General features: G+C 45.9%; 9 protein-coding genes and 3 non-coding genes across 15 annotated transcripts; 5 read left to right on the top strand and 7 right to left on the bottom strand.

The window, feature by feature from the left end:
• Positions 1-380: 380 nt before the first annotated feature.
• On the bottom strand, positions 381-22,227 carry LOC119842995 (E3 ubiquitin/ISG15 ligase TRIM25-like). Its single transcript, XM_038371880.2, has 6 exons — positions 21,598-22,227; positions 12,504-12,599; positions 11,550-11,783; positions 8,336-8,498; positions 5,498-5,560; positions 381-976 (listed from the first exon to the last, which is right to left on the bottom strand). Exons 1-6 carry the CDS (start codon positions 22,186-22,188, stop codon positions 435-437), a joined length of 1,689 nt encoding a protein of 562 aa, XP_038227808.1. The 5' UTR covers positions 22,189-22,227; the 3' UTR covers positions 381-434.
• A 7,063-nt stretch (positions 22,228-29,290) lies between these two features.
• Positions 29,291-42,069, bottom strand: KCTD2 (potassium channel tetramerization domain containing 2). Of its 2 annotated transcripts, none has more exons than XM_038371125.2 (6): positions 41,435-42,069; positions 38,388-38,496; positions 37,537-37,628; positions 36,334-36,429; positions 34,126-34,251; positions 29,291-33,005 (listed from the first exon to the last, which is right to left on the bottom strand). In XM_038371125.2, the coding sequence occupies exons 1-6, from the start codon at positions 41,744-41,746 to the stop codon at positions 32,976-32,978; spliced, it is 765 nt and encodes a 254-aa protein (XP_038227053.1). In that variant the 5' UTR covers positions 41,747-42,069; the 3' UTR covers positions 29,291-32,975. The 2 variants fall into 2 exon arrangements, 1 of the variants encoding a protein (XP_038227053.1); XR_006275758.1 differs by having other exon boundaries at positions 32,982-33,005; positions 34,126-34,270; positions 41,435-42,048.
• Positions 42,070-42,173: 104 nt separating this feature from the next.
• On the top strand, positions 42,174-48,997 carry ATP5PD (ATP synthase peripheral stalk subunit d). 3 transcript variants are annotated; one of them, XM_038371128.2, is made up of 7 exons: positions 42,535-42,579; positions 43,208-43,338; positions 44,670-44,766; positions 46,056-46,127; positions 47,409-47,471; positions 47,622-47,775; positions 48,308-48,997. In XM_038371128.2, the coding sequence occupies exons 1-6, from the start codon at positions 42,550-42,552 to the stop codon at positions 47,751-47,753; spliced, it is 525 nt and encodes a 174-aa protein (XP_038227056.1). In that variant the 5' UTR covers positions 42,535-42,549; the 3' UTR covers positions 47,754-47,775; positions 48,308-48,997. The 3 variants fall into 3 exon arrangements, with proteins under 3 accessions (XP_038227057.1, XP_038227055.1, XP_038227056.1); XM_038371129.2 differs by lacking the exons at positions 42,535-42,579; positions 48,308-48,997 and adding an exon at positions 42,174-42,328 and having other exon boundaries at positions 47,622-47,829; XM_038371127.2 differs by lacking the exon at positions 48,308-48,997 and having other exon boundaries at positions 42,313-42,579; positions 47,622-47,829.
• On the bottom strand, positions 48,611-57,937 carry LOC119842706 (5-hydroxytryptamine receptor 3A-like). The gene is made up of 8 exons (XM_038371124.2): positions 57,656-57,937; positions 56,443-56,487; positions 56,243-56,352; positions 55,004-55,173; positions 53,314-53,474; positions 49,798-50,008; positions 49,346-49,513; positions 48,611-48,855 (listed from the first exon to the last, which is right to left on the bottom strand). The coding sequence occupies exons 4-8, from the start codon at positions 55,065-55,067 to the stop codon at positions 48,611-48,613; spliced, it is 849 nt and encodes a 282-aa protein (XP_038227052.2). The 5' UTR covers positions 55,068-55,173; positions 56,243-56,352; positions 56,443-56,487; positions 57,656-57,937.
• A 6,311-nt stretch (positions 57,938-64,248) lies between these two features.
• Positions 64,249-70,535, top strand: LOC119842994 (ATP synthase subunit d, mitochondrial-like). The gene is made up of 7 exons (XM_038371879.2): positions 64,249-64,273; positions 64,331-64,416; positions 66,498-66,594; positions 66,872-66,943; positions 68,763-68,834; positions 70,115-70,177; positions 70,328-70,535. Exons 4-7 carry the CDS (start codon positions 66,911-66,913, stop codon positions 70,457-70,459), a joined length of 300 nt encoding a protein of 99 aa, XP_038227807.2. The 5' UTR covers positions 64,249-64,273; positions 64,331-64,416; positions 66,498-66,594; positions 66,872-66,910; the 3' UTR covers positions 70,460-70,535.
• Positions 70,536-74,119: 3,584 nt separating this feature from the next.
• Positions 74,120-74,192, top strand: TRNAR-UCG. The gene has a single exon. It is a non-coding gene; the product is annotated as a tRNA-Arg (tRNA).
• A 13,261-nt stretch (positions 74,193-87,453) lies between these two features.
• Positions 87,454-87,526, bottom strand: TRNAR-UCG. Its single transcript has one exon. It is a non-coding gene; the product is annotated as a tRNA-Arg (tRNA).
• Positions 87,527-89,163: 1,637 nt separating this feature from the next.
• TRNAR-CCU lies at positions 89,164-89,236 on the top strand. Its single transcript has one exon. It is a non-coding gene; the product is annotated as a tRNA-Arg (tRNA).
• A 6,468-nt stretch (positions 89,237-95,704) lies between these two features.
• On the bottom strand, positions 95,705-102,172 carry MRPL58 (mitochondrial ribosomal protein L58). The gene is made up of 6 exons (XM_038372267.2): positions 101,703-102,172; positions 100,258-100,291; positions 98,892-98,951; positions 98,008-98,090; positions 96,859-97,028; positions 95,705-95,926 (listed from the first exon to the last, which is right to left on the bottom strand). The coding sequence occupies exons 1-6, from the start codon at positions 101,886-101,888 to the stop codon at positions 95,842-95,844; spliced, it is 618 nt and encodes a 205-aa protein (XP_038228195.1). The 5' UTR covers positions 101,889-102,172; the 3' UTR covers positions 95,705-95,841.
• A 3,937-nt stretch (positions 102,173-106,109) lies between these two features.
• On the bottom strand, positions 106,110-133,003 carry CDR2L (cerebellar degeneration related protein 2 like). Its single transcript, XM_043497547.1, has 5 exons — positions 132,574-133,003; positions 114,840-114,947; positions 113,743-113,893; positions 112,671-112,835; positions 106,110-109,362 (listed from the first exon to the last, which is right to left on the bottom strand). The coding sequence occupies exons 1-5, from the start codon at positions 132,650-132,652 to the stop codon at positions 108,483-108,485; spliced, it is 1,383 nt and encodes a 460-aa protein (XP_043353482.1). The 5' UTR covers positions 132,653-133,003; the 3' UTR covers positions 106,110-108,482.
• Positions 133,004-141,449: 8,446 nt separating this feature from the next.
• Positions 141,450-188,348, top strand: HID1 (HID1 domain containing; the record flags this gene model as incomplete). The annotated part of the gene is given in 26 exon segments (XM_038371878.2): positions 141,450-141,614; positions 155,585-155,734; positions 158,899-158,956; positions 158,959-159,068; positions 162,548-162,661; positions 168,248-168,317; positions 168,320-168,353; positions 169,364-169,480; positions 171,236-171,458; positions 172,187-172,243; positions 172,346-172,486; positions 173,476-173,566; positions 174,134-174,285; positions 175,655-175,733; positions 176,485-176,653; positions 178,456-178,498; positions 178,500-178,683; positions 179,911-180,077; positions 183,304-183,336; positions 183,338-183,384; positions 184,801-184,893; positions 185,343-185,358; positions 185,361-185,456; positions 185,459-185,474; positions 185,477-185,504; positions 186,008-188,348. Coding segments are annotated over 26 exon segments (2,517 nt in total), but the record flags the coding sequence as incomplete, so codon positions are not given.
• A 4,920-nt stretch (positions 188,349-193,268) lies between these two features.
• OTOP3 (otopetrin 3) lies at positions 193,269-203,762 on the bottom strand. The gene is given in 20 exon segments (XM_043497465.1): positions 193,269-193,409; positions 193,411-193,440; positions 195,572-195,626; positions 195,628-195,733; positions 195,820-195,934; positions 195,936-196,017; positions 196,019-196,128; positions 196,130-196,201; positions 196,203-196,244; positions 196,246-196,493; positions 197,604-197,673; positions 197,675-197,684; positions 198,660-198,718; positions 200,683-200,720; positions 200,723-200,818; positions 202,923-202,989; positions 202,991-203,034; positions 203,037-203,200; positions 203,323-203,350; positions 203,753-203,762. Coding segments are annotated over 20 exon segments (1,587 nt in total).
• Between the last annotated feature and the right edge of the window lie 1,517 nt (positions 203,763-205,279).

The following is a 205,279-nucleotide window of genomic DNA, read 5'->3' as shown; positions in this document are numbered from 1 at the left end:
TCCTTGCAAAACACACATGTATCACTGTTTTTACAAATGGGAGGGCAGGGGAGAAATGAGGCACAGAAAGGTTACATGACTTGCTCAATGTCACACAGTGAGTCAGTGGTAGAACAAGCAATAAAATCGAGGAGTCTTGGTTCCCAGCCTCTTCAGAATTACAAAGGTAATGGAACACCAGGGAGAAATGGTGCATAAAGGAAAGGCTGGTATAAACAGGTGGATGATAGTCCCCTGCCACCTCCAGATGACCCTGAGTAGTGAACAAACTTCTCCCAAGGGAATATCAAATGTAAACACCATTTTGCATCACCTGCTTTTTACCTGTAGCCAAGCAATTAAAAAACCTACCTCTGCAGCCATAAGGTAGAAGTGAATTTTATTAGCAAAAAGATCCCTTGTGGGCTACAGGGAGCAAATCTGCCCTTACTGCTTCAAGGTAATGGATGCTGCTTCAAGGTAATTGAGCTGCCGCTGCTCACCATGACTGCAGGATACAGTGGCTGTGTGAACGTGGTCAGGAAGCGGTAGATGAAGTTCATGGTGTTGGTGATACCATAGAATGTCAGGGAGCCAGCAGCATAGTCCAGGAAGATGCCGATGGTCTTGTAATAGCTGCCCTTCACTACGGTTTGGATGTTGTTGTGCCAGACAGAGAACTTCAAGGAGTCCCACTCCAAGCACCAGGAGGTATTGTTCCGGCCAATCAGGTAGAAGATATAGCTCTTCCCAGTCTTGTGCATATAACTGTAGGCTGCTCCCAAGCAGACCCATAAGTCTGAGACCTCGACTTCCCAGTAATGGCAGCCCTCACACAAGCTGCGGGTACACAAGACCTGTGGCCAGTGGTTGAATCCCTGGCAGGACCCGAAGAAAGACTCCATCAGGATGCCCATGTTTAGCACGGAGTGGGTCTCCTTGAACAGCAAGAGCTCCTCACTGGCGGTGTTGGGATCGAAGTTCAGATTGCAGTAGTCTGTTTCACAGGAGGCAAAAGGAGATACAGCCAAAGTGAATCCACTCCTGACAGGTGTGGGGAGGGAGGCGTGAAACTGTGTCCTGCTCAGTCTAGTTCCATTTCCAGACCAGAAGGGTGGGGAACACCATGATGTAGGGACTGATATTAGCTATTCCTACCATGAAGGTGGCAAGGAGCTGTTTCCTCTCTCCACAGAGAGAATTTGCCGCTAGTAGTAAGAGAAGTGGTGGTCATGTAATGCGCTAAAAAAAAAAAAAAATTCAATACATGCCCAAGATACTCTGGGAAGGACTATGTGGCAGATTTCGTCTCGCCTACACTGGCATTACCCCAGGGTTACTCTGACTTCAGTGCTGTTAACGCCTGACTTTTCCCTGGTGTGAATGAGAGAGCCACAAGGGCTGCTGCTTGTGTCCTAGAGAGCACTGAGCATCCTGTCAGTATTTAAAAACATACTACTGCTTGAGACAAAAGTAGCCTGAAAGAGCAAGCACCATATGGAGCTCCAGAGCAGAGCCTTAGCTGCAAATTCAAGTGGTCCATGTAGGTCATAGTGTACTGTCTCTTTTCCTTGTGCTCCCCTGTCTGTATCCACCTCTTCTCTTACCTTATGCTTAGATTGTAAGCTCCAAAGAGGTAGGATTGTTCTTTTTGTTCGGTTCATACAGTGGGAAACACAATGGGGACCTGGCCCATGACTAGGGCTCCTAGGTGCTTTAATCATACAAATAATACTATTCTGTGTTGTGCTCTTAAAATGTAATATGCTGTTTAGGTAAAAGTATGCTTTTTGTGCAAGAAAATGTCATGAGTATCTAAAGTTAAAGGAAAAAACCCACATGGTGTAATATTGTATCTGAGAAATAACATATGATCACATACGTGTAGTACACTGCAAGGGAGAGGAGTCAAAGTTGTGTCTAAAACCTTAACTCTGGCCTGTCCTATCTTCCAAATATTTAACTTTGTAGTCTTAATTGTCTCCTCCTTGGCTTTTATTAAAATAAAAAAAACAGTGAGGGGGAGAAGAGAGAGAAGAGAAACCCCCCAGTAAAACAAAGACACTTTCCTCTCCAGAACGTTTGAAACTCTGTTGGCCTACAAATTGGTTGTAATAAGTGTAAATTCCATAATATGAAATTATTTGGATAGACACCTCTAGGAACACCCTATCCCAGGTAATTTAGGGGGAAGCCTCTCTACTGTGCAATTTAATTGGTGTATGGAAGACAACAACACTTCTCCTTCCAGTTCCTAGAATGAATTACAGCTCTCTGAGCTCGCCACACCTTCAACATGCTGTTCACTCTTCTGCTAGCTTAGCCCCACATGATGTACATGGGGCTTGCAGCCTTCCAGAACATCACTCAGGGCCTGATCCTGCTCCCATTTAAGTCAATGGGGATATGGTCATTAGCCTAGCTAACCCCCCTCTGTAAGATGTCCTGGCTCACATGCACAGTACATTTTTTATTTTGTATTTTTTTTTTTTATTTTTCAGTCAAAATAAGCCCAGTTTTCACTGAAGCACTTGGACTCTTCTCATTGAGGACTGTTGACATAGCAAAGCTCAATTTCTATCCTGAGCTATTTTGGCTGTAGAGTAGCTTCAGAAACCTGCAAGATTATTTTTAATAAGTATATTTTCCCCACTCTCCTGGTACGCCAACAAGCCAATCTGATTTTTTTGAACAAAATGGATCTTGAAGCCAAAACAATCTTTTTTTAAATTAATTAAGCTTGAAAGGAGAGCGTTTCAAGAAGTTCTGAATAACTATATAAGTAGGGGTGTAGAATGGATACAGCTGCTTTAACTATAGCTGTTGTCTCTCCATAACAAAATAATTTAAAAGTCCTATAAGATAAGACCCCACCTACCTTGTCTCTCTAATCAAGAAGTTATGCATATAGGGCCCAGTCCTTCTCTGAAGCCAGATGCAAAATTGGGCTCAGGTTTTTTTTTTTCTTTTCCCTCCAAAGACAACTCCCACCCAGAACTTTTCATTATTTATGCTGTGAGCTAACTTTTTGCATCTAATTCAGCCAATGAAAATAATTCTAGTCAGTTTCAGTCTCCAGGATAGTGCTGCAGGGTTTGGGTTGTTGGACAAAATTTTAATTCAAACAAAACCCTTTTGATAATTAAGAAATTTAAAAAATTTCCCTTCACTTTAGGGTTTGTATAGGAAAAATAATTGGTCTCAAAACTAACTTTAGTCTTAAATTCTCTTTTGTGCAATAGCTAACTTTAAATTTGTAACCAATACTAAGATTACTTCATATCACTTTTCCTCTTAACTCCTTTCTATTAAGACATGGTAGATCCAATTCGGGACAGATACAGAACATAAAATCCTAGTACTAAGTAGAAAAGAGTTGTGTTTTTTTTTTTTTTTTAAAGTACTTTCTCAGGTAGTCTTAACTAGGCAGAGCTACCTGGCTTTGCTCTATTCTGAATATAAAGGAATACTTTTTTTTTTTTTATGAGCCTGAACCCAGCCTGTAATTCTGCAAGCACAGTTTAGAACTACAATTAATTGCAGTTGCAAATGATAGACTAGATCCAGTTACTTCATTGTGCCCACAAATCAAGTACTTAGGCTACTAAATCGTATCACTTATGCCTACAATTAGTTGCAGTTGGGAAAAAAACAGACAATTGTGTCTGCAAAATTAGAGATAATATTTCAAAAGCAGACCCATATTATTAACAACATGATCTCTCATCAAAAATACACTAATGATTAAAGGAAAATTGTTAGATTTTTAAAATTATTTCAATTGTAATAATCTAAAGTTTGTGTAATATAAAGCAGGGGTATTTTTTAAAAAACTAACCCACCTGTTACTATATTAATTTTATTTTTTGCATTTCTCTCAGCTTAGATAGTTGTCAATTTCACTTTTGTTCAGTCAGCTTCTAGTCTATTTCAAGCTCAGTTTTATCCCAGAATGCCTTGGCACTTACCTTTCAAGAACCAGGGAACCTGTTTCCATTAGAATTTCAAAACAAATCCATAGAAACATGGCTTTTGCTCTTGAGTTTCTGTAAAACTCATTTTTCTTTTTTTTTTAACTAAACCTAAATTTTAGGTTAAACCTGACTGATGGCATCCTCTGGGTCTATACTGATATCTCCTGATACTGATATCTCCTGATATCAACAGTAAAACTACAGGTCAGGCAACCTTTGCTTTAGTCTGAAATTGTTTAAACAAGATGCAACTAGTAAACTGATTGGAAAGATGCCTATACATTTCCTGCTTTGATGGACATAGGGTAGAATTGATTCCAGTAATGGTGAGGGCTTCTTTGGCCCCTGTCATAGTATGAGCCAAGGCAGCTCTAAACTCTAGCTGCAACAACCTCTATGGACTATTGCACCCCTGTAGTATAGCTGGGCTTCGAAACACCCCAGCACCACCTGGTGTCTTGAAGGTTCTGCAGGTGGGGGGTGGCTGCATAGAGGAAGATATTCTGGCCATGTGCCGGCTAGTAAGCTCCCTACATAGAGGGGTACTTTATTGCTGGTTTGCCAATGAATTTCCCCTGTGTGGAAGCAGGCACCAGGCATCGTACTGTGTTCAAGTAAGTGGTTAGAGATATTCTGTTCTCATTAGACTGAATGGCACACCATGACTTTCGCCCATATTAAAAGTGACACTTTGGATAGATAGTAGGGGGATGGGCTATATGTGTGTATGAACTTCATAGACATAAGGCTTTCTTTCAAATCAAAAGCCTTATGTCATGAAGTTCATATACACACACATAGCCTATCCCCCTACTATCTATCCAAAGTGTCACTTTAATATTACTTGGCACTTCTATAAGCCTTTCATCTGAAGAGCCCCAAGCACTTCATGAAATCTTTACTAAAGAAGCCTGAAAACCTCCCTGTGAAGTAGGTAATGGCCATGGTCCAAATGGGTGAAGCTGACACTGGGGTCTACCCAGGGTCACCCCAAAGAGTCGGTATCAGAGCTGGGAACAAACCCCCGATCTCCTGACTCCCATTCTCTTCCCACAAAACAATGCTTCCTTTTCAATGGGAAGCATTCTCTCCATTAAGGGCCAATCCTGCCCTTGTTTAAATAACAGCAAAACTCCCATTTCCAGCAGTGCCGGGTTCAGGCCCTTCAATTACAAGCTCTTTGGGGCAGGGACTTTTCAGTCCCGTTTGTACAGCACCAGCATGGCATTTGCCCGTTATAAATAACTACATATGGAGATCACATGACACATGGCCACTAGTCTGTTGCCCTGCAGATGACTGTTGTGTCTAGAGTTCTGTTGCATTTGCCAAAGTGGCCCATGTCTGCTCCGCACAACTCACGTTGTTCTCGCAATAAACATTTTGCTGCATCTTTGGCTGGTCTGCCCAGTCTTGTGTCAAACTTCAGCTTGTTGAGTTCCCTCAGTTGAGGACACTCTCAACTCGAGCAGTTACCCTGCACCTTCCCCAGAAGCCAGAAAAAGAAGACTGGAGAAAAGGTCAAATGTGGTACCAACACCTACATTTCAGGAGGCTCTTCCTGTCCATATCTGCTGGTATCACCTCATAGGGCTGCATTGTTATTCCTGTAAGATGAAAGAGATACAGCAGGGGTTTATGCTGCTTGGGAAGTGCAGGTGGATGTGTGAGCTTTGGATCAGATGGGTGGGGTGGGGGCAAAAAGCCACCACCTTTCATTTCGGACCTTTATCCCTCTCCCAAAGTGAAGTGTTCTACAGGTTGGAAAATGTTCAGTTAAGGTATCTGGCCCATTTTCACACATCTCTGCATGTGTGTGCTCCTGGCCAGAGCTGGACCCAGAAACCCTGAAATACCACAAGAGAAGCTGTTCTTACAGTATTTCCCAGCCTGGTCGGAAACCTTTTAAGTCTGTTCTCCTGAGATTTCTAGCGGTAGAAGCTTGGACAAAGTACCTGACTTTGGAGGTGTATTTAAACTGAAGCCTTGTGAAATTAATCCATTCCTATTGTGCGTGATCCTGACTGGGTGCGCCTCTGTATTCATATCCTACACAATACTGTAATAATATTTGCACAAAATATGCCTTGAGGTATCATTTGAAAACTAATAACTCAATGCTCAATAACCTCATGGTGAAATGTATATAGCAACATTGCGTGTAAAAGTATGAAATCTCCCCTGTATAATGTTAAAGCACATGTTAAAACTCAAAGAGCCCTGATTACATAAATGGTCAAGCAGGTCTTAATCACAGGGGTGTATATTTACCTCAATTTGCATGTATGCTGTATACAGTCCTCAGATAGTGAGAGAAAAAAGGAAGACCACAAAGAAAATCTCAGCAAACAGAGGGGACAGAAGGAACCACATGAACCTCTTCCCCCCCCCCCACCCCCAGACTCCATGTCTCCTTGCTCAGCTGGAAAGAACTTTATCTAGGGGTCACACTCAGGGAAATGCATTTCAAAGGGTGACTGTACTCTAAAAATGAGGGGCAAAAATACCCCAAGTTCTCTCCCTATCCATCTCTTTTCAACCTAAGAATACAAAAGAAACAGCCTATGGACTTTGGGGGCAGATCCTGACCTGAAATTTGGTCAGCAGTGATACTGGGAACCTGTGGTAAGAACTTCACCTTGAACCACATCTAGTCTGTTTAGTACTAGGAAGTGTTTTATCTGTTTCTTGTAACCATTTTTGCCTTTAATGCCTTATTACTTGTACTCAAAGTCTACCTCTTTGTAGTTAAAGAAACATTTTTGTTCTTTAATCAAAATTAATCCAGTGTGGGTAATTCCATTAAAAGGAGCAAGTTGTTGTATATTAGTCCCTTACAGGGACAACCAACCTTTGTTATCTGAACTGTCTAGGAGAGGACTGGACAGTGCAGAACAAAATACACATTTTTGGGGAAGGGCTGAGATTGGGAGTGTGGTGGAGTCCCCCTAAAAGTGGTAACTAAGCCTGGTGGAAGACAGCATGTGACTAAAGAGAGGTTGCTGCCACACACAGATGCTCAGGGTTTTACCTGCATGCTGGCAGGCTGTTGGTGAGCTGCCCAAGTGGGAGCTACAGAAGTAAAGCATTAAGAGGCCTCTAAAGTTGCAGGGCAGGGGTGACACAGCCCCTCACCAGCCTGATTGCATCCCAAAATGCCATATTGGCATAGTCAGCAGGATTTATACACAGCTGGCTATCTGAAATGAGATTCAGACTTTAGGTACCTGGGTCACAGTTTTAAGTGGCTGGTAACAGTCAAAGGTTAGTTTTGTTGTTTTCTGTTTGCATATTTCAGGTAAGGGAACTAGAAACAGTAAAGCATAAACAGGAGTGAATACCAGCAAAGCATCGATAAAGCTAGGGCTGGCCAGGCTGGAGAAAACACCAGCTACCCCCAGGTTAGCTGATAGCCACTGGAGGATGGTATGTAGAGGTAGTGATGGAATTGTCATATACCCACTGAAGTGAATGGAGCTCTTCTGACTTATGCCAATCAAGAATCTGGGCCTTGGTGACTGAACTGGAGGGACAGTCCATTCTGACTGAAGCTAGAGGAGGGAGTCCCCACCGTGGACTCCAGCCACCTTTTCTAGTGCCCCAATTGAGGAGTTAATGGGAAGACGCTGGTGGCTGATAGCACATTCTACAGGCAAAAGCATGAGCTCTAAATGGGAAAGTGAGCTGGAGGAGACATCGGACTCAGTGTAGGAACAAGAGTCCAGAGATGAGACTTCACAGGCTCGGAGTTTCCTCAATAAAACCCTGTGACGGAAGTGGGAGGTTAGTACCTCTGAAACTGGATACATGAAATTATGGGGAACAAAGTTGTTCAAAGCCAGTGGGTGACTAGGTAGCTAAGCAATTCAAGAAACTATTCATCAGATGTATCTTCCAGTCTCTTGCTTCATAAAGGGTCTCTACTTGGGCTCCAAATAGAAGGCTGGTGGCGCTAGATCCATAGATGCAATCTCTGAATGCTCTGCAAAGCAGCATCGAGGGAGCCAACTGACCTATTGTCTAGACCAGCCAGATATAAGTTCACAGCCATTCTTGAGAGGAGGAGGAGGAGTTCAAGGGAGGAAATGGTGACCACCCTAGACCGGAGAGGCAGGGGATATTTTGGACTCCCGACCATGTCCATCCTGGTCTATAGTCCATGGCAAAACAGAATTCCCCATTGAAAACCTGGTGAGGGTGGGGTATTCATTTTTAGTGGCTCAAAAAGGGTATATGCCATGGCCAGGACTCTGTGCTGGGAAATCAGTAAGTAGGATGCTTTCCTAGCCATCCAAAGGAACTGGAACCTGGGAATGCATTGCACAGAAAATGCCCCCTTTGGGGGAAAAACATTCAGATCTTAATGGAAGAAGCTCACTCACCTTTCATGAGGATTTTATTGATGAAGCAGAGGCCAACCATTGCTAGCTGAGCCTTCAGGTCACCTAGAGTCTGTCTAAGGCTGACAAAGCTTGAGCTCTCCTCGCACTTCAGACTGACGACGGGTTCAGTGCAGGCTCCCAACTTCCTGAGCTTTGGGAATTCCTAGCAAGACAGAAACCTTTTTTTAAAAAAAGAAACCTCCTCAGCGTTCATGGAAACCAGGCCACAGGGTGAGAGCTGATCCCCTTCCTTCCATGGACTCCACAGAGTGAAAGGGACTTCTTGGAAAGTAAGGAGACCCTAACCTGGGGTAAGCGTACTGGAATCTGGCCCATAATGAATTTTTCGAACTCAGCCCTCTCGCCAATCAGCTCTGAGGAAGGATCCAGACTGTACGTATGAAGGGGTACATGTCAAGAGGACCCCCTGGCTTGAAGTGGTTTCCATCATATACAGGGTTTACAGTTTGGTTCAGTGGCTCTCGGCAACCCGCTATATACATTGTTCCAGCGCCCTGGGCTGGGTGACATTTGCCTCAGTGCAGAGACCTACTCTGCAGCCTATGCACCACTTACGTTCCCCTTATACCCTCAAAATAGGGTTTAAGTCGTGCACAGGCTGTGGCCCCAGGGTGGAATTGCCCCTTTCTGAAGGACTTGTTTGGATGAAATAACAGAATTTATAGCCACTCGAACAGCCAGACAAGATCCTTTCCTCCATTTTGCTGGAGTCTTTGTTATCCAAGTAAATCCTCTTGGATTTCATGGAAACATTGACTTCTTTTTTTGGTGTTCAGAAAAATTCCTCACTGCCTCAGAACAGAAGCATGCAGTCCAGAAAATACAAACAGTTGCGCTTAAAGCAAGGATTAGTAGCATATGCAAGAAAGAACATTTAACAGCTCCGTGTGGCTACTGTGATGGTCCAATTTGTTACCATCTCACTGGACGATTTATTTCCAAAGCTAAAGAGGTTTTTTAAAAACAATGCGAGTTTTAAGCCTCTTTCAATTTGGGAAATTTGGCCTCACTGTTAGCTTCTAAGGGAGGTGGGGGGGGCAGGCTATGTTGATTTACACTAGCCACAGGACTGGCTCTTTGGCTCATTCAGTCTCAAGGTGGTTACGGTCATGTTGCTTTGATTGTAGGAGGGTTCCAAAACTTCAAATGGAGTTGTGGGGAAAAATTCCCCCTACTTTGAACCCTATTAAATTCAGAACCAGGAAGATGTTTGTTTACCCAGCATGACACAGCTTAGCTTTCGAGTGTATAATATTCCTCATAAATGTTTGAATTAGAAGATTCCCATCTGTTGATTTCCATATAAAGCCTGCAGTAAAATATATTTAGTGTGTTTCTCTTGTCCCTACCTTCATCCGTCAGACACCACCAGGTTTTTGCAGAGCAACTGAGATGATTTCTATTGGTTTCCTATCTTTCTCTTGGCCAGACCAGAACCTGATGATCTTAAACACGTTTAGCAATGAATTAAATATTTTGCATCCTTGGACTGCAGAGTTTTGGGTTCAATCTCTGCTGTACCACAGCCTCTGTGTGAACTTGGTCAAGTCATTTACACTCTCCATGCCTTGGTTTCCCATCTGTAAAATGGGGATAACTCCTAGACTATTTGGACTTTAAGTTTTCTGTGGCAGGGGCTGTCACTTTCTGTGTGTCTGGGGTGCTAGGTCCTGTACGATGACTCCCATCTTGGCTAGGGCTTCTAGGTACTCCTCTAATAATAGATTCACAGATTAAGGTCAGAAGTGGGGGAGGGATAGTTTAGTGGTCTGAGCATTGGCCTGCTAAACCCAGGGTTGTGAGTTCAATCCTTGAGGGGGCCATTTAGGGATCTGGGGCAAAAATTGGGGATTGGCCCTGCTTTGAGCAGGGGGTTGGACTAGATGACCTCCTGAGGTCCCTTCCAACCCTGCTATTCTATGATTAGGGGCATCTCTGGTACCTAGTCTGACCTCTTGCATAACACAGGCCATAGAACCTCGCCCAGTAATTTCTGCCTCATGCCCCCACCTTCTGTGTGAGCAACAGCATCTCTTCTATAAAGCTATCCCAGTCTTGATTTAAAGACTCTCAGTATAATAATCTGTCAGACTTTAGCTAAAATAAAGCACATGCAAATAGACGATCTTCTGCATTTGAAGTTTATTTTACCCCTTCACATCAATCGGAGGGCAAAGATTCATAGATACTAAGGTCAGAAGGGACCATTATGATCATCTAGTCTGACCTCCTGCACAACGCAGGCCACAGAATCTCACCCACCCACTCCTGCGAAAAGCCTCACCTATGTCTGAGCTATTGAAGTCCTCAAATCGTGGTTTAAAGACTTCAAGGAGCAGAGAATCCTCCAGCAAGTGACCTGTGCCCCATGCTACAGAAGAAAGTGAAAAACCTCCAGGGCCTCTTCCAATCTGCCCTGGAGGCAAATTCCTTCCCGACCCCAAATATGGCGATCAGCTAAACCCTGAGCATATGGGCAAGATTCACCAACCAGATACTACAGAAAATTCTTTCCTCTAACTGTTAGTTTGTGATTACAATGAATAATGGTTGCATGCCATAATGTTTCCCCTTATGTTCCTCGTCCCCATGGTTCCGTTTCCTTGGCTGATAAAGTGAAAATGATCAATAAAAATCGGTGCAGTAGTGATGGCTACAGGGTGTTCACAGCTACTCTAATCTGAGGTTATGTCTGCACCTGGAGGTGGGGGTGTGATTCTCAGCTCAGAGGTGTACTTGCGCTAGCTCTCCTTGATCTAGCACGCTACAACTACAGCGTAGTTGGGGCAGCATGAGTAGCAGGGATGGGCTTTCTGTGTACGTGCCCATCTGCGACCCTAGGTGTGTACTCAGGGTGGCGGGACTTTATTAGCATGCCAGCGCTCTTCAAGCTGCCCTGTGTATCCTCAAGCTGGGAATCCCACCCCAGCCTCTTCCTGCAGAAGGTGCTGTAAGGAATGACCTGGAAAAGCAGCCTGTGAAACCCTTCTCAGCTACTCCAGCCATAGCCTCGGCTCACCAAAAGTTGGTATAGGAAATTCACCACTACTGTACGTCTCGCCTGTAGCTGAAGTAACTGCAGGGAGCAGTGGTTGATGATGTGGATGCTAAGCATCGGGCCAGACCTCTTACACAAGGGCCGTACTGATGGGTGGAGTTTACTGTAGTCACAGGGTGGAGGGGTGAACTCTACCTGCAGGAACTGTTGGTCACTTGCATTGTCAAGGAGGTCTGTCAGCCAGAGGTTCTGCTTGTTGAGGTCAGCAAGCTTCCCTTGCTTTTGCTGAATGGAATTCCCCAGATGGACCAGGGCTGCTCTCTCCTCCTTGTCCAAAAACTCCAGCACCTTCACCTGCATTCGTTTGATCTCGTTTATAATCTCCGCAAAGCTTTGGTTCACCTCATCTCTTGAATTCTTGACCACTTTCTGGGTAGGAAGGACAGACACACACACACTCCAGTCACTGCTCTTTGTAACTCACATGGATTCAAGCCCTGATGTGCTGATGCTCTCCCAGAAAGGGCCTCCCTCACTCTCTCCGAGCAGGTTCTGGGCTATTGGCTCAGTAAATAGAATAACAAGAGGAAAAGGCCTCTGCCCTACAAGGATAGTTAAAGTACCTTGGGGCAGATTCTGCTGCCCTTAGCTCATGCTGAGCAGTAGCTCACTCTGCAAGGGGATTGCTCCCACTGCCTCCTCAGCATGTTAGGAGATCGGAATCTGACCCCCTTGAGGATCCTGCCTTGTAAGTTCCTTAGGACGGGGACTGTCTTTTGGATGTGTTTGTACAGCCCCTAGTACAGTGGATCGTGGGCCACCGTTGGGGCTATGGGGTGATACAAATGAACAATAATAAAAAGGAGTAACTTTGTTCCTTCCTTGGAAAATCTTCCAATATTTTCTGTAATGTACACAAATGCCATTGAATTGAGGGTCTCTTTGCTTGCTCAGTTACAGGGAGAGACCCTAATACTAGGTACATCTGAGGGTAAAGACCCACCTCCTCCCCATCTCTGGGTCTCATGTGATACAGTGGCTCTTGTTTTAAGATCCACCATATTAAAGACCCTTTGACAGTTTGCTGTTTGGGAAATAATTTGGTTCATGCTGAGTCTAATGTATTCAGAGTGGAAGCAGCAGTTTTACCGTGAGATAGATCACCCTCCCTTTGTGTTTGTGACTGTCTGATGCCATCATCAGGATCTGGTTTTCCACATTGGCTTGTACTCTCTTGGCCTCCACCTGAGAAAGGAAGAATGAACATAGGGTATGTCTACACTATGAAATTAGGTCAAATTTATAGAAGTCGGTTTTGTAGAAAGCGTTTTTATACAGTCGAGTGTGTGTGTCCCCCCACACAAATGCTCTAAGTGCATGTAGTCGGCGGACTGTGTCCACAGTACCGAGGCAACATTCGACTTCTGGAGCTTTGCACTGTGGGTAGCTATCCCACAGTTCCCGCAGTTTCCACTGCCCATTTGAATTCTGGGTAGAAATCCCAGTGCCTGATGGGGCAAAAACATTGTCGCGGGTGGTTCTGGGTACATATCGTCAGGCCCCCGTTCCCTCCCTCCCGCCGTAAAAGCAAGGCCAGACAATCGTTCTGCACCTTTTTTTTTTCTTGAGTTACCTGTGCTGATGCCATACCACGGCAAGCATGGAGCCCGCTCAGCTAACCGTCACCGCATGTCTCCTGGTTGCTGGTGGACATGGTATTGCATTGCTACACAGCAGCAGTTTATTACCTTTTGGCAGCAGACAGTGCAGTATGACTGGTAGCCATCGTCGACGTAGTCCTGGATGCTCTTTTAACCGGGCGCCTGGGCAAACGTGGGAGTGACTCAGCCAGGTCATTTCCCTTGTTTCGTCTCATGGCGATTGAGTCCTACCAGCAGTGCACTGTCTTTTAATTTGCAGCCAGCAGAAGACGATGGCCAGTAGTCATACTGCACCGTCTTCTGCCGAGCACCCAGGAGGTGACGATGGCTAGCGGTCGTACTGCACAGTCTGCTGCCAGCATGATGTATAAAGATAGATGAAGTGGCTCAAAACAAGAAATAGACCAGATTTGTTTTGTATTCATTTTCTCCTCCCTCCCTCTGTGAAATCGACGGCCTGCTAAACCCAATTTTGAGTTCTATCCTTGAGGTTTTGAGTTCTATCCTTGAGGCGGCCATTCAGTTTCTCTCAAAGCCATCCCCTTTGTTGATTTTAATTCCCTGTAAGCCAACCCTGTAAGCCATGTTGTCAGTCGCCCCTCCCTCCATCAGGGCAACAGCAGACAATCGTTCCGCGCCTTTTTTCTGTGCAGATGCCATACCACGGCAAGCATGGAGCCCGCTCAGATCACTTTGGCAATTAGGATCACATTAAACATCACGCGCATTATCTAGCAGTATATGCAGCACCAGAACCTGGCAAAGCGAAACTGGGCGAGTAGGCGACATCAGTGCGGTGACAAGAATGATGAGGACATAGACTTCTCTCAAAGCACGGGCCCCACCAATGTGGGCATCATGGTGCTAATGGGGCAGGTTCATGCGGTGGAACACCGATTCTGGGCTCGGGGAAACAAGCACAGACTGGTGGGACCGCATAGTGTTGCAGGTCTGGGACGATTCCCAATGGCTGCGAAACTTTCGCATGCGTAAGGGCACTTTCATGGAACTTTGACTTGCTTTCCCCTGCCCTGCCCTGCCCTGCGGCGCAAGAATACCAAGATGAGAGCAGCCCTCACAGTTGAGAAGCGAGTGGCAATACCCTGTGGAAGCTTGCAACGCCAAACAGCTACCGGTCAGTTGGGAATCAATTTGGAGTGGGCAAATCTACTGTGGGGGCTGCTGTGATGCAAGTAGCCAACGCAATCAAAGATCTGCTGATATCAAGGGTAGTGACCCTGGGAAATGTGCAGGTCATAGTAGATGGCTTTGCTGCAATGGGATTCCCTAACTGTGGTGGGGCCATAGATGGAACCCATATCCCTATCTTGGCACCGGAGCACCAAGCCAGTGAGTACGTAAACTGTAAGGGGTACTTTTCAATAGTGCTGCAAGCACTGGTGGATCACAAAGGACGTTTCACCAACATCAACGTGGGATGGCTGGGAAAGGTACATGACGCTCGCATCTCCAGGAACTCTGGTCTGTTTCAAAAGCTGCAGGAAGGGACTTTCTTCCCAGACCAGAAAATTACTGTTGGGGATGTTGAAATGCCTATAGTTATTCTTGGGGACCCAGCCTATCCCTTAATGCCATGGCTCATGAAGCTATACATAGGCAGCCTGGAGAGTAGTCAGGAGCTGTTCAGCTATGGGCTGAGCAAGTGCAGAATGGTGGTAGAATGTGCATTTGGACATTTAAAAGCGTGCTGGCACAGTTTACTGACTCGGTTATACCTCAGCAAAATCAATATTCCCACTGTTATTACTGCTTGCTGTGCGCTCCACAATATCTGTGAGAGTAAGGAGGAGACGTTTATGGCGGGGTGGGAGGTTGATGCAAATTTCCTCGCTGCTGGTTCTGCACAGCCAGACACCAGGGCAGTTAGAAGAACACAGGAGGGTGCGGTACGCATCAGAGAAGCTTTGAAAACCAGTTTCATGACTGGCCAGGCTACGGTGTGAAAGTTCTGTTTTTCTCCTTGATGAAATCCCCCACCCCTTGGTTCACTCTACTTCCCTGTAAGCTAACCACCCTCCCCACCTCCCTTCGATCACCGCTTGCAGAGGCAATAAAGTCATTGTTGCTTCACATTCATGCATTCTTTATTAATTCATCACAGAAATAGGGGGATAATTACCAGGGTAGCCCAGGAGGGAAGGACAAGGCCACACAGCACTTTAAAAGTTTAAAACTTATTGAATGCCAGCCTTCTGTTACTTGGGCAATCCTCTGTGTGGAGTGGCTGGAGGCCCCCCCAATGCGTTCTTGGGCGTCTGGGTGAGGAGGCTATGGAACTTGGGGAGGAGGGTGGTTGGTTACACATGGGCTGTAGCGGCGGTCTGTGCTCCTGCTGCCTTTCCTGCAGCTCAACCATATGCTGGAGCATGTTAGTTTGATCCTTCTGCAGCCTCAGCATTGAATCCTGCCTCCTCTCATCACACTGTCGCCACCTTTCAGCTTCAGCCCGCCACCTCTCCTCCTGGTCATTTTGTGCTTTCCTGCACTCTGATGTTGTCTGCCTCCATGCATTCGTCTGTGCTCTGTCAGTGTGGCAGGACAGCATGAGCTCAGAACATTTCATCGAAAGTGCGTTTTTTTCGCCTTCTCATCTTCGCTAGCCTCTGGGAAGGAGAAGATCCTGTGATCCTTGAAACACATGCAGCTGGTGGAGGGAAAAAAAAAAAAAAGGGACAGTGGTATTTGAAAAGACACATTTTATAGAACAATGGGTACACTCTTTCACGGTAAACCTTGCTGTTAACATTACATACATAGCACATGTGCTTTCGTTACAAGGTCGCATTTTGCCCCCCCCCCCCATGTGGCTAACAGCAGGGAACATTTCTGTTCAGCCATAGGCAAACAGCCCAGCAGGAACGGGCACCTCTGAATGTCCCCTTAAGAAAAGCACCCTATTTCAACCAGGTGACCATGAATGATATCACTCTCCTGAGGACAACACAGAGAGATAAAGAACGGATGTTGTTTGAACGCCAGCAAACATACACTGCAATGCTTTGTTCTACAATGATTCCCGAGTATGTGCTACTGGCCTGGAGTGGTAAAGTGTTCTACCATGGTGGATGGAATAAGGCTGCCCTCCCCAGAAACCTTTTGCAAAGGCTTTGGGAGTATATCCAGGAGAGCCATGAATGCCAGGGCAAATTAATCATTAAACATGCTGGCTTTTAAACCTTGTATAGTATTTTAAAAGATACACTCACCAGAGGTTCCTTCTCCGCCTGGTGGGTCCGGGAGGCAGCCTTGGATGGGTTCGGGGGGTACTAGCTCCAGGTCCCGGGTGAGAAACAGTTCCTGGCTGTTGGGGAAAACTGGTTTCTCCACTTGTTTGCTGTGAGCTATCTACAGCCTCCTCCTCATCATCTTCCTTGTCCCCAACACCTGTTTCCGTGTTGTCTCCATCTCCATTGAAGGAGTCAAACAACACGGCTGGGGTAGTGGTGGCTGAACCCCCTAAAATGGCATGCAGCTCATCATAGAAGCGGCATGTTTGGGGCTCTGACCCGGAGTGGCCGTTCACCTCTCTGGTTTTCTGGTAGGCTTGCCTCAGCTCCTTAAGTTTCATGCGGCACTGCTTCGGGTCCTTGGTATGGCCTCTGTCCTTCATGCCCTGGGAGATTTTCACAAATGTTTTGGCATTTCGAAAACTGGAACGTAGTTCTGATAGCACGGATTCCTTTCCCCATACAGCGATCAGATCCTGTACTTTCCGTTCGGTCCATGCTGGAGCTCTTTTGCGATTCTGGGACTCCATCATGGTCACCTCTGCTGATGAGCTCTGCATGGTCACCTGCAGCTTGCCACACTGGCCAAACAGGAAATTGAAATTCAAAAGTTCGCAGGCCTTTTCCTGTCTACCTGGTCAGTGCATCTGAGTTGATAGTGCTATCCAGAGCGGTCACAATGGAGCACTCTGGGATAGCTCCCAGAGGCCAATACCATCTAATTGCATCCACAGTACCCCAAATTCGACCCAGCAAAACAGATTTCAGCGCTAATCCCCTTGTCGGGGGGTGGAGTAAGGAAATTGATTTTAAGAGCCCTTTAAGTTGGGAAAAAAAGGGCTTCATCATGTGGACGGGTGCAGGGTTACATCGATTTAATGCTGCTAAATTCGACCTCAACACTTAGTGTAGACCAGGGCATATTTACATTCACTGTAAATATATTCTCACCCTACATGTAGCATTCCATGACTATACAAATGCAAAATTCTCTGCAGAAGCCACTGGTCACTGAAGAATTGTGCTCCCGAATCTCAGCTTTCATAAAAAAAAAAAAAAAAAAAAAATCAAGTTCTGATGGTTGGGAAGATGTGGTAATCTGATGCAGTGTTATCCTGAACCTGAGACAGCCTGTAACAATAGTTGAGTTGTCAGCTACCCCCATTCATCAAGGGAGTGTTCAATCTGAAACCTAAAGAGGATAATTTACATATCCATATTGTAAGTGAGCAGTGAGTTATCTGCTAATCGCTAATAAAAATATCCAGCTAATTGGCCATACCTCAACAAATGTAAAGCAGCATAAGTCTATTAATACATATTTTCCATTTACATAGTGCTTCCATTTCAAAGCATTGTAGAAGCAGGAATCAGTAGGGCTGGTCAAAAATCTTCCATTAATTTTTTTTTTTATAGAGCGAAATGGGGTTTTTGACTTAAAAAAAGAAGCCAGCTTTCCATGGAAAAAATTGATTTTTCAATTTAAAAAAAATCAGTGCTTGAAAACTGAAATATTTTGATTCAGATATGCTCCAGCCGTGCCTCAAGGAAGAGGTGGTTTAGGTGCCTCATGCTGCCATTATGCACCAGGTCCCAGGACTCCCATGATGCACTGCCTTCTCCTCAACATTGGGAAGACTGTGATGCATTAAGGGAAATGTATTCTGGTTGGGAGCCTGGCCCATAGAAGAGAATTCAGACATGAAGTAACCAGACTACAACTCCCATGAAGCATTGCCGTATTTTCAAATTGAAATATTTTGGATTTTGACTTTTTTCACTGAAAAGTTGAAATTTCCTGCGGAAGCCCATTTTCTGCCAAGCTTGAAGGATCATTTAAGTGCCTTGTGTAGTGGAATGGGGCAGCTGTTTCACAGTGCACAATTAACACTACACAACGGGTCAGGTAGGAAAGTGAAAATTACCAGATCCACTTGAAACTGGAGAAGGTATTTAGATTGGGTGAATGTAAGTGGTCAAAGAAAAAACCTGTCCAGGACACAGGAGCTAATATCCCTAACTCTTATCAAAAGAGACCTTTCATGACCACAAGTGATCCTTGAATTTATATCTCATCAGAGAGGTGGCACTTTCAACAGCACAGTCCTACACACAAACACCTTCCTGGGGTGTTGGTTCAGTAATAACCGTGAAGGAATGCCAGCTTCACAACTTCTGGTAGCAGCCTATGTTTCCTGGGTGGTCTCCCATCCAAATGTGATTAACAGTAATAGTATAATAATGTACCATAAATTCACACTGTGCTTTACAGAACATGGTCTCGTCCTGCAAAAAGCTCCTTGTACGCAGACCTCTTCACTCCCCCATGGGGCCTTGAATTCAAAAGGTGCTCTACAGTAAGAGATGTTCCCTGCCTTCAAGAACATATTGTCCAGGCCTCACCCTTCTTAGTCTGAGCTCTAACAAGCTCACAGCCCTGAGGAGCATGATGGCAGAAAAGCATCTGGCAATTTCTCAGCTCAGCTCCCTGCTGATTACAAACCTGATGAAACGCAGGCTATCAAAAACCCAATGTTCCAACTGGTGCATTAGCCAAGCCTCTCCTAGGATGCTATTACAAATGACAGATCCACTGCAAATTAACTTTATTCCAAAGGAGCAGATCAACAAATGGGCCTGCTTTGGCTTCAGCAGTTTCGTTCCGTCTGTTTCCGCACTGATTGACTTCTAAACAACCAGTAATAGAACGGACAGAGGAATACCTGCATTTTGGGGGATACTGGGCTATTTATTGCTAAGCGCTCAGGACCAGCTCCTTGTCTGCTGCAAGTCAGCAGAGCTTCTCTGATGTCAGTGGAGCTGGGCTAATTTACACTAGCTGAGGCTCTTGGCCCATGATACAGATATAAAAGAGCAAAGGCAGGATATCCGGAGTTACAATCGGTGTCTGCCACGTATTTATGGCTGAGCAAAAGCTCTTACCTATTCTATGGGCTCTTCCTGGTGCCCATAACAGCACTACGTGAGCATCAGTTCTATTACCCCTTCCCTCCAGCACTATCCGATTTCCGCAGAGAAGGCAACGGCTGTCAGGAATCCACTGTGCGCGGTTGCCTTTGTTCCATGACAAGATAAGTGTGCTCAAATCTCGTGCTTCAGTATGGCAGCTGAACTCCTTGCTGAGGCCAGGAAGGCCGTTCAACAGCCTCCATCCCTGTGTCTCTTTGCCTGGTTGGCCAGGTCCACTAAAGAGAGGTTTTTGCCTTCCTCTGAAGCATCAGGTATGGCCCCTGCCGGAGACAGGACCTTATGGGGAGTTGTTCAAGGGCATGTAGATGCCTGATTTACATCGACTTTCAGTGCCTTTGAAAATCTCTGTTCCTAAATGTGAATCAAGTCTCGGGACATTTTAGTTAGATGTGTTTTTTTTTTTTTTTAATTAAAACTTGGCATTGAAGACATGGATACAGCAGGCAGGAAGCAATAGATGGGTAAAAGAAATGGGCACATGACAACTGGCATATGGGAGAGCTTTAAGCACACAGTGTTGCAAAGAAAGGACGCTTCTGTGAGCTCTTTTCCAAAGCTCTCAGCAATGGCCTAACTCTGCTCTGACTGAACTCAATGGAAATTTTACCATGGATTTCAATGGGAGCAAAGAGAGAGGCCATCAGGGGGTGCTTCTGAAAATCCTATTCAACATACTTATACCAGGCTACTGAATCTTAACCAGGTGCCATTTTATGATTATTTTCCCTTTTTATAGTATTCTGAAGTACGGAAAAGATTTATTCCTTCCAATCCCTGCCCCCTCCCTTTTCCCTGTTCTCTACTCCAAACTAATCAGGAAGTGACACGGCTGTTGGAGAACCCAATGGGATTACCTTCCACTATAACCCACACATTTCCCGGGTGTGGTGCTCTGTCCCATTAAGTGGTACTGAGACCACTTAGAGAGAGATTAATGAGTTTGCTCTACAGCCTTAGCTAATGGCCATGTGGCTTTTAGCTCATGCCGTAGAGGCTCACGCATTTAGCTCCAGAGGTCCCAGGTTTGATCCCGCCCGCCGATGACTGTGGTCTGTCAGTGTTGCATCACCACCAAGAATGCAAAATTCCACTCAACGGTTTCCTCCTCGACACTTCTTATGTTCACTTGCAGATGGGCCTGTCTTTAGGGCTTCCACCCACAAAGAGTTTAGCTTCCACCCTCATCAAGTTCAATTGTCTCAGAGGTCTTCATTTGTTCAGAGGATAAAGATGTGGGAGGCCAAGTGGAGGTGGAGTGGCTTTGATCCAATTTAGTAAGATGCATTACGTCCCCTTCAATAAGGCTGGGGAAAAAAGCATTTTCCTCACATCTGGTCCGTGGTGTAGCTGGGCATACACGCTCCCGAGTAGACAGAGGCATTGATTGATTAGATCAGTTTTTCCTAGGGAATATTTCAGGTTTCCTATTTTGCATCCCAGATTTTTTTTTTTTTTTTTTTTTAAATCTTGGGACAGATCCACCCAGTTAGCAACCTGTTGCAGGCATTTTAGACAAGCTGCTCTGGAGTCAGGTACAAATTTACTTGTTCTCTCAAGAAAGCCACCTACTTTAATATCCCTGGAATTGCCTGCTCTGGATGGAAACTGGGAATTGACTATACAGAAAGTGTGTCTCCACTGAAGGCCTGATCTAATTCTCCTTGAAATCAATGGACCAGACCCTCACATGTGGAAAATCAGCATAGCATCGTTGATAGCTGATGATTACACCCATAGTCATCCCATGGATTCCAGTGGGTGTTGTATCACTCTGTGAGTGAGGAAACTATTGCAAAGTCATTAACTGCTGGGTTGGTTGTCCTTGCGATGGTCACACATCTGCATGGTGATGTGTTTGATTATTTTGGTACATTGCATGCACAGGTCACCTTACAACAGTGGTTGTACCAGTGCATTCTGGGAGATTCCTGAAACACCTATCCCATAATGCACAGCACGGTGGCTGAAAACAAGGGCTTCTGGGTAATTTTCAAAAGTGAAGTACTCCACTCTAGGCCGGTATTAGAACTCTCTGAACCAGGACAGCTTCCCATTTGTACTGGTCAACCAGACTTCTGCTAAAGATCTGACATAGGTATTGTAACTAATTATTATGACCAGAGGTCTGGGATGGCTGGTTTGTGTGGGTGCAAGTCTTTGCACAGGTGTTGCAAGCACAAGAAGTTCCAAAGAATGGTTCCTTACCATGCTTTTTATGCAGTGTAGGCGGGGCTTTATTTCAGATCTAGATATCTGCTTTTCTAGAGAACCCCACTCCTCTTCCTTATTAAACCCCCATCCCCCTTAGTCTGGGCTCAGAGGAAGAGAGACATCCATACTTACCACTTTCCTGGCTCTCTCCTCCTGTAGTGGGATTACATCGTGGTTCTTGTGTTCCTCTCGGATGCAGGTGTAGCAAACTAGCTCACCCTCCGTCCCACAGTACAGCTCCTGCAACTTGTGGTGCTTCTGGCATAGTCTGGCTTTCAGGTCACCCATGGGTTCCAGCAGCTGGTGGTTCCTAAAAGTTTTGTCTTCATAGTGCAGCTGGGTATGGTTTTCACACAAGGAAGCCATGCACTGCAGGCAGGACTTGATGGACTTCACTTTCCTAGAGGAGCAGAGATCACAAGGGACGTCATTTGGACCTGCTATGGGAAGCTTGGCTGTCGCCTGAGCCTCCTCCCGGGTGAACTTTTCTGCTATTTCTCCCAGGCTTATATTTTTGCGGAGTCGAGGCCGTGAGCTGAAGGGTTCTCGGCACTGTGGACAGTAGGGACACTCCCCGATCATAGCTTGGTGGTCCCAGTAATCCTGCAAGCAGTCCATGCAGAAGTTGTGCCCACAGGCAGTGGTGACTGGGTCTGTGAACACCTCCAAGCAGATCGGGCACACGATGTTGTCCTCAACGAAAAAAAAGTTTGTGTTGCTCATGTTGTCAGAAGCCTCAGCTGGGATGCTCCCTCCCAGATCTGGGTATGTAGAGTTCTGAGAAACATGAAACAGACACAGGTTTACTCATTGTATTCACCCTTCAAGACACTCTGTGGAAAGTGATTAATAGATTTGTAACATTTTTATGAAGCTAGATATTCATAGATTCATAGATACTAAGATCAGAAGGGACTATTCTGATCATCTAGTCCGACCTCCTGCACAACGCAGGCCACAGAATCTCACCCACCCACTCCTACGAAAAACCTCACCTATGTCTGAGCTATTGAACTCCTCAAATCATGGTTTAAAGACGTCAAGGGGCAGAGAATCCTCCCTGAAGTGACCCATGCCCCATGCTACAGAGGAAGGCGAAAAACCTCCAGGGCCTCTCCAATCTGCCCTGGAGGCAAATTCCTTCCCGACCCCAAATATGGCGATCAGCTAAACCCTGAGCATATGGGCAAGATTCACCAGCCAGATTTAATAATTTTATTAAGATAATGTTGAAGTAAAAAGAAAACGGTACAGAGTTTAGGCATAGAAGTTTCTGGTTATCAGGGAATAAGGTACAGATTATCAAGGGGTGCGAAATTCAGTATAGGAGCGGGTGGCGTAAGGCATGCATAATCTGCAATCTCCCTGATTGGGGGTAAAAGTTTAACGGGTCAAAGTACAGACATTGAGATATGGGGGTATGTTGTCCATATAATGGCTATGTTCAGGTGTGGAGTATAATGAGCGGATACGGTGATGAGGATGGATCTACCCTCATTTGGTGGGATTTAATGTTCAGTGAGTTTATGGTTCCAGTTCATATGGTCCAATGGGGAAAAAAAAGTCTCTCAGTCCCTTTCCCATGGTTGATGCACGATGTTGTACCGGCTCACACCTCCTGGTACTGTCGGTGGCCGGTGATGTGTTCGCTGTAGATGTCCCTGGACCATCGGATTGTGTCCGAGACCATGAGGCGACGCATAAGCCACTACAGAAAATTCTTTCCTGGGTAACTCAGATCCCACCCATCTAATATCCCATCTCAGGGGATTAGGCCAAAATCATATTATCCCATCATACCATCTCCTCCATAAACTTATTGAGTAGAATCTTAAAGCCAGATAGATCTTTTGCCCCACTGCTTCCCTTGGAAGGCTATTCCAAAACTTCACTCCTCTGATGATTAGAAACCTTCGTCTAAACTTCCTGGTGGCCAGTTTATACCCATTTGTTCTTGTGTCCACATTGGTGCTGAGCTTAAATAATTCCTCTCCCTCTCCGGTATTTATCCCTCTGATATATTTAAAGAGAGCAGTTCTAGATATTCTGATGCGAGAGATCATTAATAGATTTTTAAGGCAAGAAGGGACCATTCTGATTCTCTAGTATGGCCTGGATAATTCAGGAGGTCAGTACTTCTGGTGGAACTCGGGCATATCAATTGATGGAGAATCCATAACATCCATAGGTAACGGGCGCTGGAACTAGGAGTGCTGGGGGTTCTGCCACACCCCCTGGCTTGAAGTAGTTTCCATCATATACAGGGTGTTAAGATATAAATATTCAGGCCGGTCTGTAAAGGCCTATATGCTAAGAATTTAGGTGTATTCTTATCACTTGGCTAGTTATAGAGGTATAAGAAAGAGAATCAAAATCACTGTCTGCCGGTGTAAGGGCCTTCTCCTACTGTGACAGTCTGAGGCCCAGTGCTTAGGCTAAGGCCTTTGGCTAAGCAACAGAGGCAGCCATAAACTGGGAAGTGACTGGTCACATCCTCACATTCCAAACTGGTCACATTGAAATAAGGTGCTATTGGGCTGTTAGGATACAATCCTGTCCTGATAGTGCCTATCACCTCCAGAGAAAGGGAAGTGCCGAGAAGATGTAAAAGGAAACTTAGTTTGATAGCATCCTGTCTGGCAAGAACTCACTTATCAATAGCTGGGATGTGAAATCCTCATTTCTGTGTTTGTTCTATCACTGTAGTCCCCATTTCCCCATTATTTGTCTGTATAATCTCTGTCTGGTTCTGTGATTGTTTCTGTCTGCTGTATAATTAAGTTTGCTGGCTGTAAACTAATTAAGGTGGTGGGATATAATTGGTTAAATAATCATGTTACAATATGTTAGGATTGGTTAGTTAAATTTCAGTAAAATGATTAAGATATAGCTAAGCAGAACTCAAGTTTTACTATATAGTCTGCAGTCAATCAGGGTGTGTGTAGGGGAAATGGGAACAGGGAATGGGGGTGAGGAAATTGGAATCATGTTTGGCTAAGGGCAGGAATGGGAACAGGGACACAGGTGTAAGGCTCTGTGGTGTCAGAGCTGGGAAGGGGGACACTGAGGAAGGAAACTGGAATCATGCTTGCTGGAAGTTCATCCCAATAAACATCGAATTGTTTGCACCTTTGGACTTTGGGTATTGTTGCTCTCTGTTCATGCGAGAAGGACCAGGGAAGTAAATGGGTGAAGGAATAAGCCCCCTGGTTCAATGGCTCTCAGCACTCCCACTATACAAATTGTTCCAGTGCCCCGTAGGTAAGTTGTTCCAATAGTTCATTACCGTTATTGTTAAAAATGTGCACCTTATTTCCAGTGGTAATGTGTGTAGCTGCAGCTTCCAGCTGCTGGATCACATAACTCCTTTATCTGCTAGGTTAAAGAGCCCTTTCATTTCAGTTATCTTGCACTCCCACACATGGGAGTGTTCTTTTTTTTTTTTTTTTAAAACAACAAACCAGCCAACCATGTGGCCCTTCTCTAGTCCCTTTCATTTAAATATCTCCATGCACTTCCCAGACACTAATTAAGCTTCACAGTCACTAAATAAAATGTCATTGTCCCCAGCTTACAGAAGTGGACACTGAGGCACAGAACAGTCGAGTGACTTTCTCAGTCACTGAGAGTACGTCACCACAGCAGCTGGCCCACACTGCAGGACTCAGGGTGTGGGGCTATAAAATAGCAGTGTAGATGTTTGGGCTGGAGTCTGGGCTCTGAGACCATGTGAGGGGGGAGGGTCTCAGAGCCTGGGCTCCAACCCAAATGTGAATATCAACATTGCTACTTTATAACCTGAGCCACTTGAGCCTGCGTCAGCTGACCTGGGCTCTGAAATCAATGCTGCAGGGTTTTTTTTTATCGCAGTGTAGACATATGAGCTGGGAATGATAGTCAGGAGTCCTAGGTCCCATGTTCTACTGTATCCATAGATGTACTTCTCTGTATCTAGGCAAATACTCTTCTGCTTGAGCAGTTCCTTTCTGTGGATCAATCTGCCTGCATGGCTCTTTCCTTGCTTCCTAGCTTGGAGGGCCTGTGGGGACAGCATACTCTATTGCTGAGTGATAATAGTGAGGGAATAGTACAAGAACTCCTAATGTTGAGTCTTTGTTAGCTAGGAGAAAGATGGTCACAATAACAAGACCAGAGACACTAAGATCAGCATGAACAGTCATAGCTGGGGTTTTTCCCAGTAGCGTCACATAGAGGTTGGCTACTACAAGTCTATCTTTTTGAGGTATTGGCAGCCCACCAAAAAGACACAAGGGATCAGACCTAGGGGAACATGAGGAAATGCAGGACCCCAACCCAGGTGTGGACTGTTCTCTAGCACAGTTGAGCAGGTGCAGAGACCATATGTCCCTTTGGAAAGCCTGAAGGACCACAAACAGGCTACTTTGGAGAGGGCAAGGGACAACCCTCCTCATTCAGCTGAGATACTCAAATTCATTGGTCTGAAAGACTTTCAGGGAAGAACTATTTTTCAGGACAAATTCAGTTTTGGACTAAATGAGCTCATCTCCCATTGCAATCAACAGTGACTGGCTTATGGCATGGCTGAATTTGGGCCATTCTCTTGACATGGCAAAAACTGCTTGTAGAAGATGATAGTTCATCATGTCATTACTATATTTTTAAAGACATGAAATCTTGTTAATTTCTTATAGAATATTCCAGTGGGTGGTAGGTGGTGACCAATCCAAAGACTTACAAAGTGAATGGATTTTATGGGCCTATCAATTCTGGGTCAGTGATCATTCTATCGCAAAGCCAGACTGTGTCAAATGCTCCATACTTACCTGATCTATTTGGATATGAGGTCACTCATGCTTCCCCATGCTAATGAGGAAGCAGTTACATGGCAATACCGAAGGACAGTCCCTGACAGTTGCCACGCAGACAGCCTGGCGCCCCTTCCAATGCCAAGTCACTGATTGGTTTTTGTTCTCCCTGGCCCTTTAGCAGCTCCCCCTGAGGACTCCCTTCCAGTAGGCAGCTCTTCATAGGACAGCTAAGTCTTCTGGATGACCTCATAATCCAAACTCAAGCTTCAATGAATATTCCAATTATGATGCCATCAGACAGCGTGTTCCACTGGAGAGGCTGAATTTACTCTGCCATTTCCTTGGAAGAAAGGTGCTGGAATGAACCTCAGAGGAGCTGCACAGGGCGTGGAGATACTAGACTAGCAGCAGGCACAGAAATATGGCAGCGTTCTTTTCTGATGAGTTCTGCTTCTTTAAAAGCTCTTGGGCAAAGCTCTAGACTGTAACTGGAGGCCAGCTATGTTGCAACATGCAGCCCAACTATACTCCCTCCTTCAGGGTTCAAAAAAGAACTAGATACATTCATGGAGGATAGGTCCATCAATGGGTATTAGCCAGGATGGGCAGGGATGTGTCCCTAACCACTGTTTGCCAGAATCAGGGAATGGGCGACAGGATGGATCACTTGATGATTACCTGTTCTGTTCATTCCCTCTGAAGCACTTGGCATTGGCCATTGTCGGAAGACAGGATACGGGGCTAGATGAATCTTTGGTCTGACTCAGTATGGCTGCTCTTATGTTCTCCCTCCCCTACTGCACTGGATCCGAACACTCCTGAATGTTAGAAAACTTCAGAGCCTATGCCAATGCAGAAATAGTAAGAGCTGTATAGATGTAGTAGTAAGAGTGGGCTTTTTCACATAGGTTCACTTTCATCTCGTGGTTAAAAAGTAGCTCACAATAGATCTTGTAACATGACTTCTGTGGGGAGCAAAGAAATGGCTTGAAAACAGAGAGAGAAATAGTTGGAATAGCTCAAGTTTGAGAATAGTTAATATCACAAGGGACAGATTTCTTCCCCAGATTCCACCAAGTTGTGGTCTCCACAGCAACCCACCTAGTGACAATGTATTTTCAGTCTGATGCAGCAGTATTAAACAGTTAGTTGTGGAAAACCATCTACCTGGCTGACAAAGATTCTGAACTATTTTTTTGATACTGTACTCACACAAGTAAGAATCTGTAAATGCTTTGACAGTTTTATAGGTGCAGGTTAAGAGGGTGAAAGCTGAGCAATTGAGGTGGTTATAAATGGATTTCCTATTTTGAAATACTTGCTTAGTTGTTAATGCGAATGAATGTACGGAGACAGGGTGGGTGAGGTAATATCTTTTATTGGGCCAACTTCTGTTGGTGAGACGCAAGCTTTAGAGCATACACAGAGCTCTTCTGCAGGTAGCTCGAAAGCTTGTCTCTCTCACCAATAGAAGTTGGTCCAATAAAAGATATTACCTCACACATCCTGGGAGCAACACAGCAACACTGCATACAATGAACGTACATGCAAACACAATCCAACTTCCTATTCTGCCAAAGCAGTTGGCATTTTGAACCTGAAACTATTGCTAGCTGTGCTCTGTCATCTTCTGAGACAGGTCAGGGGCTTGCGAAAAACTTTTGAGTTCAGTTCGCCAACAGCTCCTGGACCATAATCGAAATAATTTAAAGACATCTAGTTTTTAAAGAGATCTTCATAACCAGAACCCCAACATAGATGACCTGATAGATGCTGCTAATGTTACGGTGATTAGACACTGTTAGCTAAGTGTTCAAAACTCCAGCAGTCCTCCTCCTACTAAGGCTCCAAACATGCACCAGTGGAGGCAAACTCTGGGGGAGTCCCTACTGTGGTCAAGGCTTTGCCAGCTGCAGGAACAGAGTTGGTGGCAGATTTCACACATGCTCAGAAATAGACCTTAAGAAGGAATATAATTTTGTGGTTAGAGCAAGAGCCTAACAGTTCCTTGTTCCTAGTTTCTTTTCCCAGCATTGCTGATTCCTTGTGTGATCTTGAGCAAATCACTTCTCTGTTCTGGTACTGATGGGAGGCTTATTTTACATTTAGTACTTTGAGATCCCAGCACAAGGATGACCATAGACGGAAGTTTTAGGATGGCCCCGAACTCCCACATGCTGATCTCCTGAAGCAGAAGCCATGAAAGGAAAAAAGGGGATAGTGACCTTGCTCTTGGAGGTAGGCTGTCACCAGAGCAGAGGTATTAGTGCTAAGCAGAGAGCCAGAGCAGCATCTGGTATAGATGTAGGAGGCCACAACAGCTTGGCTCCAAAAATTCAGACATTTCTTTCCTGAGGGGCAGTTTCTGCTTGGAAACCTCACACACACACACACACACACACACACACACACTCTCTCTCTCTCTCTCTCTCTCTCTCTCTCTGGCTTTCAGGCTCACTATAGGCAGACTGAATTTTTAAAACTTATTTAGTTCCTTCCCTGCTCTCTCCCCCACTCAGATTGTCCATCTGTTGGTGCTTCTGTGTTTCAAGCCTTTCTGAAAATCAATCCAGGAAACAAATTGAATCTCTGCTAATCCATGAATCCTGCTTAAGAGACAAATCAGGAAAATGCTGGGTGCATTATGACTGGGGTAATGTAATAACTATTTAAAATACCTTCGAGAAGTAATGAAGACCATTTTTACTGTTAAACACTGATGTGCAATCTCTTTCCAAATGGACACTTGCAGATCACCACTTTTATGGGGGGGAAGAAAGTGTTTTCTGTCTTTTGTGCTTCATGATGTACAGAGGTCTAAGAGGTGGTGGTGGTTGAGGGTTTTTTGGTCATTCTTCCCCTTTGCTTTTTACCGTATAACCTCTACAGCTGTGTATTGTGAGTTTACACCAAAGCATCCTTCCTTCCAAGTGTGTGTGAGGCTGTGGAGTAAAACAGGTGTTCAGAAAGTTCTGTGAAAAGACAACAGCCCAGTTGAAAAGTCCAATACAAACAAAACAGCAGGACACAAGACGTTAGTTTAAACTTCCAACCCATTTCAGAATCTTTATTGGAAAAAAAAATAATCACAGCATCTGAATCATTATTCAAACACATTTAATAAACAAAGAGAAACAGTAGCAAAGGGCACTGACATGTGACAAACTGTACAAAACCTCTGGGTTTGCAGGCAAAACCTGAGGGTGAGGAGCCCATGGCCAAGCTGCAGAGGTCTGAGGAGCTGTGCCCCCACCCCTGTGGCTAACTCCCCCACTTCCCCTCGGACCACTCAGTCACCCCTGAGAAGATTTGATTTAAAAATGTGCAGAAACAAAGACACTTTCAGAGAAGGTTAATTCCAGTCTCCCCATAATGGAACAATTTAGGCCACTGGGAAATTAGATAAAACTCACTATCAGTTCCCAGTGCTAATGCTTTAAGTGAACCTTCCCAAGAGATACAAAACCCCACAGCTATCTATCAGACTTCCTACCACTGCTTCCCCACTCACCAAAATATACTGCCCTCTAGGGTCAACAGGAGTGATTCAATGCGATTCTTCCCCCACCCCCCAGGCCAGTTTTAGTTTGAGGAGATAGTTGCAACTGAGCTAAAGGAATTGGAATGAAAAATCCTATCTCCAGCAGTGCAGTGATGCAACTAGTTTGGAATGTGGAGACCAAGTGAGACCAGTTCTTCAGACTGTCATAGGGCTAAAGGTGACCTATCACAGACACTAAAGAGGAGAAACTCCCAGCTAGGTGATCTGGGAAAGCATCCTGCTCTAGCTGGACTGCAAGTCCTTGTACCTACAGGAGTCCACAACCTCCCAGAAGACTAGAACAGTCCCTTTGTATCACCAAAGAACTTGAGATCCAGTAAGGATGCAAATGACAGGAATCATTTTCTACAAGATAACTCATTCCATTGGATTTTAAGAAGAAAAGGCAATTGGGTTCCAGTGGGGCATTAAATCCACTGACAAGTTCTAACAATTCTCATTGGAGAGGGAAGTTGGGGAGAGAACAGGATTTAACGTTTATAGTCTGTTCCCCAGGTATCTGGCAGAAATGTTCAGTCCATTGCAACTTATACAGGACACACTGAACTGGTCTTGGCCTGTTGTAACTACCAGGTTCTTCTTCCCACTTGTTTTACTGGAGCCGTTCTGGTGTGGAGAAGGTAGGGCGGTAATATTTTTCAAACCGCTATTCTGACAGCAGGCACTCCTCAAATGGGCTTCACGAGGCATGGTGTTTTTGATGACACCCCCCCCCCCAAAAAAAAGCAATGAGGTATCATTCTGTCAACTCCCACTGTACTGGATAAAACGTCACCCTCCAAGCAAACCTAGCACTGCTTCGTGCCCACCAGCTTGAACAGCAAGTCAATTGGGCTTGTATTGACTGTCTGACAGGGCAGCTAATTTACTCCTGCTATCGTTAGATCTTTCTTGACTAATTCCCAACTTCCCCTTTTCCCTGGGGGGAAAGATAGATGGTGGTGTGAAGGCTAGTGTGATATGTGGCTTTTATGCTGCTAAACTGCATAATGCATTTTTTTATTTCTTAGCTGTGACCACAAACTGACAATGGCTGGGGCTACAAGATACCCATAGATAAGAGCTATATGTACACATCACAGTGTTATTTGGGCCCAGCCAAGGCATCCAGTCCAACACTGACACCATTTCATCATGTGACAGACCGGGAAAATGGGGGGAGTAGGAAAGATGGATTATTGAATATGGTGCCACACCAACTGCATTTCAACAGTCCAAAACTGATACAATGTGAGTTCAAAGACATTTGGCACAGTCTGTTACCAAGACTAGGTACTACAGATAATCAACCCTCCTTCCTGAGAAAGAGGTGAAGACCCCACCAGAGGAGGGACACTGACAGCAGTGTGGGGAAAAGCTGGACTGGAGAGCATGGAGGGGTATCCCTCTGAATTTCTTTACTGCACCTTGTTCATTGAAAAGGTCATCCATACCCTCAAAAGCCACGGCTTGCTGCCCTCTGCCCCAAATCAACAAGACGACAAGATGGGAAACTTCCCTATGCACAAAACACTGACAAGACCACAGTGAGCCCAATTCCTTCAGGGAGAATCCCACACGCAACAATCCAAACAAGGAATTCTGTGCTCATGGGCCTAATCCAGGAACTTCCACTATGGCCTTGCCAATGCCAGTGAATTCCAGTGTACCTGGAACTTTGGTTCAACAGCAATTTGGGACTCTACTCAACAGCCCAGGTGCCAGATCACTGGGCTACAAAGGACAAAGCGAGGTCGAAGGGAAAAACATGCAGCAAACTCCTACAAAATTCCATTTACCAGATAGGAGGGACATGTCACTGCTTAGGGATGGCACCGATTCATTGAGGGGACCAGTGAGTCCAGTTTGGCTAAGATTAGAATTAAAGAGAGGCACAAACAAACATTTGCACATCCATTCAAGGCATTCCAAAAAAATTCACAAAAGTCGACACGTCACTTTGGACAAGAAACATTACAACACTTTGGCAACTTTCACCAAGCCCCCCCAAAGTCTCTGCAATGCCCCTTGGTACTTTGGGCTGACCTACTGAAGGTGGAAAAATGAGCGGGCTGCAGATGTGGAATCGCCATATGTAAATAGGGGCTCTCCTCCCCAAACTATCTGGATTTAAAACAAACCTACCTGCTTGCTACAGTACAAAATAAAGCCTCCCCTAACTCCTCCTGCTGGGAAAAGACAGCAGGAGATCAAGGGAGTCCATGCTGCTGGAGACAAACAAGGCAAAGCTGAACGTGACAGCAACAAGTCCCTAACCTGGGTAAATCAAGTAATATCATGCCAGGCTAAGATAGAGCTGTGGCAAGGGACTGGAGGGGAAGTGGGACAGGATCCCTGTCACCACTCTCATCCAACCTGGAGAGAATAAAGGACAGAACCATTTACTGTGTCACTAGCAAGGGCCAATGTAGATTTTTAAATATGCACGAAGAGCACTGGGCTTTGGGATATGCCAAGAGCCCATATATAATAGTGCTAGCAGTAGACCCCTCCCAAGGCCCACATTAGACAGAAACACAATTCCTCCCCACTAGGCTTATTTTGTATCTAACTCAGCTCTCAGGAACCTGACAAGTAACAAATACAAAGCAAGAATGAAAAAAGTTTCAGTATAAAAAAAAAAAGACAAAAGTTCTTGTTTTTGTCCCTCACTTCTAAACCCTTTTCACCTGATTTGTGTGGGGCCAACTGGTGGGGAGGAATGCTGCAGGATATCTCCAAGTTTTCTACTTGATAAACCTGGGTGCACAAAATGGCACAGCTCGAATATAAATCCTCTTTCACCCACTTCACCCCAGGGGAGGTTGGGCGGATTACACGGGCTCATGGACCTGAGCAACCCTCCCAAAGGCTCTGACTGGGAATCTGGCCCAGCCATTGTGGGAAAAATTCCATACAGCGCCGGCCAAGAAAACAAAAACAAACATTTGAAAAAGGGACTATCCAACTGGAAGAGTCTCTTCTTTCCTTTGTTTCCTGGGATTAGGGGGAAGCCTTTGGTTTTGACCAGAATTATTCTCTGTTGGCAGGACAGGCTCAGCTTTGCTTTGCGTTAGCTTGGTTACTGTACAAGAGCAAGGCTGAACTGTGAAGAAACGCTCTGCCCAGCTAGATTGCCCTTTTGACATCTTGGAGTATAACTGAATCAGCCACGTGGATCACATCCGGGATCCTCGCTCCTGAAGAATCTGAAAAGAGAAGGACTGGTGTAATAAAGGTTGAACTTGGAAAAATTTGGATATTAGTTCTCATGTTTTGAAAAATGGTATTTGTATCAATAGGGGAAGGAAAAATTGATGGAGAAGGGGAATGTACAAAGAATCATCCAGAGTGGCTGCTGGTTTTTACATAACTTTTATGAATGACTGATTTCCTTGGAAAAATCAGGCCTGTGATAAAAACACTTGGCTTTTGGTCACAGCAAGGCATAAAATTCTGCTGCACCTTGACAAAATCTTGTATTGTTTGAGGCGGTGTGATCTGTGCATGTTTAAAATGTATAGTCTTGGTCCACAATGCAATTCTTTCAATTTTTCTACCCAGATACCTCACCCACTCAAATTCAACAGCATGAACTGTAGAAAGATTTTAAAAAAGTATATATTGTACTTCACAAATGTTAAGACTCTAATCCTAGTCACCTCTGTGAGGTAAGCATTATAACCATTTTACAGCTGGGAAAACAGAGGCACAGATTTTAAATGACCTGCCACACAGTGTGTATGGCAGAGCTCAGAGTGGAGTCACTAGTTCCAAGGTCTGTACTCAAGACCACTATAACCTATAAGCCTCCCTCAGAACCTTTAGAGAAAATGGAGATAAGAGATGATAAAGCCTCTTCTAGAGACGGGTCAGTTACATGCAGGAAGTTCAGAAGGATAGTTGCATATTTTTCAGATCCTGATCAAAGGTTGATCAAAGTAAAACAACCAACCTCCACTCCCTGCAATGGCTGTCAGCTAGGAAATGTGATCTGCTTCAATCTTCCTAGTTCTGCTAACCCTTTCTTCCCTCCTTTTTACACATTAAAAAAAAAACCCCAAAGTTCATCCATTTTTCCCATATATCTATGGCTCAAGGTGAAATGTACAAAGAGCTTTGGATCTGGATAGATTTGCTGTAATGTCATCTAGTAAAACAGCAAATCTCATTGGAGAATGTGGGGGCGGAGGGAAAAGTGGAAGAGAATAAGCGTGTGCAATGAATTACTATCATCAACCTCATGGCATCATTAGAGCACAGAGGAATTATTTTTTTTCCTGTGTACGGGGGGCATTTAAAGACAACTCTCTTAACTAGGCTCCTCACCTTTGCCTTCTCACTAGGTTCGATGACAATGCCATTGGTAGAATTATTGAGCTCCCTTGAGACGACACAGAGGAATTCTGCCTGGTCCTCATTTCCATAGTTATAGGAAGATCCAATGCTGATTAACTGAAGAACAGGAAAATAACCAAGAGAGGATGTAAGGATTAATGCAGCAATAGCCAATGGATTTTGCTTTGTCCTTGTTATCACCTTGTGAGCGGCTGGTTAAACCCAGTCAGAACTAAAGTTTCAACAGGACAAATCTCTGGGGTATTAACTTGTGTGATAAGCTTTCCCATCAAATAGTATGCATATTCTTGGTCCATGACTGGAAGTGCTACAGAGCCCCCTGGTGGTGGCTGAACTTGGAGAAAATTGACTGAAGAGGTAACATGGAAAGCTGTGATCAATTTTCCAATTCATGAAAAAATTGAAAATATTGATCACATTTTGCAATACAAAATGTTAACCCTTAGCCAAATACTTCAGAGAATGGATATGCCAGGCAACGTAGGCTCTCCAGAAGGAGTCACTCCGTCCAGACAATACACCTATTTAACGAAATTCTAGGAATACAGCTTCTGACTTTTAATGCAGAAACAAAGGACAGGCAATTTATTTGTCACAAAGGTAGAACAGCATATTCCAACAACTAAAGGACACCTGGCAAACGTGCGCAATTCCTTTATAATTATTACATTAAAGTGACAACCTGGAGTAAACCGCATAGCAGTAATTTGTATTTCTCAGCCCTGCTCTTCAGACCAGCCTTGGATTTCACATCCTGAAGAAAAACAGTATGAATCTTATGTGTATTTTAATGGATACACTAGTTCTGCACAAAGGATTTTAGAAAAGAGAACCTCAGCCTTATAACAAGGGATAGATGCGGATCACTGTTACCTTAATATAATAATCATATTCATCATTCTGCGGGTCTGAAGGAGGATTAGCCAAGCTATAATAATGGAAATGGCTTGTACAATGAATGGTTGCATTGATTCACTACTGAGGACAAAAGACTTGGTTTTAGGATGTCAATGGATTGTGTTTTCCCTTTGTATTTTACCACTTGATTGTCTAAATTGTAATGAACTTAAACAGCTGCACTTCAGACCACAAATCACTGTGGATACATAGAATCCATGTTAACTAGGAAAGATATATAGCTGCTATCTGTCCCCTCAACTACACTGCTATTTATATTCGCCCTAGCTCTCATTAAGCTAGTGGAGTATGCGTATCTGAGCAGAGGAATCACAGCCCTAGGTCATAGTGTAGATATAGACCTAGACAGAACCTGTCAAGGGATGACAGGGGAATTGAATTCCTCACCTTCTCAATCCTTGGTGTTTGTGTTGAGACTGCTAACAGAGAAAATAGTGCCAAATGTGATATGGATGCTTGTCCACTGGAAAATGGACACTGGACCATCACATTTCACATTGTCTGCTAGCTGTGCAATGTGCAGTCACAGCTTTTGGTCACTATTAAAGTGGGCTGGATTTGAACAGATCTAGACGTGAAGGCTGTATCCTATTAGTCCTATGAGCCATTTGGTGTCGTCATATTTCATTGCAAGCCAATGTTGCAGATCTATCTTGGCTACAGTTCAGGAACTGTCATGATATACAGACCAGCTTGGTGGCTTAAGTTCTTTGTACATCCACACAAGAGAACTGTTTGTGATTTCTGATACCAAAGTTGGGGCAGATTTATGCCCTCAGCAACTCCCTTGAAACATGGCCAGCAAACTTGTTGTGTTGTAAATGCAGCACGTTTTGCATCTGCAGGGAAAGGTATTTCTCATGTCACTCAACACGTCTCTGTGAAGGGGTTGTGCTGGTGGGCTCTGAAGAAAGTAGTTTTCACTTCTCCTGGATCCCATTCATTCTCCTTGGATAAAAGCTCCACAGTGGGGCCAGGAAAAGTGGGAGGAGAGAAGAATTTCTCAAGAGGCTGACAAGGATACAATAGATCTCAAGGAAACATTATTTATTTCTTGTTCTGGGTTCAGTAAGCTACTGTTGTTCCCCTACCAGTTATTCCATATAAGGTGGACTGATTCTGGATATAGACTCCCTGCCCCCAACAGGGAGGAGTCGTGAGAGAGGTAGTTAAACAGAAATCTAAACTCATTCCATATGCTGTTCCCACATGGGGATCCCTTTCTTTGGATATAGGAATGGCAATCATTAGCAACAGTACCTGTTCAAATTTCCATCCATCAGACATAGTGGACACCATCTGTGTAAGCTCTTCCTCTTGGCACTGCAGAACTCTGTACACATGTTTCACAGGTCCCTAAAGCACCAAGGGGGGAGGGGGAAAAACAAAAAGCAGGAATTTTAAAATCAGGAGAGGGAGTTGGCTTAGCTGTGTTTGCTTTCAGACAAATACAGCTGAGGCTTTAGCGTCGTCTTGTAGGGAAACCTGATCTCTTTTGTGCCTTGAGGATTATAATAGAAGAGGAAGAGTGAGTTGCATAGACTTTCCCAAGCTAGTCTACATTATATAGTTTAATTTTTTTTCCTGCTGAGGATAGTGAGGATTTTTAGGTGACATTGTCAAAAGCATGTAAATGATAGGAGCCCAAGTTCTCCAGGTGTTGAAAATGTTACTCTTCTAGTATTGAGTCTACAAAATAAAAATAACAGTTCAGCAGCAAAAAGAATTGCAATAAAGAAATGCTGAGAGAAGATGCTGTTCTGAAAAGGCTTATATTTGATGGAAATATTAAAATTGTCTGGGAAGGACAAGAAAAAGCATACCCATAGAGCTCATTTTGTAAATATAATGGGAGAGAAAATCACCCAAGTTTCCTTTCTTAGGGTTGGCTTTAGGGAAAGAGCCACCCACAATACAGTAACGTCCCATATCAAGGAAAGGGAAATAGACTACACTAAGCACTCACACAAACTGTTTATGCAACTTAACATTTTCAGCTAAAATAGTATCACTGCACTTTTATTAATTGCCAATTTAATTAAACATATTAAAGCAACTCCCCTTCTCTAAATGGCCCACATACTCATAAGATCTTCTAGTAGGTCAGGTAGCTATTCTGCTTTTTGGATTCCAAAGTCCCATCTATTGCCTTTGAGTCCTCATTTTCATGCCTTGTTTCAACTGACCCTATTTCCAGCCCCCTTCTATTCAATTGCTCCTGACTTCTACCTGCAAATACTGCAGAGTAGATTTGAGAGCCTGTGCCATAGCCATGAAGGATGCGCGCTCTCGATGATATGTTGGATCCATCAGAAAGCAGGCACACACAACTACTTGAGAGACTAAACACCAAGTCTGCTGCCATATGTCTCGCCCTGCAGTTCATTGTCCCTCTGTCACACCCTTATAAGTGACTGAATCCTGATGACTGAGTTTTTCTACTTAAGTTTTAACATGCATTACTTGAGAGGTTCTGTTCTCATTGTCCCGTATCCGCTCCTTCACCAGACGCACCAGGGATGCAATATTGTAAAACTCTGCTTCTTCCAGTACCCCTACAAAAATCCAAAGTGGAGGAAGGAATTCTGTTAATCAACAGAATAAGGACAATTTTATCAAAAGGATGCAGTGCATGGTATCAATTTGTAGTTAACTTTACATTTGCAATCTAGCCTGCATGTGTACAATAAATGGATGCAGAATAGATAGTGGTATTGATCTAAGTCTGGAAGAAAATGCTGTACTCAGATGATTATAGCCTCCTTATGTGAAAGCATATGCTATCTAACAGAAGCATACTCCCCCTTCTCTAGGATTATAGAAAGCCACCAGCCTGTAATAGGGAAATACTGCTCTTTTATTGGAGGCTTTTGGCAAAATAGGTTTAGCCATCTCAGATCAATCTGTTTCATTATCTCAGCATATTACAAAAAGCCATTAATGTCTCTGGACACACACAACTGCAGTTTTTGAAAAGAGAGAACAGGAGAGATCATTCTTGGAGAATGTCTCCTCTTTCTCAAAAAGTACAATTTGCTGTTCAAAGCCAATGAGTTAAGCATAGCAAGGATAGCCTGCATTACGATCTAGAGGTCTCTGCTTCCAGTATATATCGGCTTCATCTTATTCATGAGTGTCTTAGTGGAAATCTAAAAGAAAACTCAGTATTATTGCAAAATGGAGCTTACGCACAAGGCACCATGTTAATGCATTAGGAAGCCTCCACACCCAGACTAGCTCTAGGCAATGACTTGCAAGTCAAACAATGCCAATGGGGCATTTACAGTTGTTCGCTCTACAATAAATTTTCTTACCTTCTTCTGCCAACTCCTTGTTTATTATGAGTTTTCCATGTCGGAGGTAGTTCAGGATCGGACCAAAATAAGTGGGATCCCTGTCGATGAGATATGCCCCTGTCTCATCCTGTGAAACACACATGGGAGTCAAGTTAGATGCCCCCCCTACACTGGGACTCCTAAAATTACTAACCTCCTGAAGCTGTATTGATGTTAACAAAGATGAGAAAACTTTGCAAAATGTCTGTAGTGTAGACAGGCCCATGTTTGCAATGTTGAGTAGTGTTCAGGGTGGGGAAGGTCTGAATGTACAGTATGGCAAGTGAGCCTGTCTACATTTAATTTTCTTTCTGCAACTTCTGATCCAGCATGAGTACCTGTTAAAGTGAACCAGAGAAGGTGGTGTGTGGGAGCAATAGCATGAAATAGATCATCCTGATCACAGGAATTGGGTTTTCTTTCATGTAAAAAGAAGAGGCAACTCCTTTTTTTTTTTTTTTTTAAAATAACCTTCTGTTTATATGTAAATACCAATCTCAAAACCTTATACTAACTCCTAAACTCCTTTTTATTTATCTGAAAATTACACCAAGGCCAAAGGACGCTTTGGGAATCAGGCAATCTCCACAATGCAAATTAGTGTCGGCTCTAAAATTCAACTACTCTGAAATGGCTCTTGTTCCATAAAACATATCTTTTGAACAAAACTTCCTTGAACGTAGTCCAAATCTCAGCTTATCACTCAAGATACAGATTTAACATTACTCATTTCTCTCTCTAAATCATATTTCCATAGACAGTCCTTTAATCTTTATTTCAAATCTCTATCTTTACGTACCATGCTGGATTCAGCATGTCTGTACGTACCAATTAATCTCTTAGATGTGACTACTGGCACAAATATCTTCTCCTAAAGCACCAAATGCTACTGATGAGGTTTAGAAATAAATAATATTTCTACTGTACTTTACGGACAAATAAGATAGTCCGTGAATATATTACAACTTTAGAACATAATCTTGCAAACTCTATCTCAAGGAAGGCAATTGGGACTACGTGTATGAATATTTGCTGGAGTGGGCCCAATAATTAGGCATAATGTGATAACAGACAGCATTAAACAATTAGTAGGATTCGGGGGAGGATTACAATAAGGTAACATGTTTGTCTTGGTGGTTCCAATATTTATTGATATTGAAATTTTAAAAATATTTTTGACTTTTTATGAACTAAGCCCCAAATCCTATAACTGGATCCATGCAGCAGGCATGAAACCTAGGCACCTTAAGGGACAAATGCTTTTTCCTGCAAGTCAAAAATAAATAAAAATATAGGTCACATTAGCACTTACGCAGCACTGTGACAACAGGGACAAACGTTATTGCCCCTACAAAAACTGCAGTGTTTTTATGTCTTTCTGTGACTTGTTCAATCAGAAAACAAAACAATGCTTCTGAGGAAAATAAATAAAAAATAGAAGACACATACAACCCAGGCTTCACTGAAAATTATTAATGGTTTGCATCTCCTCTGGATATGTTGATTTCTAAACTACGTATCAGACACTTCGTATCAGACACTTCGAGCATCTCCTTATTTTTTCACTTCTTAAAATCAACATTGCAATAATAAGTTAGATCTATGTTGGGCCTTTCCAGTGCACAACATTATAAAATTATCAACAATTAACAGGTGAAAGAAAACACATTTCTTGAACCAAGCTTAACGTATTGACACACAATAACAGCACAGACCTTTTTGAAATACACTTTGATGCAGCAAGCATTCATGATCATTACAAGTAGGGCACAGTCCTGTTTTTAAACACCACAGACTGGTTCAGCTTATTTTGGTCATTGAGCAAATTAGGTGCTACTGAGATTGGGGCAGACTGCTTTCCAGCAGAATGAATGTGTGTCCCCCCTGCCCTCAAAGCCCCTTCTTACTCTGTACTGAGATACTAAGGTAATGGGAGCTATTATAAATACCTTAATAAACAGATTGACAGGCAGGAATTTTAACTCCTGATTAATCTTGTAATTGGGAGGAAGGAGCATTTTTTAATTCTGAATCTAATCTCTCTCTAAAGTGTTTTGTGAGAATTATATAAAGAATATGATAGAAAATAAAGACTGTGGTTCCCAACATAATGAAATCTGTGAATTATTTGTGAAATTCCCAGTAGGGGTGGGAGGTTGAAATCTAAGTTTTCAAAGCCGCAAACCAAAGTAAACAGCATATAATACACGTAGTAAGTAATAAAGCAAACCACAGATGAATATAAAGAAAAGGAGAAATGACAAATATATTCCTAGGCTGAGAAAAGTTACTAAATACTTGATCTAGAGAACAGACAAGTGTTTTATAATTGATGAGGATTTACCTAAACTCATTAGTCCTCATAAATAAGTCATCGTTTAGGTGCAGCCTAAAGGATTTGGGGGCATGTGATACACTTATCTGTGCTGAGTGTACGAGGATGTGGGAAACAAAGCTGGTAGTTAGCTTTGTGATGTGGGTATAGCTGCAGTAGAATAGTATAGGGGACGGTAATAGGTTGTGTCTATGTCTGTCTCCTTTTATGACAACAGATGTAGCAGAGGAAAGATTTATACTCATAGCAGATAATCTGGATGAGAGGGGTACGGTTGGTGTTCATGCTGGGTGAATAAATGCCCACAGCTTCAACCCCCTCAAATTGTCTGATTAGAGCTAGATCCCCTCCCACCAGCAGAAGTAGCACAAAGCCTAGACTGGTGTGTGTGCGTGAGAGGAGGCTGCTGTGCATGGAAGGGGCATTAGAGGTGCAGAGAGACGCTACCCCCCACTGTCTGGGCGTGCTGGTGGTTATGGCTCACACGAGTTAAGTGTGGTTTTGTCCTGCTATTTCCTGGCGGAAGGGGAGGCACTGACCGCTCTGGAGCTGTAGCGGGGGGCAGATGAGTCGGTTCGGGGGAGGGATGAAGCTTCCGTGAGGGTGCGATGGGGAGTGCGGTCTCCACAGGAATTTGCACGGCGCCGGGGGTTTCTACGGCGCCCGTTGCCCGCCCCGCGCAGCCCCTCACCTTGTCCGAGCCCAGCTCGGGCCCGTCCTGGCAGCAGAGGCGGCACAGGAAGGACTTGGGCTCCCGACACAGGGTCTGCCGGGTGCTCACGAAGTATGTGCCGCCCACGTTGAGCCGGACCCACTTAGAGCCGGAGCCAGGCTTGTCCGGGGCGGGCGGCTCGGAGCTACGCGGGGACAGCCCCCCGGCGGAACAGGCAGGCCCGGTCAGGCGGGGGCTCGGCGGCCCGGGAGGAACCGGGATGCCCCCCAGCACCGGGCTGGGCGTACGGCCCCGGGCAGGCCCATCCCCCGCCGCCATCAGCTCTGCCATCCTGGACCGTGACTTCCTGGGGAGTCCCAGGTGAGGGCGGCCACCCTCGCTCAGCGCTGCGGGGAGAGTTGGGTCCGGCACCCGGCCGCCATCGCTTCCCTCACAACTGTCCCCGCCCCCGCCCAGGAAGAGCCGGACTTGACTTCCGGGTCACCAGCGGCCTCCCAGTCGCACCAAATTCCTCACGCGTCGCACGCAAACCAACAGCTGTTCTGTGCTGAGGGGGGATTCCCCAGGCGCAAGGCGGTAAAGAAAAACACAGGAATACAAGCTACTAGGCAGCCTATGACGAACCGTGGAATATTACTTCCGGAGCAACCGGAAATGAGTGGGTGGGACATGTCCCTGGAAAACTCGGAATTTTGGAGGCTGGCGGTTGAAATGAAGAGTAAATGGGAGGGGAAGAATTTTTTAAACGGCACTGGGGTTGAAAGGGCCGTTGAAAATCACTTCCGGGTTGTCTAAGGAGGGGTGGGAGGAGAGTGTGGGTGAGTCCTTCCGGGGCCACTGGGCTATGATTGGCTGGCGTCGGACTGGGTTTCCGGAGGTCGCTGAGCAGGAGGGTGGTGGCAGTCGCTGAAGGTGAGACCAGCCCGGGTGGTTCGGGTTGGGACGGAGACCTCGGCGCCGGCGGGCGGGCTCCGCACAGCAAGGCGGTGTCTCCGGCTGGCCTCCCCTTGGGAGGGGAGTGGTGAGGCGGGCGGGGCTCCCTATGGTCCGCTAGCGGTGGGGGCGACCCCCCCCCCCTCCTCCTCGCAGCGGGCGCTCGGATCCCGTCACCTCCCCCCCTGCTATGCCGGGTTATGGGGGACTCGTGCCCGGGGGGGGGAGAGGTGAGTCTAGGAGCAGTTTCTCCCTTGAGTCAAACCTCCGATGATGTCCTAGCTTGGCGTTAGAGGTGACTTTGTGGGGCTGGACTTGGTGGTCTGTCGTGGCCCCTTCTAGCCCTTGATCGGTGTGATAATTCTGTTAAATCAATGTAGGGATCAGGAACAATCCAAGTCCCCATAGCAAGAGCAGGGTGATGTCTGGAGCCTGACTCTGTGGCTGAGTAACTACGCATTGGTGGTTATAATTCCAGTAACTGGGTAGAGTAGCCTTTACTTTGTCTTAAACAGTTAGATAACGTTGCTATGGGCTGCCATGTTCCACTCCAGGGATGAATGCATTTAAGTCCTGTTGAAATGAACTCTATATATCTTATCTAGCTCAGCGAAGTACTGTGGTGCTCAGTTATTGCTTGTAAAGTGCTTCCCACAGCAACATAAGAAATGTGAAGTGTAATTATTAGCATTACTCTTGGTGGGCGTTAATAGAATGAGTGCAATTGCAGCAAAGAGATAGCTGAAGTGAAGTTTCAGTTGATGAAATTCCCAGACTTTTACATTGATGAAAATAAACTTGCCTGTTCTTCTATGTTCCTCTTAAAATTTAAGTTTCTCTGCTGTCTTATTTTTCTAGAACATAAAAATGGCAGGTCGCAGGGCTACTCTGAAAGCGATTGACTGGATGGCATTTGTAGAGAGAGTGCCTCCCAATCAGAGAGCTATGTTTAATGCCCTGAAAACACGCAGTGATACACTTTCAGCCAAGTGAGTATATTTCAGTGTGAAAAAGTTGCTCTGATGAGAAGACAGTGGCATTAGCAATTCAGCACTGGCAGTTGGTGTGTAGAGTGGCATTCTCATAACTGTGTGCCTGCAATAAGGATGTTAAAATGAGTCTTAATTCCTCACGATTCCTTAATTCCTCCTGCTTTTTTTTTTTTTTTTTTTTTAAACAGCCAAATTCTGCTCTCTCTTGATCTTCTCTGTAGTGCTACAGTAGCTATAATGTTAGTGGGAGTTCTGAGAGAGGTTACATTTGGTCTAATCTAAATAGTCTTTTTAAAAGTGTTCGATTAGCAAGATTTGGCAGTAATAAACAATAGCAAATCTAATGTCCAGTAGTATTCACTATTGCTTGATGCACATGTTGTTTGCCATGGCAAACAAGACTTGTCCTACACTTAAAATTTATACCTGCATTGCTGTGTCATTCAGGCATGTGAAAAATACACCCCCACCCCCGACATAGCTAGGCTGACAAAACCCTCAATGTAGATACAGCTATGTTGACTGAAGAGGCCTTTTGTCAGCATTGCTAGCATCGCTGTGGGAGGTGGTGTTCCTGCGCTGGCAAAAAAACCTTCTTTTGTTTGTGTACATTGTGTTTACACTGGGCTATGCCAGAAGAGTTGTGCCAGCACAGGTTCTGTAGTCATAGGTGGCAAGTTCTATGGGCCCCCTCCTTCTGTACCCCTTCCTGTCCCCAAACTCCATCTCAGAGCCTGCAGTCCTCACCCCCTCCAGCACACCCACCCCCTATTCCAGCCCGGAGCCTGCACTCAGCACCCAAACTCCATCCTAGAACTTGCACCCCCACCCCATTCCCACACACCCTCTCCTGCCCCCAAACTCCCTCCCAGAGCCTTAGGCAGATGGGTGGCAGAGTTTGGGGGGGGCAGGCTCTGGGCGTTCTGGGCACCACCAACATTTCTACAAACCTGCTGCCCCTCTCTAGTGTAGATACAGCTAAGATACCATTGCTTATTATCTTTTTTTTTAAAAAACCCTTTGTCAGCCTTGCAAAACTATAAAGAAAACCATCCCACTCACAAACTCTCCTTGCTTGCTTGTTCATGATGAAAAAACTGAGAGCATTGTACTTGCCAGTCCACCAAAGCAGGGGAAGCAAATGTAGGCATGTACAATTTTGTGTGGCTGCTTTATTGCTTTTCCATGTTAAGGATAAGTCTGAAAATACTGGCAACTAAAATTTAGCATAGTTGCTATCCTGGGGCCTGATGATGGGCGGGTCAATGGATACTGTAGAGTTGCTCGGTGTGGAACTCTCTATCAGCTGTTCTGCTCCACCTGTACAGGTTGACCTCCTTGCCAGAGAAGCCCCCCACTATTGACTGGGTTTATTACAAGACTGCAGTTGCTAAGGCTGGCATGGTGGATGAGTTTGAAAAGAAGGTGAGATTCTCGTCCTCAATTAGATGATGCTGCTGTTTTGAAATCCAAGTGGAGGCTGCTCATATCTGGTGTACAAGACACAGAACTGTGGACTTTTCCTCTAGCAGGCTGCTAGATGAGGTTATTAGGTGGTATTGGCCCAGATCCTGTGCTGTGGTATGCGGCTGCTTTGCATCACACTGCTAGCACAAAGCAGCCCAAAAGCTAGCATAACTAAAAATAGGAAGGGTCATTTTACAACGGGGGATCCTCCAGTGGCATAAAGCTAATGCTTTTTCTCTTACAGCCTGCATAGGTTTTCCTGGCTGTAGGTGTAGAAGTGGCCTGAGGAAAGAGTATATGGTCAGAGCTTTCCCTATTATCTGCTGATTCCCAACTGCTGTATTAGCCTCTTGAGACTTTTAGTAGTCTGCATAATTTAGAGTAGTGTGATGTATGCTCTGATACTTGCCTGCATGCAGCTGGTCCAGTATTAGGAGTGAAAAGGGCCACCTTTGTACATCTCCATTACATTCTGAGCTGTGCTGTGTTCTCCTTGGCTGTAGCCAAGGACCTGGTCCAGAAGCTTACTGGAGTAAAATTTTGCAAATACTATTGAATCATGTGTGATGGCTTGAGAAATAACTCTGTGCTCTCTGGGGAGAGACTGTTCAAACATCCTTTCAACCTTTGCCACTGAAGAGCAGGAAGTAAAAAGCACTGTTAATACCACGAAGTGGTGTGGTAATAACAATAATCCCTTGAAGTGGATGTGAACTTTTTTTTTTTTTTTTTTTTTAATAAATGGGCATTGGGCAAATAATCAATAATTACATAGGGGTTGGTGTCCGAGCTGGAATTAGAATGTAGCAGTTCTTCACTCCTGGTCCTGTGCTCAGTCCACAAGGACCCACTGACCTTTAGAGGAATTCAGGAGCTTCTTTTTTATCTGTATAACTTGACTTGGTTTGTAGGATAAGATAGTAACCTTTTGGCATTAGATTGTTAGTGCTGTATGGAAGCATTAACATGTTTTGGCTCTCTACAAGACTACGAGCATCCTAGTGACAGTGCAGTGCTGAGTATGTTCTGTACATATGAGAGCCAACCAACACTATTTGTGAAGCTGGCATCAAGTTGAGTTGATCTACTACAGGAAGCCAGTTCACTTGGAAGGGTCTGAGAGTGTTTTTGGGGAGACCAAAAGAGCACTAGTCTGGCTACTGGGGAAAAATTAACTCTGGGAGCATGCAGAGCTTTTAATAGAAGTGAGAGGCAATGCATTTAGAATTTATTTTTTGAATTTACAGTACAATGCACTAAAGGTTCCTGAGCCTGTGGACACACAAACAGACAAGATAAATGCCCAGGAAAAGGAAGCTGTAAGTATTTAAAAACTCTTCCCTGCCACATGGTTTCTCTTTGATCTGTGTAGTGGTATAGAATAATTCTGACTTGGAGTCTGCTGGTGGATAGTTGTGCTGAGGTACAGGAGCTGCAAGTCTAGGTTTGTGCATATAGGCATCTTTTGAGCATGAATAGGTTCTCTCTACCTATACATAACCACACTTGGGGATTTAGAGTCTGGAACTGGATTGCAGTTCAGCTTGCTCTTCTGGTGTAATAAACTTGAAATTAGTGTAAGACAAAGGTAGCCAAACTCTGATCAACTGAGGAGCATATTGGCATCTTGTCAGCAGCCCAAAGGATGCACCTAAGTTGCATAAAATAGGCCTGACTCCTTTTTAATGTGCAGTTGGATTTCTTGGAGACTGCAGGGGTCAAGATGGAGTATTGCATAGTGTAACTTCTATTCTGGGGTTCCTTCTCTGTCTGAAAGAGGAGGATGGGTGTAACAAACTTCAGGGTTTGTACTCAGGTCATTGATGTCTTTAGCCAGAGAATTTGTCAGCCTCAAGAGCTCCTTGTGGCTTCCTCTGTTACAGAATGTGTCTGCTTAAAAACTTCTAGATCACTAGAGTCTTGTAAACCCGCTGTTCAAAACAAGTTTGAACAAAGTGGCTTATATTAAGTTTTTGTAACACTTAGCAGCAGAGGCTGAAGCCTATGGCTTTGGGAGTTTATCTGACTTCAGATTCTCACTGCAATCCGTTTAAAAAGGGAGGAGTGGAATCTACGTCCTAACTGATCAGTGCAACAAGGAAGGGTAACTTCAAACCTCTCTCCATCTTTGCAGGCTTTGGGGGGCAAAATCACTTGTCTAGAAAATTACTTAGTAATTGTTACAAGGAACACCTAAGATAACTAACTTCTTTCTGTTGTAGTAAAAAACAATCTGTTTCTTTTGTGCTTTTGAAAGCTCTTTGGCGAAATGATTAAACTGACTATGCACTTAGTCAATTTCCCTCTTGTATCTCACATAGCAACAGGGGACAGAGAACTTGTATTAGAAAACAAACAGTTATTGTAAACCCACAAAAATGACAAGGAGAATCAGGGGCAGATATAGGGCTTGAAATTACTTTTACCTGTTTTATTTAAAGCAGATGCTATTTTAAGGTCAGTGCCTCTTTAAGGAAGAGGTAAGACGAGAATGGTGACTCCCTTTCCCTGGCTAAAGTGAAATGGGATGAGAGTCACAGCTTCACTGCAGGAAACAATCTAGGATTAATGCGCTCACCGAATCCTTTGTTCTCTTGCAGGCTAAGAGTGCTGCTGAATATGTGCAGGCCTCTAAATCCCGTATTGTCCAGTATGAGAAACAGGTAGGTTTGATGGGTTCTACCCTGTGAATTTCATGTTTAAGGCAGCTTGGTATGAAACCTTGTTTTAATTTCTATTTGTACATCTAGTTTAATCTGAATGCTTGCTTACATCTGACTTTAACATTTTCTTGTCTCTCCTCCCACTTCAAGCTTGAGAAGTTCAGAACCATGATTCCATTTGATCAGATGACATTTGAGGACTTGAATGAGGTCTTCCCTGAAACCAAACTGGACAAGGAGAAGTATCCATACTGGCCACACAAACCTATTGAAGACCTGTAAATCTGTCCGAAAGCAGTTTCTGGTGACTGTCAAATTCTCTAGAATCTTTTAAATAAAGTAATTGTACAGGGCTTCAGAAAAGTCTTCGTCTTGATCTCAAAACTAAACATTAAATCCACTAGGAGTTTGGGGGGAGGGGGGGTTTGGTTTTTTTTTAAGTGGATGATGGATGCTGTGAAATAAGCAGGCAATTGGTTTTGGAGGCTCTGCACTCTTTACAGAGTGGGGATAGTTCCTGAAGGAGGACAGGATTGAGTCTTCCAAAGAGGATGCCAAGGTTTAGTATTTGTAGAATACGCTCCCTGTTCTTGCCTTTTAGGTTAAACTCAAGGTTGTTTGGGTGCCTGAGATAACAGTTCAGCAAACCAAGTGACCAGCCCAGTTTAAATTTCATCATTTTTCTGTATTACAAGCACAAGCATCTCTCTGTAACCTGTCCATGATGCCCTCATTGGACCTGGTTAGTGGTAGCCTGGAGGAACCTGTCTCATCCCATCAAGACTAGCACTAATCTAGTCCATTGTGTTATTTCATGTTTGCTTTGTTCCCCCCAGATCTCCATGTGTACTTCAGCACTTCTGAGCGGTACAGCTAAGATGACTTATACCTCCTTCAGTAATTCCCTGTCAACTGGAACATTAGTTCCATGAGTATATTTTATTCAGGTAACTTATTTGCTGATGGGATGCCCTAGGTGTACACATTGCTTTATAAAGCACATGCAAGAACAAGGCTCCTGCCCTGCAGAGCTTGCACTGTTATTCAGACATGCAGTATACAGCTTAATTCAAGCAGGAAAACCTTCTTAGGGAGGAGGTTGAGGCAAGCAAGTATTAGAAAAAGCAATCAGCCCACATTTAACCGCTCCATTGTACAATAATGATGATAAACAGTAGTGATAAAAGCAAATGACTGCAGAAAAGCACCTTCTCCAGAGCTAGCAGAGCTGACTCGTACTCCTGTAGCTCTGCCTGGGTCTCAATTTGCTGCCCTTCCTCATTGATTCTTCCCGTAAGCATGGGTAGTTCTGTATTTCCCTTTCCAAGTGGGTTTGAATCCCTCCTCTTCTCTTGTCCTATGGCCATCTCAGTCAACGAATCTCCTACAATGGGAAGAACAGCAGCCAAATATAAATATCCATTAGGAGAAATTGTGGACAACAGCAGAGGCCTGCATGATGCTAAACTTGACCTTATTTGCTCAATAGTTTTAATAAAAACTTCATACATTTTTCTATCAGAAAACTTCAGAGACTGTTCTCATTGAATGGGCTTGTGGGGTTGGCCAGAGTTGTTGGACTCTGAGTGGGCTGGGTTTATAAATAATAAAGGTGCAGCTCTTTTTTGTGTGTGTGTGTGTGTGTGTGTGTGTAAATATAATATATTTCATTAGTATAATATATGCACCTTGATGACATTGAGTGGTAGGTGTCTTAACTGTTTGTGAATTTATGATCAAATGTGGCTGGAAACACAATGGACTTGGGTTCTAAGCCTGTTAGCATGATTGATTTCCAGAGATAAGAGGCTCCCTACTGACAGAACCCTGACACTGGATACGGAGTATTCAAATGGAGGTAACGAAACACCAACCCTGCTTGCTTAGGAGGTTTCTGGATGATGTTCTAGCTTGCTCGCAGTATCTCAGCAGTTTCATAGCCTTGAGGAAAGGGTGGAGGGGTTTCTTCTTCAGCTGCATTAATAGGCAGGTCTCCAATACACCCATAATCATTAGGACAAAGATACCTATGCAAAACATCACTGCAAAACAAGACAAAGACAATGTGCTTGATCAACTCTTTACCTTACTTCCTCTAGATCCATAATTCTATCTACTGTGTTCTTCTGCTTCACAGAAGAACTATAGTGCCCTAAGTCCAGAAACTGCTCTGAAGAGGGACTTATAGTATTACAGCTCTACTGTAGTGGCTACGTGTTCCTCTTCTTACTATCTCTGAATAGGTGGCATGTTTGTATTCTGTTCTCTTCCTTACATCCAGTGCATGTCCAATATATAGTGACTTTTACTGAATAAAGACAAGTACCTATTATGGGTGGGTCATCGGAAGAAGTGGGAAGAATGTCCTTAAGAATCAGAGCTAACACAGACTCTCTAATGATGAGTGACAGCTGGAAGCTGATCTTGTCCCCAGAAGAGCTGGCACTGAACAAAATAGCCATATCCAATAAGTAGAGAGCACATGTTGGGAAGATAAGGTTCAAAACGTATAAAATGGGTCGCCTTTTCATGGAGATCTGGAGGGAACAAGGCAAACATGAAATAACAGAATGGCCTGGATTAGTGCTGGTCTTGATGGGATAAGACAGATGCCTCTAACGGTGAAGATAAGAATGGCCGTAGTGGGCCAGACCAAAGGACCATCTAGCCCCCTGTCCTGTCTTCTGACAGTGGTCAATGCCAGGTGCCCAAGAGCAAATGAACAGAACAGGTCATCATCAAGTGATCCATCCCCTGTTGCCCATTCCCAGCTTCTGGCAAACAGAGGCTAGGGACACCATTGTTGGACCTATCCTCCATCAACTTATCTAGTTTTTTTAACTGTATTATAGTCTTGGCCTTCACAACATCCTCTGGCAAGGAGTTTTTCACAGGTTGACTGTGCGCTGTTTGGAAAAAATACTACCTCTTGCTTGTTTTAAACCTGCTGTTTCATTGGGTGACCCCTAGTCCTTGTTATGAGAAGGAGTAAAGAACACTTCCTAATGTACTTTCTCCACACCAGTCATGGTTTTATAGACCTTTATCATATTCCCTCCCTTAGTTGTCTTTTTTCCAAGTTGAAAAGACACAGCCTTATAATCTCCCCATATGGAAGCCATTCCATGCCCTTAATCATCTTGTTTCTGAACCTTCTCCAATTCCAATATATCTTTTTTGAGATGGAGCGACCACATCTTCATGCAGTATTTAAGACGGAGGTGAGCAAACTACGGCAAGTGGGACAGTCCTGCCCGGCCCTTGAGCTCCCAGCCAGGGAGGCTAGTTCCTGGCCCCTCTCCCCCACAGTCTCAGCTCGCCATGCTGCCAGCACGGGAGGGGGCTGCACTGCAGGGGAGAGCAGGAAGGGAGACTCACCTGCAGCCCCAGGGGAGCAGGCGGGTGGTGAGGGCGGAGTACTGGGTGGCTGTGCAGCCAGCCAGAGAGAAGCGGCACTTTGAAGGGGAAACTGCCGCTTCTCTCCGGCTGTGTGGCTGCTCCTGCTCCTCCTGAGTCCTCTGCCCATGTTTGCAGAGCTGCATTCTGAAAGGGGCTTTAGAGAAGGTCCTGTCAGGGGGTGGGGGTGTAGATAGAGGTCGGGGAAGTCAGGGGACAGAGCGGGGGGGGGTTGGATGGGGGGGTCCCAGGAGGGGGTGGTCAGGGGACAAGGAGTGGGGGGGGGTTGGATGGGTCAGGGGTTCTGAGGGGGGCAGTCAGGGGGTGAGAAGTGGGATAGGGTTAGGGTTTGGGGAGGCACAGCCTTCCCTACCCAGCCCTCTATACCGTTTTGGAATCCCAATGAGGCCCTCAGGCCCAAAAGTTTGCCCACCCCTGATTTAAGATGTGAGCGAACCATGGATTTATATAGAGGCATTTATAAAGATATTTGGATGGATTTATATAAATATTTTCTGTCTTATCTATCCCTTACTTAATGATTCCCAACATTCTGTTCGCTTTTTGAACTGCTGATGCCCATTGAATGGATGTTTTCAGAGAACTATCCACAATGACTCCAGGATCTTTCTTGAGTGGTAACAGCTAATTTAGACCCCATCATTTTATATGTATAATTGGGATTGTTTTCCAATGTGCATTACTTTGCATTTGTCAACATTGAATTTCATCTGCCATTTTGTTGCCCAGTTTTGTGAGATCCTTTTCTAGTTCTTTGCACTCTGCTTGGAACTTAACTATCTTGAGTAGTTAGTATCATCTGAAAATTTTGCCACCTCACTGTTTACCCCTTTTTCCAGATCATATATGAATATGTTGAATGGGACTGTTCCCAGTACAGATTCCTGGGGGACACCTCAGTTTACCTCTCTCCATTTTGAAAACTGACCCTTTATTCCTAACCTTTGTGTCCTATCTTTTAACTAATTACCAATCCACAACGGGACCTTCCCTCTTATCCCATGACAGCTTAACTCTCCAACTGTGGTTGGAATCCAGGATACCACTATCAACTCAAAGGAGGGAACAGGCCCTAGTGGGCTTCCCACCCTCTAGTGCAGCCCAAGTTTCAAATGCCAGCCTTAAACACTTTATCCTGTCCCCGGCTTTCTTTCCTTGCTTGCTTACCTTCATTTCCTCCTTGCTAACCCCAATTTCCCCTCCTCTCATAGTCTGACCCGTCTTCCACCTGTCCTGTTAGCTCTTCCTTACCTGCCCAACTCTTTCTACCACCTACTTCCAGCCACTTCACCTACGCCCCTTTACCCTCATTTTGGATCGAGCTCTATGTTCTTCTACCCACTCTTGCTATTTTCCTGCTGGTATTCTCTGTATGAATATTCATACGCATGTGCCCATTGAATACCTATGCCCTCACCTGTCTGGTTTTTTTTTCTTCTACTCCCCTAAACACACACACTAAAATTGGAATGGACAAAAAGGTCCATCTAGTGCAGTGAGCTGTCTCAGAGTGGCCTATAGTAGATCTCAAAGGAAGAGGAAACTGCCTTAGACCAAATCCTCAGCTGGTATAAATCAGGATAGCTGCATTGATGTCAGTGGAGCTATAGCAGTTTGTACCTACTGAGGATCTGGCCCCAGCACTGTGGTGTTCTATATCATGAAAATATGTTTTTGTTACCAGTTATGAAGGAATCCAGCGACTTGCCAGCATTAGTGTCTGACCCCATATGCTCCTATGAGAACTGTACTGTAAAGCATGATCTGGCTTTGGTTCCACCCTCTTTTTGACCTTGTCTCCTGCACTGTTAGGTGAGAGATGCTAGGAATGTGGCAGTGGAACTGGTACCATTGTCTTGGGCACATGTGCTTCTGGATTTGTGAGACTGCTGTAGTTCTCCCATTTAGACATGGGAGTTGTGTATTTCCCCCATGAACTCCTTGTAGAACGCAGCATTTGGCATGAGCAGTAGATCGTGCTCTTTCTTGACTTAGCTCAACAGATCTACATTGTAGGGTTCAGGCAGGCCTGGCACAATATTCTGACGCTGCAGAGCTGCCACATTCTGAGACCTCCATTTAGAGGTACAATATGTAACTTTCATTTTTATCAGATCATTGTGTTTTGAGATTTTAAACTCTCACAAAGTTGCTCAGGTAGCAATACTAACCTTGGACATAAGTGAATAATCTATATCTTGCTGGACCTTTTGTTAAAATACCTATAATTTATAAAGCTCTTTGCCTGGTGGGGGAAATATGTATTTGTAATTGTGGGGGTTAGTCCTTTAAAGATGACTAGATTTTGCTTGGGTTGTGTTTTTTGTTTTTGTAGGTGAGCCCTGATGTTCTGAAGGGTGTGTTTTTGATAAGTCAATGAATGAATGAAATATATAGTGTGTGAAATACACTGATGATGCAATACCTCATAGGTGATCACAGCAAACTCTTCCTCCTCCAATGACTCTGTGTATTGTATGATGTTTATGTTCATGAACTTCCATTCTCCATTGGTCAGGTGATAAAGTTGGCTTTGTTTATTCGCCTCTTCTGTTGTCTGACTGGACAGGAGTATAATGTCTGTTTCTGTTTTGAGGAAAGAAAGTGAAGACAGAGTGGTTTAAAGGTGGTTCCTTTCTCAGCGCAGGGAGTTCAAATCTGCTGTCATAGTCCATGTGTGAATTCAGAAGAAGGGAAGAGAAGGTTAAGATCCCCCTCAGTGGGAAAATTATATCTTTTGCCCAAAACAGAGCTAGTCATGTACTTGGAGCTTGATTCTTACTCCAGGATAAACTGGCAATAACTTCATTGAAATCAATGGACCTATATCGGTCTGAGATCAGAGTCCGGCTCAGTGGTCACTGCTTAAATGGGAACAAATGTCTGCTGACAGTAGGAGTTTCATAACTCCATTGGTCTTGGATACTTGGTTGAATTCTGTCTCCCATCTTATGGCCTTGATCCAAATCCAATTGAAGTCAGTGAGAGTCTTCACTGACTCCAGTAAGCTTTAGATCAAGCATTTAGAGGAGCAGTTGACAGTGGCTGTCTCTTCCCTTTGCTTCCATAAATTCTTAGGAGTAGCTACTGTCTGGCCCTCTTCTGCACAGACTCACTACTGTAAGCACATTCCTTTAGCTACAGAAGGATGATCCTTAAGGTGGAAATTGTGCAAATGGAGCATTTTCTTGGGAAAAATATTGAGGTCTCGATACCGACATGACTAGCCCCCTTCCCTGGAATGTTTTACTCCCAGATGTGAACTGGGCTTGTTTACTACTTGCATTCCTAGGAAAGAGTTTCCTCTTCCAATTGCAACTGGCTGACTTTCTGGAAGAGCTGCTTTAGCCAAACACAAGTTATTGGGCTCAATTCAGGGGTAACTGGGTAACATTTAATGGCTTGTGATACACAGAAGGTCAGATTAGATGATCTAATGATCCCTTCTGGCTTTAAAGTCTAGGAATGTCATGAAACATTTGATACCTTACTTTAACTAAACCAATTACTTTTCAAGTGAAACTGAGTTATTAGAATATTTGTAGCTAAATGGAAACCTGTGCTATGCAAACAATAAAAGATCATGCCTAAAAATAAGTCTTGCCTCTCCATTTCTGCGACTACCATGGGGATAAAATAAGAAAGAATGCAGCAGTCCAGACCCTAGATCTCTAGTCAGGAACTCAAAGCTCTAAGTCTGGGTCCCATCCTGCAGCCCTTTCTCAGTCATGTGATTAGTCCTCTCAACTTCAGCCATTGGAGTTCTATTTTTAATCTAGACCCTCATGCACATTTTAAGGACTAGACCTTGCAAACTCTTATACAAGTAATCCCTACTGCAGTCAGTGGGACTAGTCATTTGACTAAGCTGACCACTCCTGGGAATAAAGGCTTTGCAGAGGCAGGTCCTGGATTCTTCCAGACATATACATATAGGAGACTCCATAGTGGGAGATCATGCTATGGCCCTGTTTTCACCTTGCGCCATAGTTTTTTTTAACACAATGGACACTATTGAGATCTGTGATCCATCTAGTCCATTGACTAGTTGGGGCCAGGGGCCAGCACCAGCCAATCCAGTCTAGTTGTAGAAAAATGAATAAGAATGGACATACCTGAATACATAAATGAGGATATGCTCATGTTGCACGTCTGGGTGTCAAATGGAAACTGGTGCATCTCCAAGCTGCAAGTTATGGTGACCTGGTGCTGTTGGGTTGTGCTAACTATGCCGTTGTGAGTGATGGACAGAAAGGGCCTGCTGAGCGATTTCTCTTCATCCACTCTGAAGAAACCAATGATTCAACAACAATGAAGAGTAAAATAACAAAACACTTGTTGCAGATCAAAGACAATATTTTATTTGCAAACTCGCTATTAGTCTGACTTTGAATGGTCAGTGAACCTTACTACACCCACAACAGGAAACAGAAGAGAGAGGGTGAGTGACAGTGAGTAACAAGGGATGAGAGATTTAAAATAAATAGGAGAGAGCAAAAAGGCTATGGGAGGAGATAGGAGAGACGGGAAGAGAGAAAACAAACAGAGAAAGTCTGGGGCGCAGAGAAGGGCTGATAACCCCAATCTACATCAAGATTTGTAGTGCACCCCATTAGCGTGCTAGATGAAACAGAAAATACATTCAAGCATGTATGAACCTCTTGCCCCATTGGATCAGGGACTGTTGGCCTAATTCTGATCTCACACAGCTTCCACCCCCTAACTATTGACTTCAGCTGAATTATTCCTGATTTCCACCATGTAAGTAAGAGCAGAATCAGGCCCTATGTCTTTATTTGTATCTTGTGCAGTGCTGAGCACACAGCTGCTTCTTAACAAATAATCATGAATAATTAACCATTTAGGGACAATACCAAATATCACAGTACAGTGGGCATCTCCTGGACCCCCAGAATAAACAGTGACAGGAGCCTCTAAGACATACTGTTGGAGTCTGTCTCCTTTTGATTGGCTTCCCTGTCTGTCAGATAGTTTTCCCATAGACTGCACATTCTCTACTAGTGCCTCCTCACTTAGGGACTAAAAATCCTCGTTTTATTTAATGAATGTTTTCTTACTGTAGCATGAGATCAGTTAACTGATTCTTAGCTATGTCACACATCCCCACACACATACAATTCACCCCGCAAAACCTTTCCTTATGTGAATAATCCTCACTCAGATGAGTTATCAGAGTAGCAGCCGTGTTAGTCTGTATTCGCAAAAAGAAAAGGAGTACCCGCCTTTTCTTTTTTCAAATGAGTTAGTCGCATTGATTTCAGTGGCTCCCATCATGTCCCTCATAATTACCCCTCTTACAGAAGCAAGTTGAAATTGGCCAAGGAGAGTCTTACTGTTCATAAATGATGATATATGGGGACCAAAATGTATCCACTGGCAGAACAAGGTTGGAAATGTTACAGAAATCCTGAGGATTCCAAGTCACAAAGATATTTTTCCACTTCTAGAGGAAAGAAAAATCACGGAATGGAAACAATTTCTGGACTCACAGCACACAGGAAATAGCTTTGATTTTACAGAAAAAAGCTCTTACTATGGTCACTAAGAAATAGACAGTGACAGTTTGTAGCTTTTCAGTCTAGAGAAACAAAATGGGAAAGTGATTATCATGATTTCATTAACTAAGGTAGGTACGGAGGTTGGGGGCTGTTCAGATGGGTGTCAGAGATATGAGAAAATCAGGTCAGGCCAATAACTTACTGTTCTTGGTCTTACAAACTGGAGAGTAGAATGGGACGGTAAGATTCAATGTTTGGAAAAAATAGTTGCCTGATCAAATACACCTGCCTATATAAATCTGTGCTAGGAGAGGATCCAGAGCAGTAGAATGGGAGAAAAATTACAACATGGCTCAGGAAAATAGTCTACAGACTCTGATCATAAGAACATAAGAATGGCCCTACTGGGTCAGACCAAAGGTCCATCTAGCCCAGTATCCTGTCTTCCAACAGTGGCCAGTGCCAGGTGCCCCAGAGGGAATGAACAGAGCAGGTAATCATCAAGTGATCCATCCCCTGTCGCTCATTCCCAGCTTCCAGCAAACAGGACCCTGGTATATAAGGAGGGAAAAACCAAACAAGAACTGCACAAGTCCTTGCTCACTCTCCTCACTCCCCCCAGCTCCACTTTGCTATAACATCGGATAAAAATGTGGGTTTCCTTCACCCAGGCTAAGCAGAGGGCGGTGTTTCCCTTGTAAGAGGCGCATTTTTGTGCATGTGCAGGAAACAGAAAAAGAAAGATGTTCTGATGAAATCCAAATCAAGGACCAAGTTTCTGATTATTCTTGGACAACTTTGCATTACTTTGGCAACACAGTGTAGCTTAACAGGTCAATTAAAAAGTGGATAAGAGGCTGCTATAGAAATGAATCTTGCCCTGGACTTTGATCTTTTAGAGTTCATTTTAATGTGACACCTGTTCAACATATGATCACTAAAACAGTTTTAAACAACCCTCTCATTTGTGCGGATGTGACAAACTATTTTACACCTGGCACCTCCAAACATACATTGGTCTGGATTCTACTTTCAAACCACAGCCATGAAGTCTGGAAAAGGTCAGAAGAAGACCTAAGGTTCGGGTTCTACTCTTTCAGATCAGTGACAGTAACTGGGGTTACTCCTGATTTGCAGTGGTATGAATGAGAGAAGTCATTCACTCACTTTAGGATCATCAGCTGCCTCAACTTGTCAATTTACACAATATTTCCTACTATACCATAATAAAGAGGTTTGTTTTCTTACCACTGAGAGGATGGAAATCAGTATAAATTGTATCTCCACTTTCAATGGCTCTTTCCAATTTTCCTTGGGTATTGTATGTAGTGGGGGTGCCTTTTCAGAGGAGATATTCAGGTACTGAAGAACGTTGTCATATTTACAGAGCTGTTCTGGGGCAGCACCTGTGGAAATAAAATGAAAGTCTGGTTACATCCAAATTCATTTTATCAGAGCAATACTAGGCAGGATCTTAGCATACACCACACAGCCAGCCTATAGCATGGGAATACATCAGAGAATGAAAGGCATTGGGCTGTAGCTGCTAGAAAACCACTTTCAGATCTTTGTCCCCTTTCACACTGGCAGGACTATGGTGCTTACCTTAATCTTCCTCATTCATGTATGAGAATATAAATTACTCACGAGTAATCCGGCTGGTTTTCCCGTGGTCCTATTATAATTTAACTTACCTGTTGCCAAAGGCAAAGTGAGAATAGCTAAGAATGCTTCCCACATTGTTCCCCTTTTCCTAATGAGGCAAATGGTGAAGCTTATGCTACAGCTAGTTGCCAGTGGCTATCAGCTGATATGCAGCTGGTGATTTGATATTAATCAATGTAGGGAGGAAGCTTATGTAATTGAAGCCTTGGTTTTTTTATGAAAAATTCAGTGATAATGGCACAATGTACTCAACTGGCTCTTGGGATCAGCTCGTCAAATTATTGTTAATGAATTGATGTTATGGGGCCAATGCTGTGGTAGAAATAATTTGCTTTAACCCCATCATCATCACATCATGTTCCCATTATGTCTCTGGCATTTAGGGCAGCAACAAGCTCTTCCACTCCTGTCTGTTTCTGGCAAGTCTTTCAATGGTTCCCCAGTTGTGCCTCAGGTTTTTCAGTCCAACTGCCACAGCTCTCTGCCATGTTGTTTTCGGGAGGCTTTGTTTTTGCTTTCCTTCAGTGTCCATCTTAATGCTATTCTGGTGATGCAATCAGTTTCCATCCGAAGCACATGACCGATCCATTTCCAATGCCTCCTGGCAACGATGGTGCTCAGATCCTCTTGGCTGCAGTGTGTGAATAGGTCTTGGTTTGAGATAGTTCTGGGCCAAAAGATATGATGGATTTTTCTGAGGCGGGTTGTATGGAATGAAGACAGTTTGGACATGTCATGCTTTCTCATTCCCTAGCATTCTGCACTATAAAGTAGTGTTGAAAGTACACAGCTCTGATAAATCTTGAGTTTGGTTTTGGTGTTGTATTTTCATGATTTCCAGAATGTATTTAAACTCCTGAAGGTGTTCCTGACTTTATTGATTTTGTTTCGGATGTCCTCGCTTGTTCCACCATCCTGTCTGATGGTGCTATCCAAGTATGTGAATGTTTCTACACTGGTAAGAACATGATCCTCTATCTGTACTGGTGACAGTGAGGTAACATTAAAGGTCATGATATCTGTCTTATTGCGGTTGATTTTCAATCCAATTTGCTGGCTGAATATGTTGAGTCGAGTTGTTTTTTCTTGTATAGGGTGTTGGGTATGTGTTAGGAGAGCAAGATCATCTGCGAAGTCCAGGTCTTCAAGGGATGAGAAGGGTGTCCATTTAATACCTCTTGGCATATTATTGTTGTACGCCACATTACCCAGTCAATGGCAATGTTGGAGAGGCTAGTAGACATGATATACCCTTGACGTACTCCTGTTTTGACTTCAAAACTGATCAACACTGCATGTAAAGTTGGAATAGAAGCTTCTGATTATGTTGAGTTTACAGAGAGGGCTCCCATATGCCCGCAGAATGCACCATAGGCTAGTCCTGTGAATACTGTCAAAAGCCTACTCAAAGACTATGAAGTTTATATAGAGTTGCCGTTGCCATTCTAAGCATTGTTCTATTATGTTTCACAGAGTGAAGATCTGGTCTGTGCATCCACGCCCTTTCCGAAATCCGGCTTGCTCTTTTCTGAGAATGCTATCAATTGCCTCTGATATACACTGGACTATGATCTTACACAATATCTTGCTTGGCACAGATAAGAGTGTGATACCAAGCCAGTTATTACAATCACTGAGAGTTCCTTTCTTTGGTATCTTCACTTTAACCCCACTGGTCTACTCATCTGCCACTTTTTCCCCTTTCTGATGTAAATAGAGGAGCCAGGATAGATGCTGCTAACTCAGTGCATGGCTACATCAGAAACTTCAAAGTGCTGTTGCGGGAAGTGCGAGTGTGGTCGCACACAAGCACTAGGAGAGAGCTCTCCCAGCGCTCCTGGTAATCCACCTCCATGAGGGGATTAGCTCCGAGCGCTTGGAGCCTGTTTACACTAGCGCTTTCAAGTACTCTGACTTGGTGTGCTCAGGGGGGTGATTTTTCACACCCCAAGCCAGCAAATTAGAGCGCTATAAAATATAAGTGTAGCCAAGCCCTCAGGATTTACCTTGAACACTTCTGCATTCAAGTTATCCTTGCCAGGAGCTTTCCCATTTTTTAAGGATTTGATGTCTTGAATGATCTCTTCCTTACTTAGGGTGTTGTGTTGATATCTTCTGCCTCCCGGATGTTTGTTTTCTCTTTCGGTGGCTCCCTGTTCAGCAATTCTCTGAAATGTTCTGTCCAGCGCATTTCTTGTTCTTTTTCTGTTGTCAGTAGGTGGCCTTGTTTGTCCCTGATGAGAGTGTTTGTTGGTCTCTGTCATTTACCACTGATAAGCCGCATCATTCTGTAGACAGTTCCTTGTTCACCATGAGAACTGCATCCTCTGCTTGTGTTGCCAGATTATCAATATAATGTCATTTATCTGCTCCCACAAGGCCTTTGACCTCCCAGTGTGCCTGGCTATTCTGCTCGTGGTATTTGTCCTTTAGCGTCTGGGATTTTGTGTCTAAAACTTTTTTCTTCAGAGCTCATCTGGTTTCTATGGCATTCCAAGTGCTGGGTGTAATCCACTCCTTGCTTCTCTTCTGCCTGTTGCCTAGACAGGCTTCACTGCTCTGTTTATAGATTGTTGTTACTTTGTTCCAGTTCTTGTTGATCTCCTTGTGATGTTACACCCCATATTCTTCGTAGAAATATTGTTGTGATATGAACATGGCATAACTAAGATATGTTTTATGCATGATGGGTCATGTAAGGTATCTTTGGAAAGGTTATGAATTGGTGAATGTGATTATCCAATTTGTATACATGTATCATTTCTGTATCTGAATATTGACTATGTAACAATTACAACTGTGTGTATATTTGGGGGAACGCCCACCAGACAACAGCCTCAATGGACCATTAGGAAGAACAATAAGACTTGGAAGTTCCCCGGGGTTGCTGCTTTGACCGTACAGGGTCAGGTGATTGTGTCACCTGGTACTAGCTCCCCATCTTGGGCTTTCAGTGTTTTTCCATTAAGATGGGATGGGGGATCAGACTGGGAAACAAAAGATTCCCACCTTATGTAAATTCCATTTAAGGCTGGGGAGTAAGTCAATCAGGACTCTTCTCCATTGCTTCCCTGTCCAAGAAGGAAGATTGCTAAAAACACCTGAAGGGAAAGGCAGGATTAAGTCCAGGCTGATATAGGGGTCCAGTCTGTAAAGACAAAAAGCTGGAACTCTAAGCTACAGAAACTCTGCAACCTGCCTAAAACAACATTTAGGGTGAGAAATTACATTTTGTAACCTGTTTCTTGATTGTATTAAGCTTAGTTTCTGTGTTTTGTTTTATTTGCTCAGTAATCTGCTTTGTTCTGTTTGCTATCTCTTATAATCACTTAAAATTTACCGTTTGTAGCTAATAAACTTATTTCTTGTTTAGTTCAAACCCCTTTTTGTGCAATTCATATCGTGGGGAGGCAAAAAGCTGTGCATATCTCTCTCGACATTGAGGGAGAGGGCAAACTTGTATGAGCTTGCACTGTGCAGATCTTTCTATACAGAGCAAGACATTATTATTTTGGGTTTTATACCCCAAAGGAGGTGTGCACGTGAGTGCTGGCCATTCCCCTAGCTAAGCCCTCCCACACACAGCTGATTTCAGTTTGTGTTGGCAGCTGGGTGTGGCCTTATCCGTGTGTGTGCTGGAGAAGGCTTGAGAGCCTAGCACAGCAAGAACAGGGTGAGGAAACCCAGGCTGGTGGAAAGGGCAGGCTCAGTGAGACCCCAGCACATCAGATGGCACCCCGAAAGGGGGGGTCTAACCTGTCACCCTCCTAATCCGCATTCCCCTCCTCTTCATCAAGGTCTGCAAATGCCTGAGATCTGTTCTTTAACTACAGAACGAAGGCTTTCTGCATTTTGGGGGACTTGAGCTTGTCAAAGTCATAACATCTATGTCCTTTTTCTGGTGGACCCCCACATCTCAGTTTTAGCTTGATGGGTCTGTCACAGGGTGGTGGTCACTGCCAACATCTGCTCCCCTTTTCACTTTCACATCTGTCAGTGAGCGTCGCCATTTGCCATTGCTCATCATATGGTCAATCTGGTTCTTATCTCTGCCATTTGGGGAACACCATGTCAACCTGTGAATTTCACGATGTTGAATTAGGGTTCTGCCAATGACTAGGTTGTTCATATTGCAGAAATCAACAAGTTTCTCTCTGTTTTCATTCATGGTGCCACACCCATGTCTTCCCATTGCTCTGTTGTTTGTGTTGTCCTTATCGAGCTTGGCTCTCAGGTCCGCCATGATGCTAGTTAGGTTGTGGCATGGTACTCTCTCTAACTCTGCCTGTAATGTAAGGTAGAATTTGTCTTTTGCTTCTTCATCACTGTCATTTGTCAGAGCATAGCACTGAATCAGGGCAATATTATTATGTTTCCCTTTCAGTTTGGCTCTCATAAGTCTGCTGCTGATGGACTTCCACTCAAGCAGGGACCGCTTTCTTCTTCAAAAGGATGGCAACACCCTCATGGTGTTGTCTATCATCCTGTCCAGAATACAGCAAAGTTTCTCCGGAGGCTGTTGTTAATCTTCCTGATCACGTCTATCTGCTCTTGCTGACACTGTAGATGTGTCAGCTGTAGAGTCTCAACTTGCTGTTACCTGAGCTAGCTTCCCTGTTTCATACAATGTCTGTAAGTTCCAAAACCCAAGTTTGGTTTTTGTCTTGGTGTTGAGCACTTCAGTCTTCATGCCAGTGGCTTCCTTTTGGCTTTCATCACTAATCCCATAGCCCCCAGGCAAAAAACAAAAAAACCCTTATGCAGAGAAAAAAGGAAGGATTCAGCCTCACAAAGTGTAATGCTAAAAGCTTTAGTCCTTTAAGGGCCAAATCTTGTGCATTTTTATGAGTCGGGTTTAAATCTGAACCCCCTCCACTGACTTGCATGGATTTTCTCTGGAAATGGAGTCCCTCTGGGTTTTCACTGGTCTGACAGAGCATCATTTGGGGCTACACAGCCCAGTTAAGATTCTCTTTTATCTCTCTGCATTCCTGTCCCCATATATAGGCTGCTCGGGTGGGGGTGGGGGGGAATGAGTGACCCTGTGGTAGAAATTTTCCATTTTCTAAACCATCAGTCCTTTCACACCAATGGGGGGGGCAAAGGGGGCTATTGGCCAGGGGCCCAGGTGATTTAAAAGGGCTCAGAGGTCCCTGGCTGCTGCCATGGTAGCCACAGGCCCTTTTAAGTCACCTAGGTGGGCCGCAGGGCACCTAGGCACGCGAGACCACTCTGGGCCCCGTGCTTTGGGGGGCCCACGGACCTGCGTGGTGGTCCCGGCAGTGACCTGGGCCTGAGTGACCCTGTGGTAGAAATTTTCCATTTTCTAAACCATCAGTCCTTTCACACCAATGGGGGGGGGGCAAAGGGGGCTATTGGCCAGGGGCCCAGGTGATTTAAAAGGGCTCAGAGGTCCCTGGCTGCTGCCATGGTAGCCCCAGGCCCTTTTAAGTCACTTAGGTGGGCCGCAGGGCACCTAGGCACGCGAGACCATTCTGGGCCCCGTGCTTTGGGGGGCCCACGGACCTGCGTGGTGGTCCCGGCAGTGACCTGGGCCCCGCTCCACCTAGGTACAGCCTGGCCCTGGGGCCTGGAATTTCTGTTGGCAGGCCTGGATGAGTGTGTATTGGGTATATAAGTAAAGCAAGGCTGTAATATGCAAGGCCTACAGGCTAAGGTTTGTAAGAGTTTAACTTAACCATGCTAGGCCTCAGACTTAAGGAGGCATGATATAAGTAGGTGACCTAGGACTAACCCTTTGCCAGTCAAGTTACAAGATTATGTAAAGAATGTGCCAATAGGTGACGGTCAGGGAAATATGCTGCCTGTACCTGTCTAGACCACAAGACACCTGACTGTAGCATTATGGAAAGGTCTTCTCTTACTGCAGGTTACCATGGAAACACATTTACCTAGATACTAATGAGATGCTAATGAGACAAAGGGTGAAAAGTGAAGCACCCCAAAATGTATGGGGTGTGAAAGTACAGAGGATGTAATGTTGTGAAGCTCTTTTCAAACCAGGAGCAGGGGAAAGAGAGCTGGCTGGCTGGCTGGGCTGTCAATCGCACAAAGAGACACTGGAGGGACTTTCCCTGCAAAGCATCCTGGGTAGGGAAGCCCTTTATAAATCGGCTTCCAGTTGAGAGTGAGAGAACTGCAGGAGGGAAGATCTGGTGGTGCACTCTAGGCCTGTTGGAGGTATGTCATAGAAGCTACTCCTTGCTGGTGGGATTTATTTATTTAAAATAAATCCAGGCTTTTTTGTTTTTAAATTTGTCCAGAGTGGTCTTGCTGCTGCACTCTGCCACAGGGGAATTGATCCCTGCTCTTCCATATCTCAGGTAAGTGCCCTAAAAACTAAGGATGGCTGTCTTTTGGCAGTCTTGTGAATGTAGCTCTTTGACAGCACTTGGGAACAAAATGTTCTGGGTTAAACATCTTCTTTTGTTTGAGCTGAAATAAAATTTTTTGATTCATTGACATTTTTCATGACTTTTAGATTTTGTTGTGAAAAGGATAAAGTGCTGAAAAGATAATGTGTTTTCCACACACCCCCCCCCCCCATCACTTGCTGTAACAACATCACTAGCTCTAAAGTAGTATGAAATTAACAGACTACCTTCCTGGTAAGAAAGTTACGTGGTCTCTCAGTGCTGGCAGTATATCCACTTAGCTATAGCTTAGCTGCCTCTGCTTAAAGTGCCAGCTGTGTCCTGACGTCCATTCTTCACCACTGGTCCGCTCCCTGCACTGTTTAGATTCCAGAGGCTTTGTGCCTTCACAACTGCCTGGCCCTGCTTCACTTGGTGCTGCTGTAACACACCCTTCCTGACGTATGATTCCCTGCATCCCCAATGCTTGTGCTTTGCGGGCTAAGGAAAGCTTAGGAACCCCAGAGGCTCATGACCCTAGATCCCTCTTATAAAACATACCCCGTCCAATATTAAAAAGGCCTGTGGAGGGGAGCTCTTCCTTAGGGGCTGTGGAGGGAGAGGCTAGACTGGTCCTTAGTGAGACTTTGCAAAGCTCTCACGTGCCTGTCACGGTCTCCCTGACTATCTCTGCATTCTCTGGTTTGTTGTTTGATGTGGACGACCCTTCCATGCTGGACACGGCTGTTCCTTCACTAGTTTATTGTCTGGCAAACACAGCTGGCTCATATGCCTGTATGTCTGAGGTTCAATTGGGTATGTGTGTCTATATGTATGTAAATAGGCTCATACCCCACACATTGGTGTATATAGAGAGAGTAAGGGCCACCACAGTGGAGCCAGGCTCTATGGCAGCATCTGTAGCGTTGCCCACCCCCCAATCTTTTGCATCTGTAGCCTATGGAGCCAAATCCTGCTCCTGTTAGGTCCTGGCAGAGCTCTCCAAGGGGGGGACTCCACCCGCAGAATGACCACGTCTCTAACCCAGCTAGATCTTAGATGCTGAACTCCCTCGCTCAGCCCAGACTGGGGAGGGGGGGGGAGGGTACATGTCACCCAATGGGGTTCCACGTCTCAGCCCCTCACCGTGCTGCATGGCCAGCCAGTGTGGGGATGAGCCTTAGTGCCCAGCCAGGGGTGTCTTTCCTCCATGGAGGCTGATCTAAAGGAATGGGAGCTGGGACTAGCCTTTTCTGCTCTCCCCTGTGACCTGCGTGCCTTGGAAAAATGAAACCAGTCAAACAGCTCATGCATGGCTGAGCTTAAACTGAGAGCAGTTGGAAAGGAGGATGAGTCCCAGGAGCACCATAAACTGGTACATCATGGGCCAAATTCCACCCCTAGTGCTTTCCCCTCCCCCCCTTCAGGGAGTCAGTGTGGTAACAACCAAGGCATGAATTCGCTGGGTTAGGATGGTGCAACCTCACCCAGCAGAATCAAACCTCCCAGGGTGCATGTGTTGAATACCAACTCCCAGCTCCCCACAGCTGTAGGGTGAACAAACCCTGAGCCATGTGGCTAAAAGGGCAGATTGGTTTTCAGAGCTTCTGGATGCCTGGTGCACAGGTGCTGGAACTAGGGGTTCTCCTACACCCCCTGGCTTGAAGTGGTTTCCATGTTTATTATCATTTTTTTTTTTTAAATCCTTTGTCAGCCTGGCAAAACTGTAATGAAAACTAACCACCGCATTCACAAACTATCGTTGTCTGCGCCTACCAGTGTTCATGATGAAAAAACTGAGTATTGCACTTGCCCATCCAAAAATAGAGAGAGGCAAATGTAGGCATATAGAATTTTGTGTGGCTGCTTTATTGCCATTTCCATGTTAATGAGGAGACTGAAAATATTGGCAACTAAAATTAGCATAGTTGCTACCCTGTGGCCTGATGATGGCGGGGCAGTGGATACTGCAGAGTTGCCCGGTGTAGAACTGGGAGTTCTCTGAAATTACTGGGGGTTGTCCTATCAGCTGTTCTGTTCCACTTGTACAGGTTGACCTCCTTGCCAGAGAAGCCCCCCGCTATTGATTGGGTTTATTACAAGACTGCAGTTGCTAAGGTTGGCACAGTGGATGAGTTTGAAAAGAAGGTGAGATTATTGTCGTCAATTAGATGTTGCTGCAGTTTTGAAATCCAAGTGGAGGCTGCTCATGTCTGATGTACAAGACACAGAACTGTGAACTTTTCCTCTAGCAGGCTGCTAGGTGAGGAAAGAGTGTAAGGTCAGAGCTTTCCTATTCTCTCCTGATTCCCAATATCCAAAGAGCACTAGTCTGGCTACTGGGGAAATATTAGCTCTGGGAGCATGCAGGGCTTCAACAGAATTGAGAGGCAACACATTTAGAATTTATTTTTTTAATTTACAGTACAATGCACTAAAGGTTCCGGATCCTGTGGACACACAAATGGACAAGATAAATGCCCAGGAAAAGGAAGCTGTACGTATTTAAAAACTCTTCCCTGCCACATGGTTTCTCTTTGATCTGTGTAGTGGAATAGAATAATTCTGACTTGGAGTCTGCTGGTGGGTAATTAATTGTGCTGAGGTACAGGAGCTGCAAAGTCTGGGTTTGTGCATACAAGCAGCTTTTGAGCATGAATAGGTTCTCTCTACCTATACATGACCACACTTAGAGATTTAGGGTCTGGGACTGGATTGCAGTTCTGCTTGCTCTTCTGGTGTAATAAACTTGAAATTAGTGTAAGACAAAGGCTGCCAAACTCTGATCAACTGAGGATCTTATTGGCATCTTGTCAGCAGCCCAAAGGCTGCACCTCAGTTGCATAAAATAGGCCTGACTCCTTTTTAATGTGCAGTTGGATTTCTTGGAGACTGCAGGGGTCAAGATGGAACATTGCATAGTGTGACTTCTATTCTATGGGCTCCTCCTCTGTGCAAAAGAGGAGGGTAGGTGTAACAAACTCCAGGTGTTGTACTCGGGTTATTGAGGCTGGCAAATTCTCTGACTAAAAATGTCAAGAGCTTGTACCTGTTTTATCTAAAGCAGATGCTATTTTAAGGTCAGTGCCTCTTTAAGATTTCAAAGTAGCAGCCGTGTTAGTCTGTATTCGCAAAAAGAAAAGGAGTACTTGTGGCACCTTAGAGACTAACAAATTTATTTGAGCATAAGCTTCTTTAAGGATGAGGTAAGACGAGAATGGTGACTCCCTTTCCCTGGCTAAAGTGAAATGGGATGAGAGTCACAGCTTCACTGCAGGAAACAATCTAGGATTAATGCGCTCACCAAATCCTTTGTTCTCTTGTTTTCCTGGCTGTAGGTGTAGAAGTGGCCTGAGGAAAGAGTATATGGTCAGAGCTTTCCCTATTATCTGCTGATTCCCAACTGCTGTATTAGCCTCTTGAGACTTTTAGTAGTCTGCATAATTTAGAGTAGTGTGATGTATGCTCTGATACTTGCCTGCATGCAGCTGGTCCAGTATTAGGAGTGAAAAGGGCCACCTTTGTACATCTCCATTACATTCTGAGCTGTGCTGTGTTCTCCTTGGCTGTAGCCAAGGACCTGGTCCAGAAGCTTACTGGAGTAAAATTTTGCAAATACTATTGAATCATGTGTGATGGCTTGAGAAATAACTCTGTGCTCTCTGGGGAGAGACTGTTCAAACATCCTTTCAACCTTTGCCACTGAAGAGCAGGAAGTAAAAAGCACTGTTAATACCACGAAGTGGTGTGGTAATAACAATAATCCCTTGAAGTGGATGTGAACTTTTTTTTTTTTTTTTTTTTTTAATAAATGGGCATTGGGCAAATAATCAATAATTACATAGGGGTTGGTGTCCGAGCTGGAATTAGAATGTAGCAGTTCTTCACTCCTGGTCCTGTGCTCAGTCCACAAGGACCCACTGACCTTTAGAGGAATTCAGGAGCTTCTTTTTATCTGTATAACTTGACTTGGTTTGTAGGATAAGATAGTAACCTTTTGGCATTAGATTGTTAGTGCTGTATGGAAGCATTAACATGTTTTGGCTCTCTACAAGACTACGAGCATCCTAGTGACAGTGCAGTGCTGAGTATGTTCTGTACATATGAGAGCCAACCAACACTATTTGTGAAGCTGGCATCAAGTTGAGTTGATCTACTACAGGAAGCCAGTTCACTTGGAAGGGTCTGAGAGTGTTTTTGGGGAGACCAAAAGAGCACTAGTCTGGCTACTGGGGAAAAATTAACTCTGGGAGCATGCAGAGCTTTTAATAGAAGTGAGAGGCAATGCATTTAGAATTTATTTTTTGAATTTACAGTACAATGCACTAAAGGTTCCTGAGCCTGTGGACACACAAACAGACAAGATAAATGCCCAGGAAAAGGAAGCTGTAAGTATTTAAAAACTCTTCCCTGCCACATGGTTTCTCTTTGATCTGTGTAGTGGTATAGAATAATTCTGACTTGGAGTCTGCTGGTGGATAGTTGTGCTGAGGTACAGGAGCTGCAAGTCTAGGTTTGTGCATATAGGCATCTTTTGAGCATGAATAGGTTCTCTCTACCTATACATAACCACACTTGGGGATTTAGAGTCTGGAACTGGATTGCAGTTCAGCTTGCTCTTCTGGTGTAATAAACTTGAAATTAGTGTAAGACAAAGGTAGCCAAACTCTGATCAACTGAGGAGCATATTGGCATCTTGTCAGCAGCCCAAAGGATGCACCTAAGTTGCATAAAATAGGCCTGACTCCTTTTAATGTGCAGTTGGATTTCTTGGAGACTGCAGGGGTCAAGATGGAGTATTGCATAGTGTAACTTCTATTCTGGGGTTCCTTCTCTGTCTGAAAGAGGAGGATGGGTGTAACAAACTTCAGGGTTTGTACTCAGGTCATTGATGTCTTTAGCCAGAGAATTTGTCAGCCTCAAGAGCTCCTTGTGGCTTCCTCTGTTACAGAATGTGTCTGCTTAAAAACTTCTAGATCACTAGAGTCTTGTAAACCCGCTGTTCAAAACAAGTTTGAACAAAGTGGCTTATATTAAGTTTTTGTAACACTTAGCAGCAGAGGCTGAAGCCTATGGCTTTGGGAGTTTATCTGACTTCAGATTCTCACTGCAATCCGTTTAAAAAGGGAGGAGTGGAATCTACGTCCTAACTGATCAGTGCAACAAGGAAGGGTAACTTCAAACCTCTCTCCATCTTTGCAGGCTTTGGGGGGCAAAATCACTTGTCTAGAAAATTACTTAGTAATTGTTACAAGGAACACCTAAGATAACTAACTTCTTTCTGTTGTAGTAAAAAACAATCTGTTTCTTTTGTGCTTTTGAAAGCTCTTTGGCGAAATGATTAAACTGACTATGCACTTAGTCAATTTCCCTCTTGTATCTCACATAGCAACAGGGGACAGAGAACTTGTATTAGAAAACAAACAGTTATTGTAAACCCACAAAAATGACAAGGAGAATCAGGGGCAGATATAGGGCTTGAAATTACTTTTACCTGTTTTATTTAAAGCAGATGCTATTTTAAGGTCAGTGCCTCTTTAAGGAAGAGGTAAGACGAGAATGGTGACTCCCTTTCCCTGGCTAAAGTGAAATGGGATGAGAGTCACAGCTTCACTGCAGGAAACAATCTAGGATTAATGCGCTCACCGAATCCTTTGTTCTCTTGCAGGCTAAGAGTGCTGCTGAATATGTGCAGGCCTCTAAATCCCGTATTGTCCAGTATGAGAAACAGGTAGGTTTGATGGGTTCTACCCTGTGAATTTCATGTTTAAGGCAGCTTGGTATGAAACCTTGTTTTAATTTCTATTTGTACATCTAGTTTAATCTGAATGCTTGCTTACATCTGACTTTAACATTTTCTTGTCTCTCCTCCCACTTCAAGCTTGAGAAGTTCAGAACCATGATTCCATTTGATCAGATGACATTTGAGGACTTGAATGAGGTCTTCCCTGAAACCAAACTGGACAAGGAGAAGTATCCATACTGGCCACACAAACCTATTGAAGACCTGTAAATCTGTCCGAAAGCAGTTTCTGGTGACTGTCAAATTCTCTAGAATCTTTTAAATAAAGTAATTGTACAGGGCTTCAGCCATGTGTCTCATCTTGATCTCAAAACTGAAAGATTAAATCCACTAGGAGTTTTTGGGTTTTTTAAGTGGGAAATGAATGCCGTGAAATAAGCAGGCAATTGGTTTTGGAGGCTCTGCACTCTTTACAGAGTGGGGATAGTTCCTGAAGGAGGACAGGATTGAGTCTTCCAAGCAGGATGCCAAGGTTAGTGTTTGTAGAATAGTCTCCCTGTTCTTGCCATTCAGGTTAAACCCAAGGTTGTTTGGGTCACTGAGATAATAGTTCAGTGAACCAAATGACCAGCCCAGTTTAACTTTCAGCCCTTTTCTGTATTACAGGTGCAAGCATCTCTCTCTCTAATCTGTCCATGAGACACTCATTGGACCTGGTTACAAACCTGGCAAAACCTTACAAACCTACAGCTGCTTTTTTTCCCCACAGCCTCAGTGTGCCAGATGGGCTTGTGCCCCAGCATCTATTATGCAGCTGTGCAATTAGCCCATGCTGCCTCAGCAGGGGGTAGGAGAGGGCCATCCTGACTGTAGAGGCAGGGATGTGGGAGGACTTTTCCATCGCACGGCCAGATGAATATTACGGACTGGTTGCATGAACCCATCAAAGAACAGGCAGACTTGCTGCTCTTGATCTAAAGGTTGTGTGTAGCGTTTGGGAATGCAGGTAAATGAATAGGAGAGCAGCTTCACAACACGCGCCTTCTGAGAGGAGTGTAAGATTCTACTAGGTAGGTTTCACCTTCAGCCAAAACCGTGACCATTTTGGCGTTTGTTATTTCTGGGTGATCCAGGTCTCCCATTAGTAATGTGGAGTACTCATAAGGCAAACACTTCCAGTGGTCTGCAAAAATCAGATACATGGTATGTTTATGTAAGACAGCATGTCTTGTGACCAGCACTAACTGGTTGGAATTTTTGCTATGGTAAATATACCTTTTCCTCTGGAGCTCATTATTTTCCTTTAAACTTGAATCCTGGGCTGTAGTTAAGGGTAGGAAGCCCACCTTGGCCTGTTCCCGCCTTTGAGTTGATAGTGGGAGCCTGGACTCCAATGACAGTTGGAGGAGCCTGTCTCATCCCATCAAGACCAGCACTAATCTAGTCCATTGTGTTATTTCATGTTTGCTTTGTTCCCCCCAGATCTCCACGTGTAGTTCAGCACTTCTGATAGGTACAGCTAAGATGACTTACACCTCCTCCAGTAATTCCCTGTCAGCTGGAACACTAGCTCCATGAGTGTATTTTATTCAGGTAACTTATTTGCTGATGGGATGCCCTAGGTGTACACATTGCTTTACAAAGCACTTGAAGAACAAGGCTCCTGCCCTGAAGAGCTTGCACTGTTATTCAGACATGCAGTAATTCATGGATTAAAACCACTTAATTCAAGGATAAGAAGCAGGAAAACCTTTTTAGGGAGGAGGTTGAGGCAAGCAAGTATTAGAAAAGGCACACATTTAACTGCTCCATTGTACAATAATGATGATGATAAACAGTAGTGATAAAAGCAGGTGCAGCTCTTTTGTAGACATATGCCCGGCTTCTGGCAAACAGACGCTAGGGACACCATCCCTGCCCATCCTGGCTAATAGCCATTGATGGACCTATCCTCCATCAACTTATCTAGTTTTTTTTTTAACTGTGTTATAGTCTTGGCCTTCACAACATCCTCTGGCAAGGAGTTTTTCACAGGTTGACTGTGCGCTGTGTGGAAAAATACTTCCTCTTGCTTGTTTTAAACCTGCTGTTTCATTGGGTGACCCCTACTTCTTGTTATGAGAAGAAGTAAAGAACACTTCCTAATGTACTTTCTCCGCACCAGTCATGGTTTTATAGACCTCTACCATATTCCCCCCTTAGTCGTCTATTTTCCAAGCTGAAAAGACCCAGCCTTATTAATCTCTCCCCATATGGAAGCCGTTCCATGCCCCTAATCATTTTGTTGCCTTCCTCTGAACCTTTTCCAATTCCAATATATCTTTTCTGAGATGGATGTATTAATTCATTTGCAGATTGAACACCATTAATTTGGGCTTGAATAGGGACTGGGAGTGGCTGGCTCATTACAAAAGCAGTTTTGCCTTTCCTGGAACTGATACCTCCTCATCTATTATTGGGAGGGGACTACATCCACCCTGATCGACTTGGCCCTGTTAGCACTGGTTCTCCATTTGTGAGGTAACTCCCTTCTTTTCATGTGTCAGTATATTTATGTCTGCATCTGTAATTTTCACTCCATGCATCTGAAGAAGTAGGGTTTTTACCCACGAAAGCTTATGCTCAAATAAATCTGTTAGTCTTTAAGGTGCCACCGGACTCCTTGTTGTTTTTGTGGATACTCACTAGCAGGGTTCAGATTAGCAGCCGTGTTAGTCTGTATTCGCAAAAAGAAAAGGAGTACTTGTGGCACCCTAGAGTAACAAATTTATTTAAGCATAAGCTTTCGTGAGCTACGGGGGAATGGATGAGTCATTACACAAAGTAAAACTATTACCCCATGTTATTTCTCCCCCCCCCACCCCACCCCCCACTGTTCCTCAGATGTTCTTGTTAACTGCTGGAAATAGCTTACCTTGCTTGTCACCATGAAAGGTTTTCCTCCTTCCCCCCCCCTCATCCCCCTCCCGCTGCTGGTGATGGCTCATCTTAAGCGATCACTCTCCTTACAGTGTGTATGATAAAACCCATTGTTTCATGTTCTGTGTGTGTGTGTATATAAATCTCCCCTCTGTATTTTCCACCAAATGCATCCGATGAAGTGAGCTGTAGCTCACGAAAGCTTATGCTCAAATAAATTTGTTAGTCTCTAAGGAGCCCCAAGTCCTCCTTTTCTTTTCACTAGCAGGGCTATCCCCTGATACTTCTGATATACAGGATTCAAGTTTGGTTCAATGGCTCTCAGCAACCCGCACTATACAGCAGGCCAGAGCTGCTGGACCAATTCGTATCTGCTCCTCTCTCCATTGAGGGACCCCGATGCCGGCCCACCCCCCTTGGCTCTGGGGGCAGAGTGTGGACACGGGCCAGCCGGGTGTGGGCCCTGGGATTCCTGCCAGCCTGGGGTACCCAGCCAGAGATGTGCGGGGAAGGGAGGGAGGCAACTGATGCGGGATCTGGGGCTGGCGGAGGTGGGGCGCAGCCGGGTACTGCCTGCTGCTCCGGGGCGGGGAGAGCGGCTCCCGCCGCTGCTCTGTGTCCCGCTCTGGAAGCGGTGGTGGCTGCAGAGGACGCTCTTGGCACGGGGAGGGGAGAGAGAGCGCGGAGCGGAGCAAAGCCGCCGGACTGCGGGGGACCACAAAGGGCAGCTGCGGCCCCCCCCCCCCCGCCCGCCCCAGGCTGTTCGCAGGGCAGGCGCCCCTTCCCCCCCCGGAATGGCCGTGCAGCCCCGGCACGCGGTGGACCACTCTGCAGCAGGGCAAAAATGTCTCCCTGGGTTTCCTTGACAAAGCTGGGCGCCGGGAGAGCACGTGGGTGGGGGACTGGACAAGCTGCGTGTGCCGGGAGCAGCCCTAGCGCTCTCTATTGGCTTCTGCGGCGCAGGTGGCAGGGATGCTCTTTCCTAGGATGTGCCGGGATCCTAGCTATGGTGACCGCGTGGCCTAATGGATAAGGCGTCTGACTTCGGATCAGAAGATTGAGGGTTCGAGTCCCTTCGTGGTCGGTTGGCTTTTTTCCCCCCCCTCAGACAAATGTCCTTTCTTTGCCCATGCAAAATTAGCGGCCGAAGGAGCGTTTACACCCAACTGATCTCAGAGGGGCCACTAGAAAGCCACGCCAAGTGCATTGACATAAGTGGAAGGCTTATCCCAGTGAAATTTTATATAGGGTCCTAGTTTGAATTACAGAGCCTAAGAACAGATAACACATGGTCTCCCTCTGTAAACCACAGATCAGAACTTGCTGATTTCTTCCTTTCCTCTCTGAAGTTGTTAAAGAAGGATGGACAAGCATTAGTTAGCACCCATGATGGCAGGAAAGGAGACATCAGCTTTAGTTATAATGAAGGAAGATGGTGGGGTGGAGAGAGGACTGCCACCAAGACAGGTTTGCAAGAAGGGGGAATCTAAGATGTTTGGGACTGTTGCCAATGAAAACTACATGACTTCTAGTTCTATGCATGTGCCGCAGACCCATAATAGTTCATCACTAAAGATGAAGGGTGGGCAGTGCATTTGGGTAGAACCACTCTAGCTCAAACGCTCTACCTTGGGAAAGTCCCATGTGGGGTAACCAGCTGTCCTGTTTAATTTCTTTGGCACAGTGGCTTAGACTGTAATGCCTTCATCCCTAAGGAGTATTAATTAGCATAGAAAAAGTATGAAGCACACTCTGTTGTGCACTTTTATGGGTCCTCAATAGAGAGCTGAACTTTCATTGTAACCTAACTATACCAACATGATCGCACTTCAAAAAACCATATGCAGATCAACTGGGGACCTGTCTCTGTCAGCCCCAGATATCCCAGATCAGATATCCGTGAAAACAGCAAGTAAAAAATAAATGTGTCTGTTGGGTTAGGTTTCAGAGTAGCAGCCGTGTTAGTCTGTATTCGCAAAAAGAAAAGGAGTACTTGTGGCACCTTACAGACTAACAAATTTATTAGAGCATAAACTTTCGTGAGCTACAGCTCCCTTCATCGGATGCAAAATGCATCCGATGAAGGGAGCTGTAGCTCACGAAAGCTTATGCTCTAATAAATTTGTTAGTCTGTAAGGTGCCACAAGTACTCCTTTTCTTGTTGGGTTAGGGAAGGCAAAGTACGTATCAACACTGAGGTTTAAAAAAACAAACCACCTGGGCACTCTGATTTTAGGGATATTTCCATTTATCAGTCCCAGACCCTGATTTCCTAATGGAGATGCAGATTTCTATGTCTCACTTAATAGAATAAAGCACTAAAGATCATGCGAGTCTTGAAGCTCCTACAGCACAATTGCTGCCCTCTGAGTGACATTATCCTATGGAATAAGTGTTGGGCTTTCAGACCTGGTGCTGGATGAGGGATAGTGGGTCAAGAAAGGACTATGTAAACTGGAAACTGGCTTGTGTGTCTTGTCTGTAAAAATCCTTGGTCATTGTAAATAGCAGGGTGAAGCAGAGTGTCCTGAGGGAATTGTTAACTTCAGGTCCATCTCTCCCCACCCCAACAAGACACTTTAACAAGTAAAAAGTAAAGGCCACAAAAACAGCCCTGTAAAATAAAAACTGGATGGAGCCAGTGGGGATGACAATGAAGAATAGATGACAGAAGTAGACAGGAAAAAATATTTTTTAGCTGGTCAGACACTGGGACTGGATGGCAGGGGGAATCACTCAATAACTGCCCTATTCTGTTCATTCCCTCAGAAGCATCTGGCACTGGCCACTAATGGAAAATAGGATACTGGGCTAAATAGACCATTGGTCTGATCCAGTATGGCCATTCTCTTGTTCTTAGGATAAGCAAAAATGTATTAAGTTGTCATGATTTATGCATGAGAATGTTTTAATTAGGGGTTTAGAGTACATAGGTACACAGATGAGGTAACTAGGTAAACTGAGTCTGTGCAAAATTTTGGGACCAGGGATAAAATATCGGTGATGGACAATAGGAGAGTAGAGAAGACCAGAGATTTGGAGAGTTGCCCTGTCCCCAGGAGACTTAACTTGTTCAATGATCTTTCTTGCCTGACCTGCTTTAGCACGTATTCATAGGTGACAACAGCATGGTCTTAACCGTACAAAATAAAGGCTAAAATAAACTGTTTAAGCCTAAATTGAAATGGATCTTGTTTTTCACCCAACAGCTCCAATCTTTAGGGTGAGGTTGGAAGGACTGGGTCTATTGAGGCCTCAAAAGTCTGTGTGCAAGTTCTGAGCTGAGGCTGTCATAGACTTGTGTCCATAGAAGAGACCTCTCTCTGTGGGGTGTGAAAGGACTGCTCCCATGCAACACCTTTCCCAAAGCATCCCACATTTCTGGAGGTTCAGTTGGTGTGACACTATACCCCATATTCTTCATAGTAATATTATGAGTATGGCATAATAATGATGTATTTCATGCAAGATAAGGTATGTGAGATATCATTGAAAAGGTTTCAGAGTAGCAGTCGTGTTAGTCTGTATCCGCAAAAAGAAAAGACAGACTTGTGGCACCTTAGAGACTAACAAATTTATTTGAGCATAAGCTTTCGTGAGCTACAGCTCACTTCATTGGATGCATGCAGTGGAAAATACAGTGGGGAGATTTTATATACACAGAGAAAATAAAACAATGGGAGTTACTATACACATTGTAATGAGAGTGATCAGGTAAGGTGAGCTATTACCAGCAGGAGAGAAAAAAAAACCCTTTTGTAGTGATTGAAAAGGTTATGATTTACTGAATATGTTGATCCTATTTGTATGCTTGGATAATTTTTGTATCTGAAGTTAGGAATATTGACAGTGTATATGTATTTCATGTAGTTATTCCTGGGCAACACCCACTAGGCAAAAAGCTCTCGGTCTAAATGACTGGCTGGCAAGGGCCCATTCAAGTTGGATGGCCCATCAGGGGAACACTTGGCTCTGAATGGACCATGGAAGACACCCATCTACATCTAATGGGCTTTCCTGTAAACATTCTAACTAAATTATAAGAAAAGGAGTACTTGTGGCACCTTAGAGACTAACAAATTTATTTGAGCATAAGCTTTTGTGAGCTACAGCTTACTTTATCGGATGCATTCGGTGGAAAATTTTTTTTTCCACCGAATGCATCCGATGAAGTGAGCTGTAGCTCACAAAAGCTTATGCTCAAATAAATGTGTTAGTCTCTAAGGTGCCACAAGTACTCCTTTTCTTTTTTACTGTAAGGAGAGTGATCACTTAAGAAGAGCTATTACCAGCAGGAAGGAGGGGGGGAAGGAGGAAAAACTTTTGTGGTGATAATCAAGGTGGGCCATTTCCAGCAGTTAACAAGAACGTCTGAGGAACAGTGGGCGGTGGGGTGGGGGGGAAATAGTTTTACTTTGTGTAATGACTCATCCACTCCCAGTCTCTATTCAAGCCTAAGTTAATTGTATCCAGTTTGCAAATTAATTCCAATTCAGCAGTCTCTCGCTGGAGTCTGTTTCTGAAGTTTTTTTGTTGAAGGATAGCCACTCTCAGGTCTGTAATCGTGTGACCAGAGAGACTGAAGTGTTCTCCGATTGGTTTTTGAATGTTATAATTCTTGACGTCTGATTTGTGTCCATTTATTCTTTTACGTAGAGACTGTCCAGTTTGACCAATGTACATGGCAGAGGGGCATTGCTGGCACATGATGGCATATATCACATTGGCAGATGCACAGGTGAACGAGCCTCTGATAGTGTGGCTGATGTGATTAGGCCCTATGATGGTGTCCCCTGAATAGATATGTGGACAGAGTTGGCAACGGGCTTTGTTGCAAGGATAGGTTTCCTGGGTTAGTGGTTGTGTCGTGTTGTGTGTGGTTGCTGGTGAGTATTTGCTTCAGGTTGGGTGGCTGTCTGTAAGCAAGGACTGGCCTGTCTCCCAAGATTTGTGAGAGTGATGGGTCGTCCTTCAGGATAGGTTGTAGATCCTTGATGATGCGTTGGAGAGGTTTTAGTTGGGGGCTGAAGATGATGGCTAGTGGCGTTCTATTATTTTCTTTATTGGGCCTGTCCTGTAGTAGGTGACTTCTGGGTACTCTTCTGGCTCTGTCAATCTGTTTCTTCACTTCAGCAGGTGGGTATTGTAGTTGTAAGAATGCATGATAGAGATCTTGTAGGTGTTTGTCTCTGTCTGAGGGGTTGGAGCAAACGCGGTTATATCGTAGAGCTTGGCTGTAGACAATGGATCGTGTGGTATGATCTGGATGAAAGCTAGAGGCATGTAGGTAGGAAAAGCGGTTAGTAGGTTTCCGATATAGGGTGGTGTTTATGTGACCATTGCTTATTTGCACCGTAGTGTCCAGGAAGTGGATCTCTTGTGTGGATTTGTCCAGGCTGAGGTTGATGGTGGGATGGAAATTGTTGAAATCATGGTGGAATTCCTCAAGGGCTTCTTTTCCATGGGTCCAGATGATGAAGATGTCATCAATGTAGCGCAAGTAGAGTAGGGGCGTTAGGGGACAAGAGCTGAGGAAGCGTTGTTCTAAATCAGCCATAAAAATGTTAGCATACTGAGGGGCTATGCGGGTACCCATCTCAGTGCCACTGATTTGAAGGTATACATTGTCCCCAAATGTGAAATAGTTATGGGTGAGGACAAAAAGTCACAAAGTTCAGCCACCAGGTTAGCCGTGACATTATCGAGGATACTGTTCCTGACGGCTTGTAGTCTATCTTTGTGTGGAATGTTGGTGTAGAGGGCTTCTACATCCATAGTGGCTAGGATGGTGTTTTTAGGAAGATCACCGATGGATTGTAGTTTCCTCAGGAAGTCAGTGGTGTCTCGAAGATAGCTGGGAGTGCTGGTAGCGTAGGGCCTGAGGAGGGAGTCTACATAGCCAGACAATCCTGCTGTCAGGGTGCTAATGCCTGAGATGATGGGGCGTCCAGGATTTCCAGGTTTATGGATCTTGGGTAGCTGATAGAATACCCCAGGTCGGGGTTCCAGGGTGTGTCTGTGCGGATTTGTTCTTGTGCTTCTTCAGGGAGTTTCTTGAGCAAATGCTGTAGTTTCTTTTGGTAACCCTCAGTGGGATCAGAGGGTAATGGCTTGTAGAATGTGGTGTTGGAGAACTGCCTAGTAGCCTCTTGTTCATATTCCGACCTATTCATGATGACAACAGCACCTCCTTTGTCAGCCTTTTTGATTATGATGTCAGAGTTGTTTCTGAGGCTGTGGATGGCATTGTGTTCTGCACGGCTGAGGTTATGGGGCAAGTGATGCTGCTTTTCCACAACTTCAGCCCGTGCACATCGGCGGAAGCACTCTATGTAGAAGTCCAGTCTGCTATTTTGACCTTCAGGAGGAGTCCACCCAGAATCCTTCTTTTTGTAGTGTTGGAAAGCAGCCATGGGCATGTGACTTGCCCATGGACTCTACAGGAACATGTGACCAGGTCACCTGGTGCTGGACTCCATCGTGGGATGTCAGTGTTTTTCCACAGGCTGGCGTGGGACCCAAGCTTGGAGACAAAGGGTTCCCACCCTATGCAAAAGCTATTTAAGGCAGGGGAGTGACATAATCATGGTTCTTCACTGACTCCCCACTCAAAGAGACTCCTGGAAACACCTGAGGGAACAAAGACTGAACTGGGGGAAGTGCTGGACCCAGGTTAGAGGGATTTTTAGCCTGTGAAAGGAACATCTGGGGTTTTTAAGATGTAAGCAAGTGCAGGCTGCTTGCATCATCGTTTAGGATGAGAATTTGCTACTTCTATCTAATCTCTTTAGTATATTAAGCTTAGTTTGTGTATTTTGTTTGTTTGCTAGGTAATCTGCTTTGATCTGTCATCTTTTAAGTGATAATAAGGGACAGCAATCTTTTGTAGTTTATAAACTTATTTTTGCTTTGTCTAAAACCTGTGTGTGGGAGTCATAATTTGGGCCAGAAAGCTGTTGCATATCCTTCTCCACATTGAGGGAGGTGGCAAATTGCATGAGCTTATGCTGTACAGATCTCTGTGCAGTGCAAGATGGTATAATTTTGGGTTTACACTCCAGAGGGGGGTGCATGCCTTAGGAACTGGGAGGTGCCTTAGCTGTGCCTTCCCAGGCAGGGGCTGGTTAAGGAACCTGTGTGTATGTAACTACAGCTGGGTGTCTCTCTACCTGTATGTGTACTGGAGCCTGGGAAAGGGCTTGGCAGGCTGGTCACAGCAGTACAATGTATAGGGAGCCCAGGCTGGTGGGTCAGGGGGGGTTCAGTGGTACCCCAGTTCCAGGTGGCAGCCCAGGGGAACCTGTCGCAGTTGGCTCTACAGAGATCATTAAAACTGATGATGTTATGGAACTTCCTGTTTTGTTTTAATTGTTCTCAACGTACAGCAGAGGTGCAAATCTCTTGTTTATTTCTTCTCCATTTAACTTCAGTGACTGGATAGAAATTCCCCTCCTAACCACAGTTGACCTGCCGCTGGCACAATTGCAGAGGGGAGGCTGGCTACTGGATTTTGCTTGCTGGACTTGTCAACCAGATTGTAGATACAATTTGTCGAGGTGCTCCATCTATTCTTCATGCTTCCAATTCTCTTCTACATAGGAGAGTTTATGGTACTGCTGAGATTTTCCTCCTCCCCACCCATGCTGACTTTAAAATGGTCACAGATGTATGGGTGAAAGCATATAGCTCAACAGAGTTAAAAAAAAAAAAACTCGCATGGAAGGAGCTTCCATTTAAAAGCTTGCTTTGTTACTTCTCATTGTTTTTGTAACATTGGCAGACCAGATGTCCCTCATGCCAAGGCCCCTAACCCTCACTGAACACTGCCACATGCATAGCTGGAAATCAGTCTGGCTAACCTGTGTGTTTAGTATAGGTAAAATAGATATTAGAGTTATAAGAGTATGTTTAGTGTTTGAAGTGCTTGTAGGGTGCTGCACATGTTAATCTTTCTTAACATCAGGACCCCATGTTAAGGTTATATTAAGTGTTTGTGTTGTAAACCTCAAACTATTTAATGCTTCTTCCCTGTTTGATCACAGGTTTCAGAGTAGCAGCCGTGTTAGTCTGTATTCGCAAAAAGAAAAGGAGTACTTGTGGCACCTTAGAGACTAACACATTTATTAGAGCATAAGCTTTCGTGAGCTACAGCCGATGAAGTGAGCTGTAGCTCACGAAAGCTTATGCTCTAATAAATTTGTTAGTCTCTAAGGTGCCACAAGTACTCCTTTTCTTTTTCCCTGTTTGAGTTACATAATGTAAAATAAAAAAAGGAGGACTTGTGGCACCTTAGAGACTAACAAATTTATTTGAGCATAAGCTTTCATGAGCTACAGCTAAACTACAAACTACAGTTTGTTAGTCTCTAAGGTGCCACAAGTCCTCCTTTTCTTTTTGTGGATACAGACTGACACCGCTGCTACTCTGAAACCGGTCATAATGTAAAATACTGGTTTTCTCACCAAAGGTGTTAGGACCTACACACAAGAAGGCCCATTGAAACCAAATGATCCATTGTGAAACATCAAAAGACAAAGACTTTGTGCTGGTGGAGAAGCAATTAACACCTATGAACAGGAGATGTGCACAAGGCTTCGTCCCATCAGTTTGAACTTGGACTGGAATAAAAATTCCTGGCAAGAAGGAACTGTATCCATATGCTGCTTGGATTTCCCGGAGAGGGCAGGACTTCAATCAAAGCATAAGCAAGGGATTTCTGGCTGTTTAGCTTGTGTTAGCCCCAGGGCCTCTGCAGATTACTGGGGGGGACAAGGCCTGCCCCTGCTTGCCCCCCCCGCCTTGTGCACACCCCTGGCTAAAGGATCTATAAAGCTTGCATATTACAGTAGTTTTCTATCACCTTTTGGAACCCAAGACTAGCTAATTTGTGTGTGTATGTTTACCTGCTTTAATCTTGTCAATAACTCATTTCTTTTTCCTAGTGAAACATCTTTAGTTAGTTAATAATAGGATTGGCTACAAGTATTCTCTTAGGTGAGAGATCTAGGGTGCACTTTGAGGGTTCCCCCTGGGGTCCTGCCTGGAACTGGGGTACCACTGAGCCCTCCTGACCCACCAGCCTGGGTTTCTACTCATACAGTACTGCTGCCAAGCCCTCTCCCAGATTCCAGCACACACACAGATAGGGACACACCCAGCCATGGTTACATACACACAGGTTCTTTAACCAGCCCCTGCATAGGAAGGCACAGCTAAGGCACTACTCTATTCCTAAGGCACACCCCCCACCCCCTGGAGTGGAAACCCAAAATGATACCATCTTGCACTGCACAGAGAAATGTACAGCATAAGCTCCTGAAATTCACCCTCTCCCTCAATGTGGAGAGAGAGATCCCACAGCTTTCTGCCCCAAGTTATGACTCCCTCACACCAGTTTTAGATAAAGCAAAAATAAGTTTAACAACTATAAAAGATAAATTTTAAGTGATTATAAGGAATAGCAATCAGATCAAAGCAGATTACCTAGCAAATAAACAAAACACACAAACTAAGCTTAATATGCTACATAGGTCAGATATGAATGGCAAATTCTCGCTCTAAATGATGATGATGATGATGCAAGCAGTATGCAGATTCTTAAGGCGTAAGCTGCACTGGCTTGCAGCTTAGAAACCCCAGGTGTTTCATTCACAGGCTAAAAATCCCTCTAACCTGCGTCCAACACTTTCCCACAAGTCAGTCCTTATTCCTCAGGTGTTTCTAAGAGTCTCTGTGGGTGGGGAGTCAGTGAAGAACCCCAATGATGTCACTCCCCAGCCTTAAATAGTTTTTGCATAGGGCAGGAACCCTTTGTCTCCAAGCTAGGTTCCCATGCTAGCCAGTGAAAAAAACCCTGGTATTCTAAGATGGAGTCCAGTACCAGGTGACCTGGTCACTTGTTCTTGTAGAGTTACACTGGCAAGTCATGTGCCCATGGCTGCTTTGCTTAGTCATAGCAGGGGCCATTATCCATACTTTAGTTAGAACGTTTACAGGAAAGCCTGTTACATGCAGATGAGGGTTTTCCACAGTCTGTTGTGAGCTAAATGTTCCCCTGATGGGCCATCCAACTTGAATGGGCCCTACCCAGCCTGTCATTTAGACCAGTGGTTTTCAAACTGCGGGTTGCAACCCAGTACTGAGTCGCGGAATCTAAGGCATTGGGTCACGGTGGCTCTGGTCAGCACCGCCGACCGGGCCGTTAAAAGTCCTGTTGGTAGTGCTCTGCTAAGGCAGGCTAGTCCCTACCTGTTCTGAAACCATGATGCACCCTGGAAGTGGTCAGCAGCAGGTCCAGCTCCTAGGCAGGGGGGCCACAGGGCTCCATGCATGGCCCCTGCCCTGAGCACCAGCTCTGCACACCCATTGGCTGGTTTCTGGCCAATGGGAGCTGGGGTGGGGGCAGCGCCTGTGAGTGAAAGCTGTGCAGAGCCACTTGCACGCCTCTGACTAGGCGCTGAACTTGTTGCTGGCTGTTTCTGGGGTACCATGTGGTCTGTGGTGCCAGGAGAAACAGGAAGCCTGCCTTAGCACTCTGGCTGTACTGCTGACTGGAAGCCACTCAAGGTAAGCCTGCACCCCAGCTCCTACCCAAACCTGGAGCCCCTTCACCCAAAACCCCTCATCCCTGGCCCCACCCCAGAGCCTGCACCCCCAGCCCAGAGCCCTGACTCCTTCCCACACCCCAATGCCCTGCTCCAGCCTAGTGCCTCCTCCCACACCCTGAACCCCTCATTCCTGGCTGCAGCCCTCACCCCCGCACTCCACATCTCTGCCCTAGCCTTGAGCTCCTCCAAACTCCTCATCCCCAGCTCTGTTGAGTCAAGGGCATCAACAATTTTCTTCAACTGGGTTGCCAGAAATTTTTTTTGAAAACCACTGATTTAGACTGTGAGTCTTTTGCCTAGTGGGCATTGCCCAGGAATAACTATATGAAATACAGATACAGTCAATATTCCTAAGTTCAGATACAAAAATGATACATGCGTACAAATAGATTAATCCTATTCAGTAAATCGTAACTTTTTCAAAGATCCCTTACATGATGTATCTTGCATAAAATGCGTTATGATTGTCATAATCATATCATAATAATATCTCTGTGAAGAATATGGGATGCAATGTCACAATGATGGGATTGGCTACTAGTGTGCTCTTAGGTGAGAGATCTAGGGTGCACTTGACCTGGGGTAAGTGACTGGGAGTAACCTGTCTATGGTTGTGTGTGTGTAAGGGACCATCTATCACAGGGGTTCTCAAACTTTATTGCACCACAACCCCCTTCTGACTACAAAAAATATTATATGACCCCAAGAGGGGGGACTGAAACCTGAGCCTCCCTGAGCCCCACCACCCCTGAGAGGGGGGGCAAACCCAAAGTATTTTATTAACTACAATTGGTTAATACCATAGTAAAAACATCCCTGATTTGTTAATAATTAAATCACAGTGTTTTAATATCATGTGCTGCAAAGAGCCACTTGCAGCTCCAGAGCCACAGGCTGAGTAGCACGGCATTAATGCCTTCCAGCATTACAATACATCCATTTTATCTCTGCCCTTCCTCCCCATAGAAACTACCATGTTGACACCCTGAATGACTTATTTCCCAGACAGAAAGAAGAAGAATGGGAGGGAGAAGAGGGGGTCCTGGGGAGTTGGGAATGGGGGCATGCACACAGCCCCTAACAAAGGGGAAGGGAGAATGGTGGACCTTGGTAGGTGGTGAGGGGGCACACAGAATCCCATAGCATGGAGGAAAGGTGGTGCAATGTAGCATACAAACCCGACCCAAGGCAGGAAAGAGTTAATGGGGTACTGGAGATGCAATCAACCTGCTCTGCAACACCAGGGAGGTATTAAAGAGGAGATGAGAGCACTGCTCTGCTGCTAAGAGGCAGGCTGGGTGAGCAGGTGTAGGGTGGGTGCTCATGGTGGCTGGGCCCAGGGAGACTATGGGTGGTTAGGTGTCCTGGAGGAAAGGGAAGAGTTGGTTTCTTTATGCTTGTTGTGGTCTGGTGGGTGGGAACCCTGGAAGGGGGAGAGCCGTCAGAGGCCTAGCTGGAGAGCTACAGAGCTGCAACCTGGGAGGCTTTAGAGAGTGCGTGGAGCAGTGGAGGACCCATGAAGTTGAAGTGGCTGCTGTGCTGCTTGATGCTGTGGGAGGATGCTCTAGTAAGGCTGTTCTAATCCAGGTGGGAATGGGGGAGGGGCAGACAGAGCACCTGGCATGGGAGGAGAATGGGGAACATGGGAATGGGTGGAGGGGGGAGATGGAGAATTCTGGTGAGGTGATGAGAAAGGGGTGAATACAGAGCCCCTCTCAGGGGAACCCAAGGAGGGGGGGAGTAATAGGGGTGCACACAGCTATGGGGAGTAGGGTCATAAACAGCTGTTGGTGGTAGAAGACTGAAGGACTCTGATCTGGGGGAGGGAGGGTACACATACAATCCCTGCAAGGAGAGAATGGGGGGCTTACAGGAAGTCCCTGAAATAGAAGGCAATGGGAAGGTGGCATTTGGGGGAATGAAGGATATATCGGAGACTCTGTGTGTGCAATGATCTCCGCCTACAGAAGCTATAAAGTGTGTGCCCACTGACCCTTCCCCCAATAATGTTAAGTTTTGAGTGTGTCTATCCATCACGCTCAGTCTTTACGTGAAAAAAATATTTGCTTTAAAAATGAGAGAGGCTGTAACCTTCAAAAATCATGTGCAGTGCCTTGAGAGAGTTACAAGTAAAGTCCTCATGGCTGGATCTCCAATCTCCATGAATGAGTTGGCTAGTGATTTAGTTCTGTTGAAAGACTCTATTATTTAATATGAAAGAAATGCCAATAAAATGGAACATATAAAATAAAAAGAGGATTGCTTATTTGTAGGACAGATGAGATCTACTACATCTTGGTCTGTAGTAAATAAAAAGTATTCCAATATCCTTTCCAAAATAGTTAGTTCTTAAAGTTTTTCAAATAATTTTATATATTGTTCCTGGAAACAATAATTAGGCTAAAAGATGCCTGAAATATATTTCGATTAAAATGTACTCTAACTAAAATGATGATAGAGAGGTTTAAAACACTTGGTGTGCTTTTTTTTTTTTTTTTAACAATTATGAAAGCAGCCCTTCACTCTAGAGATGACACTTGAACCCCTAATCCCTAGGGTTGGAAGCTAGTGCCTGTATTAGGCCACTAGAACCGGGTAAAAAGGAGTTTGCATTATTTGCCACTTGATTCCTCATATTGCCCTGAAATATAGTTGCATGAAGATTTTTGTTCTTTCAAGTCCCTTTTCTGCCTCGTGCTGACACTGAGTTCTGTTGGTCCCCCTTCTACTGCAAGCAGCTCTTTATCTTTTGCTTTTTCCAAATGCATCTGCAAGAGTCTTTACTCAATTCGTTTTGGTACCAGGCAACTGGTTTCATACCAGAGTGACACTGACTCAGGAGCTAGACAGCACATCTTTCCCACACCTAGCTCACAAGAGCAATATTCCAGTCTTTTTTCTGGACACTTTCACTATAGAAAGTGTATCACCCTGAGAGTAACAAACTCATTTCCCAGTGAACATTTAACTCTGGGTGGGCATTTGGACATAAGCCCTTTTGATTGTACATAGCCTGGCTGGGCATGATCACCTAGGTGTGTAGCACATCTGTGTACACATTCTCTGTCCTGAAGCTTTATTTTTCATCATGTCCACATCTGGTGGCAAAATCTTCAAAGGCCAAATTCTGGGTAGTTTTCATGTTACTTCCTTAGATATGTATTTGTAGCAAGACAATGCCAATCACCTCTTGTTTTTTTCCCCCCTTATCTTCCTCCCCACCTTTCTATACAGGTGCTGGGCTGACACCATGCACTTCTCCCAAATGCATAGGGTTAAATAAGGGCTATAATAGGGTATATAGGGTAGGACCTATTTCTCATGTATAGGGATCAATTCTGAATGGGTAGAGGAGGGCAGGATGGTTATGTCTGTGAGCTAACCTCTGCTTTCCCTACGCTTCTGGGGAAGCTGCTTTCTCAGCCTGGCATTGAGGGGACCAAATGTGTGTGACTGCTTTCTGGGAAATCTCACTTCAAAACAATCTCCATGGTCTTTCCTCTAGATAATCTCTTTAACACAGGTTTCATAGTAGCAGCCGTGTTAGTCTGTATTCGCAAAAAGAAAAGAAGTACTTGTGGCACCTTAGAGACTAAGAAATTTATTTGAGCCTAAGCTTTCGTGAGCTACAGCTCACTTCATCGGACCCTTTTCTCTTTAACACACTCGTCCTCATTTTCCCATTGAACCCTTTGACCTTTTCACGCTGGTTGGAAATTGCCTCCATTAAAATAAAATCGACCACGAAGGGACTCGAACCCTCAATCTTCTGATCCGAAGTCAGACGCCTTATCCATTAGGCCACGCGGTCACATTAGGTGACAAGAGAGCAGTGATGAAGAGAACATGTATCATAGCCAGCAGCTGTTACTTGTCGCCTTTATTGGGGCTCATTGGAGGTAAGAGCAGAGGAGTTTCACTTTATAAGAATCCTGCAATGCTAGTCAGAGCTACGCCTGTGCTGCGAGGGAAGCTCAAATACCTTTTGCATCTCTTCCGCATTGGTACTGGGCTCCTCATCTGAGCCTTTTAAGAATGTATTGGCCATAAAAACAAGGAATTAAACCCAAAACATGTTTTTCAGTTTTATTTTTTGTTCTAGGCAAACCCTCGTTTTCTTTCAAATATTATTTCAGTTCATTTAGCTTTCTAATCAAACTATCGATTTACATCCTAACGTCGGCTACTCTGCTGTCAGAATTGAAGGACGAATTTTTCCTGGTGTAACTGTAAAAGTGATTGTCCAGGGTTGTGACCGTCACCTGGCTTCTTATTAGTCAAAGCTCACTGATGTATTAAAGGGTTCAGAGTAGCAGCCGTGTTAGTCTGTATTGACAAAAAGAAAAGGAGGACTTGTGGCACTTTAGAGACTAACACATTTATTTGAGGTAGCAGCCGTGTTAGTCTGTATTCGCAAAAAGAAAAGGAGGACTTGTGGCACCTTAGAGACTAACAAATTTATTAGAGCATCAGCTTTCGTGAGCTACAGCTCACTTCATCGGATGCAGCTGTAGCTCACGAAAGCTTATGCTCTAATAAATTTGTTAGTCTCTAAGGTGCCACAAGTCCTCCTTTTCTTTTTACATTTATTTGAGCATCAGCTTTCGTGAGCTACAGCTCACTTCATCGGATGCACCAAATATGCTTATGCTCAAATAAATGTGTTAGTCTCTAAAGTGCCCCAAGTTCTCCTTTTTTCTTTTTGACGTAATAAAAAATATGGTCCTTGCCCCGCGGAGGAGTGACTGCCTTTTTTTTTCTTCCCGGGGGAAGCTGGAACCGTGACTTCACACCCCTCTATCTTTGCGGCGTGTGCGCACAACTGCCTGGCGCTTTCAACAACGCGGCCTTTTACTGGCTTCCGCTGCCGGAAGTGTTTCACGGGCACACGGTATAAGCGCGCCGGGGGGGGGCGGGGGGAAGCGCACCCGGGCGCGCGAAGCCGCTCGCCCAGCCGCGGGATTCGAACGCGCGACTCGCTGTTCCGCACGAGCCGGCTTTTTCCTCGAGGCCACGCGCTCGCAGCGGGAGCGGGCGCAGCCCTGTGGTCACTAGTATGTTGCGCAAAGAGCAGCAGCCGCGCTCGGGCTCACGCGCCGAGGCTAGGGCGGGAGGGCAGCCGCTTGCCCGCCCCCTCCCCCGTGCCATGCGGGCCCAGCAGCCAGCTCTTGCCTAACCTGTGGGCAAGGGGACGTCACGCCAGTCTGTGCAGGAGTTGTTCGTGGGTAACAGGGCAGGGGAAGGAAAGCTGTTTCCCCGCTGCAGACGTTACTGATTTCAGGAGGGGCTGGGGGGGGGAGGAGCGCCAGAGGAGATGAGGCTGATGTTGGGGTTTATGGAGGACCAGGCCAGTGGCTTCTCAGCAGCAGAATAGGTAGAACCCACAGGAGAAATACAGTTCGGCCACCACAGAGTTAAGGAAGAATGTGAGACGCTTCTTTTCACAGAGCCCCAGTGGCCTAATGGATAAGGCACTGGCCTCCTAAGCCAGGGATTGTGGGTTCGAGTCCCATCTGGGGTGAAGAGCTTTTTTTTTTCTTTCTCCTTTTTAAAAGTAACCCGTGTCTCCATCTCTAGGTGGTGTCTAAATTCCATTATTGGCTACAGGTTTCAACCGCACAGCATGGTCCTCTGTGTTGCTCTCCAGTGTTCTCAACAGATAAAAGGTAAACCAACAAGGGACGGGTTTCAGAGTAGCAGCCGTGTTAGTCTGTATTCGCAAAAAGAAAAGGAGGACTTGTGGCACCTTAGAGCCTAACAAATTTATTAGAGCATAAGCTTTCGTGAGCTACAGCTCACTTCATCGGATGCATTACAACAAGGACTGTGGATCTGTGTGAACAGTTCCTGGCAGACTTGATTAGCCTTTTCCAGCACAACATAGTATGATGCCAGTCGCTGTGTCTATGAATTACAAACGCGTCATTCAAGCCCGCTAGGTTTTTTAGTTTTGTTTTTTTTTTATGCTAATCCCATCTGTTGTGAATTTTTGCTCTTGCTAGGAAAATAGCTCTATTCAGCAGCCACCTTCCATCTTAAAATCCTTTTCATGCAGGTGAGTTCTGCTTTAACCTCAGCTCTCATTTTTGTTGCCCCCCCCCATTTTATTTATTTAATTAAATAAGTTTTCGGTCTTCTTCTGTCTCCCTTCTCTGCAGTGGTGGTGAAAGAGGCAACCAGATCCTCCCTTCACTGAGGGGTCAGGGAAGATGCGTGGCATAGGGTGGCACAGAACCTGGCTGTGCCTTGAAGGTGTTCAGGGATTTGGGTGTCCTAGACAGGAGCATGCGCGCTGTTGAGGTCTCATGGGGACCATGGTTGCTACAGGAAAGCCTGCGAGTTGCACAGCAAGGGGTCTCTCTGGGAGGCCCCAGCTGCATTCCCTGCATGATCCTGCTGGCTCCAGATTGTGCGGCTTCCATCCGTTGCATCCTTGATGCTTGGGCATTGGGCACGGAAGGACAAAGGACCCTGAGCCCTCAGGGCAGCAATCGCTTCAAAGGGACTAGAAGCAGGGATGCCCTTTTGAAGGGGATGGGCCAACTGCCTCTGGAGAATAGCAGTTTGGGCCTGGCTAGTGACCATGGTGGTCTCAGTGCTATTCCACCAACGCCCCTCACTGCGCCATTCTAGTAGAGCAGCTTCATATTTCACTGGTCCTACCCCTTCATTCAGAGCAAAACATGCCTCTAAAGCAGTGGTTCACAAACTTTTATACTGGTGACCCTTTTCACACAGCAAGCCTCTGAGTGCGCCCCTCATAAATTAAAAACACTTTTTAACATATTTAACACCATTATAAATGCTGGAGGCAAAGCGGGGCTTGGGGTGGAGGCTGATAGCTTGTGATCCCTATGTAATAACCTCGCCACCCCCTGAGGGAGTCATGACCCCCATTTTGAGAACCCCTGGCTAAAGCTATGGCAGAGAGAGACCAGTTCCTAGTGACAGATTTCAGAGTAGCAGCTATGTTAGTCTGTATCCACAAAAAGAAAAGGAGTACTTGTGGCACCTTAGAGACTAACAAATTTATTAGAGCATAAGCTTTCATGAACTACAGCTCACTTCATCCTTTTCTTTTCACAGTTCCTAGTGCTAGCTCCTTGCCATTTCTGAGCTCAGGGCTCCATCGTGTGGCTTCTTGATTCACTCAAGGAGTTTTGTGAAAACTTTATTCTCTCCTATTGATTTTCCCTTTTCTGTTTTACCCAGACAGGTTCACTGGCTGCTATTCAAATGTGTCCTGTTTTCCATTAACCATAAAAGCAGCAGCCAAGTCATGCCTCTAACAGAGCTCGGGACATAGTCTTTATACCCACAAGGCACTTTAATGGCAACCATAGAATCATAGAATCATAGAATATCAGGGTTGGAAGGGACCCCAGAAGGTCATCTAGTCCAACCCCCTGCTCAAAGCAGGACCAAGTCCCAGTTAAATCATCCCAGCCAGGGCTTTGTCAAGCCTGACCTTAAAAACCTCTAAGGAAGGAGATTCTACCACCTCCCTAGGTAACGCATTCCAGTGTTTCACCACCCTCTTAGTGAAAAAGTTTTTCCTAATATCCAATCTAAACCTCCCCCATTGCAACTTGAGACCATTACTCCTCGTTCTGTCATCTGCTACCATTGAGAACAGTCTAGAGCCATCCTCTTTGAAACCCCCTTTCAGGTAGTTGAAAGCAGCTATCAAATCCCCCCTCATTCTTCTCTTCTGCAGACTAAACAATCCCAGCTCCCTCAGCCTCTCCTCATAAGTCATGTGCTCTAGACCCCTAATCATTTTTGTTGCCCTTCGTTGTACTCTTTCCAATTTATCCACATCCTTCCTGTAGTGTGGGGCCCAAAACTGGACACAGTACTCCAGATGAGGCCTCACCAGTGTCGAATAGAGGGGAACGATCACGTCCCTCGATCTGCTCGCTATGCCCCTACTTATACAACCCAAAATGCCATTGGCCTTCTTGGCAACAAGGGCACACTGCTGACTCATATCCAGCTTCTCGTCCACTGTCACCCCTAGGTCCTTTTCCGCAGAACTGCTGCCGAGCCATTCGGTCCCTAGTCTGTAGCGGTGCATTGGATTCTTCCATCCTAAGTGCAGGACCCTGCATTTATCCTTATTGAACCTCATTAGATTTCTTTTGGCCCAATCCTCCAATTTGTCTAGGTCCTTCTGTATCCTATCCCTCCCCTCCAGCGTATCTACCACTCCTCCCAGTTTAGTATCATCCGCAAATTTGCTGAGAGTGCAATCCACACCATCCTCCAGATCATTTATGAAGATATTGAACAAAACGGGCCCCAGGACCGACCCCTGGGGCACTCCACTTGACACCGGCTGCCAACTAGACATGGAGCCATTGATCACTACCCGTTGAGCCCGACAATCTAGCCAGCTTTCTACCCACCTTATAGTGCATTCATCCAGCCCATACTTCCTTAACTTGCTGACAAGAATGCTGTGGGAGACCGTGTCAAAAGCTTTGCTAAAGTCAAGAAACAATACATCCACTGCTTTCCCTTCATCCACAGAACCAGTAATCTCATCATAAAAGGCGATTAGATTAGTCAGGCATGACCTTCCCTTGGTGAATCCATGCTGACTGTTCCTGATCACTTTCCTCTCCTCTAAGTGCTTCAGGATTGATTCTTTGAGGACCTGCTCCATGATTTTTCCAGGGACTGAGGTGAGGCTGACCAGCCTGTAGTTCCCAGGATCCTCCTTCTTCCCTTTTTAAAGATGGGCACTACATTAGCCTTTTTCCAGTCATCCGGGACTTCCCCCGTTCGCCACGAGTTTTCAAAGATAATGGCCAAGGGCTCTGCAATCACAGCCGCCAATTCCTTCAGCACTCTCGGATGCAATTCGTCCGGCCCCATGGACTTGTGCACGTCCAGCTTTTCTAAATAGTCCCTAACCACCTCTATCTCTACAGAGGGCTGGCCATCTCTTCCCCATTTTGTGTTGCCCAGCACAGCAGTCTGGGAGCTGACCTTGTTAGTGAAAACAGAGGCAAAAAAAGCATTGAGTACATTAGCTTTTCCACATCCTCTGTCACTAGCTTGCCTCCCTCATTCAGTAAGGGGCCCACACTTTCCTTGGCTTTCTTCTTGTTGCCAACATACCTGAAGAAACCCTTCTTGTTACTCTTGACATCTCTTGCTAGCTGCAGCTCCAGGTGCGATTTGGCCCTCCTGATATCTTTCCTACATGCCCGAGCAATATTTTTATACTCTTCCCTGGTCATATGTCCAACCTTCCACTTCTTGTAAGTGGAAATCAAATCAATCTAGTGTGGACATCCTTTACAGCTGAAACCGCCAATGCTGCTTTTTTTTTATTCATTATTTAGACTCTGATAGCACCCACAATATGCTAGGGATTTCTATATTCATAAGCAAATGTAGTTCCCTTGCTCTGAAGCATTTGTACCCTCACAATTACGGTACTGACAACCACAAATAGTACAAAAATCATGTGTTGGGCTGCAAAAAAAAAAATCATGAGTTTGGCTTTAAAGCAATGTGCTTAAAAAAGGCCCATTGGGTGCCTTTTCTTTGGTTTCTGGGTTCTGAGCCTTTATTTACCCTTGCTTCACCTTTTCCAGCTTCTTCCCCCCCCCCCCAGTCATGAGGGCTATAAATTTCTTTTTTTTATATATTTAACAAAAGCTGAAATTCTGGTGTTATCACTAGTTTGCAGGAGATGGGATTGTAAAACACCAAATGTTACTAGACTTGTGATAAAATCCCAGGAGCTGGCACCATTTACACCAATGTATATAACTTTATTAAATGTCATTTTTCATGCAAGGATGACAAATTTGCCCATTATGCTAGCTAACCCACAGATCTCCACTGTCAGCAGGTATTTATGTTTGCCTTTCTTTAATGAGGTGAAACTTAAGTTACACTTCTTTGTTTGAAAAGTTCATCAAAGTGTCAGTGAGAGAAATGTGGCTTTATGTTAACTGAGTGAGCTGTATAATAGCTCCTGACTTCAGATCACAAAAGTGAGGGTTCAAGTTCTTGTTGTACTGCAGCAGTCTGGTAAAATGTTAAACCTTTTACTATACCAAACTCACCTTATATGTAAGAAAATATGAAGATGATGCCAGCAAACCTCCTGGGGACTTCAGTGCTGCCCTAGTATTAAAATAAACTGATTTGAAAAGAAGGGAAATAAGATGCAATTAAATCATTCACATCCTGGTTTTACCCAGGTATAGATTTCATGTATGTGCATACATTTGGCTAGAGTAACTTTGAGAAATGGAAAAGCTATGCTGTGAGAAAGCAAATTAGTCTGCAGGGAACATACTCTCTCTTAAAAATCACTTTGAACTATGGCAACCCCACAATCCCTGGTTTAGGAGGCTGTTAGGCCATTGCGGGCACATACAAGTGCTTATCTTCAGTTTCCCTTAGCAGAGTTTGCCACCAAAAGCTATGGAAAAAAGAGCCAGCCAATAATTCATTTACAGGCACAATTCCTATAGAAGTGCAATAGAAGAGTGTAGAAGACTGGGCACAGCATCTTCTCATTAACCATCCTCAGCATGGATGGCGCGTGAACTGCCGTCTTGGGGAGCCTTGCCCCCAACCCTGGAGTGCCAGGAGGGAGCCAGTGGAGTGGAGCCCTGGAGTGCACAGTGGTCTGAGCCAGGGCCACCCCACAGAAAGGCTGGAGCCGCGTTGAGCAGGAAGGAGGAGCTGGGGGTGGCGCATGGTGGGGCCACGCCTGGCTGTTTGGGGATGCACAACCTATGCTACCCGCTGCCCACGATCCCAAAGAATGACCCCAACAGACAGATTCTGTGGAAGATAGTATTTTAGACACATTCATTTTCAGATTTTTTTAAAAATCCCATCTAGAGCATAGTACCTAATAACTCCAGTCCAGGGTCAGGGCCCGGGCCCCCCATTGCTAGATACTGCACAAAGTAGTAGCAAAAGACAGTTCCTGTCTCTGACATCTCTTAAGCAATCATCCTTCTGATGGAATGCTTACCAGGACAATTTCATAACTTATTTTAAAAAGTGCACAACTGTCAATTAACACTTAGGATCAGCAGACTGATAGAATAAGCGAGCTGCTTAAAATAAGTATGAACCAGAATCTGTTTTATCCAAATACGAACTAGATGATTGTACTTTAAACTGGTAGATTAAAACATAAGAACGGCCATACTGGGTTAGACCAAAGGTCCGTTTAGCCTAGTATCCTGTCTTCTGACAGCAGTCAATGCCAGGTGCTCCAGAAGGAATGAACAGATCATCAAGTGATCCATCCCGTTGCCCATTCCCAGCTTCTGGCAAATAGAGGCTAGGACACCATCTCTGCCTATCCTAGCTAATAGCCATTGATGGATCTATCCTCCAAAAAAGAACTAGATAAATTCATGAACCCTGTTATAGTCTTGGCCTTCACAACATCCTCTGGCAAGGAGTTCCACAGGCTGACTGGATGTTGTGTGAAGAAATACTTGCTTTTGTTTGTTTTTAAACCTGCTGCCTATTAATTTGATTTGGTGACCCCCTAGGTATGTGTTATGATAAATCTAACTCATGTATATTCTGTTTAACTAAAGTTTAAATAATTGGATGCAAGGCAAAAAGAACCTCACCTTCACCTGACTGTGACACTTCACCAGAAGAGTTTCTGCTTGTAGCAGAGAGACTAGTGACAGCAGCCGAAGCTCGCTAGAGTATCTTGGCAATTACCAATACACTTTTTTTGTTTAAATCTCTGGGTGTGCAACTTTTCTGCTCAAAGGCTAACTTACTTGCTTCTACAGAAGCAGGGATCGCTCCCACATATGAATACAGAAGGGTCTACAGTTGGGGCAGGAGGAATTAAAAAAAAATTATGGCAGAAGAAAGCCTAAGCATTTGGCTTTCTTTTAAAGCATGGACAATTTCTCTGAGACATTAATATTCTACTGCAAATATAGTTAGTGAAAACCCACTTTACTAAATACAAGAAAGCTGATGTTAAATTACATTTTATTTTTACATGTTTTAAGCAAAGACTTTTTTAAAGACAGTTTATAATTTGAGTATCCTCTTCAGTTTCCAGGCCAATGTGTTTAAAAATGCAACATCCAGGGAATTTTGTTGTTGTCTTCAATCAAAGTCTACCCTCCTGCTTTGTTTTATAGTCGAATGAATTTTTTTCTGTCGCAGTCGTTCACGATTCATTTTTTGCACCCTAAAAACAGAGAAAAGGTGCTTTAAACAGCCTACCCCTAGAAACATTTAAAAACAACTATTATTCCACACTTATCTTATAACACACACCACATGTTCCTAGGTGCTGTCCATGCATGCAGGGAGACAATCCCTGCCGTTTGGATATTGTAATCTAAGTAAATTGCTGAACTATAATGAATTATTCATGCTAGGATTGGAGTAGAAAAATCTCATGTCTCGGGGTGTAAATTGATTATCACAGAGGCCAGGAAGGAATTCCAGCCGTTCTCAGCCCAAAACAACATTACACACTTGGCCACAGGGATCTTTCACCTTCCTTTAGAGCAGTAGTTCTGAACCTGTGGGCTGCTTGTGGCCCAATCAGCATACAGCTGCTGCCCATTGACATCCTCAGTGCTATACAGATAGTCTATATACCGTGTGGATGTGGCCCACATAGCACACAGAAAGCCGCATATGTGGCTCGCTGTAACGGTAAATAGGTTCGCAAAAAGAAAAGGAGTACTTGTGGCACCTTAGACACTAACAAATTTATTAGAGCATAAGCTTTCGTGAGCTACAGAGAACCACTGCTCTAGAGCATCAGGTATTGGTCACTTGTAGAATGTGGATACCAGATTTGATGGACCAGTTGTCTGAGCAGGTATGAAAAAAGTTAGTGGCTAGCACAGTATAAAGTTACATTAAAACACTCAAGGTCCAGAAGTGATAGAACAGTGCAAGTTACTTAGAATGGTCTAGCTAGAGCAGCCCTTCCTGATCCACTGCCACCCTGCTGTAGCTTTGCTACAGTCCCTCCTAGCATCACGATAGCCCTGCCCAGGGAAGCCTATCTTTAAACCACCTGCAAATTCCAATTGGATTGTGTATCTGGATTTTGTCAGGATAATCCAAATCTAGTTGAAGTGGAGCCCTATTTCTGTTTTATACCTGGCTATGAGGAGCTGGGAATTCTCCTTGGATACCACACTGGATTTCTGAGTGGCCTCCTTAATCATGTTTCTGATTTTTTGCAAGCAATCTGCCAGATTCTTCATTTGGTAGCGACTCACTTCAGAGTTTATGATCAGCTCGCCAGATTTATTTATTTTATTCTTGTGCTGGGGAAGAAAAGAGAAAATATTTGACCATGAACACTGTTACAAATGTATCATTTACTGGCATAGAAGCTGTGACAGATATGGCAATTTTCCACAAAATCTTGGGGAAATCTATTGAATTAAGTTTAAATAGCTTTGAAATCCATTGCATGTATTATTGTGGGATTGTATGTGACTTCTTTAGGGGGCACATGTGGCCAACACCCGCCCCGGGAAGTGTTATGAGCTTCAAAGGACTATTTTAAACAATGTGTCAGACAAGAAGGAACTTTTGGGAGAAACATGGTTAAGTGGGTTTCCTAAGAAATAATGGTGCAGAGAGGAATGCAATTTCCAACCTCTGGACCCAATTTTTTGAAGCTGAGCCCTGAGGAAAGAACCATAATCTGACGCATTACCTATGCATGGTCTCTGAGGATCAAAGACACAACCTGCATAAAGGAAAGGGTAACCTATGCATGTGTGTGCTAGGCCTGAGCTGTTATGAATTTGTAACCACAGAAAACCCCCTTGCGGGGTCTGAAGGTCTGATCACCTGCCAGAGCCCTTGATGAAGTTGGGGGTGATCTCTGGTAAGCTTAGAGGCATGTGTGTAGGTTTTTAATGTCTTCTTTGCAATTCTTTCACTTTAAGAATAAATGTGCTGGCTAGGAAAGGACTGTTTGGTAATTTATAACTGTGAACAATGATGCTGTTTATAGCCTCTGAGGAGAAAGCAAAGCAGGCCTGTTTAGGCAGTCTGACTTGCTGGGAAAATCACAATGTAGGTAGGGAACTGCGCAGCCTGAAAAAACTGAGGTCTAGAGAGAGAAAGATGCAGGTCTCCACCCAAAGGAGGTGATGGCTGAGGAGCTGCAAGCCTAGACTGGGTGCCCTAGCCCATGAGCAGAAAATGCAGGTGCAGTTGCCCTCAACTGTGACAGAAGGTTGTAAAGTTAAACAAAATGGTTGGAATGGGAAGGAAAAGGTTGACAGTTACCATCACTGCTATTTTCTGCCTCACATCTTCTGCAATCCAATCTGCTGATGCCAAATGGAATCTAACTTCTGCCTTACTATTCACTGTGAGTGGAAGACAGAGAAGGGAATGTTTAATTCATCTCATGCAATCCATATTAAACGCAGCTGGTGATTAGATTGCCATGATGATTCTCATTTGAGTGTGCAGCAGGATCACAGCAGTTTCTTCTTTTTACACCCTTTTCCTGCTCTTCCCGATGCCACAGTTAAAGAAAAACTCTACCTAGGTGTTTCTAAGGACCTCACCCCACTATCTGATCACCAGGGCGTTATCAAATAGCATCTAATTGCTACTTCCAATTAAAGACTAAATCGCTTAATACTTATTTTAAAAAATTATCCTGATACTTGCGTTTTTAAAAAAAGTTTTCCTCCATATGTTACTAGTAATTCCTTAGTTAACTGGAAGTTGGTGTGGTTTTTTTAAATCTGGTTTTAAAAACTGATAACTTTTTGCATGTTTTCTCAGCTTGTATCATGAAAACAGACAAGTTAGTTTCACTTTCGGGTTCTCATGCACTCAGTGCTGCACAGTTCAAGGTGCAAACACTGTAGAGACCTGTTTTTGTTTAAACAAAATTGTTTCTATTGGAATAAAATAATTATTAAACATTTCTACTGGTCTTAAGTTTTGCCATGACTTCTTTTTACAACACTTAAATTTTGGGTAAAGCTTGGCAGGCCTCAATGTCCCTTTAAATGTCTTAACTATAATGAAAAATGAACAACAATCAGAAAGCCATTCTCAAATTTGATTAGGATTTTTAAAAAGCATTGAAAATCCAAGTTTTCAAGTTGTTGTACAGTCTATACATTTTTAAATCCACAGAATATTTTTTGTACCTTTATTAACATTCTGGCCTCCAGGTCCACTGCTCCGGCAATAGGATATGGACAGACAGTCTAGAAGACAAGAATGCAGGAGTACTTAATCCCACAGCCAGATCTACAGCTAATCACACAGTAAGAAATGATCTAAATCAGTGTCTCTCAACCTTTCCAGACTACTGTACCCCTTGCAAGAGTCTGATTTGTCTTGCGTCTAGTTTCACCCCACTTAATCTACTTGCTTAGAAAATCAGACATAAAAATGTGTCATAGTACACTATTACTAAAAAATTGCTTACTTTCTCATTTTTACTATATAATGATAAAATAAATCAATTGGAACATAAATATTGTACTTGCATTTCAGTGTATCGTACATAGAGCAGCATAATCAAATCGTCCGTATGAAATTTTAGTTTGTACTGACCTTTTTATCTAGCCAGTTGTAAAACTAGGCAAATATTGATGTACCCCTGGAAGGCCTCTGCGTACCCCCAAGGGTATGCATACTCCTGGTCGAGATCCACTTAAGTGATGTGGGGATGGGGGAGAGAATGCAAGTTGAAAGTTGAGATGGCCAACTCAGAATCCATATTGACTAGTTCTGGTAGAGTTAACAGACAGCTCCTCAAGTGGAAAGGTAGCTGCAATAAATACGATCCTCTGAGGTATTTGATATTTCTATGTATAAACCCACTGTTTTGTTGCACGGAAACATGCTTACAGATTAGATAAGCCGTTAGGGCCTGATCCAAACCCTACTGAAGTCTGTGGAAAGACTACTAGTGGAGTGGGTTTTGGACCAGTACTTTATTGCTGTTAATCCCCAAAATGAAAGTTAAAGAATTCCACTTTATCCTGCCCCATCAAAATACTTTTCTTGCTCAGGTTCAGAAAAGCTTTAACTGTTATGGGCAAGATTTTCAGTCTCATTGCTTTATATTAAATACTTATCTGCCATATGCAAGTCATTCTAAATTTTAATTGTCGTTCTGCATTACATTTCCTCCACCTATCCCATTTTCTATCATCAAATGTCATAATCATCATATAGCCTCTCTTCCAGCTCTTATAGCGTACAAAATAAACTCAGGATTAATGCAGTTCCTTGTCAGGTGCCTCTCCTCTCTTCTTTCAGTCATCAACACATCTTGTGCACAAAACTTATTTTATGATCAATTTCTTATATTTATGGGGAACATTTCAATGCTAATGGAAGCTGTAGAAATTAATACTTTGCTAATGACTTACTACTTTGCTTTTTGTTGTTTCTGCACAGGTAACTGAAATCTTCTAGATTTTAATTGATTTACTGGCAATAAAACCCCACTGAAAGCAACTTGGAAAAAGAAAAGGCATTTCTCTTATATGCTAGACTTACCCATAGGAATATCAGGAGAAGTTTTTGTCCCATCCTATAAAATTACACACACATGATGAAGCAACTGCCGTTTGATGCTCCAGAAAGCATTTTTGCAATAAAGTCAGTCTCCAGAGCACAGTTCAGAAGAAAGTATAATTACAGAAGCTATTGCTACATAACTACTCTATCTTTCAGAAAATGACATGTTCAAAATTGCCTTGTGAAAACATCCCTGTAATCAGTTGTATATCCTGGACCTAGAACTATTCTTTTATCTAGTGTATGCATCTGAGAGTGGGTTGCTGCAGTGGTCTAGTTTATAATTCTCATTTTTGCACCTTTCACCTGTGGTATCCATGCTGGATATTTTCCTCTTTCCCTTGTGAACGGATTAGCTCATGTTGTCTTACACAATCCTGCTCTACAGGCTCTTTCTACACAAGCTGTTTTTATTGTCTATTTTAGGCATTTGTAATATGCCATCTAGACGTTCCATACATCTTGTACTAGTACAGCCTCACTTTATCCCTCTCCACTGCTCTCCCTTTTTCCATAATTAAGCTACATGTCACTTGATGTTTTTTTTTCAGCTTCCCACTGGAGACTGACATCTTTGCCATGACAGACACCACAACCAAACCAGCATCACCAAGGATGCTGTTACTCTCTTTTTATCTTCGGCCTGGTCTACACTGCCACTTTACAGTGCTGCAACTTTCTCGCGCAGGAGTGTTAAAAAAAACACCCCCCTGAGGGCTGCAAGTTTCAGCGCTGTAAAGCGGCAGTATAGACAGTTCTCCCAGCGCTAGAAGCTACTCCCTTCATGGAGGTGGGGTTTTTTTTTTTTTTTTTTTTTTTTTTTTTACAGCGCTGGGAGAGCTGTCTCCCAGCGCTGGTACTGCGACTACACCCCTGGTGCCGGCAGCGCTTTAACGTTGCTAGTGAAGACAAACCCTTAGAGTCTTCTATTTTTTGTTGGTGAGGTTCTGCTCCCGCTAAAGCCCAGCACAGAAACAGATCCTCACAGTAATTTCTACAGCCAGGAGACATCATATGAAGCTGTGCTGCAAGGCTGTTTCTCTAGCACAGGATAATGTCATGGGGCAATGGCCCACAGGGAGCATTCTGAAACTACCCCAGAGGCACGTCATAGCCACTAAAGGGTGGTTTGTCTTGAATGAAACAAGGGCCAACAACAGTTGCATATAATTTGACATCGCCTATTGTTTGCTGCCCCTACGCCCCCCGCACTCAAGCTTCCCCCATCATCTTCTATTACTATCAGGCCCCACCCACTGCAGTCTGACCACGCCTCTGTCCCCTCCCACTTCTATCAGGCCCCACCCATTGCACTCAAGCCCCACCCCATTCAATTAGATCCCGCCCATTGCAATCAAGCCACGCCCCTCGACCCCTGGCCGCGCCCCTGCCCTGACGTTCTGCCTTGTCCCCGCCCTACGCACTTGGGGGCCCTCCGCGGGGTCGTTTCTGGCCTGCTCCAGATAGAGCCTGTCCAGGGCGTATTCGCTTCGGAACTCGGAGCTGGGGGCGGCGCCGGCGGCGGCTCGGTGTAGGATGCCGGGGGGGGTCCGGGCGGGAAGCAGCGCCGGCCTCGCCCGGCAAAGACCCCGCAGCACGCGGGCCGCCATCTTGGGCTCCTTGCGTGCACTCCGCTTAGGTGTCCGCCGTCTGGCCGGGAAACAGCAACTGCGCTGTGGGGGTTCCGGGGCAAGTTCCCCCCGGCCCGTGCTGCTGTGAGTGCAGGCGGGCCAGGGGTGGGGCTGCGGTTTGCAGCGTGGGAGCTGCTGCGGACACTAGGGGCGCCCACGCCGCGTGGCGCCTGCAGGATGACGTGGCGTTGGGCCCAACACTCAAGAGGCCTGGTTGCGTGGGGCTGTCCCGCTGACCCCCAATAGCCAAGCCCCTGCCCTATGACTCCACACCTGACCCTACGCAGGGGGTTGCATCGTCACTCGCTCATATTTGACCCAGCTGTGTCCTGCCCACCCTCCGTCGGGGGGGCTGGGCTAAACCTGAGCAACACCCTGACCCCAAGGCCAGCTTGCAATGCATGCACGTCTAGCCGGGCCCATGGGGCAGGAGCCCCCACAGAGGGGTGAGTGCAGGCAGCCTTGCTCTGCAACCACCCTTGCCCCCCCCCCTCAGTTCCCCCACTCTTTAGGGGGTCAGGACCCAACCCTGCAGCCTCCCTCTCCCCAGGGGCAGACAGGGTTTCCCACCCTCCTGGGGACAGGAGCCATCTGGCTTTAACCACTGGAATTGTTGGGTATGGAAGGGTGGTGGGGTTGCATGGCCAAGCAGGGGTGTGTCATAGATTCCAAGGCCAAAAAGGATCCTTGTGATGATATAGGTCAGGGGTCATCAAACTGGGGTCATGATCCCTCAGGGGGTCACAGGTTATTACATGGGGGGTCATGAGCTGCCAGCCTCCATCCCAAACTCCGTTTCACCTCCAGCATTTATAATAGTGTTAAATATAAAAAAGTGTTTTTAATTGATAAGGGGGGGTCGCACTCAGAGGCTTGCTGTGTAAATGGGGGTAACTAGTACAAAAGTTTGAGAGCCACTGATCTAGGGTGACTGTTTAACACAGGCCAGAGAATGTTCCCTAATTTCCTTTGGACAGTGCAGTGACGCGTGGTGGTGGTGTGTGGCTCTGTGATAATGTTGCGTATTGTGGGGTGTACTAATGTCTCAATGTTGTGTGCAGATGTTACCTAGCCCTGTATTGTGCAATGAGCAATATTTCTGTTTTGGCAATCCCAAGTGTTCAGAAATCATGAATACCGTACCCTTCTCCCCTTCTCAAATCATAGGATTGATTTAAAAATAATGAGATTGAAGGAAAAAAAATCATTTGGAATTCTTTATTTGCATTCTGGCTTTTGCATGTGAGGTGGTGGAGTCTCCTTCCTTAGAAGTTTTTAAGGTCAGGCTTGACAAAACCTTGGCTGGGATGATTTAGTTGGGGATTGGTCCTGCTTTGAGCAGGGGATTGGACAAGGTGACTTCCTGAGGTCCCTTCCAACCCTGATATTCTATGAATGCATCTGATGAAGTGAGCTGTAGCTCACAAAAGCTTATGCTCAAATAAATTTGTTAGTCTCTAAGGTGCCACAAGTACTCTTTTTTTTCTTTTTATAATTCTATGGTTAGGGTTCATGTCTTCAAGCTTATCTTTGCAATCATGATGGCTAGAAACTTTTTTAAATATGAAAGCTGAGTTTCTGGTGTATTTCCATGACTCCAGGCTCTAGGGTCTTAACAAAAAATAAAATATTAGTATATTAAATTTTGCATAAAATTGTGAGAGTTGGTAACATTGGTCTTTTACAGTAAAATCCCGAGTCCCAACAGCATATGCTAATGTTATTACAGTATCTTGGGCCAATCCCTATAAAATCCCAGAGTATTTTCTTTTTATAAAAATGAGAAGGTGCATATCACAAGTAGTTGTCTGTCCTCACACCCTCTTTAATGATTACATATAGTAATAATGAAGTGTTTTCTGGGCACCTGGACTTCTTCTCCAATAGAACAGAGATAAGGCCTAGTCCTGTGAGATTCTAAGAGCCTCATGCAATGTGCTGAGCACCCTCCATTTCCCTTGAAATAGGAACTTTACTGCTTGACAGAGATGGTCAGGAGTCACTGCTTCTGGCAGTAGGTAATGGGCAAAGTGGGCACAGTACTGCCAGAGCCCCTTACGTTTTGGCAGGAGTAGAAATGGTATCAGAGACGATAAGTAGAACCCTTAGAGTAAACTGCAGAACAAGGTCAAAACGGTTTGAAAAACTGACGTGGAGGGAGTCTACTCTGCATGGGTAGGGGCTCTGTAAAAGGGATCTGAGCTTGGGTCTCTGGTAATTGCTGCCAAGGCAGCATGCTCAGTACCTTGGGAAAAGAGTTAAATGTTTTATGTCCTGCTACGGCTGATGCTAAGCAGTGCTGATGGGCCATGGAGGACACTGCTTTAATCTGATCTGTGTAGTACCATGGCAACACAGGTTGTTTGGGAATGGAGACCCTGGGGACTTCTGCTCTGATAACTGAATACTTTTTTTTTTTTTTTTAATAAAAGTCAGAGTCATCAGAGCCAAGTCATGCCATCTGGTGACCTTAATTTCAAGCAACAAGCAGGTAAATGTTTATGATTTGTAGCCGAAGGGATGGAGAAGAAATAGCTATAGCAGGATGATTCACTTTCCCAACTGTTGTTAAACCTGTCAGCATTATTGTCTCACTGGCTATACATGCCAAGAGGACATCAGAATGAAGGTGACTGAAGTGACCCAATTGAACCCAAACTTTGAATGAAGAGACCTTTCCTCTTTTTCCATCTTGTGTCAGTTGAGAGCCCTGCCACAAGAACCCTGTGTGAAGCAGAGAGGATATTGGGTTACAACCAGCACCCTTTTGCCTTTCTCTTGTTTAGGGGCAGGGTATGGATGAGAGATGTGCATGTAGAGGGGGTTTGGATAAGACTGACTTTGATGCAACTCAAACTCAAAAAGAACCAGGCTTTTAAGGCTTAACGAAGCATGGAGAATTAAAACCACCAACGTTGGGGCTTGTTTTTAAAGCAGGTTCATTCCATCTGGTGACATATGTTATTGGGGAGCAGGGGCTGTACAAAACCATCCCATTATTTGTGATGGTGGGCTGATGTGCCTAAGGATGTATTCACACTTTGCACTGTGATCCTAGCAGATTTCACAAGCCAGTTGGACTGGGCCAGGTCCATACTTGGATGGGAAACTTCCATAGAAACCATAGGTGCTACAGGAAGCAATGCAGGTGACTCCGTAGATGACATTCTTCTCTCTGAGGTCTCAGTTCTGGAAAGCCCTTAAGCTTGTGCTTAAGGAAATCCATCTATTCCTGATTACGGAGGCTTTTCTGATTCAGGACTTGAATTGGAACCAACTCATTGTCCCAGAGTGGTGTCGATGGAGCTGAGCTGGGTGTAAGTGCTGTCTTTCAAATGCAAAGTAAAACTGAGTTCTAGACCACTTGTGGTCATTAAAAATTCTAATACCCCTATTCTGCTGAACCTAGGTTTTCTGGCCAAATTCTGATCCTGCTGCTCTAAATTTCCCCTGCAATTGCAACTGGGTACAGTCTGTTCTTCACTTCCTGTCCTAAACTGTTTAAGGATGTTTCTGTGTGGTGTTACACAGATGCCACTTTCCATTAGACAGCTGGCTACATTTCAATGGTGGGTAAAACGATCGTTATATCTTCTTGACCTACCTCTTAATAGTGTTGGGGCACTTAATTAATTGTAAAGCACTTTGAGATCCTTAAATATAAGATTCTGTCCAAGTTCAAAAGATGCTTATTTTGTCCTTTTCGTAGGGATGCAGTTCACTGGAACCCTCATTTAAAAACGAACACTCCCTCCCCCAGCTGACTGTGAATCACAATATTTTTGGATACAGAAAGGATGCTCTCAGCACTTTTGCTGTACAAGCAGCTGATATACTGCAGCTGTTCCTTTGTTAAGACAAGTGTTAATATCTTGTCACTTGCATGAATAATTTTTCTGGATCCTGTTTTTAAATAAAAAAAAATCAGCATTTGTGTTGGGTATTCAGAATTTTGCAAGTTACGGACTGTTGAGAATTGATAAGGCGGTGCATTTTCATGATGTGGTTGGTGACAATTACCCAATACATGAAATGTTATGTTATAAATAACCATAGCTGTATATTCACACTGCTGCATTCCCTCCACCTTCTCCCAAGGAGCCTAAAGCATTTTCTTGCCCTACATCATGCCAGAAATTCAAAGAAACAGCACTACCTGATATTCTTGGAATCAAAAACGGCCACAAAGGAAGTTTCAGCTTTCAGAATACGGGGGTTTCTTTTATTTAGGAAGAGAATAAAGCATTTTTAAATATATTTATCTGATGTACACTTAAACTGAGATGCTGGTTCATACTTTACAGTGTTTGAAACCGAAAGTGATAGCGATCATCCCTTCACACTGATGCAACAAACAGATGACTTTAGAACAGACATAGGTTCAAAAGTCCCCTAGTATAAAGATTTAAGTAAAGGAACATTAATAATCAACACACCAAGTATCATGACAGTGGTAACAAAGAGCATGGTGAATTCTCTGAGAAATCTACTTGACACTTAATTTTTTTTTTTTAGACAACTGCTTTCCATTATAAATAAATAAGGCATGAAGGTTCTCCATACGGTTTACCAGACTGATAGCCACAATCATGTGTAGGCTCCTAATACTTCTGAGTTTGGGGCCACTGGCCATCTGAAAATGTCAAGGGTGCAAGAGAGAAGCTTTTGCATTGGGTGGGGAGGGAGAAAGGTATTTGCAGAACTGGGCTCCTCTGGCAGGCCAGTCTAAGAGGCAGCAGTGGTGATGGTTTGGAGGTCGCACCTTTGCAAACTGCCATGATGGCAGCCTTTTGAAAAGAAAGCTCGATCCTGCAAAGTGCTGAGCACCCTCAATCCTCACTAATTTCAGTGGGAGCAGAGGGCAGTTGGCTTCTCATGGGATCAGGTCCTGAATTTGGAGAATAAGACGGGGGGAAGGGGGAAGGAAAGAAAATTAGATAAATTATGCTAAAAAAAATAACCAAAAGCCAGATTCTGATATCATTTTACCAGTGTAACTCCAGAAAAAAACAGACTTTGGGATTAAGGCTGATGTAAATTAAATCAGAATCCAGTCCAAAGTTTCTTTAAGTGCATGTTGAATCACTGTTCAGTAATTTATAACTTCAGTACTTATACCAACTGTCGGTCAATCCTCCCTGCAGCTGAGCACTCTGGGTCTGTATCTGCAGCTCTAATGAAATGCTGTTTCTCTGCATATATTCATGAGCCCTGTAAGATTCCACTTACGAATGTCTGACCAAACAAGGCCACTCTTGTTTCTGAGAAACGGATACTGGTTATTCCTGAGACTGGGGAGGCCTTTTGTGTGTGTGTGTGTGTCTGTCTGTCTGTCTGCATCTCTTGGTGGGCATGTGAAGAGAGTAGAGAGATTCCGATGCTGGCAAATTAATTTGGAATATTTAAACTCCATGGCAGTTGGCAACCTTTGGAAAAGGCAGCTCAGCCAGGTTGGATTATTGTCAGCAGAAAAACTCCGTGTCTGTCAAGCTCTGGGGACAGTGTGAATAAATACTGTTGTTGGTAATCACTGCTCTAAACACTTTAAGAATGTGGGGCTTTGTTGTTATCTCTCTATGGGTGAGTCACTGCTAATCTGTCTTTGCAAACCCGACAAGCGTATTTTACGAGTTTGCTAGGAGGGGCAATGATATCTCCTTGAACAGCAAGGCACAGAGGACCAATACCCAAACCTAGAGATGAGGGGTATCTCTCTGAACCAGTAACAGCATTTCTTGTTTGGCTTCTGGGAAAGCCTTGGTCATCGGTTCAACCATTAGAGAATTCAACCAGGCTGTGATTACCTGGAGTGTAAAAGAAGGATATCCTATATGCTTAAAGTCCTAAGACTATAGACTGACTCATCTGGGAGGCTGATGAAGACATAACAGTAACCAGTTCTACATTTCTCTTCAAGTTTTTCCAGTTGCAATGGGTTTGCATTGTAAATTTCTGAAAAACCTGACCGATAAGAGAATGGCTTAAATAGGAAGAAGATACAGCCCTGTGGGGACCAGAAAGGTCAAACTAAAGTGTCTCTGGTACACTTGTGGGTCCTTTGCAGTAACCAAGAGAAAGAGAAGGGCTGGGTGTTCTGAAGCAATCTCTGGAAGTTCCGATGGCTTTTTTGTACTGCACCCAGGCCATTCCAGGACATTGCAGGAGATCCAAGCTTTTGCCTGCAGATAATCAAACACAGTAGCTGGAGGAGAAGCTGAAAGGGTGGGAAGTTGGTGGTTTCGGTGTTTTGTGATTTCTGGCTGCTGTAGCAACACATGCAGGAATTCATTGTAAAGTTTGAAACAATCTAGAACTACAATATACAGCTTTTCTAGCAGGTTCAGAAACCCTGGCAGCTGGGTTCGCGTGGAGCACTAACTTTAAAAAGTGACTTGAGTCTCCATGGCACTTTCTTGCCTTTGAGCCACGTAGGCCCCCTTCCTATACAAGGAAAACAAAGTGAGAGGCCTCAGCAGCAGGGCTGCTCAATGTTTCCTGGAGCAAAAGAGAAGAGCTGGTTGTTGAGGTTGCATGTGGGAGCAAAAGAAATACTGTGGCAGTGGGATTCATTTGCTAGACTTGTTTTTCACCTTGGTGGCGTTGATGTCGGCTTTCGTCTTCTGGATGCGTGAGAAGATCTCTTTGAAAAGGGCCTTGTACTCTGGCTGACCTCTGCTGCAGCCGCTTGTCCACAGCCTCCACGTGTTTGCTAAGGCTCTTCTCTATTGTCTTCCGCTCTTCCAGCTCGTGACCTTCTCCCCGGAAGTCCCTGAAGGAGCTGTCACGAGAGATGGGGCGGGAGGTCTGGACTCCGGTGTGGCGCACGCTGTCCTTGTGCTGCCGGCACTTGCTGAGGAGCTCTTCGTACTTCTCCAGCAGGGCGTGGTACTGCTCGTCCACCTCCCTCAGGATTGACATGCCCCGCTTGCGCACGTTGTTGGCGTGCAGTGTGTAGTTGCCTTCGTGCCGGCTCACGGCATCCTTGGCCACAATGGCGTTGAGGGCAGTGTCGCTGCAGCTTTTCCGGACAGGGTGATTTGGGGAAGCTGTCATGGATGCACTGTGAGTTTTACTCCCGTCTTCCTCTGAGAGGTCAATGTACTCTGCTTCGGGGGCATTGTTTAATGGCTCCAGAAGTGCTTCAGACAGGTTGTCCTCTCTGCTAAGAAGATACTTCTTGACTTGTTTCATCTGCTGTAGCTCCAGGAGCTCAGCCTCCAACTCCTTGATGCGCAGTTTGCAGCTCTCCATCTCACACACCCGTTGCTCGAGGTCTGAGTACTCCTGGATAACGGCAGTGTATTCGCGCTCCACCCTTTCCTTCCGCTGCTTCTCCTGGTTGACTTGGGACCTAAGGGAAGTCACCATGGCCTGGAGACGCTCATTCTCCCTCTCCATAGGGTTTTGGTTGAGCTCCATTGAAGAGCTGTGGACCTGGAACGCATCTTCATATCTGTGGCAAAGGGAGACTGTAGTGAGTTATTGACAAAATAATGGTCCCTTAAAGATACTGGAGCCAAATTCTGCTCTCAGTTAAACCAGTAATTTCACTGAAGTCCATGGAGGAGCTACCCTGGATACACACTGGTATAACCGAGCGAGATTTGGCTTGTGGGTGCTTTGTTATTGTTTGTATTACTGTTATGCCTAGAGGCCACAATCAAGATTGGGGCTACACTGTGCCAGGTACTGTACATGCACATGAAAGCCAGTCCCTGCCCCAGAGAGTTTACAATCTAATTATACGAGAGACAAAAGAGCAGGAGGGGAGAAACGAAAAAGGAAGTGACTTTTGCAAGGTCACATACAGGTCAGTAGTAGAGATGGGAGCAGGATTTCTGAGTCCCATTCCAGTGCCCTACCTGGGCTGCTTTATTCTTTCCCTTCACATGGAAACCTGTATCATGGATTCAGCAGCTGGCAGCTTCTCCCTTATCACTGTTACTTTGCAAAGAATCTGGGTTTTATACAGATCTGGCGAAATGCTACCTGACCAAGAGCACTGAAGATGGAACTTGTCTCCCTATATACAGATTAGGTATAGCTCAGTCAGTGGCCATGTTAGCTTTCCCATTCTGCCCCTGCCACGTGCCCCCACTCTGTCCTGGAGAACCATCGGTAGAGGTGAGAGGACTGTTCACCCTCCATGACCCATATTTGGTCACTGGTCCCTTTGCTAAGATTGCTGACAGGATTGCCAGTTGGGGCTGCACTTTTGTGACTTGGATGCTTGGACCTTGTCTACATGAGAGTCACACCAATTTAACTTAAACTGGCTTTGTGACTGATTCCGATCCTTGCGCCGGTTAAACTAAACCACTCCGTTAGTTAAATAAGTGCAACTTTTCTCATGCAGATAAGGCCTTCACTTTTGGCAACATAAGTGACAGCAGCCAAATTCATTTTCCACAAGCCCCCTCACAGTCATTTCATAGTAATATCTTCAAGGCACTACCAACTTGGGTTCAAAATACAGGGCTTGAGATTTTTCCTGCCTGGGCTGGTAGGGATTCATTGCATCAGCTTTCTGTCCTGGAGAAGGAAGGGGACATGAGCCAAATGGTAGTCACTTTGCTTCTGGAGTATTTGCCTACCTCCCACTCTCTGGTAGTGATTGAACAACACTGGCCTAGTCAGCAGGGAAGGGTCTTAGTCCGTTCCCACCCCTTCTGTTTGAAAGGAAGGCAAAGCACTGATGGCACCTAGGATTGGAGGGAGAGGAGGAATTGGCAATAATGGGAATAAAGTATACACAAATGTAGTGCACTAGGAACCTGCTACCCTTTCCCCCTGTGCCAAAGGCTAACATTGTAAGCTGCTGCTGTGGAATCTGTGCTCTTCTGGCATTTGATTTGCCCACCAATTCGAGGCTGAAAGCCACCAGTAATGTTTGGTGCCCCGCACAGGAGTGAAGTGCAGTGATTCCAATGTTAGTAGGAATCTGTGTTTGTTACATATGATACATTGACTTGCAGTGCCTGTTGCTTTCCTAGACTAAGGTATCTTTTACTTAATGCAATAATAAATAATGTTTTCAAAGCCAAAAAAAAGGGAGGACAAAAGTGGGAGAACCCACCCTGAAAAACTGTGTTGCCTAAAACAACAAAGTAGTAAAATTGTGGAATGTATGTTGCAGCCTCTGAGCTTCACCCCTCCTTGAAAAACAAACAAGCAAAACTTGATTGTGCTGTTCTGTGTCCAGGAAGTGCCAGCCCTCCAGAAAGAGTAGGAGGAGGTTTATAAAATGAGGGTAATGGAAAAAGCCTCTTGCTGGAGTAACCCCTCTTTCAGTGGTTCTGTGGCATGGAAACCACATGAAATATTCTCCCTCATTGCGGTCAGGAAATCTGTTCTCCTTCTCCACTCCAATAAACACCTGAGTTAGAACAGATTGGAAGGATAAAATACCTTCCCTTCCCCTCTAGGGCTTGGATGGTGATGGGGGGTATTGAACAGATTTCCTAATTACTGTAGGTAAGAGTGACCTGAAAACCCCAAATGCAAATTTAAAAGCCAAACTGCAGTGAGGCAATGTGGGTAAAGTACGACAGGGGCATGGTGAGAAAACAACCACATAGATATTGAGTAGACTTTGCCTGGAGGTAGATTATGCCCTTGTAACATCCCCTTCATTGCTCCAGCAGAAGGCCGTGCATTTGTATCCCCTGGCAGTGCAATACTTTCCTATAGAATAGCAGGTTTATTGATTCTCTCTATTTAGAGAAGATTCCATCATGTAGGAAGCTGAGCAAGAAATGTCCCCAGGAGGTCAATGAATTAATACTGTGGCTGGATTTTAGACAGGGTGGGATGAACAATAACATATGTGTTTGTACAGCACAATAGGGGCCTGGTTCATTACTTGGGCTCCTGGATGCTACTACAATACAAATAAATAGCTGTAATATGTGTGCAAAAAAACATGGCTGCTCTACTGTAGCTGTGGCAGCAGGAGAGGATGCAGGATTTCACACACCTCTATGTCATCTGTCTGGGTGCAGTTGATAGGGAGGTGCTGGCTGTGCTAGCTGCCCCACCAGGGAGCCTGTCAGGGGTAAGGCCTCGCCCCCTTATGCACTAGACAGTGGTGGGAGAATCACAGTGGGGGAATACTGGCTACAGCTTTTTAGATGTAGATGCAGCCCTGCTGCCTAACATGTTTCCCTAGAGCACTCAGGAAGCAGCATACATGAGAAAGGCAGAACCACTCCAGGTGGTGCCACTTGGGCTGGGCACCTTCTTTGCTTGCCCTGGTGCAGCTCCATTTCATAAGAGGCTATATGAGCACCCCCCGAAGGGGTAATCAATCTCATGATTCAAGGCATCAGCGAATATAGTGACCAGGAAGGAACCCTACCAACTACAGAACTGTACAACTGTATGCATTACCTGTGGGTAGGGCTCACCTTCCTCTCAAGCATCATGTATTGGGCTCCCTTGCAGAGGTGAGATGCTAAACTGATGGGGTAAATGGCAAATCCTGTGTTAATATTGCTCCCCTTTTTGAGTCACAAACACAGTGTTCCTTGACTTGTGCTACTCTAATGGACTGCGGTACGTGAGGAATGAAACCTGCCTCCATCTCGTGCTGCTGGTTTTCCCCTTCCCCTCTCAGCAGAAATGCCAGTTTTAAAGGGAAACGCTTTCAACATACAATCCAGAGTAATTAAGACAAAGGCGTATTTGCTGATTCCCAGGACCTCGATGATATTCCCATAGTCTCCGCACCTGCCTTTCCCTCTCCTTGCTTCATGATGATACCTGGGGCTCAAGCACAGCTCCTTGAGGCAGGGGAAGGTATGAATGGTTCGGCGCCTCTCCCTTTTCTCCCGCCGTATGCGCAGCTGCTCTAAGCTCCGCAGCTCCTCCACCTGTTTCTGCAGTTCCTCCACTTGGTTCTGAAGCCCCTCGATTGTCTCCGTCAGGCTGCCAGGGTCAGAGAGAAAGAGAGGTGAGGCAACAAGGAAGTTTAGGCGCCCATCTGCCGAAGGTCTTGTTTAACAATCCTCTGCCGCAGTAGGGGAAGAGTGTGCTCCTTTGAGGGCAGACCCTGCATTCTTTGCATAGACCAAAGTCCTAGATGGGAAATTTTGGGTGCACTTCTAACTGTGATGAATTCTGCCTGACTGTTTTCACTCTCGATTTAGATGAGGGGTGCATATGTTTGGAGGAGGAGGAGGCAGACGAGTGCAATAATTTGGGATTCTATTCTTGAATCAATTGGCTAGAACAATAACCTCCTGGGAATTTGCTCAATCCTAGAATATCTCAGCATTTAAAAGATTAAAGTAGGATGATAGCGAGTTTATTCCTTCTTCTCTTTCTCCCAAAGAAATTAAAATGCAGAGACTGGCCAGGGGTGGTTCTATGCCAGTTGTGAGTGCAGTTTGTAAAATAGTATGTAGATCTGTGACACTAAAGCTTTCTGCTTGTATAGCCATTTTAAAAAGACATTGTGTTGTACAAGTGTAACAATCTGGTGCTCACAAGGACTGACCTTGGTCAGGGTCTCCTTTTAAAAGGGAAAATGTTATTGATAAACTGGTGTTAGCTGGCAGGGAATATCCTAGTCTGGGCTGCTCTAGAAGTGAAACTAGTATCCTGGTACTGGCTGGTGGGCATTATTCTCCTCTAGAGCTTCTTGACATGCGTCTGATCCTGTAGTTCAGGGAATGGAGAACTCAAGGTGTTTTCCAAACAGACTCATCTGTTCTTGTTCAGGACTGCCAGTCATCTGCCCTACAAGGCAAAGCACCTTACCACACCCTGGTCCCTTGGCTATCAATCAGATCACTGACCTACGGAATCCCGCACAAGCAGTGGGGAGCATTACCATTGTATCTTCTGCTGGGATGTCTTGCTCTCCAGCACAAGCTTCTGATTAGCCAGCTCCAGATCCCGTGCTGTGAGGTCCAGTTGCTCATAGACCTTAGCATGCTGTTCGTTCATCTGGCGCAACATCTCCAGCTGTTTCGTCAGGTACTGCAAAAAATTCAGAAGTCCATTAAATGTGAGGCGATCCAAGACTTGTGCTTGTGCACAAAGTCCATCCCTGAACCACCTCCCTTTTCACTTTGTCATCAAGGGACTCGATCCTGCAAGGTACTGAGATCCCTCGCTGTCCACTGACTTCCAGGGAAGTTCAGGCTTTTGGTTCATCTGCCTAAAGGAACCATGTTACCCTCACTCTAACCCAGCCTCCCAAACGCTATTCTCTGAGTGTCTGCAATGACCCCTGCTGGCCAAAGAACAGTGATGTGCTGCCAACTATTTAGAAAGAAGCTGCTATTAAAATGCTTCCTCTCTGCCTGTGCAGTGGGATGAGGGACTGTGGAATCTATTCATTTATTTTCCCACAATGTGAGATTTGCAGCAATTGCATTGTTTGCTCGTGTGTCCTCTCCCTTTTCCCTGCCCTGCATCTGTCTTGTCTTTGGGGCAGGGACAGTCTCTTATTCTGCATGAGTGCAGCACCTAGCGCGATGGGGCTCCATGCTCAGTTGGCTACTAAACACGGTCACTAATAACTGGAATCAGGCAGGGAAGCACTGGAATGATCGCACCCTTTCTTCTGTTCTGAACAGAAGTTAGTTTGGGGTCTGGTTTAGGAACAGAATAAGGCTGAACATGACCTAAACCCAACCAAAACAGAGGCTCCCAATTAGGGGGGGCAGAGGGACCCTCCGAGTGTGGAGCCCAGACTGGCTGATCTGCTCTATTAGGACTTAATCCGCCACTGGTTCAGTCCCTTCCATATGCGGCTTTAACTCCCCTCTCTCTCAGCACATCCCTCCACTCTCTTAACAACCTAGCAGCTCCCATTGGCTACAGTGAAGCGGCTAAAATGTCTCCTGCTTTCTCACAGCTAAGCCCCTCAGATGGTGGCAGCAGCAGTAGGGAGTTATCCTGGGCTTCGGCAGCATCTGTACTCTATCTCCTGCACTTGCTCCTCATTGGTTGCATACATCTGTTGCAGTGAGTCCTCCAGCTTGTTACGCTCCAGCAATGTCTTCCCCAGTTCGGCTGCCAAGTGCAGGTCTGAAAAGTAAAAGGGACAAATTGCTGAGACTGGGGCTCCTTGGAACCATAGAATATCAGGGTTGGAAGGGACCTCAGGAGGTCATCTAGTCCAACCCCCTGCTCAAAGTAGGACCAATCCCCAATTTTTGCCCCAGATCCCTAAATGGCCCCCTCAAGGATTGAGCTCACAACCCTGGGATTAGCAGGCCAATGCTCAAACCACTGGGCATCGGAGGCGGCAGTGTGGAATGGCTGCCTGGAGGGCAAATTGGCATTTGGCCATTGAACTGGTTCCCAAGTTCTTCATCCTCCAGGCATGCGATTCAGACACTTGGCTAGCTCCTGAGTCTGCTCGTCTTTCCAGGCGAGCCTTTCTCTCCTAGTCACTGGGAGAGCAGCAGGGGTAGCTGTCCCAATTATCCCTCCTGACCCTGGCAGGATGCAGCAGGGACAGTGCTGGCACTGAGGTGCTAATTGAATCTCACCCTCTCTGGCTTGCTTTCACTGCGCTTTAATGAGCAGCCCCTCTGGATGATCACTGTGGGAGTTACCGTGGTAGGAGGGAGAGACCAGAGCCCCTCTTGTTCTTCCCCCCCACACTCTTAGGCCTCAGCTTTCACAATGGAATTAGCGAGTTCCTGTTCCAAATGCCTTCCCTGTGATTAGCTCTTATGGAACTGCACCCAGCTTCCATGGGATTTAGATCTTGTGCTGGCGAGGCTGCATCTAATATAGTACAATCAGGGCAGTGAGTTTTCTCACTGGCATCTGCTGAGTTCCCCAAATAGGGCAAGTAACTCTGCACTGTCTCCAGGTCACCCACATGCTCACTGTTCTTCCCCTGCCCCGCAGCCTCCCTGTGGTAAATAAAAACAAGCCCTTTGCTTTTCAGCCTGGTAATGCAGTGTTGCCAACTCTCACAATATTTCTGTGAGTCTCACAATAATTGGTGTCTTTCCTTAAAGCCCCAGCTCTTGGAGTCACGTGATTATGTGAGACTTTCAGCTTTAAAAAAAAAAAAAAGTGAATTGCTAACCCTCATGGTTGAAGAGAAAACCTTGAAAATGTAGACCCTACAGGCTCCAGCACCAGAAAGTAAATAAGATGAATTTAACAGTTCATTATTTTTAAAGTCTCGTGATTTTTTGAAGGGGCCTGGCTAATGATTTTAGAATGCTTGGGCTTGGCAATGCTACTGTGAATATAGGAAACTGGGCCTGATACACTAATATTGCCCCAGTACATTACAACATCCACTCTGACCCCTAAATAACCAAATGTAGGATGAATTTCAGGATAGTTATGCTGTGGCCTAAAGCATTTGCAGCTTCTTCCAGAGGTTAATTTGACTTGGCAGTCGATTAGGAGGCAGTGATATTTAATTGTTAGAGCAGGGGGCAGAGGTCTGGTTAGGTGAATATAAGCTGCCGTGTGTTGTGGAACTGTCTTCACTTAAATTTGGCTCCCGTCGACATAAGTGCCTCTCTACGCCAATTTAGTAATGCCCACCTCCCTGAGCGGCGTAGAGTCACAGTCAACAAAATTAAGTCGACGTAGTGTCAGTGTAGATGCTGCGTTGCTTAAGTTCACTGTTACTGGCTTTCAGGAGCCATCCCACAATGCTCCACACTGATAATACAATCAATACTAGTGTTCCTGGTGAGGGACGCGCACCGCCAACACAAGGAGCCAAGCGTGAGCAATATGCAAGCGATTTAATAACTGCAGTGATTGTGTGCCGAAGTAAGTTAGGTCGACGTAATTTTGTAGTGAAGACATGGCCTGGGAGTCAGGACTCCTGGGTTGTACCACCTCTGCCACTGACTTGCCATATGACTTAGGGAAAGTCACTTAACCTCTCAGATTCCCGCTCTGCAAAATGGGGATTATATCTACCACTTGTTAGGGGATCGTCAGAGGAATGATGCTCCACGGATGGTGCAACATATTATTTTATTATTACTAATCAGTTCTGGCACTTTCTGATTTACTTGTAGACATAATGGAGCTTATGTGGGAAGAGTGTTTGTGTGCATGTGGCGAATGGCGATGCACCTTGGCTGGTTGTGCTGGGAGACCTCAAATTATAGATAGGGCTAGCTCTCTGGATCTTGTCCTGTACTGGTTGGCTGGCAGTTATATCCTTCTCCCTTTTCCCTGAGAATCTGCTCTCCAGCCATGGACTGTCCTGTGGGGGTTAGTCTGAGATCTGACCTTTTAATGACTATCCAAGTGATTGGGTCTGAGGGCTGCAATCACTGGAATGAATGTAATCAATATATCGGCAAAACTATTGGTACACAGACGACCTTCACCTTCCTTTAGCCACAGAACAGCCCCCAATTTCCAAAGTGCTCTCAAGGGACTGAGCGCCTGACAGAGACGGGGGAATGGTATGTTAGACTCCAGCTGGGCTGGAGAGAATTGCTGCTTCTTCAGCTGCTTGGGTTGTGGTTAACCACATTTTCCATTGACAATCCCCCGTCCCTCCCCAGATCATCTATTTTTTGCCAATCATAGACATGTTGCAAATCTCCTCCTATCTAGCCTGATCTGGTTGGCAAGGAAGGCACCCCCAGCACAGAGAAACCTTGAGAGATGAGTCCACGTTGCGCTCCAGGCAATGAGGCAAGAGACTCCCGCTCTGTGTGGGATTACATCAGCTCTTTCCCACCATATGGCATCCAATTTAATCAGCTGGGGTTGGGTTAAGTGGATTAGGCCTCCCAGGATCCTGCATCATAATTTAAAGGACACTGTCAGCAATAATTGAACTAGAAAACAGGCAGTGTCTGGGGAGAGATGTAAAGAGATTCTACAGCTCAGAGGCGGAAAACTGTCTCTTCCCCTCCTTCCCCCCTCCCCCCCGTTTTTTTGGTTTTGTTTTTAAAGAGAATGGGTAAGGGGCCAAGAGACACAAGGCAGGAAAGAGGAGGATCATCTGCCCTGGTACTTGTAACCTGACTCAACCCTATAGTCCTCCACTCATCCAGGGACCCTACATGCCCACCAGCCGCAGTGCCACTGACAGTATTGCCTCGTCTCTAGTTCTTCTCACATCTGGGTCTCCTCTTATCCACTTCAGCTGGTCTCTTGATTGGCTCTTCCCTCCCTCTAAGGTCTATTGTTGGCACATGGATGTGCATGGGCAGGCAGGGAGCTGGAGGCAGCTCCCTAATATCTTCCTTCACATAGGTCCCAGCAGGACCTATGGCCAAGCTTGTCTCCTGTTTAGCAGGACTCAGATGCCCCATTCCCTTTTTCTTAGCTGCTGAGACCTTGGAAACTTGCTGCCTTTTGTATTTTGTCCACAGATCATTCAGGGGTGGTTAGAGTGTTACACAAGGATTTAGTAGAACAATACATCTTGATTTAGCCGTTATATTGAAACCTACCTCCACTCCCCTTCTCCACACAGCGTGCAAGAACTCACCCCTTCAGCAAGTGTGAATTATGGTGCAACAATCCAGATACAAACTAAGGCTATGTGTACACTACAAAGATAAGTCGACCTATGTTAAGTCGACTTACAGCCACCACATTAATTACTGCTATGGCCGATGTCCATGTTACCCTCCTTCTGTTGGAGGTGCACATCCTCACCAGGAGCGCCTCCATTGACTGAAGAGGGGCAGTGTGGGCTGAGAGCCAGGGCTCTCAGCTCCATGCACCTCCCCACCAGGAGCAAAGCTGCTCCCCAGGCTTCTCACCTCCACGCTCCCAGCCAGAAGTGGAGGGGAAGCAGCCCGAGGCTTCTTGCCTTCGGAGGGGAGATCCGCACCAGGAGTCCAGTCAGCTGCTGTGCTCCCTGCAGGGAGTTAGGTCCCCAAGGGCAGCAGGGCTCTGACTGGGAGCCTGGGCGGCAGCCTAAGCCTGGAGCCTGGGTGGCAGCCCACCTTGGAGCAGAGACCTGGTGTCAGCTTTCTTGTCAATTTTACGGCTCCAGCCAACAGCCGATGTGAAGAACTCACCCTAACTACACCAACATAAGCCCTGCACCGCTCATTGAGGTGCTTTTATGATGTTGGCATAGCAGGAGAGTTAGATCGGCGGGAGGAGCATTTCAGACAAAACTGACTTTGGTTGATGAACCGGTGAAGTGTAGACAAAGCATAAGGCTCTCTTGCTGCTCGTCCTCGGTAGCGAGCTCTGACATGGCCATTGCAGTTCATGCAGCACAGCTTCATTCTGCAGGGCCTCCTTTGGCCCCTACCAGAGAACTAGGTGATACAGCTACAAAGTTAAATAGGCATTAGTAGCTGAGGCTATTCTACAGATATAAGAGCCCTGGGAGGGAAGGTGTGCTTTGCTTCGGGGTTGGGAGATGCAGGGAGGTTATTGCAGATGCTGAGAGCTGCAGAGGAGAAAGCTCTGGCATTAACAATGATCAGGTTGTGTGGAGGGGCAGAGAGAAGGCCAGGGCTAGATGAGTGGAGGGACTGGGCAAGGGAGAAAGGCTCTGATTCTGAGGGGCTGCTAAGCTGAACTCAGGGCAGGAAACAGAGGTAGCTCCCTGCTGCCTTTTTAGTCTGCACCCCCTTGGATTCAGGAGGCAGCTGGGGAGCATTCCAGTCTCCAGGGTAAGTTAAAACTACTCTAAAGCTATTGCAGCAGCCCAGGACAGCTCTGGCCACATGCTTAGGGTACCCCTACCCTGAGATCTGAAAGAGAGGGCAGTGTAGGGGTATTCTGCTGGCCTTATGCCTCATAGGGAAAACCCCCTGGGAGCCTCCTGCAGGCAATGGGAGTCTTTCCACTGACTTCAATGGGTGGTGGATCAGACTGTATGTCTGGGGCATTCCCAGGTGGCTCTTTCTGACAGGTATCCTGGCATAGCCAAAGATCCATGCATCGCTGGCATATAAGGGTTGCCATGAAATAGAATTGAGCATCTCTTGGCTACTGTGCTTTACATTAGGTGCTGCACCAGCCTGCATAGCGCAACTCCCGATAGAGAGGGCACAAGGGTGACTTTTAATGTCACTGTAGCCCCCCAGCCTCTGGGCTGAGTCTCTGAAACACGGACTCTGGTGCAGAGGCCAACCCCGAGGGGTATTTTCCTTCACCATCTGACAAGACATTGGTTTGTTTGGGGGATTCGGGGTCCGATGTTGCATAGAGAGTTTTACCTGCTCCCTGCTGCTAGAATTGTGATCCTTTAACTGTGCCGGGTTCCTTATTAATATGGCCTTAAGCAGGAGGATATGTTCGTGTCATACAGAGCAGGTAGTTCTGATTTTTTTTTTCTCTTTACATTTAGATAATTGAGCTATGTAGGCTACAAAAAGCAGCTCCTGCATATTAAGTGCCTGATTTTCAAAGGGGCTAGTCACCTGCAATTCTAATGGAAGCCAAAGGGAGGAGCAGGTGCTTGGCAGTTTTAACCCCCACCCCCCCCCCCTCCACTGCTTGTTGTAATGAGCCAGATTCATCCATCATGGAATTATGCTGAAGTCTAGCCATTTACAACAGGGATCAAAGGCCCAGATCCTCAGTTGGTGTAAACTGGTGTTGCTTCACTGATTTAAGGGCACTCATCGGTCTCCAGGTGGAGTGTAAGGCCCTATGACCTGGTATCGGCTTTCTCTCTGTGCCATGCGGCCACAGCTACAGCCAGCTAGGACACTTGAGTTGGATCCTCTTGCTATAAGGGAGCGGGAACATCTAGCAGGGAGGGCTCTGGGGCTCTGGAATTTGCTCCCCACCTTGGTCTGAGATAGGCCAAAATTGGTGATTTTTTCCAGGCCCGTGGCAAAAGGCACCTGCTTGGGAATGTCTCTGGAGAAGGCTGAGGGTCTGCAACCTAGTTGCAGGTGGTAGTTGGCACAGATGATTTGAATGCTGATTAGATTGAATTTAATTGTATTTACTGTATAATTAACAATGTTAGGGCCCCAAGAGCCTTGGATAAGTGTCTTTATCATTTTAAATCTAATTAAGTAGAACTACCCTGATTTACAGCAACTGGGGATCTGCCCCAATATGTTAGTGGAGGGTTGTACATTCTGGGTCTATTGCAGTGAGGATCCGCTCCAGTGAGGCTTTGCATAGTGTATTATCATGGTCGCTGCTCCACCACAGGCGATGCAGTGAGTCTGTACGTGAAGAGCTTAGAGCTCCCAAGAAACCTTAACCATGGAACTCGCCAGTGTACAGAGAGAACAGGCTCCAGCTGACAGCAACCTGTAAGACACTGAATAATCTGCAGTGTGGGTACTAGAGTGGATAAAGCTCTTGTAAGGAAGGGTGATTCAGGTGTGCTCGCCCTGGGGAATCGCTTCTTAAATAGGTGTAATATGCGGTGGAATCTGGCACAGTTCAAAGCCAAAATAACTGAGGCAGGGATGGCAGGGACAGGTGGAGTAGTGCCAAGAGAAGGGCATGGCTTGAGGACGTTCTGTTCCATGGCAGGTTTTAAGATTTGGTTTAGTTTTGCATTGGAATGACACCAAAACGCTTGGTGTCTGCAAAAATTTCTGGGTTTGGGGGTTTTTTTGGATCAAACCCAAAACTTTTTGATTTGGGAAGGGGTGGTGTGTGTGTGTGCGCGTGTCCGCTTCCATGTCCTGGGGTGTATCAGATCCAGGATGAAGTCCTTTCTCTCCCTGATTTAGAGCAGAGTTTTTCATCCCAGATCACCGTAACTACCTGGTTGCAGGCATGCGTGCACAGTCTTCCTCCTCCACCCACCAACAAAAACCTTGTAGGAACTGATAAGTGTCTGCAAAATGGAAGTGTTCTGACCAGCTCTAGTCATTAAATCCACCAGAGGCAGAGCTATCCCCCTGATTTCCCTCCTTCATCTCAAATGGGTTATAATGATCTTGAACAACCATGATGCATATGGATGTCGTTGCTGATCTAATGAGATTTGCTGGGACTTTTCTTGTTTTTGTCATTCCTTTTCTTTGTCCTTTCTTGGCCTCACTTCCTTCACTCCCTCATACCCTGTTGTGTAGCCTCCGGGTTGGATTCCGCTATCCCCCAGCCTCCATGGCAGAGGCTGTTGGCAGTGGAAAATCCACGGAGGGAGAGGAAGTGGTGGTGCATTCCTGCTGCAACCTCCCCTTTGCCAGGAGTGGGAGCCAATGCAGCCCACAAAGTGAGCAGATGGCTGAGGTTGGAGCATGGCTTGGGCAGCTGGGACATGTGCTGTATCAGGGGCCTGAACATAAGAACGGCCATGCTGGGCCAGACCAATGGTCCATCTTGCCCAATATCTTGTCTTCCGACAGTGGCCAATGCCAGGTGCTTCAGAGCCTGTGTGTGACAGGCTACTATGGAGCCTCAACCACAAACTAAGGCCTGGTCTACATCTAAAACTTGGGTTGTCCTAGCTCCTTCGCTCAGGGCTGTGAACAATTCACCACCCTGAGAGACATCGTTAAGCCGGCCTATGCCCCCCGGGTGGATTTATAACAGCAATGGGAAAACCCCTTCTGTCGCTCAGTCTACACTGTAAGGGTGTAGCTGCTGCTGTAGTTCTTGTAATGCAGACAGACCCTAAGCTGCCATCATCCACCAAGTGGAAAACCCCAACCTACCCTCCCAGGGCACAGGGGCAAGGCTGGCACAGGGAAGTATAATTTGCGTCTCGCTGTGGCTGCTTGAGTAAATCTGTCCTCTCCAACTTTTCCAGCATCTGTTGCTCACTCTCTTGCAATCTAACCTACCTTCTTTATATTCCTTCCCTCCCCCATCTCTCTCCTTTTGCTAATGGATCAGAGAAATAGCTTCTTTGTCCCTCCATTAGCGTCTCTTCTACCTATTCCCTCCATTTACTCTCTACCCCATGGAGAAATTCCCTCTGAATGGTCACAGGTGTAGACTTTCCCAGCAGGGGTCACTTTGGAACACTAACCTATCACAGGGATTTTCTCTCTCTCTTTGTGAGTGCCTGTGTACACACACGTATATAAACCCAGTGGGCCTAATCCTGCTCCCGCAGAAGGCACCCTGTGTTTTGCCACTGATTCCAATGGCAGCAGTGTCTTTCTGTGCTATTCTCTGCCTCTTGTCTAAACATCTACTTTGTCACAGCCTCTCGCCTGTGTTTGTCTTTTAGGCACAGTGGTTTCAAAGTGGCTCAGCGATTGGTCGCTTTGACTCTCCATTATCGGGCCCCTATCATAAACGTTTCATAAAGAAATAAAACCCTCAGCTGCCCAGGAGATAAGAGGGTGCTGAAACTTTCCTCTGCAGTGTCCTCCAGGCAGCTCTACAATGAAAGGAGAAGAAGCTTCCCTAGCTAGATCAGCTGATAAGATTTCCTGCCCATTGACAAATTCTTCAGGGAGAAGCACCTCCGTGTAAACTGCTAAGGGTCTGCGTCAGAAGGTGGCCTGGCCTGGAGCACCTTCCTGTGGCAAGCTGCCATGTGACAAGTGCACCTGCCTAGGTGTCCCCAGAAATAGTCCAACAGTCTTTCTTAGGGCAAATGGCCCCTGTGCATATAAATCATAACAAAATCCCCACAACCACAGTCCGGTATTCCCCAGCATCAAATACAGCCCTGTTGTCCCTCACCAAACCGCTGCTCTCCAGTGCAGCCGTGGCACCTCTCACCCCCCCAGTACAGCCCCAACTCTGTCTGTCTTTTCCTGTCTCTAGACTAGCACAGCCCCCCTAGCCCTTCAAAGTGGAGCGCAGCCCTGCTCTTCTCAGTAGGAGCCCCCACACCACTCTTCTGGGAGCATCCTTTCCAGGGGAGTGTCCCTCACTTCCCTTGGCCCTCTCATCCTTCCTATGGGTCAGCTGTCCATCCCCGGAGATGACCGAGGGTTAGCACTCTGCTGCTCCCTGCCTTTTGCCCTCTCCAGCCCTGGCTCGTGGGCTTGCGGATGCCAGCCAAAAACCACTTTATGTCTCGCTCTGGGATCCTACACTCCCCTGCTCTCTGGCAGCTCTCACCTGCCCTTCCTGACTGAACCAGTCTGCTCTGACTCCCTGACCTTCAGGTGCCCCCAAGTGCTGCCCCACCCTCTTAACTGGTCAAATGGAACCACCTGCTCTAGCACAGGGAGCTGGACCGGCTTCATTTACTGGGGCCAGCCACCCGGTGACAGTCTGATTCTCCTCTCCCTTACATTGGTGTAAGTCGGGAAGCCAACGGAGTTGCACTGGTTTTAAAGGAGATTCATGCCCCTAATGTTGTACTCGTGCCTCTGGCTGTCTATGCAAGTGTCTTGCATGTTCTTCTTCCCTTCTACTTCGTATTACATTGATCTGATGTCTTTCAGTGCTTCCAGCTCTCCCGGGCCATCGCCACCAGCCCTATTGTCTTTGCCTTCCATTTAATCAGCAAGAGTTGGCTCCAAGCCTCTGAGCAGCATTCTTGCAGGAGGGGACAATGGATGCAGAGCAGTTAGTGGCTGGCTTCTTGATGAGTGACCACACTGATACCCACGCTATTCCAGCAGCAGTCCTTCGGATGTGGCAACCTTGGAAGCCACCTACCTACCAGCACTTCTGCCTCCGATTGCCTCGTGTGCTCTGTCATGTGATGACAGTGTATAGAAAGAGTCACTTTCTTTTGGCACTGAACAAAAAACTTTAACAGAAGAATAAGGAAAACAGAATTATCCCTCCTTTACTTTCTCTCTCTGCTATACCATAGAGCATCTGCCTAGAATTTCCCTCAGTACCCCTCCTGCCTGGCTTCTTGCTTTAGTTTTAAAGAAACAGTGCACACATCCTCACCACATTCTTGCCTATCATTTATTTCCTTTGTTCTCTGTCTTTTCACAGCCACATATTCAATGTCTAGAAGTCCCATTACTCCAAAGCTACAGTCAGTGGCCAGTAGAGGAAAAGATAATACAGGGGGTATATGGCCAGAATCTCTCCCTCTTTTGGGGCTTGAGGTTCCCTTACCCACAGTTGAATGTAAACCTCCCAACTCAGGCCATGCACAATCCTTCTAGCATAAATTGTTTCGGGGTAGGGAATAGACTATAAAGCCATTTGCCTCTAGATCAATAGTTTTGAACTTTTTTTTTATTTGTGGACCCCTAAACAATTTGAATGGAGGTGCATACCCCTTTGGAAATCTTAGACATAGTCTCTGGACACCCCTCATCCCCCCGAGGTCTGCAGATCACAGTTTGAAAACCACTGTTCTGTGGTAACGACAACCTTTCATAGACCCCTTAGACATAGTCTATGGCCTCCGACCACAGGTTGAAAACCACTGCTCTATATTGTTAGTTCAAATACAGCCTAGTAATTAGTATCAGAAAGTCATTGTCAACTAGAGGCGATTGAGTGACCTACATGAAATGAATGAGTGATCTCAGTCCAGTTCTTGGTAGACAAGCTGTGATGGATTTGGAGCTGCCTATAATAATGCATGAATTCTATCTGTTTGTCGGACTGTTCTATGCAGTCTTGTTGTAGCTGTGTCAGTCCCAGGATATTGGGAGACAAGGTGGGGGAGGTCATATCTTTTATTGGACCAACATCTGTTGGTGAGACAGACAAGCTTTTGAGCTACACAGAGCGCTTCCTTGGGTCAAGTCTGACTGTTGTAAGAAGGGGTTGTAGTGTGAATACAAGGGGTTAATTCAAGAAGAGGTTGGCTGCACATATACAGGAAAGAGGACAATGGCTTCAGATAGCCACCCATTTCCACCCCCAGGGACAACGCTAGAGCCAGACACTTTGAAGTGTCACTTTTGATGCCCTGCTGAGCCCACTGGACCAGTTCATCACAGGTGCAGGCAAGGGATCCCTGCTTGTAATCACAGGGAGGATCTAAGCCCGGGAAGATTGGGACAAAGTACTGTTTAGGGGTAAAAAGTTCTCTATCAGGAAGGGGGTAGTTGCTGATGAGAAGTGGGTCTCAAACAGAAACCTGGGAAAAGTTAAGCCTGCCAAAGACTCCAGGTAAGAGAGCTGTGTGGAGATCTTTGGTTGCTTTAAAAATCCTTTTCCCTTATGTTGTGCTGTGTTTCTACAGTTAAGATTAAACAATACTTTGTTTTGAGAATGCTGGTTTTGGGTCTCTGTATTCACTGCTGGTCACAGCTCCCAAAGGGAAGAACCAGAGGCGCCCAAGTCCAGTCAGACATGTTGAGTAATCATGGTTGGTACATATGTTACTGTAGTTAAGCACCCAGTCTAGGAGCAGAAGGATCCTGGGATTTCACACTGTGAGAGGTGAAAGTACAAGGCCAGAAACCTGAAGGGGTGCACTGAGACTACAGAAGGGGTCTGAAGTGCAGCTAGCCCTGCAACTCTGAGACAAGCATCCACATAAATAAAAATATTGTTGCCCCTTCTTCCAATATTTTTGTCCCTTGTGGTGGCAGATGTCTGGGCCTTGCTGTTTGGCTTCCCAGTCCTGGGACGGAGGTTGACACAAACAACATGCAGGGCAATACCTTCTTTCAGGAGTCTCTGCCCAACACCAGTGCCCAGGGAGCAGCTCTGCTTCAAGAACTGACTCTAACCAGAGCCCAAGGCATAGAGCAAATTCCTCTGCTGTTTGCACAAACTCTACCTCCAAGGACCACTACCTCTACGCAGACCCTTGCATAACTTCAAGCTAACAACAACCAGGACTGAATGTTTGCTTGCATACTTAGAAAACGAACTTGGAAGACTATGTGTAACAGCACCACATGACGCCTACGATAACAATATTGCTAAATGGCACAGAGAGGTCAGAGATGACTGAATGGGCCTGGAGACTGAACCCTCTCACTCCTAGGACAAGGCACGTTAGCAGGGCTGTATAGGGGAAGCTTGCACTGTTAGTGGCCATCCTGTACCCTGCGGGTGAGATCCCTGACTGGTGCAAATCAATATAGCTTCACTGAAGTCAGTGGAAGAGTGCTGATTTATACCATTAGGGGAGCTGACCTATTGCGTAGATACAGAGTAATTCAGTCTCTAGGGCTATTGTCCAGCACCTGTTACAAAAACTAAATTCACTTAAAAAAAGCCCCACACAACTGCACTGGGTGCAAAGATCAGAAATTTGAGGCCCTGAGCTTGTTCTCCTCCAGAACATTTTCCAGGCAATGGGGTGCACGGATGAAAGAGCAAATATAACACCAGCTTTGCAGCTAAGCCCGGAAGGTTGCTTGGGTTTGAGAAGAAACTGCACAGTGCTACTGCATGTCGCCTTAAAGCCCTGGGCTGTATAAATTTTGTGTGTGTGTAAAGGGCAGCGCAGCTCTATCAGAAAGATGCATTCCTTGCAGTCACAAAGCTGCATTAAGTCCCACTGGTCAGAAAGAAATGCATGCTTAGGGGCTTCCACAGGGAGGGGGAGCTTGTTTTCCCCTGCCCTTCTTCATTTAACACTCTGGTAGCAATGGAGGCTGGTAGCTTCTGAAAGTGCGCGAGGGAAGTGTGCACAGCAGAACATGTTAACACAACTGTTTTATATGCAAAGGGTCTGATCACTGATGAGAACTCAGCACTTAGCAGGATTGAGCCCCCATCTTAACACTAATATTTGTTAAATATTGTAATTAGAACTAGTTTTTCTGGGCTGGGTTGCCTTGTTTCTAACTTAGGGCCTGATCCCCCACTACCTCATGTGGAAAGTCAACCTGGAAGCTCCCATTGCCTTAGTGGGAGCAAGGTTGGGCCTTTTCCCTTCTCACTCTGAGTGGTTTCCCCCTCAGTCTGCCACACTGGATAAAATCCGTCTCCCTGTCACCAGCCAACTCTGTCTGGTACTGAGGAAAAGTATGAAGAACCGAAGACGTGTCCATGGGAGAATGGTGCATCAGTCTGACTGGGCTGTTTCTAAATGGTCGGTTGCTCTTAGGCTCTGAATTTCCTAAACCCAGCAATAATGGCCTGCTATGGCTGGAATGTCCTTTAGCATTCATACAGCAAATCCTCCAGGCACAGCCTAGCCAAGGAGAAATACCTCTGGTCAGCTGGGCTGGAGACGCAGAGATCCGTCTGGTTTTCCTCTCTTCTAATTCCACTGCCTCCCACATCTGGAAATATGAGCCTGAATTTCAGCAGATGGTGTTGAAAGGAGCTTCTATGTGGGATTATGAAAGGAGATTCCTAAACAGATTCTACGTGGGATCCTCCTACTCCCAACTGTCCTGCTTTTTACAGCTGATTTGGGGATTTTTATACAGGGAACTTTTCAGATTCAGAGAATCTCAATTCTTCCCCAGCTGAGATGCAGAGCTAAATATGCTCCTTTTTCCACATCTTATCTGGCCATCCGGTCTGCTGTGCTGTGCTTGTTGTTTTAAGCATCTGATTTCCAAGTGGCTCAGCAATTAGTCACCGAAAACTTTTCATTACCCAAAGACACATTCAATGTCACACTCATAAATAAATAAAAAAGATCCTGGGTCCTTCCAACTGTGCAGCTTTGGAGGAAACCACCACTGCAATCCAGGAGGTCAGGCGATCATTGTGACTTCTCTCCAAAGCTGTGCAGCCAGGGTTGTTGCATCAGGAGGGATGGAACTTGGGATGTTCTGTGCACCCCAGTGCAGTGATTAGTTTGTTCCTGGATGAACTGATTAGTAGTTGCAGCTTTATGGACCACCATGTTTTAATGTAGACTATGATAGAAAACTGGGAGTTGGGTCTCCTAGGCACACCAGGGGCTGTGGTTGTTAGTTAATGCAGACTCTAATCCTACTACACATCCATTATGTTTTTGGGTCCATGGCAACACATAGGACCTGATTTTTAGAAGTGCTGAACACTTGTGACTCTGCACCTTCAACCCTATAAGTCAATGGGAGCTGTGAGTGCTCAGCACCTTGTGTAATTTAATTTTCATTCTGAGTATGTAATGTAATAAGCAATACAAATGCCCAGGGGAGGAATAAGGCAGGCCTGGAGATCTCAGGGATGCTGAAGCTGCAAGGCCCAGATTCTGCATTGTAGTGAGGCTGCTTCGCACCACACTACTGGTGCAGAATGGCACAGTCTGCAAAACTGGCCATGGAAGGATCGCACCAATGTAGGGGAATGTAGAGTGGCAGAGATCTCGCTTAGTGGTTTCTATGCTACCCCCGTCCCTGCTGCCAGCATGAAGATGTGTCTGAGGGAAAGGGATTATGACCATGGCTTCCTTCAACTTCTCTCAAGCTCCGTGTTGCTGGGTTAGCCTCTTGAAACTGTTAGCAGCTGGTGTAACTTAGAGCAGCTTCCAGGCTGTTCTGATTGACAGTAGGGAGATCTGGCCCAGGATCAGGGGAGTGCAAATCTCACCTTTGCAGCCTTCTTCCTGAACTGCACTGTGTGCTTTTTGGCTGTAGATCTAAGAGAATGACCAAGGAGTCCATTGGGGGGAGCTACAGGACTCTGAGGACTAGGGAGAGGGATGACAGAGAGAAGGACTTATTTAGGAGATCTGTAGAAGGAAGATAAAGGAACTCTGGGAGAGGAGTAGAAAGAGCTGTTGGATTTGGTGTCCACTTAGTTTGAATCCAAGTGCAATTTACTTTGAATGCAGCGTTTGTTTGTTTTTAGTGCAAATGCTGTTTTAATGAATGAACCTCTTATTCTCTCCAGGTTGGGTTTTCTAATTCCAGCTCCTCCTCATCTCTGGAGCTCTCTCAGCACAGACATTCCATGGAGCATGAGGTCACTTTAACCACATCATCCTTTTCCAGCTGCTCGGGAAGGCTCATTGTCCCCTTTCTCCATGACTTTACTGTCAAAGCTTTATTGTTTTATTCCTTTCTTAAAGTCACAAGACACCTGTCCCAATAGGCCTTTCCCCAGCCCATGGAAAATGATGCTGTAGCTAAACTGAGCTCAAACTGCATGTATCCTCCTATGGAATGTCGTTTGTGTTAAAACAATGTGGAAGGAAGCATTGCTTGAATTGGTGAGGCACAACCCAGAAATCAGTAGCATCATTTTAATTGTGTCAGAATAGCCTTTTTGTTTGTTTTGTTGTTGTTTATTTAAAAAAACAAAGGCATCTCCAGAGACAAATCATAGGCGTGAAACAGTCCAATTAGATCCTCTGGTCCATCTCCCAGCTTGACTTTACAAGCTGTCAGATTTCAGGGCTGGAATTTGAATCTGCACCTCTAGGGGAGATGGTGACCTTAGTACAGCACCTTAGACCATTCTGCAGTGAAATCAGCTAAATCATGCATCAGAACTGTTTTGTCTGTGTATGAACTACACATACTACAAGCTCTTTAGGGGTAGAGACTGAATCTTCTTATACGTTAGCACCCCATGGTGCCTGATGGATAATTAGCAATTACGAGGGTACTTCAGAAAGAAAATGATTGGGGTTTATTTTCTCTTAAAAAATAGATGATTTTTAAAGTGCTGAAGGCTCCATAGGGTGTATTGGGAAAGAAGCAGGTGCTTGGAGCAGCGCTGGAGTTGTGATTTACGCTACACACATGGTACCTAAGTAGTTAATAAACATAAGCATCTGAGAGCTCCCAGTTAAGCTGCCCGTTGCTTAGCAAACAGTTTTGGGCATAAATGTAATAAATATTTGATGGCACTGCTAAATCATGATAAAGTCCCAGCAACCAATGGGTTCATCCAAACCTCCTCCACTCTCCTGGCACTAGTTTGCCTTTTGCCCTCCCATCCCTTGCCCAAATAAATGGTCTTGTAGGATATCCTTTTATCATCTCACTGTCTGCCAAGCACTGCCTTTTCTCCGTGACCCCTGGGCTGCTGGCATTTTGATCTTCTTAGAAATGCATAATGCCTAATAGAGTGAGATTATCTTGAATTATTCCCCTTCCACTCTGCCACCTCCTAAGAACTAACAGCACCATGAACAGCACATTGTCATTGAAGATTTGACCATACATTATTAGGCTGTAACAAAAATGCTGTAATAGCAGTGTCCTTATTGAAGAGCTTTGTGCATCATACAGATTAATTACTATTGTAATTACCCTGCAGTACCTTTTCATTGATTTCAGTTAAAGGCTTCTCTGACTCCCTTTCAGAGTCAGCTTAGATATAAATATTTGTATATAGCCCCCACTTTCATAGAAGACCGCAAACCCTTCAAATGCACATTGTTTTCTTCCATCTCCTAAAAACTGAGGGCTGGATTCTGATCTCAGTTACGTGAGTGTAAGTCTGGAGCCAGTGGAGTTACCCTGGATTTACACCAGAGTGATGGAGATGTGAATCTGACCTGGTTTTAAGATACTTTTAATGTTGTAAATGTTTTACATTGGAAATGCTGACTCATGAAACTGAGGCCAGTTACAAGGCTAAAATAAACAAGCCCCTCATTGTTCTAAATTTCCTACACTAATTTTTGTTTTTTGGTTTGCATCTCTGTTCCACAGCAGGGCCTAGGTCCCTTAGGAGCTATGGGAAGAAGCCGCCAACTAAATGAATCCTGGATAGTCAAGAACTCATAGTGTTTATTTAGTTGACTGGTCTGGGCCACTGGTCCCAGTTTAGCTCAGGCATCATATCTTGTGAAACAGGTTCTGCTATGCAGCGATTTTCTCTTCCAGCAGCTGAGAAAGCAGAGTTGGAAACTGACTGGGAGGGCTCTGTCTTCATTAATTCCTCAGCCCCTGCCCTTCAGTTGAAGTTGTGAAAACTTTAGATCACAACACCATCTACTGTGTTATGACTGACTAGCGATACACATGCAGCTGGACAACCGTATCAACTATCTATTTGCCGTTGACTGTTTAAAAACCCAAATCTATGCATACAATACAAAACATTACACTGGTGACCTTATTTTAGTGTCATTGATTTTCATTGAGCATAGATAGCCAGGTAAGTTCATTCATGGGCCTTTGGTCTGAAATGGGAGAGCAGTTTTTCCAGTCATTTAGTTACTGAAGTTTGACTCAAAATATGAAGATAAGCAAAAAACAAGCACCACCAAACACACGGTGCCCTAACCACCCCCTCCACCCTCCCCCAGTCTTTAGGATGAAAACTGTATGGAACAAATGCAAATGTCCAGGTGGAATTATGAACACAGACTGTTGCTTTAAAACAAAACTTCACAAGTGAATAGTCAGAATTATTTTTTTTTAACTTTTGCTATTTCTCCCCTTCCTGGGTTCTCTGTTGCCTTTGAGGCAGATGGGTAAAATCTTCACAAGTGCCTACATGGCTAAGGAGCCTAAATCTATTGCATGTAGGGTCCTAAATCTTGCAGGAGCTTTTGGAAAATTTGCCATATGTCCTCAATTTGGGAAAAGTCACTTCTGATTTTTGTTTGAACTGCCTCTCCTGACTCTCTCTAATTTAATCTAATCTTTCTAAAATTTAAACAGTCTGTCTAGGTTTTTTAACTTTCTGGCCTGGATTCTGCCCTTGCCAATTTGACATCAGTATAACTCCACTGAAGTGCATAGTGTTCCACCAGATTGATATCAGTGTAGCAGAGCAGTATTTGACTCTCTCACTAGACCCAGGGTTTGAACTTTATATTGGCTCTTCCCATGAACTATTAAATCCCTGTGATTACATTTAGATTTCCATCCAGATGCTGGTATTTTACAGGCACCAGAGTTGATGAGATTTCAAAATAAGGAGGGGTGAGTAGGTGGTGGGGAACAGACTGTTTTCCCCTAGAAAGAGGATTTGCTTCCTGCTCATTATCCCCTCTGCAGCCTGCCTGCACTCTGCACTTCCCAAAGGTTCCCCCCGGGCTCGGCTGTGGGTTCAAACCTTTTCTTACCCTGCTCCAGGTCTTGCTGATCGTACCAGGGCTCCTCTTCCTCACTTGGAAACTCCTCCATCCTGTCAGCGCTCAGCATTTAGCGCACGCAGAGTTAAAAACCAAGCCCCCCCCCCCCCCCCCAAAAACAGCCACCAAAAAACCCTACAGCCGTAAACCCACCAGAGGCGGGGAGCGGGAAGGGGCGACTGCTGCAGGGAGAGCAAGGGCGGTTAAGGACTAACGGGGGGGGGATACGCTCCAGCGGATCGAAGCTCCGCTTGCGGAGGCGGGTAGGGACCGGGGGCCGGGCTGCGGGGCTGAGATTGGCCAGTATTGCCCGCTGATGCGGAGCGGAGGCTGGGACAATGCCGCTGCCCTGTGGACTGCTACAGCTGGTAGCAGGCTCCAAGCGCTCGCTCTGCTCTTGCATCACCTTCGCTCTCCGTCTCCCTCCATCTGCCCTTGTAAGGGGGAGACGGGGAGGGGGGGTTGAAACGTGGCAGGCGTCCCTTCCCTCTGCCCCCAGTCCGACAGGCCGCAGGGGCGGTTTTGTATGGATTAACTGGGAGTCTGGAGACTGCAGGGGTGGTGAGTGGGTTGGTTTTTTTTTGTTTTTTTTTTTTGCACCGGGATATCTGAGTGATGCACAAAAGAAAGAGGAACCTTCCTAGGCAGCGAGTTCCTGTTCCTGCAGCTCGGTGGAGACCTCTAGCATGGTACTGCTGCATGTAAAGCCATGCACAACGCATGGGGAGGGGGCGCCCTTCCCTTCCCTCTTCTTCCACCCCGCCTTTAATCAGAGGCAATTCAGATGCATTTTAGCTAGGCGGATCTGAGGCGTGCAAGTCCCACCCACCCCTTCCCCCCCCGAGATAGCTGCGCCCGGAATAGTGCCAGGCAGGCAACGTAGGAATATGCACGTTAGAGGGAGGAGGGGGTTGGCTCCAGCTGGCCTCGCGGATGTTGGTTTGCAGGCAGTGGGATCGTGTTGCACAGAGAAAGGGAAAGCGTCGTGATCATTTGTGCTGCTTTGCTGTGGTGGGGGAAAGAGCGTTTCATTCAAAACACTGCTGAAGCTGCTGTTGTGCATTCAGCAAGGAACATGCCCGGGATGGACCATGTGGCAGTAGCACTGTCATGGCAGCTGTAAGAAGTGGCAATAAGGAAGAGGTGTGCTAAGGATTGCTGCAGGGCAAGCTCTTCCCCGCAGAGACAGCACCAATTAGCCAGCGGAGGTAACTGATAGCTGACATCTAAATCAGTAGGCAAACTCCGGAGAGTGGGCAAGTGCATGGTGATGTGAGCAGCGGGGGAAGGGTGTAACTTGCAGCCATTTGGGTGTGCAAAACCAGTTTAATTTACACCCCAAGCGGTGTATGTTACACTGTGTGACAGGGGCGTAGCTGGGAAATGGGGAAGGATGGTGGTGGAAAGGCACCGGATTGGCACTCAGGAGATTGGGATTCAATTCCTGGTTCTGTCACAGACTTCCTGGGTGACTTTGGGTAGAGCCCTGCAAATCTGCGGATAGCCGCAGACCAAGCTTGCAGATGGGACGCGGATACAAATGTTGTATCCATGCAGGGCTCTAACTTTGGGCCAGTCACTGGGTGCCTCAGTTCCCCATCTGTAAATTCGGCAGAAGAATAGTTCCTTCCTATCCTTTGTCTATTTAGACTGTGTGCTCTGTAGGGCACATAATGTGTATGTACAGTGCCTAATACAATGGGACTCTAGGGTCTGTAGTCACTCTTAATAATAACTGAGGTCACACATTTGTAGCGTCTGTAGGCTGAGCTCACTGCACAGACCAGGGGTTCTTTGCATTCCTTCATTTCCCCACAATCTGCCTGTGTGCCACCTCCCCATCCTCTGTATTTCAGGGACTCCATCATGCCAGGGGCTATGTGTGTGTCCCCATCCCCCACTTACCTCCTGGTCCCCTTATGCCTCACCTTTCTCCTTTCCACCCATACCAGGGTACCCCACCAGTGGTTCTGTGATCTCCCCATTCCTCCACATACCATGGGTTCTCTGTGTCCTCATTCCCTCCATTTCAGGGGCATCCATTCTCCCCCATACTGTGGGATTCTGTTTGCTCCCCCATTCCCCATGCCCTCCTACACATACCAGGGTCCCCATATTCCCCATATGAGAGGCTTTGTGTGCATCCCTTCTACCTCATATCAGGGTCCTCCATTCTCTGCCCCACCCTGTGCCAGGGGATCTCTGTGCCCCCCATTCTCCCCTCATTATTATTTCTCTCCTTTCTGTCTGGGGGATAAATCATTCAGGATGTCAACATGTTAAACTCTATTGGGAGGATGGGCAGAGATGAGATGCGGTATGGTTAGCTGGAAGGTGTTAATTGGGGCCATCAACCGTTTTTTTAATCTACAGGACAATTGCAGAGGTGCTTGAAGCTGTGGCTTGGCTAAGCAGGTGGCAGAGGTATTATGTGTCCTCTTTATGCCTCCTACCCACGTTTCTGATTTCCCCCCAAAAGTCAGTGGGATTTTGCCCAACAATGCCTAGAACATTCCCGGAAATTCTGGAATTGATGGGTGCAGTGTCCAAAAGTCAGTGTGTTACATCCAATCAGAGATTTCAGAGTAGCAGCCGTGTTAGTCTGTATTCGCAAAAAGAAAGGAGTACTTGTGGCACCTTAGAGACTAACAAATTTATTAGAGCATAAGCTTCGTGAGCTACAGCAGTGAGCTGTAGCTCACGAAAGCTTATGCTCTAATAAATTTGTTAGTCTCTAAGGTGCCACAAGTACTCCTTTTCTTTTTATCCAATCAGAGAAATGCCCTCAAGTTGAGGAGTCCTCCAATCCTTCTCAGCCAGGTTTTTTTTTTTTTAATTCTTCTTCTTCTTCTTCTTCTTAACCGCAAGTCGGAAGCTGTAAACAAGCCCCACCCCAATTCCACACACCCCAGACTTTTGTACATCCCCCATTAATTACTTCTCCAGCTCTGCACCTTGTCCATCTCTCCACATGTGTGACCCTCATTTTGCACACCCACTGAATCAGAAAGCTGCGCAAATTATACTTCTTTATCACTTCCACACACTCATTTAAACCATCACATATGGCTTTGCTGCATTTGCTGCGGGCACTTACCTCAGAGTTCAGGGTTTTCTTTTCCGTAGGCTTCTTGTGCTTTCCTTTACTCTCTAGCTCTCTGAAGTTGTGCAGATCACTGAAAAACAGGCCGGACCCTGCCCACCCTGCCTGCTCGAGTCTGGATAGCTGCTTCTGGAATGATCAAATACAGTGCAATCAGGTTCACCTAGTACAGCCAGGGACAGTGTCTCCATCCTGCCTTACAGTCTTGAAGTACTGCAAGCTGCTGGAGGAGAGGCAGGAGGAAACTGGGGAGAGAGTCACCTCCTCCCTTTGATGTCCTGGAATAGACGAGGAAGAGACAGCCAACTAGGAAGTGGCCAAGGTCTGCAAAGAGACCCAAAGCAATCAGCTGTTTGTGCGTTAAGTCTGCCCTTATGAGTTAGAGGAGACTTGGGTTCAAATGATTGTAAACTCTTTGGGGAGGGACCATCTTTTTGTTCTGTGTCCAGCACCTAGCACAATGGGGTCCTGGCCCATGACTGGGTCTCCTAGGTGCTAAAATAATAATAATTATAATAATGGGCAATGCAATCTGTGGGCGGGAGTTAGTTATTGAGCTGGCTGAGCCTAAGGTGAGGGAGTGCCTTGTCTTGCTCAAGATCAATTCCTCGCTCCAGTTAAGGAATAGCGTTGACAGGCTCTGAAGGGAACATCCCTGACAGATGTTTGTCCAACCTGTTTTTAAAAACCTCCATTGATGGGGACTCCACAACCTCCTATTCCAGAGCTTAACTACCTTTATAGTTAGAATTTTCCCTAATGTCCAACCTAAATCTCCCTTGCTACAAATTAAGCCCATTACTTCTTGCCCTGCCTTCAGTGGACATGGAGAACAATTGATCACTGTCCTCTTTATAATATCTCTTAATGTATTTGAAGACAGTTATTAGGTCCTCTCAGTCTTCTTTTTTTTCAGAAAATGCCCTTTTTTTTTAACCTTTCCTCATAGGTCAGGATTTATAAACCTTTTGTCATTTTTGTAGCTCTTCTCTGGACTCTCTCCATTTTGTCCACATGTTTTTTTAAAATGTGGCACCCAGAATTGGACACGGCATTCCAGTTGAGGCCTCACCAGTGCCAAGTAGAGCATGGAAATTACCTCCCTTGTCTTGGATGCAACACTCCTGTTAATACACCCCAGAGTGATATTGGTCTTTCTCACAACTGCATCAAGTTGTTGGCTCATATTCAATTTGTGATCCACTATAACCCCCAGATCCTTGTCAGCAGTACTACCACCTAGCCAGTTATTCCCCATTTTGTATCTATGCATTTGATTTTGTTTTCCTAAGTGAAGTACTTTGCACTTGTCATTATTGAATTTCATCTTTTTGATTTTAGACCAATTCTCCAATTTGTCAAGATTGTTTTGAGTTATAATCCTGACCTCCAAAGTGCTTGCAAAACCCTTCCATCTTGATGTCATCTGCAATTTTTTATAAGCATACTCTCCATTCCATTATCCAAGTCATTAAGGAAAATATTGAACAGAACTAGACCCTGGACTGATCTCTGTCGGACCCCACTAGATATGTCTTCCCAGTTTGACAGTGAACCATTGATAACTACTCTTTGAATACAGTCTTTCAAACAGTTGTGCACTCCATCTTAGAATAATATTATCTACACCACATTTCCCTAGTTTGCTTATGAAAATGTCTCGTGGGACTGTGTCAAAATCCTTATTAAATAAAATCAAGATATATCATGACTAATGCTCCCCCCCCTCCCACCTCCCCTCACCCCCGCAATCCACTAGGCCAGTAATGAACGAAAGAAAGAATTAGGTTGGTTTGGCAATGATTTGTTCTTGTCAATCTGAGCTGGCTATTCCTTATAACCCTATTATCCTCCAGGTACTTACACTTGATTGTTTAATAATTTGTTCCATTATCCTACCAGGTACTAAGATAGGCTGACTGGGAGTGTTTAATTTGTACTGAAAGATGTGCCAGGGCTCAAGCAATTTTTTTACTTTCATAATTGATGTGGCAAGACCAGAAGTGCTGGGGCTATGAGCTTCCAAGCCTAGAGATGCCGGGCTCAGACCTGGCCAGCCCTGGCACAAATTAAGTTGACTGGTCTATAATTCCCTGGGTCCCTCTTTGTCTCTGTTTTAAAGACAGGTACCATGTTTGCCCTTCTCCAGCCCTCTGGGACCTCACCCATCCTCCATAAGTTCTCAAGATAATTGCTAATAGTTCTGAAATTGTTTCAGGTAGAAAGGACAGTGTATGTGTTCAGAAGAACTGCGGACATTGTGCATTCCTAAATGCTGTGATATGTATCAGAAGACTCTGGTCAATCCATGAGCAGCACTGACTGGCTCCAGAGAGGCTTTCTACTAGAAGATGGGTGGTCACAATTCAGAGGGCCTCGTGGACCATGGTGGGAAGGAAATGAAGGAGGGAGGGATAAGGAATTTCCAAATAACTTCTTCCCTATTCCCTCCCACAGCCTCAAAAAAATCAGTAGCCAATTTGTACGTCTCCTTCCTTCCTTTAATCAGGCTGCAGATGAGAATCAAGGATTGTCTTTCAATCCTGGGGATTGTTACAGTATCCTGCATTGTTGAGTTAATGTGATGGGTCTGACATCCATGCCCGGGACTCAGGTGATCCCTGCACTCCAGCTCCTTTCCACAGGCAGTTTAATGAACAAAATAAAAAAATCTTATCTATGAAAAATAAATAATAATAATAATAATAATAAAAAGATTCTGCTCCCAGCTACAAATCATCACATCTATCTATCCAGTGTGGCCATTGTGAATGTGTGAATGATTGGATGTAAACTCCTAGATCGTTAGAAGGTTATGGTCATGCCCTGTGACTCTGGGAAGGTAATTTCCTCTAGATCTACACTGAGGTCTCAGATCTGATCTATGTCCTTGATGTGACAAGGTAGTGAGGATTTCTAGACAGATAATATGCAGGCAAAATGACCACAGAATTATGCCATCTGCGGATCTGTCCACAATTTTGTTTTGTAAGTTGGTAGACTTTTATTATTTTATAAGAATGAACTCCATTTAATTGATCCAAACCTTTAAAATGCAATTTACTTCCACCAGAGAGATGCACTTCTTGTCCAAGGAGCACTATAAGGTACAAAACATGTTGACAATAGATTTAAAGACAATTGTAAATGTAAACATATACACCCCTTTGCCAGCTTAAAAACCTACTGTCCTCTACCAGGTGCTTGGTACCTCAGTTCAGAGTTTGAACTGCTCAGTATTGGCCAAATCCTTCCTTAGACCCCAATCTTGGAAAGAGCACTACCCATGTAGATCCATTCACTTGTATGCAGAGACAGTGACTCCATTGCAAAGTGGCCTTTTACTTAATCAAAACTTTCTTGAAATCAATGGAGTGACAACTGAGTGAGGCCCTTAGGATTTGGGCCTCAGTTAAGGTAGGAGAAAAAGCAGGTTTTCTTTTTCTTTCTGCCAACCCGGCCTCCCCTTCCATCTTCCTGCTGGATCTCTGTACAATTCACAATCCTATTCCACACAAATGTTATGCCTCTTGGATGTGAAGGATTTCATGATAAATGGTGGCAAGATGGTACTGCTGATAAAGTTTGGGCCTGAGACCAGCTAAGCATGGGGCACGAAAGGAGAAACACACAGACATATGGGAATGAGTGGGATATGGAAAGATAGATGGATAGGATGATGAGGTGAGGGGGCAAAGGAAATGGAGGGAGAAGAGGATACAATGAAGGTGAAAGAAGTGCTGGGCTGCTGGCCTACCAAAGGCGTGAGGAAGAGCAAGGAGATGAGAGATTCAGGCTGTGTTCTGTTAGCATAGAAAAATGTCCTTGGAGATGAAAGCAAAGAGAAGGGAAGATAAGATACAGGACACAACCAAGGGAGAGGGAAGAATGAAAGATAAGTAGGTGAGGCAAAGAAGGAATGATGGAAAAAAGCAGGAAGGGGAAAGAGAGAGATGAAAAGAAGAGGAGATCAAATGAAGCAGGGAAAAGGCCAGGTAAGGAAGAGGGAAGGGGTGTAACAAAAGAGAAAGGTGACACAGGGAGATGGAAGGGAGTGATATAATAGGGAAAGAAGAAGGAAAAGGGCATTGGAAATTGAGAGGGAGGAGAAATGAAAAGAGAGGGATGGAGCACAGAAGGGGAAAGAGATTGAGAGAGGAGGGGAGGAAGGAGATGAGGAGGCGGAAGGATTCTGAAGGAGGGAGAAGAAAGAGTGGAGGTGGAACTGGCAGGGACGTAAAAGACAGAGGAGGAAGGATGATACAGAGAGGAGGACCAGTTAGAAGTAAAAGATGGAGAGGGGAGAGAGAATGGGTAAGATAGGACTTTGAGGGTACATGTAGAGAGAAGGGAGACTCAAGGGTTGAGAGAAGATGGGGGCTGTGAGATAGAGGAGATGGAAAAAAATTGGAATGGAGAAGAATGTTGGGTAGCACCAGATATAGGAGGTGAAAGGCTGTGCGCAGGGGGAGAAAGAGATGGGGAAAAAACCAGCAGTGATGAAAGGATGGGAAGGGGCAGGCAGGGATGGAGAGGAGAGGGGCTGTGTGTGCCAGCTGGAAGGAGGGATGGGGAGGAGAGGGGCTGTATGTGGCTGGGAGGAAGGGTGGAGGAGGAGGGGCTGTGTGCTGTGGCAAGAAGGAGGGATGAAGGGAAGGGGGAGGAGGAGGGGCTGTGGCAGGAGGGATGAAGGGAAGGGTGGAGGAGGAAGGAGGGGCTGTGGCAGGAGGGAGGAAGGGTGGAGGGGGAAGGAGGGGCTGTGCAGGGGGAGGGAGGGAGGGAGGAAGGTTGGAGGAGGAGGGGCTGGGGAAGGAGGGATGAAGGGAAGGGTGGAGGAGGAGGAGGGCTGTGGCGGGAGGGAGGGAAGGGTGGAGGTGGAGGGGGAAGGAGGGGCTGTGTGCTGTGGCAGGAGGGAGGGAAGGAGGGATGAAGGGAAGGGAGGAGGAGGGGAGGGGCTGTGGCAGGAGGGAGGGGAAGGGGAAGGAGGGGCTGTGTGCTGTGGCAGGAGGGAGGGAAGGAGGGATGAAGGGAAGGGAGGAGGAGGAGGAGGAGGAGGAGGTGGAGGGGGAAGGGGAAGGAGGGGCTGTGGCAGGAGGGAGGGAAGGGAGGAGGGGGAGGGGGAAGGGGAAGGAGGGGCTGTGGCAGGAGGGATGAAGGGAGGAGGAGGGCTGTGGCAGGAGGGAGGGAGGAGGAGGAGGGGCTGTGGCAGGAGGGAAGGGGAGGAGGGCTGTGGCAGGAGGGATGAAGGGAGGAGGAGGGGCTGTGGCAGGAGGGAAGGAGGAGGAGGAGGGGCTGTGTGCTGTGGCAGGAGGGAGGGAAGGAGGGATGAAGGGAAGGGAGGAGGGGGGCTGTGGCAGGAGGGAGGGAAGGGTGGAGGGGGAAGGGGAAGGAGGGGCTGTGGCGGGAGAGAGGGAAGGGTGGAGGGGGAGGGGAAGGGAAGGAGGGGCTGTGGCAGGAGGGATGAAGGGAGGAGGAGGGGCTGTGGCAGGAGGGAGGGAGGAGGAGGAGGGGCTGTGTGCTGTGGCAGGAGGAGGGAAGGAGGGATGAAGGGAAGGGAGGAGGAGGAGGAGGGGCTGTGGCAGGAGGGAAGGGGAAGGAGGGGCTGTGTGCTGTGGCAGGAGGGATGACGGGAGGGGCCGGCCGGCCGGAGCATCAGCGAGGCTGGGTTTGACAGGCGGGGGCGCCGCGGCGGCAGGTGAGGGCCGGGGCGATGGAGGCAGCGTAGGGAGAGGAGGAGGAGGGCGAACGGCGCTGTTCGTGCTGACGGAGGGGAGGAGACGGCCTTGCCCGCCGCAGGGGCTCGCCGGGAGGAGCCGAGCCGGAGCCGGAGCCGGAGCCGGGCTCGGGCAGGTCCGGCCGGGAGAATGGGCAACGCCGACTCCAAGCTCAACTCAGGAAGGCGGTGATCCAGCTCACCACCAAGACCCAGGTGAGCGGGCCGGGCCGGGGCCGGGCCGAGCGGGGCAGGTGTCCCGGGGAGACCGGGCCGGGATGAGCCTGGAGATCCGGGCCGGGGGGGGCGCCCGTCGGGCCCTCTCCCTAGGTCCTGGGCGGGGGAGGCACCGGGAGAAGCGGCCGCAGCGATCTCGGTGTCAGACGGGAAAATAAGGGGGCCGGTCCGCCATGATCCGGGTGGGAGCCGCCTGGCGAGGGGGGCAGCTGAGGGCCGGGCGCAGGGAGTGGCTGCGGGGTGAGGGCAGCCTGGGGGGTTGGTTCAAGGGAGGAGGCCCTGGGGGGCTGGTTCGGACCCTGGAGGCTCCTGGGGGGTGGGCGTTGGGGTGGCCAGTGGGGGTGGCCCTGGTGGGTGTTGGTTTGGGGGGAGACTCCTAGGAGGTTCCTCTGCGCGTTTCCCGGATCCCCTGGAAGGAGGTAACCCTGCCCTTTAATAACAGCTGCTGGGTTTCCCTCAAAGCCCTGCATGGTGGCACCCCTCCTCCCTATGTCTTTAAATAGCACCCACCAGAAGGAAAGCCCGTTGAGTGTTCCCAGTTTCTAAACTGTCCCTCTTTGGGGCTTAGACTGGCAAGGGGGCTGGGGTGGGGGTTAAGGCAGGATCCTTGGGGACTGGCCCTTGCAGGTAGAAGGGGCCTGGCTGGAGCAGACGGTAGCAGGGGGCAGCGCCAAGGAAGCCACAGCCCATGTGCCTGAGCCATTCCCATCACACACCTGTCACAGTATCCCTACATCTGTGCAACCCTGCCTGGCAGCCTGGATAAATAATATGAATTTTATAACCTCCTCTAGCTAGTGCTTCTCCCCATAATAACTGCCTTCCAGGCACAGGTGAGAGTGACTGTAGGTGTAAAGCTGTTGGATGTCAGCACCATCCCACACACAGAGCCAGTTAGCTTGCAGTACTGCTTATGGACAGAGGTGGAGAGTTGTAGTGCCATGGGATCTTTAACTTGTACCTGGGCAAGCATGAAAACCTGAGTAAGGGGAAATTCTCTGTGGGAGAAAGGCACATTCACACTACACTGCTCCTTGCTATGCTGTGTAGTTAGTTTATCTCCATTTTCTGAAGATTAGGATTGGAATTTGGGACCTGTGATTTTAATGTATTGGTGCTAATCTACAGCCCTTCTGCTTTGTATCTGCCACCTAGTAACAGCTGGGGAATTCTAGTTCTGAGGAAAGTGAGGACCTAGTTTCAGGGTAGCAGCCGTGTTAGTCTGAATCCGCAAAAAGAAAAGGAGGACTTGTGGCACCTTAGAGACTAAATTTATTAGAGCATAAGCTTTCATGGGCTACAGCCCACTTCATCGGATGCATAGAATGGAACATATAGTAAGAAGATATAAATTTGGAAGTTGCCATACAAACGGTGAGAGGCTAATTAGTTAAGATGAGCTATTCTCAGCAGGAGAAAAAAAAACTTTTGTAGTGATAATCAAGATGGCCCATTTAGACAGTTGACGAGAAGGTGTGACGATACTTAATTTAGGGAAATAGATTCAATATGGTTAATAATCCAGCCGCTCCCAGTCTCTATTCAAACCCAAGTTAATGGTAATAATAGCTCATTAACTAATTAGCCTCTCACAGTTTGTATGGCAACTTCCAATTTCTCTGTATGTGTATGTATATTTTCTTACAATATGTTCCATTCTATGCATCCAATAAGGGGCTGTAGCCCATGAAAGCTTATGCTCTAATACATTTGTTAGTCTCTAAGGTGCCACAAGTACTACTGTTCTTTCTGAGGACCTAGTAACTATAGTTAGAACCAAGCTGTACAAGTTTCCCTATATTGCTCTTTCAATGCATTTGAATCCTGACCACCAGTAGCCCATACTATTCCACTGCTGAGCCTTCCCTTTGAGATTGGCAGTTATGTGCTAAATTGTGTGATGACTTTGTGACATGGATTAACATCCAGTCAAGACTCAGTTTTAGCTGTGATGAAATCTATATATGAACTCTATCTTTTGATGTTAGATGCATTTTTTAAAATAAGGGAAATATATAATCAATCTTATGCTTCAAGGCACCAGCTCATCACCATAGGGGTCAGTAAGGATTTTCACCCTATTCAACATCTCACAATTACGCAGCTGCATTATGTTTTCTTCATTATCCTCTGATGTGTCAGCCTTTGGCTACTGCCAGAGGCAGGTTACTAAGCTTGGTGGACCAATTTTTGATCTGATAAGGCAGGTTCTGTCCTCTTATGGCATTCAGCTGCTCAAGGTTTAAATCAACAGAAGATTCCCCCACTTTTTCTCATGTCTAGGCATTTTCATATAGCCCCTTCAGGAGAATCCTGTCTGTTGGACAGGAGGTAGCTGAATGAAACTGACGTAGCTGATATGATTGTTGTTAGTTTCATTCTAACCCTGACACACTGATGGGGAAGAGCTAAGAACCACTTGTATCAGAGGAGGATCACATCTGTGGTGCTCCAGTAGGTGCTGTATCTCTGAGGTTAATGGGGAGAAGGAAGTAAAACAAAAATCGGAAGTGTATATTATAGGGAAGGTGGCTGCCCTGGGTGAAGTAGCAGCTGTGGATCTTAGTTTGGGACTGAGCTGAAGTCTTCTTTTCTTAGGACAGCAGATAATGGGAGTCTAATAGAGGCAGCACATGGTACTCGTTGGACTCTAGCATCTCTAAGCATTTCTGAGCTACAATGGAGGGTTGCCACCCTGAAGGATCTCTGATGGCAGGGGGATGATGGATCCTCTGAGACTAATTGGAGGTGGTAGTGGAAGGAAAGGTGTCTGGAGGAGAAGAAATGAGGGAAGGGTGGGGACGGGAGAGACTTATTAATAAAGGGGTGCAGGGTAAAGGGAAACATTTATGAACATAGGGGTCTAGGGACAAAGATTTGGTTTGGGGAATGAATAACAAAGAGAGAATAGCTTCATTTTAGTGAGGAGTGCTAATACAGTCATAGATGCCTAATCCCTACAATTCTGGATTCTCCTTCCACCATTTGAAAGCATGTTTGTAGAAGGCGAGATTGCAAAATGAATGCAACCCTTGCCCCTCCATCACCTAATCTTGTCATGTTCGGAGCTTACAAAAAAGCTCTAAGCAGGGCAGTCACCTGTACTGCAGATCCAGAAGGCTGCGTGGCTCCTCTGGTTTGTTGACATATGTAGTGAGATAAAGTTCACCGTGACACTGAATAAAAAAAGACAATCTATGTTCTTGGCTGGATTGTTAGCAGAGTCTGTAGAAATGTAGGTGAAACTTATGCCATGCGTAAAAGAGGGTGGGATAGTGAAACGCCCATATTTACATACCTTTGTTAGTCTCTAAGGTGGCACAAGTACTCCTTTTCTTTTTGCGGACACAGACTAATATGGCTGCTACTCCAATACCTGAGAAGGGCACTGGTGTTTGCATGTGCAATACGCAACGCTGGGCTTCCTTGCAATCTTCTGAGCTTATAGAGGCAACAATCTCCGTGTAACCTCCCAGTCCACTGAGTTGCTGGAATTAAAAACAAAATGTTGTGTTGGTTTGGATAGTTTCCCCACAGGTATTTACCCAAACTAAGCATTGCTCTCTCAGCAGCATATCTACTCTTTCTACTTTCTCTTCTAACACTGGGCAGCAGGACAAATGGAAGTTTACATTTCATTAAATCACTGGTAACTTAAAACCTTTAGCTGAGCAAGCAGGAAATCACAATTGTGGTTTTCTAAGGCTTTGATAGCAGGAAATGGTCCAGCTAAGAACAATGTTCAGTCACTGGTTAAAAAGAGTCCAAATTTGGCCCAAGTTTAGATTTTTGTAGAAACAAGCTCTTCTAAACTGGAAACATTTCCATTAATTAAAATTAACTTTCCATGGAGTCAGTTTTTAAAAAATCAACAAATAAACATTTCCTTTCAACCCAAACAATGAGGGGTTCAGAACCTGAAAGTGAAATTGACTGTAAACAAAAATGAAATTGACTTAATCAATTATAATGGCAAGAAAAATGCCAAAAGCCAACAAATAGCATAAAGTGTGAATAGTACATTGGATTTTCAAAGTGCTTTCATTCTAATTATAGGTTTCAGAGTAGCAGCCGTGTTAGTCTGTATTCGCAAAAAGAAAAGGAGTACTGGTGGCACCTTAGAGACTAACAAATTTATTAGAGCATAAGCTTTCGTGTGCTACAGCTCACTTCATCGGATGCATCCGATGAAGTGAGCTGTAGCTCACGAAAGCTTATGCTCTAATAAATTTGTTAGTCTCTAAGGTGCCACCAGTACTCCTTTTCTTTATTCTAATTATATAAATTGGTGGTAGTCACAAAGAAAAGATATGTGTTTATAATGCTGGTATACCTGCATTATAATCAGATCTATCCCCTGAGCTGTTTGGATAATTGGAATTTATCTAGATATGATTTTTAAATTGGTAATGCCCATTTAATAACTACTTGTGCCTTTCTTCTGAGGATCTCGGGATGCTTTACCATCATGAATGAACTATCCTCCCCCTTCCCCGCAACACTCAGGTTACTTAGCCATCTATAAAATACCATCTACTGTGAAGCACAGAGAGGTTGCGACCTGCCAGGGTATCACAAGAAGTCAATTGCAGAGCTGGGAATCAAACCTAGGAATACTTTAATCATTAGACAAATTAACTTTCCCTCTCCCTAAATAGATTAATGATAAAATAGTCTTTAGAGTTTCAGGAAGTGACGGGTCTATAATATAAAATTCACGATCTTCTGACATTTTCTTGTCATGTTTTAGTGCCAGCCACATAACTGTTTTTAAAGAGATGAGAAGGAGCAAATGGAAAAAAAAAAACATTTGGGTCTTTCTCACACTGGTGTGCAGCTGCCATATCTTGCTAAGGTGTTAATCTGACCTGATAAAATAATGCCCTGTGTCTAAAGAGACATCAGTTTAGTAATCTATTAACCTGGTTCTGAAAATTTTCAAGCAACTCAGTCTTGGCTTCATCAAAAGAAAACCTTGAATGCATGGAGAAAAGGAGTACTTGTGGCACCTTAGAGACTTCAGTGGCAAATGCATCCAATGAAGTGAGCTGTAGCTCATGAAAGCTTATGCTCAAATAAATTTGTTAGTCTCTAAGGTGCCACAAGTCCTCCTTTTCTTTTTGCGAATACAGACTAACACGGCTGCTACTCTGAAACTTGAATGCATGGGTTAGCCTTTCATCTGTCAGGTGCACCTGTGCTTTTAGGACTATATTTTTTTACTGCTGGTGTTTCTCTGTGCCCCTGCCGAAGTTCCATGACACCCCTTTCCTCCTCTTGAAGAGCCTGTATTATAGCCACCATTCTTCCAGCAGTGGAGAACTGGTAAAGGGCTTGCTATGGAATCTCTCCATGCTGTTCCATTGTTGACTGCAGAGGGTACTGTTATGAAGCTCAAGATGCTCTTCCCCCACACCTGCCCCCCCAAATGAGAGTGCAGCCTCTGGCCTGGGCAGCTAAAATCAAAGTGGGCTCTCTAACTTGGGAGCATTAGCATTAGGTCCATCCATAGACCTTGTGTGTGCGCCCTGGGTCAAAAGCAGGGACACACCTGTAAATGCATATTCATTGTCACAAAGTAACCATCAGGCTGTCCAGGCTACCACAGAGGTGGACGGGGTCTCGTGAATCCTTTTTCATGGAGCTCAATTAGGTGCTCTAGGGTGACTTTAATAGTCTTCACATTGCAGTTCTCCTTCATTTCATCTCTATGGGATTGCATAGACTGTCCTATCTTCAGTGTTTTTGTGGGTATGAGAGGAGAGGGTGGTATCTAGCCTGATCATAAACAAGGCAAGTTACTCCTTGGGGCCCTGGATTTTTGATGTCTCCTGTATCCCCATCATGTCATGGCCTTTTTGACAGTGGGATTGATGGGGGAGACTGCTCATGGACTAATTCCCTTCAACCCATCTCTGTACTTGGAGGTGGTGGTCAATTATTATGATTTATTTTATTATTTGTATTGCTGTTGCACTAAGAAGCCCCAGTCATGGGAGAGGACCCCACTGTGCTAGGTGCTGGACAAACACAGAACAAAACCATGGTCCCTATCCCAAAAAAGTTTATAATCTAAATAGACTGGATAGTTGCAGTGGTGAGAGGGGAGACAGTGGACAAGAGACAACAGGTGGATACAGAAGTCAGGCAAGTGGCTGATTAAGCTTTCAGAGGACCCTCTGTAGGGCTTATCTACACAGGGATATCCAGGAAAAATAATCTGAATTGAATTTACAGTGTATTAGTTAAACTGCATTAAACTCCTGTGTGGACACTCATTCAGAATTAAATTTGTCAATTAAACTAAACCAGAATAAGGCCACTTTAATTCTGAATGAGTGTCCACACAAAAAGCATCTTAACGAAGCCACATTAAATTCACACCTTTAGTTAGCAAGCCCTAAATTTCTGCCTTACTTCTTGCAAATTGTAAGGCCAGTCCTGAGCTAAGCTGAATGGACTCTTGGGGACAAATATTTTATTTAAAGGAATAACCCCGAGCAGTGCTGAGCACTGGTATTTGGGATAAGATGGTAAATGTTGACTGTGACTGAGGTAATGTATGATGGTGTCTGAGTGACAGCAAATTAGTACGTTAGCCAGACCAACACAATGATGACAATAACAGATGAGTGGGGCAGGACCGCAGTGCCTTTTCCTGTTTACAGGCCATTATTCATGCAGCTCTATTCTTCTATTTCCTGTGACATGTCCTGTTTGTACAAGGATCCTTTTCAGGGCTGTGATTCTGTGTTTATAACTGGCAAGATCACTGACATCCAAGCTGCTTCCTCTTTGAATTCCCACAATAAAAAAAAACAAACCCAAACTTTTAATGCAAAACTAAGACTGAGAAATAAGACAAAAACATGCAGGAAACTTTCAATTAAGGTGCCTGGTATAATTGATGCTCTAACCCTGTGTGTTCATCTACCCCTTCTCTCTCGCCACGCCCTTCGTAACCATGTTCACCCTCTATATCTGGGTTGGAGATAGCAGTCCTCTCCACCCCACCCCATGTGCCACATCAGCCTTAACTCTGCCCACTGTACTCTCAACAACTGCTTCAGGCTCCAACAACCCTCTCTTTGCACTTTACCCTGGAAAGCTCAGCTCAGACAGCTGCATATTTGTTCTGTGGCTGTCTCCTTTTAGAGAATTGCAACCGGGCAGCCTGCTTATTGACTTCAGGCCTTTTCTGTCCAGATGACCTAAGGCTGTGCTCTCAGAAGATAGACCTGGCTGTTAGTCCTGTAATACTAGGTTTTTGCTGCAATGTAACCCCACTGATAATTGCCTGCTGCTCTTCGTCTCCCAGGAGCAATACATTTGCAATGTATTGGAGGCAGGTCTGGCTTCTCTGTTGTTTGGTGCACACTACCATGCTGTTACTGTTCGGGACCAAGAATGGCTTAATTGTTTTGAGCTGTGTGCTTGTTCTGAAGAGTTAAGGCTGCTGAAGTTAATAGCAGTACCAATGGGGATGCTGAGCCTTGTGAAGCAGGATTGCCCAAACATCCTTTTATGAAGGCCCAAGTGCACACACAGGCCATTGTGAGCCTAGCTGCAATGGTATTTGTTACTACACTCTGTGCCTAAATGTTTATAATCAGGGTTTCAGATTTAAGATGCTCGTGACGGATGAGTGAAGCAGCTTTCTGATCCTCCTCACCTCCCCACTTTAGAAACCAGATAGCAGGACACCTGGTGAACTCAATCACAGTTTGGGCCAACTGCTATTTAATCCCCCCTGAGACTCTGTGTGAGCAAACCAAAGTCTCTGTAAAGATCCAGTAGTACTCTGTCAAGGGGATGAGCATACTATATTGAGCAGTATTTGGAGGGAGGCTCCTAAGAAAAAGTCAGGGGCTGCAGGAAGTGGTGTTAATGACTCAGTAAAGCGAACTCTTTCTCCTGAGTCAGTATTGAACCAATGTCCCAGGATTGTACTAGTAAGTGGTATGGTGCTGGTGCCACCTGTTTTGAGGCGATGTAAAACTGACCTCTTGTGATCATGAAGGAACCAGGAAATGGTGTGTTAATATAACCTATTGGGCAGCCGTCACATTAACATTAGTGCTTTGATCAAAATTCCCGCTGCTATTCCGCCTCCCTAAGTTTCCCTTGTAGTTTCGGTTGAATATTGTATTTTTCATTTCCTTTCTTAAACTGATCTGCAATATTGTTGTGCACTGTAAAACAGCAGCTGTGTGCCACCCCAGAGATGGCTGCATTTCAGTGCTAGATGAAGTGATTATAAATTTGGAAAAGGTATGGGATCCTTCCGCAAGAAAGGTGCTATAGAAGTGTAAGATTAGTGTGTTACACAATTAGGGCTAGAGATATTCAAGAGTTCAGGGCCAGAATTTCAAGTGCTCAGCTCCCTTTTAAGCATGTAAGTAAGGCTCAGATTTGCAAAAATGCTCTGCACCCAGCAGCTCCCACTGAGACACTTGTGGGCAAACTTTCAAAACAGCGCAGCACCCACTGTGCACCTAATGAGCTGATTCTTTTGCAGATCTGGTCCTAAACTCTCAAGCATTTACAGCGATCTCCTATGGGAGGCAGCATGCTGGATTCTTTGGAAAAATCCCTTGGAAAGGGGTCTGATGGGGACTTGCTGGGCTGCCCATTTGGTAAAATGAAAAGCCTTTCTGTACTAGAGCAGTCAGTCACCTGTGTCTAAGCACCTTTTTTCTTAGGCTGGAGAGAGCCTGGGGGATTCATTTCATGGCTGGCAGGGCAAGACAAGGGCAGTGATAATAGGAAGGTTCTTGGCATCAGAGTGTTAAGGAACAAAACCACAATGAAATGAACCTGCTCTACCAGTTTTGGCCTGCCCGCCTGCTCCTCTTGCTTTCTGGCCTTTGGGTTTTAATGACACATCACCTGTACAGAGCTCTTAAGTGCCTCTGAGGTTAGGACTGCTAGTTCACAAGGTGCTCTCTCCTCATATCCGGCTAGAAGAGTGTGAATCTGAGTGCTTCCCTCTATCTCAGTGTCTGAGCTGTGAAGAAGGCAGCCTCTAATTGAGGATCCTTGCATTCGCTTTGAAGCTTGTTGCAAAGGCGGACAAATTAACAAAAGAATTGTAGCAGATGTTGGGAAAATGTTTTAAATTAAACTCACTTTAATCTCTCCCCCTGCGTTCCAACACAATGGAACCACTCACTGTACAGTAACAAGCATGGTTAGGCAAGAGCTATTGTTTGTCTTTGAGTTTTTATTACGTCAATTGCATGAGGCACCAGGCACCCTCTATTCTTAACCTAAGGGTCAGGAATGTTTAGTGAACCTGGCATTCTGGCTGACTGAGCACTTCTTAGTGTGTTTTAATGCTGGATATTCCCCTTGGCTTCTGGTGATCCAGTAATACTGTATACTTGCATAGCATCTCCTGTTCAAGGAGCTCCCAATGCTTTACAACCTCACAACGCCAGTTTTCGTGGCTGAGAACGTGAGGGAGATTCCCAAACCTGAGCCTTCTTTTTAGATGACAGATCTGAGGAACTGTCCCAGATTGAGGTATCATTAGAGGAGGTTTGAAACAAATAGATAAATTAAACAGCAATAAGTCATCAGGACCAGATCATATTCTCCCAAGAGTTCTGAAGGAACTCAAATGTGAAATTGGAGAACTACTAACTGTAGTCTGTAACCTATCATTTAAATCGGCTTCTGTACCAGATGACTGGAGGATAGCTAATGTGACGCCAATTTTTAAAAAGGGCTCCAGAAGTGATCCTGGCAATTACAGGCCTGTAAACCTGACTTCAGTACCAGGCAAACTGTTTGAAACTTTATTAAAGAACAATGTTGTCAGACATGTAGATGAACATAATTTGTTGAGGAAGAGTTAACATGGTTTTAGTAAAGGGAAATCATGCCTCACCAATCAACCAGAATTCTTTAAGGGGGCCAACAAGCATGTGAACCAAAGGGATCCAGTGGATATAATGTACTTAGATTTTCAGAAAGCCATTGACAAGATCCCTCACCAAAGGCTCTTACGCAAAGTAAGCTGCCACGGGGATAAGAGGGAAGGTGCTCTCATGGACTGGTAACTGGTTAAAAGATAGGAAACAAAGGGTAGGTATAAATGGTCAGTTTTCAGAGTGGAGGGAGGTAAATAGTGGTGTCCCTCAGGGGTCTGTTCTGGGACCAATCCTATTCATTGTTTACTCCCTTTTTCCAGGTCATTTATGAATGTGTTGAAGTGGCAAAATTTGCAGATGATACAAAATTACCAAAGATAGGTAAAATCCAGGCAGACTGCAAAGAGCTACAAAAGGATCTCTCAAAATTGGGTGACTGGGCAACAAAATGGCAAATGAAATTTAATGTTGATAAATGCAAAGTAATGCACATTGGAAAGCATAATCCCAACTATACATATAAAATGATGGGGTCTAAATTAGCTGTTACTACTCAAGAAAGAGATCCTGGAGTCATTGTGGATAGTTCTCTGAAAACATCCACTCAATGTGCAGCAGCAGTTTAATGGATAGATAATAGGACAGAAAATATCATGTTGCCTCTATAGAAATCCATGGTATGCCCACATCTTGAATACTGTGTGCAGATGTGGTCATCCCATCTCAAAAAAGATATATTGGCATTGGAAAAGGTTCAGACAAGGGCAACAGAAATGATTAGGGATAGAATGGCTTCCATATGAGGAGAGTTTAATAAGACTGGGACTTTTCAGCTTGGAAAAGAGACGGCTAAGGGGAGATATGATTGAGGTCTATAAAAGCATGACTGGTATAGAGAAAGTAGATAAGGAAGTGTTATTTACTATTTCATAACACAAGAACTAGGGGTCACCAAATGAAATTAATAGGCAGCAGGTTTAAAACAAATAAAAAATATTTCTTCACACAACGCATAGTCAACCTGTGGAACTCCTTGCCAGAGGATGTTGTGAAGGCCAAGACCATAACAAGGTTCAAAAAAGAACTAGATAAATTCACGGAGGATAGGTCCATCAATTGCTATTAGCCAGGATGGGCAGGAATGGTGTCCCTAGCTTCTGTTTGCCAGAAATTGGGAATGAGCGACAGGGGATGGATCACTTGATGATTACCTGTTCTGTTCATTCCCTTTGGGACACCTGGCACTGGCCACTGTCAGAAGACAGGATACTGGGCTAGATGGACCTTTGGTCTTACCCAGTAGGGCCATTCTTAACACTCACTTGTCCAGTGAGGGGCAGAAAAACTTATATTATCTTAATTTTACAGAGGGGAAATTGAAGCCCATGGTTAAGTGTGTTGCTTCAAGTCACACAGTAAGTTGGTAGCAAAGCCAGGCATAGAATCTTAGAAATGTAGGAGTGGAAGGGGCCTCGAGGTCATCTAGTGCATCCCTTCACACTGAGGCAGGATTAAGTATACTTAGAGCAGGACATAGACCCCAGGAGTCCTGACTTCTAGGACTCTAATCCTGGTACTGAGTTCTTTATGTCCATTGGCTGCAGCCACTCACATGCCTCTTATAGCCGGCTTTTGGGCACTTTTAAATGAGTTGATCCCATTTCTTTTTCATAGTGTGGATCATGTCTTGATAGGGACAGTGTCTCATGATGTCACTGTTCCCATCTCCAGTCCCATGGACCATCTCCAATCCCAGTTGTCATCACATAACATCTTTGCAGCTACAACGGCAGCCACTTGCGTGGAAGAATAACATTAGCAAAGTGGTCAGTGTAATTTCAGCTTCTCTAATGTGACTTAGAAGCTGGGAGTGAGAACAAGAGCAAGTACCATGGACCAGTCACCTCTCTACAGACCACAGCAAGTGCTCTGCAGTGGTCCATAGAGCAGTTTGAAAACTGCTGCTTTGCACCAAATAGAAACATGCTTCCCCAGCTGGAGGTTCAGCAATGAGGACTCTGTGTCGGAGAAAAATCTAGGTTCTAATCATGCAATTGGATCCACATGGAGCCCCATAGACTTTGGTGTGTTTCCACAGTCCACGGGTCCATGTGGTTCCAGTTGTAGGATCCAGGGCCTTTGTATTCATTGGGCATGATCGTCACAGTTTTATCAAAGACTAACCCTGAGTGAGGAGCAGGTCTGGGTGGGAGGCACACACAGAGACTCAAAACAACAGTGATGGTGCCATGTCAAGCAACAGGTACAACTGACATATTTTTGGTTCATTTATTGAATGTTTCTGTTGGGGTGTGGAGAGGTGGATATTTTTTTAAAGAATATTTTTAACCAAGTAAACCTTGACCAACCTCTTTCACACTGTGCAGTATAAATATGCAAGTAGGTGAATATCACACCTGTATTTAGACCTTGGAAGCATTGTTGAATTGGGTGATCACTCCCAGGCTGTGGGTTAGTTAAGGATGCCTGCATTTGTGGCAAGGCTTCTCTGCAGTGAGTGGCAGGGTTTCTGAGTGTTGAGCGATGTTTGGGTTTGAGGTGAATGAAATGTTGAGCCCTTTCTGAGCTCTTCAGAGCTCTGTGCTCACTTGCTTCTGATGCTCAGAAGAGTCCTATGTAACCATGGCACCTTCTTGCTCTACATATAGTGTCTTCTCCCTGCAGACCCAACCCTTCCACAGCTTGGTAAATTCCTACGCAGACAAGTCCTTCCACTGATTGCAATGGGAAGGGTTGCACATCTGGGCCCCGTGTCTCTCCGGTTCACACCTGCTCATTATTGAAAAATACGGCAGTTGTTTTACTATTGACAATTATCCTCGTTAGGCCTGTAGATCCAATATATCTACAACAGAGAGAAGTGGAGAATAATCTGCTTTGATTATCACTTAATCTGACCTGAAAATTTTAGCATCTCTATAGTGGTAATGATGCAAGTGGCAGAGAGAACGCGGCTTGAAGAATCATTGTTCTGACTTATAAATTGAGGACACTTGGTCTGTAAGTGATTGGGAGGAATAAGATTGGAATCCAACACTATCAGTTGCACAGAGTCACTTTTCTGAGTATAGATGGACGTTAAGGGGAAACCTGACAAACTGCGCTCGTTTCCAAGGATGAGAACTCCTGTTCTAACCTCTGTAAAAGGACTTGGAGAAAAATATGTGCTCCCATTCTCTGAAGGGAGACAGCAGTGCTGGGAAGAGAGGCATGTCTCCCCCTAGAGCCTGAAAACTGGATAAGGAGAAGTGTTTCCAGATGTGGAGCAGGCATGTTCTCTTGGGGCAGGGAGCCATCAGACTGTGATAACTTGATTGTTTTGTACAGTAGTTTGCCCGCTTTACGGTTGCCTTATCCTTCCCCTCAGCCCCAGTGTCTCATCCACTTGTTGCACCTTGGCATGACATAGATTGTAAGCTCTTTGGGGTGGGGGCTCTCATTTTACCCTGTGTCTCTAGCCCAAAGGGCCCTGATCCCTCCCCTGAGACATTACTGCAATACAGACAATTACTCAGAGCTTCCTCTATAGGCCCAGGAACTGGCAAAGTGCAAAGAGGCAGCTCAGCCCGCATGCTGTGAAAGTCACAGAACTTGCCATGTGCATCATGGGTTGCAGATATGCTGTTCTGTACATGGACTCATGTTTGTGTACTGTCTCTTTTGGTGGTTGTTAGCACTGGCCCCTTAAAAGACTCAGAGAGTCCTACATTTGTGCAGATGATACAAATGTGCCATGTAAAGAGTCTGCCTGTGCCCATGGGCCTCTCCAATACAAACACAGGTATAATGTATATACAGTTTAGTAGTCCTGGATCCAACTACAGCTGTGTGTTGTAACAGTTGAGGTTTTGGTACCAAGAGATGCTACTATACAGTACTGATAGATTGATACTGGTGCATAGTCTCTCCTTCCAGCTCCTGAGCCCTGACGAGGTCTAGCTTGGCCCCATTGCTGAGCAAGTCAGAATGGCTTGTGTTTGGCCCCCATAGAGTGATCTCTTCCTCTGTGTCCTGGCTGTCCACATCTGTTACTCTGCATTTGTCTCTTCACAGCCTGTGGAGGCAACGGATGATGCCTTCTGGGACCAGTTCTGGGCAGACACTGCAACTTCAGTCCAGGATGTCTTTGCCCTTGTGCCAGCTGCAGAAATCCGAGCAGTGAGAGAAGAATCTCCTTCTAACTTGGCCACTCTGTGTTATAAGGTAAGGTGCCTTCTCCTTCTCCCCTGGAATTAGTGAGAGTCAACCCTATGCAGAGTCCCAACACTGAAGTGGATCATAGGTGTTGAGTTGATCTGCACAGGGATTAGTTTCACCAATAGGGGCCTCTCACTTGTATTACATCATGCCTAGGAATCATGGACAAGAGCCCCATTGTACTTGGCGCTGTACAAACACAGGACAACAAGACAGTCTATGGTGCTGCTTTCTGTGATTAGCAGCTCCCCATATGTTTGCCAAGTCCAGACTTGGCATTTAAGTATTGGCCATATGAACAAGCAACTGGTTGCAGCAGAAATGCATGTTGATTTTTGGAGCAGATACAAAATGATCCAAGTCCTTGCAAATTCCATTCCCTGCCCACTTCCCTGTGATCCTTTTCAGGGCTGCTTGCCCCTGTATCCTCCTGAGGTTGAACTGCAGTTCCCCTCTCTGCCCTGTAGGGTATGGGCGGTTTGCTCACATTTCCTCTTTGGTTTACCACAAACCACAGTTGGCATTTGATCAGTTCAGTCATCATCCATCACCTCCCCAACTCTTGGTTTTAACATAGGCTGCCATATATTTAAGGTTTTCTGACATGCAAGCGTTGTGTATTCTTAGTGGAGCCAGTGCTCCTGCTTCCTCATCAGAGCACCTGATTGCTCCTCAAGGTTCAACAACAATCTCGGCTTCTGGAACGCAGAAAGACCCCAAGGGCCTGAGCCAACTATGGTGTTTGGTCATCCTAAAAATACCACAGATGGATAGATATGGAAAGAGTCTTAAACCTATTTCACTGCCCTGTCTCCTTTGGCATTAGCACTAGAGTTGGAAAGTTTTTTCATTGGAAAATGAAGATTTGTCAAAACTGAAACAGTTCACAAGTAAGAGTCAATTTCAATGAATCTCCCTATTCAAAACATTTGGGAAAAAAATGTTCTGAAAGTGTCCCGTTTTTGACACCTTCTAAACAAAGTTTAGTTTTGTATAGATTCCAAGGCCAGAAGGGGCCACTGGGATCCTGTAGTTTGACCTTGCATAACACAGACCATAGGGCCTTCCCTGAATCGATTCCTGTTTGAATTAGAGCAGATCTTTTACAAAACATCCAGGCTGGATTTGAAAATTATCTGCTTTGATTCCAAATGACTTTTTGTTTGAAATTTCAGTTAATTTACGCTAAAAATTCAAAAATAATAATGTCAAAATTGATATGAAACATTTGAATGACCCAGAGTGAATTTTTTTTTCTTCATTTTCCCGCCAAAGATTTTGAATTTTCCCATCCCAAAATGGGACAACAAATTTTGAAATACCAAATTCTTGCTGGACGGAAAAAAACGGAAAAACCGTTTCCCACGCAGCTCCAGTTAGCACTTCCCTGGATGCTTTTCTGTCGCCCTTGCCCTCTTGGTGTCTGTAACACAAGGGACATCTATTCATATTTCTTTCCGTGCCAGAGCTTGTCAGTTGTCAAGCCAGTAGGATATGGCTGGCTGCTGCTGCTTGGGAAACAATCTGGTCAGCAAGACTTAGCCTGTCTAGCCAGGCCTTGGCACTAAAAATGCTTCAAGCTCTTGCTGCACTATGGTTCGCACCATGCGAACAACAAGTGTGTTCAGAAATAACTGAATGCAGATCTAGCAGAGCAGCGCTCGGCAGGCATTTCCCACCATGGCTATTGCTAGCATGGTTTCCTTTTCTAGTGTAGACAGACTATAGACTTCTGAGAGAACCATGCTCTGCTTTTGACGCCACACTTTGTTCCCCACAAAGCAACTCTATGGTCTTCTACCCAATAGAGGCTAATGTGTTGGGAGACATGGTTCTAACATGGTTGTCTCTCCAGATGGTTAAAGGATGGTAAGCTCTTGTGTTGTAAATGGGAGCTAAGTGCATTATTTTAACCACATTGCTGATCTATGCAACAGCGTGGATGTGGGTAGGGCTATAGCACAATTTGGGACTATGGTTTAGTCCTGCGAGGTAGAGCCCGTCTTGGTGTTACTGGATTTTGCAACACTGTTGTTTCTTTGGTTTAGATGGGGCTATGGCACAATTGTAATGTCCTTTGAAGCTGTGTTTGGTGCAGACAAGTTTGGTGTTACAACATACTGAGCTGTAACTGTACCTAGCAATAGAGTCCAACGCAGTCCCAAGGCGGAGCACAGCCAGGCCCCAGTTAGCACAAATATGTCTGTTAAGGCAGTGATGCAAATTGACAAAGTCAATGAACCAGAGATGTTGCTGGGAACCTCGACAGAGAGGCGCAGCCTGCGAATGAAAACCAACAAGTCAAATGCTGAGTAAATGTCCCTGGCTTTCATGCTGAGAGGAGAGGGGGAGGACCAGGACAGGAGATCCTAGGAGGGAAAAAGAGCTTCACCTTCTGTCATGAAAATAAAGTGGTTTGCCTTCGGCCTCAGTAAGCTGCAGTGGCTGTTTGGCAAGACAAGCGTCCCCATCCCAAAAAACCAGCAGTGCAGTGTGACTGACCCCAATTTCCCTGTCATCGGTGGCCTCAGCAGATCAAGCACTGGATGGCCTGGGAATTGAACCCCCCCCCCCTTAGCCTATAGGTGGGCTCCCTGGGTCAGTGCTAAAGCACATGGAGAGCATGGGGGGAGCTTGGGCTGCTTGGCCACTGGCCAGGCTGCCCTTGTCCTGTAGATACCAGAGGACTTTCAGTCTCCAGGGCTTTCAATCCAGCACCATCTATCAGCGCTAAATTCACTTCTTCTGGGAGAGGGCAGAGAAGGCGGGAGGCTCTGTTTTGGAGATCTACACTTTCCAATTGGCGTATTCTAAGAAAGTGACTTCTTAGCATACAAGCTTTTGGGGGCTAGCACAGCGTCGCTCTGGGCTATGGCTGGGGCTTCCAGGTGTTATGTCAATACACATAATTAGTAATAATAATAGGCATTCTCTGGCTTCCACATCCCGCGCAAGGAGAGATGCCTGCTGCGATCACAGGAGCGTTTAGAATAATTGTACATTTCTGCTGCTCGTTTCTAACTGCAGCATAGAGAGAGATTTTCCCCAGAGGAACCATAGGGAGCCCTTGGGAAGTGGAACCAAAGCTGTTCATAATTCTGTGGCAGTGGGGCCTGTGTGTCCGCAAACCATACAACTCCAGATTAATGCCTTTGTTTCGTTACCATCAGGCCGTAGAGAAGCTGGTTCAGGGAGCGGAGAGCGGCTGCCACTCGGAGAAGGAGAAGCAATTATACTGAACTGCAGCCGGCTCCTCACCCGCATCCTGCCCTATATCTTCGAGGACCCTGACTGGAGAGGCTTCTTCTGGTCCACTGTCCCTGGGGCCGGCCGTGGAGGGGTCTGTATCTACTGGGTTAGACGGTTCCTCTTTGGGAGGGAGGGAGAAGCTGCAGGAGGCAAAGAGCTGCAGGAGGTAGGCCCAACATTAATCAGTTGGGAACAAGCTTGTTTCAGTGGGTTCAAACTTTGTGGGAAGGCTTGTAATGGAGTAAGGGATAGGATGTAGCCTTGAAACATAAACGTGCTGATGACAAAGCCCCTTCTTCCCCCTCAGCAAGAAGAAGCTTTGCGCTAGCTGCTTCCATGCTGAGCATGCTGGGATGGACTGAAATTAACACACAGCCCATCTATAGCGCCAGTGTTATTGCCTTCCTCCCCTTCTCAGCTCTGTTTGTTTAGCGTAGGCTGATGGGTTTATTGGAGCATTTCAGTCACTTGGGTGTAGCTGTGAGTAAGGGCTTGTTCATACAAGAAAGTTGCTCTGATGTAACCTAATTTGTCAATTTAAACTGATATAGCTACACCAGTGCAAAAGGCTGTGTGGACCTTCTTCCTGCACCTGAAGAGAGGCTTCTTGGTTTAGCTTAAGTGGATTGGAAACAGATTCAATTAAAATGGACATATGCCACTCTTAAATCAAAATAAGAGTGTCCCAGACAGCCTTTTGCAGTGGCTTAATTATATTGTGTTAAAAGCAGATTCCAGTTCTACCAGCGCAACTGAATTGCGTAGAGAAGCCATAAGAGTCATGGTCAGTGGCCCATTCATGAACTGAGCTTTTCAGTTTTAAGCTGGGGGTATGGTCTAGTTGTTGGAACCAAGGACTGAGAATTGGATCCTAGCTTCTATTTCTGGCTCTGCTGCTGACTTGTTGTGGAACCTTAGGCAAGTCACTTAACCTCCTGGTGTGCCTCTGTTTGTCCCTATCTGTAAAATAGGAATAATAACGTTTCCCTTCATCACAGGGGGAGTCGAGGTGGAATGTTTGTGAAGCACTTTGGGATCCTTGGCTGAAGTGCAAAGTATCATTATTACTGTGAATATTGACATGTCCGGAGGGGAGCAGTTACTGTGCCTTGCCCACTTGCTGGTACAACAGCCGGTTCTTAACGTACCAGCAGCACTGTCCTTGGAGACTCTGCATCTGCAGACTGGTCCTTTTGTGTTCAGCTGCTCCCACCATAAGCTGAGTGTTCTGCAGTGCTTTTCGTTGAGGTTTAACAGAGGTTGGCAAGGGTGGGGGCAGTATTGGTGCTGTCAGATCCTTGCGCTATCTCAGCCTGTCCCTTCTAATCTTTTTTGCCTATAGCCACTTCAGTGGGAAGATCTGGGCAGCAGGAGGAGGCAGATTTGATGCCCTTTTTCTCTGCTGTGGGTTTGGGCAGGTGTCTGGGGACCCAGTTTCCCTTATGGGGGCCTGAATCTGTGTGTGCTGGGTGATTAGACTTGCTTTGGGAAGGACAATACAATGTGCTGTGTGTGTGGATACAGCCAGGCCATTGTTAGGAACTGAATTTGCACCTTACTCAGCAGCTGCCTGGGCCAGCAGTGATTGACCCTAAGCATTCTGGCTTCTTTGGGGGGGGGGGGAGGAGAGGTATGGCAAGGACTGACTGTGCAGTTGACCTTCTCCTGGGCCATTTGTCTTGTGCTCGTGCCTCATGCATACTGTGTTTGGGCCCCTCCAATGAATCAAGGCCCCTCAATGGTGAGTGAACTAACACTGTAATTTTAGCAGTTCAAACCAATCTAATCTTACCCTGTAGCAGATGAATAAGGCTGGCCATAGTATGAGACAGGAGATCCGTATTCAAGGCTGGCCCGGGACGCCGTGCGGAAGCCAGCAATTTGATCCAGTAGTCATACCTCATCCCCACCTCACCCACCAATTTGGGAGCAGCCCCGATGCACTTCGAAGGGTGGCTTCATCCTCTCAACTGGGCTGGGGAAGAGGAGTTGCTGGGATGCTTGGCCCATTACCAGAGAGGACAGAAATGAACATGTCCCTCACCTTTTCATTGAGGTGAAGGTCACCAATGTGTGGTGGAGAAAGCCCTTTACCAGGTACTGTCCTCCTGGCCAGACTTGCCCCCTGGAAGTCTGTGTGTGGCTGAGGCCGAAGGGGTGACAGATGTCAGTTTTTGGATGAGGAAGTGGATGGTAGACCCCAGTTTGCTGGGGTTGTGATTGGAAGTAGGGAAGATCCCTGGATGACAGGTATAAGTTCTGGGGGTCGCGGGAAGGGGAGGGGACGGGGAAGGAGGCAGACCACAGAGATCTCTTTGGGAGCCAGGGACCTTCCTCAACTTCCAGGGTGGGTGGGACCTACTGGCTTGTTCTATTTTGTCTGAGTCACGGCTGCCTGCAGGGCAGATACCCCCAGTGGGGAGATGATTTGTCTGGAAGCCCAGGCTGAGGTGGTGCAGATCATCCTTTTTATATCCCTTTTGACCTCAAGGCTCCTCTGTTTCATTTCTGATTTCAAAGCCGGAATAGAAAGTGTCTCTGCTGATTGCTGGCTCCCCACCCCCGGCCTTGTTCCTGCGTCTGGGATCCTGTTATTGGCCTCCCCAATGTCGCACTAAAAGACGTCAATGCAGTGCAGGCTATTATCTCCCTTCGGCTTGCCTGCTGTTATTTCAGGGCTTTGTGTGCGCGCTGACGGCGGCCTGGCTGTCACCGATAAACTGCCTTTGCGCCCCGCCCCCTCCTGGCAGAAGCCTGGATTTAGTCGTACTGGGGAAGACATGACATCCAGGATGCTCTTTGAATGGCAGGGCTGGCGGCTTACGGGAGACGTTCCCCTGGCAACGGCTGCAGAGGAGTAACCACGTGTGATGCTAGCAGCCCTCTCTGGATAGGCTGAGGTTTGCTTTGAATGCCAGAGAGAGCAAAATCGCCTCTGCAGGCAGCTGCTCGCTGTGCCATGGCTGACTGAGACGCCCCTCTAGCTGAGTGTTAAGGCCCCTGTCTCCATAGCAGCCCCTCAGTTCTGTTGCCTGCTAGGTGACTCCAATCCCCACGCCACATTGTACATGATCTGATCACCCTCCTGGTCATGGTGGGGTGACTCCTTGTTCCCCTAACAGCTGTGGTCCCTCTTCTAGGTAAATGGTTCCCTTTCCTCCAGCATCTGTATTAACTGGAGCATCCCAAGCAGACAAATAGCTCTCTGATGACTTCTTGTAACCCGCAACAAAGCCCAAAGAGGCAACTCCATGTCCCCCCTACATCTGTAGGCCTTGAGTCCTTCTCCTTCCCACAGCTGTTTGATTGGCCCATCCTCACTGAAACTACTCCCTCTCCAACTACATCTGCCATCTGCCTGCTCTCAGGGATGGCTTCTCACTCCTCCCTACCATACCTTCCCAACCGGTGGATTGCCTACCTCTCCATTTTCTCCCCACCCCCCATCTCTCTTTCCTGCCTGCTCTTGGGGAAAATCCACCTTCCCCTGCTGCCATGTTATATTAATATTACTGTGCACTGACTCTCAAGCTTGGGCTGAGAATATTCTACCGTATTTATCATTTTCAGGGTGATGAAGAGGATGAAAATGCCCGGCCCCTGGCTGAGTCATTGCTCCTGGCAATTGCAGATCTGCTCTTCTGTCCAGATTTCACTGTCCAGAGCCACCGGAAGAGCACTGTGGTAAGCTGGGGGATCTGCTATTTAGCTCCAGGTAGCTGAACAGGGGGCCTGACTTTGATTCAGTTTCTAATAAGGCAGCCATCTTTTCTCTATACCAGTCCAAATTATGTTTCCTTCCTGTCCACCTGGGTAAAGCTGGACAGCCCTTTCCTTGCACACGGTGGGTATGAGCTGATGGGATGCAGAGGAAAGGTGCCAAGCTGAAGATCACCCAGTTAAAATTGAGACGGAAGGGATCCTGAGAAATGAGGAAATGGTTCTTAACTAAGCTTATCGACCTGGTTACTCTGTGAGGGAGGCAGGACAGAATGCCAGTGTGCTGATACATAACAGGGATGAATCATGAAACATGCTGCTCAGTAAAGAGCTCTGAGGAAAACCTAACTGATTATTGCCCTGTGGCTAATGGACATGTTGGTTTGAAATAAGTCTACTCTGGGCAGCATTATACTGTTAAACAAGAGGAGCTCACGCATGACATAGGTGGGAGCCATATGAGAACTTAGATCATGGAGCAACAGCAATGATACAACTGAGCTAGGCCTGAGATTAAGGCCTCTGCCACTGAAATCCAGAAAAAGTCATAGCGATCTCCAAATTGGTGAGCAACATCTGGAGCTAAGGGGGGGATTATGTTACAAAATCTGAATAGAATTGGATAAGGAGTTCCTGATTCTGCCAACCTAAAAATAGAGGTGCTCACCCAGGGGGCCAAATGTCTTCTCGTATCTTTGCCACTTTGTAACAAAAATCCCTCTGAAACGTAAAAGGGCATTTCTTAGGCTTCCTAGGTGAGATCTAGTGAGCAGCCCCACATTTCTGAAGTTGAAATCTGATTTTAAAAGCAATTCCCTTCTTAACTTAGTATTTCCTGGGTTTCTAACATTTAAAGTGTTGTTTGAACTGTAACATTCTTGAAAGGCCACTGATCTATGCCTACAACCTTCATTCCACCTCCACAATGTGTTGTGTGGCAATAATGCTACTGACCTTCTTTGTAAAGCACTTTGACATCTAAAGATGAAAAGCTTTATATAAGAGCTAAGGATAATTATTATTATGTTACCCAACTGAGGCCATTAGGACTGTGACATTCAAACTTTGCCCCATTGATGTTGGCATTGTCATCTTGTCAGGAGATAATGAATGGAGCAAATTGCAGATACTGTTATCTTTGATACAGATGAGAGAGCCTGTGGAGATTACTGTTTCATTTGCTAATGTTTATACAGCGGTTTGAAAACACAAACCACTACATAAGCACTGAGCATTACAAAGCCAGCCTTGCAGTGTACAGGCATGATCCAAGCAACCTTCATAAATCACATGCAACACTCCATCCTAATTCAACCATCTGTATCATTAAGATGGAGTCTTACAATCTGGACCTGGAGAATTCATGGACCCTACTGCCATGTTAAAGGGGGATGCAGTTGTGGCTGGGAATTCAGAGCTACCTCTGAAGTAGGATATCAAGGAAAACCAAGACCAAAACTGTATAAGATGGCCTGGGATGAAAGGGCTCGTGTGTCACTTGCTAAGTCATCCTGAAGGGTCTCGGAGCTGTTCTGCATAGCTGTAGGCAGCAGAGTGGTGCACCACTATGATATGACCTTGCTGTAGCTAATGGTGGAGCTGCCGTCTCTGTCCTTCTGCAGTACTCAGCACTCACTCCATGGTGTCCATTTGTTGTAAAGGGGGCATTGATTAAAACAACCCATCATGATATCTTAAAAGATCAACTTGGTGTTGTCCCAGACTAGGAGTCGGCTAGAAGCCACTGCTAAGCTTCCCAGAGATGGGAATTAATGGAACTGTATACTTCCATGTGGACAAATTACAGTGCTGGGCGGTTCAGTTCTTTGGCATCAGTAACATTTTTTGTAATCTCATTTTCATGGTTCAACTTCTAAAATCAGGCTAGTCTATGAAATTAAGTGATCCTGCCAGGCCCATCTGGAATTGGAGGTAAATATGAGGCTGAAATAAGGGACTCCTGAGTGGAATGTGAGGTACTGGAGTAGTAAAAACAGCTGGAACCTTGGTGCTATACACTTCCACATTTGGAGCCTGATTTTCAAAGGTGCTAGACACCAGAAGGTACCACTGACTTTCACTGGAGTTGAATATACTCAGCATCTCTTAGAATTAGGCCCTTGGCTCGGTGGCCAATGTTAGACACTTGTAATTAGTTGGTCTTAATTTAATTTAAACCTTTTCCACACTTCCTAGATCACAAAAGGTGTTATTGCATCATATCTGCCTTGCTTGGTTTGTGCTTACATATTAGATCTTGCTAAGATCCTGTTCCTTCCCCCATTAGACCAGATACTGTAGTCAATTCATTTTCTGGGTCAGTGTCAGTGGAGTGATGAGATCCAAGAGTCTTGATTTTTCTAAGAAGCCCTACTCTGAAAAGGGAGGAATTGACTTGCATATCTCTTCATTTTGCCTTGAAGGAGCACCTGAGCAGCTTGTTGCCTCTGACATGCAGCTGGAGGTATCTAACATTGGCTTTTTGAGGAAATATCAGTGCAGTCTAGTAAGGTATAGAACAAATTCTCATGCTCTTGGTCTCTGGATTCAGGCCTGAATGGAGGAATGATGATCTTGTGCCTAAGGCCTAGGTTACACTGCGGAGAGTTGGGGGGTTCGAACTAAGATACGCAACTTCAGCTATTCTATTCACGTAGCTGAATTCAAAGTATCTTAGTTCGACTTATCTGGCCGTCCTTATGGCAGCAAGTCGACCCGCAGCGGCTCCCCCATCGACTCTGCTTACTCCTTCTGCTGAGGTGGAGTACAGGCATCGATTCGGGGATCGCTTTATCATGTCTAGACGAAACGCTATAAATCGACCCCGATAGACGTACCCTTTGATGATATAGGTCTGGGAGACAGGGACCTTGGTTCTAGTCCTGGCTCTGCCACAGACCCTTGGACATGTCACTCACTCGGATCCACAGCTGGTGTACATCAGCAAAACTCAATTGAAATCAGTGGACCTGCACTCATTTACAGCAGCTGAAGATCCAGGCCTTGTCTGTAAAGTAGGGATAATGTCTGTCACAGAGGAGCTATAAATTGCTGGATGTCTGTAAAGTGTGCTGAGGTCCTCATGTGGAAGGTGCTATAGAAGACTGTGCAATATTGTGTGTTTGCTTCTGCTTGACACTGTGGATGCAGAGGGATAACTGCTCTGATCTTTTGCACTCTGGCTGGCAGCATGTTCAGGGGTTGACTCCTGAATTCTCTGCAGATCCATCTTCCATCCATCTTGTAAGAAAACTCTAAAATTACTAACCTTCCCCTCTTCTCACTGGGTAACAAAGAAAGCCTGTGGCATGAAGGAGGACATAGACTTCAAGCTGCAGGCAAAGTATGTATGATGATGCAGGAAATTTCTCTCCTACATGATTGGCCTATGATGCCATCACTGAGATCAGAGCTGAGTTGCCTGGTACAGGCTGGGTGAAGAGCAGCAATAGCCGGGTGGCCTGATATAGCCGGGTGAGTACCAGCTGGAATGGCTGGCACTACCCCATCGTTACAGATCAACCCTTCCAGAAAATGCAGTCATCCTGGCAAACAAACACTCTTCCATTGTTCCCACAAGAGTGGAGAACTTTAGTATCTTGTTCCTTTCACCAGCATGTGCTACCGGGGACAGCATTAACCCAGTGTTAGCACAACTGCAGGGCTCTTTCATTGGGACTGTAACTCAAGTGAGTAGAAGGAGCCTGTCAAGTCTCTGCTCCCTCTTCATAAAGTTGTATTGTCTCAGCAAATGTGCTGCAATCCCAATGGCCTGACCTTCAGAGCACCTACAGCTTCCATGAAATTCAAAGGGGTGTATCGGTGCTCTTCATCTTTGGAAGTCAGAACTTGGGCTACTATGTTTTTTTGCTTCTCCCATGTTGAATATTTTTTTAAAAACTGCAGTATTTATATCAGGCCCTGCCTGTAAATACAGCAATGTGGAACCCTCCTTTAAAAATTTACAGATGAAGGAGCATCAACACACATCAGACTAGGGTGTATTTGATGACTGCAAAATTCACTGGGAGATGGGGATTTCCAAAGAACCCATGACGCACACTTCGTGCTCTACAATAATGACAGTAATGGGGCAATAATATCACTTAAAACATCCCAAAATGTTAAGCAGCAAACAGTGTAGCATGGACTCAGATGAATAGGCAGAAGCTTGAAATAACCCCTGGGGTTTAGGTCCCCACTGGGGCTAAGTAGGGGAGAATTCTTTATGGCTCGTTGGTTGTCTGTGTGGCCTCTCTCACTGCATATGGCTCCTGTGCTCAGCTCCCCAACTGACTGCAGTTTAATCAGAGGGCAGGGATGGAATTCTCTTTCTCTCTCTCTCTTTCACACGCACCCAAGATTGTATGTGCAGGGGATCTCAGGGGAGCTTGTGACTGTTGCAGTCCCAGCAGGAGGAGTTGTGAGGGGTCATGCAGGAATTCCGGCAGCAAGCAAGTTCCAGTCTCTGTCAGCAGGAGGCACTGAAGGGGTAGTACAGGCCGCGGCGGCACGGGGAGCTTGCAGTTGCTCCGGTCCCAGCAGGAGCAGGTGTCTGTGTGCTAGCTTTGCGGGGGCTCGTGGTTGGGAATGAAGGGATGGTGGTGTGATTGCACTTGAACCTCTCCGTACTGAGAGCAGTCCTGGGGGTGTGGAGAGAAGGTTGCATAATGGATCACTTGATGTTTACCTGTTCTGTTCATTTCCTCTGAAGCACCTGGCATTGGTCACTGTCAGAAGACAGGATGCTGGGATAGATGGACCTTTGGTCTGAGCCAGTATGGCCGTTTTATGGGAATCCAGAGTAATTAGGCAAGAGTTGTCCTGTGAACTGAACTCCTGCTCCTGAGTGCACCAGGAAAAGGCAGCACAGAGAATTTGCTTTATTAAAGCACTGAAAGGGACAGTTTAAATGTGCCAAAAGCCCTTCATGTAAATACATTCATCTGGGCCTTTTACCCCAGCTGCTCCTGAAGAGTAAACATGCTGCTTTCAATGGCTGTTTGTCTCCACAAAGTGCCTATGTAGGGGATCCAGTTCTGAACTGACAACTGACTACAGCAAAGAAAGATGGGCCAGAGCTGCTACCAGGGAGCTCGGAGTTCATCCCCTAGTGTTACAAGAGTGCATGTGGGGGAGGGCAGGAGTTGTAGATCCATGCTGTGAACAATGCTAGGAGGTGCCAGAGGGGCAAGAGGGAGAAGTTGCTTGGATAATAGTGATGTTATTTATGTGGTAGGGCCTATGGGGCCCAAGCAGGGATTGGGGCCACATTGTGCTGGGTGCTGTACATGCACATAATGAAAAGACAGTCCCTGCCCCAAGGAGCTAACAGTGTTGGAAGCTGGACTGTGCACCGTTTTGCGGGTGGAGGGAGTAGGGGAGAGAGTGTGTTGGGGACGGGAGGGGATAATCTTCAAACAAAAGTAAAATATGTTTTGACTCATTAGCATCATGGCTCCCCCAATGCGGGCATCTTATAGCATTCCCCAGTGGGCTGTTGACTCAAGCCTCTGCATGCCGGAGCTCTGACCTCTCTCCTCTCCACAGGACACGGCGGAGGATATCCACTCTATTGACAGCTGTGAGTACATCTGGGAGGCTGGGGTGGGCTTTGCTCACTCCCCCAGCCCAACTACAATCATGATTTAAACCGGTAAGACAGTCCAGAGGTGCAGGGCAGTGCGCTAAGGGTGTGTGTGGTGTGGCCCTGATGGAGATTTTCATGGAGCTGGGATCTGCTCATTCACTTCCCCAGGTGTCCAAGGTTGTCATTTGCTATCGGCAAGGGGGCAGTTGTCCCACCAGAGCTTGGTTTGCCCATGCCCTAGACTTTTCATAAGTTTGTCTTCCACTCCCCCCACCACTCCCCTCTGCGACTCTGCAGGATATGATATAATCACATACAATTTTCTATATGGTGACACAACTTTGCCCCCCTCCCCACTTTGTTTGAAATGAAGCCCCTGCCAGTATCTGTGACTCCTGCATGAGTTTGCTCCTTGTTTTGGGGATGTATCTCTTTATTGCTACCTATTATACCAACAGAACTTGCAGAACAGAGCAGGGAAGTACCTAACGGCTGCAAAATATGCTGCCATGTTGGGGTTGCAAGTTCAGATCCTGGGCTCCCCATTGCAGTAGGCACTGGGAGTGCAGCAGAGGTAAAGCACCTGCTTCCTCCTGCTGGGGGAGGAGGGGGAGGAGCATCTTGCATCACTCTGGTTTCCCATTCAACCCCCTACCGCCCACAGCTTGGGTAGCATGTCATGGCTTCGATAGGCCCCGAAGGGAGCCACATTCAGCCTCTGCTGACTGGAATGTGGGGCCTTTGCAGGGAGGGGCTGCTGAGTGGCATAAGGCTGTTGAGGGGAGTTGGTAGGGATGCATGGAGGGCAGGGGTAGGTTCTGTTCTGTGCGGTGGGGGTGGTTACCTGGATTCCAGTGTGTTAGCTGCTGGATGGCCCAATTCACCGCAGACCCATCGAGTAGGGTTCTGTTTTTCTGAGGATGAGATTCCTTTAAGTGTCTATTGCTAGGGAAAATGGTGGTTGTGTGTCTGGGGTCTTAAAAAGGTGTTTCCAGCTGGCTTGAAAATAGCTGTCCAAGGATGCAGCTGAGGACTCTTTACCCAAAGGACTCGTCTTCCTGCTTTTCCTCTTTCAGGACAGAGCTGCTGAAACTCCTGCTGACGTGTTTCTCAGAGGCCATGTACCTCCCCCCCTCCTCTGACAGCAGCAATGCCAATCCCTGGGTGCAGTTCTTTTGCTCCACAGAGAACAGGTGAGAGGGACAGAGGGCAGGTAGCAGATGCTTTGGCGTGGGGGAAGGGGATGAGTTCTGTTCCTGACTCATCTCCCCAATACACGGGATCATTTATGAAGTGTAGCAGTCTTAGAATTTGTTCCCCTAGGCTTGGCAGATGGTGGCTGTTTTCATGGCACATCCTCGTCATGTGACTCTTCCCTACCTCCTTCTCCATACTTGGCCTACTTTGTCTACCTGACACACAATTGCCAGTGAGAGTTAGGTCAGTATTATCCCTGAGTTACAAGTGGAGAAACTGAGGCACAGAGAGGTGATGTGCCTTGCCCCAGACCCTGGAGGGAATCTGTTGCAGAGCTGAGTGGGTAGGATTCAAGCATCCTTGGTTCTCAAGCCTGTCTCCAATGACTAGGCTGTCCTCTTCCCTGCCTTGGTTCCCCACTTCCCCTCTTTTTTAAAATGGGCACCTTGTTAGTTGTAATGAGTACAGTGCCTGGTTTGCTGCATTTCATTACAGGGGAATGCTGCCCCCTCCTGGCTGAGCAATGAATCTCCAGTGTGCTATCAGTCCGCAAAATGACAGTTGGCTGTTTCTTTGACTCTACATTTCACAGGCCGGAGGAGTCTTCATCCCTCTGTCTCGAGTGCTTCAAGAGTCCTGCCATCTTTCTTATGTTTTGTGTGTGTGTTACTTTAATTAGAGAAGGGTGCTGCATTGACAGCCATGGAGGCTGAAGTCCTTTACTGGGTCACAGGACAGGCAACCCCCTCAGACAGGATCACCACAAACGTCCACCGTCTAACACCACAGCCCTGATCTGGGAGGCTAGGAATCAGACTGGAGATCAGTTTCTGTGGCCCATTCAATCCTCAGCCTCTGCTGAAATTGACAACCCAGTTGTCAAATGGGGGTGGGGGGTGATTTTTGTGATGTACACACTTGTCCCTGGGAACTAGACTGAGACCTTCAAACTCATTCCACATAGGCCTCCAAGCAGCTGCCAGTAACACCTTCTTATTTGCTGTGGACTTGAGCTGCATTTGAGTCAATAACCCGCTGTAGAGGCGAAAGGCTCAATAGCTCATTGCCAGATCAAGATGGCCCCCATGTCCTGGATGGTAAGGACTTCAATTGAGAGCCTGCTCTGTCTGTGAGGCCCATATTCTGACTGAATCATAGAATATCAGGGTTAGAAGGGACCTCAGGAGGTCATCTAGTCCAACCCCCTGCTCAAAGCAGGACCAATCCTCAATTTTTGCCCTGGATCCCTAAATGGCCCACTCAAGGATTGAACTCACAGCCCTGGGTTTAGCAGGCCAATGCTCAAAACACTGAGCTATCCCTCCCTCCCCGTGTATACACTGTTATAGGTAACTCCTCCCTCGCCCCACATACCTGAATATGGCTGTGAAGATTCTCAAGCTAAGCTGCTGGTTGTGCTCCACATAGGAAGCCTGCTTCCTTTTGGAAGGGCATTGATCAGGGTATTGAGTGTGCAGGGTAAGTACCTCCTGCGGCCTCTCTCTGAGGCTATGTCTTCAGTGGCACTGCTGTAGCGCTTCTGGTGAAGACACTCTCCCGTTGGCTTAATAACTCCGGCCTCTGTGAGAGGCAGTAGCTGTGTCGGCGGGAGAAGCTCTCCCACTGACATAGCGCTGTCCACACCTGCACTTAGGTCGGTGTAACTTTCGTTGCTCAGGGTGTGGCTCGTAAGTTATACTGAAGTAGTTTGTAGTGTAGACGTAGCCTAAGTCTCTGGAGTTCTCTTGCAGGCACGCACTGCCGCTCTTCACCTCACTCTTGAATATCGTCTGTGCCTACGACCCAGTGGGTTATGGAATTCCTTATAACCACCTGCTCTTCTCTGACTACCGGGAGCCCCTCGTGGAGGAGGCGGCCCAGGTGCTGATAGTCACTTTGGACTATGACACCTCCACCAGCTCAAGCCCCTCAGTGGATGGTACCACTACCGGCACTGCCATGGATGATGTGGATGTAAGTTACACCAGGTTCCTCTCTCACCCTTGCTCCCTATCTCTAGTGTCTTTGCAGCAAATCTTTTTCTAGGTCTTTCTGATGCTGCCTCCTCTCTACCAAGGGCTTCTCTAGACTCATGCTTGTGTCTTGTCCCAGCTAGGACACTCTTTCTCATATCCTACAGTGCAGGTGTGTGGATGGGTAATGCTGGTGAGTGATGCCAGCAGCCTCAAGTCCCTGAAGGTTGCAGTCCTCTCTTTATATACAGCACAGGCAGTACATGTCTCCCCACGCTGACCTGAAGAGGCCCTCTTTAAGGCTACAGAGAAGTCCAGTCCCTCCCCACAACCCCGTTAGGCCTTTTTGCTTCTCTCTGGGGCCAACTGAGGTGGGTTTTATGCTGTGGACACTTGTCTACAAGGGCCCAGTCGGACACAGTCCAACCTATTTCCCATAGGCCACTGAAGCATCAGGTGGTAATGACTTTAGTCACAGTGGCTGGTAGGTGAAAGTCCCTTATCCTGTTCCCAATCCCTTGAGCCATCCAGTGCCCTGGCATTTAGAAGTGGAAGCATTTGGGTCACTCACTGAGAAGCTGACAATCGGAGAGCTGATGCAAGTGTCGCTAGCCCACGGCTCCTGTTGCTGGTGATGATGGTGAGCATCCCCTTGCTGTGTGCTTACACTTGGATTCCCAAGAAAATTCTGTTACTAATACGGGGTTCTTAAATTTTCTTTTAATGCAGCCTCCAGGACCAGACAACCTGTTTGTGAATTATTTGTCTAGGATACACAGAGAGGAGGTAAGGAGTTCCTTCATTAAGACTCTTCCTGTTTGATTTCCTGTATATTAGGCTAACCTGTGTCACCGGTTGTTTTGTTACTTTCTTGGTTGTGTGTCCCAGGACTTCCAGTTCATCCTCAAAGGAGTGGCACATCTGCTTTCAAACCCATTGGTCCAGACCTACCTGCCAAACTCAGCCAAGAAGATCCAATTCCATCAGGAGCTCCTTGTTCTTTTCTGGAAACTCTGCGACTTTAATAAGGTGCAGATAAACTAGCACTGTGTGGGGAGGGAGGGAGACATCACGAGTCAGTGTTGGAACCAGGAGGTGGGAATAAGAATGGGAGAGGGGCTTGGTGACCTCGGAATACAGAGAGTTTCTGGGGAGCACCAAGCTTGTGCCCAAAGATGGTTCTTTTTAGACTAATAAAATTTCAAGCATTTAGGGGTGAGCATGTGACGTACGTGGTTGGTTGAGCTGACCCCTGCTGACAGGTTAGGGGTGATCACATGAGACAAGAAGCTCTGGCTGTTGCCAGGGGTGATTACATAAACCATGGAGCTCTGGCTGCATTGGCCCCTGCCCAGCAGTTAGTGGTGACTACATAAACCATGGAGCTCTGGCTGCATTGGTCCCTGATGAGCAGGAAGACTTGAACATATGACTTATCATGCCGGTTCCTCTGAGGGGTTAAGGGTGATCTTATGACAAATGGGCTCTGACTCTCTGACCAAGGACTAGGGTGAAACCCAGAGCAGTGCGTGAAAAAATTCTAACAAGATTTTTAAAAGTAAAAGGATTAAATCCCCATGAGACAGAAGGGCTGGATTGCTCCCCCCAGAAGCAGGACGCATGCAGGCCTGGATGTCTAGGCCCAGCAGAGAAGCTGTCCTGTTCCTTTCCTTTCTCATTTCCTGCTGGCTGGGATCAGCGACTAAACAGTCACAGTCATATTTTAAAAAGCAGCCACTGATTTAGATGCTTCAGATTTTGGGTGCTCAGCTTGAGATACATAGACTCTGAAAGGGACCTACAGATCCTCAGTCCCTCTGAAAATCAGGCCCTAGATAACTCAAACTAACAGCCACTTTTGGAAATGCAGGTCTGGGTGTTGGTCTCCTTTTTCTAGCTAGGATGTGAAAGCTTCTTTGACTGACTTATCAGGGCTGGTACCAGGACCTCCTACAGCACAGTTTCTGGAGAAAACAGAACCTGTCTGAGATCATCTTACCTCCTTCCCTCTCTTTCAGAAATTCCTCTTCTTTGTGCTGAAGAGCAGCGATGTGCTTGACATTCTGGTTCCGATCCTCTATTTTCTCAACGACGCCAGAGCAGATCAATGTAAGTTCTATATCCGCTGTTCCAAAGCCTTGGGCTGCAGATTCAACTCTGGAAGGGTGTCCCTGATCCGCTGGAGAGAAGAGACAGACAGACAGTGGGTCCCACTTCTGCTTTCACCCCCCCAGTAAATCAGGAGTTTCTCCACTGAAATTACTATGGTTAAACTGGCATAAGTGAGAGGAGGATGAGGGGTGTCTGCAATTCAGAGACTTTAGGCCTCCAGGAATTTCATGGAGGAAAAAATGAGTCCATGCGAATCCTTCACTATCCTGGGGTCAACCTCAGAAATGTTCTGGACCCCAGGCTGCTGGAAGCAGGAGAGATTCGTTACCTTCCTCTTCCAGCTCCATTCCTGGAGGCAGCAGGAGTTTCTGCCAATAGGTTGTTTCCTTGCCTTCCTGTGCTACTGTGGGAGATGGAGATAGGGTCCTCCCATGCAGAGCCCCTGTATGGGCAGTTCTGTTACGTTGTGGTTTTTCCTTTGGTCTCGCTCTGTTTCTTTTCTCTTCTTCCTGCCCTTCCTTCTCCACTGGCCAGCTGGCTTCAGCATTGTGCTTCTTTCTGCAGCTCGAGTGGGATTGATGCACATCGGGGTCTTCATCCTATTGCTGCTTAGCGGGGAGCGTAACTTTGGTGTCCGCCTGAACAAGCCGTACTCTGTGCGAGTGCCCATGGACATCCCTGTCTTCACAGGGACGCACGCGGATCTTCTCATCATAGTGAGTATGGCTCTGGCTGGCATTGCCTGCTCCTGCTAGCTCCTGCTTCATCCAGCCACGCTTCACTAATCCCCTTCCTGCTTTTACCCTCCTGAATGCTGGTACACCTTAGGCTGCCAGCCAGTGAGGAGCCAGAAAGACCTGGGTGCTTGTCACTGAAGTGTCTGGAGCATTAGTGGGATCCTTGCATCTTGCATCTCTTTCAAGGAGCATGAGAGGAGAGGTTTTGTTAGAGGATGGTTATTCCAAAGGGCAGGGTACAGGTGTGGAGGTGGACAGGCATCCCAAAGAAGTGGTGGGGTGGGGTGGGGGGGTTAGAACTGCTGGGGCAGAACTGGTCCTTAGGAAAGGGAAGGATGGTCTTGTGTTTTAAAACAAATGACCTGGAACAAGTCATTTCACCTCTGCGTGTCTCAGTTTTCCCCAGCTGTAAAAATGGGGACAGTAATACCCACACCGCACTGGGCTGTTGCGAGGTTAAATTTACTCATTGATGTGTATGAGCTGCTGAAGTACTGCGGTGCTCAGCACCATAGACATACCTGTAAATAAAGCCTATGTACTCTGGCTGCTGGGCCTGAAATCTGATGCAAAGCCCATGGTTTCTGTTGTGCTGTAGTACAGCAGAGCGGAGTTTCTGTAGCAACTTCAGGTAGAATTAAAAATGGAGACCTGTACTGAATGAAATATGAAAATGAATAACCCAATCAGTAAAGTGTCCCCTGTGCTTTTTATTTTATATTAAATTCAATGTTTTTTATACTGCATCTAAATTATCAGTGGGCTGCAGGCTCTTGAGTTGACAATGCATTACTGTAATGGAGTGAGGTGGGGGGCAAGATGAAGTTTCTCTCAGCTGGTTAGGGGGCAGCTGAGGCTTTTGACACCTGGGGAGGCATGGGAGTGAGTTTGAGATTGTGGGATAAGTGCATTAACTGGATGTTTCTGCTAAAATTGGCAGTGAAATTGTTAGCTCATATTGATGTTTAAATGCCATCACTGGGTTTCAGGGTTAACACCTTATTGAGATTAATAGGGCAGATCACACCTCTCTTATTTCAGGTTGTCTCCAGACTTCAGGAAGATGGCACTGCATCAGCTTGCACTCGGTTTCTGTTTTTAATATGCCTTTAACTGTAAGGACTGGAAAGGACTCTGTATAAATGAAAGCTTAGACTTCTGGAGCACAAGTCTACAGCAAGAGCTGCATTCCATGCCTGTGTAATTGCAGAATACACGGGCCCTGCCTAGGAATGAATGTTGTCAGGAAGCTATTAGCGTGGGGGTGGGACTGGTATTTGTGGGGATAGTTATTTCAACAGTGCAGCTGTGCTGGCTCTCCCATTGCTCAAGTTCTTCCTTGCTGTAGGTCTTTCACAAGATCATAACCAGCGGGCACCAGCGGCTGCAGCCCCTCTTCGACTGCCTGCTCACCATCATCGTGAATGGTAAGCAGCCCCGACTCGGAGTAAAGCAGCCTCCAGGGGGAGGGATCTGGGTTTTCCTGGTAATTTGAGTGTAGAAATCTAACTGTTGTCTAGGTTTGGTAGCATTGACTGGTCCAGTTTAACTTGTAGTTAGCATAGAAGGTGGCAGCAGTGGTCAGGGCAGGAAGGTGCTGCAGGGGAATTAGCCTGCGCAGCTTTTGGGGTAAAGCCGATCTGGAAAATCCCCACGTCACTGGAGAGCACCTGTGGAAATGGGGCTGGGTGGGAAGAATGCTGGTTGGAGTTGGATGGCTGATGAATTGGACCCCTCCCCTTGTGAGCTTTCCCTGCAGAGGAGGGTGGGAACAAGGTGCCAGAGGAGTAACCTGAAAAATGGCAAAAAGAGCTAAATGAAGTGTTTGGGACAGGACTGAAGAGGTGTAATACTAACTCTTCTTCAGCAGGTGGCGCCAGTGGTTTTCCAATGAAGGTAGTTGGGTCTGAATTGTAGCCAATGATGTCTTTTCTGATGCTTTTTTTTTAAAAAATCTATAGAGAGCATCTCTCTCTCCTCAATTCTACAGGTTTTTAGAGTGATTTCTATAGGACCTTATTGAGTTCATCCCTCTAAAATCCCATGAGACTTGTCAATAAGGAGTATGTGAGCAGATCAGTGAGGGCTTACAGTGGGACTTTCTTACGAATTAACGTACTCCCTCTAATCAGCCTTCTCTCTCCACTCTGCCCATTCCTCTCTCTTTCCTTCCTGTAGTGTCTCCCTACCTGAAGTCTCTTTCCATGGTTGCAGCCAACAAGCTGCTGCACCTCCTGGAGGCCTTTTCCACCACCTGGTTCCTCTTCTCCGCGGTCCAGAACCACCATCTCATCTTCTTCCTGCTGGAGGTTTTCAATAACATCATCCAGTACCAGTTTGACGGTAAGTAGCTAAGGCCAGCCTTGACTTTGTTCTGCTGTCTCAGCCCAAGGAGCCTGGGGAGGAATTTCAGAGAAAATATGCTCTGAGATACAAACTGTTCACTCTCTTTGGCCCAAGAAAGATGGTGCAGAAACCAGCTAGCAGCGAGCTTGTCTAGATTAGAGAAGTTTGCACCAATGTAGCTACTCTGGTGCCAAGCCTTAATGTAGACACACCACACTGGTGCAAAGTGGGGCTTTGTTAGTTACCAGTGCAAAGAAAAACCCTGTATACACAGGGCCTGAGATGGATGATAGGGTGAGGCAGGATCCCTCCCTTGAAGTGTAAGCCACAAATGATGGGTACAGTGAGTGTGTGTGAGGGGGATGGGAATACCCAGAAATGGCTTAGTGATGGACTCAAACTGCTTAAATTGTTCAGCTTTGTAGAGAAAGGAGGAAAGCAGCCTCTCTCACTTTTTTGTATACTTTTTAAATGTGCCTCCTAGCTCTGCAGCTCGGGGAGTTTGAAATGTTCCTCAGTTAGAGGAGAAACTTCTCATTGCTTGGAGGAGGTTGAATATTTACTGAACGAGTTCCAGCCATGTCCACCATTCTGACTTGTGCAGAAATGGAATGGTATCTGACAGCCTCCTAGGGGCTCCTGGATGCTCCTGTTCGGAGATAATGCAGTGATTTCAAAAATAAAAAGAACTGGAAAAGGGAGCTTCATTTTTCTTCAAATGATTGTTTTAACTGAGAGAGTTGTGCCCTTTTTCTGTGCTTTGTGATGGGTAAAAACAGTCCACGATGGGGAAGTGGGTGTATGTGTGGGGGATTTTTTTTAAGTTGTTTTATTTTCCCCTTAGGAATATCGGGCATCTTGACTCGGTCTTCCCTGTGGTTTTTTTTTTGTTTGAAGGTCACATGTTGTGAGCTCTTAATCAAAGAGGGAGGGATTGGAGTTATTAACAGACATCTTTTCTCCAAATGTTAACTAGACCCTTGAATTAAATATGTGTTAACAGAAACAGTTTTAAACAGTCTGACTAAAAATCCCTTCTGCTCTCAGTTACTAAAATGTCACTTTCTTGACTCTTGTGATATTGTCATTTCACTAGTTCTCCAATCTTCACAGTGAAGGTAAATATTGTGTCATGGTTATTTTTAGTAAAAGTCATGGACAGGTCGCGGGCAATAAACAAAAATTAATGGAAACTCATGACCTGTCTGTGACTTTTACTAAAAATAATGGCAAGGAGTCTGAGGGGGATGACTGAAGCCTGAGCCCTGTGTGGGAGAGCCCGAGCTCTGTTGCAGTGAGTCCAGCACCAACTGCCCCAGCGGCTGACGGCTCTGAGGTCCTTGCTGCAGCCCCAGCGGCTGACCGCTCTGGGGTCCCCACTGCAGCCCTAGTGGTTGATGGCTCCACAGTCCCCACAGCTGCTCAGTGCTCTGGATGTCCCCATGCCTGCCCACGGCAGGCTGGGAGCTCCAGGTGCCCCCACCAGCTGACAGCTCCAGCTCCACCACCCTGGGGCTGAAGCTGAAAATGTCACGGAGGTCTCTGGAAGTCACGGAATCCGTGATCTCCATGACATAACCTTTTCATTAATCATAGTGTCTTCTAGCCTAGACAGGACCTGAATTTCTCAGATCTTTATATGCCTTTGTTGGTGGAGGTGAGGCTTTCTGAACTGCCAAGTGCCCTGCTAATGCATGTTGAGTTACTGTGTTCCCTTTGGGATGCCTAGGTTCCTGGTGGTAGATCATGTTAGAAATCTTGGAATCTTTTCTCTCTGCTCCTTTTGTTGCTGTGATTTCCCAGGAACTCCAACTTGGTCTACGCCATCATCCGCAAGCGGAACGTGGTTTCACCAGCTGGCCAACTTGCCCACGGATGCTCAGTCCATTCAGAAAGCTCTGCAGCGCAAGAAGAAGACTCCAGAGCCCATTTCTCGCACCAACTCGCAGGACGGGCTCTCCATGGAAGGGTCCCGCCCTGCTGCTCCTGCTGAGCCAGGGACACTGAAGACTAGTCTGGTGGCAACTCCAGGTCAGCCTTGACTAACTTTTACAGCGGGGGTTTGGTGAGGAGGGCCTGGAGGCCTTCTCTACAAGATGTGGCCAGGACTCAGCCTTTGCCTGGGTTTTGGAAAAGTCTAAGGCTTGTCTATAGGAGCAAGTTACACCATTGTAACTGTATCGGTTTTAAAAATGATTAACACTTGCTCAATGTGCAGCAGCAGTCAAAAAGCTAAGAGAATGTTGGACATCATCAAGAAAGGAATAGATAATAGACAGAAAATATCATATTGCCTCTATATAAATCCCTGGTATACCCCCGTCTTAAATACTGCAATCAGATGTGATCTCCCCATCTCAGAAAGATACATTGGAATTGGAAAAGGTTTCAGAAAAGGGCAACAAAAATGATTAGGGGTATGGAACAGCTTCCATATGAGGAGAGATTAATAAGATGGGGACTTTTTAGCTAGAAAAGAGAGGGACTAAGGGGGGAATATGATAGAGGTCCATAAAATCATGACTGGTGTGGAGAAAGTAATGGTTATTGAAATAATAGGCAGCAGATTTAAAAACAACAAAATGAAGTATTTCTTCACACAATGCACAGTCAACTGTGGAACTCCTTGCCAGAATATGTTGTGAAGGCCAAGACCATAACAGGGTTCAAAAAAGCACTGGATAAATCATGGAGGATAGATCCATCAATGGCTATTAGCCAGGATGGGCAGGGATGGTTTCCCTAGCCTCTGTTTGCCAGAAGCTGGGAATGAGTAACAGGGAATGGATCACTTGATGATTACCTGTTCTGTTCATTCCCTCTGATGCACCTGGCCTTTGATCACTGTCGGAAGACAGGATACTGGGCTAGATGGACCTTTGGTCTGACCCAGTATGGCCATTCTTGTGTTCTAACGAGCACTCTTTTCTCAGGATAAGAATGGCTTGATGCAGTTTAGCCTAAGTCACTTAGGAACAGGTTTAACTAAACTGAAATAAGCCTCTCTTAGGCTGAACAAATGGGCTTCACACAGCCTTGGGCCCCAGTTTATTGGTTTGGATTCATGCCTGTTGTTATACCAGTGAATCTCGCTCCTCTAGGACACAGTCACTCCTTTATCTATATGGGGTGGGGATAGGGCAAAGGGAGAGCATTTCAGATGGAAACAGAAGTGCAGGGAATTTGTTTTTGTAGGACCTAAAGGATAGGCCACTTTAGAGCTCTTGCTTAGACTTTCTAACTCTCCTCTGAATTCAGGCATTGACAAGCTCACAGAGAAATCGCAGGTATCGGAAGACGGGACCATGCGCTCCCTAGAGCCAGAGTCTTCACAGTCTCCTTCGGAGGGTAGCCCGGCTGCGGTTGTTAGTGACCAGAGTCCTGGAGCGGGGGTAAGGCCCTGTGCTCCTCTCCTGCATGGAAAGGTCTGTAAAACAGCACTGAATGGGTGAAAGTCTATGAACCCCGAAGGAGAGGCCCTGACAGGGACGGCCTTCATCCAAGGGGTAAAGTGTATGGTCCTAAGGCAGATTGCAAAGCAGTAGAATTTAAAACCACCCGTAGCCCAAGGACACTGTGGTATAGAAGCTGCCAGCCTTGCCTTCTCTCCTTGCAGGGCTTGACTGAGACTTTCATCTAAAGCAGCAGCAGTTCCACTGTTTGTGCTAAGGAGACGCTTCCCGCTCTGTGAATCATCATAGTGCTTGCCTCCCAGGCCTTTGTCACAGTGTCTGCCTGCTACTTTCCTATCAAGAGCCCACCAAGCTGCACTGTTCCAGCAGAGCCAGTCTGCTCTTTTATTGCATGCCATTAATTGTTCAGCCAGCCCTTTCCATGCAATACTGCAAGCCCTGAGACTCTTTCTCAGGGCACACCTCGTGTGCTGTCATATGGGCCCTCTCCCTGATAGGGCAGGCATGTTTATAGACATGGCTCTGCTTAAGCACTCATTCCTAGAGCAGGAAATTCTTCTAATGTTTGTTATAATCTTTCATTTTATTTTTCAAGAATTTCTTGCTCTTTCATTTTATCCTGGCATCCTGCACCCTGGGGGTGTGAGGCGCTGTGGGGGTTGAGGTGTAGAGCAAACCACCCCACACTCATGCTGTAGTGGCAGTTCCTGTCCTGAGGGCTGGGGCTGGCTACCCACTCTCTGTGGTGTGACCTGGCAGTGCCACGTTGCAGTGCCTGGAGCAGGGAGCCGGGCCCGGCCCCACCCCACGGATTCGAAGCTACACAGCTGCTGCAGTGGAGTTTTTGTTTTATGTTATTGGAATAGTTTTTCATTTTATTTTGTTATTTTGCATTTGAGAAAAACATGGTGCTCCTATTCATTATCCACCATGGTGTTTTGCTTCCCTATGGACATTGCACCTCCAGCAACTGGAGGGCAAGACTATCCCTTGTATAATATGTGAGCTTCCCCAGCTTCTTTCTGGGTTCCCCGAGCCTTTTTTTGGAATGGCTGGTCAATCGCACCTATATAATTCACCCAGTGTAGAACAGAAGTGGGCAGGGGGCAGTGGCTTGGTTTGGTATGTATGTGTTGGAACCTGCCTAGAGCGAACCTGGTTAAGGTAAAATTCCATCTGCAGTGAAATTAGTATTTGTATTAGTACCTAAGAGCCCTAGTCACAGACCAGTAGCCCTGGATTGTCTCAGCATTGTAATGTGCAGGCTGCTCTTTCAAACATAGGCAACCTCTGCTTAGAGTGAAGTGTCAAGGCTGATCTCAGCTCTCATTTAAAACAAATCGAGTTTTCTTCGTTTTCACTTGAGAAATGTAAATTGCTTTCTTGGTCTGAAAGTTGTCACAGATTTTCCCCTTAAAGATCACAGGTTATTCATGGCCCTTGTCCCCTCATCCCCCTGGCTGCCTGGTACTTTGAGATGTGTGAAACCTTCCAACATGAGCACCTTGATGGTTGCATAGGACCCAGTCCAATGACCATCATGGGGAGCTCGGGCTAGGCTGCCGCTTATTTGCCCTTGGGCTGCCACAAATTCCCTTCCCTTGCCAGCTGGCTGCCTTACAGCTGAACAACTCGTACATCACAAGATTTAGCAGCTCAAGACACTGTTGCGGTCTAATGCACTGAGCAAGGGACCCCATCTCCTCTAATGACTCTCTCTGTGGCTTTACTTATACACAGGCTAGGGGGTCTGATCACGGGGCTCTGAAAAGGCAGGACGAGGCATGGAGCCAATCTGCAGACACCTACACATGCAAGTAACTATGTGCATGAATCCAATGGGACTATTCGCACTACCTAAGCATTGGCTATGGACTTGGGCCAAACAGTAGACTTGATGAGATGAGCAGCAAAACCTAGGGAGTGGTGGGTGAGGAAGGGTCAGGGTTATAATAGTACAGTCAAATGGTACTTCAGTTTAGGCACATGCCCGTTCTCCATGGATCCACATGATCTAGTTGGTTCAGACCATCTAAACAACGTGCGCAGGAACAATTGGGTAAATCATGTCCTTTTCTAAACTGGCTATTTCCACACTCTTCCCCCCTACCCCCCAAGTCCCTTAGCCCAGTAGCATGAAGTTCAATCACCTGCCATGGTAATTGAGTTAAAACATTCCATTGAGCTTACTGCAATGATCTCCTTTTATCAGTGGGAACCATCTCGAAAGCATCTTTGTTTAACATATTGTAGCATAATTCCATCCAACGTCCCTAAACATGTCAGCAGCCAGCCAGCTGCTAGGAGGTGGCAGGAAGTGGGGAAGGACTATGTGAGAGAGAGAGAGAGAGAGAGAGAGAAAGAAAGAGGAAGGGGGTCAGGGCGGGTCTGCTAAACATGTATTTTTATGAATTTATTTTTAGAAGCTTAATTGAAACAGGATACTGAAGCTGAACCATAAGGATGTTATAACTGCAAACATTGCAAAACCGCCTTATAATTCAGATGTTGAATAGACCAGAATAAATAGAATTCCAGAAAACTGAGATTCCCCCAACTTGTTTTCCTGACCCCCTCATCCTATAAGGTGTGGTGCTGGTTTTGGCCCCGAGTCACCGGGTTACTTAAGTAAGTACCTGTCTTTAAGCACATGAGTAGCTCCATTGGAGTCAGCAGGACAAATATAGATATCAGGGTTGGAAGAGACCTCGGGAGATCATCTAGACCCCCTGCTCACAAGCAGGATCAATCCCCAATTTTTGCCCCAGATCCCTAAATGGCCCCCTCAACGATTGAACCTCACAACCCTGGGTTTAGCAGGCCAATGCCCAAACCACTGAGCTATCCCCTGCACCTTCTTTCCATATCAGAAAGAAGCAAAACCCAGGCCCAAACTCACTTTCCCCTCACATAGGTTCCATTAACTATTTCACTGCTCATGGGCTTAGTAGTAACATCAAGGTTTGTGTCCATGAGTTGTAACTTTGCACTTCCTCATGCAGTTTGACCCCTGGCTAATCTCTTTGAACTCAGGCCATTTCACAGTTAAAGGCTAGTGCATGAGACCGAACAGTGGGTAATGAAATGCTGGTGGTGTTGCCTTTTCCCTGGGGACCTGGCCAGGCTGCTTTGAATAGTGATTCTCCAGGGTGGCCAGGAGGAAGAGACAGGTGTTCAGCAGAAAACAGATACTGCTAACTATTACATGCTCTTGCTGACTCTGATTGTATCTTAATAGGAGGCCTTGCAGCCCAAACGGGATCGAAGGCGTCCTGTCCAGTGCATCCTTGAGTGGGCAGTGGATGCCGACTTCTGATGGGTGGAGGAGATGGGACAGCGGAAACATACTGAGGAAGGATTGGGATAGAATTCCTGTTTCTGAGCTGGGATGTCCAGCTGTGCTGAGAATAGTGCTGCAGATGAACCTCTCTGCACGCGATTTCCACTGATTTGGGGCCTGATCTAAAGCCAGGGGAATGACTCCCATAGAGTGAGCTTTATGGTCAGGCAATGGTGCATATCCAGGCTTCTGTACTAATGTGATAGGCCTTAGAGAGAGAGAGACCCTAAGTGTGGACAGATCTGTCTCCAGGGATTCCCACTGACCGCTGTTTATCCCACTAGATACACATCCCTCTTCAGGAAAAGAAAAGGCGTACTTGTGGCACCTAGGGACTAACATATTTATTTGAGCATAAGCTTCGTGAGCTACAGCTCACTCATCGGATGCATTTGGTGGAAAATACAGAGGGGAGATTTATATACACACACAGAGAACATGAAACAATGGGTTTTATCATGCACACTGTAAGGAGAATGATCACTTCAGATAAGCCATCACCAGCAGCGGGGGGGGGGGGGGGGGGGCGGAGGAAAACCTTCATGGTGACACGCAAGGTAGGCTATTTCCAGCAGTTAACAAGAACATCTGAGGAACAGTGGGGGGTGGGGTGGGGGGGAGAAATAACATGTGGAAATAGTTTACTTTGTGTAATGACTCATCCATTCCCAGTCTCTATTCAAGCCTAAGTTAATTGTATCCAGTTTGCAAATTAATTCCAATTCAGCAATGCCCCTCTGCCATGTACATTGGCCAAACTGGACAGTCTCTACGTAAAAGAATGAATGGACACAAATCAGACGTCAAGAATTATAACATTCAAAAACCAGTTGGAGAACACTTCAGTCTCTCCGGTCACTGATTACAGACCTGAGGGTGGCTATCCTTCAACAAAAAACTTCAAAACAGACTCCAACGAGGAGACTGCTGAATTGGAATTAATTGCAAACTGGATACAATTAACTTAGGCTTGAATAGAGACTGGGAGTGGATGAGTCATTACACAAAGTAAAACTATTTCCCCATGTTATTTCTCCCCCCACCCCACCCCCCACTGTTCCTCAGATGTTCTTGTTAACTGCTGGAAATAGCCTACCTTGCTTGTCACCATGAAGGTTTTCCTCCTTCCCCCCCTGCCCCCCGATGCATCCGATGAAGTGAGCTGTAGCTCACGAAAGCTTATGCTCAAATAAATTTGTTAGTCTCTAAGGGCCACAAGTACTCCTTTTTCTTTTTGCGAATACAGACTAACACGGCTGCTACTCTGAAATCCCTCTTCAGGGACTTCCAAATCTGAATACTCAACATACTGTAAGCAGAGATACTTAACCTGTGAGCTGTTCAGACCCTTCTCCCATGGGGCACTGATCTCCTTGGGGGGCATTTGCACCACAGGGTGCTGTCTGGAAATCCGAAGCTGCCTCTGCAGACAATCATGCGGCTCTTACAAGTGCTGGTTCCCCAGGTGGAGAAGATCTGCATTGATAAGTATAGTGTGTTGTATTCTGGGAAGTTGCAGGGTTTTGATTGGAGACTGGTTGTAAGAGGCTAAAGGATATGCTGTCATCTGGGAGACAATCTAGGATTTACCAGGGATGGACCGATGTGCGTGCTTAAAGCCCAGGAAATCAGGCCACTAATTCAAATTCATCAATTTCTTTACTCTTGCGGTGTGTCAGCTATATTTACAACTCCAGCAGATACCAGGTGCTAGACTCTCCCAAGCTTATCTGTTTATCTCGTCACTGACATAATCTCCTCTTTTCAGTGGGAGCATGCTCAGGAATCGAGACCACGGGCTCTGTGTGTGTGTATCTGTCTATTCATGGCATGCTATGTATTTGCCTGGATCAGTACTTTCTGCTGCAGCAGATTCCACAAACGGCAACTGACAATGTCCTGGATGCTCATGTTCCTCTCTCTCTCTCTCTCTTCAGGGGCCTCACAGATGAATAGCGAAATCCCTCACGGTCTTGCAGCATGGCACTCTAGTGGGATTGTTACCTGTCCCTCCCCCAATCCTGATCCGCAAGTACCAGGCTACACTCGGGCAACTGCCATGTGGTTCCGAACTACATGTGGGGAGTATTTATTTAAGGGTAAACAGCTAGATGCACTCTAAGCCCATCTTTTCCCTAGCAATAGCAAGGTTTCGGTGCAAATCCCTGGTCTGTAGAGCAGCACAGCTTTAGACCCTCCCTCCCTTAGTCGGTGTCGGAGTGCTAGGAGAACTTGCAGGCTACTCTAGGACTTTCCTTTTCCAGCAAGTGGGGCTATAGGGAATAGTGTAGAGATGCCGGTAGTGGGAGAGCAAACTGCTCAATGCCTGCATCTCCAAGCAGGTGGTGTTGCAGGGAAATGATGGAGGAGTGCTGCCTGCTGAGGTCTTGCAGCTCCTCCTGTCCCTGCCTCTGCTCATAGGAGGCGCTACAGGACATTGGGCCAGGAGCACTGGACTTTGCGGGAGCTCACAGCTGTGCAATTCTCCTCTTTGCCAAGCGGTAAATGTCTCAGTTCTTGTTATCCCAGCTGGCAAGATTTGAGTGCCATCGACATTGTTTTGTTTCATGGCAAGTGACGTGATCGTCTTTTTCTCTTCCAGGAATGTGGATCCCCCCATCTGGTATGACACAGATGTGAAGCTATTTGAAATTCAGCGAGTCTAAGATGAGAGAATGCACTTACCTCTGCTAAGAGAGAAACACTGAAACAAGGACCTCACTGTGCACTGCTCCATCACAGCTATTCCTGCATTTCACAGCCAGCTGAGAGACCAAAAGGACAATCACTTCCATTACCTACCTGTCACTTTTAAGCTTTAATCAGGGTCTGCTCAGAGATACCTGCCCTTTAGCCCACCTCCCTTCCTACCCCTCCCCAGGAACCCTGAGTGACAGATACCTAAGGAGTGTCCATTGTGGTTGTTGCACTAGAAACCAGACCGTTCTTAGCTCTTCTGTCATTCTCTCACTCCTGGCTTTGGTCTGGAGATAAACCTGAACCTGACCAGCTGGAGGCTATGACCTCCGCTCCCTCATCCACTGGTCAGATTCAGCATTTGATTAAAAGACTCTGAATGTAAAGAGTTAAACTGGGTCAGCAAGGGAAACTGCTGCTGCTGCAGGAGGTGCTTTTTTTTTTTTTTTATTGTAGAAATACAATAGTTTTTGTGGTTCTTTTCCAAAGAATTTATTCCAAGACTCCATCAGGTTGCAGTCGTCTTGCTGCTGCCTCTCCACTGTCCATGGCAGGACTGGAGGATCTTTATTTACCGCTGAATGAAAAGGGAATGCTAAAGGGAATCTATTTGTTCATCCACTTCATGTCTGTGTTTTGAGTCCCTCTTTCCTTCCCCTTCTTTGGTTGCTGTAAGCCAATGCTTCAGTGCGGAGTCCAGAGCTCTGTCCTTTCCCCTTCTTCCCCACTTTGTCATTCACTGCCCTGGAGGTTGCAGACCCAGGAATGATGCTGTGCCCTTAGAGATGGGCTCTTTTAAATGACCAGAGTGTATGTGTCTGAAGCCAGTTTGAATACCCTTACTCAGACTAAGGGGGTCAGTGCAAGGCTGAGAGGAAAGGGTGGACCTGGAGGCATCAGCAGGCTTTTCTTGCAAGGAGAAGGAAACAGTTTGTGTCGCCCTCCATCCAGCCCTTTTCCCATTGATTGAAGGATCCCCATTGTCTCGCCTGGAAAAAGTTCTCTCCACCTTCCTTGCTGGGCATGTGTCCTGGCATGTGGGGAATGGTGGAAGGATCAGTTGTGCACTGCTTTTTAGGGCAAGGGGGAAGGAAGGTCTCAGGGAAGTCTTAAGCAGCGTTTTGAAGGCAGCAGGCAAAAAGCAGCTAGGCCCTGTGGGAGTGACCACTGGAGTGAAGTTGGACCCTTCAGGAGGCCTTGATGGCTTCTGGATTAAAAAGCTAGGACTTTATTGGATCCCAGGCATGGTAAGTGTGGGAACCTATAGTTTGCTGGGAGATTGAGAGATTCATCTGCCTCAATCCAAGATATGTGAAGCCGTGCTTGATGCAGCAGTGCAGGGTTTGCAGTTCTGTAGATTAGGGTGTGAGTCCGAGGTGTTTCCCTTCCACTGGAAGGGCCTCATGTTGCAGACATGAGCCACAGGATGAGAGGGATCCTTTCATGGACCAAATTCTAACTCCCCTACTGCTTAGTCCTTAGTGTTTCCGTTCTGCAGACCACCAAGGACAGCCATTCTTGATCCCTAGTTTTAGAACCCACTGCTGTAGATGACTCCATGTAAACCATTCTCTCTGCCCCCTTATGCAGGGGGCAGGTGTGTTATGGGGCAGCCACTCTGTAGCTCTTCCCTTATGAGGAGGTCCACGCTGTGGTATGGGCAGCCGCTGTGCAGTCGCCTCTTTCTGGTTTAGTATGGGGTAGCTCACTGATCTATATCAAAGCAGTCCCCCCCCTGTGATGCTGGAACTGGACTAAAACCCCCAGCCCAGTTTGGTACTGGAGTATAGCCTGGAATATCCTTGAAGAACAAGAGATAGATGAAGGGAACCTTTTTTCTCTTCATCCCCAATGAATTTTGTCGTCATTTCCCGCCACCTCCCCGCATCTGTACAAAGACATTTATAGATTGAAGTCTATATTTGGCTTGGAATATCTCTCATCTGAAGAATGTGATTTGATGGAGCCCTGGTGATGGGCTGACCTCTGATTTGTACGCACCTGCATGTCACAGCTGGACAGGGACTACTTGTGTCCTGGATGCTTGCTTTTCCCCAGCCCCTGTCATGCTCACTGGTTTTGTGGTATCTTCCGTCCTTTCAGTTTGCTGTGTGTACTTCTGTTCCTTGTGAGTTCCTCTGCAGTTTATGTTCCTTGATGTTTCAAGTTCAGTCTTTGTTCATGGAATCAAATTGCACTGTAAATTATTTGCTAACCTATGAAGATATAAAATTATCTAAACATGGCACCTGCTTGTGACTCTTCTGTCCCAGAGGGGGTTTATGATCTTGTTTGTTACTTATGGGGGCCTACTGCATGATTTATGTGACTGGAAAATATGGTGTCCTGGTGTTCCTTTGCTATGGGTGGCTTCCCACCTGATTATCTCCCGGTAAACTTACCTGACTGTTGCATTCCGGCCTTTGATATGCTGCGAATAGTGTCTGTTAAAATGACTGAGGCCAAGGGCTTCACAGGATTAGATACTTATATGAATAATAAGTACATAGAACCATAGAAATATAGGGCTAAAAGGGACCTTGAGATGTCATCAAGTCCAGCCCCCTGTACTGAGCCAGGATCCAGTAAACCTAGACCAACCCGACAGGTGTTTGTTCAACCTGTTCTTAAAAACCTCCAGTGATGGGATTCCACAACCTCCCTTGGAAGCCTGTTCCAGATCTTAAATATCCTTATATTTAGATTTTTTCCCCCCTAACGTTTAACCGAAATCTCCTTTCTGCAAATTAATTCTTCTTGACCTACTTGCAGTAGACAGGAGAACAATTGATCCCTGTTCTCTTTGTAACCGTCCCTTTATATATTGAAGACTTATCAGGTCCCCTCTCAATTTTCTTTTCTCAGGACTAAAAATGTCCAGTTTTTTTAACCATTCTTCATAGGTCAGGTTTTCTAAATCTTGTATCATTGTTGTAGCTCTCCATTGGATTCTCTCCAGTTTGTCCACATATTCTTAAAAAGTGGGACCCGGAAACGGGCACAGTACTTCAGCAGAGGCCTCATCTAGTGCCGAGAAGACCGGGACAGTTACCTCCTGTGTCTACATACGACACTCCTTTTAATACATCCAGAATGATATTAGCCTTTTTCACAACTGCATCATAGTGTTGACTCATATTCAATTTGTGATCCACTATAACCCTGGATCCTTTCCACCTAGAGTTTTGATTTTGTTGTCCTATCTAATTTGGGGGATATAAATTCTGCGCCTCAGGGCTTATCAACTACCTGTGGTTAGAGAGAGACCTCCCCCCTGGGCAGGTATTCTAGCATTGTCCATTAGGGGGTTCTTGTACCTTCTGAAGCAGTTGATGCGGCCTCTGTCAGCTGGACCATTAGTCCAATTGGTATGGCAGTTCCTATGTTCCAGAGCTGATTGGTTATTGGTCAATGATATTTCATAGGTAAAAGAAAAGGAGGACTTGTGGCACCTTAGAGACTAACAAATTTGTTAGAGCATAAGCTTTCGTGACCTACAGCTCATTTCATCGGATGCATTCAGTGGAAAATATAGTGGAGAGATTTATATACACAGAGAACATGAAACAATGGGTGTTACCATACAGACTGTAACAAGTGTGATCACCGAAAGGTGAGCTATTACCAACAGGAGAGCGGTGGGGGATGGGGGGGGGGACTTTTGTAGTGATAATCAAGGTGGGCTTACTGAAAATAGCCCACCTTGATTATCACTACAAAGGTCCTTCCCCCCTGCCCCCCCGCTCTCCTGCTGGTAATAGCTCACCTTCCTGATCATGCTTGTTAGTCTGTATGGTAACACCCATTGTTTCATGTTCTCTGTGTATATAAATCTCCCCACTATATTTTCCACTGAATGCATCCGATGAAATGAGCTGTAGGTCACGAAGTTTATGCTCTAATAAATTTGTTAGTCGCTAAGGTGCCACAAGTCCTCCTTTTCTTTTTACGGATACAGACTAACACGGCTGCTACTCTGAAACTTCATAGGTAAGTTCATGATGTTGCCCACAAGAGACCACAACCCAGTTTCCCTCTCATGCTGTGTGTAGACGTTCATTGTACATACAGGGTAATCTATGGCCTGCTAACTCCCCGTGGCAACAGCCCTCAGAACTGAGTCTACAGACTTGGCTTGCGGGGCTTGTGCTATGACCACTAAAAATAGCCACTAGAAGTTCCACTTGGGCTCTGAGGGGGATGCGTCTTAGAGCCCAAGCTCCAACCTGAGCAGGAACATCTATACAACATAGTGTGACCCCCGTGAGCCTGAGTCTGTAGACCGGGAATCTGAGACTCGCTGCCGGGTGTGTTTTTGCTGTGGTAGACATGCCCGCAAAGTGCCAGTATTTGTATCTCAGTGTTAGGCCTCCAGAACTCCCTGATCACCTAGGCCCTATCAACTCAATCGTGCCCTTGGGTTTGAGCTGATGTAGCAGAGCTGAAATAATTTCCTCTTCCCAGGCACACACATCATTCCTTGCTCCAGTATCTTTGCAAATAAGGGAGGTTTGAGAGCTGTTTTCATTTGAAAGGAAAAGGACCTCTGCTGTGTTCCTTGGGTGAGATTCCTGGTACAAACTGAAATGGAAGTAATGATTAACTTTATTGGTGCCTAATTTATTCAGCTGTAATTTCCTCTGACGTTTCTTGTTGACATAAGGTTTAGTAAAAGTATTTGAGGCAAAGTCCATGCTCACTTGACCTGTCTCACTTGTAACTTTCCAGACTAGTTGCCGTAATTTGATCTGTACCCACTGGGATGCCAGTGTTGGGGGGTTCTTTGGAGAGGCATTTCCGAGTGCCATTAGCTCCTCTGCCCCTGATGGTGGCTTGTAGGGAGTTTGTTTTTATACAAGGCTGCAACTCTGCGAATCCAAGCTCTGAACCTAGCCAAACCCTTCTTTAGACTGATTTATGAAGGATGGGAGCAGTGAAGGTAGTGGTATTTGCACTTTAAATCCATCAGCCTTGGTTAAGTGACATGAAAGATTTTTGATAGCAAGAAAGATGGATTGATTGTAAAATTGGACCTGTCCTTAAATCTTTATATAATCTTTGTACTTGGGAAGGCCTGGATCCAAAGCCTGTTGCCAACGAATGGGGGCGGGTCTTTCCATTGACTTCAGTGGGCTTTAGATCAGGCTCTGTGAGCAAAGGGTGAAACAAAGACTGCACCAGCAAAACGTGACTGTTCAAATTGTCTTTATTTCTATTCACTGAGCTCAGTGCTTGAGGCCCTCGGTCACGAGGCCAACCACTAGCCTCTGTGTGTCCCAATTCCCCACCTAAGCACCTTGGTTAATCAAACACCTGATGTGTTTCACATCAAACATGGTGCTGTGTATTTTTACTCCCTGATTTGCACACAAGTTAACGCACATTATTACCTCCTGTACAGACTGTGGAAAGCACAAAGGGGGGGTGGGGGTGACAGTTAGAATTATTAGTAGCTTATTTTAGGGCTTTCATAGATTCCAAGGCCAGAAGGGACCATTGTGATCATCTAGTCTGACCTAGCTAGGCTTTCAAAATGGCATGCAATGGTGTGACCTTCACTAGCGCAAAAGGATGAGCCAATTCCATTTCATGAGAGAACAAGAAACACACTCAATAAAAAGCAGGAATGAGGAATGTCAAGTTTTAAGCTAAGTGGTAACGATAATGCTTCTCTAGCGCTTTTCACCAGCGGCGCTCTAAATGCCTGTCAGAACGTTCATTGAGCCCACTTCAACGGGGTAAGTGCGTTTCATTCCCATTCTACAGATGGGGACATAGAGCACAGAGCTGTTTATGGCCTGATTTCCAGAGATGCTGAGTGCCCATAGCATCCTTTGACTTCAATTAGAGTTGTGGGTGCTCAGTACTTCTGAAAACTGATCCCAGAGGCTCAGATCCTCCAGAGTATTCAGTGCCCTTAAGCTGTGTCTACACTTAAAACACTACACAGCACAGCTTTGTGCTCCAGCTGGCTGCTGTAGCACGTCTGCGTAGACGCTCCTACAGCGACAGAAGGGGTTCCCCACTCGCTGTAATTAAATCTGCCTCCCTGAAAGGTGGTGGCTAGGGCAACGAAGATTCTTCCATCCGCCTAATGCGTCTACACCTGGGGTAAGTCGGCGTAATGAAAAATCCACACCCCCGAGAGATGTAGCTATGCAACTGTATGTTTTCTGTGTAGACCAGCCCTAAGTCTCATTGAATTCAATGGGAGTAAGGCCAGGTCTACACTAAAAATTAGGTCGACCCGCTACATCAGTCAAGGGTGTGAGAAATCCACCCCCATGAGTGGCCAAAGTTAAATCGACCTAACCCTGGTGTAGGCAGTTGTAGGCTGGCAAAAGAATTCTGTCAACTTTGCTATTGCCTCTCAGGGAAGTGGATTACCTATGCTGATGGGGAATCCCTTCCTGCTGGAACAGGTAGCATTCTACACTGAAGCACTACATCAGCACAGATGCAGCTGCGCCGCTGTAGCATTTCAAGTGTAGACGAGTCCTTAAAGAACTAAATATCTTTGAGCATCTGGCCCAAGGATACATATAGAGTTAGTATCAGAATCAGGAGTAGAACCTGGATCTGCTCTAACTTACTACCACCGTGCTCCGTAGGTGCTCATGCAAACCTTGTACTTCCATACACCATGTGAAAAGTGGGCATTTTTATTTGTTTTTGCTGGACCATGGGGCCATGTACTTCAGCTATTTCTGTGGCCTCTTCCTCAGATTGCGTTAGGGTTCCTGCCCTTGATTTCAGAGGTTCTGTGGAGTGCATTTCAGTCTGTGCATCATGATGCTGCTCTTATGTTCAGAGGGTTAAAAGTGGAGCTGGTTAAAGTCCCATTCATTACCATACAGTCTCCGGAGTGCAGTAACTATATTATACCTATTATTCTGGCACTAGTTTGTTTCCACTGAGCAGTAAGGTATTTTACAGCCCGATCTAGATTGTTTTGTTTTTCTAGGGAGAAAGTTGACACCAGCATGTTCAAAACACAAAACAACTTCCCTTTCAGCTGAAACTCTGCAAGAAATAGGGTTCAGAGGAGTCAAATGAAAGTGAGCTGGCAGTATCTGTGCCTTTGTTCCCAGGTCTCCATATGGCTACTGCTGTTGTTTCAGCTTCATTCTCCCTCCCCCACTGGGTGAGGGAGAGTTGGACCTGGTTCAGGATGACACATAAACTTCCAGGAGCCCCCCGACAGAGTGCATTCTGTAGAACACACCCAGGGGCAGGCCGAAGTTCACGATGGCAAACCAGGTGGAGTAACCGTAAAACGACTTCTCCAGTCCGTTCTCGAAGGGTGGGGTGCATGCCGAATGTGGGCATGATCCACAGCTAGAAGGGCGGTTATAAAGAGCAGAGGTCAGAGGAGGTTTAGGGTGTCCTATATCAGTGGCTCTCAGCCTTCCCAGACTACTGTTCCCCTTTCAGGAGTCTGATTTGTCTTGTCCCCCTCCCTCCCCCCCCAAGTCTCACCTCACTTAAAGACGGTTTGCTTACAAAATCAGACATAAAAATACAAAGTGTCACAGCCCCACTATTCTTTCTCATTGCTACCATATAATTCTAAAATCAATTGGAATATAAATATTGTACTTACATTTCAGTGTATAGTATGTAGAGCAGTCTAAACAAGTCATTGTCTGTATGAAATGTTAGTTTGTACGGACTTCGCTAATGCTTTTTATGTAGCCTGTTGTAGAACTAGGCAAATATCTAGCTGAGGTGATGTACCCCATGCGTACCCCTGGTTGAGAACCACTGTCCTATATATATTCAACATAGTCCATGGCACTGGGTAGGCTCAAAAGCCTAATGGACGCAGGGCTGGCTGAGGCAGTCACTGGTGTATCTCTGATTAATGGAGCAAGTCATCTCCCTAACAGAAGACATCTCAGAGGGATGTTTCCTCCCCTTACACTACTGCAGTCTCTGCCAAGGTAAAACCCGCGTCTCTAATATAACCCCACCTGGAGACCTAGTAACAACATAGTTGCCCCCACCGCCTAGTTCAGCTTTTCTCATGTATCTGGCATGAGGAACTTGGGAAAATGTAGCATTTTTATGATGATTTTGTGTGACTCGGTTTCCCTGTTGTATTGTGGCCTGAGTGCATGCACAGAGCGAACTCACGGGTGGCTGTGAAGGGGAGTTAGAGAACTGAGCAGGCCGAGTAAAACACTGACGGCCTCTCAGGTCCCCAGCTTCAAACCGAGTTAAGATAACAAGGCCGGGCCAACAGCTGGCAGCAGAAGTTACCTCGCTGACTTCATCCAGACCAGGATGTTTACTCTTCCCAAGGCTAGCCTGTCATCCAAAGGCCTGTTAAACTGGTGCCCATTGCAGAAAGGGGGGATTTTTGCAAGGGATGGGTTGAGAAAAGCTGGCCAGGATGTGTCACTGAAAAAGCAGGCTGGAAGCAATGAGCGGTTTCTCCCAACTCCAAGATGGGGAATCAGCCAGACCTCCTGGGGCTTTGGTGGAGAGGTGGAGTTGGGTAAAGGACTATGCAAGTAGGTCTTTAAACCTACTTCTCTTAGCACTGTGTACCGTAGGAGGCAGAATAAATCACGCTTGTTTTGAAGAAGCTGCGTCTGTCTCCCTGCAATTGCACACTGCCACGGGCTCCCAATGAGCCCCCTTGCACGGGCCAGCCCACTGCCAGAATCAGTCACAGTTGGTACTGGGGGATGATTCCCAGGCCTGGTCTAAGCGTGGGCGGACTGCAGAATTCCACCTGGGGAGTGGTAAAGGCTGACTCGAAGACACTCTGAGAAGGGACAGTGGTTACAGGTAGCCTGGTAACCGTGACAGATGGGAGCTACCCAAGTTTTAATTTGCATCCTCAAGCAATGTTATAGCTCTGTCCAAAGTTTTAATCACGGTTCAAGGATGTGGTTAAGGTCCCAGCCTGTTACAAAACACATTGAACGGAACTGGCTATGCTGGCACAGATGTCATGAGGACAGGTCCTAATACTGGAGACTCTTGATGACAAGGACCCACTACTATCGCTGTGCTTCCCACTTTCCTCCCCACTTTCCTCGTTAGGCACTTTTTATTCAACACCAAATGTGTCTAAAATTCTAATATACCTAAAATCAGGGCATCTGAGGGGTTTTTAGCTGCCTAGGTTCTGGGAATATCTTCCCCCCCTCCCCTCCGACACACGTACAGAAACTCCAGCCTTGCTGGAGTCATCACTTTAAAAAGGGTCAAGGAAGTGAGAGGCTAACAGGAAACCTTGTCTGCATGGTAGCACGGAACCTCAGTGCTGGTGTGTAAGAGTTTTACTAGCAGGCCTAGAAATGTGGATGAAGGAAGGATGGATGATTCAAAGGAAAGAGAAGGTAGGGGTGGGCAGGTGTGTGTGTGTGTGTGAGTGAGAGAGAGAGAGAGAGAGAGAGAAAATGTAGAACCAAGGTGTTCTCTGGTATATTCATTCTCATTCCAGAGGGATACTCACTATGATGTTGCACAAGACCAGGAAGACTGAGATCTCCTTAGGGCTTTTCTCTTCCAGTCAGGTGGCTATAGGTATGGCTGTTGGCGTGCGAAACCCTCCTGATCTCCTGTCGTATCTCTTGTGGGTAAACTCTTCTCGGGTCACAGCCTTCACGCTTCTCGCCTTCTTTGCCTCCGTCTCTTCGTTGCCAGGGGGCAGCTTGGGCTTCTGGCTGGTGTGTGACACAGCCGTCTCTTCACTGGATGGACCTGAGTGCTGTATGTGGGGCCCAGCCAGGCTGGCATCAGGATCTTCCGCCAAAGGCTGCCGGTGAAGCCCCTCAATAATGAAGATGTTCTGCGTGATGTGCTGAATGATGAGGGCTGACCGCATAGGTCAGGATGAGTCGGTTCAGCAGGGCTCCAGGGTTGGTGGCCACAATGGCAACAATGGAGAAGTAAGAAATGAGAATGGCCTAGGGCTGCTCCCATAAGCAGGATCACATCCAAGCTTCGGGTTGGGTTTTTCAGAGTATCTAGCTCACGCTCTTCCAAGCCATGGATGACCGTCCCAGCCAAGGCACTCACAAGTCATCAGTGGTAGAAGCATGACATGGTAGGAATAATACATCACAAGGGCCCTCCTGGGTAGGCGCTGATCTGGTAGCCTGGATCTGGTAGGTCATGAAGATGCATGATCCCAAGAAACAATGCAGATATGCCCCAGCACAGCCCGTAAATGACGTCACGAAGCTTGAACTTGGGCTTGGCATGAATGGCCTGGTGGGGAGGGATGTGCCTGCCCACGTTCTTCCACATGATGAACAGCATGGAGCTGCCGATGAGGCAGTATTCCGTGTTGAAGGGGTACAGCAAGATGTAGCCCTTCTGGAAGATGCGACAGGCTGTTGTGTTTGGACACATGCATGAGCTGGTCTCATTGCCTGAGTGAGGGAAGAGGAAGGGAGTCATTTGGGAGGCACGAGTAACCCTGGGAAGTTTTTTTTGTCTATTTTCTGGCTACCTGCAGTGAGTTCCTACGTACCTGCCTGCCCCAGAAAGCCTAACGATCTGCATGAAGCCAAGTGAGCCTCTAAGACTGAGGGCGAGGTGTCAGAATAATAACACTTTGCCCTTCCCATGCTCAACTAATCAGCCCTCCCAGTCCACCCTGGAAGGGGGGTAATATTAGTTCCCCCATTTGTACAAGACAAAGACAGGTGAAGTCACCTATCCAAGGCCACACAGCATGCCAATGGCAAAGCCAGGATCAGTGCTAAGGCTTTTCTGGTTCCTATCTCCCTGCTCATACCCACTAAACTCTCTTCCACATGCATCTGGGAGGTTAAGACCCCCTGGTAAAAGTCTAAACATCAGCCTGAGGATTTGAGGTTTCTGCCTGTGTCATGATTAATTAGTTACATAGGGAACTGATGGGGACTCTCTCTCTCTCTCTCTCTCTCTCTCTGGAAGAGAGAGACAGGACCCAGTCCCCGACCATGACTACATATAGATATTGCCCTGTGTGTAACATATATTCTCTTTCCTTCCCTAGCTAGATGTTCTCCCAGGACAGCTCTTTATCTCCAAATTTTAGTAGCTAAATAGTTTTCCAGGCAAATCATCACTTTCTAAATGACCCTCAAACTGCCGTACAATCATTCAAAAAAATCTAGATCTCTTATGTGCGACCTCACACCTGTAGCTAAGCAAAACTTCCTCTTTCCCTTGGAAAAACAGATACCAACTCCTTGTGCTTTAGTGAAGACATGCATCCCAGTGGCGATGATCCAGAAACTGAATGGCTGGGGCCAAGGGTTAGTGCTGACCTCATGGATTCTCCATCCTACTACCTACCTACCTGTTGCTATTAAGCAGTGGGTGACCAGATAGCAACTGTGAAAAAACGGGACAAGGGGTTGGGGGGGGCAATAGGTGCCTATACTAAGAAAAAGTTGCTAAAAACAGGACATCTCGTTCACCCTATTAAGAAGCAGTGAAGAGTGAGCCATATCTGGAAAATTCTGCACAAGACCTTTGAGTGCAGATTCAACTTTCCCTGTGAACAGAGTCGTTGGTCACTGCTAACAGCCAGAGGAGGAGATCTGTGGCCATGGTCAGCAATCAGCCCACATCTGTAAAGGGGAAGAGCACTTTACAATGTGTCACCTGAGAGCGTCTCTTATTGTCTTTTGCCCTTAGCTCCTCCTTGCCTTTATGGCACACACACATTCTCCATCCTGTATGGTACCCCCTGGACTCACATGGGCACACCCACCCACACCTGTGCTTACGCATACACTTGAGTATGCACACTCATGTATTTGCACACATAAGCACATTCCTGCACAGTCATAGCCATTCCCACTTGCAGTAATTGGCACAGATTCTCACATGCACTAGATTTACAAATGAACTCTTAAACCAGTGGCGAACTGTGCCCTTTGGGGCTTGCAGCTGTCACAGGAACCTGTGATGGCAAGAAGAAAGCTAGCTAATCCACGTAGACGTAATGAAAATGGGCAAGGTCAAGTCAAAACCTAGTGCCTCAGCAAGCACATGCAGTAGAAAGATTCCTGAGGTTAGGGGTTGGTTTGTAAAATCTCTCATCCTTTAACGATGAATTTTCCTGCTCGGTGGAATTGGCAGTAATCCTGCTGGCCCCCAGCACTGGCATGGATGTCAGCTCTAATGTGTGTATTGCAGTTGTATACATCTATCTGCAAGGATCTGCTTCTCCACTGTAATCTACAACCTCCTATTCATGCTGACTAGGTCATTATCCTCACTGGGGAAATTCAAGTGGACTGGAGATGGGATTAGGAAATCAAACCGGCTGATGCCACATAGGACCAACAAGAAGATGGCTCAGAGGGCAAAGCCCATCCGAACTCCCATTTGGAAAAGGGACAAATTGATCTGCCTTGCTTTTAAATATAAAATCCTTCAGTTTTAAGAAACAAAGATCTTTACAAGCTGAAATGCAGATTATAAGGCGCTCATGGGAGGGCCACTGAGGAAGGGAAAGTGGAGTCAGAAAGGCCTGGTATGGGAGTGTTCAAAGTAACATGAAGGGGTATTAAACAAGGCCCCTCCTTCTCTCATCCTACCTGGTGAGGTTGTGCTGCACTTGGGTACAGTCCTTACAGTGACGCCATAAAAGGTATGTCTGAAAGCAACAGAAACAATCAATGAACCTATTGTAAACCTGGCAACAGGCATGTGTGCAAAGATGTGTGGGAGCGGAGCCTGTGTAAATGCAAGCCTCTGAGTGGGAATGCTTGTGACTCTGTGTGTGAATGGGTGCAGGAGTGCTTGAGCTTATGTGTGCAAAGGCATCCATTTTGCAGCATCTGCATATGGGCAAACGTATTGTCTAAAGTGCAGCCAGCTGTTTAACTACACTTGTGATTTGATATTGGAAATAATATTCAAGAGACCAAATAACCAAGCTTAGCCATTTAATACCTATTGCTCTGCTCTCTCCAGGAAGCAGCTCTCTGGCAGCCTGCAGTTCATTTACACAGAAGGGATGCTCTGAAGTAGGCATTTAAATTGGCCATATTATTAGTCTAAACTAAACTAAAATCACTTTATACATCACCCAAGACTAAAATCCACCAATTAGCTTTTTACTTTGTTGTTCTGTATAACTTCTTCCTGCCTTATCTTTGTTTTGGATCCCACATTCCAGATGCTAGGAGGGGCCGTGAAATCACAATACAGCCTGTACTAGGACACACCATTCGTGTATCTTGTCCTTGACAGGTTCCCTATTGCTAATGCCAAAAGCGACATTTAGATTGTGGAGTATTGTAGGATAGATAGATAGCATGACAGAAGTGAGCTGAATATGAGTTAGTTAGCAGAACTGTCCAACATTCGATATTAATATAACATACGCAGTATTAATACATGTGCAGAATACCTACTAATATGTGTGTGTGGGGGGAACATATCTGGCTACAATCTACACTACACACCAGTGCTGGCGGCATGTGGTGTACATGTAGTACATGCCACAGTGAAAGCATGGATGTAGCCATACTGTAGTAGTGTGTAACAACATGCATCAGTGGAAGCCTCTGGCAGTGGGAAGGCAGTGGAAAGAAGGCTTCAGCAGCTCTCTGCTGCCAGAGCCTTTCAGTGGTGGGAAGGAAAGGCTCTGGTGCAGGGGAAGCAACTTGGAAACCCCTGGCTGGAGCCTTTTCCAGCCGCCAGAGTTTTTCCCTGCAGCGGGGGAAAGACTCCAGCAGTAGTGAGGCAGCAGACCACTCTACTGCTAAAAATTGCAGTATAACAGGGAGGCAGAGTAGAGAAGTGTAGGGTTTGTATTTCTCATATGTCCCTGCATCCTTCAGGGGTGTCTTCTACGTGCCTAAGCCGTGCCTCACAGTCTACCCTGCTACTTAGACCCATGCTGGGGGGATACGTGGGTATGTAACATGCTGCCAAAGGAAGCATGCAGCATATATGTACCATAGGTCTGGCTAACGTGCAACTGTATACATGTGTGAATGTGAGGGCGCATGTATGTACAAATCTAATCCTAAAAGAGAGACTTGAAACTATATTCCTTTTGCTCTGCTAGGCCCAGGAGTTGCTTCTCAAAGAATCTGGGGAATTTGCATATATGGTTTAGGTCAGAGAGATGTCATAGTTTACAGAACTTCTGGTTTGCAAAGAACATCCTAAATCATTTAAATGGGAAATTGATTTTGCCCTTGGGGTTTGGCCATTGCTAACAGAGGAGAAATCGTGATTTCAAATGGAAAAGCTTCCTGGGGAACATCGGTACAGAGACAGCTGTCTGGGCTGTTGAGGGGCAATATACAGATTTTCACTTATCTCTGTCTCTTTACTGACTTTGCAGAAGGAAGTAGGGGAATTTCTGCTAAATTCCATGATAGATTTATTGTTTTTATCACAGTAATGATTTCATTTTACTTTTATGTCTTTGAGTACTATTTGTGCTACATGTATTGGCACTGTATGTGGTTTGGTATTTAAAACAATAACTGATACTAAAAATACCTTTAACAAGAACCCCTACCTCTGATCCTCTCCTCCCTTCCCTGCCTCCCAGCTGTACGGCAGAGTGGACTGGATTCCAGAGAAGATAACATTCCATACCTGAATGCAAACAAAGATGATTTCTATGCACAAGAACAGATTTCCAGGTGGGATTTGCAATGTATGTGGCTGACGTCATATCCAATCCTGAACACATGCAGGAGGATGGCGCAGATTCCAAACAGCACGAGAGACCCTGTCCAAACAGCAAAACCATCAGCGAACCAAATGAGCAAGGGTCATACATGGAGTAAGCTGAAACTGGTGCAGGTTTCAGTAACCATCACCACATCTGCTTTCATGCTTCCTCCACTTGCGGGGGCCTGATGAGAGTTCCAGTTTGGGACTTCGGGGGTGGGCTTGAATTCAATCCTGGATCCAGGTGCCCTGAAATTGGGAAAATTTGAAAATCCGTGATTGTATGGGGGGTGGGGAAACTCTGAATCCCAATTTTTGAACATTTGGGGTTTGGCAATACTGGCTCAGTCTCTAATGAAGATACTTGAACAACGCATGCATTTGTCTGGACTACATGTGTGTGGGGGGCAGTGGGCAGGCTGGCTCTGGGGTGGCAATCCACACTTGATGGCGGCAGGAATCGGTGGCTGGGACTGCTACACTTCTTCTGTTGTCATCGGCAATACAGTGGCCGCACCATCACTCCGCCTCCGTGTTCAGCGGCCCAAAAACCACTGGCACCGGCCCTGAGTAGTACGAGACTAGGTCATTGGGATGTGAGGATTTCTGTGTAGAAATCTAGCTGCACTGGATATTGCTCAGTAAAGCTTTGAGGGTCAAATTTTCAAAGCTGTTTAGGTGTTTAAGGATGCAGAGAGGCACCCTACTGGGCTTCTTAGCGGCACTGGTGGAGAGCTGAGTGAAGAACTGAGTTTTCAGTTTGGTGGGTGAACCAAAAAAAATTTTTTTAAATGTTTTTGTTTCAAGTTTGCTTTGCAACAACATCTGGACGGTGTTTTCCTTCAGAACTATGTGCCAAATTCGACTCAATTTTGGCAAATAGCTTCAGCCAACCCCCCAAACTGCATTTTTCGGCAAATCAACTAAATTATTTGACCAAAAACTGTCTCCCAGCTCTAGCTTGGCCACTCGCTCCCACTGATTTCAACCTAACTGCTTAACTCCCATTGAAATCAAGGGGAGGTAGGTGCTGAACTCGGGTACGTGGCTTCTAAGGATCCCCCTTAGATGCACCTAACTGCATCTTTAGGTGCCTAAATACCCTTTGAAAATCTGGCCCTTAGAGCTTCATTTTATTCCTGAGTTCGTTGCACTAATTAAAATGCCCTAATAAACCAAGGACCAGAGCAATTTGGAGGTGTCATTTTATAATCTAAAGTGGGCTGGGCCTGGTCAGGACTTGGCTGGGAGCTCCATGAGGAAAACCCCGGGTGCTGCAAGAAGGGGATTCGCTAAGCAGAAATCTTCCTTTTGAATCCATATGAGCCAGTGCGCCAGCATGGCACGAAGGGGAGGACAGTCCTCTGCTGCAAAAAGTGCTCGTTAGCAGTAATGGTGTCCGTCCCCTTTTGATCACTAAAGGTAGGTCTACACTGCAATGAAACACCTGCAGCTGATTCGGGTTCAGGTGGTGAGGCTATAAAATTGCAGCATCGACACTGTGAATGGGCAGAGTTCCCAAACCCTGGGTTCCAGCCGCAGCCATGACACTCTACACGCAATCTTACAGCCCTGTGGCTGAGCGCTGCTAGCCCAGGCAGCTGACATGGGCCAGCTGCAGGTGTTGAGTTGCAGTGTAGACACCTGTGAGGTCCCAGGCTCTCACTTTGCAAGAGGAAGGATGATGTGGATAGTTTTTCTGGATAATTCCAAGATGGAACAGTTACACTCTGCTGTCCTGAATGCCTCCCGGAGCTCCAGCTGCATGCACGAGTCTTGGCTCCTGGCCCGGGGCTGTCTTAGAACAACAGCCTGGCACTTCCCTGGTATCTTTTCATCAGAGGGTCTCAAAGCAGTTGACCATCGTCCAGGACCTGAAGCCTCGCAGCAACCATGTGAGGCAGGGAAGTTGTATGACCCCAGTCATTCAGATGGGGAAACTGAGACATGGAGGTGAAAGGGGGTGGGGAAGAGATGAAGTGACTTGCCCAAGGTCACAGCTTGAGACAGAACAGATTGTCTCATTCCCTGCATGCTAACTGGTAGGAAATGCTGGGTTGCCATGCCAGAGGTGGCAGCATTTTGATGGTGGGTGAAGTGGTCCCTTGTGTGTAAGTAGTCTGAATGCGAGGCACCTGAACAAAGGTAAGAGGTTTGTGCACCACTTACCCTGCACCAGACTGGCCCAGCATGGGAGTCCCTGTACAGCACCGCATTGGGCTTCCTGCTGGGTACACAGCAAGTAGTAAATGATCCAGCAGAGCGATAGGATCTGAGGATGGAGAGGAAGATCCTGACGTCGCGGCAAGGTATTGCCACCCTGTTGAAAATCATGCTGCTTATGAAGGCGCAGCCCAGAAACACCACATTCATGGCCAGCAGCCCTGAAAACAGCTGCCCGGCCTTCCGAGCCTTCTCATTGTGGAGAAGAGAGGAGCAGCTTCCGGTGCCAGCCAGGACTTCTTGTAGCGGATCTTCCAGCTTCGGGCTGTGCTGACAACTGACTCTTCGGCATCAGTATCCTGGTTAAGATGCCTCTGCTGTGCAGCTTCCTTGCAGCCATGTCTCAGCAGCCACGATTTTCTGCTGTCTGGTCAGAAGAAGAGTTCACACTGGGATCCCCTGCATGGTTAAACAAATGGAGATTCATAAGAGCACCGATGGAAAGGATGTTAGGGGCTGCTGCTGTTACGTACTGAGCCACTTGGCTTCACATGGAGAAAAAGTCACAAGTGAGACGAGTTTGGTGATCTCAGTTTAGTCCCTGGCACAATTTAGCTACATAATCCTCCCAGGACAAGCTTTGAGTGTAAGAAAAGCAAGTGCCCCGGGGACCCTCCTGTTTGGGTCCTCTGCCCCTTGTGCATGCTTTGCAGCTCGGGGGAGGATTTCATCTTTCCTCTCGGGCAGCGGGATCAGAGAAGGAGGAAACGACTCACTGCCAGACCCTCTCAGCTGTAGGGTCAGATGTTAAAAGTGGCCTCACCCTTACCAGCAAACATCTCCCCAGAATGAAGGAAAGATGAAAACATAGATGTCTGGTTAAAGGCAGTTTGGCATGTTCCATGCATTATCCTTTGCATTCTGCATGTGTCATCCTGGCCTTTGTCAAGTCTGGATACTCCCATGTGACCATCACATGTGCTTGGAAGAACTGTGCGGCCAGCTGAAGTTTTGTTGTTGATTAAGGTACCTTGAAGCATTGGGGTGGGGTACCAAAGACAGGTAGCACTATTCACACCCTGCTCCCTAGACTTCTTCCAAGTCCACCTCTGCATCCAGGTTTTCAGCTTGTTTCATGATAAGTATCTAGATCAGCCGCAAAGTTTGGATCCAGATCAGAACTTCTCCAAAGTTCAGGGTTATCTGGTTGTTAGATTTTGACTGAGGCCATCTCTGCCAACAATTACACCATGCTATTCTTATTGAATGCATGAGACAACCAGCCTGCATGTGTCCGAGGAGCATAAAGCAGAACTGGGACTTTCAAGATGTGTGAGACTTTCCTGGGCTTGCACCAGTTTGTCAACAAAAGATCCTGACTGCCCTCTCCCCCCATCCCACCCCCAAGTCATATCTCAGGGAGGGGGCAGAGCTGGAAGACTCTTCTCACTCCCCCCCTCAAAATGCAGTGGGAGATGGTAGAATAAATACCTGGAGCTTGTCCCTAGAAGATGGTCGATTTTGAACAGAGAAGGGCCCAAATCAACCTCCACAGGTCTGAGCGTGCCCAAAACTTCGGGGCACTTTTCAGTTTGGACCTAGCTGGAGTTTACAGCAAGAATTGTGGGAGAACAGCAGCCAACGAGACAGAGACAATGCAGTCCATAAATGGGAATTATGTTTAAAATGATACTTAAATGAGATCTTATGATGCAGTCCTTGAGGGCTAAGAAAACGTTCTGTTCAAAGCCGGTGAAAAGACTCGGCTAGAAGATACTAAAAGATCCAGCATGATTTGCTCTGTTAGTGGGGTAATTTATACACATGTGAAGTCTCTTCCAAGCAATGGACCCAGGCTGATTCAGCTGTTCCAGGCAGCTTAAATACACCAGGGGAAAGCAGATCCCTGGGCAAGCAGGGGCTTGCTCACTGGGCAAATCTCATTCTGATCGAAAGGGATCCATAGCGTTAGAAGACAAAACCCAACCCCTCACTTTGTCGAGGAGGTGGAAATCCCAGAACCTCCCTCTCCCCACTTTATCAGGCTGGTGACAAATCCCGCCTGGCTTGTGCGGGGGGCGGGGGGGGGTACGTGATCTCAGACCCAGGCACCCTTAGAAAGGACATAGTCTCAGAGCCAAATTTCAGCAGCTGGTGCTAATCCCACCCTCACTCCCTCAGGGGGTGATCCGTAGAGCAAGGAGTGTTAGGGAGAGACAGGGCGGAGACACTTCCTAACTGGAACTACCTCCAGAATAAAAGTATCAAAATACATCCATCCTGCTGGAGAGGACTCCCCAAGCCAGCAGAAAAGGGACCCGGCAGGAAGTGCAGGACCACATCCGACCTGTCCACC

The sequence above is a fragment of the Dermochelys coriacea genome, chromosome 14 (assembly GCF_009764565.3).
Source record: "Dermochelys coriacea isolate rDerCor1 chromosome 14, rDerCor1.pri.v4, whole genome shotgun sequence".
NCBI classification, from domain to species: domain Eukaryota; kingdom Metazoa; phylum Chordata; order Testudines; family Dermochelyidae; genus Dermochelys; species Dermochelys coriacea.
This window is presented reverse-complemented; position numbering and strand designations above follow the sequence as displayed.

Excerpts from the sequence above, each read along its gene's own strand:
- MRPL58 (XM_038372267.2), bottom strand. The coding sequence starts at position 101,888 with ATGGCGGCCCGCGTGCTGCGGGGTCTTTGCCGGGCGAGGCCGGCGCTG. Across the intron at positions 100,292-101,702 it reads ACCCCGCGGAGGGCCCCCAA|GATGGGACAAAAACTTCTCC; the intron begins GTGCGTAGGGCG and ends GTAATTTTATAG. Across the intron at positions 95,927-96,858 it reads TCCCAGCTCCTCATAGCCAG|GGTGCAAAAAATGAATCGTG; the intron begins GTATAAAACAGA and ends CTCTGTTTTTAG.
- LOC119842706 (XM_038371124.2), bottom strand. The coding sequence starts at position 55,067 with ATGCACCAGTTTCCATTTGACACCCAGACGTGCAACATGAGCATATCC. Across the intron at positions 53,475-55,003 it reads ATCCTCATTTATGTATTCAG|AAACAGACATTATACTCCTG; the intron begins GTATGTCCATTC and ends TCCTCAAAACAG. Across the intron at positions 48,856-49,345 it reads AAACCTCCTAAGCAAGCAGG|GAGATTCGTTGACTGAGATG; the intron begins GTTGGTGTTTCG and ends TTCCCATTGTAG.
- ATP5PD (XM_038371128.2), top strand. The coding sequence starts at position 42,550 with ATGGGGGACTCGTGCCCGGGGGGGGGAGAG. Across the intron at positions 42,580-43,207 it reads CGTGCCCGGGGGGGGGAGAG|AACATAAAAATGGCAGGTCG; the intron begins GTGAGTCTAGGA and ends TTATTTTTCTAG. Across the intron at positions 44,767-46,055 it reads TGGATGAGTTTGAAAAGAAG|TACAATGCACTAAAGGTTCC; the intron begins GTGAGATTCTCG and ends TTGAATTTACAG.
- LOC119842994 (XM_038371879.2), top strand. The coding sequence starts at position 66,911 with ATGGACAAGATAAATGCCCAGGAAAAGGAAGCT. Across the intron at positions 66,944-68,762 it reads ATGCCCAGGAAAAGGAAGCT|TACAATGCACTAAAGGTTCC; the intron begins GTACGTATTTAA and ends TTGAATTTACAG. Across the intron at positions 70,178-70,327 it reads TTGTCCAGTATGAGAAACAG|CTTGAGAAGTTCAGAACCAT; the intron begins GTAGGTTTGATG and ends TCCCACTTCAAG.
- KCTD2 (XM_038371125.2), bottom strand. The coding sequence starts at position 41,746 with ATGGCAGAGCTGATGGCGGCGGGGGATGGGCCTGCCCGGGGCCGTACG. Across the intron at positions 38,497-41,434 it reads CCGAGCTGGGCTCGGACAAG|GATGAGACAGGGGCATATCT; the intron begins GTGAGGGGCTGC and ends TGTGTTTCACAG. Across the intron at positions 37,629-38,387 it reads CAAGGAGTTGGCAGAAGAAG|GGGTACTGGAAGAAGCAGAG; the intron begins GTAAGAAAATTT and ends GGATTTTTGTAG.
- CDR2L (XM_043497547.1), bottom strand. The coding sequence starts at position 132,652 with ATGCTGAGCGCTGACAGGATGGAGGAGTTTCCAAGTGAGGAAGAGGAG. Across the intron at positions 113,894-114,839 it reads GGAGCAAGTGCAGGAGATAG|AGTACCTGACGAAACAGCTG; the intron begins AGTACAGATGCT and ends TGAATTTTTTGC. Across the intron at positions 109,363-112,670 it reads GAGCTGTGCTTGAGCCCCAG|ATATGAAGATGCGTTCCAGG; the intron begins GTATCATCATGA and ends CCTTTGCCACAG.
- LOC119842995 (XM_038371880.2), bottom strand. The coding sequence starts at position 22,188 with ATGAGCAACACAAACTTTTTTTTCGTTGAGGACAACATCGTGTGCCCG. Across the intron at positions 11,784-12,503 it reads GGAGGGTGATCTATCTCACG|AAAGTGGTCAAGAATTCAAG; the intron begins GTAAAACTGCTG and ends CTTCCTACCCAG. Across the intron at positions 977-5,497 it reads CAGGAAGAGCCTCCTGAAAT|ACTACTGCAATCTGAACTTC; the intron begins GTAGGTGTTGGT and ends CCTGTGAAACAG.